The following is a 288,358-nucleotide window of genomic DNA, read 5'->3' as shown; positions in this document are numbered from 1 at the left end:
GGTTCTTGGTAAAAAATAATAATAAACCTTTCCTCATCTGCCAGTGCAGGGGTGGCCAACCTATGGCACATCATCTCTGATCATTGGCCATTCTAGCTGGGTGTGAAGGAAGATACAACAACATCAAGAAGGTCGCAGATTCTCCTTTAAGAGAAGAGTCCACTGAATCTTAGTCACTTCCACAAATAGAAAGGCCAGTGTAGATCCAATCCCATGTACTACCCTGCGTCCCAAACACATCATTGCTCCTAGAGGCTAATCTCCCCTCGGTAGAATTACAGATCTGGCATAGGACACTTAACTATTGGCTTCACCTAAGCTCAAATCCCCCCGATCTAATATCCCTAGTGCTGCAAGATTGTCACAAAAGCACCTGGACTAAAATTGTCTATCAAAAACTTCACTCTTGTGGTTTATCACCACAACAGCTACTCACTTTGGGTTTTAGAAAAGCACCTAAATGATATTGAGCGTCAGAACAACTTGGCCACAGTAAGGAAATTTTGCCCATGGTATGACTATTTTCCACCTTCCCATTTTGCCTCTCTGGCACCCTATCTGCATAACCTAGCAATTCTAAAATATAGACGTGCTTTTACTCTCGCAAGATTGAATGTATTGCCCTCGGCTGTACTTGAGGGACAATTCCAACAGACTCCACACGAAAAATGCTTATGTCCCTGTGGAGGTGGCAGTACTGAATTGGTGGTGCATGCCCTTCTGGCTTGCACTCTTTTTAAAGACTTGAGGAATGAGATTATCACCCCTCTTTTATTGTTCATTCCAGGTCACCCAAACACTGCCACAGGGTCCTTTTTCTTGGTTGATCAAGATGAGCAGGTGACAGCAAAGGTTGCAAGGTTTTTAGCTGGGGCAATCAGAATAAGATCCACTATTTGACTATTGATTCAAAACCCTAATTTTGTATAATTGACTTTTTATTTCTATTCTTTGTATATTGTATTTTTGTTTTATTGCTATGGCCGATGGCTGACGCAGACAGAGATTCATTCATTATAATCCCATGTATGTGGCACAGCTGGGTGGCAGTCAGAATGTCTCCAGTGGTGAAACGTTTATGACTTATTCTGCAGGCTGCCTCTGATACTGTAGGCAATATGTGGCCATCTTGACAAGTAGCTCTCCATATACTCTGTAAATTTGTCCAATCATCTTTTAAAGTTACTCAAGTTGGTTGCCATCACTACATCCTGTCTGCAGCTTAGGGACTTCTTTGTATCGGTCTGGAAATTCCCACCATTCAGCTATATTGGATGACCCCAGGTTCCAGTATTAAGCTGAATAGAGAATAACACTACCCTTTCCACTTTCTCGGCAATTATTTATGCCACTTGCATGTGCCCCCGTACTTACTTTTCATTTTCAAGGCTAGCTGAAGGCAGGCAAGACCACTCTTAGAATAATCAGTTAGTTGCCCTTTATGTTTTACAATGTGGTTTAAAGTAAAACAACAAGAGCAGCAGCAACAGGCTGGCATCATGAGGAACTGCGCTTAATGATTTTCCTTCATGGCGTAGACTTCTCAGGATGGGGACCAATAATATTACCATTTTAACTTCTCTATTTCTCTGCTTTCAGAAAATTTTATGGACTAAATGAAATCCCATTGATCTCAGCAAGTCTACTATAGGCATGACAAAATTTGGTTTCGTTCCACAGATCCTGGGTTTTTTAAAGCAGCCATTTGCTGAACAAATAAGACCACTCCACCAACCTACCTGCCACCTTTCCCCTCTTCCTTTCCCTCCCAGCAAGCAACCTGCCCTCCCCCCAAAGGTAGTGTGGTGACTCTGCCACACCTGACAAGCTGCTTCTGACTGACATAGTGAATGCATAGTACAGTGGTATATTGGTTCTCGAACTTAATCCATTCCAGGAGTCCGTTCCACCCCCGAAACCGTTCAAAAACCAAGGCGCGGCGTCCAATTGGCTGCAGGAGCTTCCTGTACTCAAGCAAAAGTTGTGTCAGACGTTCCACTTCCGAAAAATGTTTGCAAACCAGAACACTTACTTCCAGGTTTGTGGCGTTCAGGAGCCAATTTGTTTGACAATTAAGCCGTTCAGGAACCAAGGTACCACTGTACTAGAAAGAACAATTGCACGTAGTACATAACTGGTACTCTGACTTAGGCACATGATTTTTTTCTTTATTTTTAAAAAGCCACCCAGTTGTCAGACACTTGATTTCAGATAACCTATATCACATAGTACTCTGCAAGCCCTGACAAACCACAGACTCATACCATAGGTGAAAAAGGTTGCCCCTGTTCCTAAACCCTCTTCAAATCGCCAAATGAAGGGCCCTTTTCATCGATGAGGGTTCTTGAGAAGGGCTCTCTATAGTCACGATTTTTCATTGTTTGAGTCTTCAGTGTATTCAAGTAATAAACAATCAGACTTAATTTCCTTTTGCTGCCCCACTCCACACAGAACTCCAGCAACTTTTGCTGCCAAGCAGTTTTCTTGATCTTGAATACCTTCCAAATATATTTCACCTCACTTTGGAGAAATTTCAATCCTTTTGATTCATGAAATTTCAGGCTATTTAAAAGTGATGTATTTTGGGATTGAGGGTGAATATGTAATAATCACTTCAAGGTGAGTGCTTGGCGGAAAATGAATAGTCTCTGATGTGCTGGCCTCAAAGTAAGTGCAGGGGTTGCAGAGAGAAGAGTGGCTTCAATACAGCCTTTTATAACTGTATATTGAAGAGATCAGGTACAGAAATAACAACAGAGAGGAGATGAGTCCAGCAGCCATTACATCAAAATGCCAAGTCCTAATAAGAATTAGAGTTGGTTAAAAAAACACACCAAAACCTGTGAGAATGAAAAGCAAGTGATAGAAGATCACATTACTTAATAATATCCTCCTCACTAAGAAAAACATACATAAAGCAATATCTTTCTTACCTTAACATCTCCTTGATAAATGCATGCAAGTGTTTTGAGTTGTTGATCGAAAAGAAATCAGATGTTGATTCCACAAAATAATTCCTTATGCATTTTCAACCCAGTCTACATAACTGGGCTTTAGGAATGTAAATTTAAGGCCATAACCCCCACAGACTTGCAGGTACTAACCCCTGGAGCTGCCGAAATGACTTTACTTCTTTCATGTTAGATTTTGTGTGTTGAAAGGCACCTCTTGTTTTCTTTTTTTGCCTCAGTCTCATTTGCCTTCACATGTGATTTTTTTTTTTAATGTCATAATGGTTGGTCTGGCATGATGAGGTAATACACACTTGCAGACAGATTACAGCAGGCTTCCTCAACCTCAGCCTTCCAGATGTTTTTGGCCTACAACTCCCATGATCCCTAGCTAGCAGGACCGGTGGTCAGGGATGATGGAAACTGTAGTCTCAAAACATCTGGAGGGCCGAGGCTGAGGAAGCCTGGATTACAGGGAATGTAAAATGAGTTACTTGGCACCACTCCTCTCTTTCCTTTTCTCAAAGCTTGACTTTCACATTCATTTTAACTCCTTTAAGGAAAAAAGAAAGAGCTGTAGAAAGAAAAAGACGTGGGGCTTCCTTGTCCACTTTTAGTTCTATGCCTGCTGCTGACTCCACCCATGCTCACAGTCAGTGTGCTGCCCCACAACCGATGGCCACAGAAGGCATGTGGCCTGCAGCAGGAGGGAAAGAGAGGTTGCCAGCAACTGGGGCTTGTCAACAAGCAGTGTCACCCTTTCTCCCTCAGTTGGCAAGCTACCTCTGCCTTGATGGTTTACACCAGGGCTTTGTCATGCCCCACTCCAATGATGGATACCACAGAATAGTCAGCAACAATAAGCAGCTGCAAAATTTCAACCTAGACTGTATCTGCTTTGGGCTGGAATTGTTTTTATATAACACATTGTTTTAATTGTTTTTTATATGCAAGTGTTCTATATGTTCTATTGTTGCTGTTATTATTGTATGTATGTATGTATTTACGTACGTACATACAGATGATAGATAGATGATAGAGTTTTTATTAGATTTTTCTAATTTACATTTCAAAATACAGTCTTACCTCATGTTACGGACACTTCAGGTTACGTGTTTTAGGGTTGTGGACTGCGAGAAACCTGGAAGTACCGGAATGGGTTATTTCCGGGTTTTGCCGCTCGTGCATGTGCAGAAGCGCTAAATTGCGCCTGCACCTGAGCAGACGCGGCACTTCAGGATGCGAACGCTATGGGTTGCGGACGTGCCTCCGTCACGGATTACGTCTGCAACCCGAGGTTCCACTGTATTCGTTTAAACAACATTAAACCAATGACTTCCCTTCTTCTCTTTCCGTGGTTCATTTTGCATACCATACATCATTGCATATTTTAAATGAACTAAACCATTCAGTAACCCATTGTTACACCATCAAAACTTATTTACTTTGTGTAATTTATCTTAATGCTACCAGCATTTTTAAAGGTACACAATTTTCATGTATATAATCAGTAAACATTTTCCAGTCTTCTTTAAACATATATTTTTCTTGTTCTCTTATTCTATTTGTTAAATCTCCAAGCTGCACCAAGTAGAGTTGCTAAAATGTATAAGTACAAATCAGGTAAGTGCTGGAGGTGCAATGAGGTAGAGGGTACGTTTTATCATATGTGGAGGACTTGTAAAAGGGTTAAAGAGTATTGGGAAATGATATATAATGAATTGGGGGGGAAAGGTTTAAAAGTATGTTTCCCAAAAAACCCTAGTCCTTTTTGTTGGGGATAATTCAGAGGGAAATTCCCAGGTGTCAAAAAAGACTATGTATGTATGCTACTACTGCAGCCCGTGTTTTGCTAGTCCAAAAATGGAAAACGAGCGAGGTCTCAACCAAAAAGAATAGCAACTTAAACTAATGGCTTAGTCATTGCTGTTTTTATTGTTCATCACTTTGATGCATGGAATGTCTTCCTGAGTTGGCAGATATGCACACACGTGTGTGTGTGTGTGTGGTGGGGAATATAAGCAGTGAAGTCAGAGGTTAATGAAATTTCTGCCTGGCACAGGAGGGCACATTTCTGCCTGGCCATTGGAGGGCTGGTACATTAGGGCAAATAGGACACTGCTCCACCAATCTCAGTCATTGTGCCCCCAGTCAGCCCTCACCAGCCTGCTATCTTTCTTCCACCCATGCTGTCAGCTTCATCCTCCTTACACTCATTGTTGCTATCATATAACTCAGCAGGGAGGAGGATGGAGGCAGACCTATAATTAGTTGGCTCTGCCTGCCATTGGCTCTGGCTCCACCCACTGCTGGCATCCCTACTTTCTACCCCACTGGTCTCAAGGGGCACCAGCCACCACTGGATACGATGCTGGCTGTGTTGCTCCATCAAGCCCCACCATTGTCAGCCAGGGTTCAGGACTGCACCCTTAATTGTTTAACATTGCCATTAAATTGGCCAGCGTTGATCTTCAAATGGTTCACAGTCACACAATGTGAGATGTTCTTTCATTAGATTTCTATTAGGTAAAGGTAAAGGGACCCCTGACCGTTAGGTCCAGTCATGACCAACTCTGGGGTTGCAGCGCTCATCTCGCTTTATTGGCTGAGGGAGCTGGTGTACAGCTTCTGGGTCATGTGGCCAGCATGACTAAGCCACTTCTGGCGAACCAGAGAAGCACACGGAAACTGCCGGAGCAGTACCTATTTATCTACTTGCATTTGATGTGCTTTCGAACTGCTAGGTTGGCAGGAGCAGGGACAGAGCAACGGGAGCTCACCCAGTTGTGGGGATTCGAACTGCCGACCTTCTGATCGGCAAGTCCTAGGCTCTGTGGTTTAACCCACAGCACCACCCACAAGAGCAAATTCAACCGGGAGCCTTGCTGAACACTTGATTTTCCTGCCAAATGCTTGGAAGTTGCCTTGCCTTCTTCAGAAGAAAGAAAACAGTCTAGGTGAAGAGTGCGTTGAATGGTTTATTGAAGAGAAAATTGGTTATTCCATTTATAGGATGACCCTACCGAGTGACCATGCCATAAAGTAGGAACTTCAAAATTGCTTTGAAGGAAAGGTCTCCAGTGGCAGATAAGACATTCAACTTGACTGCCAACAAGTGGAAAAGAAAGACTGTGGAAAAAAACAGAATCAATGTATCATTGTTGTCTATGGCATGCTCCATTAGTAGGAGTGATGAAGCAAGATGGGAAACTTAACAATAAATGTCACCATTCTTTTCATTTGGAAAAAAAAAATTCTCTGAAGAGCCTGGGAAACATAGTTCAATTTCCTCTGTCACCAGCACAGCTACCTTTGAAGACTCTTCCTCCTGAAAGATTTAATTACCGAGCAACACCTGAAAATTTGGAGCAAGAGGAAATCCTAGGGGTAGGGTGATGGGTGGATATGTCCTTCTTGATGCAATTTCTCACATGGCACAAAAAGTTATTTCTGTTGTGGAAGATGCATTTTCCTGATCCTTTTGCCCTTGCCATATGTTACTAAAGGAAATAAAAAGTCTTTTTCCTTTAAGGAAAACCTTGCTGAACTTACAGCAGGGACATGAGTAAGCAGGCAACAAAGGTCCTTTTAAAGTTCCTATAGACACCACAACTAACTCCACATCTTTAAGTGGAAGTTTTTCCTTTATGTTTTTCCTTCCTTGCCTGACTATTGGCAAAGTTGTATTATTATCCTATGAGTCATTCTTCCTACAAAATGTCTCTCTGGGAAGAGTTGCTAATTAAACTTTTGCTCACACACAATTGTTGGCAACAGCCTTGCATCCCCTTCTTTGAAGCAACATCTATACGTAAGCTCTCTTTATTAGCATGGTGGGAAGGGAAGGAACTTTGTATCCTTGAATATGGGTGCCCGTTGAGCATACAGCCACTAATTATTTCAAGCAAGCTAGAGAGTACTACTGGTGGTTTTAAATAGTACGTTTCATCTGCGAGGACACTATCTTCTATTGTGCAGCGCCTCAAGCTGATTCTTCAGTGGTATTTTAGCCAGTGAACTTAAAAATGCCTTTTAGCTTCAGGGTGGAAATGGAAACATTTCTCTAGTGGTAAAAAAAAAACAACCCCCACAGAATGGCTTTTTTTAAAAAAAATGCAGAGTATGGAGCAAAAATTCCGTTTATTATATCTAGTGGTTTTTTATTTTTTAGTGACTCTCATGTATGAACAAGTTTGCCTTGATAGATCACAGTCATGTGGTTGGAAGGAGTAGAGAAATACAGGTCACTCATGGCTAGGTCAAAGCTACTAGGGAGGGAGGGAGGAGGAATGGAATAGAATGGCCATTTTCCTTCAAATGATTCCACATGACACAATCCTTGCTCAAATAAAAGAATCACAAAACATGGGGGATTGGTTTAATTGGAAGGGAAGAAACTGAAAGGAACAAATAATGGAATGTGCAGACTGGACAGTTGGGAGATCCTGAGTTCAAATCTACATATCCACCTTTGGTTATGTCAGATAACTAATGAAGGGCAGTCCTAACCATTTACTGTACTCAGAAGTAAATCCTATTGAATTAAATGGACTTATTCCCTGGCAAGAATTGCAAGCAGCCTTAGTTCTTAAGACCAGCTCACTCAAGGAAGTTCATGGGAGGAAAGTTTCCTATCCCCTGCTCTCTGCAGCAGCCTCCATCCAGGTTATTCAGGAGCCCTCCTGGCCAATAAATGGAGGAAGAGTGATTCAACTTGCATTTACATATGAGATCTCTGTTCAGGGAGCATTCTTATAACACAACTGCTTTAGTCTTCTGGTTTCCCTTCCCCCAAGACTGCATTCCTAACAGGAGGTGCAAATAATTAATTAGAAGTATTGTTGTTGAACTATTTAATTAGAAAATAATTGCATTGTAAATAAGTTTCCTTGTGAAATGGTTCTTAGGGATTTTTTTTTAGAAAAGCAAAAACAAAGCCTGAACAAAAAATGAGAAATGGAAGGCAATTACTCTCTATTATTGTTTGTTTAAAGGTTTTTGAGGGGTTTTTTACAGTAAAAAAAACACACCAAACAAAACCCTCCCCCTACCCAATTATACAGGTGGTGATGGAGAACATATCACAATAAGGCTCACTTCATATGGTTCTCTCTTCTAACCCCTCCTTTCAGGTCAATGATATAATAATAACACCTTTATTATCAATGTACAACCTGTGTACAATGAAATGTATCAAGTTTTATGTCTTACGTGGTAAATGATTTACAGTTCTTAACTACACACATACTGTGCACACAGCATGATCCTCCTCTATATGGGTGGGGAAGAAATCTGTTTGGATCCAACCTTTCTGGGAAAAATGGGTGAACTGAAACACAGCCATCATGCCTCTCTGAATTTTGCAATGTGTTCTCTCGCCAAGTAATTTGCTATGAAACGGCATTTACAAAAGTGCATAATTTCTTTGCGAAAATGTTATTAGGCAAAATTGCAGGCAAAAATGTGTATATCAGGAGAAGTTCACACAAAATGCTGATGAATTTATGTGGAAAAATGGAGGATTGAACCTAAGACCGGAGAAAATGAAAAACAGAGAGGAACTGAAATGTTCAGATCCCCCTATCCCTACCCTTGTACCTAAAATGCTAATGCTTTTGTCAAGAGGTGGATGCTTTAACAAAGCAGTGTGTGATCAGAATTATTGATATTAGTGTTGTCATGCATCAGAATTCTGCCTCCTGTACTAACTTATCAAGGGTCTATGTATTGGACCTTAATAAAGATTCAAGCTGGTTCAGCATCAATTTGGCTGCTGGCTGCTTTGGTGAGGGCATCATGGTAACAGTTCCAAGTGCCATCAGTGAAATTGTGTACCCGAGACAGTAGTGAGATGGGTAAAGATGGGGCTGGTTTTGTCAACCATAGTACAATTGCTGCCCCAACCTGTGAGGGTTCTCTGCCCATCCCTGCCCGCTTCATGGCAATAATTTGTGTGACAGCTATTATCTTTCTTCAGCAGGATGTCAGGGCAGGAAGTGTCCCAGAGAAAGGAAGTGACTTCCAAACCCCACCCCAAGCATCTTTCATGCTAACCCAAGGAAGCCAGCCTAGTGACTCTGGGGTTACAGTGATTCCACTCTGTAACTTCTGAAGATCTACAGATAAGGAGTGTATTAATTTTCACATGGCAAGTACAAAGCTCGAAATTAATAAAGGCCCCTTCTCTTTCACTATAGCCCGCTTGTTTCTAAGTTGTGGTCCACAAGGTAATTGAAAGAGAATTGCATGTATCTGGCAGAGACCCAAGGCATAGTTTGACTTTTACTGTTCATCATTCATTAGTAAAGAAAGCAGAAGGACGCTGTCACTCAAGCTTCCCTGCTGCAATTGTTTCTACAAAAGTTGTTCCTCTGTTCCTCTGTGTCTCACTGCTCAAGACCTACCACAGTCAGAGCAAAGTGTGTGCCAATTACTTTTCCTGTGAAAAACATGACTGATCACCCTCACGCCATGTGCAGATGTGCGTGCACACACGTTCATGCCGAGAGAAGCAAAATGTTGCTTTTACTTAGATCTACTGGCTTGCTATACTCACTGATGCTGCATTCAGACAGTACGTTTCCCACTGTTTCCTTACCTAATAATATCCCACTTCACACAAGGCAAAAACGACTTGTAAAAATCTAGTCCAAGTTAATTGCTTTCAGGGGGTGGGGCAGGGATTCATCTGACACCCCACTAACCCAGAATATCATGGGAGTTTTAAAATGTATTTTCCCTGCAATTTTCATAGATCACAAGGATGAAATTTGGGTCAGTATTTCAGCAGTCAGCTCTTTCCCATCACTTTCATGGATGAATTGTGGGGGAAAGAGAAGCACTTGTGTGCATCAAGAGTGGCAGCACGTCCCATGATGCCCACAGTTGTGTCACACCACCCCCAGTGGTGTGAATGAAATTTAGCCTGATGTTGTTTGTATATCATTCAAAAAGCCACAGTTCCATAACACAAAAGCTGATGCAAATATAAAAAGAAGGTTGGGAATCGGGAAAACTAACACAATAATCACCTTGTTTGAATGCTCCCTGATATGCATAAACATTATATACTTCAGGTGCCCCCTCCACAAGAGGTCCAGATGGTGGCAACATGGGAATGGACCTTTTCTGCAGCATCTCCCCATTTGTGAAGTGCTCTCCACAAGGAGGCTCGCCTGGTGCCATCATTCTGTATCTTTAAGCACCAGGCAAATCCTTTCCTATATAAACAGGCCTTTGTCCTTTAACTATCTTTTAGAAATGGCTGGGATGTTTTAAATGTTATTTCTCTTTCCTCTCGGTTTTAATGTATCTATGTGGAGTTTATTATCTGTTCGGTTGGTTGGTTGGTTGGTTGTAAGTCACTTTGGGTTGGCATTGGCAAGATAAAGCAAATAACAAACTAATAAGAATAATTAGAATAATTAGAATAATAATACACCACCAGTTTGTTGGAACTGCTGGTGATGACATATTCTTAACCTAGTCCTGAAAAACACACATCTAGAAACATTCTCTTAAATTAGTCAGAGAAATAAAAATATGCCCTGTAAAAAAAGAGAATATAATTTGCTCCCTACTGTAATTTTCCTTCATTGCTTGCACAAAATATGTCTATAATAGTTAGAGAAGATGTAAATTTCTCAAATGTTCATACTAATCATATACTCAAGAGTATAATTAAGAATGCAAAAAAATAAAAATAAAGGTTGATTTGAAACAGTGGTGATTCACAAAGCACTGGAACAGTTTTTAGTCTGAGTCATGGGGAGTTCAGTGTACTATACAGTTTAGCTGGGGGCAACTGTGATAATGTTCAAAAAGATTAAAATTTTAAATATGATTAAACTAATTTGGAAGCACTTTTGAAGCCCTACACAGATGTGGCACTACAGGAAAATATTGGTGCTAAATTTACATCAGGCCAATTAGACCTTTAAATATTGCCTCCATAAGCCACTCAGCCGGCTGAGAATTGTATCAAGCTTTTATATTTTATTTTTTTAATGTAATGTAATAAAAGGTGGCCTGTAAATTGCTACTGAAGTGCAAGGAGCTCTTAAAACAAATGTATATTAAGTATGCATGCAATGGTCATGGCATATTAAGAGCCATACTCACACTTCTTTTGAGGCACTAGAAGTTGTCATAGTTAAGGAACGTGGGTGGCACTGTGGGTTAAACCACTGAGCCTAGGGCGATTCAAATCCCCGCGATGGGGTGAGCTCCCATTGCTCGGTCCCAGCTCCTGTCAGCCTAGTAGTTCGAAAGCACCTTCCAGCGGGAAGGTAAACGGCATTTCCGTGTGCTGCTCTGATTCGCCAGAATCATGCTGGCCACATGACCCAGAAGCTGTACGCCGGCTCCCTTGGCCAATAAAGTGAGATGAAAGCCGCAACTCCAGAGTCGTCCATGACTGGACCTAATGGTCAGGGGTCCCTTTGCCTTTTATGTTTAGCTGTATCTAACTTGAATGCCCAGACTGTCATGGAAGATGGGATGTGGGCCTTTCCTTCCCAATTAGTTCCAATGGGCAATCACTGCTAGATTGTGTTTACTTGTATCCAGAACTTTCCACAGCCTTTATTGAAACGTGTTACTTAATTATGACACTATACTTTCAAGAGAGTACACACAGTTTTGACAGAGACAATAGGTTGCTAAAGATGTAACTTGCCAGATCATCCAAACCATGAGGGAAAGGCAACTTACATTGCTATTGCATAGCTGGGTTAGGCAAAGATGTTTTAAACCTGCCCCACCCCCTCCGCCCCACCCCAGTCCATTGCTCTGACATGGAGGCAAGTTGTCCTAACTCCTTGCTCATTGGCCTTGTCATTTCATGAGCAGTGAGGGAGCAATAGCTGCCCTCAGCTGATCTGCATGGAGGTAAGGAGGCAGAGCTATATGTGAGTATCCTCCATGTGTTTGTCTGATTATCCCAAATGTGTGTGTACATGTGCATGTCCTCCAAGCATCCCGATTTGGCTGGGACAGCCCTGGAATATCTAAAGCACCACAGCTTCTTCCTTGATCTCAGGGCACCCCAATTTCTCCCAGCTAGCAGACAGGGGCAGTGGAAGTTGTTCCTGGGTTGGCAGCAACATTGGGGAGCACTTACTAGGCTTTGGGAAGAAGAAGGGTAGACTCTAGGACCCTGTCAGAGCCCTCTCTGCTTCCTAGCCTACAGGCCATACAAGCCCCTCATCTTGCTGCTTTCTTCAGGTGAGGAAGAAAGTAGAAGCCTCCCCTCAGCCTAGTCCTACTACAACAGGCATAGGCAAACTCGGCCCTCCAGATGTTTTGGGACTACAACTCCCATCATCCCTAGCTAACAGGACCAGTGGTCAGGGATGGTGGGAGTTGTAGTCCAAAAACATCTGGACAGCTGAGTTTGCCTATGCCTGTACCACAATTATGCCTCCTACCACTAATTTCTCTTTCTCTTTGGCAATCACTCGTAGCCAAGTAAGATTGTCTTCCATAAACACGGTTTTAACAATGAGTCCATAAGTGACTGTGGAGGCCAATTCTGGATCTACACAACCTTCCACAGTAGGGACATTGGTTTCCAGGCAGGAAACCATAGCACCTTCCTTGTAGCACGTTTCTCCCTTGCGTCCTGAATTTGAGTGTCTTCAAAGCCCATGACACCTTTGGTAAAGGCTGTTCTCCAACTCGAGTGCTCACAGGCAAGTGTTTCCCAATTGTTGGTGTTTATATTACATTTTTTAAAGATTTGCCTTGAGAGAGTCTTTAAACCTCTTTTGTTGACCACCAGCATTACGCTTTCCATTTTTAAGTTCGGAATAGAGTAGTTGCTTTGGAAGACGATCATCAGGCATCTGCACAACATGACCAGTCCAACGAAGTTGATGTTGAAGAATCATTGCTTCAACACTGGTGACCTTTGCTTCTTCCAGTACACTGGTATTAGTTCGCCTGTCTTCCCAAGTGATGTGTAAAATTTTATGGAGACACAGTTGATGGAATCTTTTGAGGAGTTGGAGATGGCGTTTATAAGTGGTCCATGTTTCACAAGCATACAATGAGGTTGGTAGTACAATAGCTTTGTAAACAAGCATTTTGGTTTCCCTGTGAATGTCCCAATCCTCAAACACTCTGCACTTCAATCGGGAGAAAGCTGCACTCGCAGAGCTCAGGGGATTTTGGTGGGGAGCCCAGAGCAATGCCTTCCCCAGCACACACCAAGGGGGTTGAAGCTTCTGCAAAGGAGAGGACTTCTCCCTCTCCTTCCTGCTGAGCTAGCAAGGAAAGAGTCCAGGCAAACTTTCAGCCCTTTCCTGCCAAAACCACCATCTCCCTTCTCCACACACACACCTGCTTCTTCTGCTTCTCGTCCCTCAGACCCAGCAAGGAGAAAAGAAGAGTGAAGAGAAAGGGTTGAAAACTTTGTTCCTGATGTTCCTTGTCCTCACTCCCTGGATCTGAGATTTAAAATATTCAGTGGCCAAAGGGCTATAAATACTTTAAATGAAAAGAAAGTAAGAAACATTTTGTTACAGGGTCTAATGGTGACATAAGGCGGATGGAAATACACTCTCAAGAACTTAAGAAAGCTAAGTGTCACACTAGCAATTCAGAGAAGAAATTCTCAGTAAGATAAATAAAAATGTTTAATATCAGAGCAAATTATCTTGCTCCCCAGAAGTGTCAACAACAGGATTGTGCAGGGTTTTCTGTTGTAGCTGTTTCATTTTTATTTTTGATCCACTGTTCCTAGAACCAATGTTTGTGCAGAATTGCCACATTTCCCCAGAATTGCTGTAACGGAAAGTATAGGGCCTTCTTACATTGCTAGCTTCACTGACCCCTCTCAATAAAATAAGAAAACGTAAAGGCGAATGAGGGGGTATAATGTCTAACGTAGAGCAAATGTTTTCCTCATCTTTCTGAGAGATATGTAGTTTGAGGTTTTGAGCAGAGTTCAATTGTTCTCCTTCTGCAACTGTGTTTTCATATTTTTGCCAAAGACACTTACGTCTCTTAAGGAGAGTAACTAACAATCTGTTCTCATTTTGAAAGAGATCGTTCAACATGATTAGATGGTGTGCACTGATTCTGAAGAGGGACAAGAACCAGATTTCATGCAATTCCTTAATAAAGAAACAAACAAAATCAACCAGTCAATCAATTACATTTAATGAATTTATAGCTCTCCCTTCATCTCAAATGAAGGTATGACACAAGGAGAGGGGTTCAGGCTTTTACAGGCTTTTTTCTTGACTTTTGTAATTGCTAGATAGTGGGAATTGTCTGAAAAAGGGCTACAGGTTATTACTTAATTATTCATACGCATTTAACAAATTAAGCTGCAATTCTGACCCACTTACCTGGGATAAAGCCCACTGCAGCAGAGACCAGGGGGTGGTACAGGCTGGGCAGCATTGCTCACATGCCTTTGAAGTACCAATCATCATTGCCAGTGGGAGGGACTAAGTAAGGAGAGTGACGCACAGCGTGGGTGCAGTGCAGGACCATCAGACTGGTAACATGCATACTCTGTGTGTACTACTCCTTAGTTTAAGCAGTAAGACACCTTGATAGCGTGTGCCTGAAATATTCATGAAGGAAGTTTCAGAAAGCCAGAAAGAATGAGAGGAAAAGAGAGAAGGGAGCGGGGAAAGAGAGAGAAGGGTGAAGTTAAAAATAGATTAAAAATAGGAAGTACTCTGCTCAAGCAGATAAACTTGCATGTTGGGTGCACAGAGCCCATGGGACCACGATGATGGAACTGGCATGATCTTTTCTTTAAGCACAAGCAACTAATGGGTTTATGAAAAAGGCAAGGCAGCAAACAAACCCTTTTATCTGAGTCACAATTGCTAATTTAGAGTAAACAACATAGATCCTGAGCAACCTGGTCCTAACTCTAAAAACCCTTCAGATATGACTTTGTTTCAACCTCTTGCTTAGTAAGGCTTTAACTCTGTGTTTGCCTGTGTCTTGGAATCAGTCCCAGTTCATGGGCTGAAGTAGCGGCAGAAAATGCACATTCTCCAGTTGTCGCTGAACTCCAGCTCCCATCAATCCCAGCCGGCATGGTCAATGATCAGAGATTAATGGAAGTTGTATTCCAGCAACCAAGGCTGGCCTGTGACACTCTGGAACTTGAGGCAAACCACTAAATGGCTTCCCGCTCCCTGCCAGGGAATAAGGGGTGAGTGAAGATCTACATCAAGAACAATGGGGGAATAAATGTCTACATTGGTATCTGCTCCTCTGTGGATTCTGCTACCTGAGGTGGTTGCCTCATCTTGCCTCATGGGTGGGCCGGATCTGCCAGCAACACCTGGAGAACCACATGTTCCCCACCCTGAATCTAAACCCAAGCTGTGCCAGTGTTCTCAAGTATAACTCATCATAATTGGTAAATAGTTAGACTAGCCAGATGTGAAAAAATAGAGAACCTGATGGGAACCATGAATGTCAAACAGCAGTTTTTAGGATTTATTTGCCAAGGCACATTCAGAAACTTTGCTTTCTGAAGATAATAAGATTATTTATATAGCACTTTCTCAAAATGTCCACCTATATCATCTTCACATATATTATATCAGTAATCCTTAGAACAATTCTATTTTCTTCACATCATGGACACAGGAGTGGGCTGAGGTTTAAAGATAATGACTTCTCTGAGATTCCCCCACAGAATTTATTTCCAATGTGTGATTTTAACCAGAGACTTCCCAGTTCACAGTTCATCCTCAGCCATTACACTCCATCAGTGCTTTCTTTCTCTTTCTCCCCTGGAAAGGAGTCTGGAGGAATATAAATGCCAAAAAAAAAAAGAAAAGAATGGGAGAGAATGGCAATTTCTGAGATGGCATTATGTACTAGCCCAAATTGTTTAGCATCTACCACTTGCCCGCATAACTACAATAATCTCTTTTGTTGTGCTTGCCCTATGACATACTATTCAATTACGTTTCAGGAACTGTATTGCTGCCCGTTATTGGGAAAAGAGCAAAAAGGTCATCCAATATCCATCCCAAGTACTGAATGAATGATGAGTGACAGAGGAAGTCACCTACTTTTTTGCAGGGTGGGGGCTAAATTCAGAAACTCGCCTCAACTGGTAATCAAGACTAACAGAAGTATTCTTTTCTTTTATTTTAAAAAGCACTATACACATGCATTCCTGAGTGCCAGGTGTGTGTTTCAATTATCTGGGAAATCCATATACAAAAATGCAATGTGTGCATCGCCATTCTGAATGGGGTGCAAATTGTCAAGCTTAGGTTTTGTTTTTGCAGCAACAGCTAACGGAGATGGATTCAAATTCAAATATCCAGTGCAATTCTCTATGAAGTCATATCAGGTTGATCCAGAACTTCCACTGAGAGCTTCCGGTGAGGTACAGTTGTGAGGTACATTGCCAGACTTCAAATCCCCAGCCATCTATGAAGCCCACTGTATGACACTGAAAAAAGATTTTCAGACTGAAACCTCCTAGGCACTACCCATGCGAACTGCTATGCACCCTACCAAGTCTAGGTTCCACCTGCCTCCACTGCACAGCTACAGCAGCAAAATAGCAGACCAGATGGTGCTGAAGCAGGAAGGTAGAGAGCAAAAGCCTAACCCCAAACTCTGCCCCACTCTTTTTATTTCCCCAAAGTTGAAATTCTCTTTCCAACCCAGGTCTCTGTTCTAAAGCTGAAGGTTGCACGCTCATCTATATTTCTGGAACTTGTTTCTTTTATATATATCTCTCTTTTCAGGGAAGAGCTGCCATTTGGATTTCCTTTTTTAATTTAACGTAAAGCATGATCTTTATACGTGGGTAAGAATAAATAAATCAGTTTTTGTTTTCTAAATATATTTCCACTCCCGTTGCATCACGTCAGCTATACGCCCTATGTCTCACTAGGCTGGTGTTTCCATTTTCCATATTCTCATCTAAAAATATCGATAAACATATGTAGCCCACCTGCCCCTCAGTCCAACTCACCTCCCACCTCCTGCTCACTAATAGCGTAATCCTGCATCACCTCCCACTCAGCCAGGCAATAGCTACACTTCAGCATCCTTATATGTCCAGGAAGGCACTAAAAAAAAATTTTAAAAAATTGATGGCGGTGGTGGTGAAATAGCAATCCTTTTGATGAGTTAGCCATCAATTTCTGGAATGTTTGCATGAATGCTTACCCATTGGCTACTCTTTCTAGGGCTGTGTACTAAAGGTAAAGGTAAAGGTACCCCTGCCCGTACGGGCCAGTCTTGACAGACTCTGGGGTTGTGCGCCCATCTCACTCAAGAGGCCGGGGGGACAGCGCTGTCCGGAGACACTTCCAGGTCACGTGGCCAGCGTGACAAAGCTGCATCTGGCGAGCCAGCACAGCACACGGAAACGCCGTTTACCTTCCCGCCAGTAAGCGGTCCCTATTTATCTACTTGCACCCGGGGGTGCTTTCGAACTGCTAGGTTGCCAGGCGCTGGGACCGAGCAGCGGGAGCGCACCCCGCCACGGGGATTCGAACCGCTGACCTTTCGATCGGCAAGCCCTAGGCACTGAGGCTTTTACCCACAGCACCACCCGCGTCCCGGGCTGTGTACCAAAGCCCAAATTCTAAAACAAATTTAGGAGGGGGAGCCGGGAGGTGACAGCCTTGGGTTGGTCCACCCAGAACAATCTGGGGCTGTTAGAGGATGGGGCTTTGGGCAGCAAACCAGCAGTGTGACTTGGGAGGTGGATTTCAGCAGGACTGAATTCTCCATTCACCAGCTAGTCAGGGTACAGTGTCTCCCCACCACAAAATCTGAACTTCCTACCACTGGCGGGCCTCACAACTGATTCCAAAACCTTCACTGCCAAGGAAACCACTGAGGCCTACCAGCAGCTGCAAATAAGTCCAGCGATCTGGAGGAGCCTGCACCTGGCTGAGGAGAAGCAAATAGGGAGCCACAACTGGCATAGCTCGGCACTGCTGCAAAGGCTGTGCTACAATTGAAGATACACCTGGGACACACCGCATTGCTATGGCAATGTGGCCTTGGGTATGGAGTCAAGATTCAATTCTGTGTGGTGCTCCTTCACAGCCATGTTCCCTGCAGGGAAGGCACTTGCAAAGGACTGCCCTGAACCCCACAGGATTGGGCCATTCTGCTCACCTTCTGGAGGTGGGGAAGGACACACAGTGCTTCCTTCTTCCTCCACCCACCTTCCCACAGTGTGATTAATTAAGGTTTTAAAAAACCCAGTTTAACATTAGCCACCACTCCCACCCTGGTGATCTGGGGCCAGATTCAGGGTGCAGAGGGTGGTCCATTCTTAAGCAACTGGTCATGATTATTTCTGCACTGGGCATTGACAGATGTGTTTGGCAGTCTGGTTGTGCTGACCTATTGGCCTCAGTGCTAAAGACTCTAGCAGCCCTGGGATTATCAAGTGCCTGCATAAAACTGTATGCAAATCGAGATTTCGTAGTTAACTGAGAATTTATTAGCAACAGAGGTCTAGTGTTCAAATCACAAAAGTTTATTGCCCATCGGTGCAGGTATAAGCAGCACTGATGAAAGTGGTCCAACTCTATGTCCTGCATCTTGACACACCATTGGCTTCACATGGTTATTGACCACAGTTCTAGTGCACTGAAAAAGGTTCAAACAGGAGCAGAATGTGTGGTGGAAAGAAAAAAAATACAAAATTTTAATATCCCTTTCACACACACACCCCTCCATGTGCCACTAGAGAAGTGATAAAAATGATAATTTAAATAAATAAATAAATAATAGGAGGGGGGCTGAATTGGACCTGGAGAGCTGGAGGAGGGGTCACCTGTTTCCTCCCCCATGCCATTTTTCCAGTTATCATCACCCTTGAACCTGTTGCCTGCCCTGTGGAGTGGAGGGGATATATAGGCAGAAAAATAATCCACGATTAACGGTTAACCCATTCCTCCTTGTGCCATAATCTTTATCTGATTTTGGCCTCTTCCAGTTTGTGACTTTTAAAAAAAACAACACTGCCATGTGATCTGGTTACCATGGACCCTCGGTGTTGCATTTATTTTGGCATGCAAACATGGATGCCGGGTGTATGCACACACCTGCTATGTACCTTTTCTCACTCCTCTTGCAAATACACTTGCCTCCTGTCAAATGACTCACGCCATAAAATAATTGTCCAGAGTAATGGGGGGGAGCGTTATTTCTCTCTTTTTTAATACTATGGCATGTAACATCTTAAACTTCAGCAGACTAATTTTACAAGGATCTTGTCTATAACTGGTTTGAATAGCTTGCCCGCACCTGCAAAAGATTAGGATCATGCCCCTATTAATCTAACTCTCATTTCTGTTCCCATTGCTACTGAATATCTATTGCACTTAATTAATTAGCTTAACTTCACAGCTGTTTACAAATGATACCCAAGTGTTTTGTTTCTGCCTGTTTGCCTTGTTGGTCTTTATGATAATGCTTAGTACAAAACAGAGTTACAAGGCCTTCTTAGATTATTTGTCCAAAGGCTTTGTCTGGATTTCTATACTCCTCTGCGGAGCAATTTTTACCTCCGGTCCTATCCAAATGTGGGCCGCACCTCACCTTTTTTACATGCTTTTTATATCTTGGAAACCCCTGCACCAATTTTTTATTTCTGTGGTGAGATCCCATCAACTGTCAGGTTCTGCAGTACTGGAGGAAGAAGCTATTCCCCCTACAAACATATCCATCCAGACTCTGCATCATATGACCACTAGTATGCAATTCCTGTGAAGTATTAGGAACATTTGCTAAAGTGACCCTTTCACAAGGATAACAAAGTTGCATTTTAGCAATGTGCCCATGTTGTTTTGGACCTTCCAGCTGCAATCCTGAACTCGTTTGTGGTTTTTTTTGTGTGTTTTTTTTCATGTTGCCAATTAAATAAGTTTATTGGGACTCAAGTTGCATTTCTAGCGTTAACACTCTACCATACAAAGTGAGGGACCTGTGTTGGTACTTTCAGCAGCTATGAAAGTGTCTGAGTGTATAGGTAAACTGGAATTCTTGCGCTGAGCCCATAATTCGCACAAGAAGAGAAGCAACGGTAGCAGGTAGGTAGTAGTAGACATGTACTGCTTGCCTTTGTACCTTCTTAAAAAGGTATGCCATGCAGGAGTGGGGGGCTGAAATTGTAAGCACAAACCTAAAACCATTCTTTGCCATTTCCAAATCTGTCTGTTACATGACCAAAGGCTTAATTCTAAAGTTTTAAGCAATTTATTTTCCAACTCCTAAGAAATAGTTGTAGTAGTAGATGTACAGAAGAAAAAGAAGAGGAGGAGGAGGAGGAAAAAGAAGAGGAAGAAGGAGGAGGAGGAGGCGGAGGAGGCAGAACCACAGTCATGGCAGTCATTTCTGTGACTGGCCACACTCTGCAGCAGTCATTTGGTGGTGATACCTACAGCATTTCTCAAAAATTAAACATGTCCCCAAAGAGGCTGGGGCCTCTGCTCTACCTGTAAACTTGTAAGTCACTGAGAAGACTGGAAGTCTGAGCCAAGCAGGTTCCATGCTGTGGGAATGCTGAAAGAGGTAAAAAAGATAAAGGACCCCTGGACGGTTAAGTCCAGTCAATTTCAACTATGGGGTGCGGCAAGCAGAGTCTGTAGTGAAAAAGGAAACATGCACCTGGGGGAGAGAATAGGTGGCGGAGAGGGAGGCTTGAGGAAAAGAACAGTGAACCAAGAGCTGTGGAAGAGGGAAGCAAATGAAGAATGCATGTGAATGTGAAAGAACTGTCACAGCATACGTTGGGGAATGGAGTATTTTCCTGTCTCTTCTCCCTGTCCACTCATGGTGACTTTCAAGGCACTTATTTCTAGTGAGTTAAATATACTTGGTGGCCTTGTGCATTGTTTAATGCTTATGATGTTCAAGGCCATATGACAACACAGGCATCAATATGCTACCATGTTATGTATACCTTCTGACTGCCGTGTTTTCCGCTTCTGCCAAGAGCTCCCCCAGTTCGCATTTCAGTAGCTTCAGGCTGCCAATCTAAAGCCCTTTTAGATCTTACCTTCTGAAAGCCAGCAAAGACTGCAAAATGCACTGAATCAGCAATTATATGTATATTTAGACACACTGATGTGAGATGAAATGAAGCTCGATCATGAGATGATGTAAACAGAATCCATCTTTGGGGATTTTTTGTTTGCTTGCATGTCAGCTACTTTATGCATCAAATTAGGTGCTGTGTAAATAATGTTTCACTATCCAATGACAGCAGGGATTTCATACCCTTCCTCTCCCTCCTAGCACACCCAATGACAGTCACCATAACAAACAAGCAGTCAGACTTCAGTGAGAGAGAGAGAGAGCCAGAGAAAAGGCTTCCAATAAGCATAGTATCCGTCTTCAGGAGAATGCACTGAGACAAAATGCCACGGATGTGAAAGGTGTCCCTGGGATTACCAATGACGTGCTAATGGTTGTTCAAGCAATCTCTGTGCCTCCTTAGGTCTGACTCACAGCCTCCCTTTGGAGGCTTCTCTCACGTCATTGAGGGATTGAGGGTTATTCACAGATCACTGACTAAAGGCAAGCTTTGGCTTCCTGCCTGCCTCCCCTTGGTCATATGAAAAAAGGACTGAGGTCACTCGCAAGAAGCCTTTGAGCTGTTTATCAATCAAGCCAATGAAGAGAATGAAAGAAAGCAAGAAATTGAACTGTCATCTCCTCTTACCTCTTGTGTTTTGGGCTGCATTCTGCCCAGTTGTTTTTACAAATTAGATCTGTCCTCTTGCGGCAGCTGTTTGAAACCTCCCCCCTCCCCAGATGTTAGACAGTGCTTAAAATAATAAAACAATTTCCAGGAGGCTTTGGCTACTCTTTGAAAATGTTAAAAATCTCAGACCAGAGAGAAAAGGAATGTTTTGTTTTAGCTGTTGCAAGGGATTCAAGAAGAGATTAAATGAAATGTATCTCTTTTGTCTACTCTTCATGTTGAATTCTCCTGCCTCTCCCCCCCCCCTTCTTTTTCATCCTTCGCTCACAAGTAATCAAAAGGCACTGGAAGATCACAAGCACAAGGTTTGGCTGCTGCAAATACTTTGGGTTCCAGCCCTAAGTGAATTTCCATGAATGGAACGGAATGGTCTCTTCTATTTTAAGAAGGAAAATTCTATGCCGAATTCCACCACTGAAGGAAGGACAAGGAGCACCGTGACATGGAATTGCATCCAGGGAACTTCACCTTCACCTCCTCTTCTCTCCAGCACGCCCCCCAAATCTGCCCCAGAGTCTTGACAGAACTTCCAGCGCATATTTGGGTCCTTTGAACTCAGTGGGAAGGAAAATCTGCTGCAGAGATGGGGTACTTTCCTCCCCTTCTGGATCATAATGGGGAGCAGAAGGTCTGTGGATTTGCTTCCAACATGCCTCTGAAATGCCTCTTTTCTGTCTTCCTCATCAGATCACTGACAATGGAGGAGGGAATGCTGAAGAGTTATCCGCAGGCAATCTTTCTACTTACTGGTTATTGTGCCATTCTTGGTCTTGGGGGTTTTTTAGACTAAATGCAAGAATCTCCAGCAAATCATCCAACAGATGGCCACCCAACCTCTGTTTAAAAACCTTCAATGAAGGAGACTCCACCAACTTCTAAGGCAGTCCTTTCCAGTGCCAAACAGCTCTTACGGTGAGGAAGTTAATCCTAATGTTTGGCTGAAATCTCCTTTCTTGTAATTTGAATGCTTTGGTTTGCACCCTACCCTCTGGAGCAACAGAAAATAAGCTTCCATGTGACAGCCTTTTAGTTGTTTGAAGATGGCTATTATATTGCCTCCCAGTCATCTCTTCTCCAAGCTAAACAAACTCAAGTCCCTTAACCATTCCTCATAAGGTTTGGTTTCCAGGTCCTTTATCATCTTGGTCGCCCACCTCAGCACACTTTGCAGCTAGTCAGTGTCCTTCTTAAAGAACCTTTAACACAAGCCCATCTTTTTCTAAACAAAAAACAATTTCACACTAAAACCCATGTTTCTTATGAAAAGCTACCATAAGCCAGCTACTTTATAAGTGGACAGTTCACTGGGAAGACTTCAAACACTGGAAGAGAGAAGTCACAATATGTGAAACTGAATGAAAACCTTCTGAAAGCCATTTTTACACACATACACAAAACCCTAAAAATTATTTCAGTAAATGGGACAGAAGGGTAGAAGAACCTTACAACAAAATTCAAGGAAGCTAAGAAAGTATCACAAAACACAGGAAAGGAGATAAGCATAAGATGAATGACAACAACTCCAAAATATGCAGATGTAATGCAGGGATAATTGGCTTTGACAAGGAATTATTAAGATGGGTTAGGATTCTATCAGAAATAAATTAAACATTGTGACGTCATATAACAAACCAAATAATTTATTTGAAATTATATATACTTTATATTATTAACAGATATTAGCTCTACCTTTTGACTCCAAAATCCATTTTGGTTCATGAACCCCTGGACTTTGATTGGAAGTCCTTAATAAGTGCTTCAGAGCTCCCATAGCATAAGAATTGACATGTCATGCATATTGATAAATTGTAGGAAGGACAATACAAAATGAGGCTAAGTCATACAGATGTAACAGCCACACAAGGTTAATCTACAGACATCGTTCTTCTCATTAAGAACTGAGTTTACATGTCTCTCCATTCTTAGAGAGGGAAATGTGACATATGCAGGTCCACATGACTATCCGTATCACACATTACACCATATGAATGGAAGAAGGAAGGAATTAGCATGCACTGTTGCTCTCTTGTTCAATAAGCACATGAACTGGTCCATTGTATGTGGAGCAAACAGGAATACTGCAGTCTTTGAGCAGATGCTGAGGCAAACAAACTGATCCAGAGAGACTTCCAGTAAAATCCTATCCATGTCTGAGTATAATACATTGAGTTCAAGGAGGCTTACTCCCTGGTAACTGTGTACCAGATTTCAGCTTCAATCCTAAGTTTGTGCACATGGGTATTTAGGGATCCAAGGAGGGTGTGCACAGACAGAAAAAGTGAACTGGTTCCCCCAAAGAGATGGGTGGGATCTGCTGCAGTGAAAACAAATGAAGACTGCAACTTTTCCCTAGGTACATGTGTTACTTCTTTGGATCCTGACACTAGTGCTTGGTGGCAGCAATGGCCCTAAAATAGTGTGCATCTTACAGAAAGCACACTTTCAGGTGTCATGACTAAAGCCTTTGGAATGACAAGTTGGTATGTTTTCACACTCCATGTTTCACATGATCTCTCTGATATATTTTTGTTTCCCTCCTTCCCATTTTCAACATTTGTGACACTTCTCCTTTATAAAATAAACATTAAAGGAGGGGGGGTCGATTCTGAAACTACACAAGTATATTTTTATCACAGGATCTGGAGAGAGGTGCAATTCTTCAGTGGGCGGGGAGGGGGAACACATCTAAAAATATTTGTCCTATGCTTTACATTCTCTTTCATTTTTCGTCAGATAACAGTCAAATGATTCATCCAGCCTCTGACATTCTCTGCTAATCAGAAATCTGACACCATTGTGTGAGCACAGCTTCACACATGATTCCTCCAGACACAGCACATACACACAAATTAACATTGAGGGGTGTGTGGAACGCTACCACTTTCTCACCTGTATATTTGTGGCAAAATAAAGACTGCTGTTGCACTTCACAAGTAATGGTTCACTTAGATGATATAGATATTGCATTTACAGATATTATTTTATATAACTAATTTGTTTATGAGTGCAATTACAGAACTCATTTGAAGGTGACTCCTGACCTAAGTCATTTGAACCCAGGATTTCTGAAGGGTCACTTCCTCCCATGCAATCCTGCCCACTTGCTTTGTTCAGCATTAGAGGCTTTGCTCTGTATCCACCATCTAGGGCGGTCCAGCTGACTGGGACGCAAGACAGAATCTTTTCTATTGCTGCTATGGAACTTTCTTCCTAGAGAAGTACTGTTGGATCCCTCCAGCTTTAGGCAAATGGATTAAGATGATGGTGGTACCAGATGATAATAAAAATATAAGAAGAGAGTGCTGGATTAAGCCAATGGCCCATCTAGTCCAACATTCTCAATGGCCAACCGGACACCTGTGTGAAATCTGCAAGCGAGGTCCAAGACCACTCTGCTTTCCTGTGGTGTTCAGAAGTTTAAATGTCTCTGATCACGGAAGCAGAACTTAGCCATCATAGCTAGCACAGTACTTTTTTTAGTCTGTCCTGAATCTTCCAACATTCAGCTTCATTGGATGTCCACAATTTTCAGTGCTATTAGAGGGGGGGGACTTTTCTCTATCCATGTTCTCCATGCCATGTACAATTTTATAAACTCCTATCATGTCACATTTTCTCTGAGCTAAAAATCCCCCAATTCTGCATCTTTCCCTAATAGGGGAGTTGCTCCATCCTTTTGACCATTTCAGTTGTCCATTTCAGTTGTCCCAGTTCTACAACACGCTTCTAGGGGTGAGGCAACCAAAACTTTACTAAGTATTTGAAATGTGGTCAGAATGCTGGTGGTGCTGTGGTCTAAACCACCGAGCCTCTTGGGCTTGCCGATCAAAAGGTCGGTGGTTCGAATCCTTACAATGGGGTGAGCTCCTGTTGCTCAGTCCCAGCTCCTGCCAACCTAGCAGTTCGAAAGATCACCAGTGCAAGTAGATAAATAGGTACCACAGTGGCGGGAAGGTAGATGGCGTTTCTGTGTGCTCTGGCTTCCATCACAATATCCCATTGCACCAGAAGTGGTTTAGTCATGCTGACCACATGACCTGGAAAGCTGTCTGTGGACAAATGCCAGCTCCCTTGGCCTGAAAGTGAGATGAGTGCCGCAACCCCATAGTCACCTTTGATTGGACTTAACCATCCAAAGTCCTTTATCTTTACCTTTACCACACCATAGATTTGTATAATAGCATGATATTGGCAGTTTTATGTTCCATGTCTTTCCTCATGATCCCTAGCATGAAATTTGCCTTTTTTGCATCTGCCACACACTGGGCTGACATATTCATCAAATGATCCACTATGACTCCAAGGTCTTGTTCCTGATCAGTTATTGCCAGTTCAGACACCATGAACGTATATGTGTAATAAGGTTATTTGCACTGACGCACATCACTTGACGCTTGTTTACATTGAATTGCATATGCAGTTTTACCACCAACTAAGTTTGGATAGGTCCTTTCAAAGTTCTTCGCAGTCTCTTCACAATGCTGATAATTTTGCCTAGCTTTTATATGTGTAAGAAATGTCTGTCTCTTCTTGCTGGTTATGCTATTGTGCTTTGTTCTTTTCTTGGGTTTTTTTATTTTAAATTGTTTTTATTGTTTAATTTTCATGAGATCCATTGTCAGGTCCCTCTTTTTAAAAGCAGCATCTAAATCATATTATCAGTAAATAAATTTATCTGTAGGAAGAACACCTTATGCATGAAGCAGCATCTGACCGGGAACCTTTTAGCTATAGTTCCCTTCATTGTTCAAAGAGACCCCAAAACCTCATTTAATTGGTCATTTCTCAATGATCCAGAATATGCTTATTTGGAAATAAATCACACTTAATAGAACATTCTTCCAAATAAAAATGTTTACTTGGACTGTAGCTATCATTTGTAATGAAAATCCTAGGTTAACTTCAAGATTTCTAACTCTATTCTCTCCTTTAAAACTACAGAAGGAGTTCTTGTTTTGAACCAGTTGTCCAATCCCCGTATTCCCTCCCCTCCCCAAGAGTAGCAGCCCTATCCTTTCGGACATCACAATACTGAACTCAAACAGTCACTTCTGTGCCATTCAGAAAGTTCATGGAAAAAAGACTGTCAGACTATCCAAAAATAGCTAAAGAACAGGACCTACCTTCTGAAACTTAAAGTTGAAGTGCATTCTACATATTTTTCTTCTTCCATTTAAACATCTTTCTATTTCTGGCTTGCAAATTATTTTATTATGCTTGATTCCCCCACCCCTCAAAAAAGCTACTGTCTTGCTTCAAAAAGGATTTACTTATTTATTCCTAATCATTGTCAACAGAAAATACCTAAAACAGTTTGTGATACAAAGTACAAAAGCATACATTTAAAAAATAAACAGATCTAAAGGTTAAAATAGCAATATTTTAAAAATTCAGATACCATCATTCCAAAATATAAATTAGGTATGAACTCCTTTAATAAGAGCTAAGTTAGTGCTATTTTTCTAGAAAAGGAGGTGCTGGAACTCACCATGAATGCCTCCCTTATTCTCTTAGAATGGCAATGGCACCTACCTAAGAGGTGCTGGAGCTGAGTTCCAGCTGGAAAAAAGCCCTGGAACTCACCAAAATCTTAATGGAATGAAAGGTGTTGATCAATTGCTAAACCAGCTATCTAGTGCCATGAAGATCCTGATGACACAAAATCTAAATACACCTTTAGGACACCTCCAGCATTTCCAGAGAATTAACCTCAGCTCCATCTGGAGCAAAAGACCCAGAAGAACCTGTGGATAAAATTCCTGTACCTCCCAGCCCCAGGGAATGCTGTTGTCAGATGGTACAGACAGCCACCAGTCAACAGAGTGCATGTGTCAGGGGCTGGCACTTTGTATGAGTCCAAGAGCATTCTACCTCCTTCCCAATAAGCTTTTTGGAGGTATGGGGGCTGCAGACAGAAAGGAAGGCACAATCAAACTCCATTACTTAAGCAGCCTTCCATTTGCGCAATTCGAAATCAACCCACCATTGCTGTTTTTCCTCTCTTTTTTTGTAAGCTTCCTTGAGGCTAGATGAGATGAATCAGAGATAAAATCATATCCATAATTGAGTTGTGTTGCCATTGTTGTTGGTTTTTTACTAGATGCATTCTATACTTAATACAAAGTGTTTAGCTTTACTTTTACTTCTATTGATAACCAGGACAGCTAATGATTCTGCTGTACTTGGGAGAAACGAAAGGGGAAGAAAAGCCACCAACAGGAGATTTCTAGTTAGCTCACTGGTTAGCTAACAATTAAGGACTCTGTATTGTTCCTCCAGTACTCCAAAATGTACATCAGAGGTCCAAAAAGTCTGGGTGGTCCATAGTTCCTTACAATCGCTTGAAAATTAAAATAACCAACCTTCGCAACAGTAGAAAAAAAGAGGGTAACAAATGCGAGCAATTTAAATCAGAAAATCCAATTGTTTCCTTACTGAGCTTGCACAGTTGGAACAACAGTTGTGCTATGTTAGGTTACTGATTCATTGTTGGCTGGAGGGCAAGGACTCTATGATGAGGCTGACTGCACAATACGGAAGGACAAAAGCCTGCATCTGAGATGGGTAAGTGTGCCTGACAGTGCTAATTAACCCAAAGCAGTTTGACACAGGCAAATTAATACCCAGTGTGGTTGCAACAAGATTTTTTGGAGGGGGGGGGGAGTGCTGAGTGTAACAAGAAAGCGCTGAAGCAAATCAGTTAAAAGGCCTTGAGCAAGTATTTCAGGGGAAGGAAATACAAACGCATGTTGGTGTATTTGAGAAGATTATCAGCAGCAACAAAACCCAGCCAGTGAGAATTGAAGAGTTCCTATTCAAGAGTTGCTCTATGTCATCTTCACAAATAGCATTGAGAGTGCATGATCTAATATTTATTGGCATGTCTCATAAAACAGATGTCTTCGTATAAAATATATTGGCTTATTCTCTCTCTGTGTGTGTGTCTCTTTCTGTCCACCCAAGTTTTGGGTTGGATTGGTAGCAACTTCACTACTACTGGTAACAATTAGAATTCACCAGTGTTTGTTTTCTCCTACTATTGCAGTAGGAGATCAGAAAATGACTGTGTTGGTTGGGGCAAGTGAAGGCCAGATGTATTATCCCATGAAGATGGAGCTCTCTTCATTGTAATATAGAGCAGTGTTTCCCAACCTTGGGCCTCCAGCTGTTTTTGGACTACAACTCCCATCAACCTTAGCTAGCAAGACCAGTGGTCAGGGATGATGGGAATTGTAGTCCGAAAACAGCTGAAGGCCCAAGGCTGGGAAACACTGATATAGAGGGAAGCCCTTGGATTAGGATGGTTTCCCCAAGCACTGTGCAGTGATCATTTCACAGTCCATGGCAGAAATCTGAAAAGACAAGCTGCTGGGAGTAATTAACACCAGACAAGCAAGATAGAAAAGGGGGGGGGTTAAGCAGAGAGAATATAGCATATGGTCTTGGGCTCATTTAATGGGCAGGATAGCAGTACAAGTTTTGTTGTTCTATTTATATTTCTCTTCCATCATTGTTGAGTGGAGAGATTTACACCTTGAAGGCTGAAGTCGACCTCAGACAAGAGATCAGGATGTTGTCATTCTAACGAGGTATAATACTGATGAGTGGGATCCAAAATAGCTATTTTAGGCATGCCTAGGGGGTTAAGAGAGATGTTTCATTTAGTCCCACATACTCTCTCCAACTGCAGCCAGTCACATGCTATGGGGACTTTTACTAGCAGAATACAGACACACCAAGATAATTCCTCCCCTCCAAAACACTTTAAACAGCAGGTCCCCAACATGGACAGCCAACATGGCCCCTCACCCCCGCTGGTGTTGTTGAATTCCAACTCCCATCAGCCCCAGACAGCATAGCCAATGGTGGGAAAAATGGGTGTTGTAGTCTAGCAATTATCTGAAGGGTGCCATGTTTTAGAAACATGTAAATCTACCGGAAAAAATGCAGTGCATAAAGGGCTAGAAAGGGAAGCCCTGGAAGAGCTGTTCACATTGCCAAGTGATCAGGGTCAGCGGGTAGGGACAACTGAGAATGAACTTCTGCAATCTTTCCAGGCAGGCTTACAGTATATCATCAAAAAGCCTGATAATGACACAAACTGATTAGCAACCCATAACTGGTATTTTTACAGACTTTGTATCACTGCTTCAGCTGAGCGAGAGTGGCAGGGCGGTGTGCTACATTTTAGCATTGCACAGGGCACCATTGAAATTTAAGAGCACAAAGTCCACCACTGGCTGTATGGACCTTCTTATGGCAGTTTATTATCCTCTCTCTGCCACTGAGCTATGACACTTCCCCTACATGAAAATACTGTGTAGTCTAACAAACTGAGTTCTTACAAAGATCACTGTCCTTGCTCTCAAACACCAAAGCAAGCACAAAGGAATGATTCATGAAATTAAAATGTCTCACTGTCAAAAGTTGAATGAGATAACAGCAGGAGAGGTTTTCTTTCCAAACTCCTATCAGGAGTCGCCATGCTGCATTTGAAGCCCAAAGTAAAGAGCTTATCTGGGAAAGCAAGAGATAAAATAAAAGCTGTTGAACTTTCAGAGGCAAGGTATTGGTGGGCTCTGGTACAGAGATAAAGATTTAATCAAATTGCATCACTCAGTCATATTCTTAGTGCATTCTCCAGCCTTATCATTCCTTACCATGAGCATGTAGCAAAAAGGGGGGATCTTAGCAATGCAAACCGGGTTACCATAGCTCTAACGGTGACAAAAAGGGATGCATGACATTGCTAAGCAACACTGCATCTCTGAAGGGGTTTCTTGCTGCCTCTAAAGGGTATGATAGTTAGAACAAAAGAGCGAAGGGAAGATGGGCCAGTAAATAAATAAATCAGAAACAAAAGTAATATCGGAACAGATGAGCAAACATAAAGGCAAAAGGGACAACTTAAAAATCAAACACCTATCCAACTGAAATTGCTAGGATATAGAAAAAGGCCAGATAATCAGAACACATAAGAAGTGCCTTATAGTGAATCAAGACAGGTCCACCTAGCCCAATATTGTCTAAACCAGCCTTTCTCAACCTGTGGGTCCCCAGATGCTGTTGAACTACAACTACCATCACTCCTAGCTAGCAAGGCCAGAGCTCAGGGATGATGGGAGTTGTAGTCCAACAACATCTGGAGACCCACAGGTTGAGAACCGCTGGAATCGACTGGCAGCAACACTCCAGGGTTTCACACAGGGGACAATCCCTGGTCCTCTATGAAGATGCCAGGGACTTGGGGTCTTATGTGTGTAAGGCAGACGCTCTGACACTGAACTACAGCCCTTCCCAGCATGATAGTCACTGACATATATAATAATATATTTTATTAGTAATATTTAAAAGTCCAGATGGAGACTCACTAGCATGTGCCTTTACCCTGCACAGACACCTTTAAATCTGTTCCTAATGAGTTCACTGAAACTTAGCACTCCTTGGATTTGTCCAGCTTAACATTTCACATTCATCACAGGCAGAATTTTTTGGCTGCAGAGCAGAAATTAGTTAAATCGCTGTCATGACCTTTTCAGTTTCTCAGCACAGATCCAATTTCTTTTGAGAATCAATTTGGGCAAGTTTTCGTTAGCTGAATCCCTTAAACTGAAGCAAAGAACTCTCTTGTCTTCTCTAATTCTGAAATCCAGCCTATTGTGGAATACAAATCCTTGGGACTCGCTGTGGAACAAACAGCAGCAACAACGAAACCCTGCATAGGAAGTGTGTTTTTATGAGTTTTAGTAACGGTAACTTAGGATCAGACTAAAGGATCAGTACCCTGTACCCACAATGAGCAATTAGATGTCCACTAGAAGGATATGAGCACAAACAGCACAATTATTCCTGTTAATTAAAATGTTACAGATCTGAGGTAACAGAGTTTGGGGGTGCAAGTGCACCCATAACTGCTACAGTTAGGGAATGCTAGAAATCAATAAATGGTAGAATTTAGATAATATGTAAAGTATTGAAGATGCTAAATGTTAGATTTAAAATGCAGGCTAAACCAGGAAATTGCCTGAGGAGTAGGTTCATGAAGGTGTAATTACAGTCATTGACCCTCTGCCTGAGTTCTGGACAAATAGCAGAGTTGGGAGCGGGAAGCTACGGGAGCTGTGATGTCACACAGGAAAATGTGTCCTTTTGAAATTTAGAAATTAGGGAAGAAGAGGGAGAGCTTGATGAAGGCCAGAGCCATCTTGGCAGGTGGCTGAAGGCAGACTGGGAGAGAGGCACGGAGATGTCTACAAATCCAGTGCTGGGCTGTTAGGAACCATGGGTTCCTCCTGAGATGTGAATGCTGTGAAAACTCTCTCCGCTGAAAGCTTCCAATGTAAATACGTGCAAATGCATCATATTTCAAGGACCCTGCAGACTCTGTCATGCCTATTTTCCCAAAAGGAATACAGGCCCTGGTTGAGTCCCAAGACCCCTTGGAATCCCATGCACTGCTCAGTCGAGATCAGGGTGGCCAGGAGCAATAATAGTATAATCAGTGCTTTTTTCTAGGGGGGGACACGGATGCAGGGGTATCCCTAAACATTTTGTGAGTCTAAGTTTGGCCTCATTGAGGGGCAGTATTTCAATATGAGCAGGGAAATGTGAGTCCCCCTAAACATTTTTTAAAAGAAAAAAAGCACTGAGTATAATACTTGCAGTTTTGTCTTGTAGAGAGTAACAGTCATCAGATTATTCTCCTTAGTATCCAGTACTATACTGAAAATATAGAGGCTGGGGGCTATAGGATATGGTGGAAACAGCCATAAATACAATGGTGAAACCCCTCAGATACATCAGATGCAGAGCTGTGCCAGTGGGCAGGATGTGGACAACACAGGGGAGAAGCACCCTTATGATGTATTCTACTCCCCTTCGATCCACAGCTGCTGCCACCCCATGCCCCATCCCTTGACAGCAGCAACAGCCCCATACCAGGCACAAAACATTTTCCTCCAGCTGACTTCAGTTTAAAAATGGAAGATTCCTTTGCGTGTCAACAACTGCCCCACTGCGTCACCATGGCGGAGCACAGGATGTGGTATAACTCGACACCCAATCACAGTACACAACCTCACAGGGAAACCACAACTCAGATGACGGGGCATGTGTGGCTTCATGTTGTGCACACTCACAAAGGGGAACTCTGGGGTGGGAAACTACGCAACAGAGCAGTATTGTGTATTGTCCATGTGTTGATGCAGAAGTGTGTGCTGGGGGAGTATCCTCATCACTGTGAGTTCATTGGCTTCCTCTGTGCTGGTGTGTGGTATGTGATTATCGTTGCCAGCATAGTCCTTGACTGATGAACTGTGGCAATGTTTCAAGGGTCACACTGGGCATGCCTGTCATTTTAACACAATTTTTGTATTTCAGATTATATGTGTACAGTGGTACCTCTGGTTACGTACCTAATTTGTTCCAGAGGTCTGTTCTTAGCCTGAAACTGTTCTTAACCTGAAGCACCACTTTAGCTAATGGGGCCTCCTGCTGCCGCCGCACCGCTGGAGCACAATTTCTGTTCTCATCCTGAAGCAAAGTTCTTAACCCGAGGTACTATTTCTGAGCTAGCGGAGTCTGTAACTTGAAGCATATGTAACCTGAAGCATATGTAACCTGAGGTACCACTGTACTTCTCCTTCAGTGCACTGAACATATCTCTGAGCCAGTGTGGTGTAGTGGTTAAGAGCGGTAGACTCGTAATCTGGTGAACTGGGTTCACATCCCCGCTCCTCCACATGCAGCTGCTGTGTGACCTTGGGCTAGTCACACTTCTTTGAAGTCTCTCAGCCCCACTCACCTCACAGAGTGTTTGTTGTGGGGGAGGAAGGCAAAGGAGAATGTTAGCCACTTTGAGACTCCTTCAGGTAGTGATAAAGCGGGGTATCAAATCCAAACTCTTCTTCTTCTTCTTCTTCTTCTTCTTCTTCTTCTTCTTCTTCTTCTTGTGAAATAATGTAAGTGTAGGATTGCTCTGCTTGTGTACAAAATTCATTCATTCATTCATTCATTCATTCATTCATATACCACCCTGAAAAAATATCTGCATTTTTCAGACAATCCATTGTGATGTCAGCGTGCAACTCTAACAAACAAACTTGTTTGTTTATTTGTTATTACCCTTTTACCTCACTTTTCCTCCAGGGAGGTCAGGGTGGCATAAAAAGTTTTCCCTCCCTTCATTTTATCCTCACACCATCTCTGTGAGGTAGGTTAGACTGAGAACTGTGACTGGTCCAAGGTCACTCTTAGGTCCTAATGTGACACTCTAACCACCACACCGCATTGACTAATAGTATGTGCCAAAGAAAGCTTGGATCGGCTCTTGACAGGGTAGACAATGCGACAGGTTGATGATTAGTTTGGAGAACATGGGGGCAGGAGCAAATTTGTGATTTATGTGCAATTGTTGGAAAGGCTAGAAGAGTAGCTTCTCTCTCTTTTTTTTTTAATTAGGGTTATGATCATTCTAAAGATAATCATCTTTCTAACATACTTATGTAGCCATGTTGTAGTGACATCACTTCAAGATTACTGCAGGCAACTGTACAGCGTCCAAAAATGGTCATCGAAAACCATGCCAACAACCATAGTTAATGTGTTGGGAATCTTTGGAACATTAATTAGGCTGAAGTGAACAGTTCTGTCAGCTGACAGAAGGAACATGACTCCAGCAAATTACTCATTTACTATAGTCATCATTGTGGGAATACATTTCATCTCTTTGTTATGGACAATAATTCCATGCATGAAATGTGCTAATTTAATTGAGGTAAGCATAAGTGCCATAAGAACTAGGAGGCATATGGTGCCGTATGGCAACATGGCAATATGGCTAGTTAGCAGTTATTTTATGTCAGCACGAGTAATAGGATGCCAAGTCAAGGAGTAACACTTGCGTAGCTGCCTTTTTTTGTGACAGCTTGCGATGTGATTGATTTCTGGACAGCTCGCAGAAGAGACTGCTACCTTGCAGAGCACCTAGCAAAGGCGGGGAAAAGAAGCAAGCGGTTCACTGTTGAATACTTTTTGAAGAATCAAGAGTAAAAGGTGTTCTGGGTTTCTGTGCCACCTTTAAGTCTCATAGAGCAATGCTGATCATTTCCAGAGTGGCGATGAGTAAATAAGTAGACCCCCCCCGGCATATTGAATAACACAATCCCAAAGCATGATTACTCAGAATCTAAGTTCAGTGGGACTTACCCCCTAGAACAGGCATCCCCAAACTTGGCCCTCCAGATGTTTTTGGCCTACAACTCCCATCATCCCTTGCTAACAGGACCAGTGGTCAGGGATGATGGGAATTGTAGTCCCAAAACATCTGGAGGGCTGAGTTTGGGGATGCCTGCCTTAGAAAGTATTCTTAGGATTGCACCCAAACACACTTCATAGGGGATAAGCTGTACTGAACACAGGGTGGATATATCAGTAAAAATGCATAGGATTGCCCCACAAAAGTCTTTTAGAAACTTTGTCAAGAGACTAAAAGAAAGTGTTAGGATTTTCCCCAAATACAGGCGGAAAAATATGACAAGACTAAGTGTAGGAAAGTATTTTAACTTTCTGCTTTCCTGGTGTGCCAGCTGTTTGGAGCAAATCACAGCTTTCTCCAGCCTTACCCCCAAATAAAGATGGATGTTATCTGCCATTTCAAGTTTTCGTTTCCCAGTCTTAAGTTTGGTTGCCACATTTCTGCACCAGTTTGTGGTTTTTTTAAAACCCTCATGAAAATTTTAGCATGCATTTCCCCTAGTGCTTAAGGGCCCTTTTGTCTCATGCAACCATTTTTGCAAGCAGTTTCTTCTACTAAAATGCACTTTTATGTTATTTTCACTAACATATGCATTTTAGTACACTGGGGGACTGAATTGCAAAATCTGGAGAAGTGGAAAAGTTGAAACATGGGTATGCTTCAGTTTGTGTCCTTTCCAGAAGTGCAAATTAGGTAGAGTCCTACTGAAATGTGAACCAAGCTCAATTTCTCCATCTCTGTCTACAAATAGCCACCAGCTTAGTCTTCCCACAGCTCCCAGAAAGCATTGGAGGTAGAGGGTGCTTGTGCATGAGGAGCAAAAGCACATCTGTCTACTGATGCTACTATGCTAGTAGCTGTCTACTAGCATAACAATGGCTCATCACGCAGAGGGTGATGAAGTTGTCTGCAACAGGACTTCCCCTTCCTCTCCTCTCCCCTGCAGTCCTCTGCACAAAATCAGTTCCAGAGGGTTGGGGGACTCTTTGGAACAGATTTAAGGGGCCCATAGAGGGGGAAGGCTGTACAGGGAGAGAAGACGAAGGCAAAGTCCCATTGGCAAGAGGAATTCCACTTGCATAGCAATGGATGCTCCTCTGAGAACCCACTCAACCCCTCCCCAGGGCTCCTAACTTCCATCTCCCAAGCTTCTGAACAGATTCCCAGGAACAGACACTTCTTGAGGTCCCAATCCTCCTCCCCCATCCTATTAAGACCCTCCCCTGGGGCCCCCACAGCTCCAACTCTCTGAGATCATCCCATTCCTCCACATGATCCAACTATCCCATCCATGTCACCTTCATGGGACTCATGACAGGCTGCTGATGAATGACAGTGCTTCTTGCCATAAATATCTGGGACAGGAAGTTATGACTGAAAGAACGCCAGACTCAGACTAGAGGGTTTACAATAAATAAATAAAAATCATTGATTTACCACCTGATGCATGGTGCAGTATGATGAACTTCATGGCACACGTAGAAATGAAAATTTAACCACAAGAGGGAGCTCATAATGTTCTCTTATATATGACAAATGTGTAGAGACTTACAAAAGCCTGTGTACGTGTACGTGCACACGCACACACATCTATCTGTAAAACAAGAATAAATGTGATATACATGAGGGAGAGTACCTTTTTGCCTTTGTAAAACATGAGCTTAGTATGCAAGGAAAACGTAATTAACGTTCGTATTTAAGTTATTGATTGTGGGGCACAGTGGAATGAGAATCAATTCTCCGATTATTTCATTGGGTCTTAAATATCTCCCATTTAATTCCGTAGGACTCAATTCTGAAAATATCACATATTTTACTCTAGTTTTCCCAGAGTGGGCATTATTCTGACATGGTTGCCATTTTCGCTTCCCAAACCCATATTGTAGAACATTTGGTGAACACTAGAACATATTAAATTGTTCAGAATGGTGGGAGGGGGGAGTGGTTCTGCTCCCTCTGCCATGCCCTCCTTGCCCATTCCCAATGAACTCTACACACTGGGGGCTTAACGTTGAGCTAGTTGGACCAATGGCCAGTATAAGGCAGTCTGCTGTCTGCTAGCCTTCCAGCCTGAGGCCCTTTGATAAATCAGATTCTCAATTCTCTCTCTATTCATTTGCTCCAGCAAGTAAATGGCTAGTGGCCAAAGGGCCAGAACCAAACCAAAAAGAAAAAATTAAGTGTATTAAAATAACAGAGAAATGGAGAAGCATAAAGATTTATTAAGAGCAGTGATATAAAATAAATAAATTGCATAAAAACATAAGTAATGAAGCAATTCTAATATGGATATCACCCTCTTCCTTTCTCTCTCTCTCTCTCTCTCTCTCTCTCTGTGTGTGTGTGTGTGTGTGCATCTATGAATACAGCAATACTATCAATATATCTGCCTTCCAGTTCCAGAGCAGCTAACTGAACAGCAAAGACAATGAAAACATTTCACTATTATCATGAAGTAATAAATGCAGTATATAAAACAATACAAGAAAAATTACTACAGTCTCACAAGAGTCAGGAGAACACCCAGTACAGCCTGCAGGATGAGGAGAGGGGGGATCATGATGACTGGCAAACTGACATGTTTACACTGATGGATTGATTTCCATAGTGCTACATTCAATTCCTATTTTGTATGTGTATATATAGGAGCATAGAATCATAGAAATGTAGAGTGAGAAGGGGCCCCAAGGGTCATCTAGTCCAACCCCCTGCAATGCAGGAATCTCAGCTAAAGCATCCATGACAGAGCCAATGTATAGAAATTGTAAAAAATTCACACTTGTGGCACGTCTGCTGAGAATTCTCTCTGGCCACTTATTGGCTTGTCTTCTTTACATAGTAAGGTCTAACCATCGCCATAAATCTAGTCAACCTTACAGCCATAACAAAAGATGAGGACAATATATTTTGCTCTTGGTTTCATATGCAATACATGGCTCCATTGTGAACCAAAGTTCCATAATTTCAGCTAAAATAAACCAAGGCCTCCATAGGCCCTTATTTTTCCCTATACAGGAGATAGTTAAAATCCTTCAAAAGCTTGGGACTACAACTTCCATCATCCCTGACCAATGGCTCGGGTGGGGTTCAAGCATCAGGTTGGGGAAGGCTTCCAGAAAATGAAGAGCCAGACCTTTAGCCATTACACTTAAGAGTATTTAGTCGCGACGCTGGTTTTACAGTTTACAGATCACAATCTCAAGGAATTTTTCCTGATCATGTTATGGACTTAATTTCATCTCAGAACTCTTTAGCTATAGCCTCACATGGTCTAATAAATAGCATCTACACTGCTGAAATATTTATAAGCTATTACCATGTCTTCTCTCCCCTACCAGTGACACCCTTGATCTTGAAAAGCTAAGGACCCGAGGGCTACAGAAAATAAAGCTTTGAAGATACAAATCAGCTACAACGAGAAGTTTAGCATAAGGATGAGGGAGGAGATAAACAGGGTTGGAGAAGTGCAAAATATTAGGGGGGGGGTTGACTAATTATTTATTTGACACCACCAAAAACATAATCTTATATACCAGGCACATGCAACCTGAACCCTGCCAGTTTTTAACTCTATGAGGTAGATCACAGTCTCTTGGGAGTTGGCCAACCCTGTAGAGAACCCCTTCACTGGGGATCCTTATGTAGTCAAAATGGGACCTCCACAACAAGAAGGTGTTGGGGGAAGCCCAAGTTTTGCAGAAGAACAAAATCAAGGTGCCTCATCCTTTTACAAAGAACCAAGGACCCCACAGGTCTTTTGATATGTGGGTAGGGGTGGATGCTTCTTGGAAGTAGAGCTGGTCCGGCTTTTAGAGGCAGTTTGTGGAGTGGAAACAAACCACCACAACATTCAGGAGCCTTTTGGTTAAATTTAAGCAGGGTTATACTTACTAATAAGAAATATGATAAGGCTACCAAGGAGTGTTCTTCCTTTTAACTTTTTTTTTAAAAAAAAAAACACAGATCTTTGTGTACTATTCTTTGCCATTTCCCCAGGCTGTATACAGTTTCTGGAAGGCCCATGGGAGGGTGTCTCATAGGAATTCCAGGTGTGGTGTGTTTGAGGTGATGTGCAGAGACACGAACTTTCTGCATGTAGCATCACCAGTGCCTCCTGCCTCCCCATTTCACCTCCTCCTCTTATTTGTAGGCCACATGGTCCGTCCAAACTCACACCCCAGCCTGCTGCCTCAGGTGGGGTGGAGGATGCTATCCTGTTGCCAGTCTTGAAGTAAGATTCAGCCAGTGGCGTAGCGTGGGGGGTGCCAGGGGTGCCGGCCGCACCGGGTGCAACATCTGGGGGGGCGCGAGTCCAGAGGGAAGGGACAAGTTCCTTCCTCCGCCGGGCTCCCCGCCGCCACCGCCAGCCTTGCGCCCTAGCGGGCGCGCCGCCTCCCGCCGCCGCTGCGGCTGTGCTCCACTCACTGCTCGCAGGAGGAGCAGCCGCTGCAGCAGCGCCGCCGCCACCACCTGGCCGGGCACGGGCAGCCTCCGCACCCCGCCGCAGCCGCCATCCCCTCGGCCCAGCCACAGGCGGCTGCTTCTGCCGACTGGAAGGGAGGAGAGCTCCGAGGGGCCTCGACGCGCCCTGCCCTCCCCAAAACCCTCCGAGACGAAGCCGGCGGGCGGGCGAGGGTCTCCCGGCGAAAGGGGGCGCCGCTGACTCCGGCTCTCAGCGCAAGTCTCAGCTGCGGGGGGGGGCGAGGCTGCGGGGGGGGCGAGGACGGAGCGCGGCTGGAAGCCCCCGGACCCGGCCGGGAGGAGGAGAGGCGCTCGCCAAGCCCGGATCTGGAGCGCCTCGGAGCGCGGGCTCCACCTACAGCCCAAGGAGAGGAGGGGGCGGGGAGGCGCCCGAGGGGAGGGGGCTTCGGCTGCCTCGGCCCGCGGGGGCTCCGCAAATAATAAATTTAATAAATTCCTGCTGAGCCTTTGGGGGGGTCCTTGGCTCCTTCGCTCGCCCCCAGCCCCAGTGGCGTAGCGTGGGGGGTGCAGGGGGGGCCGGCCGCACCGGCCGCAACATCTGGGGGGGCGCGCTCGCACTCAAGTGCTAAAATCCATGGGTTAGGGGGCGCAAATTACTTGCCTTGCCCCGGGTGCTGACAACCCACGCTACGCCACTGGATTCAGCTGCCAGTCCAGTCATCATCTGTATTTTTGTTTGGGAGGGGGGTGTCAACATTTTGTCTTTCTCCTCAGGCAGCAAAATGTCTTGGGACATTCCTGCCTCGCTGAGTAATGAACATGCATGTAGATATCACAAAGGACATTTCTTCATCTGCAAAGCACAAAAAATGGCCCATTACTTCTCTCCTCCCCCCCCTTCCAAGAGCTTGTCAGCTTAAATTTGTAAATATAAAAAGCATGCAAATCAGCAACCAATCCAAAAGCGGTGGATCTGCTGACAGACTTCAAGCCACAAGTTTTTCCAGCCTCTGACCAAACCAGTGCCAACATGTAATTTCTAAAACATGGATGTAGATCGCTACTGGTTTGCAGGAAAGTGCTGTATATTGATTTTGAAGGCAGGGCCTCTTGCAGTGTATAATGTTGCTCACAATCAGCCCACCGTCTACCCTTTCCCCTAATAAGTCCTCGGAAGAAAAGAAAATGCCACCTCCAAGTGCCAATTGCTGCCCTTTGCAAATTCAAGGAATTATTCAAAGGGATGCTGACTTATTATAGTCAGCAGTCACGACTGTGCATATCTAATTTCTATGGAACATTTTACTGTATCGCACATCTGCGATAGTCATCTAATTCCATTGTGGCTCAAATTCTGCTGTCCCTTTGGACTTCCTTTTCTGCTTTGTCTATTTTACATCTATATTAATCTTGCCCAGATTCCTGTCTTTTACTTCCTGCAGAAGTTTTCATTTGTGTTGTATAACCAACAACACCAATGACAACAAAATCCAATATGCCTGCATAATGCTTCCCCTTCTTAATTTCACATGCCCAAGAACTGTTACTTAAGGACACATTTTATGGAAAGAAAAGGGAAAGGAGGAGAAGCACATGAGTGTTCTTCTTGTTAAAAATGATTCTTGGAAGGATGTACAACCCTATTAGAGGATATCATTATACACGTTTCTGCAATAAAAGTAGAGCTGACCTTTTAAGCAGCCCCCAAATGTGCCAGCTACTGTATGACTTTCCACAAATAGCCTGCCAAAATTGAGGGGAAAGCTGGCCAGCTTCTTGCCATTCACATCTGTGTCCAGTTTGTACACAGTAAGGACCCTTGCCCCGTGGATAATATTGTTTGTGTCAATCTGCTGCATTTAATTCAGACGTAATCATGACCTTCATGCTGCAGATTGGTGGAAACAGGTGAACACTATTCTTGCAAGGGGAATCTACTTCACTGAGGCAAACATTATGAAACCGGACCATCCTTCCCTAATTTAATTATATTCATCAGAGCTGTGGTCTCACAATTTTCCAAAGCTTGAGGAAGGAGCGGGTGTTTGTGGCTCATAGATGTTCTCATGTGTCCTCTAGCAGATCAGTGCACAAAACCACAATCAAAACTGATTGAAAACTTATGTAGACCCACTGAGAAACTTGCATCTATTAAACAGGACCAGGACACAAGTTTGGATAGCATGGATGTTGTCTTTTTAGTAGTAGCTCCAGAATGGCGGTAACATTTGATGCTACATTTGAAAATAGATGACAAAGATAAATCGCTATCCAAATCTTTTACTTTACATTTACTTTTGTATTTTATTGATTGGCCACCTTTTCAATCATAGGGGACCTCAAAGTGGCTGACAACATAAGAATAAAATATTGCAGTATTATGATAAAATAAAATTTATCAAATTAATTTGGGAATGTACTGAACCTATGGATCTAGGTGGTTAGATTATGTGGATGAGGCCAACCTACAAGAAACGACGGGGAACTTCTTGACTTTTGTGAAAATATTAGCTGCAAGCAAACGGTGATGCCAAAAACATCAGCACTTTTTGAAAAAGTCGTCACAAAAATCATCAGCGTTTTAGTATGAATTTCTCTGAATATACAAATTTTTGTCTGTCATTTTGTCTGTCATAGTGAGTGCATTTGTATTTTCACCAATATGTGCATTGCAGGTGCCTTGAAGTTGTGCTGTTTGCAAAATGTTAAGACTTTGAAGGCTTTCTAAAATGTATGACTAAACCATTGTCAGATACAAGGAAGCTTTAGTGCTTCCAGGACAATTCAATTTGTCTGTTTTACAGGAACACTTCTTCATGAACGGAAAGTCATGAGCTAGATGGATCACAAATAACCTTTGAAATTATTAAGAGCATTGACAAACAGCATTTGCTATTGAAATGCGGTATTCACAAGTGTGCTAAGACAGAAATTGGAGAAGTTTAAAATGAAGGTTTTTACAGGTTCACTTCAGCTCAGAAGGGACCACTTGAGAATCAAGAAGAAATGAATGTAACGCTGTTATTCAAGAATGGGCCCCAGGAAATGCTCAGGAATCACAAAACAGTTGAGTTGACGTCAGTTGTGTGTAATATCTTAGAAACTATTTTAAGGGATGAACTGGAGGACATCTGGAACATGCTGTTTGAATGAAGTGAGCTGGTTTAACTTGAGGAAACAAAGAGAAAAATACATCCAAAATATATGATGTGGTTTAAAAAAGAAAAGAAATGTTCCCTGGTTTTTCAGCAGGTAAGGACCACATCAGGTCAGAGCTGTTTGATTAAGATGACAGTACTGTGCATACATACCTGACAGTAAGTTCCACTGAACACATTGGGACATACTTTTTAGTTAATATGCATATGACTGGGTTGCTAGCCTTTGAATCTCATCCACAGATTGCCTTATCATATAGAACCATAGAACTGTAGAGTTGGAAGGGAATACGAGGATCATCTAGTCCAACCACCTCCTATTCAGAAATCTCAACTTGATCATACATGACAGGAGGCCATCCAACCTCTGCATAAAAACTTCCAAGGAAGGAGAATCCACCACCTTCTATGGGAGGCTGTTCCACTGTCAAACAGCTCTTACCGTCAGAAGGTTTCTCCTGATATTTAGTTAGAATCTCCTTTCTTGTAACTTGAAGCCATTGGTTCAGGTCCTAGCCACCAGAGCTCAAGAAAAAAAGCTTGCCCCATCTTCCATGTGACAGTCCTTTGGATGAGGGCAGCCAAACTTTTCATACCAAGTGGGCTGCAAGAGTACTTCAAACAGCCTCAGCTCAGTATACCTGAAGGAGCGTCTCCACCCCCATCATTCAGCCCAGACACTGAGGTCCAGCGCCAAGGGCCTTCTGGGAGTTCCCTCACTGCGAGAAATGAGGTTACAGGGAACCAGGCAGAGGGCCTTCTTGGTAGAGGGCCTTCTCGCCCACTCTGTGGAACACCCTCCTATCAAATGTCAAGGAAATAAACAACTATCTGACTTTTAGAAGAAATCTGAAGGCAACCCTGTTTAGGGACGTTTTAAATGTTTGATGTTTTATCATGTTTTTAATATTCTGTTGGGAGCTGCCCAGAGTGGCTGGGGAAACCCAGCCAAATGGGTGGGGTATAAATAAATTATTATTATTATTATTATTAACTGAACTCACAGGCCACATGCTACCTTGTCATGTGGGGGGTGAGTGACAAATGTTGTCTATTTCTATCTGTCTGTGCATATCCTAGGTCAGCACTATTTTTAAAAAAATTCTGAAACTGAGTCAGATCATGTATCCACAGCAGTGACCAGAAAAGAAATTACCACTGGGAGGAGTTCAGAGAAAAGAAACACCATGGTGCATCTGTAACAGTGAAAGCCGACGCCTTCATCTGCCCCAGCTGCAATGAAACCTGTATCTTCCATATTGGTTTCATCCACAGCAGGTGCTATAACTTTCCAACGGTTTACTTTTACCCCTGATGGATGGATGCCAACAACTTTTTTTAGAAAAGCTTCCTGAAACTAAAGTTCCTCCACCAAGATTTTCCCACAAAGAAAAAGATTTAGCACTTAACTGCAAGATGCTGAACTTTCTTACAGGTTCAGAGGAAGTGTGTTGCCATTAAGTTGTCCCCTGCAGAAAACCAGACAGTATTGGCCTATAACTAATAGCACTTTTCATCTTGTTACATCCAACTCTCCAAACGCGAAGAAACTATCCAGATGTAGGAAACATTTGTTTCACTCATTCCAGCTACTTTCTACAGTTTATCTAAAATTGCATCATCACACTCAGCAAAACTGGCCGGTTTTATTTCTATAAAATAGACCTAGAGGTTTCATGACTAAGAGAAGGTGCAACCAACTAATTTGGAGCAGTAAGCCTTAAGGCGCCATTATCACATACATCATGGTACAAAACAAAAGATTGGGTCTCTTCTGCCTCCTGTTTCTGACCCTTTCCTGACTGGGAAAACATTTTGCACATAGTTATTATAACTGATTATTGACAACACTGGTTTGTCAAAAACAGTCTCAGGCGAGTTCCATCCTTGCAACGCTAGCGCTAGTTAAGAATTAAATGCCATCTTAAAATTGCCTGAGGGTGAGCCATGATGTTAGTCCTGTTTATCTTGGTTTTTCATTTGACCGAACATTGACCCTCCATAATTACTTGCTCAAAACATCAGCAAAGGTGAAGAAGTTACTGGGCAAATTAGTTGTCTCTTCATGGGGAGCAAGCATGTAAACATTGCAGAGAGTCATCTAATTTAGCTACTCTAGGGTGACTGAAAATTGTGTTCTAGCCTGTATCCACACCTTTCAAATTAAGTTAGAGTGACCTCACAGGTGACATTGAGGTAAGACGTTATAAAAAATATGTATACATCATAATACATGCACACATTCATCGTGCCCAATTTGCCACTAGATTCTGCATATTAATTTTTGTGTCCTTCATGACCCAAGGTGCTACTTCCTACACCCAAAGCCAGCTTTCAGCATGCTAGATCCAATGGTCATTTTTGTTTGTTCAGAAGTGATTTAGATAGATTTCACATTCACTGTCTTGGCTGATTGGTGTAATGGACTCCCTTTGGCTTGAATTGTAATCGGATTGCAAATGGTGCCATTATTAAACACGTGAAGAAATATTACTCCTTTTCCTTTTTGGCTTGAAGTGTTTTGCACGTGCTCGCTCTCACAATCCAGCTGGGGGAATTGTATTGCAGGGGTAAAAATAACCAGCCTCAAGCCACCAGTGACCTAGAAGGCTGTCATACACATGCTCTTCCCATCAAGCAAGCAGTGGTGAAACACATGGGAATCTTCCTTGCTTCTCCCAGGGAAAGTTTCCAGTAGCACAGCTCAAGCCAGACTGAGATCCAGTATAGGTAGGTCCACCCCAGTGATGCACAAACAGCACATGAGCCAAATGATTGCCAAGTGACTAAACTTTTGTTCTGCAAATACACTCCCATTTTAACTTTTCAAGTAATTTCAGTAACCAAGGGCAGTTTCATGGGAGAGTGAGGGATGGAAATAATCCATCTCTGAGCATGCTCAGCAGTGACAGACTTTGGGTGTCTGTTCTGATGAACGTCGACCACATAGGTACAAAACTGGCATGTGCAATATGATATGATACGATACGATACAATAATCTTTATTATCATTGTCCCATACAGAACAACGAAATTGAAAAAATCTACATCAGACATTCAAAAACCAACAAGTCTGCTATCCCAACCTGGTTAAGCCCATTAAAAACTCTGATACCCCATAATTAAATACAATATACTCCCATATAGACTATCTTACACTATGTTTAAAACCAAAATCGCATTTGAATAGAAACTGTTTCTCAGGTGGCTACATCTCAAATTTCATTCATGAACTAAGCCAGAAATTTGGGAGAATTTCAAGACTTTCAGAATTCACCACCATCCTTAGTATTTTCCACAAGCTTTTCCTAACAAATGCATAAAGGACTCCACACACTCTGGCTAGATAACCATCCCTTTTGTTTCTCTCATAATTCACTCTGAGTCCTTTGTCTATCATAAAAATATAACTGAATCACTTTTTGATTGGTTCTAGCTACATGAAACCCTCTATTGCAGAGAGTGCATTTGCCATAAAAAGAGTGTGTCCCTGGCTACCTTGGTATTCTCTCTTCTCTTTCCATCCTTGATAATTGTCAGTATCCAGTGTGCCCATGTTATGACACAGACAAACTTGTTTTGCTTCCTGGGAAACACATGCCTGAAATGTATAAATGACCTTAGTTAGAGAACTTGTAGCTAAGAATCATGCCCATGTCATTTAAGCTGTGGCAGTATCTAAGGCTATTGTGCTATTTCTGGTTTTATGCTCCTTTTACCTCTTTCGTGCAATAACTATAGCCAAAGTGCTGGTATATAAGCTTCTAACCTCTTGGTTCCCTGTTTCAGGGCAGTGGGAATGCCTTCTGTTGAAAAAGAAAAAGATGGACATAGATTCTATACCCCAGACACACATGTTACCTGAATGTCCTTCTTGATGTAGAGTGGAGATACCGCCATCTGATCAAGTTAAGAGCCTTGGGGTTGTCTCTGGCTGAGGTTGAACTGTGAAAAGCAGGTTGCAGTCATGGCTAGTACATTTTGTTATTTACATCAGGGTGAAGAACCTCTAGTCCCCCAGATGTTGTTGGACTCCAATTCCCGTCATCCCCAGCCAACATGGCCAATGGTCAGGGATATGGAGCTGAATTCCAGCAATACCTGGAGGCTTGCAGGTTACCCACCCCTGATTTACATCTACTGCTTAGGCTCTGGCCCGTTTAGAAGGGGGGGAAATAGTGCTATGTTAATCCATGCTTTGGCAATTCTAGGCTTGGCTACTACAATGCACTTATGTGTGGCTACTCTTAAAAAGGACTCTGAAGCTGCTGCACAATCCTGCTGTCAGTCATTTAACAAGTAGGGAAAGTTGCCAGCATATCCAACCAATATTGCGTAACTACACTTGCAACAATTTGCTTCGGGGGCAATATATGGTGCTCATTACTGAGAAACCACGTCTCCCTATATCACCCTGTGTACCAGTTGAGAAATACTGAGAAAAAGCTGTAGCATAGGGATGATTAATAACATTTTGCTGTATTACTTATATAACAGGCATGACGCAACTGAAAACTAAAGATACGGGGTGGGGGTGTGGAATGGCGCCCACTGTATGATTAAAGAGTTTAAACGCTTCAGTTAATGTGGTGTCACAATTAGCTTGTAAAAACTTAAGTTAATTGTGGTCTTTGCAACACACAGCTCTAGACTCCCTAGGCAGGTGTCATGTGATTCTATGTAATACCAAATCCACACCTAGGAAAAAGACAGAGGGCCTTCTCAGTAGTGGCACCCTCCCTGTGGAACGCCCTCCCTTCAGATGTCAAGGAGATAAAGAACTGCACAACTTTTAGAAGACATCTGAAGGCACCCCTGAATTGGGATGTTTTTAATGTTTGATGCTTTATTATGTTTTTATATTCACTGTAAGTCGCCCAGAGTGGTTGGGGAAACCCAGCTAGATGGGCAACGAATAAATTACAAAACTGTTGTTGTTGTTGTTGTTGTTGTTGTTTTATCTCTATAAAAGAAGAAAGGGAGAGGGAAGGAGGGATGCAATACATGGATACTTAAAACAGACTATCCCTCCCCATCTAATCCAGTATATTCTGACTGACAGCAACTCTCTGACTGACAGCAACTCTCAGATTTTCTGATCCAGCAACTGGATCTCTGGCAGAGGTTGTTCACACTACTTGCTATCAGTTCCTTTTAACTGGAGATGGCAGAAGCTGAACCTGGGATCTTCTTTTCCTAAGCTATGAATGTTCCCCCTTTTGCAAAGGCAAATGATAGACAAGTGCACTTGCCTGTCAGGACTTAACAAGGGATGGGCTGAGCACACAAGCTGGGAGTATTGCTGTCAATAGGCAGATCTGCATCTGGTTAGTGTCTGGATGGGAGATGGCTCGGGAATCCCACATACACCACCTTGAATTTTGTTACGGTAAAAAGGCAGGATATAGAGCACCTTGCCTCAGCTGAGAGTGTACTGTAATCCATTCTGCACCAGTCTAGTAGACCTGAGGGAACTGGTTGAGCTGGAAAAACAATAAAGGCAGGAATGGGGAACCTACAGCCCTCCGAATGTGACTGAACTACAACTCCCATCATCCTTGGTAATGACTGTTGGCTATGCTGGCTGGGGTTGATAGAAGCTGGAGTCCAACAACAGCTGGGGGCAGGGCACAAGTTTCCCGTGCCTAGACTGAGGGATTTAAAAGAGGCAGAGGCCAGGCCCTACAAACAGCAACACAGAGGAGAACAGGAGTCACCTGTTTCCTGTTTCCTCCTCAGCAGCCCAGTTGCCAGGCCATGACTACTAGACCCCCCCCCGAAAAATACCTTGTCTAAAACAAAGTCATTATGTGTACCTTTATAAACCACCTTTCCATTTCACCATATAAGCAAGTAATATACTATACAAATTAGAACCTGTGAAGTCCATGTAGCACCACTGGCCAGGAAAAAAGCTACCTAGATTTTTCATAAATAATAATAATTGGGGCAGACACTGGAGGCAGGCAGAGGAAGGGAGCTTCCCCCAGCACTGTATGAGAACAGATGTCTGAGCTGCAGTCTGCTAACATTTTGCACCTTTCAAATGCTGCTCTGACATTTGGTCTGTGTGCCATGCCCAAACCTCATTTGCTGTTTCTTTTCTTCCTGTTTCCGGGCATTGCAGATCAGGCACCTTTTCACAACCTTGCCCTGTTGTGATTCATGCAACCTTAGAAGTTCAAGCTATAACCAATTTAGAGTCTGTGGAAGACTCTGGCTTGTGCGACATTGCTGTTGCTTGAAGTGGGGCAAGGTCGGAGGGTTTACTAGAGGACGTTGTCAGAACCCACAGAGAACACCTACTAAGCTAACCTATCGTTGCCCTGCCCTTTTGCTGAGCTCTCTTTTTTAGAAACAGCTTTTGAGTCTAAGAAGTTTTCATTGTGGCTCTCAGTATATTCTCTCACGCAGAAACCTTTTTCTTTCCATTTCCCGCCCTCAACTAAATGCAAGACCAATTATAATAGCTTCCCTTCCTCTACCACCACCCCAACTAAAAGCAAACTTTTATATTAAAGTTCAAGTGACTCAGAGTACAGGTTTCCAAGACAGGGGTTGAACATCAGGGTGAGCAGAGAGAACAAAAAGAATCTGGGACTGCGTATTTAACAGGTCTCTGAGTTTCATTTAAGCAGTGGACAAATACATGGGCGTCTGGGGAGAGGGACTGCGGGCCCCAACAATACAGCAGGCGCAATCACTCCTATGTGCAGAATCCCTTGGCCTCGCCCCTGACATTTTCAAACCACACAACCTCTGCTTCAGAAGGCCTTTCTACCATTCATACATAGTCACACTCTTACTAAGCTGCTTTCTTGATTGCTGCATCTTATTCTTGTACATTTTTATGAAGACTAAATTCCAAAGTGACATCTCTTCTACACACATATTTCACTGTATGGGCAATTGCTGAAAGCCCATATGTGTAGGATTCTTCATACGACAGGCTGGTTGTATGTCCTTTCAAACTATGCAAGTGCACTCTAGTTTGAAGTGAACACCAGAAGCCATCTTTTGAATTACAGCCGTCAATGGACATTCTTTTTTCCACTGACTAGTGTGTGTCCTCCTAGTCCTAACTTCTAATCTTCCCAACTGAGAATGTGAGAACTGAGAGAGTAGAAAACATGAGCGGACAGGCAAGGGAAGTGCAAGAAAGCATGACTCCTCATTCGCATTACAAGGCAATCCAAACCATGGCTCACCTGGATCTCAAAGCTCCCTAGTCTTTTTTTTTAGACCATGGTTTAGCTTAGCAAGATGTCCAAACCCGCACTTACTTTTAAGCTCTCTCTTCACCAAGTTCATAAGTTGATTGTCACTAACATCTTTGCTGGTAGGTCTTATATGCAGGGCTACAATCAGAATTCCTGTCTCCACTAACCCAACCAGTGGACCAGTTATGGCATTCAAACCCAAAACTTCCTTTTCCAATGTGTCAGTTCTGCTAAAGATTTCCTCTGCTGTTTGTTTAGACAGAAGGCACTGGTTGTGGAAAAGTTCCCACAGTGAGTGAGTTTCAATCTCTGTTGCATCCCAGTCTATTATGCCAAGATTGTTGTTATGTCTGGTTGAGGTTTTGTTAAATGGAGGAAGCAGAGGTTGCCTGGAGCATATATATTTGCTCCTAACAAGTCTGGGTCAATTGACCAGTTAGCTAAGCTTTCATTAGGGGAAATATATATAGCAAAATCTTTTACTTGGGATAAGGCTTCTCCAGCCCCATTACTTGCACACTCACAATGTAAAGGGCTAGGGCTGTCCAGGTAAGACATATTAATTTCATATTGCAGCAATTGTTTTGCAGTTACCTCTGCCTCCCTTGCTGAGTCACAGTAGTCCAGCATAGATTTCTGGACTAAATTTGGCAATGGAGTTCTGGATGCTTTAACTGAAGCACTGTGGGTCTGCGCTCATGTAATATCCATGTTAAAACTGTTAAAACATCAGAGTATCCTTTGGTCAAGATGGTCTTCTAAGCATTTTTTATCGGTTAAAAACACTGAGCCAAAACAGTTGCTCTCCCAGTTTCTGTCCTCCAATTAAAATATACAGCTTTTAAGGCCACACAGAAGTAATGCAGACATGTTCCTTGCCTGCGTGAAGCAATTAACATTAACTGCTGAGCCAATTGACTTTAAAACTTTAAAACTATTCAAGATAAAAACAAATTAAAACTTGAACAGACTGTGGAGCTCAAGGACAAGCAGCCATACTTATCAATGTCTTCACCCAGAAGCTTCTCTCTTCACTAACGGCCAGCACAACCACATACAACTATTTGGGGTTAGTTGAAGTAGAATCATGAGATAGAAATTCTGCAAAATCCATTATTTGTAAGGCCAATGTCACTATGTGAGACTGTGGACTGACCACAAAACTGGCAAGAACAAGTTTGGGAGCAGCCGAACGCAGACTGCTAGAATGGAAAATATCTCCACATCTTGGAGAAGATGTGAGGGGATGCCATAATTGTTTTGTCCTGTATATATTGCTAAATAAGGACTTCCGGAGGCGGCACCATCGGCAATGGCGGATTCCCTCTAACCTCGAGGGAGTAGCTCCGCGGAAATTGGGTCTTGCCACTACGGCGAAGCGGGGACCCCTTTGAAACTCACAGGTGGGAGAAGCCTGTGATCATGGGACTCAGCGGGCACCATTAGCGCCCCCCCAATTGGCGAGGGAACCCAGCAAGGGGCTCCGGAGCGTAACGGGGGTTTGGCACGGTGCTGAGAGTCGACTGCTCTTTCCGTGTAGTGAAGCCGCATAGCTGTTGTCGGAGAGCGCTGACTTTTTCCTGTGACAATTCGGCTGACAATCAACTACCCGTGAGTAGGTCAAGTTTAAGATCGGGGACATAAGAAAAAGGATTAATTTGGCACTGAAGCGGGAAGGCGTAAACAGGAAGTCCACCTTCCGTTTCTGTATATAGATCAAAGCAAAGACTCTTCAAGCTAAAACCTGGAGAGTTGCGTCTAAAAGGACTTAAATGAAGAAGATTGGAAGAAGTTTAAAGACTATTTGCAGAAACATTGTAAAATTAATGAATGCTAAAATGATGCTGGATTGAAATGAAGTGGCTTTAGCAGCAAGGTTAAAAAGAATATGTAAAAATGGACTGATAATTAGATGAAAAAATAAAGTTATAATATGTTAAGATATAGAATTAAGATAAAAACAAAGAGGGAAAGGATTTGCTGAATTAACTATGTGAATTGGAATACAAAAAAGGGAGGTGTGAGGAGGTCAGGAAACAAGTAATTGAAATATAAGATACGAAAAGATTGATCTGTTTTTAATTGTTTTTTATTTCTTCATATATTTTGTATTTTTCTTTGCATTTTTGTATCTTTTTTCTTTTTCTTTTTCTTTTCTTATTTTGTAATTCTTTTTTGTCTGTAAAATTTCAATAAATATCTTTAAAATATATATATATATTGCTAAATAAATTACTTAGAATGCACACACCTAAGCTCCACATCATTTCTGCTATACTCTGCTGATTGAGTGTGCACATATCTCCAGATATGTTTTGCTGGTGTGCACCAGGACTGAAGATTTATGAACGTCCCGGGCTGTGCTTCATCAGGAAGACGCCCAGAGAGGGCTCTGCACATACAGCAAAAAACTTGGGTTGAATAAGTGAGGTTGAGGACAATGGTTGGATGAAGAGATGGTGAGATGCTGGGATAGCAGAAGGCATCTGGCTATAGAATAAACAGCCAAGGTCACATATTGTGCCTACATAGGGGGTGTACTAATGGCTATGTTCTCACAGACTCTTTGGGGCTCTGTCCTGAATAAAGTCTGACTTATTAGGAAGCTGGTTTGAGCCTCCAAATTGAACCCCCAAAGGGAAATAGCTTGGTTTTTTAGTTGTTGCCATGTTAGCTGCGTTTTACAGATTGCAATTGTTTCACGGATGATCTGTAAATTATTCTGCTGTATTTGTGATGCTCTATAATGTTCTATCATGTTATTGCTATTTGCTGTTTGTAAGCCGCTTTGGGATTTGCTTGAATGAAAAGTGGCATAGAAATATAATCCAAATAAAAAGTAAATAAATAAATTCTCCCACAGTCATCACACTGTATTTTCATGCATTTTGCTCCAGCGTAAGGTGATATTATGGAGGGGGCCCCACATAGTAAAAACTCAAAAGACCACGTTCCTTAAAAACCTAGCAAAAGAGCATTTTATACAATATTTTCATTGATGACCTTCAGTTGCCCAAGGAATTTCAGTGAGTCAACATCCTGTGCCATACTATTCTCCCCATGTAGATTTGCACTCACACATTCAATAGTTTGGTTTGGGGTTGATTTTTATTTATTTTTATACCAAGTTTTCAGATTATGTTCTCTGTCTGTGATGCAACGATGAACCATATCTCAATGGGTGGCCCAACTCTGTTGGAGATGCCCAACATGTTCCTGTGATACAAACAAATAACAAAACCAACTATATATAGCCATGAAATTGAGATGAAAAAATAATTAATGTTCCTACCTTCTATGCAAGAACATCTGTGGGGAACTTTATGAAGGCGACTGTGGATAATGAAGAAAATAATGTTTTCCTGACCAGCCACACCACTGCAATCTGAGAGAAATATCGTACTTCATGTCACTGTTTAACTTAAGAGCTAGTGTGCTGAGCTTGAGAAAGTGCTAAAAAGAAAGAAAAGAAAACCTCCCCCATATTGATGTCATTGGCTTTGTGATTCATCAAATGTCAGTAAGGAAGAGGGAGTGGGGGAAGAACTACCTGAAGATTCAGCTGCGGTTGTACATTTAATTATTGATGGATATTTCCTAGTCTTCAAAATCTCTCGGCCAAAATAAAACGTGTCAGGAAACAGAAGGGATGCATGCCAGCAAGAAGGTTTTTAAAAAGAAAAAAAAGATGAATATTAAGCAACACTTGTGTGTTTCCTGGTATGCCTCTTACAAAGCTATAAACATTGGAAAAGGCACGATTTCCCGTTTCTGCCATCAAAGAACTTTGCTGGGACCTCTGACTGTAAATGTGTGTTGGAGAAAAAGAGAGATTGGAGAAGGACAAGGCATCTTGTCATTTGAACAGATGTAGTAGCGTGTGGAACGATGATAATTCGAGGGCCAAACTAGCAAAATGCAGCTGAGGGCCAAATGGGTACCAGCCTGCAGCTACATTTCCAGGTTTGGTATGCCCATTCAGATTTCATAATGTATGTATGAGGCAATTATTATGTGCAGAGAGAGGTTTCCCCAAGCTGAAATTAGGATGGGAATCTCCTCCACCATCACAGATGCAGCTAGGAGATGCCGCTTAGAAAAAAAGTTCTCATTGGCAGCAAAGGGATTCCCCCTCCCCCCAAAAAAACCACCCTTGTCGTCATGATGGAGGGCTTACTATACTGCAGGTCCTGGCTTCAGTTAGTGCTAGGGGCTTGCAAAGAGAACAGCAGGATCCTGGGAGCTTTCCAAAGCTCCTGCAGGCTCTCTGAATGTCCCTTGCCATTACACACAAGGTTCACCGACCACTTGTTCAGAGGCGCCAGGTTGTGAGGGAAATTGAGGGGACCAACATCGCACATGTGACATCACACGTGATGCTGGTGCCCTGACATCATGCACATGATGTCCTCACATGATGTCAGGACATCAGGAGGAGCTGGGGGCAGAGTCAAACACCCCTGGAGAAGGAGAAGGAGAAGGAGCCGGCCACTGGAGCCAGGCTGCACTCTGCTCTACATTTTGCTTCTTTGCTTTTTGGACATGGCCCCTACCCCATAAATATTTGGGGGTCCCCAAAAGGAGCTGGAGACACTGCATCTGTGTAACCTCTAGTATACATAGGGCTGGTGGTTCAGTGCTTCTTTATGGTATCTGTAGGGAGGAAAATTGTATAGATGGAAATACAGTGGTACCTCAGGTTACGAACTTAATTCGTTCTGGAGGTCCGTTCTTAATCCGAAACCGTTCTTAACCTGATGCACGCTTTCGCTAATGGGGCCTCCCGCTGCCACCGCGCCACCCCCATGCAATTTCCATTCTCATCCTGGGGCAAAGTTTGCAACCCAGAGCAACTATTTCCGGGTTAGTGGAGTTTGTAACCCGAAGCGTTTATAACCTGAAGCATTTGTAACCCGAGATACCACTGTATAGCTTGTGCAACTTGTCTTTGGACATTTCTTATAATCAAGCACTGACAATCATTTGTGGGAAATGTAACATCAAGAGCCACCCTCTGCCACCTGATTTAGCATAACCGCCTCATTGGCACATTTTAACTTTTATCATTTTTAGCTTTGGATCCAGCATCTGAATCGGTGCAGACTACACTGATTCAAATTTTATTCAAAGCCACACCCACAGCCCTACTGTCAACATCCAGTGTTAGCAAAGAATACATAAAGCAGTGAAGAAATGGAATAGCCATGACAGCTGGCTAGTCACATTGATTTAAATGAGATGAGCGGATGGGCCAGAGTCTCATTGTGTCGGTATGAGAGAGAAACACTTTCAAACCCATATTTGGCCTGTCTTTCTCATGCTTGCAGTTTCACTCATGGTAACACACTCATCCTTAAAGCATCACAATTCTTTCCATGGCAACAGATCTTCACACTGGATACATGTGAGAGCAATGGCAAGGGGGCAGTAGAGTCTAAAATGTTTGGTGGGGGGGGGGGTTAATAAAAAAAAATCAAATGCAATCTATTTTGTTAGGAATGAAGAAGAGATACACAAATGTGATGCAGCAAAAATATTTTTTTTTGCTGCAGAATGATAAAGCTGTCTCCTTTTATGCCTAACTTGTTAATACATGACACAAAGAGAAACAGAATTGTCAGGTACTTCCTGACATTGCAAAATTTGCTCCTGCATTGTGGGGTATCATGAGAATTTCCCCCGCCTCCCTGTCCATAAGTTCTAGTACAACTTAACCCAAGTGCTGACATGGCTGTGTTGTATCCTTAGCCCTACTTCCCAGTATTGGTTGCTGTGAACAGGGGTGAGAAAATGCTTGTCAAACTTAACCCAGACCCTGGTGGAATTCAATATTGTACTAATACTATGGTTCTGTCATAATCAGAGCAGAGTTGGGGGAGTTGGGGGGAAGTCCCATTGCATTAGCGAGAGACTCCTTTGTTGTCTTCTTCTTGTACACTGGCCTAGTTGAGCTAAGAGAACAGTGCTGGATTTAGGGTAGGACAGTCAGGTCCCCCCCCCACAGGGAGCCGAGCTGAGGAGGTGCATAATATTTTGATTATTGATTTATTAAATTTGTATATCAGTAGATCTCAGGGCGGTTCACAACATAAAATTACAATATAAATTACAGTATATAAAAAATAGATAATAGAAGTAAAAACAAAGACAAGCCAATAATTCCTCCTTCCACAGCACATTTAAAAGGCCTGGTTAAACAAGAATGTCTTCGCATATGGAGAAGGGCCTCAGATGATGATTGCAGGGTCTGGGTGAGTTCCTATGGAGAGAGGCTGTCCTTGAGGTGTTGCAGTCCTGACTGTAGGTCAAAATCAGCTCTTTCAATTGGGCCCGGAAACTAATTAGTAGCCAGTGCCATCAGACCAGTTTCGGTGTAGTATGTTCAAACCATCTTGCCCCAGTGAGCAACCTGGCCACTGAATTCTGCACTAACTGAATTTTCTGAACCATCTTCATAGGCAGCCCTACATATAATGTGTTGCAGTAATCTAACCTAGGGGTTACCAGAACATAAACAAGTATAGCTAGGGTGTCCCTGTCCAGATAAGGGCATGGCTAAACCACCCAAATGCTGCTAGATTCAAAATATGGCTAGATCTCCCACTTCTCTAGCAGGGCTTCCAACTATGCTAGGCAAACACTTGCAGCAATCTGGGTGCATTCAGTTATTCAAGTCACAAAGATGCCACAGAGCCTGAAGGACAAACTCTCAGCCAGAGAGGAGTTTTGATTTGCATAAGCTAGAGACCTTTCCTGAATAGAAAACCAAATCTCCAAGTTACTAATAATCCTACTGTCAGAAAAAGAAAAATCAGATTAATACTATTGGTATGGAATAAAAGAGACAACTTAATTAATTCCTGTAAGGATCAAAGATGGTGTCTGTGATAAACTCAAGTGTCCACACAGGACTGCAACATTTCAGAGTCTTCTCTCATCAGTATTTCATTTAGAAGGTCTGTGTAGGTGCTTATAGTAAAACCTAGATTATGCCTGCCTCCCATCTGCTTGCCATGTGTGATCTGCAAAGGGGTATGAAGGAATGGTAAGAAACATACTGGAAGTGGGAAGAGTTGTTTTGCCAAAATTAGGAACTTGCAAAGTGTGTAAGGTTCAAATTTCAAGCCAGGGTAGGTTCACAATCCTTGGGCCCCTTCTCAGGGTGATCAAAGGCAAGGAAAGGTCACCCATGCCTTTCATGGCTATATTGAACCAGGACCAGGGTTCAAATCCCCACTGAGCCCTGAAGCTCACTGGGTGACCCTGGGCCAGTCATCAGCTCTTCGCCTAACCTACCTTAGAGGGTTGTAGTTAGGATAAAAAGAAAAGGGGAAGGATCAGGTACTTATTTATCTTTACATGCAAATGTTATATTTAAATCTTTCACTTTAAAAAAAATTCACATCCAGTCCAAAACCTTTGTGGGTGGTGTAGATGACTATGAAATGGGATGGGGGGAATCAATCTTTATGTGGAACTAAAACCTATGTCCATCAGGGTGGCCCATTTAGGTGAACCAATGCCTCACTACTGTGTGTATATCAAAAATGCTACTTCATTAAATAATAACACAAACATGGTTACTACCAATTGTGGACATATAGTATATCAACTCCAACAAGCCGATACGCACCTTTCTGCACTTTAAAAATATCATCTCATACCCTGTCTTTAACAGTTTGATTTCATTCCCTCTTTATTTACATCGGTTCTCACAGTTGTCATTAAAGCTTCAACACCATCAACTCTTGGAAATTCACAGCATCAGCTGGGAGACATGCAGTTCTGACTGCTCTGCTGCTAAAGTTCATTAAAACATGTCATTAGTAGGCAGAATGGAAGATCAGTTGCAGCAGCAACAAAGCAAAGCAACTCTCTCTCTCTCTCTCTCTCTCTCTCTCTCTTTCTCTCTTTCTCTCTTTCTCTCTTTCTCTCTCTCTCTCCAGCACTGAGAATGAAGCTATGCTGGCTTACAAGGTGTGTGTTGGTGGTGGTGGGTATGCCTTCCATTTTGCAATACCAGCTCCAGGCTGACATACTTGAAGGCCTTGTGGATTAAGCCTCTTGGGAATCCACTCACCAAAATGTCCCATTCCAAAGCAAGATAATTCCTACTGTTAGCTTTCTGCCTACTAGAGCATTAGTCAAACCTCTGCCATGGCAGGTCCCCTTCCTACACCTGTGGCACTCCTCTCTGCTGGCAATGTGCCACCCACCCCAGACAGACACACAGCCATTGGGTGGCAGTTTGGACTGTGCTCTTGGATAATGTCCAATATGCCAGAATACAACCTTCGAAATGCTACAGGATTCTTTTTCAGGCTTATGTTCAAGAGAAGGAAAAAGGGGAATGGATGTTGAACTTACCTGGCACAATATCCTGCAACATGACCCCTGCTCAAATTTCATGTTATCAAAGAGTCTTTGAGGGGCAAAGTAGTAAATTAAAATAAAAACCCTTAAAAATAAAAATATCATTAGTAATTTATGCCCAGTCTTCCTGTTGAAAGCTGCTGCTGCTGCTGCTGCTTCTTCTTCTTCTTCTTCTTCTTCTTCTTCTTCTTCTTCTTCTTCTTCTTCTTCTTGGTTTTTTCAGAAAAGAGAGCTCAAAGAGACTTTAAAAATAACTTACGAAGCTCCTTTGACCTCAGGGAATGGTAGAGACAGGGGACAGTCTTTATGTCAGCAAAACTAGAGACTATTTCTTTATATTAAAAAAATGCTTTCTATGCCGCTAAATAAAGACCATTTGCTTATTTGTCTAGGCTAAAGAGCTTCTTGTTGTGTCCCTGAGAATAAAGCCCTGTAAAGACTGAATAGCCTTGGTGAATTTTATTCCAAATACATTACTTCTCTTTTTGGATGGCAACATTTAAGAGCACAACTCTCCGATATTCTGTGGCTGCGAAATTGTTTTTTAAAGGAAAACAAATTGCTCTTGATAACATATTTCCAATTCAGTTGCTGTTCTACTAAAACCCCCGAAACAGCAATAAATAGAGAATTTATCTTGCAATTAAACTGAATTCTTATGAATGCCCTTTCCAGCCTTTGATAAGTGGTAACAATCCAATTCAGCACAGCTCAGCACAATTAGCATCCCCTAGTTCAAATTCCATGCAGTAGAGGGCAGTAGCACACATAGAGTAACTGGCAGCTCCTGCACTAGAGCTAAAAAGAAAAAAGAAACACACGTGCCCCAGTTGTTAACTTATTTAATGCACAAATGAATGGAAACATTAACAGTTATCTTCTAAACATGAAAGTACTGATAACGTTAAGACCAAAGTATATGAAAGAGAACTCTTGCTAGGCATCAAAAGATAACACTAAGAGACAATTCAAGTGGTACATTATCCATGCTTTGATTCCTGATGCCTGGAAATTTGGGGGGAAGTGGACGAATTTCATATTTACATAGATAAGCATCAGATCAATAAAAAATAGGACACAAGGTTTTTTTGTCTTTTTCTGGCAATGCAATTGTATGGTGTATGTATGGCAAGGGCCTACTGAAGCCCGAGGAAATCCATGAAGACGGTTTCACCGAACACACATCTAGCACATCCTGAGAGTCTGCAGTATCCCCAACCCAATCAAGCATCATTGTCACTGTGTGATGTATGGAAGGCATAAGATATATCATGTGGTGATGCAAACTGATTTCATCATTGTCCAGTGCAGTGTTGTTTATGCAGCTGTACGCTTTGAATGAATCCTAGTTATGCCCCAAAGACGTTCCAGAATCCAATGGATGGGGTGGGGTGTTGTGGAATGCAGCTCAACATGGTACTTTTGCCATCCTCAGCAGAACCCCCATTTCGAAAGTCAAACGTACTTCCAGATTGGATTAAGTTTGGTGCTTTTCTTTTTGCTATTTATTTTGCATTTTTGTTTTTCAGGCTTTTTTTGGTTAATTTGTTTTTGTGACTGTGTGAAACCCAGTTCAGTTACTGACTGATTGATTGTGTGACTGCAGAAATGGATAAAAGCCCCCCATCCAAACAATGACTATCATCGGTGCAGAAAAATAATTTTAATTTTATTAACCTACAATACTGTTTTATTTATTATATAGTACAGTACATTGATTATTGCTTTCATTTTATGGATCAATGGTCTCGTTAGATAGTACAATACATGTTAAATTGCTGTTTTGGGGGTTGTTTTTAAACGGATCAATCCGTTTTGCATTACTTTCTATGGGAAAGCCCGCCTTGGTTTTGGAACGCTTTGGTTTTGGACCGGACTTCTGGAATGGATTAAGTTTGAGAACCAAGGTACCACTGTAGAGTACTAAATAAAGAATATCAACAAACTAGAGGAAATTCAAGGCAAGACCAGTGTAGATGTCCAAAATCAAAGGATATATGTGGAAAGTTTGTGAAAAATTGACATGTACAGCCTTTTCATCCTATTGAGGGTGGAACTGATTCTTTTTCAATATCTTAATATTTATTCAACACATATTTTACTAGGTATTCTACAATAAAAATGGGGGGGGACACACAACACATTCCTGCTTATATAGGGGCAGGGAAAGAGAACTGAGAGGAAGAAATAGGAATACTCTACTCCTCACAAGCAAAGGGGAGGGGGGAGTGTTTGAGTCCCAGGTATGTGACATCGGAATTGTCCTATGTCAACCTCTTATGCACATTTCAATACCAGCGGAAATCCTTATGCATCTCATATATGTTTACGATTTAAAAAAACACGTATGAAATTTGTACAGCAATTTCCGCATCGACTGGATCTCCACAGAGAGATCATTAAACAGCTGATTAAAAACCAACAACAAACCAACACTTCTTCCAAAACCCAGTTTCCTTAACTACGCAGAGCATCAATGTTTTACCTGCCTTAAGGAAAGCACTGCAAGGAACCATAAGCAGAAAAGACCCGACCGCCTTGTCTTCCTCCTCAGCAATAAGAGAAAATTACATGTTATTCCTGAAAGTGGTACTTTAGCACAGTAGGCAGCTCTTATGTTGTGACAAGATAATGTGTGTGTAAAGCACTCCTGTAATTTAGCTGTCACACAGACACAGCTCTTTGACTACGTCTGGGCTGAGAGAATTTGCTTTGATTTGCTAAAATACACCAGCCAATTTTCATCTCTTAGCAATGAAATTGACTCCGCTTGATCACAATTGTCCCCCAGACCCCGTGCCACCTCCCTTGGTGGGTTTTGGTGGCAAGAAATGGTGCCGGCATTTCACACGCTGACAAAGGCGATAAATATTTACAGCCTCGTGGCATAGAGTACCTCTGTCATTACTGAAATATTTGGAAGGAGGAAAGGGTCATTTTCAGCCCCGAGGAAAGAATAAGCTGCTGATTGGAAGACACTTACATCCAGCAGGAAAGTCAGCGATTACTTCCCCTTCTTGCAGGGAAATATGGGAGAACATGATACTCCTAGTACAAACAATTCCTGCCCATGCTGGGACAAATCAATTAAGGCCATGAACTTCTACACTCATTCTTCTATTTGGGCCAAGGATGGGTAGAGGGGAGGTGGTATTATAGCTCATTAGACAGCCTTGGCCATATTGGTACCCGAGGTTATCCAAAAGTTCTTCTCTTGTGACCCTCTATTCTCAGCGAATATTCTCAGTGCTTTGTTTGGTTCTATTCAGTGCTGCACTTCTGTTCGTACAACACATTTGCCCACGTGCAACAAAAATTCCCCTTCCACTGCTGCCCCCTGCTGCCCCTTGTCACTCAAAATTTGCTCCAGAGTTAGGAGATTCTCCAGAGCAGCTTTTGGGGGTGCATGTGGGGGATGAGAGGAAGGGAAAGTCCTGATACAATATGGTGGGAGAGAGAAAAGGGAGCAAGAGGAGATTTAAAAAAAATGCAAAAACAATATCTCCCATCCTTATAGAGACTTCATCTACCCCAGCTGCAACAAAACATGTCTCTCGCACGTTGGTCTCTACAGCTACAGCAGTCACTGTAACTATCCAACAATTTGACTACACCCCCGAAGGTGCACTCTTTCATTGTCTCCTCAGACAGATGGATGCCAACATATAGACTTACATAATTGATATCATACGAGTCAGGCTCTTTCCTGGAGAGGTCCTTGAGAGATGATTAAAACAGCATTAGCCTCATCTTTTCAAATAGACAGGCTTAACAAGGAGAAATGAGGGTCAACCAATCAGACGTAGCCATTGTACCAGTAGGAGGAGCTTGTCATGTACATAAAGGAAGATTAGCCATTAACCCTTGGCAACAGCAGAAGAGGCAATGAATTAGAGCATTCTCCTCTTGGATTGCCGTGAATGGAATCATCCAAGATGAAAATGCCATCCTGCATATTTGTGAGAAGGTAGTTGATAAATGCCACTAGAGCAAGCATGGAATTGAGACCTTAGGAGAAGCAACCAGGGAAGAGGGGTGCAGAAGGAGGAGTTCAGGGTCCAAGAAAGCAGCAGGCTGGTCCAGAAGACTGAGGTGGAAAGAGGCTGGTTTGAGAGGGGAAGGAAAAGAAGGAACCTGAAATTCACATATTGCTTTTGATTTGAAATTAGCAGCCAAATCTTTGACTTCAGGTTACTAGAGATTTTTTATCAGTAGATGTATAAAATAGACCACCATGTCCAATAACTTTTCTTTGGTTTCTTTCAGCATTTTGCTTTCCCCGGCCTTCATCCTGTAGCCTTCTACCACACTTTGCATGTGCCTGGTATTTCACAAGCACATCGCCGCTTACAAAATAACCTCCCACCTCTTTGCATTTAGAGTGCTAATGCAAAGCAGATGTAAGCAATTGTTCTAATATTCCCATGAAATGGGTTATAAAGCACCACACTGAAAATATTTTCTTCTGCCCAATTGGGAGCAAAGTTCAGCACACCCTTGTTAGCGATACTCAGATTTCAGGCTCATGCGGTAACAGAAAAGAGCAGGTTGCAGTGAGACTGCATATGGAGATTTTGGCTCAGGAATAATATCGTATATTTGTATACAATAGACATTTGCTGCTTCTAGTTGTAGGCTAGATTCTGGCATGGAGAAGGGGAGCTTGAAAAGCCAGAATGTGAGTAGGCAGTAACTTCAAACAGATTTGCCTTCAAATTGCAAGGAGAATGAAGCTCAAGCACTGTGTCTAATAAGTATAATGGTTTTCAAAACTCTGGTGCTGTGCATTCAAGAGCCCAAGTGGTAGTAAATAAAGGCTTTAAAACCTCACTTATGCATAATGTCTGGTGGAAAATATTTTCTTTTCATGGTGGTGCACGAAACATAATATTGTCTAGGTGGCTGTGGGGAAAATGGCTGAGCAGAAAAGGGAAAAAAATGTTTGGGGGATGTTGTCATTTGTGGTTGCCATGATCTGGGCACAGCTATTACAAGCAGGGAAATTCCATTTGTGGCATAACAAGACAATCGGCACAAGATGTGGGCTTAAGGCACACTTTGAGTGTTACAAGGGGAGCATTTGGGATAAATAAATCAAATTCAAAGCCACAAAAGAGTAGACCTTCCATGAAACTCCCAAATGAGAAGCTGTTCTGCATCAAGAGTAGCCAGCAGCAATTAATTAAAAGGGATGTGGAGGGATACAAAATTGTAGAATATTATAATTATAGAGTTGGAAGGGACCCCAAGGGTCATCTAGTCCAACTCTCTGCAATGCAGGAATCTCAGCTAAAGCATCCATGACAGATGGCCATCCAACCTCATTGTAACTTGAAGCCATTGGTTTGGATTCTACGCTCCAGAGTAGGAGAAAACAAGTTGGTACCACCTTCCATGTGTTAGCTCTTTAGATATTTTAAGATGGCTATCATATCTCCTCTCAGTCTCCTCTTTCCCAGGTGAAACATACCCAACTCCCTCAAGCATTCCTCAAAAGTCTTGGTTTCCAGACCCTTGCTTATCTTAGAGAAGGAAGTAACTCATTCTGAAGTCTGAAAAGACCACAGGTCAAGAAGCGGGACTTACTCCTTAAGTCACACCATCAGAAGATGTGGTGAGGATTTTGCCTGGAGTTTGCCTGGCCTTGGGTGTTGTACAGCACAGGTTTGTTTCAGAGTGTACCTACAATGGACCCTTCTCCCTGCCTTGCAATGCAGGACCTAGCTAGACCAGATTTCATGTCATTTATGAGTAGGCTGCTACCATTTTTTTGAGGTGGAAACCTGAAATTATTATGGGGAGGGGCTAGTTCTCTGACAGGACTGAGCAGATTCTCACCTGACTACATGTGCCCACAGTACAATAATTCTGGTAACTCCCTTGCAGCATGGAGCCAATTTTACTAGTCAAAAAACAACTCTGAGTATGACTAACATTGGATATCACAGTTAGTTAGTGCCAGGTGTTGTTTTTTTTTTTGTCTAAGGGAGGAAGTTGCTGAACCAGGGTGAGTTTACAAATCCAGGAGTTTGACAAAGTCAAGTTTGACATGGTGCCCAGTCATAGCAGGCCATACCAGCCAAGAGAATCAATTTCCCAGAGTGTACTTGCAGGATTGCTTTACAGACAACCTGCTTTGTCCCAGTAGGTCCAGATGTTAATGGAACAAATTATGTATTTATTCTACTTTTTCCTACCCAATTCTAACCAAAGCCTGTACACCATAAAACTCACAAAAAATATTTTTAAAGCCAAAACAAGAAAGCCAAACAAATGTTGATACTGAATGTCCCTTGCTACTTAATTCTTTTCTTATGAAGAATTTTCTTTTTCTTATATCTGGATATGATGCCAACTGAGTAACAGATTTCATTCAACTACCATCATTTATTATTATTATTATTATTATTATTATTATTATTATCATCAGGCTTTTAGAAGACACATAAAACCATATCACCGACCAACTTTTATTATTCTTTTTGCCTAGACTTAGCTATCAGTCACACCACTCTGTAAGGTAGGATAGGCTGAGAGAAAGGCACCAATGCAATGTCACCAAATGAGTTTCATGGAAGAGTAAGGATTTGAACACAGGACTCCCTGGTCCAAGTTCAATATCTCAACACTTGTACTTGTCATGACTTTCGAACCTGACACTACATAGCAGAAGATTCTAATGAGGACAAAGCTCAGGATGATCCCTTGAGAGATGAACTTTCAGTATTCCAGGCCCTACCATCCTCAGACTCAGCAGATCTACCCCCTGCAATACCTTTCTTTCCCCAGTCTCTCAGAAGTTCAATACTATGGAAAAAAGCAAGGTCACCTTACAAAAGGCTTCAGCTGGCTCTAGCTCCCTGCAGAGACAGTATTTACTGTAGCTGTCTCAGGAGGAGAACCCTTCAGCCTGCAGGCCCCCTGGAGCTGTCCAAGGTCCTGTTCTTCCCTGATATCTGCTTGCACTTCACTTGGAACAGAGATTGCCCACTTCACCTCAAGCTTCCCCAGAATAAACTGTATTGGTCTTCTTGTGACCAAAGGTATTCAACCATCATTTAAAGAAAACTCCACAAAGTTCAGCTCAGTATTGTTCTCATTCTCCTTTGTGTTGGTAATAAATGGCTGATGATGACAGTTGGCAAATAAACAAAATTTACTGAAGTACTTCCAAAAATCTGAAGGCCAAGACATGAGAAGAAAGACTGATGAGATCCATTCCACTACTAAGATTGATGTGCTATTTTTCATAAGCTAGTCTAGAGCCAGCTGTTAACAACAGCGTACCCAAGTACAACGGGAAGGTATTCTGTAATAAGATTAATAAGCAATCATACCACAATCTTATGAATCACAGCAATGCTGAACTGTAAAAACCAATCAGTGACATTGTATGAATTTATTATGTAAATAATCAACTCTGAAATCATAAAACTATTACAAGACTTTGGTTATAACCAGCAAGCTTTAATAGAGGGAAATGTTTCACATATTCATTGTCTCAGTTTAAATTGCTTTACCTCCCCTAGAGAGCCTGGACTTCAGAAGGATCATGTTTTATCAAAGTTTTTATTGTGAGTCTGTGAATAGCAGGAATCCCAGCTGGACTCTCATTCCCTCTCAACATCTTCTTTTCTTCAACTGGTTTTGATCTGCCTCTCTTGAGCTCAGCTTTGCGTCATTCAGAAAAATAATTCAAATAACTTCCATCTCAAAGTGGTTCATTGAGAAATCTTTCTTCTTCTGCACACAGAATGAACTCTGTTGTTCAATTAGCATAGTATCCAGACAGCTCTTCATTAAAAAAAAATCAAGGACATGTTTTACCTGTAACAGCAAGCTTTCAAACATTGCAGCTGTAAACCTTTTTTTTCTAAAAGGCAACAGCAAGAAGGTATTTGACACCAAAAAAAAATAGGAACCTTTTTTAAGAAAAAGAAAATAAACCTTGATACAAAATACAGAGGCTGCATAAAAATCCAGAGATCCAATTCAAAAGGATAAGGTTGCATAACTTCAGCTTCAATGACATGGTAATATAAAAGGAAACATTATTGTCAAGTCATTGAATTTCATATTCTAAGGCATATTGTTTCAGTAAAGAAAGGCATATGGAGTGCAATGTACTTTGAAGCAAGTTCCATTGAGTTCAATGAAAACTACTCCCAGATAAATTTGTATAAGATTACAGCATTACTAAATGACACAGAGAAATAACCCTTGACCATCAGCTAAACTAGGGCTGGGCAACCTCTTTTCTTTGAGGTCTAAAGATAATAGAGCAGATAATAATGTAATAACAACAGAAAAAAAATGATTCCTAATATGATGGAATTCATTGCAGGTGTCTATTTGAACACCAGTTCATAAAAGCTTAGCTATGAACTCATGACAAGACTCATAATTAAATATGCTCACCTGAGCATCTAGAGGTGTGCCTTTCCCTCAAGGCTGGTGAAGCACAATTCTCCACATGCATCTGATAACAGATGAAGGAATTTCATGGCAGAGGGTAGACTAAGCTCGAGGTTAGCTTGACCTTCAGTGCTTCCTCTTTGAGGAACTGAAACTGTTGATTGTTAATACTTCAGTCTTTCTCTGAGAAAAGTCTGAGGGCTTGGGTCTCTGGTCCTCTTTGCCTAACCCTTTATCTTCCATCTGAGAGTCTCACTTCCCTTGAATATCCTTCCCTACATTTTAAAACAGAAGGTACCACCCAAGTGGAACAGAACAGGAAACAAGGTGAAGAGTGATTGATTGACAAGACACATTTTAATGAGTAAGCCTAGCATAAACTGATCAGAATGCTGGTGCTGTGCTTCTAGAGGACCCTGAAGGCAGGATCTAAAGAGTTGCTTGTTTTCTCTGATTTGGTTCATGCTTCAGCCCCACTCACATGCCATAACCTGTTTCTTATTCTTGTTGATGTATGAGCTATTCTGCCAGAAATGTTCACTGCTATGATGATGGGAAAAACTAAATGTAAAGATGAAATGGATCTCCATGGAGATCTAAAGGACCCCCCTCCTCAAAGAAGCCATGGGTCTAGGAATCGGAGAGTTCAGTCAGAAAAGAGGTGGCGCTTTATCCACACAATACTATTCTACAACCAATCTGCACAAGCAGAATGTTCCAGAATTGCCAAATTGAGACCTGAGGGGTTTGCTGCATCAGTACTCTTCATCTCCAGAACTGTATTATTTATTTCATTTCATTTCTATACTGCTTTATATTTTAAAGAAAAATCTCAAAGTGGTTTACAGCATATTAAAACATCAATAAAACAATCCAGAATCAAACATTTCTGAAGAAAGTCAAATGTAGAGTATAGAGTCAAAGCAACATACTTGACAGAAAACTAAAACATTATCTTAAAGATTTCAAAATAAAACATTACCACGGGGGTCAACCGCAGAATAAATATTTAACACAAAGTTAACAAAAAAAACACATTTTACACATTTTAAATAGCATAATTAGCAAAAGAATAAAATATTATCATAAGCATGAAATTGCTGTTTGACAGGCACAAAAAGATGGGGCAAAAGAATCCAGTAGTTAGGGTTTGATGTTCCTCTGGTCTCCCCAGGAGCCTCATTATTAGAGCTGGGGAGTCTGGGCTCTGCCCCCTAGGCCAGGTGGAAAGGGCCTTGCAGGGAGCGGCCTTCATGACTCACAGCCAGGCAATGTTGAAATGAGCATTGCCACTATTGCCTCAGCTTCTTCCAAGACTAGCAGAAGCCTCCCTTATGATAATTGTAGGATCTGCTTCATGATGTTGGTGTGGCAGTAGAGTGACCCACCAACTACAATATGTTCTGGCTATCCTTTCTGCACTCTCTGGCTTGGTATACATAAACAGAAGTCAGAAAACAGTAAGACCCAATAAAGAGCTCTCAAAATTAGCATGCACCATTTTACATTAGGGGGAATCTAATGTAAGTCGCTTGCACTGGGACATATACAAACCTTGAGCTGGCCCTACAGAGGGTGCTCTGGTTCTCTGGTGTTGTGAATAACCCTAGGAAAACAGCCCTTCAAAAAAGAAAAGCATTGCAATGCATTGCCTTCAGCAGAAAGTATCACTAAACTAATATGTTTCCATGGTCAAAGATTTGTCTTTTGCATTCACTCTGGAATTGCTTGGAAATGTACCCAGGATGGAGGGATTGTATCTATTTCTGAGAGCTTATTGTATACTATGTTCTTGGGACTTTTATCAAGGTGACAATTATGCTAATGAGCCTCTCTAATCTCCCAATAATTCAGGCCAACTAAAAATAGGCCCTTTAGAAACAATGAATCATCATAACTTCACTGTGGAAAGCTGAATCCACTTTAAAATTGGAGTCACAGCTTCACAGCTTCCGCCAAGCAGGCAGCTGATAAAATTGATCAAACTATTTTCTTCTATTTGTGGCTTCTTGTTTTCCAGGATTGCATTCTGGCTCCAAATATAAAATAAAGAAATAAACAGGGTTGAAGTGGAGGAAGGGTGGGGAGAGAATCACAGGAAGATGAATGCTGCAACCAAAAGATGGGCATTATAACTGGCATAAAGATATTATGATGCAAAATGCATCATCATAAAAGGTAATAATGCGAAATGCAGACATTTCAAACATGCCTGCTTGAACACGCTACAAGCTCCCTGCAGTTCACAAAGACATTGAAAGGGAGGCAGAAAGTGTTTGGAATGTCCTTGGTCACCAGTCACACTTCCCAGTGTTGCTAGATTTGCTAAGCACACCTAAAGTGATCAGCATCATCTGGGAAATTCAACACCACCTCCAAGCTTGGGACTTGGGCTCTATTTGAGACTTCTGCACTTTTTGTGCATAAAATGTGAAACAATTTGCAAAATCCAAAGGCCTGCTTGGTGACACTCAAAGTTAACTCAAAGAGAGACTTGTTGTTGTTGCTTTTAAAAAGCCCTCACAACAACCATAGCAATGTTGCCATACCAGCATCCCTTTTTGAAAAAGGCCCAGTGGATGTTTTATGCACTTGATGTCACAGCCATCAGGTGAAGACCACATGCACTTGTGAATTCTAAACATCTTCCTTGGAAATATTTCAGAAGCAAAGGGCACATAAGGAATGAAATGAAATGAAATAAAGGAGGACGGGTACATAAGATACGGAGAGGCTAGGGTCAATTCAGCTAATAGCAGCAGCAACTTTTCTGACAGTGAGGTCAGTTTCAAAGACTTCTGAAGAATTGTCACCACCTGGGACACTTGAAGCTAGGCTAAACAAAATGCTGGGAAGCAAAAAAATAATAATTCTATCTTTGCCAGGGGATAGTGTGGCCGCTCTAAAAGAACATTGCAGCTCTGACTCACACAGCTGAATTAGCAAGTCTTACCTCTATGGGACTGCATTTCCTCCGCATCTCTTTTAGACAGTCTGTGACCAATCAGCACTCTCATTTCCTTTTCATATACTAATTTACTCATCATTTTGATCTTTTTTTTAAAAAAGGAGGCCCAATCTTTGTTTAAACTACCCAGGAAGGTAAAATAAGATTTGGATCCCCAAGTCACAGCTTTGGTTTATACCTCCAAGTAGTGCTCCTTTGTGTATGATATTAGATTATTATTATATCTTTATTTATTTATTGCGATCATATCCCACTTTTCTTCCAAGGGGTTCTATGGACAGCTTTGGTGTACATCGTTCTCGCCTCCATTTTATCCTCACAACCACCCTGTGAAGTAGGTTAGTCTTAGAGTGAATGACTGGCCCAAGGTCACCCAATGAGCTTCATGGGTGAATGGGGATTCCAACTCTTGTAACCATTACACTACACTGACCTTTAGTGGACCTTGGGCTGGAAAAAAGGACCCCATTTCTCCTTAATGCCCTGTGAATGCCACAGGCTAACCTACAGGGATCCTTCATGTGATCCAGCATGACTCTTATGGAGCAGCTCATTTGCTTTTGGTGTGAATTAGTTCATAGAATTGTATTATTCTCCCATATCACCAAATGGCACAACAAACCATTAGGTTGTCCTGTACAATTACATGCCTATCAACAGTAGGGAGAGCCTTAGATTTTGACATGTCGAGATTTAGATTCTGCAGTTGAGAAGTATTCTTCCTTGCACTGTCCTCTAAGCAAATTGTTCTCATCCCAAGGAGAATAAGGCTCGGTGTGGTGATTTTGATAAAACCTTGCATGTATGTATTATATTCGGTGTCTATATTTTGCATATAAATAGAATTCTTCACAGGTTTATTAATGTTCCAGTTTGGTGTACTCACTAAGCCTGACTCAATAAAGCTTCCATTATGACGAACAATAATGAAAAAGTTGCTAAATTAGTCAGATTGACAAGTTTTAAATAGCCCAAATGCTGACTGATTGAATTTTTGTATTTCTTGAGAACATCTCGCTTCTGTAACTGGCATAATGTTACCACAGATGCTCTTACTGGAAAAGATCCTTACAGATTTTCCCCATCCCGCCCTGTTTGTTCCTCTGGGAATGGTCATTGTAGTAGAATCCAGATCTCTTGAACAACAGCACACATAAACAACAAATGAGGGGAAAGGAGCCGGAATCATCCTATCCAAAAATCAATAATCCCAAACTGTAGATTCTTACAATTAAGACTGTAATAGCCATAAATTATACTCTTTATAAATCTTGTATAACATTTAATATAATCTTATGTAAACAGCCACAGTGTGTTTCATTACATTCCTCTTGGCAGTGAAAAGTATTGGTCAAGAAGCAAACATCTGACTCTTCATCTATCATTAATTTTTTCTAAAGGTGCTATGTTAAAGCCACTATGTGCCATGGAAGAAACCAAGAGATACTCCAATCACAAGAGAACTTTTCCAAAAGTGGAACAGAGAATTAAATTTGCCTGTGATGAAATATCGACTACCCACTATCTCAATACACTAAGAAAGATAATAACACAATAAAATTCAAAACAGAAATATTTAATTGCATAATTATTCAAAATCCAAATAAAACTATTTAGTTAAATTATAAAATTGATGGACTTGATCCATTGATGACAGCTTTTTACGTCTCCAGTTCCCCCTAACACCCCCCTTACATTTTAGAGCCTGCTAGGTCAGAGGTTTTCAACCTTTTTGGGTCCATGGCTCCCTTGACCAACTACCTTCTTTCTGCAGCTCCCATGTGGAGCCCAGTTATGTTAGCCCTTGCCTGCAGAGCCAGCAGCCTCTCACCCTTTTTCAAGCACCCTCAGCCTCCTCTCTTCTCCCCTCTCCTTGGGAGTCCTCTGGGCAGCTGAGCTGCTCCACCCCTCAAAGAGAGGTGCCTTCACACTGTCCCACAGGGGCCTGGGAAGCACTACCTGGCCAGCCTCAGAGGCACCATTCACCTGGGAAGCTTGTAGCCTTGGCTGCTGCAACAAACAGCTGCACAAGCCTTTGGGTGGCAGAGATGTGAGAGGACATCAGAGGAAGGGAGGGAAGGAAAGAGGGACAGAGGCCAGTGTTGCTTAAACGGCCTCAATCCAGTATATATCTTGTTTTTATTATTGCTTGTAAGCCGCTCTGAGCCCGGCCTTGGCTGGGGAGGGCGGGGTATAAATAAAAAATTATTATTATTATTACCTGAAGGAGCGTCTCCACCCCCATCGTTCTGCCCAGACACTGAGGTCCAGTGCCGAGGGCCTTCTGGCAGTTCCCTCCATGTGAGAAGCTAAGTTACTGGGAACCAGGCAGAGGGCCTTCTCAGTAGTGGTGCCTGCCCTGTGGAATGCCCTCCTGCCAGTTGTCAAAGAGAAAAACACCTACCAGACTTTTAGAAGACATCTGAAGACAGCCCTATTTAGGGAAGCTTTTAATGTTTAATAGACTGTTGTATTTTAATATTCTGTTGGAAGCCACACAGAGTGGCTGGTGAAACCCAGCCAGATGGGCGAGATATAAATAATAAATTATTATTATAATATTATTATTGCCCGTGCCACCCCTTCCCATCATTCAAGGCACCCCAAGGTGCCATGGCACACTGGCTGAAAACCACTGCCCTAGGTAATTCCACTCCCTCCACGGGGTGATCCCTCCCCCACTTTGAGAACCACTGCCCTAAACCCCTCCTTTATTCCCTTCCTCCTTTCAATTCTGCTGCACTTCTCTGTTTCCCTTTATCGTCATCTATAGTTGAAACATGTGACATTTGAGAAGGGAAGAAGAAATAGAAAGTCTTTTGGTTGTCTGGCAGGCCGGCCAGTTAGTCGTTTGAGATTGTTTGGTTTGCAGCATCAGCTGTTTTGCCCACACAAAAAGATGGAAATATTTTGATCACAAAACATTCCCTGTTCAATCCCCAACATCTCCAGGCAGGGTCGGGAAAAGCCTCTGTCTGAAAACACACAGAGTCCCTGCTAGTGTGTACAGCTAATACTGAGCTACATGAAGGAACAGACCGACTCAGTATCAGGCAGCTTCTGTTCCTTATAAAAAGTTTTTTAAAAAATAATACAAGTTATTTGCCTTTGTATATGTATCAAATATATTAGGAAGACAAACTCTATAATCTGGATTCTAAATAATACATTGGCAGTGTTGCTTCACAAGGCAACCATGATACAGTGGTCATCAGGGTAATCACCCCAAAGCAGAGCTTTTGATATTTTATTGGAATGCTTCAGTGCCAATCTCATTTTTATTTTTTTCTGGAAGGAAACATGTTTGCAGCTGCCTTATTATTGCTTATCATCTGTAAACTGAGATGTCCTTCCAGGAAGTAGAGCACTTGTGGTTCTGCCGCAGCAGCATTCCCAGTAACTGTTCTTACACGCTGCCAGGAATGATGTCCTAAAACATGACTATTGATGCCTGCTCGGTACTTTGCTACTTACAACAAACCACAACGAAGGGCCTCGTAGGATGCGGCTTGAGGGAATTAAGCACGATGGGCCCTGAAACTCAGGCCTGAGCTTTCCTGATTAGTAAATTCCTAGGAAAGAAATGGTACCAGGCACAGGTGAGGCCTTTAAAAACTACGGCCCATCAATAGTTCAAGGGGGAAAAGCTTAGATGGGCTGAGAAAAGTAGCTTTCCCCCTTTCTCCTTCATTTCATCTTTTACCTGGCTGAATGGTAATCACAACTACTTTATAAAAAGTTTTTCAGCCTACATTGTACTTCAAGTGCTTTTGTTGGTAGTTATCTACTGGAATGTAACAACTGGAGATATATATATAGATAGATAGATAGATAGATAGATAGATAGATAGATAGATAGATAGATAGATAGTCTCATTACCATTTTCCTTTTTGCAGAGTCTCTCAAGCACAAGGAGTGTAAATTTTTTTTTTGGGGGGGGGAATCTGAGGCAGCACTGGGATACAATACAAAAACCACAACAAAAAGACAGAACAAAGGAGCCTTTAGGTGTGCATCGCATGCAGAGGAGTTATAGATAGCACATCACCTAATTTCACTCTGTAGCAAAGACAACAAAAACAGTAAAGTGGTAATAAAAAAAATATACAAGACTAAGGAGTTATTTATATATGCTGCCCTATTTCCCAAGCCTGAATGGACGGTTTCTATAATAATCCAGGTTTCAAGGTGAAATCAAGTGGAAAGAGTCTGGTTTTCCTTTACCTTCTCTGATCAGTCACCTTTTCCATAATGACTATATTCCACAGATCTGGAGACACTTTCCATTGTGAAACTATTACCAATTTTGCTGCCAGTCACATAAATGTTAAGTTAATTTGAGAATATAGACTCCTTATCACAGACAAAAATATTCAATAACAACAATTTTTGGCCTAAACTATATTTTCTTGTTAGTAACAAGAAGCCTTTCCTCATGAAACCAAAGTTCAGATTTTTTCATATAAATGCATTTCCACTATAAATGACAATAAATACTGAAAATCCCATGTTTTGTTTTTTAAAAAGGTGACCAAGAGGCAAATATACCATTGATACCAGTGATGAGTCCATTTTAATGAATTTTCGCTCATATAAGTAGAGGCAGGCCTAAAAGCCTATTCATTCCTCAAATTATCCCAATCTTTAAATTGCATCTCAGAACCAATTAAAATTAATATTTACTTTCATTTATCAGGGAAAACCCTATTATCATCATATTGAAAATTCTGTATATATACCAATAGCAGTATCAAATAAGATTTACTTCGTATTGATTTTCTACGTGAACAAATAATTCATTATGTGGTCTTCACGGGGATCATTCTTCGATGAAGAGTGGGTTAGAAATTCAATAACTTACTGCGAGCTTGCAGCCATAGAGTTGAAATTGGGGTATACATTCTTTAAAAAAGATAATACATTTCCATTCCCCCACTCTTCTTCCTTTTCCTCCATTACCCAATTACCTTCCCCATCCTCTCTCACACAAACAATATATCACAGACAAACATGGCATCCCGAGAAGGTGCCTTATACAGAGTCCAGCCACTGGTTTATCTAACTCAGTATTTTCTACACCTACTGGCAACAGCTGTCCAGGATTTTTAGACAGGGAGTCTTCCTCAGGTCTTCCTGGAGAGGCTGGATCGTGGGCATACATAGCAGATATACACCACTGATCCAAAACCCTCCCCCACAGCCCCACAAACATGTAAGTATATAAATCATAAACATATGTCACACAAGATGTTTAAATGAGTCCAGGTGCACTCAGAATAGTCTAGCAAGGCAGTCCAGACTAGGCAGAGAGCAGTTGTACCAGAGGGTGCGGTGGGAAAACCTGCGTGGATCTGCTGCTTCCTGGCCTACTTTGGCTACTTACAGGTATATGCAGGAACCACATGATCTTTCAGTTTTCCAAACAGACTAAACCAACACAAAGTTGAAGTCTGCTCCTCTGGTCTCACCAGCAGTGAGAGCAAGTCTGGACCCAAAGGAGCCAACTCCATTCCATCTAGAGTGCTTCCAGATGATCTGACACATTTTTCATATTAACTAAGCAACACACCACAGATTCTGAGTGCATCCTTGTAGACTATGCCACACAATACACTAAAGCAAGACTTCTTCCGTCTCAGGAAGAGATAAAGGAATTAAAAAAAAAAAAAAGATCCCGATGTGTACTGTATCTTTCAGTCCCCCAACCAAGTTATTTATATTGGTCAGGTCTATAAATATGCTCCCTAAGGGACTGGATTAAATTTAATACTGAGGATTACTAATGCATTCAAAAATTAAATTATAAAACATTTCTGATGGTGTCGTCTGTCTGAATGGGAAAGCTTTGCTGTCATCTCCATTTTGTAATTGCTTTGTCTCTCAGTCCTGAACTGAAGAATCATTCTCTCTCCCACACAAAGAGTAAAGTTGCAGCTCTTCATTCCTCTTCTGGCAATTGCCATCTTTTCCAGCTTACCAATCAACGTATCATAGCATCAACATAAATAGAGGATAAGACAGCCTGACACACATTTTTAAATTTGCAATTGTTCGTAAGCATTTAAGGCATTATGAACAAGTAAATCTGTGGACACTCTCTTCACAGATTTTGTAAAATTACCAGTAAAAGCCACATACAGATTATGAAACATCATTCTAAAGCAATTATTGGTGAAGGGACACTTTCAGTTAAACAACAGTTGCTTTTCTACCTTCTTGGAGAAGACTTGGTAGGAATACAGAATAGTTGCCATGAACCTCATACTCATTTTTCAGCAGGTTATGAGGCCTAAGAATATCTCTGCCGGGTTGGGTCAATGACCCATCCGATCCAACCTCCTGTCGTGCAAATGTGCATGTGATATTGATGACTTTGTTATTACACGAGGGCTTTTTTGTATTGGTCATGAGATTTTCTAACTCTATAGGGTAATTATATTGCATTTTGATGTTTGTATATGATTTGCTTCTGTGGTATTTATTCTGAGATATTTATTGTTGTTCAATTATGTTACTGAAAATGTGGATGATGATTATTTAAACGTATTGTGTGTTACCTAAAAGGTTGCAAAGCGACTTACACTTAAAAAACAAGGACAGAAATGCATAAATAAACATGAAGATATTACAGGGGGGGAGAAATTAATATAAAACATTAAGATAAAACATTAATATTTCCATCCTACAACAACCCACCACCATAACAGTCATAGAAAGCTTGCACAGCGCACAAACAGTAGATCGGAATCAGCTCAGTCCGTCAAAGGCTTGAAAAAAAGAGTAAAGGCTTGTCTACACTTCTGCTTGTTCCATGCATAGAAAGAACAGGTCGGAGTGGTTTCCCCCTTGACCCGCTGCTTTCCCAAGAAAACCCCACTCTTTAGCTCTAAATCAGAGCAAACATCAACCTGGAGAAAACTCGAACTGCTGTTTGCAGCACGACAGGAGGAAGTGTGGATAAGCCCTCAGTCTTTACTTGGTGCCAGAAAGATGGCAATGAAAGTACCACACAGAACTCAATGGGGGGCCACTGCTGTTGTAGTAGCAGCAATAATATTGTTTAGTATTGAACATGGTGTTGATATGGGGGGGGGGGGTATGTGAACTGTTTAGAGCTTTCTTAGGGACTCTAAAGTGATATAAAGGTTAATTAATAAATAACAAAAACTAAAAACAAGCACCGTAGGGGCTATCACATGAAGTAGCCCTAAATAATAACTATAAACCAAATGATGTGCTGTATATTATACTAAAGCAAACAAAAAGCTCACATACCAAGTACAGGAGTACAGGTGTTAGTACCAAAACCAAAGAGTTTTGTGTAACTACAAATCAACATTTTCCTTATTTCATTTTGCATGATTTATGCAGCTCTTTCCAATTTATTTTCCCGACATTTAAAAAATATGTAAGCGATGGAAAGCGAGTGGGGAGCATAAGGAAGGAGGAGTTCACCCAAAAAGCAACAAAAGCACCCTCCCCTACCCCAACACTCCTACCTTTGCAGACACTTTGTTTTTGTGCTGTCCTCTACAATATTCACCACCATAGGAGTGACGTGTGTCTTTTTTCAAAGCAAATACTGGGATTCATGGGACACTGTGCCAATTGCCGTATTCTGCACACTAATGAAGAATGCAACAAACTATCAAGACCGGAATTTATCTACGATATAAATGAAACAGAGGCCATGCCAAACCAAGTTAAGAGTTAACTGGTTTGTCGTAAATGATCATCAGAGTGTACAGGATGTTCTAGCAGAGGCTTCCAAGGAAATGTAGTCAGGACCAGGATGCCAGATGTATTGCCTGTGTTCCATCATCTGCTTCCCAGGGTCTCTGGCCTGAGCCACCTACAGAACCAGCCTGGTGGGTGGCCTTTGGGAACAGAACTGCATCAAAGCTGCTCCATGTGGCTTGCCACTGTGTGAACTGACTATACTCAGCTCCCACAGACCTTTTTTCTTTTTTTAAATGCTCTTACACAGAGTCTTCCCGGCTCTTCATACGGGAGCACATCCATGTTTACACACTTGTAAGCATCCTGTGAAAGGTATATCACCTTCCCTCTGGGTTGCTGCTTGTTAGGTAACTACCTGAAAAAAACAAAACAGCAATGATCTGCGATGATTATAGAACCTTGCAGATGATCAGACCCAGGTATAAACAACACGGTTATAGTGTTACCCTCAATTTGTACTCTACATTTCTGTGGGGCTCAGACCCCAGAACACACAACTTCTCCTCTTTGGAGGGAGGAGCAGAAAAACAATTGCATGACATTCTATTTACTTTAAAGTTGATTGTAGGCTCTAGAATCAAAGTTCAGAGAGGACAGAGTAACACACAAACACACAGAGAAAGAGACTAATAGTTGGCTATGCGAATAGTGGCCTTGGCTGCTATTGCTACTTTGCTCCTACTAGTGCCCATGAATTTATAGTGATATCTCAAGATCAATAAATTGACTGTGGTTTCACTAATATACTTGCACAGAGTGTAAGAATTAAATATGTTCCTCTAACAATCATTTTGGGAGATAGGATTATTTTAGGGGGATGGGATTAATATATCTTCCCAGTTACAGATGGATAAACAGATGGATGGAAAACTCCACTGAACAGAGTGTTGGCTGAGTGTCATTCTCTGACTGACAGCCAATAAATATCATATGGAGTAAACCTGTAAACTAATGTGATACTATTTACTAAATTCCATCAAAATGGGATGGGCTGCTTGCCAAAGTGTCATTAGAGTAAACATCATGCAGGGTTGAATAACCTCTTGCAAAGGCAATCACACACCTCAGGTCAGTAATTACTGTTGAAAAGGAAGTTTTTAAAAAACAAACAACAAACCTGCATTGGGATTTGGATGTGATGAATTTATTTTGAAGGAAGTCCCACATGTTCCATTACATGGGAAATGTTTGCAAGTTGCAATCTTTGTTCTTGGGAAATGTGCTATTGAGCGTGTGTGCGTCGTACATAATTAGTTTAGTAGCGAACCATAGGGCAGCTTTTCAGGTAAGGTTTTCTTTTCTGTGCACATAAAAGTTTGTTTCCACATGCAGATCTCCCTTGCTGGACAGGGTTTCATCATGCTTCCTAACTGGATGCCTGATCTTTGTAAATTTTGCATGACATAAAATGCTACACCACTTTCAGCATGCAGTGATACGCGCTGAAAATGTGTCCATCATCTGTAAACACAGATTTCCCATCCCACCCCCAGTTTTTGGATCACCACTTAGTATTTTTGTAGTCACAAACATGTTCTGTTCCAAACATACTTACAAATCAGACTATATTTGCACATCAGGCAGTAGAAATAAAACTTCACTGAATATGTATGTATGTATGTATGTATGTATGTATGTATAGAGTCTAAATTCCACCCTTCATCATAGAAACAAATTCAGGGTGGATCACAATATTCATATTTCAGCAGGGGGGGAAATCCCAACTCTACATTACAGTCCAGAAACGAATACAAATTAGACTTCATATATGTAATTCCTTATTTGCTCTTGTATTGAATAGGTTTCCAGAGTATCTCAGAGTAACCTAAGGCACCCCAAATCCAAAGGGAGCCAGCAACTTAATAGTCTTATTAAGTATACATATTGTCTGCAGAAAATGAGCAGTACAAATCAAGCTGGCATCATCAACTTCTGTGGCATGCAGAGAGAAAACAACACTACCTTGTGGATATTTTAACATCCCAGTAGGAAACATTATGGAATCAGAGCCAACAATAGCTCCATGAGCCAAATATCTACATAGAAAGTAAGTATAAGTAACACAGAATTATTGCAATACTTTCTCAGACTGTTGCAGTGAAGTTTTTAATTATATATATATTGTATTGTTGGATTTTGGCTCACCAATTTTATCTTCAGCATTATTCTCACACAACATATAGAGTGCCATCTAGTTATGAAGTAGCTGTGCTATTTTAACCACTTGCCAGAATCAAAAGATATATTTTAGAAGTTAGGCTCAAAAGTTTGGGTATGCCCAATTTGATTTTCCCCTTCCCCATTTCAGGCAGGAGACCTTTGAGTGTACAGTTCTTTGGAACTTGTCGTAGCGTTACTGAAAGTGGTCTCTGTTAACAGTGGACTTCCTTGGAGAGGATGGTATATAGCAGGCATAGGCAAACTATGGCCCTCCAGATGTTTGGGACTACAATTCCCATCATCCCTTACCACTGGTCCTGTTAGCTAGAGATGATGGGAATTGCAGTCCCAAACATCTGGAGGGCCGGAGTTTGCCTATGCCTGGTATACAGTATACAACTAATTTCAATTAACAACTGTCATAATATTAGGGAGAATCACATTTTCTGTTTAAACTCTATTATGGTAGTATTTATTACTAGACAGGAGCAGTTGGAACAGGAGGACAGATCAGATTGTATATAGAAAAAAACCATCTCCTTGCCAGGATTGGATGCTTTCTGGTTCACTCTGAGAAGTCATTTTTAACTGCACCCAGGGACAGAAGAGAGAGCTGCTCACAGACATCAGTGGAGAAATTAAAGAGTTTTTTAAAAATACCAAATTGGGGCCTGCTTCTTGGGAGAAAAGCAATGACAAACCTAGACAGCATCTTAAAAAGCAGAGACATCACCTTGCCGACAAAGGTCCGTATAATTAAAGCCATGGTTTTCCCAGTAGTGATGTATGGAAGTGAGAGCTGGACTATAAAGAAGGCTGGTCGCCAAAGAATTGGTGCTTTTGAATTATGGTGCTGGAGGAGACTCTTGAGAGTCCCATGGACTGCAAGAAGATCAAACCTATCCATTCTGAAGGAAATCAGCCCTGAGTGCTCACTGGAAGGACAGATCGTGAAGCTGAGGCTCCAAGACTTTGGCCACCTCAAGAGAAGAGAAGACTCCCTGGAAAAGACCCTGATGTTGGGAAAGATGGAGGGCACAAGGAGAAGGGGACGACAGAGGACGAGATGGTTGGACAGTGTTCTCGAAGCTACCAGCATGAGTTTGACCGAACTGCGGGAGGCAGTGGAAGACAGGAGTGCCTGGCGTGCTCTGGTCCATGGGGTCACGAAGAGTCGGACATGACTAAACAACTAAACAACAACAAAAATGGAGGGTAACCCCCCAAGAAAGCCCTAATCATGCTCAGTGGACATGGAATGCTGAATTGGGGGGGGTAAAAACAGGGGGGCAGTGAATGGAATGGGGTGGCTGAACCCTGAGCTGAAGCATCCTACACTGTAACATTCATTGTAGCTTTCTAGTAGTTATTTATATTACCCTTGGTTTCTATATTCCTATTATCTTGACTAGGATCCAAAGTTCAAGGGCTTTTGCTTATTAGTTTGGTGAGTGGGGTTATACACACAAATTTGAACAGATCTTATGACAAAATGTTTTTTGCTTGCTCCATCTACACGGTTGGAAAGGAGCTTGCACTATAGCTTAGGCTGGGGAACTACTGCTTTGAGAAACACATACTAAAGGCCTTTTTGTGTGGATAAACGTAATTTTGAAGTTCCTCAGATCATCACCATTGTGTGGTCCTTACAACAAGCCTTATACTGTTGGAGGCAGTACACTTCTGAATACCAGTTGCTGGAAACCACATGAGAGGAGATGATCTGAGGAACTTCAAAATTACGTTGCTTGTGGACTTCCCATAGGCATCTGACTGGCCACCGTGACAGGATGCTGGACTAGACAGGTCATTGGCTTGATCCAGCAGGGCTGTTCTCATGTTCTTCTGGTTTTTAGTGTCACATGAAGAGCTGAGGTTGAAGGAGGGTCACTTGCCCAAACAGGAAGCTCACATACCACACACCTTAATATAAGAATTGGCAGAAGACCCTCAAAGCTGAGCAGGCCTTATGGAAACCTCTATAAATACTTCTAGGTTCATGGCTGGGATGGGGGAAGTTACTGGATTCAGTTCACACTTCCTGAAAGAATGCAGGAGCAAAAACACAGCCATCCTTTGAAATTTGCACTTGGCTGGATTTTGCAAGGCAGTTCTGTACACATGGCACATGTTATGTGTACAGAAATGCACATGCTAAAGTGTGCATGAAAATGCATATATTTGTGAAAATAACCTAACAGTGTGTTATATTGGGGGAAAATGCTTTCAAAAACTTGTATATTAGGCAAGATTGCATACCAAAAATGTATATATTAAGAGCATTTTGCACTGAAATGCTAATGAATTTTCAGGAGTATTTTTTTTTAAAAAAATCACAACCTGATGCAGAAGTGTGGAGAAATGAATCTGACAGATCCATCTACCCCTAGTTCATAGCAAATCTGAACCAATGGATTTGCAGCAGCCCTGGCTTCAATTCAGTTACACCCCCAAATCTTTGGAGCACTTTGGGCTGCCTTTCTATGCTCAAATTTGATTATTTCGGAGCTTTTCATTTCATGAATGATTTTAAAACGCACAGTCTAAAGATGTCTCTCCCCTTTCCCCCCACACTCTTAATTAAATAGCAAGACTAAAGATGGAAGCTAATATGAAAGTACCTTGTAGTATAATTTCTTCAAATAAGACTCTTCATAAACTTCTCCAAGTCTCCTGTGTGACATTCAGAAAGTCAAGAATTGCTGGCGAGTGTAATCTTATTCATCTGTTTTAGCCTCAGTGTTGCAAATGGTGACTTTATGGCACCACAGCTCGACAGGCAGTTAACACCCACTCCTTGACTTAGGATCACTCTCCCTGCCCATCTCCTGCAAGCACCACAAAATGCAAGTCTCCAGTTCTACACTGCCCTTCCCTCACTTGGAAGCTGCCAACCTGCAAAACCAGTTCCTTCTACAGCTTCCCCCTGCCCCATGCCACCACAAAACATACTCAAGCTGCTGCAAGGGCTCACCACTAATGCTAGTCCTGGTTTCCATTGAATATTTTCCTAGTTCCAAGGTGGCTTCGTAGATCTGCCATCTTAGAATCGCCTCAAATGCCCCAGTAATTCTTGAGCATTGTGACATATGGGAAGAAGATAGCTGCCACTGGGTTTTTTTTTGGGGGGGGTGTCTTCTTAAAATCACATGAATAACAGAGAAAAGCTTTTTAAAGATTACCATGAAACAAAACATATAAAATTGATAATGGTAAACGCTGATTTTTGTGCCTGCACTACAGGTGATTTCACTCATATTATGCCCCAGCATCCCTCATCCCTTTCTGAAAAAGGGGAAAGGAAACAATGATGGAAATGATAAATATGTATCTATCTTTAGATCCTTTTATTTCCTTTCTGAATTAGGTGAAGAAAGTTTTCAAGAAGCTGTATTATATACCCTACTGCTGCAAGAACATTTTGCCAATATAGGCTCTGTAGGAATCCTCCCTGGTCACTTTCAGACATCTTTTATAAACTGCATTTTTCAGACAGGCCTTTTTAATCTGATATAATTTGCTAACCAGCTTTTACTAATGTGTTTGACATTTTTATCGCTTTAAGGTTACATTCTGTCATGTGATATGTTATATGGAAGTGCTGTCTTTTTTTAAAAAAAAAAAAAAGGTAAATAAATTAACTTTTGCCAAATGCTGGGAGGCAAATTCTACACAAGGGAAAACTGAAGGGTAAAAAACTACCCATGGCATATTTATTCTGGTTGAGCTTATGCGGTATTACAGATGCAGTGCATAAGAGATGTTTGGAGATCAACTCCACAGCATATATGAAAAAAGGTAAAGGACCCCTAACAGTTAAGTCCAGTCGCGAACGACTCTGGGGTTGCAGCCCTCATCTCGCTTTATTGATGGAATTATGCATTATCAAGTTGAAAAACTTGAACTGAATATTGACATGATAAATACCTCCATCCCTCATTCTCGGGGGCATCATTTTTACACATATTGTATTCAATAAATAAATTCTGTGGGGGCAGGGAACCTAGATTCTTCATCCATGTCCCTTAAACTTCAGGTAAATCTTTTTAACTCTGTCCACAAATCAATTAAGGCAGAATATTTGGATTTAAGCCAACATCTCCCCCAATGACTTCAATAAAACTGAATTTATCCAACCAATTTGTCTTCTTCTGGTTGATTACTAAGGTCATAGTGAAGCTTCATTTCTAAGCACACCTTTTCACCACTTTCCTTCAGGAATGGTTTCGCTTTTGTGGGGAGTGGTAGTGTCTATGATACTTCTAAATCGCTGCTCAGTTATTTTGTAATGCTGTTTGCACAGCTACGGTATTAGCTCTCGCATAATATTCAGGGATATTCAACTTGGAAAAGAGCCAGCTCTTAATTTATTCTCTGTGGTAGGGAGGTAGAATTCTATCCGGTTGGATTGCTCAGCTTGCACAGATCAGCAACCACAGGAGTCAAGAAGCAACCACACGAGGGGATCTTGAAAGGTGAAAAGTAGAGCGAGGGGCCATTTTCAACCACATGAACTGCAAATCAGATGAGGGAGGTGCTGGTTTGATTGCAAACACTCTCGCCCTTCAGCAACTCTGCTGAAAACATTCCTTGTTTTGTCAAGTGTTTTTAAGAATTTCATCTGATTCAGTGTTAGCTATTTGTTCTGTATTTTATGATTTTGTAACGTTGTGAAGTTTTAATGATTTTATCGTAGTTTGAGGTTTCTTTTTGTTTCTGAGTCATTGGCTTAGAAGGACTCTTATAAAATACTCTTATAGTTCTCGACTCTGCGGCTTAATTAAAGGAAAAACACACCTACAATAAAGCTGCTATCCTAACCTCACATACCTAGGAGTGAGTCCCACTGAATCATATAGGACTTTCTTCTAAGTAGGTACAGTCAGGATTATTGTGCTATAAACTACCACAAGATACAAGGGTGATAAATAGTCCTTGTATAGATACACCTGGAAAATATTCTGGAGTGCAGCCAAGAGCCAAAAAGCTGTGCACAGAGAAGGGCTTTCCTGTCCCCTTCAAAGTGAAGCCTATTTGCCCCACCCCAGCAGTTTCTCAAGGCAAGCTGCAAAGCAGAATTTGCAGCAGCCTAAGCAGATGCAGATGTGTCGGCCAAAAGCATAAAATACCCACTTTCTTTCACACATATTAAGCCTTCTGCAAAATGGAGGAAGGCTTACCTGGTAAAACACTAGGAGGCATAGGGTTATAATTAGACTTCCTTAATTGCATTTTTTCTCTTCATTAGGGGCCCTCTGCTGCTTGAAAAGCCACACAAAGTTTTTTAAAAAACTAGGAATGGGGAACTTGTGGGCCTCCAGGGGTTGTTGGACTCCATCGCCCCTCAGTGTCAGCCTACATGACCAACGTTCAGGGATGATGGGTATTGTAGTCCAGCAACATTTGTGGGTTGGTGGGTTATTACATTTTTTTGTGACTACTGTATGTACTTTTTTTGTATTTTGAAATTGTAAACTGTCCAGTGATCTTCGGATGAAGGGCAGTATAGAAATTTAATAAAGAAATAAATAACAACATCTAGGATGTACACAGATTCCAATACAGTGGTACCTCGGGTTACATACGCTTCAGGTTACATACACTTCAGGTTACACACTCCGCTAACCCAGAAATAGTGCTTCAGGTTAAGAAATTTGCTTCAGGATTAGAACAGAAATCAGGCTCCGGCGGTGCGGTGGCAGCAGGAGGCCCCATTAGCTAAAGTGGTGCTTCAGGTTAAGAACAGACCTCCAGAACAAATTAAGTACTTAACCCGAGGTTCCACTGTACTATCTTGTATCTATCAGGCAGTCCTCCCTTTCCCCATTCTTGTTATTCTTTATTTTTAGAAATTTTTCCAACCAACTGAAGTGTTCTCTCTCTCTCTCTCTCACACACACACACACTCACACACACAAAAACACTCTCTCTCACACACACACACTTATCTATGGAGGTCCTCCCCAATCCTCCAGCAGTTGGGCTGAAAAGCTTTGACAAAGCAAAATAGGAGAGGAACAGTTTCTAAAAGAACTGCTAGGGTACTCTTTCATGCTCCCACAAACAAGCAGTACAAAACAAGACACATTTCCTGCTGGCATGTTCCTGATGCTAACCTTAGTCCATTAATCTTGAACAGCTTTTCCCTCTTTCGCTCTTCACAAAGCCCTCGGCGCGCACAGAAGTTCCTACAGCAGAGGTGCATGACACAACAGTGAAAGAAAAAAAGACGTTAAACGATTTATTACTATCACTTCACTATTATGATTTAAGCAAAATAGCAGAGTTAGGGAGAAAACCGTGTTAGGTTTTATGTAAGTGGTGGTCCTAGTTGCGGTAACGGATAAGAGCTTTCTCTGTTTCCCAGACTGAGTGGAAAAACTGAATGGATGGAAGGTGGATGGGGCAGCCATTATGTTGTTTGTAATAACTTGTTTCCTGCTCACTGAGAAAATGATGCGCCAAGAGGAAACCAAGCAAACATTTCCAAGTATTTTTGTTATGTTCTATCACAACACAATGCACACTGTATGTATGACAGGGACATAGAGAGGTGGTTGAGAAAGGGGTAACTTCAGCATTACTCACATGTCCCAGAGGCAGCATTGAGTGTTGCATGATAGAAGGGACAGACAGGACCATATTACTCAGCTCAATTATGGATTGGAAGGTTGGACAACTCACCTTGACCAGTCTGAGGACACCCTTCACTGTAGAGTGCTTGCTTTGGAGGACAGGGGGCGGGCGGGTGTGGAGGACTCCCTGGTCCTGAATGGGGTAACTGTGCCCCTGAAGGACCAGGTGTACAGCCTGGGAGTCATTTTGGACTCACTGCTGTCTATGGAGGCGCAGGTCAGCAGTGTCCAGGGCAGCTGTCTACCAGCTCCATCTGATATGCAGGCTGAGATCCTACCTGCCCGCAGACTGTCTCACCAGAGTGGTACATGCTCTAGTTATCTCCCACTTGGACTACTGCAATGCGCTCTGCGTGGGGCTACCTTTGAAGGAGATCAGGGAAAGTACAATGAATCCAGAATGTGGCAGCTAAACTGGTGACTCCCAGCACAATTCAGTGTTGGTGCTAACCTTTAAAGCCCTAAACGGTCTTGGCCCAGTATACCTGAAGGAGCATCTCCACCCCCATCACTGAGTTGAGGTCCAGTTCTGAGGGCCTTCAAGTGGTTTCTTCACTGCAAGAAATGAATCTACGGGGAACCAGGCAGATGGCATTCTCGGTAGTGGCGTCCACCCTGTGAAATCCTCTCCCATCAGATGTCAAAGAAATCTGACTTTTAGAAGACATCCAAAGACAACCCTGTTTAGGGAAATTTTTAATGTTTGATGTTTTATCGTGTTTTTAATATTCTGTTGGGAGCCGCCCAGAGTGGCTGGGGAGACCCAGCCAGATGGGCAGGGTATATTATTATTATTATTATTAGTAGTAGTAGTAGTAGTAGTAGTAGTAGTAGTAGTATTGGTTCAAACTCCCAATACATCCAGATAGTAAGGTTAAACGAGACCTCTGCCACAGAACTTAGACTATACTGGGCTTGAAGACCACTTTGAATGATTTAAGACAATTTCATATCTTCTCAAATGGGGAAATTTGCAAGGCTCACGTTTTCTTTTCTTGATTGGTCAGGTGCCTTTTGTATGCCATGCCAGTGTAAAGTGTTTTGGATCCTTAATACAGGGTTATTAGGTAAGGGGATTGCAAACAGTATGGTGCAATGGTTAGAACATTGGGGCTGTCCACCTGGGAGACTAGAGTTGGAATCACCACTCATTTATGAAGCTCATTGGATGGCCTTGGACTAGTCGCTGTCCCTCAGCCTAACCTACCTCACAGGGTTCTTGTGAGGACAAAATTGGGAAGGGGAAATACATGTATACCACCTTGAGGTGAAAGGTGGAGAATAAAATGTAATAAATAAACAAAATTCTGTGGATGCTCTAAGGACAACTTGAGATGTGGGGTGTATGTTAAAAGCCCAGAATGAATCTATATTATCTCAGACACAACAGATTAAAGAGATTAAGCAAGTGAGAGATCTGTTTCACAAGGCTGCTAAATAAAGTTTTAATATTGGTTTAGGTCACAAAGCTTTCAAAATAATAGCCTGTGGCCATCCTTGTAGATACTAAAGTAAACTACAGTACAAACAGAATCCAACACTCAACCCTTAGGAGTCTGATTTGAGAAATGTAAAGTTCCTCATTAACCTGTGTTTATTTTCATAGTGGTTGGCATTGTATTTACAATGTTCTAACTGGCTCACTTTAACTGGCTGAGTATCTGCCTCCCCCCAACCAAAAAAACCCTAACAGAATAATGCACAGTAGATAATGTCCCTGATAATGCTAACCTTGAAAATAAGAGACAGCGGGGGGGGGGACATAATGTTCCTTTTTCATACATTATTGCAGCAGAACTAGACTTGGTTGAATGGGAGTGCTCTCGTGCTTTTTGTTAACACACAGCAAACAGATCCTGAAATGAATGAGGTTCTTAGAAGTATACAGGAGACAGATTAGCTCGGGATTATTTGTGCATCTAGAGGGATGACAAAAGTGCATTTTGAATGAAGACTTTAAGCATTATTCTGCTGATCCAGGTGGTAGCAGATCAGTCTTGGGGCCCGAGGCAAAGTGTTGGAATGTTATAATGAGTAAAAACACGGCTGGATTTTGTTCTCTGTCAAGATGACAAAAGGGAACAATGGTTGTGTATGGAAGCATGGTAAAACCAGCCAAATGTCAAACAAGGAATCTCTGCTTCTAACAGGGATGAAAGGGAATTATGGTGCTGCCTCATTGTTTAAAGAATAAACCACAAGGCCGCTGTTAATACTAAAATGGAGAAAGAACACACAGACACTTGCATATCAGGGAGATGGAAGCTTCTGCGTAAAAGGGAAATCATTAATATACGAACAAAAAATTGAGTTTGGCCACAATGAAAATATTTTAGCTTTTTTTTGGGGGGGGGAGTTCATAGTGTCTCCTTGACAGCTGTTCAATGGATTCATTTTTTTTATTCAGTGCCCAGACTTAAATCTACCGTGCTCCAGTGAAAGTATACAATTTGAAAACCTTTCACATAAATTACACCACTCAAGTATTTTTAGTTGTTGGGTGAGTGAGGCTTGTTTAGGGAGGCATGGATCTCATGCCTTTTCAGATTTTTGTGGTTAGCAAGCAGCGAAATACACCCAAGTGAAGGTCACAAAGTCTAGCTAGCTGATGAAGAACACCTTTGTTTGACCTGTTTGCGATACTCTGTGTAGCATAACCGGCTTTCTTCCTCACAAGCTTGGACGTTAATAAAAGCTTGGCAGGCATCTGTGGCTTCAACTCCACAGGTTTCAGAGAAGCAAGCAAGCAAACAAACAAACAAACAAATATAGATGGCCACACTTGTCATTCACAAAAGAAAAGGGGCGAGCATCTTAGGAACAACCTCCCACTGCTGCAGCTGCTCCTAATAATGGAAAATACAAGGACAAAATACAGTGGTACCTCAGGTTACATACGCTTCAGGTTACATACTCTGCTAACCCAGAAATAGTGCTTCAGGTTAAGAACTTTGCTTCAGGATGAGAACAGAAATCGGGCTCCGGCGGCGCAGCAGCAGCAGGAGGTCCCATTAGCTAAAGTGGTGCTTCAAGTTAAGAACCGTTTCAGGTTAAGAACGGACCTCCGGAACAAATAAAGTACTTAACCTGAGGTACCACTGTATGCACTGGAATGTGTCACCAGAATTAAATTTGCAGCTGCCACTGATGACCTGGTGAGTGGGTACGGGGACTCCAGGTGCAGTATAACAAAATGCCAGACAATTATGTTGAGGTTTAATCTGAATGGCTGGCACTTTATGGCTTTCTCAGGCACGCGTAATTCATAGCCAAGCTGTTACCTAAAAAAGAAAATAATAATAATTTTGCCCCAACATGCCAGTTAAGAACATAAGACGTATGAACAGCCCGCTGGATCAGGCCAATGGCTTCTCTAGTCCAGCATCCTTTGCTCACGGCAGCCAACCAGGTACCTGTGGGAAGCCTACAGGCTGGACATGAGCACAATAGCACTTTGCCCATCTGGTGTTCAGAGGCATAATGCCTCTGGCAGTAGAGGCAGAAGACAGCTATCGTGGCTAGTAGCCATTGATAGCCTTCTCCTCCATGAATTGGCCTAATCCTCTTCTAAAGTCATCCAAGCTGGTGACTCTCACTGCCTCCTGTGGGAGCAAATTCTATAGCTTAGCGATGTGCTATGCAAAGAAGTACTTTATCTGTCCTGAACCTTCCAGCATTCAGCTTCATTGGGTGTTCTAGTGTTATGAGGGAGAAAAACTCTTCTCTATCCAACTTTCTTCATGCCTTGCATAATTTCATAAACTTCTGTCACGTCGCCTCTTACTTGCCTTTCCTTTAAACTAAAAAGGACCCCAGCGTTGCAACCTTACCTCGTAGGGGAGTTGGTCCATCCCCTCGATCATTTTCATTGCCCTTCTCTGTACCTTTTCCAACTCTACAATATCCCTTTTGAAGGGACCTTGGTCTCGAGGGTGCTCCTCAGATCTTTGTCTTTTTGCTATTACAGTCTGGTAGCATAAGCTGCTGCATGGAACAAATTCACAGTAAGACAGGGGCAGCATAGTGCTGTGCATATTTACTAAGAAGTAAGTCTCAACCCTAAGGGACGTGGGTGGCGCTGTGGGTTAAACCACAGAGCCTAGGACTTGCCAATCAGAAGGTCGGAGGTTCGAATCCCTGCGATGGAGTGAGCTCCCGTTGCTCAGTCCCTGCTCCTGCCAACCTAGCAGTTCGAAAGCACGTCAAAGTGCAAGTAGATAAATAGGTGCCGCTCCAGCGGGAAGGTAAACGGCGTTTCCGTGTGCTGCTCTGGTTCACCTGAAGCGGCTTAGTCATGCTAGCTACATGACCCAGAAGCTGTACACCGGCTCCCTCGGCCAATAAAGCGAGATGAGCGCCGCAACCCCAGAGTCGGCGTGTTACTTGTAAATCCTACTTGTAAATCCTATGCATGTTACTGGGACGCGGGTGGCGCTGTGGGTAAAACCTCAGTGCCTAGGACTTGCCGATCGCATGGTCGGCGGTTCGAATCCCCGCGGCGGGGTGTGCTCCCGTCGTTCGGTCCCAGTGCCTGCCAACCTAGCAGTTCGAAAGCACCTTCGGGTGCAAGTAGATAAATAGGGACCGCTTACCAGCGGGAAGGTAAACAGCGTTCCGTGTGCTGTGCTGGCTCGCCAGATGCAGCTTGTCACACTGGCCACGTGACCCGGAAATGTCTGCGGACAGCGCTGGCTCCCGGCCTCTTAAGCGAGATGGGCGCGCAACCCTAGAGTCTGGCAAGACTGGCCCGTACGGGCAGGGGTACCTTTACCTTTACCTTTTATGCATGTTACTTGTAAATCCTACTGAATTCAATGGAACTTTTTTTATAGTGTGCATAGGATTGCTGCCTTACAGCCCAATCTTAGGCATGTCAACTCTGATGTAAGCCCCATTAGGTTCAGGGGACTTACTCCCATGTAAGCATGTGTAGGAATGCAGCCTTAGACTCTAGTCCTATAAAAACTTATTTGGAGGTAGATCCAACTATATTTCATAGGTCTTAGTGTTCTCTCTTTCTCTCTCTCTCAATATGCATATAGGGCTTACCTCAGTAAACACGGATAGTTGCTTATGCTGCAATGTCATGCTTTGCAACAAAAATTTTTGCTTTGCAAGTTACATATACAAGCAAGTTGCATTGTCTGGAATAGGAAACAGCAACCAGAATGACTAAAATTCCGCCACAAAGAATACCTTCAGAGAGTCTACTGAATAAGTAGGAAGAAAAACAAGAAGAAAAAGAGTGCCTCAGCATGTTTGCAAGCATTACGATTTTTATCAGTCTTTTTGCATCTATGCAAAGCAATTTATTGGCCAAATACAAAAAAAGCAAATAAGAGTGATGGCCTGCAGCCAGTAACCTTGGTTAAGTGTAAAACTATTTGCACCACAGGTAAATCACATGTAGATTCAGTCCAGAAATTTTCCTAATTGTGATGAGCAGTCATTAGCAATTCCACTTAAAAGGTAATTAATTAGCATGTGTCCTTTAGTAAGTGACACAGCAACAAGTAAATTTATTAAATGTGAAAACACTTTTTTTAAAAACCGTCTGAGAGTCTATTTGATATGCTGGGATGCAATGAAATAGCACTCTGAAAACTATTCTCGTATGTTGCATGTGGTCTAATAACATGGAATAGCATGTTATATTTAGATAGTAAAAAAAAGAAATGGATGAACAATGGAATACTCATGATTTTCTGCATGAAGACGTCACTTTGGGAAATTCAAGTCTCTTCGCAGAGTCATCACCCCTTTCTCCCCTTCTCCTGCCTGTTTCCCTCACAGGTGAAGTTTAGATTCATCAGGAAAGAGGCATCTATTTTGTATATGTGACTCTGTGAAGAGCCATGTACACAAATATATAACTAAGTAGATTGGGAGGTGTGCCCACGAAGAGCAGAGACGATCACTTACCCCTTGTCGGGTGATGGTTGCAGCCCCGCAGGACGTGGGGAGGGCGATCCCTCCCTCCTTTGAGGCTGGCCGTGAAGAAACCTGGGATTGCCTGCCAAAATCTCTAGTTTGAATTGGTCAGTCACAGCCTTTTGGGTGGAAGGGATTCATCGGTGAACCAGAGGGAGCAAGTCCTCACTCTGGTCCACTGCTGCAGCTTAAAAAGCAAGCTGTGTGCCTGAGCAGCAGCGTCGTTCTTTTTGACAAAAAGAACTCGTATCGCCCAGATGGTTTGCACTTATCACCTGCCTGCAATGAAAAATTGTTGCTAGACATATATTGGGGCCTGCAGAGTTAGTTGCAGCCGTGGACAGATTTGATGGTGAGCCGGGGAAGTGACGGCTGGCTTGTGTGGCAGATAAGGCATTGGGTTGAATCTTGTAGTCCATTTTCTGGAAGTGGCACATCACCCCATTTCCCTCTGGTAGGTGCAATATCTCTGGGTACCCCGGTAAAAGGGCCTGGATAGTTCATTCTTGAAGCCTGGAAGGGAACAGTTGGGCTACAGAACTTACAGATGGTGGCCCAGGTGGCTTAATTGACCCATATCTTGAGGTGGCCCTTCCCAGGCATGATCCAGCCAACAGTAGTATTAATCAGGAAGCAAACCCAATGCCAAACCAAAGCCAACCTACAGCTGTAATCCATAAAGTTGTGGCAAATTTCAATCCCAAGTGACATTTTGTTCAATGATTGTCGCCTCACCTTCTCATACTGTGCCTGGGACCGTACCTGGATACTGTGCCTGGGACCGTACCTGGATATTTTGGAACACAGGGACCTTCAATTGTGTTTCCTAGCTCTTAGCCATCATTACTGAAATAAGAGCTTTCAAACCTCATCCCTCCAATGAGTAGGGTGGCCATGAGGATAATCCTGTATTTGAAAGTGTCCTGTATGTGAAAGACTATCTGGCCCAAGATAAAAAGGAAAAAAAAGGAGAGCAGAGGCCTTCAATTTGCCCAGATACTTTTAACACCGGGACAGCAGGTCATGGTGAGATGTGTATCTATTTAAATCACAATAATAACTTCTAAATTTGCATCAGTTCATATAAAATTAACATATGAAAGCTGCATGGAAATCTCTTTTTGGTGATGCTAACTTACCAGTGAAATGTACAAGTTGTTTCCAGGCTTCAGTGCACCTCACTTGGGTGGGAAGATGTGAAAATTTTATTTCAAGGTACCGGTATTTGGAGAAGCATCGAGAACAGGAAACACAGGGACTCGTTGACACATCGAGTGCAGAAAAAGCATACAGTAGAGGTTGCAAGTGAAACAGAGGATGTGAGAGTGGGTAGAGGAAGAAGAGTGAGTGACCCACTGGGAAATGTCTTTCTCTAGATACAGCTTTCAATGTTTGGCAAAGTCTTTTATTTGGGAAGACAATGGGGTAGTTTGCAAGATCTTGACTTTATAAAACAAGATATGAATGAGTTCCTCACCCTGCACATTAAGGCCCTTTGCACGAAGAAGGAAGCCTATAATAAACCAGTTTCCCATTTGGTCCAAATCAAGAAACTATGGCTACAATGTTCAGAACAAGCCAGAATCTTAAATTGGTTTCAAACTATGGTTTAATGGCCTGCCTTGTTCTGAAGTTGTTAACCACAGTTTCCCAGCTCATACAAAATAGTAAACTGTGGCTAATGGAAGACTTTCTGTTTTGCTTCCTTGTGCTGTGAAGCAGCTTATATCTTGGCTTGTTAAGCCAAAATATTATTACTGTAATGAAGTCACTCTGGTATCTGAAGTGGCATAGTCTAGAGCTCTACTGTATGTTCTGCATGTTTGAGTCAGCTCTGAGTCACAGTACAGATCTAGAATTGAGACATGCAGCCCCCAGAATATTTCAAAATTACTGTCATAGGCAGAATTAATTGACATTCATTGAGCAGGTTCAAGCAAAGATACTGTGAGTCATATTAGTTCTTGCACTTTGAAGAAATGGATTTACGACAGCCAAATTAATAAATTTTAAAGGGTTGTGATATTTTAATAACCTATTTGACAGAAATTTTTATTATGTATTAATAGTGCAAATGTTAACTTGCTTAAATGAGCGAGTGATAGCCATAACCAAAAGGTCTATCAAGATAAAGCAGATTATTACCAATTTTCTTCAAGAGTAGATGACTTAGTGTGCCATGACAGTCAATTACTGCCTTCTCTCATAATTCAATGAAACAACATTATTTGCTTTGTATTCCGGGTTCTCCTAAAGTCATTTAAATAATAGAAACAACAATGTCACTGTGATCTTCTAGATAATCCACAGGAAAAGTTTGAGTTTTACAAAGTCACAATGTAGCTGAGGTTTTGGTTTGGTTTTTTTTAAAAAATGAAGTAGTATGGTTTAAATAACTAAATAAACAACAAAATATTATGAACACAAATAACTCTGCTAATGTAATAGTAACTGCCTATGATAAATACTCCTAGTAGAGGGGGATAACCAACAGCCATTACAATGAGACCGTATATTTGGGATTGGTACTCATATCTTGTTCCCTTGTGATAAGCCATATTCCACTTTATTGATGATGGGAAGAGCAGACCATAGCTGTCAACTTTTCCCTTTCCTTGCGAGGAATCCTATTCGGAATAAGGGAATTTCCCTTTAAAAAAGGGAAACGCTGACAGCTATGGACCAGTCCTTTGCCAGGAATAGCACAGTAAGTCATCCCACCTTCCTAGTTCTTCCCCTTTGTCCAGTGCATCTATGGCTACCTGGGGACAGGACATACACAATGGAGCAGAAATTACTCCTCCCTCCTTCTAGCATGAGGAATGAATCCTGGGAAGAAGCCTACTTTGCCATAATAATAATAAGAAGAAGAATAAGAATAAGAAGAAGAAGAAGAAGAAGAAGAAGAAGAAGAAGTTATTTATTTATTGTATCCTAACCATCTGGCTGGGTTGCCCCAGCCACTCTGGGTGGCTTCCAACAAAGCATCATCATCATCATCATTTTATTTATACCCCGGCTCAGTTTCCACAGTCACTCTGGGCGGCTTACAGCATAAAAGAGCAGTATGATCAAAAATCCCCCACTATGTTGATCATATTGCCTATGTATTATATCTACGATTGACCTTTTTACACCAAATACATGGTATCTGTAGAATAAAGTAAAAACTTAAAAGATTAGGGCTTTTCTGGAAGAAATATAAAAGAATGCTAGACTCTCCTCTCGAAGACAAAGAATAGCATTTGAATGGCTTGGAGCTCTATCAAGTAGTAGCTGGGAAACAGGCCAAAAGAGTCACTTTCTGTCTCACTCTCTGAGTCATATAAGAAAAAGGGCCAAGAATCCAGGGGGATCATTTGATCAAGCTAGATATGGAAAGGAAGAAGACAACATGGAGTGAGCCATCAGGATATAAGGGCCCTCTGAGCCCAATAACAAAGCACGCTGTAAGAGATTTATAGGATTGGGAGTCCACCACAAGTTCAACCCTGGCATGTCAAGTGCTGAGAGAGAGATATGCCTGTTTTTGATCAGTATGCATCCCACTAGCCTTACTGTGCTAGATAGTGACATATTTTATTGATTTTCTTCTTGTAAACGTGCTATGCTATACTGTGCTCAAACGTCAAAAAATTGACCGAGGGTGGGGAGGTAATTATCTAGGATATTCCATCATCTCCCAATCACTGAATCACCCCTTTCCCTATATTCTTTGTTCCATAAGCCTTTCCTACACACCCAGCTCCTACAATCCTTGTCTGCTTTTCACTTTTCCCCCTGAGGTTCTGGCACACCTGCATTCCTACTATCATATTATCTATACAAATGATCAAGGATTTGCTCTCTTTCCTTTTGGAAGCTGCACTAGGATCACTACCCATCCTTTAGAAAACCATGAATCTTGTCTGCTTATAGACACAACATGATAAATTGCTTAAATCTCTCGAGTGTGCTCCATGTTCCCTTCCTTCATGAAAGATGCTTACACTCCCAGTCAGAGAAAGACTGATCAATGCAATTCTTCAAATTAGCTCTCATAACGTGTATTGACATTCTGATGAAATTATCGCTACACGAGGAAGAAATGGAGCTCCTTTCCTCGACCATTAACAAGTTAAACAACACCAGTCCTACTGCAGATTCTTGGATCCTCCTGAAAACTCCATCCTAGAAATTGCCTATCTATTCATTTTTGGTGAAAAGCGTTATTAATTTAGACTAAGTTCACAACAGATCCTACAAATTACTTATTAGGAAAAATGGGAATAACTTGACTCTTTATTACAAAAGGGCGAAGTAAAAATAATGATTTTTCATTTTTATTGTATTTGTCCAGGGGCAGAGGGAAGAGATCAGATCATCAGGCAAAATCAATCAGAAACATCTGCTGTGTTTTGGAACACACCACTAATCATTTTAGGTGGGAAAGCTATGCTGCTTACTACAAGCATGTCACTTTGGGATAACCATCCCTGAAAAATGTATGGCAGTGTGTGCCTTCAGCGGCTCAGGCATGGACCTGCTAACCTGTAGGCCCCCTAACCTGGAAAAAACCTGGACATGCAAGCTGATAATTCTCTTAGGTGGCATCTGATTTTTCTAAATACTCCATGCAAAGTGGAAACAAAGCACTGCTTAGGGCAGTAAGCTCTCTACTGACTTGGAACCCAGCCAAGAGTGCCCACACTTGTCATCCTTTGGAATTGCATACTAATACAGTGGTACCTCTGGTTACGTACTTAATTCGTTCTGGAGGTCCGTTCTTAACCTGAAACTGTTCTTAACCTGAAGCACCACTTTAGCTAATGGGGCCTCCCGCTGCTGCCACGGCACGATGTCTGTTCTCATCCTGAAGCAAAGTTCTTAACCAGAGGTATTATTTCTGGGTTAGCGGAGTCAGTAACCTGAAGCAAATGTAACCCGAAGCGTATGTAACCGGAGGTACCACTGTACCAAGATGCTGGAGGATGGTACATTTGAGATTTTCACTAACTTACAGGGAAGTTGCATAGATGGTGGTAGTAACAATTAAGAGTGTTTTTAAAAAAAAACATGCATTTGCTGTACCATGATTAAGGAGGTGCTTGTGACTGATCTTTAACAGTACAATGGAGAACAGGAAACACAACTGAACATATTTTCTTCAGAGCATGTGATATTCAGGCTTACAGATCATAACTGCAAATTGCATGGAATACCATGGTACGCCAATTAAAGTAATGGGATACACTATATGGTTCCCTGAGGTTGCTTAGAAATTCCAACTGGCAGATCTTATAGAAAGTGTATGCAGCTCAACAGCAATCCACTGAAGTTTTACTCTAGTAAAATAGGAAGGCAATTTGGCCTGATTTTCATTGCACAATGAGACTTGCTTTTGTTAGGTATGGAATCAATATTCACATGCAGTTCTGAGCCACAATACACCATTTTAGGATTTGCAGTGGATTCTTTTAGAATCATATTGTTAGGTTTCTGGTTCAGCCCATGCCATTCCCTATTGGTCCATTTGGATGCATCAAAAAAACCACAGCTTGACTTGTTTAACACTCTGAATTTTAGCTGACTCATTAACCCTAATTTGTTTATTAACCCCTTCTCACAGATTATAAATGCAATTTACAATAAAAACATATATAAAAATGAATACAGCTACATAGCACATGGCTGTGCATTTGCTGTTATAGGGGAAAGTAGGCATATTTAAAATATATGTACCTGCATTTTAGATATTATTGAATATTATCATGGTGAGTTATACAGAAACTAACATAATTCTTGTCCTTTAATCTGTATATGTGAAAGATATTTTTCTGTAGCAATGCAGAAAAAAGGTTGTTTAGTCATGTGGCGTTCCCTTCTTTGGCATTCTGATTTAATTAGTGAAGTAGGAACAATGTGTGGCTAACTTTTAAAAATGCTACAGATTTGCTGTTTAAAAAAATGTTTACATCTTAATAGCTGCTCTTAGCTTTGCTGAGCGTCCTCTTGGATTGTCTTTAATATCCTTAGCTTGGGGAGTGACCACTTTCTTCTGTATTGAGGTCCATCTTGAGTTAGAAGTTCCACTGGACAATTCATCCTCCTCCTCATTCTCTGAAGAATTCTTCTCCACTTGCCTGATCTTCTGCCTGACACTGAGATTGAATTTTTCTGATATATCTATTCCATGAAGAAACCGCTTGATGATACGATCTTCTAACGAATGGAAAGAAATTGCTACAAGTCGCCCCCCTGGTTTTAGAAGCTTCTCGGCTGCCTTTAGCCCCGCAAATAGTTCGTGCAGCTCATTGTTGACAAATATGCGCAAGGCTTGGAACGTTTTGGTAGCAACATGCGTTGGTCTGTGAAGCAAGTCTTTTCGAGCATACAAAGCTGCGTCTGGGAAAGCACCTGTTATGAATAAAAGAGAATGAATTAAATGATTACTCTTCAGTAGCAATGAACTCCCAAATGATCCTTCTCTACTCCCCTTTATTTTTACTCTTAACTATATTAGTGATAGAATTTGTAAATGCTGATTTTTAATAGTACTTTTCAACATTTTAGAAGTCTCATGGCCAGAAGTTAGCGGCCTCTGAATCCTGCAGGTTAATCAAATGTCTTTGGCCAATATAGAAGAAGAAGAAGAAGAAGAAGAAGAAGAAGAAGAAGAAGAAGAAGAGTAGTAGTAGTAGTAGTAGTAGTAGTAGTAGTTTGGATTTGATATCCCGCCTTTCACTCCCTTTAAGGAGTCTCAAAGCGGCTAACATTCTCCTTTCCCTTCCTCTCCCACAACAAACACTCTGTGAGGTGAGTGGGGCTGAGAGACTTCAAAGAAGTGTGACTGGCCCAAGGTCACCCAGCAGCTGCATGTGGAGGCGCGGAGACACGAACCCGGTTCCCCAGATTACGAGACTACCGCTCTTAACCACTACACCACACTGGCTCTCATAAAAATGCCATCCTTATTTCCACCATTTCTAATCAATGTTAGTGTTACTGGGGCAAACTGATAAGTGGTCAGAACTGTGAAGATTTTTTTGGGGGGGGGATTTTCTTAGTATATAGAATTAGGAGATATACTAATAACTTTACTTATTCCCACATAGCACTGTCAATAAATAAACATTGACATCAAAATGTTTTTCTCATATTTCTACACATACATGAGTTAGAAGGACCTAATTCAATATTTTTTGCCCTACTGGAAGACTGAACTCATCAGGCTGTTAGGCAGCCTCCTCTGTCCTATCTGGCATCCTACAGAGTCCATTCAGTGTCAGCTGATGTTCAAGTTTTCTTATGTACGAATATGGAGAATTGATATTACAATCTATTCGTAAGTGAAATATAAACAGATGTTCTGTTTGCATACAAATATTCCCCCCTAAATACTGCCACAATTGTCTTTGTTCATCTTTAAACTATCGCTTCCCATCATCATGGTTCAATTGACAAAAAATCAGGTATTTTGATTTGTCTAAACTGATAAGTATGGTAACATTTTCAAAATGTAGATTCAGGTAGGTAGCCGTGTTGGTCTGACGCAGTCAAAATAAATAAATAAGTAAATTGTCCAGTAGCACCTTAGAGACCAACTAAGTTTGTTCTGGGTATAAGCTTTCGTGTGCATGCACACTTCTTCAGATACACTGAAACAGAAGTCACCAGACCCTTATATATAGTGGGAGGGTGGGGTGGGGTTTTTCTCAGAAGGGTAGTAGGAGATGGCTGATTGACTCAATGGGTATGGTAAACCTGTGGACGACTGTTGACTGCAATTAGTCCTACGGGAAAAAGCAAGGGATAGTATGCAGATGACCAAACACTGCTTTAGCATGTGTAGTGAGACAAGAATCCAATATCTCTATTCAGACCAGGTCATTTGTCAACAGGTGTGCACGCACACGAAAGCTTATACCCAGAACAAACTTAAGTTGGTCTCTAAGGTGCTACTGGACAATTTTTTAGTTTTCAGTATATGTGAGGCAAAATATTTAAAACCCATATTGCATCGGGCTGTGGCAATCCAAGTTTTTGCACTGCAATAGTGTATTAATTTCTATAATAATGCCATGTTTGGAGGTAAGAGAAAACATAGTAAGCACTCCCTGCCCTTCTCACTGCTATTCATCTAATTCCAGTTGCTGCAACATTTGAATCTGCTTCCTACATTGTTCTGCCACATTGCCTGTTAAGCATCCACACTGGCGCCTCACATCTTTGGAACCAGCAGGGCTGCAGCATGGCTGCAGCATGGCTGCTTGAAATGCAGTCTAACCAACCCATAATGGAAGCAGACTTGAACATCACTGCAGCTGTAAAGCCACAATCCCGCAGAAACCATTTCCAGTGGCAGCCATGAATCTGAAATAATGTTTAAATTGGTTAAAGGAGCTATAAAATGATGTCCCCTGATCCACGGGTTACGTATTCACCAAAGGTGGTGGCTGTAATCCAGCAGAGCAAATGAACCACATCTGCACAAACAGAGGGATTGCTTTCTTCTTATTTTTTTGGCAAAGCAACCCATCCCACCCACCACATCACACACCACTTTGAAATCAGGGGAATGATGGATCTTCAGTCACTCTGCCTTCCAGACTATCCTCTCTGCCCCTTTGGCTTCACAGAACGGATCCTAGGCATTTACATGAAAGCATGTATTGTCATCTTCCACTTGCCTACAAGTTAAAAGCAAATGGAAGAATCAGCTAGGAACTTTTTTTTTTTGGTTAACACACATTATTTATGATCCTGGATGTATTTATGGCATCCAGTCTCTTATTTTATGTACTTGGATAGAATAAAGAAACAGACAAAAGGAAAATTCAGCACACTGTGTATAGAAGGCCGACACCTGAGCCAAGCAAAGAGATCTGGGGAAAAAGATATATGGCAAGACATATGTCTCCTTATGTCGAATAAATCTAAAAATATACCTTCATTTATAGGTTAAATCCTTCATCTTAATGAAAAAAGCAATTCTTCCATATACTGTAAAGCTCACTGTGGTAAGCACTTAAATGAGTAACTATAAACAGTATCAGTGTGGTCGACGCTCTTATGGTATTCTTTGATAAAGATGAAACAATGTGCTTAAAACCTGAATACGAAGGGAAATCTCTCCTTTGTGCACGTCCCTTGTTCCTTCAGAAGAAAATTGTGATGTCATGCCCTCACAAGCAAGGAACCACTCCTGGGTCTCTCTCTACTTGTGGCCTTCCTAGAGACATCCAGCTGGCTACTCATGTAAACTACTCATGTAAACAGAATACTAAACTAGATGGATCCTTGGTTTGATCCATCAGGGGTCTTATGCATTTTGCCTGGCTTGGCAATTCCCATAGGGAAGGAATTGCTTCCTCTCACCTCCTTTGGGGCAGCCTAGTTAACATCAAACCTATCCATTCTGAAGGAAATCAGCCCTGAGTGCTCACTGAAAGGACAGATCCTGAAGCTGAGACTCCAATACTTTGGCCACATCATGAGAAGAGAAGACTCCCTGGAAAAGACCCTGATGCTGGGCAAGATTGAGGGCACAAGGAGAAGGGAACGACAGAGGACGAGATGGTTGGACAGTGTTCTCGAAGCTACTAACATGAGTCTGACCAAACTGCGGGAGGCAGTGGAAGACAGGAGTGCCTGGAGTGCTCTGGTCCATGGGGTCATGAAGAGTCGGACATGACTAAACGACTAAACAATAACAACAAAGTTAACATCACCTCTCATCAAGAACATAATCAGTATTGGATTTCATCTGCCTGTCACAACTTTAAATTTGAATTACTGAACTGGCAGGTCCAAGAACAGATAAAACATCTACAAGGAAAGAACATGCTCTATATCTTGGATCCAGAATAGCTCTTCTACAAATGGTTGTCACTGAAGCTTTCTTGCAGCTAATCGAATCATGCATGCCCCATGGTGGTCTGCAGAGCTGATGGGGATGATATCTAGATTAGCCACCCTGAGCAAGCAAATGAAAAGTCAAGGTACAATTTAGTCTTATGAATGAACAGAGTGACTGTGGCAGAAAGCTCATGATAGATTAGATCTTTCTCAGGTAGTCATCTAGACCATCAAGAACGAGATGATGACCACTTGGTGGCTTGCTGTTACCAATCTACCAGGCGCTTAGTGGATAGAACTGCTCATGCTTGTTTCAACTTAAACACCAGAGCTTGGGAAGAGTCCATAGATGTACCTTTCACATTTTCTTGTTTAGTTTTGTTGGATATTTCTCAATATTTATGTAGCCTGGGGAGGTATACAAAAGAAGCTGATCATGTGCACACTCAACCCTTGTCCTTCCAAGTTTTCATGAACAGCTAGAGGCAGACTAGCTGAGTGAGTGGAAGGGTGCTTAATGATGCGGTTCCTGTAAACTTAAAACAGGCTTCTTCAAACACTTCTGAAGCAGCTCCCTCTTGGTTCTACCACATAGGATAAATTGCAGCTGGACTCAAACATTCCATCCCTGAGAAAGGTGATCAGGTTTTAGGAGGCCTTTCTATATTTTCTATATTTAGGCCTTTCAGTTCTAGATGTGGATTTTCTATATTTAGGCCTAATATTGGACTGGAAACAGCCCCAGGCTCAATGACTGATGACCTTTGCCAAGAAGTACATACCTATCAGTTGTACTAGATCTGTCAGCAGCTTTAAATACCATGATATCCATCTGAATTGCTTAGCAAAAGTGGGATTTTGCTTTAAAATGTTATTCAGGTCCCGGACAGTTGACTGCAAAAGGTGGTGGTGGGAGAACTCTTCTCAACACATTACCCATTGGCCTCTGGCTTCCCCTCAGGGTTCCATCTTACATGAAACCATTCAGAGATTTAGAGAAAAGTGTCACCAATAGGCAGATGATGCACAGTTCTCTCTTCTTTCCATCTATAGATACTATTGCCACTATAAATAAGTGCCCAAGACAGTAATGGACTGGCTACCAAACTGAAGCCTAGTCTAGACAAGACAGGTCTCATGGGTCCATAAGATTGTTGATCCATGAATAATGATTTAATTAGTGTTCGTTGGGATTTTACTTCCCTTAAGAACACAAAATGTTCTCAATGGAATGCTTTTGCTCACCTTAGGTTGCTGCACCAAATATTCCCATTCCTGGAGATTGTAGATTGGCTATGGGAATATCTTTCAAAGGCAGCCTATCTAGGTTGCCCTTGAAAAAATATCCACAAACTTACAACTGGTCCAGAATATGACAGCCACATTTGTTAATGGGAGCTACCTATCATAAGCATCTGCACTGGCTTCTAGTTTGTTTCGGTCCCCAATTAAAAATTCTATTAATGACCTGTAAAGCCATGTATGATTTGGGCCAGTATATCCGAAGAACTAGTTTTTCTTGTATGAACCTACTTGCTTTATTAAGATCATCATCAAAGGTTCTCATATCGTATACATATTATCCTTCTGACTGTGACCAGGGAGACCTCATTGTAGTCATGCCAAGGTTCCAGAATTCCCTTCCTAGGAAACCTTGTCTTGGCATTTTGGTGGCTGGCAAAGATCATCCTTCTTAGAAAAGCCTCTGGCTAAGATGCTTTTTATGCTACAAAGATGTAGTGTTGGTTGTAATCATCATCTTCTGCTGCTTTTACAAGGACATTTTTATAGATTATGCTTTAGCTCACTGTTTTATGCCCCTTAAGTTTTGTAATGTTTGTTTAATGTTTCATTGTTTTAATAATGATGTTGTAAGCTGTCTTGACTATTCTTAGGAAAAGTAGGTACAAAAATTTTAAATAAATATGTTTATCTCTGCTGGGGTCTGCCAGGAGAAAAAACAACAGAAAGAATTTAGTAGAGTATTCCTTCTATCCTGTTTTAATTGGACTAGCCCAGCCAGGAAGAGATGTATGTTATTTCATTCTTAATCATTTAAACGGAGGAACATTTGTGGATCTGGGGGGTGGGGGGAATCCATCATGTTCTGACCTTTCCACAAAAAAGAATTGCCAATGGAAGAAAAATCTTGCTTGGTAACAGGCTTTACTATGGATAATAATAGAACAAAATTTGTATGGGAAGCATGCAAAATAGATTTCATTCATAAAAAAAACCATGCTTCTGGCAAGATGAATGATTTAAAATCCCAAGGAGAGAAATTATCCTTTTTTAGTTTTGGGATACCCTGATGTTGCTTACACTATTGAAAATCTAATAGATTCACATGTTAAAATGCATTGAAACTTTAAGCTTCAGAATGAAATTAGCAACGTGCAGTGCCTGCCAATGGGCAGCATTCAAGTCCCCTGTGAGACAGAGTGTGTGGCAGACTTCAAAAATTAATTCTGAGCGGGCACCTGTTTACAGGAATTTCCTGTTGGATCTGAATCACATTTAATAAGTTTCAATGACGCAGCTTATGTCCTTTTGTCTAGGCTTTCTTAATAAATGTGGATGTATATCATATATCCATCTGAAACTCAAGCAATATTACATATTTCAAGACATTAGTTAAGTGTCTGTGAACTTGGATAGATCTGGATAAACTAGATTTACCTACCAAGATTCTTTTTAATTGCCTTTTTGGCCCATAAACTTATGTTCTCATCAAGAGAATCTTAAAGGCTTACATAATCTTACTTGTCTGTGAACAAGTCACAAATCTAAATGAAAGCAAGTGGAAAAAAGTCACGAAAGCTATCAGGTAACAAGGAACACCAGCCACCAAAAGAAAAGATCAGAAGGAGTTGAGGGAAGAACAGGGCCAGTCCTACCATTAGGCGGAGTGAGACAATTGCCTCAGGCAGCAGTTACTAGGGGGCAGTTACCTGAGCCCCCTGGCCATTTCCCTCTGTGTCACTGTGGCATCATACCCCCCCCAAAACTAGCCTGCTGCACTCAGATATACTGGCAGACATATTTCATTGTCAGAAGTGAAGTAAGATTCAACTGCTAGTCCAGTCAGCTTCTGTACATGGAATGAGGAGACTATTTTGCCCTTTGCCTTAGGCAGTAAAATGTCTTGGTTTGGCCCTGGGGAAGAATACAATAGGTACACTGAGATATCCAATCTTTTTGTATCATTATTCAACACCTAGACGTTAGCAGATGTATCAGGGCTCATGACTACGACTTGCGAATGAGTAAGATAAAAGGCTGTGTCACTAGTCCAGCACAGTAGTTTAGTAGTGACTACTACCCATCTTATATAACCTGACTAATGCTTACAAAGGGACGACCTTCCCTTCCACAGGAACAAAGAAAAACAAAATGCAAAACAACTGAGCAATAGCAATAAAGATAAAGAAATCCTGGAGGGCCTGCAGTGCTGAGATTTATGCCTTTGTAAAGGGCCCATCTGCCCTTGTTTTCGATGTAGGTTTGGAGTGCTGTTTGTACTGCCCAAAGCGGTGGCAGCACCACACAGACAGAGGGGGCCTGGCAACTCATAACATCTGGGATTGACTACTAGCATGCACTGTACAGGGGGCTGCTCCTGAAGACCTGTCAGAGCCTTCAGTTGGCTCAAAAATAAAAATGCATCTGCTCGGCATTGGGGTGGCATGGGTTATGTCAAACAATCTCGTCCCAATTCTGAAATGACATCAATGAATTCCTGTGTGTTTTGAGTGCAATTCAGAGTGATGGCGTTTACCTAGATAGCCCTATATTTGGGAGAGAGATTTCTCAAGCCCTGTTTGTGCTTTGAATGTACAGTGGTACCTTGGGTTACATACGCTTCAGGTTACATACGCTTCAGGTTACACACTCCACTAAGCCAGAAATATTACCTCGGGTTAAGAACTTTGCTTCAGGATGAGAACAGAAATTGTGCTCCGGCGGTATGGCGGCAGCAGGAGGTCCCATTAGCTAAAGTGGTGCTTCGGGTTAAGAACCATTTCAGGTTAAGAACGGACTTCCCGAACGAATAAAGTACTTAACCCGAGGTACCACTGTATATGGTAGGATTCTTCACTGAGTCCTCCTGCTTGGGGAGTAACTGGAATGCTCCCTCACTTCCTTCACAAAGCCTGATGCCTACAGCCATTACCTCTCAGGGACAGGTAAAAACTTTTTATCCAACCAGGCATTTTATAATTCTGTATACAGTTGTATCTTGGTTGTCGAACGCCCTGGAACTCGGACATTTTGGTTCCCAAACGCTGCAAACCCAGAAGTGATTGTTCCGGTTTGCAAATGTTCTTTTGGAACCCGAACGTCCGGCAGGGCCAATCAGAAGCTGCGATTTAGTTTCCAAACGTTTTGGAAGTCGAACGGACTTCTGGAACAGATTCTGTTTGACTTCCAAGGTATGACTGTATTGCTGTTTTCAGTCCTGGAACTTTACTGCAACTGTTTTACCTTCTCTGTGCAGTCTCTAGCTTTTGCATTTATATATGTGTGCGTGGGGGGTATGGTTTCTACTGTCATTTTTTCAAAGCCACTTCAAACAATTCTGAAAAGGTGGCATACAAATCTATTTAATAATAATACACAGCAACATCACAGGTCTTTCCATTAGCCCTTTGAATGTAAAGATGAGTTAAAGTTTTACAAGAGAGTTTGCTTCATGTATAAGCACAGAATCAAGCATTAAAAGTTTAAGGGACAAGTTGCCTCCTATTCTGCGATAAATGATCAACCAGCAGATGGCAATGTCCATTCTCCAGTAGCTTTGGAATGCCCAAGTTCCTATAGTCTCTGCACCTTGACAGCCAATAAAAGGTTTACTCTTGGCATCATCCCTGCCATTTCATCACAACTAGCTGCTCAGACCATTGTTGGGGCAAACATAACCCATCAAGGGTAATTGTAAAGGTATTTGTCTGGACAGGTACTTTGTGCTATGAGAATGCAGGGTTGCTGACTGAGAAGGGGAAATGTATTTTATGTATTACGTTTATATTTCAATGAAAACCCTTTAGAATGCCCTCAGTGTAAAGTGGCATATATCCAAAGTATTCTGCAAATGGCCCTTGCTCTGTATTGTCCTGCCCCAGGGATGATGAAAAAGTTCAGAAAATATTTTAGCTATCTGGCCAAAAAGTTTGATCTTATGCTGGTGGAACTTTTTCCTGCTTCTTTGCAGAGAATTTATTTATATTGACAATTTATATACTGCTTAACTACAGTTGTCACTAAGTGGTGTACTCAGTACAGACAAAAAATAAATTAAAACTATAAAATCGCAATACAGTTAAAATGCCTACTGGAATAAAAAAGTAGGCACTTGAAGTTCAACAGGATGAGGCCCATAATACCTGAATGCACAGTTCCTAATGGGTACCAGTTGTGCATTTGAGCCATCGGAGACCACTAACAATGACTCCTCCAAAGACCTTAATGACCAGGCAGAATAACATATCAAAGGGGAGAGGTAAACGTTACAGTTTACCAGGATGGTTTGAACACATTACAATTGAAATTTATGAAGTCTCTATGGCATTCCTGAAACGGTGGATGAGTTATAGTAAGGGCAGCACTGCAAACATGGCCCCTGTAAAATTTAAGAGGTCTTTTACTGAATCTTGTGAATCATTGTTCTTGCTGTATCAGAGTTGTCACAGTCATGTAACTGTGGACTTAGGAAAAGGCTTAAAGGCAATCTATACCGTCTGACAGATCATCTATACCACCAAGCATCCTCAAAATTTAACAATTCTAATTACTCACTTTGGTTTGCTCACTGCAATGTGTAACCTTCCAGATAAAACTGTATTGACCACCTGATAGAAACTATAGCGAAGGACTTCTATCCTGGGATACAAAGACAAAACAGCTTTCTCTAGGAGCCAAAGTGCAGTGGCATACATGTGCTGTGTGCAAAAAATCTACCGTTGGCACCTTCACTTACAAGAACCTGAACTAGCACAGGTGAAAAAGTTACTGCCAGAAACCCTAGAAAGCTGTTGCCAGTCAGGGCAGACTGGGCTTGATGAATCAATGGTTTGATTCAGTAAAAGGCAGCTTCATATATTCATTCACAACACTCCTAGGAACATGATGATGGCTGAATTTAGCAAACTATCACATGTTCATGTGATGCCTTCTTTGGTCAAATGATACAAAAATGAGAGTGTTCACTCACTCAACTCATTAAAAACTTGCACAGTGAAATAGTTGAAAGATGGCATTGTTGTGCATTGCAAGTTCTCCATGCACCCACACAGAGGCAGGGATCACTGTTTGCTCAATAATCCATAAGAAATGGACCACAACTTATTTGGAAGCTATTTCTCAGCTGAAGTTCTCAGAAAGGCTTATAGAGTAAATAAAAAAAATCAGCATAAATGAGAAGTTCATTTTTTAAAAATGCAGCAAGATGTTAAAAAACAGAAAGTCTTGGTTAAAGGTTTTTCATGTGGCACCATGAAAAACAAAGATGGCGCCAGGCAAACCTCTCTGGGAAAGTAATTCCAAGGCAAGGTACCAGAACTGAAAAGGACTTGTCTTTGATCAACAGCCACTTTACTTAAGATAGTGGAGGGACTTTGAATCAGTACTCTGAGACCCACCTTAAAAGTCCAGGCAGATTTAAGGAGGAGCAGATGGTCCTTTAGGAATCTGGAAGGTTTCTGGAAACAGCTGCCAAGATTGTATGCCTCAATAAGCCCTCCCAAATTCACCTTGTTAGCATCGGTGAAATATTTCATTACTCTGAGCAGTACCTGTCAACCTAGCAGTTTGAAAGCACACTAGTGCAAATAGATAAATAGGCATCGCTGTGGCGGGAAGGTAAATGGTGTTTCCGTCACGGTGTTCTGTTGTGCCAGAAGCGGTTCAGTCATGCTGGTCACATGACCTGGAAAGCTGTCTGTGCACAAATGCCAGCTCCCTCAGTCTGAAAAACAAGATGAGTGTCGAAACCCCATAGTCACTTTTGACTGGACTTAATTGTCCAGGGGTCCTTTACTTTTTAAAATCAATAATGTCTACTTGTGTGTGCAATGGAAATACACTTGGGCAACAGGATTTCTGTTTTCTCCCCTCTCCAGCCTCTCTTACCTCCCCCCATCTGCTCTGCTGGGTCATCCAATCCTTCAGGGTATATTTTTGGGTGTGCAGATGGCTGCAGTGGGGAGCAGAAAATGGGGAAGACTCAGTGATTATGCCATGTTGGACCACACCCTATTTCTACCGAATAGAGAAATCAGCTAGTAGACCGTTATTTCACTAGGTGGGCAATTGCTTCTTCTTCCTTCGCAACTACATCCAATTGTGTGAAATTAAGACAGAAGCTTTGTTGTTTCGGGTAACTGAACACTTCTCAACAATAGCGATAAAACAGATCCTTTGTTTTTGTCATCCAGGGTTTCACCTTGGTAGGCAAAATTAAAAACGTCTCCGTGTAAAGTCTATTATTAAACTAATCAGCATCCAACATTATAAAAAAGATAGAGCATATGGAAAAATAGCTGACATCAGAGCAGGATAGACAGGATTAGATCTTGCATGATTTCAAGTACAAATAGATCCCTCTGGGACTTAGTGGATTAATATTTTCTCTCTCTCAGACACTGCTCGGAATTAATGAGGGTACCTGCAACAATGCTGGCAAGCTGCTGAGTCCTGGTGATGGGGTAGATGCTGCGTGCCTGAACAACTGCTGAAGCTATTTTCTTGGCGTGCCTCTCCTCCCCGTATGTTCTCAGGATGGACGCAAGTGCCTGTTGATCTAAAGCATTCACAACATCAGCAGCGGTGGGCATGTCAGGATACCTACGCACAAGAACAGCCAATTAGTTCACTGACGTCAGCTTTCATTGACAAGGGGTGAAGCTTCACAGCATTGAGACATAAAGTCAAACACACATTCACTGCATGCAAGTGCTTCTGAGATTTCTCAATAAGAGGCAGAGATCATTTTAAAGCAGAAATAGCTCCTATCTTGTAAATCACCTCTTATTAATTCACATGGAGGCTTTCTCCCTCCAACCCTACCTCCTAACATTAATTAGCTATAAAGAGTAGTTGAGATGCCTTTTATCATAAACTTTAACATTATAGCAGTAGCTCAAATAAAATTCGAAAGACAAAACACTGCTAAGGCTGCCTTGGCTTGTATAATGCCAGGAGATGAACTCATTTTACAAGCAGATATTTTTCCAAGACATCACATTGCTTGATCTATTTCCTGATAAAAAAAAGAGAACCTTAATCTCTGTGACCTTTTCCCTCACATCTGGTGTTATGAAAAATGATCTTCTGTGAGGTATTTAACGATCACTTAAAGGTCTCTCAATTCAGAAATGGTCTCTCTTTTAGAAGAAAGGTAGTAGAAATGATCAGCCTGGATAACACTCCCAGAACATAAGGGAGAAACCAGCATTTCTTTCATTTGCCTTTTTGGAATGATGTGAGGGATTTTATGTACCACCAGCAGCAGAGACTGATTCAGAGTCCTGTGTGCTCATCACAGGCAAGGGATTTTGTTATAAACATTAGACCACCCAAATCCACAAGTAACAGTACAATCAGGTTGTACCATAGTACAAACTTAAGCGAGATTTATTGACCTGAACCAATGTGACAATTTAGACACCAGAAAAACGTTGTGAGGCAAAGAAGTTTGTGTGCTTTAAGATTTCCCCCCAACACTGTTCCAAGGTGCAGGGCGTGGGGAGGATCTTCAGAATTATAGATCTCCCAGAAACTGCAAAGTAGGAGACCACTGAATCAAAAATTATTATTTGTATTGCTTCTTTATTTGGATTATTTCATTTTACCCCATTAAAAAAAAAACCAACCACACACACACTGTTATGAAATTTCAACAGGACTAAAGCATATTTCTTTCTTTCTTTTGGCGGTCAGGGGTTGATTGTGCTTTGAGTGACAGGAAATCTGTCAAGCCCCTTAGCAATCTCATTTAATGGTTAATCATTCTTAAGAGAAATATACATGACTGATTTCAAGTGTAATTTATACGGATCTTGGCTTAGGTTATGCTTTTCTTGGCTATATTAATTTGCATTTTTAATACCACGGACACTCTGCTGATTTTTATATACAGAGCTTCTGGACATATTTTTTGACTAAAATTTTTAAAGTGGTCTCTAATGTATTCATTCATTCTACCTGCTCTATCAATCTGTGCATCAGACACCAAAGTTCTGCCAGTTCTGAAGCCATCGGAATTGTACTAGCTCATTGCCATTGTAAACTATAGATGTTCCACTTGGCTCATCTAACAGTAGGCTCAATGCAATACTGATTCTAGAATACTTTTTAATGAAGTGTATTTATCGTTGAAGACACTTGGCAGGTTATACACAGCTGCTATACATTCAGTAAAATGTACAGCCACACAATGTAATACTCCAGTTTTCCACACTGACACTAGTAGGCAACAGTTATCTATGTGGGGCCATTTCATAATGGGCAATGCCTTGAAGTCAGTTTTAATTCAGAAGCTTAAGGAGTTTTTGTTTTTATTGTTTACAATTCCAAGAAACCACCTGGAAGAAAAGCATAATTGATCTAATCAAAAGGATAAGAAATATGCTTATATAAGAATTGCCTCATTGGTCATACTCCAGCGAATCTTTTACATACATTTCAGTTCTGTGTTCCATATGGTTTGCTGTTGCTGTCATCAACCATAGTTTCTATTTTAAATGCCATACTTAAAGTCCACGCGTTTGCAAACATTTGTAACAAGCCAATAAGCAAAACAAACACTGGCACTAAGGCCTACACACTGAACATTAGAAAAAGTATTCTGCCATGGGGGAGATGATTTATGGTGCATATGCAGAGGTAAATATGGGGATTTGATCACAGCTCTGCAACATGAAAAGGAAATTAAATTCACCATGCTAGTGAAAAATTGATTTCTTGTTGAAGAAAGAAATGTTTTATCAATATGTACCTGCCACCATCCATCCTCATGTCCAAAGGACCATCTTTTCTTAGGGAAAAACCTCTTTCTGGAGTATCAAGTTGCATCGAAGAGCAACCAGCATCCAAAAGAACTCCATCCAGACTCCCTGGCTGCACTCCAGCCAAGGTTAACAAGGCTTCTGCTTGACTAAACTGTCCAAGAAGAGCTTGGATTTGTTGCCTACAAGAAAAAAAGAAGAGAAAATAATATATATATAGTTAGCAGAAGGCTAGCAATGCTTAACTTAATTTCCTCCTGGATCCCTATGCATATAATCAGCAACTCCTTCATCCGAAGTCAGCAGCATTGTGACTGGAATGTCTATTCTCATTGCAATCTGGTATGCTTACTTGGATAAGAACCTAACAGAAGTTCAAAAACCGTTTAAGTCTTTGTTCTACCTATGAAAAAATTAAAATGCAACACTAGTGCCCTATGATATAAAACATGGGTAGGCAAACTAAGGCCCGGGGGCCGTATCCGGCCCAATCGCCTTCTAAATCCGGCCTGCGGACAGTCCGGGAATCAGCGTGTTTTTACATGAGTAGAATGTGTGCTTTTATTTAAAATGCATCTCTGGGTTATTTGCAGGGCATAGGAATTCGTTCATTTTTCTCTCTCTTCAAAATATAGTCCGCCCCCCACCGCAAGGTCTGAGGGACAGTGGACCGGCCCCCTGCTGAAAAAGTTTGCTGACTCCTGATATAAAATAAGACCACAGATGGCTGCTTTATGTGTCAAAATACATGGGTGTGTAACTTTTTTAGTTCTAAAGAAGGAAATTAAACTCAGAGTTGCTGTTTGATCTCTTAAATCCACACTGTTGCTTTATTCAAAGCATAGCTCTTGCAACAACAAGAGAAACAGTGATTGTCCCAAGCGAACACATTGCTTCCTCAACTGGTGCACACATTTTGTCAAGATCACCAAGGTGAATGAAATAACTCCCAGAGGTACACAATGAACCTAACCACCAAAGGTCTACTCATAAATTAACAGCCTTGCTACTGCTGCCAGATCAATACCTGAATGAGGCTACGTGGAGGCATTTTTCAACTGGTTAATTGAGAAGTTGGGTGTGTGGGAAGGAAATTGGATTGAATGATGTGGTGTTCAGGGGCCTGTCAGAATGTGTCAGGGGGTACAAGTGTCAATTAGGGATGGACAAGCAAGTGAAAGGTATGTCCAACAGAAATAGAGCACAACTTTTCATTCTCAAGGTGTCTTGTTATCATCTCCCATTTATTTAGTTTTAAAAGACTATGTTCCACCCCACCCAGAGGGAAACTAGACTGATCTGTGTCTGGTTAAGAAAATCTGATGACATCTAAGCTCTGAAGAAAGTAAAATGGATGTGCAGCAATTCAAGGTCCTTAGCACATTATTATTTTTCCATAATTCACCTCTTTCCCCAGAAGACTCATAAAATCCTTGAGTAGTAGTATTTCTACTTTTCAAATGGGAAACTGTATGAGACAAAGGATGCAATTTTAAGTGAGCTGTCCAAGGATGAATAGTAATGATGATAAAATTGCATTGGCATTTAGGAAATTCACAACCCAAGGGTTTATAACTTCAAACACTGACTTTATCATAACCATCTTAGAGATCCACACACACACACAATTTTTTTGGCCCTCGCCACTTTTCCCCTCCATTTTGCATAGCATCCACACTTGAATGGCATTCTAACTACTATCTGAAATATTCAACTGATTCTTTTGCATTCCTTTTCTTTGCCTTTGTTCCTAATTCCTTCTTCATTTTAAAGAAATATTTTAAACAAATTGCTGTTAAAATGTCTGTTGCTCCTGCTTTAACAATAATACTGCCTGTTGTGTAAAATCCACAGAAATAAAGTGGGGGTGGGGACAGGTCTTTGCACCTACGATCACTTTCACAGCTATTGTTTGGCAGTTCATAGCAAGGGTAGGTAATTCCCAAATCACAGCATTCTATTCATGTCACTTGCTGCTTAATCTTAGCAGTTAACTGCCGCCTGCCAACACTAGCAACCCAAAGTGTTTCGCTTAATGTAAGGAACATGCCAAAAGTCAATGCTTTCGAAAAGAAGCTTATTTCCAAACTTCAGACAGAAAGGTCTATTTACAGATTCAGCTTTTTTCCGTGAGATAGTTAACATGTATGCCTACAAGTGACAATTTGCATGGACACTCACTTGGAAAGGGGCTCAGTCAACTGTTATACAGCGATTACTCTCAAAAGCTAGCAATTCAGGATGTGTTTGAACAGGGCTACAACTTCTACAGCCATTGACTTTCTGACAGAGCAGCTCCAATTACTATTTTTATTGAATAAAGACCAAGCCCTTGGGGGCGGGGCGGGGAATGTTTTTAAAAATTGGGAGGAGAAACTGGCATAGAAAGAAAGCTAAGAGTACATGGTTTGGAGGAGGGGGTTTGGGGGGGAGAGTCCCATCGACTGCAAGAAGATCAAACCTCTCCATTCTTAAGGAAATCAGCCCTGAGTGCTCACTGGAAGGATAGATCCTGAAGCTGAGGCTACAATACTTTGGCCACCTCATGAGAAGAGAAGACTCCCTGGAAAAGACCCTGATGTTGGGAAGATGGAGGGCAGAAGGAGAAGGGGACGACAGAGGACGAGATGGTTGGACAGTGTTCTCAAAGCTACCAGCATGAGTCTGACCAAACTGCGGGAGGCAGTGGAAGACAGAAGTGCCTGGCGTGCTCTGGTCCATGGGGTCACGAAGAGTCGGACATGACTAAATGACTAAACAACAACAACAAATGGGGGGAAAGCAACTGGGCTGATTTTCAGTGATGCATGCATGTGTGTGTGTGTGTGTGTAGGGGGTTTGTCTTCTAGTGATAGTGCACAAGCAACCAGCCACTTATTTCCGGATAAATGGTGTCAGTAGGGGATGATTTGCAGAGAACTGAGGGGGAGTTAACCCTTTGTTCCCTGCCCAATGTTTTCTCCTCAGTCAGTTTTACACCCATGTCTGTGATGGCGCTAGAATCTAAATTGTGCAAAATTATTTGGGAAGGCTATGTTGCAAAGCAAATACTAATAAAAAAAGTGTTAGGGAGGGACAGGCCCACCACTTCCCAACTGCAAATGCCCCTTCTTCACCCCAAAGCAGCAGCCATTCCAGTTTAATGTTATAATGGGGCCCTCATAACTTGTAGTTCTAGCACCAGAGAAACACTCAAGTGGAATGTTCCTCTAGGTGCATTCACTTCAATTGGTTTTCCATTGTTACTGATGTTCACAGAAGAAGGTATTAACAGGCACCAGAAAACATGGTCTTTAGATTCAGCATTGTTAAGGGAACATTGAAAGAAGGTTCAAGAGAATTCTCATCCAGGCTTGTCAGAACTCAGTTCAAGTAGCCAATAGAAAAGAGACTTAACCAAAACATTGCTTGATACTATGGATATGGGGATGACCAGAAAGAGAACTGTATTTAGGACACCCTGGGATACTATTCAAGGTACCAAGTAATCCAACTGTTTCAGTCACTACTCCTGAGCTTTTAAGCTGTCAGCTGGAACAGATCTGGTTGCAGACGTTAAGTTTCCCATTTATCTGGGAAACTTTCAGGGAAGCTGCATTGACTTCTTGAACAAAACTACAGCTTTCTTGGCCAATTTTTTAAAAATCTCAAGAGCTCTCTCTCTCTCTCTGTGTGTGTGTGTGTGTGTATGTGTGTGTGTGTGTGTGTGTGTGAGAGAGAGAGAGAGAGAGAGAGAGAGAGAGAGAGAGATTGAGAGATTTGGACAGAAAGACACACATCAGTACCTCCCCTGCCCCACTTTACTACCCAGCATCGAAAGTGTTTGTTTTTATATAGGGGATTTTTGCACTGGTGTTATGCCATAAACACCAGCTGAGAGATTTCTGGTGACAACATATGGACCTGATGCCAGCAACCCAAAGCAACTAATGGTCATTCAGAGGTCTTGCTGATGAACACACTGTTCCAATTACCTCAGCAGGATGTGTGTACAATAATTACTGCCATGTTGGAATCATACACAAGATGCTCTGCCTTAAGGGAGGAGAAATGAAACTTCACTCTGACCAATATGGCACTTGTTTCCCAATGAATAGATGGAAGGTGATTCACTCTGCCTGTTGATGTAAACGTTTTGCTAAGACAATGTTCATCCTTTAAAAAATATTTTAGATCCTTCAAATCCCTTTTGGCTGTTTTTTCTGTTGGCTCTGCCACCTTTATTTTGTGTTTTTATTGCTGTTTCATGTATTTTATGGGAATGGATTCTTTTTACTTTGTTTGAAGCTACCTTGAAACCACCTGGAATGAAAGGCAGAATATAAATCCTATAAATAAATAACACCCAGTTCAAGAATGCTAAGAATATCAGTCTGACAATGAGGAGTCAATGTCTCTTGTGTCAGCAGGTCCTCCAGATGAGCTTTGTAACTCAATAGGCTGGCATTGTAATCAGAATCCTGTCCAGCATAAACAGTCTTGTTCCCTAGGACAGTTGTTCTGAAGCCAGCAGCCATAGTTCAGAGACTGCCTGAGTTGCCTGGTCACTCTACATACAGCACCATCTAGAGTACCCAAGAACAGACTCAGGTCCTGACAAGGATACTTGAATGAGATATACTCAGTCTAGTTTCTAAACTGTTGCAATCTACTCAAGATCTTCTGCTGATACTCCTCTGATAGACAGAAGCTTGTACAGGTATGTGTTGAGAACCACTCTCCAAGAAATGGAGGATGAGGAAAGAGTTCTTTCTCTTCTTGACAACTACGTGGACAATTAACTATCTTCTTCGCAACAAACAAACAACAGCTGTGTCTGATCTGAATGTGTAGATACACCTCCACAGGACACAGAACCAGAGTTGGAAAGGATCACAAAGATCTTAAAAGTCCAACCACTTTCCAAAGCAGGAAATCCATTGCTGGGCATCTATTTTGTGCTTAAAAACATATAATGAAGATGAGGCCACCACCTACCAGGATAGCCTGTTCGACGGTTGAATAACCCATACCACTAGGAAATTCTTTCTAATATTTACTCTTAATCCTTTATCTTGCAATTGGAACCCTTTTGTTTGGGCCCTATTGCTTGCCTGCAGCACTATTTAGATGTCTGGATCACCATGTCATTGTGAAGTGCTTCAGGGATCCCTGCTCATGTTTCACCTTTTGACAAGCCCCAAATACCCTGGAGGCAATTCACTGCCTTGCCGTGGCGAAGGGGCTTGAATAACTCAGAGAAGCTATGAGCTACGCCGTGCAGGGCCACCCAAGATGGACAGGTCATAGTGGAGAGTTTTGACCAAACGTGATCCACCTGGAGCAGGAACAGGCAAGCCACTCCAGTATCCCTGCCAAGAAAACTCCATGGACAAGGACAATTCCACTTCACCTTCACCAAATCCAATACCCACAACTAGTAGCTACAATATGTTAGGATAAGGAAAGAGATAATAGACCAGGGTGTGAGGAGAAGATATATAACTAAAGAGCAACTCTGACTGATCTCTGCATACTATGTGCTTCCAAGCCACTATGTGATAAGGGAGGTTCCCCCCTTTGCCAGAGTCAATTTAGTTTTGTCTCTGCCTCCTGTCTGAAGGGAATGGCTTCTCCCAAAGGATTTAGAATTCCCCACCCTCACAGGAGAGTTTTATTTTATCTTTAAACTCATTTGATGTCTCAGGAGGAATAAGTATGTCTGTATGGAGATAATGCAAAGACTGTAGGACAGCAAATATACAGGACAGTAACAGCAAGCAAGCAAACAAAATGAAATATTACAAAACAGTAATATTTGGAATTCTTCCTCTGTCGAAGCCTATGAAGGTTTAATTGTTTTTTAAAACCCACATTTAGTGGTTAGAGATAACTGCAGATATTGCTTTAATGATAACTTTTATCTACATCTTTAAATTCACATTATAGTTCTGTGCCCCAAGGCAAACAGTGGGAGTGTAACCAAAAAACAGGTCAAAAATATGAAGATTTCTTTTTTATGGCAGTTTCTAACACACACATACCCCAATATTTTTTTAAGAAGTTAAATGATGCAGAAACATGAAAAAATATTAGTGTTTACCATTAGTTGTGTGTAGTTGCAGCTTCCTTATGTATAATCCAAAGGCCTCTCAATTCTAAGCAAGACAGCACAACTTCTCACACAACCTAGCTCACAATGTATTTAGGCACCAAATATTCATTGTTCGTCTATAGGTAGTGATGCAAATCAAATCCAAAATAATAGAATTTTAAATCTGAATGTGACAGACCTTCTGTTATAAGATTGTTGTTTTCAGACTTTCAAACTTCAGATAGTGCAGTTCCTATTTCTGTCAATTAGGATCTTGAAGATATGGGGTTTCATGGAAAGTGCAGGTATGAAACATTAACAACGTTTTCTGTATTTGTTGGGAGGTTAAGATGAGCCCAACAGCTAAACTCTAACCACCAAGATTGTATATTGTGAACCAGCTCTCTGCAAATGATGTTTAAATGCTAATCACGTTATGCCTAAATTCCCAAGATGACATACAAAAGAAACAAAGAACGAAACAACCAGTGGAACTCTCTTCCATGGCACACCAGAGCTGGACCCCTTGTGCTTTCGATCTTTTTGCTGGCAAGCAAAGACTTTTCAGTTTACAGCCCTTTGGCCACCAGGTATTGTATATTTTATTCCCTGCCCCACCACTCTGTTTTTCTTCTTTTTGTATGTGCTTTTAAATGGTTTTGAGTGTTTCTAGTGCTGTTTGAGTTACTTAGTTGATTTGCTTAAAAAAATATTTCTAATGATTGTGTGTATTTAGCTGCATCTGTGTTAATCTATGCTGTGAGCCATTTTGGATTCTGTACTGGGAAAGGCTAGGTGTTATATAAACGAATGCACACAAGTTCTCAAATTAAAAATAACGTAAAATTATTTGAATAGGAAAATATTGTGTCTCAGTAGGCAGAATATGCTACATCTATCCACAAATCACAGGAAGCTCAAATTTCTATTGAGACCTCAGGACACTTAGCAATTTTAGGAAAGAATCACATGCTTCAACTATGGCCAGGTTAAGCTTTTTGTTGTTCTAGGTTCTGTCAGCAGCCATCAATCTCCGAACGTAAAGAAAATGAAAAATGGCAGGATGAAAAAAAAATCCAATTTCTTTTAATATACACTGCAAGCAAAGCTCATATTCTCAAATTTAACAACTGTCATTCATGGCTTCCTACCGCAAATGAAAAACCACAGAAATGTTAATTTCAAGCACCTATAGACTGTACTGTACAATTTAATTACACTACAAACTCCAAATGACATATTCAAGAGTCCAGATATTTGGAATTTATGGTCAAAACCCCACAATGGGTTAAAGGGCTCTTTAGCTAAACGGTCATATTTAGGGTACAAAACATATTGTGTAGAGCCACTGGAAGAAAGGACAATCCCACTAGTGCCTGATGAAGAAAATGATCTATTGGTTTTTTTCCTCATCAAATTTTCCTCCAGCAGATGTACACCAGAAGGACATAATGAAAAGCACACTTTTATTCTAGAAGCAGGTTGTTGAGATATATGGGGTTGCACTATTAGCAAAATTAGTCTCAAATACATAATACCTACAAGCTTGGGAATCCTTTACCTTTTTGACACCTTACTTTAAAAAAAAAATAATAATCATGTTATCACAAACCTCAGTTTTGGTGTTCATTTACCATAAGAAAGTATCAGAGGGTTATTTAAAGCAATTGGCAAATTATAAATTAAGACCTGTAGCAGTTCGAAAGCACCCCTAAGTGCAAGTAGATAAATAGGTACCGCTTTATAGCGGGAAGGTAAATGGTGTTTCCGTGTGCTGCGCTGGTGCTGGCTCGCCAGAACAGCTTTGTCACGCTGGCCACGTGACCTGGAAGTGTCTCCGGACAGCGCTGGCCCCCGGCCTCTTAAGTGAGATGGGCGCACAACCCTAGAGTCAGACACGACTGGCCCGTACGGGCAGGGGTACCTTTACCTTTAATAAAAAGACACCCCTCAGTTCATTTCTCCACTCATTTAATTCAGATGAGTAATCTTGTAGCTATGGCATAATAGAGGTGTACCATCATACCACACAAGAAATTATAATTTTGGAAACAGACACAAGATTACCCTTGACAAGTTGCTTATAGATTTACACAATTTTCCTGGCTGGTACACACCACGAGGGCTACAGCTACAGACTGAACAAGACTTTGCTTCATCTCTGGTCGCCCAATTAAACATGAAAAAAAGAACGGGTTAATAGTATACTGACACTTCTCCTGCTTATGTGTAAGTTGTTCTGTTTATGGTTGCAAATTTAAAAATAGTAATAAATAAGAGAACAAAAGAGAACATACTGGAGAAATTTAATGACCACTAACACTGGCTTAATTTAGTGACCACAGGTTTGAAGCAGCTGAGTGATCAATAAAACCAGCCTTGGGCATGATACCATCACACACACAATGGAAAGGTTCTAGTCTCCTTGACTGAGAGGGAGAGCCTTTTGCTTGAGCAAGAGTCCCAGTAAGAGTTTTAACTATTCATAGAACATCACAAATTGTAATAATTGTTTATGATATTAAATAAGTATATCAATGTGCATTTAAGAAGAAAAAAATCTGGAATAGTATATTGCCGGGGGAAATTTAGGAAAAGGACTAGCACTGGTCTACATTCAGAAGAGAGATGCAATGTGGTCAGTTTCAATGTATGTACCGTAATATAATTTTACATGTGATATAATAGCACTTGTGTGATGACATAAACCAGTACTTCTGAATGCAAATGCAGCCATATTCTGAAGAAGCATGAACGTGTTTTCTATTATTCAGTTTCACTTGAATACTCTGAACCATCTGCTTTGACCCAGCAAAACGCTATAGTATCAACTGCACAATAACTTCAACCAATCAACCAACTCTTCTTTGCAAAATGCAGCTAAGTATTGGTCATTATATAGAATCAAGCAATTCCAAAACTTCAGATCTCCAATTGATGAATACATTCTTACTCATTTCTCCCAACTCAGAGTGCAATCCTAAGCATGTTTCTTTTGAGACAGGTTCAATGTATTCAGTGGAGGTTACTCACTAGTAAGTGTTTTTAGGATTGTATGTAGCCTTCACTTTTTCAAATATATGGGATTTATTACCAAGCAGTAATGCAGTATTATTCAATCTCCATAAATTTACACATCATTCTGGAAACATTTCAGCCATGAACTACAAGTCTCCTGCATAGTTAAGTCCCATTTTTATTTAATCACATCAATTCAATTTAATATTGCTAAATGGTCCTTACATTTGTGCTAATTTAAAATGCATCTGTGTATTCATCAGGGTGTAAAAACTAATTCTGATTTTTAAAACAGACAGAAATATTAAGGGTTCAGAAAGTAGATGAAAATGGACTGTCAAAACAGGATCTTTCTTTCCACACCTACATATTCAATTGTTTGAGCATATGACTCACACTTGAGCTTGATTTACAATTTGTAAGACTGTTATAAACACTCAGACTAGTATAGAACTTTTATTATCTTCTCTAAAATTGAACAACAAATGTTACTACTCCCAAGTTTTTCTTCAACTAGCAAAACTCATTTATATATCCCACCCCCTGCCCCGCATCATAAAATGTTAACTCTTCAAGGAGGTCTTTTCATAGAGGTCTTTTGAAAACTTCTTCATAGCTTTTGCCTCAACAGTTCTGTTGCTACATATGTATACCCTTAGCATAGTTAGTGGTAGTGCTGGATGAAACAATGAATGATAAAAGGATTATGCCTCTTACAAGGTCTTTAGTAATTGCAAGAGGTGCCTAAGCTGCCACAGCAAACCCCAGGTTAAATTAAATCCTTACAAGACAAGATGGTGAATATTTTTGGCTATGGGAATCTAAAGTGAATCATAAGCATAGACAGTGCACTCTCAGATCTTCCAGTCTACTCCTTTCAACCTAAGTTTGATCAAAGAAAACAAGTTCCCCAATTCACCTTTAGCTAGTGCATAAAAACATGGTGCAATTCATTTCCAGTAAAAGTAAAATCCGATTCTCTTTAAATGAGACTAGTTAATGATATCATTGTGCAAGGTTTTCAATAGAAATCTTGTCATTTCAACTGGAAGTTTGTGGTAGGGTAGACTGACTACTGAGAACAGGCATTATTATTTGTGTACCTACATAGGAACATCTAGAAAGCAGTTACAGTATCTCTCTCTTCCCCTTTATCAATAGATTTGTTAGCAAGGTTTTAGTTGTATCCACAACAAAGCCATTTCTGGCAAACCAAATGCACTATACACACACACACACTTAAAATGAAGGTGAAATATATACAAAATACTACTTTTCAATCTCTTCTTTACAAACTCTGTAAAAATATAAAATGCTTCTACAGCAGGGTTTCCCAGACTTGGGTTTCCAGCTGTTGTTGGACCACAGCTCCCATCATCCCTAACTAGCAGGAGCAGTGGTCAGGGATGATGGGAAGTGTAGTCCAAAACAGCTGGAGATGGGGGCACTGAGAGTAAGGCTCCATTTTAAAATAGCAATTTAAGCCCTTTTTTTCAGAAAATAAAACCACATGTGTGAAAAGGAATAATAACCTAACTTTTTAAAATCTAAAGTCTCTGAAATGCAAATAGGGGAGGTGATTAAATTTGATGAGAATTCCACGTATTATTGTGGCCTTCCCATTTTGTACCTTACAAAACCCCTTTTTGTTTTGATGACTTTCCAACAAGATTTTAAATAAATAAAAAGCTGTAGTCAGATGAGTTCATTAGGAAGTGATGCGTGAACTGGAAAAACTTACAGAGAAATCAACTACCTAGGGAATTACAGTGAACAGTCACTTCTGCCATCTCTCTTGGAATAAGCATGTCACTGTGTTAAGGATGTCATTCTCTGTAAGGCTGCCAGGCATACAGGTGCAACAGGAAGAAGGAAAAGGTCACTGCCTTGCCCACTGTTCAAGACATTTTAAAACCTGATACACAACATTATTTATTTTATACCTCGACACAAAACATTGTGACTGAACAGGATGCAGCCTTTCTCATGAGGTCCTTAACAATTCAGTAGCCTCTAAGTGCGAGGAAAACTGCCCTGTCTTTCCATTTTCATCTGGCAACAGGTAGGTTCTCTGCTTTGGCATAAAACAATTCCAAATTTTCCAATGGTAAAACATGGCTAATGTAGTTATTATACAACATCTCTCCAAGCTGGTGTCCAGGAGAATTTTTTTCCTGACAATCCCTTGCATATTGGCTTTCGCAAACATGGCAAACCTGCTTCTCTGGCAGAATGTAACTGATACAAAAGGGGGGGGTTACTATTAGCTGCCAGAAAAGGCATTGTCCATTATTCTGAGCTGGATTAGGAACCAGCAGTTCTAAAGTGCATATGGAATTCTGTGTTCTAATATGCTCCCCTTCTTTCTTTTATATGCAGAGGAAGGTTTTTGAAACCGCACAGCAAAGTCTTTTTGCCTCCTGGATTCCAAAAGAGGCAGGACAGGAATCCTACTGCACAGGAAAAATGACTGCTGATCTACCATAATGTATCTTTATTAGTCAGGTCAGCAGAAGCCACAGGGGTATTTTAAACGTGAAACATTATGAACTCTGTGATGTCCATATGAAAGACAAAGGGTGTGCGGTTTTAAAAATAAAATCAGAAGCATGAAACACAATTCCAGAAGCTAAATTTTAAGGAAGAGGAAGGAAGAGGTGCTCATGTTAAGATGGGTGTCAAGCACTGATTCTCACTTTTGCTTTTATAAGAGGGATCTTTAAACCTGTGTCTGAAATCCTTGACATTCAACATTAAATGGACACAACTCTTCCTTCCAAGAGTTGGATGGTACCAACTGTAGCATTAATTTCTCCAGTGGACAAAACATCTTTCTTCTGAATATTTTCTTTTATGTATTATCAATGGGCAGCATTCAATGAAATAATTGTGGCTAGCACAAAGTTTAGCACTAGCACAACAGGACTTTGCCTCTTCTCTTTCCAGTACTTTGCTGGAGGGTTAGGAGAACCCCAGGGACATATTTTAGAGGATGCACAAGGGGAGGGGGAGAATGTTCTCTTGCACAGGGAGAAAACCTTGCACTGGTGGAACCAGTGGTGCAGCGGGATGTTGAATGCAAGGACTTATTTACATCAGTGGTTCTCCAAAAAGGGAAGTGGGAAACATAAGGGCTGTGAATGTGGGGCTGAAAGCCAACAAATGAGAACATGGTGTGCTGAGACTGGCTAAGGAAACCAAGGAGTCCCAATTTTCCTTGGTTATCCCTTTCAAACAGGCAAACAGCAGAACAAATTTAGATTGTGGCCCTTTAAAGAAGATAAACGTATTACAGTGGTACCTCGGGTTACATACGCTTCAGGTTACATACGCTTCAGGTTACAGACTCCACTAACCCAGAAATATTACCTCAGGTTAATAACTTTGCTTCAGGATGAGAACAGAAATCGTGCTCCAGCAGTCTGGCAGCAGCAGCAGGCCCCATTAGCTAAAGTGGTGCTTCAGGTTAAGAACAGTTTCAGGTTAAGAACGGACCTCCAGAACGAATTAAGTACTTAACCTGAGGTACCACTGTATATCATGGTAAGATTGGTGCGTCATGGTAAATTCATCAATGATACAACTTGGAACTAAACATAGCATTTTATACCTTAAAGAGAGAAACTGAAATAACTCATTTTTGTAACCAAGACCGACGCCTTCAGATCATATCAGCTGTGCTGGCAGAGCATTATATGAAAGACGGTGCTACATAGGCCTGAGAGACGGGATTTGAGCATCATGCATATATGCAACGTGCATATTTCAAAATCCCCATGAGATACTGAAAACCAGGCAGCAGGAAAATCTGTCTGTTGCAGCTGATGTTACATTTGGAAACAATGGCATTATCCTTCATTTTCAAAATACAAACAGACTGACAGTGGTAAACAAACACTTAAGAGCAATCTCTCTTTCCTTCACACCTTGATAAGCAGATGGCACCCCCAACCTCACACTGAATGGAATTCACACACCATCTACAAATTATCTGTTTCCTAGTGTGTGCGTTTAAACTAGCGAGGCGTAAGCGTCATACTTTATTTTTTAACACTATTCACATATTATGGAATAAGGCAAAACAAAGAAGACTTATTTCCCTTTCCTGTGAGCCAGGTTTTAAAAACCCTATAGCAGAGGTGGGCAGTTTTTGGATAGTGGCAGCCTAGTCACTAGCCAGTGGTGACTAGTGGACCCTGTACTTGGTAGGGCAGAGTGGTCAAGGAGGTCGTGGTGGTGCAGACATGAGGGTCGCCTTGGTGAATTATGATGGCATGATGGCAGCAGTAGTTCAGCAATATCTGGAGGGCCACAGGTTAGCCACATCTGTTTGGAAGTCACATAGGTTTAGTGGAAGTAATAGGTGCACACAAGTATCTCACTTAGATTTGTGGATTTTAAAGAGTTTTAAATTTACGATTGCATCATGCCCTATTATTTATTTTAAAATAAAAATATAGAACTATATATCTTTTCATGCAGGCTAACGGTGCATATAGTCCTCACTGATAAACAAAACTGAGTGTGGAATTCCATATTCTATTTCACCCTACTGCACTATTTTAAGTTGTCCCCCCCCCGCAAGTCTCTACTTCAAAGCATACACATGATCAGTTTAAATATAGAAACAGAAGTATGTAAAGGCAAGGTAAAGGCAACTGAATTAATTCTATCATGAGAATTTACAGTGATTCTATTGCTGAGATGCCACATCTTTAAAACTCTATAGAAGGCCCCTCTCCTTCTTTCTATATTGAGAAAGAACTCTAATTGGCCAAAACCAGTCATAAAAATTTAACTCTGTTTCTGAAAACACAAGTGCCAAGGGGTAATGCATCACTAATGGTTTCCAGTGGAATAAATAGCAGTTCTGACGTCAAAACTTTGTTACACTCCAATAACTGTCTCACTTGGGGTTTCAGGTACAGCGAGTTACATGTCAGTTTTAAATAAAGATATAAAAATAGAATGCATGGCAAACCACACTGTCATTATGCCACCTGACACTATACAATTTGTGGCCAATAAATGGTTTGGAAAGGAGGCAGATAACATAAAAATAGTATTTTCGGGCTCATGAAGCCCCTCTCCTCATATTGAGTTCTGAGCTTTTAGATTATTCCACTCCCTCAAATGTTATACTGTTGCATTTTACATTTAAGGGTCTCAGCAAAAATGGAACAAGCAGTATATTGGTAAACTAGAATAGTTTTGAACCGGTTTCCTACCCAATCTAAAAACCACATCATGCCTCTAACTAATGGTTTTGCATGTGTGATTGTGTATGTGCATGTATGAGGGAGTAAGTGTAAATGTGGACGCACAATAATATGCAATGTATGGAGTAGAGAGTTACAAAAAACTTCCTTCTGTCTGCCTTCAGCAAGTTTCTCACCCAGCTGGCCCCACAAAACTGGCCAGCTACACTGCATTAAGCAAACCCAAAGTCAACAGGGGAAGAGGCAGGTTTCTAGACAAGGGGAAACAGGATCCTTCCAATCAGTAATGGCTGGCGGGGCAGCACAAGCATTGCTCACCAGGCATCCTGATGCTTTGCACTATTGCCAGTTACCAAGAGGGAGGAGCAAAATGTGGAGCTTGACACGAGTGCAGTGGCAGGAACGATGGATTGACTCCACTGCTGCGCCTACACTGTACCCCCACTGCCTTCCCCTCTTTCAGTAATCAGCAGGAATGGGAAGCCAGGGGAGAAGAACCACACCTCTAGTCACTACTTCTTCCAGAGTACAACCGTACTAAGCAGTTTCTGAAACAGTGTGCTTCCAAAGTATATTAAATCAGCAGTATATGTCCAGCCAGTTCCATTGGCATGAATGCATTACTCTTATAAGCACACTAAATTAGGAGACAAAATAAGCTATTATGCAACAACACCAATATTATAGCTTTAAGTCATAAGTGTAGAAAATAATGCAGCAGTACATTGAAATACAGTGATCTCCAATGAGAGCATTGATTTGCATATTCAGGCAAATAGATCAAAAGGAATATTCTGTCACCTGATATCGCATATGTGAATGAATGATTCAATGCTTGTTCCATTTGTGCAATGACCTATGTACAGTCTCTAAAACCGGTTGGCTCTGAAGTTGGGACATATGCTAACCTATTCACAAGACATCACACACATGCATATTTACCATGAGATAACAGCAGACTCTTCTCCTAGTTAGGAAGAGAGTTTTGCAAGCCTACTCTTAGGTGACAATGCAGTGACGGCTTGCTCCGGCGCAATTGCAAAGACATTAATGGAACTTTTTGTAAGACGATTTGGGACAGATTGTTGAGGGGACATGAGCAGACCAAGGTAAGTCAGTGGAAGAGCACAAAGAAGAAGACTGCAGTAGTCAAGGTGGGAGAGGATCGCGGATGCTTCAAAGATTTCTCTTCGACAACAGAGAGGAAAGGCTGTTTTCTGTAATGTTGCAAAGGAAGAAGCAGAATAATTTGATGACATACTAATTGAGGTGGGAAGAAAAGAAGAGTCAGAGAAAACTAAGACATTGTGCCTGATGAACAGGGTAGATAGGTGACAATGGGAAGAAAGATTGGAAGTTCAATCTTGAGAATATTGAGCTTGAGATGATTACAAAGAATCAAAGTAGAAATATTGACTGGACACCTGTAGATAAGAACTGTAAAGATACCTTTGGATTTGGCAATGAGGCACTATAAAAGGTTAGTAGGACAGTATTTACTCTTGCAGAAGCCTTGCTGATTCTGCTTCAGCAGGGCTTGTTGTTCTATATGTTTAGCAATTCTCTCTTGAATGCTTTCCACCAATTTCCCTGGAATAGACATTAAGACACAGTAATTGTCTGCATCCCCTTTTAAAAACTGATGTTACATTGGCCACTTTTCTGTCTCTTGGAACAGCATCTGCTCCTGAGGGCAAGTTACATATTTCCGCTAGAAGTTGGAAGACCAGGAACTTTTGTTACCTTGAAGCTTTGTCTGTGAGGCTGAGGTGCTTCATCAGCTGTTCTCTTGCTTGCACACTTGGCTGCTATCTTAGATAGTTAAGTGCATAGTATGAGATTGCAAGTGACCAATTAAGTTTTATTTTAAAATGTACATGCGGCTTTGTGCAGGGGTTCTGTTCCCGCCCCTATGTGTGTCAGCTGAGCATGCATAAGCACATCCAGCCCGTTCTGCATCACCCCTGCTCTGCCCACTTCCAAGTCTGAAAGGACCAACACATCAATTTTCATTCATCATGAGACACGACCAGAATTATTTTGGTCAAGAAAATTCAGCTACAGCTTACAGAGGCTTCACAGCAATTTTTAAAAGCAATATGCAAATACTAATACATGTTGCCTAATTTATTTAGTATATTCATTAGCCACTATGCACCCTATTAACTATTCATGCAACTCATCTTTAAACAGCATGGCATATTTTTTAATTAAGGATTGCGAGCTCAGAGTGGGTTGAACTGTCATGGCCCAGCAATTCTACCCCAAAATAATAATGTCCTACTTGGGACATTTTGCAGGGTATGTTTCTTGTATAGCATTTTTTCTTTTTAAGTTTCATATTATTACCTCTGAAATTATTAAATTGCAAGCAACAATATTCTACAAAGCACTGATAACAGTGGCATACATATAAAATATGCAGCAGTTGTATTTCAAATGCCACCAGTCATATTCCTTCTACTTAAGAAAACCCTGATCAAGCAGCAAAAACTGTAGCTAGGTAAATAATGAACTACTCTTATTTGTTGTTCTGGGTTTTTCTGTTTTCTAATCATCAGTATCAGCTGCACCACAGGATCCCTTTGGTTATTTTCCTGATCGATCTCAAGCCCTTGGGTGACTTGTTAGCAAGATGCTTTGGAAATAAAAAGTGACGCAAAAGATGTGCAAACGCCTTATTAATCGTTAACTTACTTCTACCTCCAAGCCACCTGCTGTAGCTCCTAAGTTGATTATGGGGCAAAAAGACGTCAGAAAGCTCAAGAAGGTTTGTTTTAGTACTGGCTGCATCAAGCATTTCACCCCAAGATACTATCTGAATTGTCATTCAAGCTTCAAATGTTCACAGGATCTGACCTTAGAATTTAAGAAGTGCGTCAGTTCTGCAAAAAAACAAAACAAAACCCTGGCAATTAGTTGATCATTTATAGCAAAGAGAAGAAACTCAAAAATATATTGTGGCTTATTTTTAAATGCCAGCTGTTCGGTTGTTAAAAAGAGCTTGAATAACCAACTTTATTTTGCAGGATTGTTTTTTTAAGTTAAAGCAAAGAAAAACACAACACTCATGGTTATCAAATTATTATTTTTTAAATTACTAAACTTTTTTTTTTTACAAAACCAAAACAAAGTCCACCCACATAAAAATATGAAACCAAAGCCAGGATCAGCTTCTGCTTTCATTTGTAAAGTAATAATATCCGCATATGTAAAATAAAATGCAGTGCTCCGAAGTAGATTTGTACCAAAAATCATAAGCCAGGTGGGTGTTTTTTCCTGGGGAATCTGCGCTTCTTAAAAATGAATTAATTCAATCAAGCATTTTGTCTACTTGAAAGTAAGTTCCACTATGTGCATGGAAAGTGGGGAAGCCACAGAATGAGTGTCGATGCAACTGCAGGCAGATGGGCAGACCAACCTTTAGTGATTCCGCACTAAAGAATAGAAAAATGGAGGACTTCCGGGTTGGCGCCATTGTTTAATGGCGGATTCCCTCCGAGCTCCGGAGGGAATCGGCTCCGTAGCGTCTGGGTCTGGCCGCTGCGGCGAAGCGGGGACCCTTAAAATCACAGGCGCGGATGCCTGTGAACACAGAGACTCGGCGGGCACCATTTGCGCCCCCCCAATCCGCGCCGGAGCCTTTTTAAAGGCTTCGGAACGGAGGCAGGGTGAGGCGTGGTGCTGAGAGTACTCCCTCGCCTACGGAGTGAAGCCGCAAGCCATAGACAGAGAGCGCCAACTTCTTCCAAGACCGACTGGACTCTAAAATATAAACCCGTGAGTAATACGGAGATTGGAACGTTAAAAAACTTAATTCTGGATTTGGAACGAGCGGGAAGGGGCTAAAAAGGAAGTCACCCCCCCCTCTTTGTAAACAATTTAAAGCAAAGGACTGGGCAACTAAGGTCGAGAGAACCTGTTTTTTAGTGAAAAGATCTTGATTTCACGGTTTTGACACTATAAGGATTTACTGGAGGATAAAAAGAATTTGGGGACTGAAATTTCACCCCCCCCCCCGAGACCCGGGAACGTCCTAAGAGAAAGTCTGTTGCATGGAAGATTTTGACAGCTGTCAAGAGAGCTGCGAGTCAGCTAGTTGCCAGCTGGAAAAAGAGAACATTGTTTCTGCTGTTTTTGTTGTTTTATTTGAAAATAACGAGGGCTGATACAAATTAACTGGACTTTTGGTTTTGAGCTGAAAGGAATATTAAGGAACTAAAATCCCCCTAGAGGGGTAATAGGGATACTACATTACAAAAATGGCTGGAGAACGTAAATTTCAAGCAGAACTGGATAGAACACTCGCTCTCTTGGGAAACTTGAAAGATGAATACAATGTTATGTCTACAAAGATATCATTACTACACTGGACAGTGAACAACAGTTTTGAGCCTGATAAGGACTTGAAACAGGAAGCCTACTTAACTGAACAAGTAAATGAAACTGAAAGTGCAGAAATGATGGAGCAAGGTGCTGTCTTTGAAGAAAATGAAGGAGAAGCAGGAGATGTGCAGGAGTTAAAGGAGAGTTACAATATGAGGCCTGACATGATGATAAAAAAGGACAATAAAAATTGGATGTGGAAAGCCTGGTCTGAATGGGAGACTATAAATCTGCGGAAGGTGAAAGCTGGAGCCTTGGGGACATCTGGATCTGTAAGAAATTTGAAACAAGAGTTGGAGCCCCCCATAGGCTTTGCGTTCAAGTATGGAAGACTGGCTGGAAGCAACAAGGATTCTGCTGGGCCGGAGCCCCTCCGAGACTTGGGGCTTAACATTAAGGACCATCAAAGAGACCGGCAGAAAGGAACTGAGAGAGATAAAAGGGCCTCGGACGTGAGGTCTCCAGGCTAAATAAATAACATAAAGACTGATGGACATTGGTTGGGGACTGGAACCGGGAAAAAGGGCGGGTGGAGGTTGGGAATCCAAAGGGTACATAAGGATAATTTGTTTTTCTTTTCATTTTTAATTTGTGGTAAGGAAACTGGGTAAATCGTGGAAGGGAAATTTTGGTCGACTTTAGGAAAAAGGTTTAAGAAAAATTAATGAGGTATAAGTATTGATGTGTGTTTTTAATAAGGTAAAATTGGTTTCTTCTTTTTTAAATTAATTGAAAATAAGATTGTAAAAAATAAATGGAGGAAATGGAAAAAAGAAGCAAAGTAAAATAATGGTATGTTAGAATAAATGTATAAATTAAGGTAAAGAAATAAGTTAAGGACTTGCTGAACTGATAATTTAAATTGGAATACAAGAAGGGGAGGTGTGAGGAGGTCTGAGAAATAAGGTTAAGAACAATAAGTATGAATAATTTTATGTGTTTCTTTTCTATCTTTTCTTTCTTTGTTGTTTAATTTTGTTATGTATTTTTGTATCTTTTCTTTGTTTTGATTATTTTTTGTTCTTGTTTAATTCTTGAAAATGCCAATAAATATTTAATAAAAAAAAAAAGAATAGAAAAATGCAACAATGTTTCTGAAACACTGAGCTGCCTTTAGTTATTGATGCTATTGTGTTTACTCCAGTAACTATATTTTCCTCAAATTCTTCTCCACATATTAGTTTAAATTTGTAGCAGCCATTGAAAACAAATTCAAAACAATTACGGTATACAACTTGTTACAATGTTTTACAACTTGTTCCTTTTGAAGTTTTACAATACAGTATGTAGAAATTATGTTAGAAGTTGGCAGGGAATTTCGGAGTGTTGGGTGCAGAGCTCCCACTGGATATACCCAGGCTTGAGTTTTGTTAAATAACTTCTACTTTATATAATTCTCTAGAACGTATTCATTCAGATTAGGTATACAGTGGTACCTTTCAGGTTACATATGCTTCAGGTTACAGACTCTGCTAACCCAGAAATAATACCTCGGGTTAAGAACTTTGCTTCAGGATGAGAACAGAAATCGCGTGGCAGCAGCGGGAGGCCCCATTCGCTAAAGTGGTGCTTCAGGTTAAGAACAGTTTCAGGTTAAGAACAGACCTCCAGAACGAATTAAGTACGTAACCAGAGGTACCACTGTACGGTTGATTCCCCAAAGATTAAACGGAATGGGTATCCCGCCCCTCCTGTGCTTTCAATTTATGTGTTTGCATCAAACAAGCCCTCACTTACTATCAGTCTATAAATGGGATTACTACATTACAGCTAGCCATGGTTTGCTGAAAACCTCTCCTGTTGATAAATGGCTTGTAACAGCAGGAATAATCAGGAACTCATAGCTAAGGTAACATTCAAGTCTCATCATTATTTTATAGGCTACAGGCTTCAGCCAAGTTGGGCAGAGCCAACCCAAGATTGGGCTGCCTAGGGCAAACTGAAGCTGTACAAAGGGCAGGTCAGTTTGCAAGAGGGCTTTCAAATAGCCTAGGACTAAAAGCACTTTCTCTGAATGCAGGTGCCTGTTCCTAGGAGGGACACACACACACACACACACACACACACACACACACACTTAAACTGAGCAGGGCTAAACCCTCCCTCACCAATAGATGAGTGGAGAGTGCAATTCTGCTGGCTACAGGGGTCTGCTTCACATGGAAATTGTTGTGAAAGCAGCCCTAGCAGGATTGAATCTCCCACTCTCTGAGGTCAGCAGACACAGTATCGCCCACCACCTCCTGATGGTAGCTTTAATTAAGGGTTTATAAACCCTATTTAAACATTAGTCCTGCCCCCAATTTGATTCAGGGCTGGCTCTGGGGTGGGTGTTTCCCAGATCATATTGGGAGGGGAAAGCATAAGGATGGATGGAAGTGGTTGTATATAAAGCATTTTATCAATGGTTTGTTATATCCCATACTCTAAATTCAGTTAGCTTCCTATAGACAGAATCTAGTCAGTCTTTTGCATAATCGCTTGACAATTGACATTTCTGATTCACAGAAGTCAAGATCACACTGAAACACACATTTATATGAGAAACAGTATTACTTATTCTTACTTGTGAAGTTACCTGTTTCTCTGTTTGCTGTCATTTGTTTATACTGTGTATATAGCATTAGGGCCAGAGAACAGCAACATTGCCTGCAATGACTAAAAGCTTTAAGAACCTTGGAATTCAAACTAATTTATATGTACCTTTTATTGTACAGGGCAAAGAAAGCCTTAAGCGAAAGTATGTGGCCATATATATACCCCCCAGAACTCTTATTATAAAAATGGGCATGAAAAATGCAATGGATGAATTTAAAGTAACAGTTACTTGGCTTCAGTATTCCAGCCCAATTCATTGCATCTTATAGTCCAATACGAATCTGGTCGAAGCCAGTAGGACATTCCAAGTCTATGATGTATACGATTGCAATGTACATTTTAAAAAACAACACAAAAAACATCATCAGGCAAGGATTTTAAAGTGTGCAATCCTCTTTTAATGCTATCTAAGTTGATGTGCATCACTGCCTCATGTGGGAGCAAGTTCCACAGTTGATGTACCGTGTGAAGAAGTACTTTCTTTGATCTGTCCTAAATCTTCCAACATTCAACTTCATTGGACTTGTATCAACAGTTCTAGTTTTATTTATGTCTAATCTCTAATTGATACTGCAGTAACCTCAGCAGGTACAACTAATCCCAGGCAGCAAAGAGAGTTGCATTCAAGAAATGATGACTAGGGCAAAGGAGCCTCGCTGAAGCGAAAACATAAAAGGTAAAGGTAAAGGTACCCCTGCCCGTACGGGCCAGTCTTGACAGACTCTAGGGTTGTGCGCCCATCTCACTCAAGAGGCCGGGGGCCAGCGCTGTCTGGAGACACTTCCGGGACACGTGGCCAGCGTGACATCGCTGCTCTGGCGAGCCAGAGCCGCACACGGAAACACTGTTTACCTTCCCGCTAGTAAGCGGTCCCTATTTATCTACTTGCACCCGGGGGTGCTTTCAAACTGCTAGGTTGGCAGGCGCTGGGATCGAGCAACGGGAGCGCACCCCGCCGCGGGGATTCGAACCGCCGACCTTTCGATCAGCAAGCCTATTCCAGGGCCTTTTCCCACACATCTGGACTTTTATAAACCACCTATCTGCTCCCATTTATGATCATGTGTGAAACACATTCTCCAATTGGAAAATATATGGAAACAGGCATAACTTTAATTACATATACAGTGGTAAGAACCTTGGATAATTATACTGAAAATTTAAGACAACACAACATGAAGCACTGAGGAAGCTACACTGAAATTATTTTCTTCCAGGCAGAATTAAATAGCCATACTTGAAATCTTGGCAAAGTTTAAGAAGCTTTTGAGATCTCCCTATCTGAAGGAAAGTGCAAGAATATTTCTTCAGTATTTTTCTGATTTCAAGAGGCTACTAACTAGCACATTCTGAAATCCAACACAGTCGAGGGCTTGGTGACTCATCAGCTGAAGACAATACTAAGGCCAGAACTGGTTCATTCGATGTTATGAATGGAAATGAAGGAAGAACAAGTTCAGGACTGATTCAGTGTGAAGCACATAACATATAATACCTGACAAAAAGGAAAAGGGGAATAATGGCCAAACTTCACATTAAACGAATGGTAGGAAATTGCTTAACTACTTGCACAGCGCTTAAGGAGAAAGTCATCATATATTTGGCTTCTCACTTAGTAGATTTTTCATAGTACTAACTCAGGAGTCTTCCCCACATATGGTTGAGGAAGTTTTTAAACAAAAATTGTATTAGAGTCATTAGGTAGGAGGGAATGGCACGTATTAAAGGGGGCATATGTTAAGCAGTTAAAGACCTTTTCTCTCTCTTTCTTTCTTTCTTTCTTTCTCTCTGTCTTTCTGAAGTGCAAGGCTTTGTACCTACAAGGAAGTCTAGTGCAATAGACGTACCTCTTATGGGCAGATGTGTGGAACAGTTGTGGTTGTCCAGAGATGAGGGAAATATGCCCACTCTACATATGCACAGAAACATTCCCTAACACTACTTCAAACACACATTCCAGGTATGAAGCCTGACACTGGAAATAAGCTCTAAATGGGTTTTCATATATTCTGGAGCCCCATTTTTATTATGAGCACCCCTTCTTTAAGACATCTGTTCCCTATTATGGACTGTTGAACATCCATGCTATGTAATGTCCATTTGCAAGTAAAGACCTTCTTGTTCCAGCAGGCTTTTGGGAACTGACTGCTTTTAATGGAAGGGTTAGTATCATGCTGTTTTTAATGTAATCATTTGTATGTTTAAAACAGATTTTATATGTGTATATAGTTTTAATTCTATCGCAGTTCAATTGTTTTTTAAATTATTGTTTTGTCTATGTTTTTAGCAATTCTCATTTTTATTTGTACGCTGCCTTCAGTCCTGTCAGGGGAAAAGGCAAGGTATTAATAAATACTACTACTACTACTACTACACTGTCAATAAGCCACCACTGCAAAGACCAGCTTTGGAACAAGGAAAGATATTAAAAGAGCTTCAAACTGTGATTAATACCCTAGCTTGTTCAGAAGCTGATAAAGACTCTCCTCCCTGGAAGAGAGGGGAGTGGTTGTGGGCGGGAGCCCGAGCTCCGCCCCTGGCCGGGGGCCTTAGCCCCCGCCCCTCACCTGGCTGGCGCCCAAGCCCACCGGAGGCAGCCAACCAGGTGACTCCGGGGGGCGTGTTTGGCAGCTTAATGCTGCGGCTCCAGCTCCGCCTCCTCCTCAGTCGTCGTCGTCGTCCCGCAGCGAGTCATCAGCTAGGAGAGTCATCACAGAGAAGAGCCATGAGGTTTGGAGTCGGGGGGGGGGTCTGGTTCCTTGCATGCCTTTTAACTTTAAGAGGCTTGCGTGTGCTCATTGTTTTACTGCTTTTAAAAACCCAGGCATCCAGGTTTGCCTTGCTGTGTCCTCTTTCCCGTGTAAAAACCTACATTTAACCTTCTATTTCCCCCCACTCCTGGTGCTTGATTTGTTTGTGCCCAGCACGTGCCCCCAGCGAGGTCTGAGTGTGAGTGTGGCTCCATCTTTCTTTCTCCCTCGTCTCCTCGCTTTCCTTCCTCGGCCTCTGCCTCGGTGGCTGTGCGTTTTATTTTAATTTTTGGCCAGGATGCTTGTATGTTTTCCCCTCTATTGCCCTTGCCTGTCCAATTGCATGGCTGGTCTGGGTGACTGAGTGGGTTTGCCTTACATTTAATTTGTTGGCCAGGGTGCTTATGTGTTTTCCCCCTCTATTGTCCTTGAGAGCCTGTATGGGACAGCTAAATATTTCTGCATTGCTGGGGTTGGACTAGATGATCCTCAGGGCTCCTCTCCAATTTTAAGTCGTGTGTGTGTGTGTGTGTGCTTGCAGCGTGTGTTTGTGCCTGCCGTTTATTGATTATTACTCTTCTAGCGTGGGTTTAATTTACCCTGCCATCCCTTCCATTGGTACCACTTAAATCGGGAGCCCACTGTAAAATTTAAAGGCTGCTGGGGCTTGGAATACATTGTGCACTTAAACCTCACCCCTCTTGGTTTCTCTAAGCCACCCCCCCCCCTTCGCTTGATGTTTGGGGGAAGAAATAAGGCAGGGCTTGGGGTGGACAATTCAGGGTTTATGATCAGGGTATTAATAAATACTACTACTACTACTACTACTACACTGTCAATAAGCCACCACTGCAAAGACCAGCTTTGGAACAAGGAAAGATATTAAAAGAGCTTCAAACTGTGATTAATACCCTAGCTTGTTCAGAAGCTGATAACCATAGTTTCCCAGTTGAAACAAAACAGAAACTTATGGTTAATTAAAGACTTCCTGGTTTGAAGGGAAGAACAAAGGGGATGTGTGCATGGAAAAAAAGGTTTGTTCGTATCTCAGTTTATTAAGCTGAGATATAATTGTTTAGCAGGACTAGAATCTAGTAAGCCAATTATTTTTAAAGCTGATATATTATAATTATCTGACTTGCAAAGAGCTCATAACAAATAAATAAATTGAAAACTAGCACTACTAGCATTGAAAACAAAGCATCATAAAGTGCAAAATATATATTTGGTCACGAGTATCTATACTAGTTGAGGTAATTCCACCTCTTCTCTTCAGAAACTGGGAAACCATGTTCTGATACAGAACTATAGGACCTCTTACAAGCATTCTCAGAGTTCTATAGGGGACCTCTAGCAAGAGAGAGGCAGATCTGATTACATTAAACCTCAGTCTTGTAAGTTCTGGCTCATGGCAGCATAAATCGCTGTCAAATTCCACTATTACAACCAACAGGAAAATTTGATATAAATTGGATTTTTTTAAGAGGTTTGCATGATTCACAACGCAGTACTATATAGTCATTTTGCAGTGTTTCTCCAAGAATACATGAATTACTCAAAGAAGGAAAGAAAAAGGCAATTTCAAGATGATGAGGAAAAAACCTTGAACAGCTCTGCAACTAAACTAACATTATATCCAGAGTTACTTCCCTAATATAAACAAATTCTAAACTTTGGTACAGCCACTATTTTGGGGGCAGGGGATAGGTGCCCAGCAAAAAGTGCATGCATCCTAGTCCCTCCTAATTTGGATTGCATGGGGGGTGGGGGAAAGGTTGCATATATTATTTATTGAACTAGTTCAGGGTTTCCCAAACTTGGGTCTCCAGCTGTTTTTGGACCACAACATCCGTGACCACTGGTCCTGCTAACTAGGGATGATGGGAGTTGTAGTCCAGCCCTGAACTAGAGACATGATGTACACCATGGATGAGGAACAGATGCAAGGCCAAATGCAACCTTCCAGACTTCCCTATCTTGCTGTTTGGACTCACCCCAGGCCATGCCCCTTCCTGGCCCTGCTTTGTACCCCCTTGCATGTTTCTGCCTGGTTGGAATATGTCCTTGAACTCAGATAAAGTTTCTTGCCTGCTTGGTTGAAAGACCAAGGTAGTACTCACTTTTGCCTCTGGCCCTGATCACTGCCGGTGGTTGCCACAAGGTTATTCAGAAAGGCACGTGAAACGTGGACTGGAAAAGGTTCCACACACATTTTACACAACCACTGACCTATGGCCCTTTCTTTTAGAAATGATTAAAATTGTGATGCACCCCTCAAGGCTTTCTTCCTGGTTATTCACACAATCATTTGTAAGGTCAACTACACAAACCAGTTTTGAAAGACAAGTATTACTGAAGAGACAATTCTGCACAATGGAGACATCTGGCCTGCAATTATTTCTTCCAACCTGAGGCCACATAAAGATTTCAAAAGCCAATGTACTGAACATGCACATAGAGAGGCAGAAAGTTGAATTGTAGGTGTTCCCTCTTGCGTGCCTGGGTTTGTATTCTAAATTTTACACACACACAAATCAGAATTCATTTTGTTGCAGTAAACTTAATTTCACCTTGAACCAAAGCACACACATTTTAGGCAGTCAATATATATGATGAATTTATTTCCTCCATCTAAGGTATGATTTCATTTCCAACTGAGTATATTATAACAACTTGACTCCACTGTGTAGGATCTGTGTAGGTTTCTCATCCTTTCAAGTTTGCAATGATACTAACATAAGTGCTAGATTGCAGGCACCTTTTGTAACCTTTCACTTTCAGTGGCTTTAAGAGGGTTTATTTGTAATATATATTGCAACTGACAGAATTCTATTTTGCTCTGGAATCTTTGCAGCAATTCCGAACTTGTAGGCTTCCCCCGAATGCACGTCAAAGGATTCCTACCCACACACTGAATACCTAATAGGGCCTGACCCATTTCCTTTTCTTATTAAAACAGCACTGCATCTTTAATGAAGACCACAGCTAGAAAAAAAAGAAGGGCTAAGCTTGCTCAAAAATTATGAGTCTTTAAACTCCAGGAAAAACCCAAAGCATTCCATGCCATAACAAATCCACATACAGCATTAATATCCAATTTGGTTGTAAACAGTATGCTATATGACTGCCATTCTCAAAAGATGGGGAAATCAACAACTAACACAGGTTTTTGAGCAAGAAGTCCGAGACTAGACAGAATCTGAGCAGTGAGAGCAGACACCGACTAGAGGCCTGGATCAGCTGGCCTGAAGCTTGGGCAGGGGCCATCTGGGGTGGAAGAGAGTAACCTTAGGTTGTCTCTCAGGGAATGCTGACTCATTTCTCCGAGTTGTGGGAGTAAGGTCCTACTACTTCTCTTCGAGGGAAATCTTGTGTTCAGAGTCTGGGTACAGGTGGGTCCTGACATATACAGCCAATTGGAAGCTGAAGGAGCCACGCCAGACAAACCGGAACACTCATTTCTGGGTTTGCGGTGTTTGGGAGCCAAAATGTTTGACTGCTAAAGTGTTCATCAACCAAGGCACGGCTGTACTAGATCAGGGGTAGGCAACCTAAGGCCCATGGGCCAGATGAGGCCTAATCGCCTTCTCAATCCGGCCCGTGGAGGGTCCGGGAATCAGCATGTTTTTACATGAGTAGAATGTGTCCTTTTATTTAAAATGCATCTCTGGGTTATTTGTGGGGCCTGCCTGATGTTTTTACATGAGTAGAATGTGTGCTTTTATTTAAAATGCATCTCTGGGTTATTTGTGGGGCCTGCCTGATGTTTTTACATGAGTAGAATGTGTGCTTTTATTTAAAATGCATCTCTGGGTTATTTGTGGGGCATAGGAATTCATTCATTCACACACACCCCATATAGTCCGGCCCACCACATGGTCTGAGGGACGGTGGACTGGCCCACGGCTGAAAAAGGTTGCTGACCCCTGTACTAGATTAATGACTTGCCTCTGATAGTGTGAGCTTCCCCTTTAGGGATGGGGTGGGAACTCATTAGAGTGCTCCTTCCCTGGAGACTTATGGTCTCTAACTGATTTTGGCTGTGAGACCTGGAAGACCTGCTTTCTACCTTGCAGGTCCTTACTGACTCCATATAAAGCTGAGGCTACTGAAGAAACATTTGGGTTGGGGAATTGTTTAGGGGTTTTCGTTGGGGGTGGGTTGTTGCACTTTTTGATATTACTTGTTTGCATCTTTATTTTAGATCTTATTATGGATTATGTGGAAATTGTTTGGTTTGGTTGTGTACTTTCTGATGTTTATATTTTTTGTTTATGACTTATGTTATGTTGCAGTTTTTCATTTTTTTCATGTTGTAAGCCACCTTAAGCATGGTTTAACTATGGAAAGGCAGCATACAAATAACATTATGTATGTATTATGTAATATTTTGGGGAACAGCGAGATGTGGAGGGCCATACATATGATCCTTAAGCACCCTCTCCAAGGTATGCTGATGATATCCAACTCTCTTTTTTCTGAAACATCGGAACTGGGACTGACTTAGAAGGCCCTGAACCAGTGCCTGGAATCAGTGGTGGGGTGGAGTGGATGAATCCTAGCAAGACAGAGGCTCTGCGGGTGGGTGACTCCTAGGTCTAGGAAGTCAGTAAGCTGCCTTCACTGGATGGGGTTACACTCTCTCTGAAGGTGCAAGTGCATCATTTGAGGTTGCTCTTGGCTTCAGCTGTCACTGGAGACTCAGGTATCCTTAATGGTTAGGAGTGCCTTTTATGGTCATTCCTGGATCAGGATAGCTTGCCCATGGTTGTCCATGCATTGGTAACCTCATGACTGGATTATTGCAATGTGCTCTATGTGGGATTATCTTTGGATCTGGTCCAGAAGCTGCAGCTAGTGTAGAACGCGGTGGCTAGGTTGCTTCTGGGGACAAACTACTGCTAGTATACAGTGTTCGAAACTCCCATTGTTCTAGGCGAATTTTGCGACTGGGAATTTCATTAGCGCAAGCAGTTTCTGAGCTCTGGGCGCAGTACTGTGCCTAAGACTTCAGATTAAAACTGTGGAGTAAAAGGAAAGAGGACCTTTTTCTGCCTCCTCACTTCCAGCTATTATCTGAAGACTGGAGAAGAGACCCTCTTAAGAATATTAGTGGGGTGGGCAGGGGAAGGACTAGACCATGTGAAAAAATTAACGTAATATTTTAGCTGCAGTTCATTCATTTTCAGCTTTGTATTTTTGTTATAAAAAACTGAGCCTAGACATTCCCATGTTGTGCCCATAACCTAGGTTTAAGGTGCCATTTAGCTCCTAGGTTTCATACCTTAGTTTCTGACACTGCCAGTATATAATACCCTACTTGCAGGATTTGCAGTGGCTGCCCAATCTGCTAGCAGGCCAAATTCAAAGTGTTGGTAATAACACGAGGCCCTCTAGAGATCAGGACCAGGTTACTTAAGACAACAAGTTATCCCTTATATTTCCAGTACAACAGAAGGGGAAGAAAGAACTTTTGTGGAGTTGCTCTTCACTTTGCAGGAGAGCTCCTCCTGTAGCTTCCAAAGACCTCAGAAGCTCACACTGCAGTAACTTGGAGCAGGGCTTTTAGTGTGGCTGCCCTTGTTTTGTGGAATAGCATTCCTGTTGAGACACAACAGGCGGCCACTGTCTGCACATTCCAGAAACAACCAAATACATATTTACAGGCTTTCCCAACTGGATACATGGAACTTTGCCATAAGCATCTATTTTGCTTGGTTTCCTTTTTGTTTTAATTGCATTTCCTAGTTTTTTGTTTTGTTTATGTTGTTTCCAGTGTACACGGCCTTGAGACAGTTCTAGAGGTGATTAATAAATCAATAAATAATAAAAGTAATATACTTATTTTACAAAACTTAATAAATTATTTATTGCATTTTAAAAATTGACCTTCAACCTAAAGACTCCCACGGTGGTGATTAGCTGAAGTATGCATGGCTGTAACAACAGTAACTCAAGGCACTAAATTCAAATTATACTGTATATACAGGCACGCGTGCACACACACACACATGCAAGTTGTGGCATGTAATTCTGCTTTCAAAATTCTACCTGTAACGTATATATATTCTACCAGAGCAAACTATTTGGTGTAAATCTGTATCATTAATTTTATTTTATTATCATAGAACCAAAGAGTTTCAGAGTTGGAAAGGACCCCAGGGGTCATGCAAACACATGCATGTGTGCACACTCTTATGCTATTAACATATTAGACCTGAAATGAATTGTACTCACGGGTGAGATTCAGAAAGCCGCTGAGCTAGTTGATAGGCTGTGGGATCTCTGTCAAGAGCATATATTTTAATATCTGCTGCCTCTTGCATAAGCGCCTTGGTATGGCCTCCTGCTCCAAATGTCATATCAAGAATACACTGAGAGGTAGAAAAATAATAACCTTGTTATTTTACTTAATAGTGCAGGGGGGAATTAAAGTTTAACATCCATCTCTGCTTATTAACCTTTAAATTGTTGATCGTATTATTTACCCAAACATTATGCGTATATTTGCATTTTGAGATCAGCATCAGCAGTCCTTAGGTTCCTAAATGGAAAACATAACTCACAGAAAAACCATTTGCCATCAGTCCACACCCTTGAAGATGTCTTAACTTCCAAAAGAAGCGGAAAAGAAACTTCACCATTCATAGGTCATGTTTGATAGCTGTGGTAGGTCAAGCTATCTGCAGTGGTACAACTTGGCCACAATAGTCCCAACAGGACCACAGCAATCTGCTCTGTGTGGAGTGTCGTCTGAATGAGGCTTGGAAACTTCGACTGATGCAAAATGCAGCTGTCAGGATGCTAATGAGACCAGAAGGTTTGAGCACGATAATATTTTTGCACTGACAACTATGGTGGTTACACAAAGCACTGGTATTAACCTTCAAGGCATTAAACAGTGTGGAACATAATTACCTTAAGAAAGGGTGGGCAACTGGATTTGGCTGCCAAGCGAGATGCAGAACTGGTCCACCCTCTGTGGTCCACTTTTGACAGGTAAGTGGGGCTGCCTACCTGTCAGTCGCTCGATATCATTATGACATCTGGTGTGGGGTAAGTGGGTGTGACTGGGGAAAACCAGTCTCACATGTCAAATTAGGATTGCTGGCAGGTTTAGTTTGGTCCACAAACCAGAAGTTCCCTTTTCTTGAATTTTAGAATCACCTATACTGTAATCCAAGATCTGCACCAGATATCCTGCTCAGGTGTCCATCCATGTAATAGGTCAAGATGCTGCGCATCCAAGACAGGGTCTTCTCAGTGGTAACACTGCAGCTGAGGAATTCTCTTCTAATTAACATTCATTTGGTCTCTACAGTACTAGGATTCAAGATGGCCTTATAAACTTAGCTTTGTAATATTGTGCTTCCTTAATATGTTATACATTTCCTGCAGTTCTATAGTTCTACTTGTGCGTTGCCTTGTGAGGGATACTTATAAAGAACTTAATATATATTGTATAAAAGAGTAAGTAGAATATATATTGTATAAAAGAGTAAGTAGATAACTTTATAGAACACTCCTAGATGCTACTATGAAAAGTTAATTATTAACAAGTTCCTGTGTCCAGATTACATATATTAATTTAAGCATTTTCCTAGGACTGCCAATCCAATAGTACATGCATATTAACTGTATTTTTAAAATGTATTTCACAAACTAGGCAATTAAAGAACATGAACTGACCTGGAGACATGGAATTGAGTTGCTCACAATGCCATAATGCGCATGTATTTCTGAAAAGACTGACTTTAAAAAGTCAACTTGTGCTAAAAACAACTCAAGAGAAGCAATCTTCAAGTTGCAATTGCTGAATAATATCAGGTTTTGCACTTCTTTTTTCCAGCTATTACTTCACTAAGTGATACCAATACTGCATATGGAGATGTTCTGCTTTGGTAATTTCACATGCTCTGCCATTTATCAACAGCTCTGTTCGACTGGCCTGATGCTTTGTTTTAATATAGCATAATTGAAGAAACAGCTGAAAGGTAATTTGCTAAAAGAAAACCCCAGCAGAATATAGATACAGAAAATAGATTCACTATAGTGAAAAACAGAGTTGTTCTCATGTGGATCACATATTTGTATGGCTCTTATGCTCTGCTATTCAATCTTATCAAACCCGTTTTCCCATTTTCTTACTATGTTTCTGTAACAAAATATGTTATCATGCTGCAGTTTGAATGGCCGCTGATAGGTGGCCATGCCAACTTCAGTGTGATGACGGAACAGCAGGCAGGAGGCAGAGACAGGTAGGTAAGCAAGCAAGCAGTGTAGGTGACCCAGATGAACTGCAGAGGAACAGCCAGGACAGGGCAGGGTAGTTCCCCATCAACAATCCTGATCTGTTGTCATTGTGTTGCTGCTGCTTTGGCCACAGCAGCATCAGAGGCCAAGGATGAAGAAAGTGACAACAAGGCAGGACAGTAGGGAGATGCCATGACAGGCAAGCACTCTTCCTGTTGCTACCATTGTTGATTGCTTATGGGAGACAACTCGTGAGCCGGCTGGCAGTGAGTGGACAAGTGGGAGGCTTGTGCAGATCTTCCCATGTCTCCCCCCCCCCATCTGTCCACCAAGGCAGGGTTTAAGGTTCTGTGAAGGGATGGAGGGGAGTTGGGTGAGATTAAGGGAGGGGGTAGGGATGCGGGTGGCGCTGTGGGTTAAACCACAGAGCCTAGGGCTTGCCAATTGGAAGGTCGGCAGTTCAAATCCCCACCATGGGTGAGCTCCCGTTGCTCTGTCCCTGCTCCTGCCAACCTAGCAGTTTGAAAGCACGAAATGCAAGTAGATAAATAGGTACCGCTCCGGCAGGAAGGTAAACGGCATTTCCATGTGCTGCTCTTGTTCGCCAGAAGCAGCTTAGTCATGCTGGCCACATGACCCGGAAGCTGTACGTCGGCTCCCTAGGCCAGTAAAGGGAGATGAGTGCCGCAACCCCAGAGTCGTCCGTGACTGGACCTAACGGTCAGGGGTCCCTTTACCTTTACGGGAGGGGGTGGTAAAGAGGTGAGGGTGGCATGAGAGCAGGGGCAGGAGCCCCTAGTACATGAAACTTAAGAACAGGCACATCTCCCCAGAGCAAGGGGGGGCTAAACTCTTTTGACCCTAAAGATGGTCAAGTATACCTTTGAGGCTACAGGTCAGTGGTAGATGTGGTGGATGTATGTGTGCATGTACACATATGCTACATATACATTACATGTAGTGAACTCACACATACAGCACACACACACACACACACACACACACACACACACGAGATAACCAGGCCCACAGCACTCTCTCGTTCTCTCTCACACACAAGCAATCACACAAATGCATACACCGTCACACACAAACATACGTAAACACAGGTGCACATGCATACATACAAACAGCCCTTCCCACTCGAGCCTGGAGGTGAAGGTGGGTGGGAACACTGCCTTTTTACTTTGAACATTACGATCTGTGAAAAGCAAAGGCAGCATTTCTCCACACCCCTACTTCAGAGCAGGGGCAAGTGGAAATGCTGCCTTTTACTCTTAAAGAACAGGCAGGCATTATCTCTCCGCTGCTTAGCGCTAAGATTGGGAAAAAAAGATCATTTTGTCTGTTCTTAATAGAAGGTATCTAAAGTTAAATATGTACCTTGGATTTCAGGAAAGCCGAGAGGAACAGTATTCTATGCGTAGCTACAGTAATGGAAAAAGGAGCCCAAGATGGGTAGGAGTTTCTATGTATGAGTGCCTAAGTTGAAACTATAAACAATTCCAACAAAATAAAAATCAGAGCGCTCTGAAGAAGCCAACATGGCTGCACAAAAGCAAAAAACCCAAAAGGTCATGTCATGCATAAAAAATGGAAGCGATGGTAGGTAACAAAGCAGAAGTTCGGACAAGCATCCCAGACTTGTAGGGCGTTTACAGCTATGTTCCAGGTAAGATGGGCAGAACAGCAGGACTGCTCTCACACAGATCATTTTTAGTCACTTTAAAATTTTAGAGTAGGTAAGATGGAACTTCCAAATAAAATGCCATAATTAAAGTTCCTGGTTTGCACTAGAACTTGACAGAAGTACATACAAATAGGAAGAACATGTATGCTTTATCCTGTGCTTCCCTGGCCAACCCAGAGACAGTATTTGAAAGGCTGACTTCAACACATTTTTTAAAAAAAATATTGTGTCATATATAACTAATCTTCGTTTTGGAAGATTAAGGCTGCAATCCTATACCCAGTTTCCTAGGAGTAAGCCCGACAGAATTCAATTGGATTTACTTCTGAGCAGACATACAGGACTGCACTGTACTAATAGCTTATGCATATTCCCAACACTTCGTAATACATTAATTACAGAATTCATTCAACATTCAAGAGCACAGAAAACAGATCATTGGTTTGGGCATACTTCATACACCTTGCCTGGTCCCCCCTCCCCCCGTTTCCCCCCTTTTTTTGGAGGGGGGGATAATTCTGTACAACTAGATGACATTTTATCCCCATGGTCCTGTAAATACCAGAAAAGATTATTATACGATCACTTCCTGCAATGAGTCACACTTCTATAGTTAAGTTATGATGCCCTGCTACAGTTTCTCATAAGAATTTTATAATCAGTTTGTGACTGTACATTTTTGAAAGTATTCAAGTTTCTCATGATAGCCACAGAAAAATAAAGCATTCCAATGCTGCTTCCCCCACCCCAAATTTAGTGATACATCTATGGAAGTCCATCACCTTAAGTTTGCATTTAAAGAAGAGATAATGATCTTCACTTTGAATTTATATTACTGGTTTAAATCACTTTGTCATGTTTTTCAACAGTATGTCTCAATATTTACTTTTCTATAATTAATGTATTCTTGTCACTATTTTTTTCACCTTTTAACAAGATTAGATAGAAAAAAATACGGAAAAATATTTTGTTCCATTAGATCTCTGGCTGTACTGAATAAAAGCATAAATTGCACAAGGCAAGAGTATTAAAACTGATCTTGAGATAATCATTCTTATTAATGAATTTTGTTCTTACAGTGTAGTAGGATTTTTTAATTTTATTTTTCGGTGAGGTCTGCAATGATGGCTTAGGCTATAGTCCTACACACACCCTGGATGTAGATGGCTGGATGGGGAGTGGGGTTAGGCTCTTGTGTGCCACACTCACTGCTGGTGGAAATGAGAGCCACTGGGCTTGGGAGGGCACCACTGCAGTGGAGGTCCCAGGTACAAGCTATTGCTGGTAAGTAACCAGCGGAAAGGCTCCCAGAATGAATGTAGCTAGGTGGGCCACAAGGTGCCAGAGGTCTTGAATGCACTAGATCCTAAAGCCCCACAATGTTTCAACCTTTCACCTATGCCAGCCTGGAGATGGAATAGTGAAATAAAACCTCACAGATCTTCTGCCTTGCTAGCAAGAACCAGTAGGACTTCTGATACCGCTCCATGTCTCTCCAGCCTCTCATTAGGATTGCTTTGCCCACTTCCTTTCATTGATCACACATTACAAGATGCTGCCTGAGAAACTTATATTTCTCTGTCATCGCTTTGAGGCCTTTGCTTTTCCACCCCACAAAATGCAAAGGGTGTGATCCAGACCTGCTGTTCTTTGAATGGAAAGTCTTCTCCATTCATGGAAGAGATCTGGATCCAGCAGAATTTCCTGCTCCACTGGCTTCCTGCAGGCAGACAGGGAGAGGGGAGACTATTTTCACCAATCATCATCAGATCACTCAAAGTTCCTACTACACCCTCCCACTGTTTCAAGGGGTCTCCCAGACCTCTGGAACAGGTGAATGGGGAGCATAGGGGAAACCAGTGAAACGTGTTTGCTCCTCTTCCATTTTCAACTAGTCCACACAACTCTGGATCCAACAAAATGTGTGTGGGTGCAAATGTTTACAAACCTATTGATCACCTTATATATTAATGGTATAATATTTCATAGCCTAGACACCTGCAGTCCAATAAATGGCTGGCTGGTTCCAATCAATAGGAAACTCACCTACATATATACACAAGTTCTTGACATTCACTGCCCCATTAGGATTACAGCTCACAATACTGCAGTGACAACAAAAGCTCTCTCAGGGTAAGCCTATCCCTTCTGGCATCTCACACCCACATAACATGGGTTTCCAGCTCATCCAACCTCCCTTGCCTGCTCAGTTCCCTCCTGTCAATAATGCACAGTCCCAGTGTAATGCCTACCACAGCAAGGTTTAATAGTGCTAGATTTGTGGAGAGAGAAACATAATATATGGATATAGTAAGCAAGAGGAGGGAAATGGTGGGGAGTTAATGCAACAGAGTAGCTGAAGAACTACATGCAGTGAGGAAGGGCTGAAGATTGAAGAGGGGAGAAGCAACTGAGGAGAGAAGCCAAGAGAAGGAAAAAGAGACAAAGAGTGAGCAAAAGTAACATAATGAATGAACTGTGACAGAAATTGCTATTTCACTAGCAACAGTTAATTGGCACCATGATACATAATCAGTGGTGGATGGGGATGAGTCATTCATATTTTCTTATTGTTTATGCATTGTTATTAGTAAACAGACTATGTAATCCATTTTTAACTATATGTAACCCCCCCTCCCTGGATTCCAGAGCGATTACCAATTTGCCCTCCCTATCCTTGATGTGTACAACTTGGAAGGTTTGCCCCAGTCCTACTTGACTCCTCCTTTCTTCAGCTCCATGTCACCACCTGTTCCCTCCCACCTTTCAGGTACCTACATTGTGCCACTTCCTTCGGCCACCTGTATTGACTTACTTCCCTTATTTCAATTTTCTCAAGCCTCCTTTACCACCTACCATTTCTTCAAAATCTTCTCTTACTCCACTGATTATTATGCACCATCCTTGTGAGCCTTTATCCCTGGTCTTCCTGTTCCTTAAGTTTCTGTCCATCTCTGGATATCTTCCAAGTCCTTGGGCTGTACATGCGTTTGGTCTGAATCCCAGACAATTGCAAATGAACATTCTTTGCCACCACTCCATAGCAGCTAATCAGTGTCAGGGGCTCCCCTACTACAAGCCCAATACTTTTGAGAACCCAGCAAAGGATCCCAAGGGTCTGAAATACTGATGGAAAGTTTGTTTAGAGGAACTGTCAGAATTAAGAACAGCAGGAGCTCCGGTTTGGTATCTTTAAAGCTGTGATCCAATGCAGTTCTTTCAAGAGGCATAATGTGTTTCACATTTAGTAGCTGTGCCAGCAGATTTTGAATAGTCTTCAAATACAGCCCCAGGTTCAGCTCATTATAGTAATACCAGCATACATATGCCCGTGGTCAGAACAGCATTTCTCAGAATGTCTGTCATATCAACCACTGTCATATCAACCCAAACTCGTAAAGGCCCTTCTGGTTATGGGCCACCTGAGTCTGCAGGAGCACAGACAACTCTAGGAGTAAACTGCAGGCATGATCCTATTATCCTCCACAATGAGTAAGAATATTACCCACTCCAAGTTCTCATGACCTTATGTGGGTTGTGCTTTGGGATGTTTACCCTAACCCACCATTAATGATCTAAAGCGCCCTTTCAGAAAATCTCCCACTACATCTCAATGCCACCATAGTGTCCTTTTTCCAAATCTCTGAGCAACCTCTTATAGCAGTTTTATGCAGATGTTGAATAGCACAAAACAGCTCCTCCAAGCAGTGCAGGAAGCTATGATGGTCAAAAGCCAGGCAACAGGGTCCATTTCCTGGTATAGGTAATCAGCCTGGTTCTTAAACCAGGTCAGAAGTCAGACCAAACATTTTCCATCTCATTGTCAGACACTGTTGGGCAGCTGCCTACAAAGAACTAATTCTTCTTGTATATATCTATGCTATATACTTATGTAAGGAGAAAATCCGCAGGAAGGGAAAAGCTATAAAGACAAACCAAACAAATCAATGCAATGCTATATATTTCATTTTCCCTCCATTTTACAAAGATCATTGGTGTTACTAGGATGAGTCATCCTATCTAAACTCTGCAAATGTTTGGTCTTACTATTTAGTCTTACTGTTCAAAATCCTACTTCTTCACAGCAGAAATCGCCTCTTGCTGCAACGAACTTGTTTTTAGTCAGCTTTAGACCATAAACTCTAAGTACATGAAAATTAAAAGATTGAAGTAGTCTACCTTTTTCATGACTGACGGTGCACTGAGAGCCACGACTTGTTGTGGCTTTCTCATTCTATGTAGTCACAACTCATATATCATTTTATATGGCCAATACACACACACATACACAGTTATCAGTTTATGTGATCTAGACAGATTGACAAGTAAAATATAAAAAGCTAGAAACGACATTGTTTGATGTGCCCAACAAATCTGTCTGCCATGGGAATCTCCACATACACACATCAAATTGGCTTCATATTTATGGCTTTTGGTTAAATCCAGCTTGAGCTTTTTTTCTTTTTTAAAAGAAGGTCTCTATTCTCCCGCACAACATCTGTTACATTAGAAATAAAAGGGAACAAAATTCTAAAGAACCTGTAGTTCTGCTCCATCCCCACAGCCCAGTTGTGGGTAAAATATATTTCTATTACACTCATTCTCTAAAAGACCATCACATTTATAAAGTGAGAAGCACTTGTGCACTAGAGTCGACCTCATCAGATCCAGAAAGTGCAGGAAACTTGCTGTACAAAAATGTGATCAACTAATTATGAAGCAGTCACAATGCATTTTTGTGGGGAAGTAAATATATGAATCCCCGTGGACCCACATGTGGGTGAACAACAAAAAGAAATGGCCTGGATTCAAAAAGTGGGGCTTTGCACACTCTCCTGCAGGGAGAGATTTCCAGTAGCTGATATTAAACTCTCAAAATCACAACTTGTGCAGCAGTACAGTGTTAGGAATATAGGTTTTTAGACTTTTCTTATCCCACTTCTTTCTACCCCCCTTTTAAGGAACAGACCACATACTGCTAATAAAGTTAGAACGCTTTACTTACAGATTCACAGGTCTGATACATGCATTATTCCATGCAGCTGAAAGGAGAAACACAGGGAGAATATTCCTGGGTAGAAAATACAGAATATAGTTCCAGGCATGTGCTGTAAGCTCAGGAACATGAAGGTTACATGATGGGGGGGGGGAGAGAAGCTTCACTTACTCTCCAGAAGAAGAGGGGGCATGACTTAATTGAGTCCATCTAGCAATTCAGCGCTGTGGTCCTTAACACTTCATGCACTAACTAACCAGCCTCATGTTTGCTGTATTGACTGCAAACTCCCACAATTTTGAAATACTAGTATGAGAGATTTGTTCAATCATCTGTCCCTAAGACAGAGCCTTCTATGCTTGGTCCCACATCTCCAAACATCAACCACTGCAAGCAGAAGGCTGAAGCAAGAAAGGTACCTGCCAAATACAAGGGACTTCCATGCTGTAAAAATGTACAGAAAACATCACTAACTTGAAGGGGGGTGGGAGTGGGCGTGGCTCCACAGACAAAGCAGCACCACACAGGTACATTAAGATAAACCAGGATTACAAGGTCTCTAGACTCTATTTATTCTTTAACTCTTACTACAACTCTACAATTTTATGATTCTTATCAGTAATTTGCAATGTAATTTTGATATATTTCTTTGAATGCTTGCTTGCAATGTGCTCCTCTCACCCAGGAAAACAGAATGCACATCTTAGTTAAAGTTAGATTTCAAAAAGAAACACACACACACACACACATACACACACACACACACACACACACACACACTTTACATGTTAAGTCAGAGTTGAACATAAGGTAGCTCTGGACAGCTGGTAGATCTCTGGGTGACTTTCAGAACATCACCAAAGATTTCTGACTCCCAGCTGCTTAACAAGAGCAGCAATGAACCTACAACTCCCTTTCCTCCCAGATCCCAAATTACATTGCTGAATGAAGAAAGGTTGGGGTAACCAGAGGGGAAATTGTGTGGGGGAGGATTATGAACCCATATCAAGTGCTGATACGAAAAATAAATAAATCTTGGGATTAAATTTCACTAATTGTAAGAATATGATCTTTTCAACAGATTCTGCTTGGTGGATTTCAAGACCCTAGTAAAACAAACAAACAAACAAACCTAAAGTAGATCCCACAAGTCTGAAGTCTGTCGTTTCATCTGGTAAGTGGAGTAGTTCTAAAGTAAGATCCAAAGAGGGAGGAGTGTAATGTGAGGAGCAAATTCAAGGGAGGGGCGGACGGGAAGGGCTCACAAATACCTAGATCTGGCCCTATTCACAAACATTTCTCCATCTTAAAGAAGCTCATCATATTTTGTTACCTGAGATACCGGCAAAAAAACCCACACACCCCCAAAAGCCCACCACCACCGACAACCATCTACCACCTTCTCTTTGTAACTAATTACTTTGTTCTAACAGGAGCTTCATAATCCCAATACCTCATGGAAAACATGTGAGAGGGCATTAAAATCTGACCTAACATTCTGAAAAGGTAGAAGAAGCCCAAGTCAGATGAGAAGACATCCTTACACTAATAGTGGTCCTGAGCAACAACATACCCCAGAATACGGTAACAAAACCTGTAAGATAAAATTTAAGTCTAAATAATTGAAAAGGTGCTACAGAATTATACAACGCAATAGTCAAAAAGTCATCTCACATCCCCATCCTATTAATGAATTTCCCTCATTTTCTATACATCGTTAGGCACTTTTACAATTGACTTCAGCATATTGCAAAGAGAATGCAGCAGAAATAATCAACAAACATACCCTTAAATTAACATGCCATGATGCGCAGTTTTATTTAAAAAGAACTATTCTATAATTATCTCTTTTTGGTGAAAACCTTAATTGATTTGTTCCTGCTGTTCTCTGCAGGTTGCTTTGCTATTCTGCACCCAAAAATTAACAAAACTGCTTACACCAGTTTAATTTGAGGGAGCAATCCAAAATATCAGTGTCAACTGCAGAATGGCTTATTATGGCAACAATCAATCTATTTAAAGGAGACTAATGGAAGCAGTATCACTTTTCGTCTGACACACACATGGAGTCTTTTTCCTGTCAACTCAAGTTCAAGCTTGGACTCAATTTACAACTCAGCCGAGTACAACATACACAAAGCTATCATGGCATAAATCTCATCAGCCTATGATAATGTATTGCTTTGGAACACTCAAATCGTGATTGTAAATAGTAGGCTCTCTGTTGAACGATAAATACAACATTAAGGAAAACAGACTAGAACCAATATCTGTTCTTCTTTAATCTGCACTTTAAAGCAATATTGTCATAGTCAGCTACAAGCACAGTAATTAGGATGATAATTTAATACACATTGTTCAAAACATGAATTATCTTTTCAAAATATTTACAAAAGTTTTTGGGCCAAAACTGAATGAAATCATCAGATTACAGTCAGGCTATTGATTCAACTACAGTGGTACCTCTGGTGACGTACTGAATTCGTTCCAGAGGTCTGTTCTTAACCTGAAACTGTTCTTAACCTGAAGCACCACTTTAGCTAATGGGGTCTCCCGCTGCTGCCGCGGCGCTGCTGCCGCCCGATTTCTGTTCTCATCCTGAAGCAAAGTTCTTAACCTGAGGTACTATTTCTGGGTTAGTGGAGTCTGTAACCTGAAGCGTATGTAACCTGAAGCGTATGTAACCCGAGGTACCACTGTATATTATGATCCAAATTAAAGTAGCAGAGTAGATTATTATGTTAGGAGTTGTGACTTGTAATGCAAAGTGAAATAGCTTGAATATATGGGGAAAATTTAAAAGAGGCCCAGTTTAAGTCATTGCACAGTAGTCATTTTGTATAAACAGTATTTGTAGAAGAATTTGACTACCACAAAGGAAACACTGCTACAAATATACAATCTCAGGCATTATACCTTTATACCTGCAACAGATTGCCACCATCTATCTATGAGAAAGCCAAACAATAGCACGGGACAATCTAGTGCTGTCACTGTCCCAGCAATAAGCAAACTCGGAATGCTATGCTTATTCTCAGAGATTATTAAACACAACAGTTCTCTTTCTTTCCATAAATAATAAATCTAGGAAAAAATTGTTGATGGGTTGGTTGCATCAAACACAGCAACACTTAATGACTACAAAATAATACATTTCTACAAGGACAAGGGGCACACAGATGATTAGCATGTTTTAAACCTTTTCACAGTGCAGTTCTATATATGACGATACATTACATGGAGTTCAATACAGCTTCCTCCAGATAAGTGGGCATAGGATTGGAGCATCAGCAAGGATCAGGTTCTCATTTCTATATGCTGCTTCTCAAGCAGCATTTTGAGGTTGCGTGTAGATGTACCTGAAGCACCAGGATGTGTTCTGCTTCTCTACACCTTTGCTGCTATACTAACCTGCATGCAGGGGTTGTCAACCTGGTCCCTACCGCCCACCAGTGGGCGTTTCAGGATTATCGGTGGACAGTAGGGGATTCTACAGCACAAGTTGAATCCTCCTTCCATCGAGCACTGGTGGGCAGTAGGGAAATTTTACCTTCAAGAAAGATGCATTAGTGGGTGGAAGGTATAAAAAGGTTGACTGGCTAGCTCTGCTCTAGAGCAAACATTGTGCCCCAGACATTAGGCTTCAAGTGAGTTGTGCACTTTGCTTCTGTTTATCCATGCTTGGAATAGTTATCTGCTTAAACATATATTTTGTTGTTTAGTCGTGTCCGACTCTTTGTGATCCCATGGACCAGAGCACGCCAGGCACACCTGTCTTCCACTGCCTCCTGCAGTTTGGTCAGACTCATGTTCGTAGCTTCGAGAACACTGTCCAACCATCTCATCCTCTGTCGTCCCCTTCTCCTTGTGCCCTATATTTAGAGCTGTTATTTATATATTTAGACTTTGTTTTATCGTTGCTCTTCTTTTTAAAGGGGAGATGTCCTCTTTGTTTTTTAGATTTTGAAAACTGTTACAGCAAGGAAAGGAGAACACTTCCACAGCAGTTTCATCACTGCTGAAATCATGTCTTTATGCACTCCACTTTTAAAAACTACTTTAATATTATTTATTTAACTAATATTATTTAACTAATATTATAAAAAGTGGGAATCGGTGCTTCAGAAAATTCTAAGATAGCCTGTGGTGCACACAGATATCCCCACTCCTCTGGCTTGGGTAATTTGACCCCATTAATGTAAACAAATTTAATCTGACAACGAAGATTGGTTGTCTATTCCCAAATTCCAGTGGTACCACTTCAGAAATGCAGATAGCTCTGCTGCAGAGCAACACAAATAGCCTCTGCTTCCTACCCCACATCATATCATCATGGTAATTCACAGCAAAGAGGGCATAGGAGGACACCAGGCAGGAAGATGCTAAATTAACAATAACTTCAAGCTAAGACTCAAGTGATTTACATTGAGCAAGATTGTGGAAATAATCAGGCAAGCTACCCAGATTCAAGGATTTTGCTTCTGTAAAAGCAAAAAGCACTTGGTAGAAATGGAGACTCTTAAATAAATAGCACTGATCTCAGGCTGAACAATACTAATAAATGTAGGGAAGTTGTTTTTTTAATGACTGGTGTTTTAATGTATTTTTAATCTCCTGTTGGAAACCGCCCAGAGTGGCTGGGGAAACCCAGCCAGATGGGTGGGGTATAATTAATTTAATAATAATAATAATAATAATAATAATAATAATAATAATAATAATAATAATAAATTCTCAGCATTATACATCAGTAAAATACATAGCTCACTGCAGCATAGTGGTGTAGTCAGACACAACCTTGTTGCAAGAGTTTCCCAGATTTTTTAGTTAGTTGGTTTCAACACTGTATTCACACCGTGTGTGATCCTCCATTGTGATGACCTCAAAAAAACACATTTCACAGCAATCATAGTAGTGGGTGGGACTTGACAATTATGGTTTACTCCTCTTCCTCTTAGCCACATGGTTCCCTCTCACCCCTACTACCTATTCTACACATGCACACAGTTGAATAAAGTGTACTTGTAATGCAATTCTATGTCTATGCAGAAGTAAGCTCTGTTGAATTCAATGGGACTTACTGCACGGCAAGAGAGTTTAGGGTTGCACCCCAGGTCTACAGTAGGGCATTTTATTTTATTAGCCACCAGACATTTGGTTAATTAATCGGGTAAACTTGAATAACTTTAAATATGGATTGATGGAAGATTTTAGCATGAAAATATGGTTTTTATTTTTAGCCATGTTTTTCGGGAATGGAAAGGAGTTTTCCAGCAAGACTTCCTCTTCTTCTTCTCCTCCCCCAAATCTGCTCTGGAGGGGAAAGTTCCACTGAACAAGCAGAGGTTTGTTGCATCAAAACAGTGAAAATGTACCCAATACAGTGGTACCTCGGGTTAAGTACTTAATTCGTTCCGGAGGTCCGTTCTTAACCTGAAACTGTTCTTAACCTGAAGCACTACTTTAGCTAATGGGGCCTCCTGCTGCTGCTACGCCGCCGGAGCACGATTTCTGTTCTCATCCTGAAGCAAACCTGAGGTACTATTTCTGGGTTGGCGGAGTCTGTAACCTGAAGCGTATGTAACCCGAGGTACCCCTGTACAGTGAAAACGTACAGGCAAGCTCAAATCTAACAGTAAAAGTCAGGCTCGCTCCTAACTGCATGTTTTTCCTTAGGATGCAGACAAACTTGGATAACAACTGGGTTTGTTATTTTCACATATGGGGTACCGACCATCATTTGGTTCCCTCTTCTCAGCAGCCATAGGCACGACCAGCACAGCTGGTCTGTTACACAGTCCATCTTCAGCCTCTACAAGAGCTTCATCATCTGCAAACTTCCCTCTCTCTCTTTCTCCATCCTGGTGCACATGTGTTTAACCATCTAGCCTCATGAAGAGCTCTGGGTAACTCAAAAGCTATTTAGTGACATTCTGATTGGCCTTATAAAGGTACTGCCCTAATGGGTTTTTGAAATAGTTGAGATGGGTCGGAACAATGGCCTGTTAGAGGCAGTTCTACACCACCACCAAAGAAGTCATCAACAGCTTTCTTAGTTCAAACAACTCGCACTGAATTTCAGCATCTTACACGCAGAAGCACTTCATCTCATCCCATGAAGCAACAAGCCGCTCCCACACAGAATTCTTTCTGCCTCCCTTCCTGCTTCTCTGACAGGGTGCCTAGACACTGATAAGGTGCAGAATGTATAAAAACAGGCAAACGAATAGGCCCAGATGCTGATCAAAGAGCCCAAGAGTCTCTTGAAGCAGACAAGAGGCTCCCTCTTATATCTGGTGAAAGCAGAGCCTGTCTTCCACTTCTGTCTGGGGAAGCCCTGCACTGGGGCCGCTAAACACAGTTGGCTGGTTCAGAAGCCTAGCACAATTAACCCTACAATAGCATGAAGGGGAGAAGATCACATATAAATCTGCCTGCACTAATGCAATGTGGTTGATTGCTGTATTAGCATCTGCACAGTTACCCTGCTTTACAGCAGTACAATACATTTAGTGGGTGCGTTGGAGGCAAAAGCAAATTGCTCAGATTACTCAGCACCTTGTCAAACACAAGATGTTGCACTGGGAAAATAAAATGCACAAAAAATATGTTTAACTCAAAACAACTACATACCACGCTTCAAATAACAATTAAAAAGGAACACCTGCAAATATCAGTTAACATTTGATGTCCACAAAACAGACTACCATAGAAAACCTAACTTGGCAGGACCATCAGATTAGGCCACCCAAACATAACTACTACCTTGTTTTTTCTTCTAGTTTTCCCAATACATGTTTTTGTTATTGTACATTTCAGAAATGTGTGTGCAGATTTAAACTGAGGCGACCATGTCTCTTGAGAGGAGAAAAGCTACTATGAAGTGAACACTACATATATACTACATTTTTCAGTAATTAGAAATACAATGCTTCTGAGGAAGAGAGGATTTAATGACCTCTGATACACTGAAATTCGAGATGCTCATATTCTCATTTAGGATGCAGGTACAATACACCAATACATAATTAAAGAACATGAAGTTATTGTGATTTATATTTATGTGAGGTCGGTTTTACAAAATGGAGAGTATTTCAAGCTCATAGGGAAATTAATCTTATTTTAATTTCTTACCCCAGATTAATTTCTTACTATTGAAGCTCAAATTTCTCACCAGTATATGATTATAACACAACTACCAGCATACTACCTACTGGAAAAAATTTAACCCACAAACTAACTGTCCGATGAAAAATTATTCTGTGTAAAATCCTACAATATAGCATGCATACAATGTATATTAAATACTGATGGCATGCCACATGTTTTTCCAAACTAATATACAGTAATGGGAATAACTTATAAAAAATGTTCACAATTGAGCAGTGGTTTTCAAAAAACTAAAATACATGAAACAGAAAAGTGTTGTTCTCAATATAATTTTGGTGACTTGTTTTGAAATAGTCTCTGAGGAAAATCACATCAAATTATGAACTGTCAGCAATAGTCTGAATAAACCAGAAACTACAGTCAGGATTGAAGAATAATGAATCAGAAGCTAATGAAGAAGCCAGGAGTCAGAAATGAAGAGCAATTAGGAACAGAGCATAAACCAAAAGACAGAATTGGAGAAAAACGTCAGGAGTCATGACCAAGGAGAATACCGTAACTAGAAACACAAGATATGCCAGAACCAGCAGCTAGCTTGGGTGAAGTTAGGACTGAGAACCGTAAGTGACCACATGTGACACTGCTTAGCAGCTCCCCAAACTTCCCTGAGCTTGCCATTTGAGGCAGTAGTCAGCAGTTTCTAACAGTCATTTATCAAACATGTTTGAAATTAAGTGCATATCAACACACTATTTTGAATTATGTGGATTTTTTTTTAACTTCAGGTATGCTTCAGCCACAATTTACATTCTCGACTCTATTTATTAAGGAAGAGGGAAGGGAAGTTCCATTGAGCAGCCTGAAGTTCTTACAGTAACGTAACTACTTTGTTGGATACTATCCACTCATTGTTTTGGGAGTACCAGTTTTAAAAACAAAGAATGTAAGCGAGTGAGAGAGATGAACAAAACGGCACAGTTAGGTGTAAGTTTACTACCTGTATTGTTCTATTTTTATCAATATTTCCAGTAGTATAAACACATCTAATTCTTTCAGTCCTCCCTCATTACCTGCAAGAATAAGGTAAGGATAATAGGGTTTGGCCACCTCATGAGAAGAGAAGATTCCCTGGAAAAGACCCTGATGTTGGGAAAGATGGAGGGCACAAGAAGGGGACGACAGAGGACAAGATGGTTGGACAGTGTTCTCGAAGCTACAAACATGAGTCTGACCAAACTGTGGGAGGCAGTGGAAGACAGGAGTGCCTGGCGTGCTCTGGTCCATGGGGTCAAAAAGAGTCGGACACGACTAAACGACTAAACAACAACAACAAAATCATCCCAGAAGAAAATTCTCACTCATTTGTAGTTGCGTATTTGGAAAGAATAGGATGCAATCTTAGACACAGAACCAAACTCTGAATTAGTTCTAAAAGATCTCTAAAGGTAATATTGTGCACGTCCTTATTCTCCTTTCAATACATGCTTATAAGTTACTTTGTGCCGACCCTTCATTTAAAACAAATAAACTGAGCTATTTTAAGAAAGGCAAATGGGATGAGTCCTGTTTCACTTTCCGTATCAGAATCTCCTCAGTGCAAAGGCCTGGTACTCCAGGGTTTCTGTGACAGCACCTCAGAGCAACACACAGGAACATTTGATGCTAATTTTACACCATCTAATTTGTCAGCCCTTGTGTAGAAAAACAAAGTCCCTCTTTTATCAGCATTTTCCCAGCAGCAGAACTCCAAACATGACATCACTCACACTCAAGAAGTAATCCTGAGATATTTATTAGGCCTCCTTATTTAATGGGAATCTTTTTAGTATGGCTGAGGTCCACGGAGATGCCATATTACTCATCTTCAAGGATTGTCAGGGTTTGCCTGAGCTTTTCTTAATATAGGCTCCCACCTGCAACAGACTTTATCTTTAACTTAAAATCGAATCTTCTTAAATTATACAACTTCCCAGTTCTCAAGTAGCAAAATTTGTTCGTTTTCTTGCATAATCAATCAATTATTTAATTTCATGTTCACAAAATCTGAACTTTATATCCAGTCTGGTGAAGCTTTTGGAGTGTCACACTTCGACCTGGTATGCCTGCTAGATTCAAATCTATGCTCTACCACAAAGATCAGCACAATTCTATAGATGTCTGTTCAAAAGCAAGCTCCACCAAGCTTACTTGGGCTTAATCCCAGGTAAATATAAAATTGAACTGCACTCCAAGCAATTTACAACCTCCACACCCAATTGCTCGGCCTAACCTCCCTTAAAGTGCAGTTGTCCCTCCCCCTCAAATGTAATTATTAAAGCTTTTAAACAATGTACATGAACATGAACATACAAACGCAAAGTATGTTTTCCTGTTTTAATACCATGATGACCAAGCAACACAATCCACAGGATAATTCATATCCAGGTAACCCCTCCACAATGTCCTATGATACAGTGCATGTAGGCGAGGATCTATATGCAGACAGATACCAACAACAACAAGCTGCAACAGATTTTCAAACAGTCACAAGACTCTTTGTTGGTTTTGCTTAAGTATAGTCAGGACAGCAGAACAGAATTTCACTGCGTTTGGAAAATAACCAAATCGTAAGGCTTAGAAGTAAAAAGAAAAAACAAAGTTACAATTTTGTCTCATGACATCACAAGAGAATGTTTATCGCCTGCTGATACAAGCAGCCACTCTGGTGTTTTATAGCCTAAGTAATCACTTGGTCCATGAACAATTACTTATGCCCAGACAAACACTTTTATCAGCTTACAGCTATGGACTCTAATTGAGCCAGTATAAACTTGAACTCTATAGATTCCTTATATAAAAGGAGGAATGAATTCTCAGAATGTAAAGTGGAAGTCAATGTTGCACAACCAAACGGGACTTCTTCCTCTTCCTCTCCCCCCACCCTCCCAACAGCCCTCTGTGCACCCCTCAAATTTGCTTAATTAGATTTAAGGAGTGTGCAAGAGGCTGCAAGGAGGAAGTAAACTGCTCATGCACAAGCACACAAACGCTGTCAGATTCAACCTGAAACCTTTATTGCTTTGCATTCCAACAATGCTTTTTTTTATTTGTATAGATTTATAAGCCACCTTTCCCAAGGCAGAGGAAATGTTGTTTTGGAAGATTCATAGTTACGCGTCTGAACAAAGGTGCCATTGACTTGTATTATCTTCTTAAGACAGTGGTAAATGCACAAGGCCTACAGTTCCTCAGCCATATATGGCAGCAATTGTTTTTACTTACTGCAGCTGTTCCTTTATTAATTTTATGAAGTGCAAGATGAATTCAGAATGCATATTAATCCTGCTATTTCATAGTACAGAATTTTGGAATTTACCGCATTCTACGATACAATCAGATTCAAGGTGGCTTACAAAGATAAAATATATGCAACAGCCAAAACTAAAAACAAATCTGATAAAGCAAACAGCAGTAAAACTGAACCATGAAAACACAGTCCAGAATTCCCATGAGTGGGATTTGGTTCATGGAAGAAGTGGAGTGGGGAGGTATTTAAACTCCTCCTTCCTTCTGTGCCTGCCTGAAAAGCTGCTCCAGAGGACTGGGAACAGTGTGGAGGGAGATGTGGGGATGAACTGGAGGGGGAATAGACAAGAATTGCCAGCCTCCAATGAGAACCTCTATAGGGTCTCAGTTTCTTCTTCAGAAGGAGTATATTTAGCAAATGAGTTCTATTTTGAGAAATTTAAAATATGGGAAATCGAAAATTAAAGTTGACTGCGTCTATTTCTGTGTGTTAACAAACACACATAGAGGAAATGGTTGTGTTTCAGAATTGTGCTTCAGAATTGCTGCAATAACTGACCTTTATTCCATTTTTCTGGATTAAAATGGGCAAAGTGGGTTACAGCAATGGAAACAGTGAAGCAGAAAAACTACAAAACTAAAATTTGAATAGTAAGTGTTTACTAGAAAGTATTGGAGTGGTCTATTGTTCCAAACATATCAACTATTATTGTGTTTGTTTAGTTTGGAAATCATTTCACGCTTCCGTGGAGAAAAAGGTTTAAAATATCCATTTCAGAATTAGCCAGCTATACTTTCCCATTGTGGGAACGCCATAATTTCCTGCAAAGATTTCAAAAGATTAAATGTGAAACTGCCAACCATATTTCAGACATGTAATAAAGTTTATTTATGCAAACAGCATGCTTTTTTATCCACTTAAAGTCCCCCAATGCAGCCAAGTAAAATGAAATGTGATCCAAAAGTTCAATTAAGCCAGGATGGCAATATATGTTTCTAGACCCACGCAAACAAGAGCATGCAAGCATCTGAAGTTCAACATGTTCTTCACCGCTTTCATCCATTTCCAAGGCCAAGTATGACAGTAACACAGCCATAAAATAAATCAATAAATAATATACACAGAGAGAATAAAAAAAAACTCTTACAATGTAGTGTTCTACGTTGAATAGGAAGAGATCAACATAATGGTTGAGGACTGCTGGGTTGTAGAGTTGCTGAAATAACTGAACTTTTTTCCATTTCTCTGCATGAATGAAAATCCTGTTTGCCTCTAAAGAGAAATGTGAATTCTGATTGACAACACTGTTTTCCATGGTCCACTTCCATGTCATAGAAGTAGTATCTGGATTTCTGTATCATACAAGTTACTTGGACAGTATATGGTGTTTCCCAAACGAGTGTCATTTATCCTTTAAGGCTGCAATGGGAAATACCCAGATGATCCCAGCAATCGACATTATGTGTTAGGCACACAATGAGCTGGTTTTCATATAACACAAAGCCAAAGAATAGTTTAGCAAGAACAGGCTAGTAAATAGGCTTCCAGACAGATTGCAGGCATTTTATTCCTGCTTGTAAACTAAACCATGGTTTGGGTTAACATGTCATCTGCAGCCACTGTCATGGTTGGTCTCCAGACAAACCACAGACTGTAACCAGGAAAACCATGAGCTCAGGTGCTTTGCTCAGGTGCTCATACTGTGAGCTAAATAATGGCTTGGCTTACAGTAGCCAAGGAGGATCTTGGGAAGAGCGCAAGAGGTGAAATCTCCTCTTCAGAAACCCTCTCATTTGCACAAAGTCATGTGTCATTTACAGTTCTTAAAATGTCCTGATAATAAGCAGGCTCACAATTTAGTTAAGCTGGATTCTGTGCTTTCAAGGCACATTAAGTGTAAGATCAAGCTAAACCTGTAGAAAATTGTAAGCAATTTGGCATCTTACTACAACTAGAATTCCTTACATAAAAATTACTTGGAAAGTGGACTCGCGTTCTTTAAGTTATACCCAATAAAACAGTAGGACTTATATATATATATTTATTCTACCACTTCAGGTGATTATAAGTAAAAAATTGTGAATATACATAGAAAGAGCTATATCGCCCTACTGTGTACAGGTGTTTAGCTAGTTTTAATATTGCAGATAATCAACTTCACACCTAACATAATTAAAAATGCACAGCGATTACAGTCCATTTGCAAGACAGTTTTACAACTCTGCTTGCTCCTCACACAAAATTTAAAAGGTAAATTGCATGCTTCCAATTAGTCTTTCAAATGCAGTTTCATAAACTTCAAATTAGCAGGCAAAAGTCTGCAAACTGAGCTTGGCATTACAAACTAATGAGCAAAACCACCTTGAGGGGCATGTTAGTCATCACTAGACTTAGTCACCTTGAAGACAGAAAGAAATACTGTATATCTTTATATAATTCACAAATCTATTGATTAAAAACATATCTAAATTATATAAAATTGATTCGACATACTCTACTGCACACTTAAGTAGGCTTATGTTAAATTGTATTTTAAGTGACAGAAAGGTAGCCGTGTTGGTCTGCCATAGTCAAAACAAAACAAAAATTTCCTTCCAGTAGCACCTTAAAGACCAACTAAGTTAGTTCTTGGTATGAGCTTTCGTGTGCATGCACACTTCTTCAGATACACTATCTGAAGAAGTGTGCATGCACACGAAAGCTCATACCAAGAACTAACTTAGTTGGTCTTTAAGGTGCTACTGGAAGGGAAAAAATTTTTTGTATTTTAAGTGGTTTGTCACATTATTTAGAATCATTCCAATTATTAAGAGCTTAATAATTAGTTAAGAAACTATCAGTTAATAAACTATAAGCCAATTATTTGAGCAAATTTTCCCAACAATTATTCAAACTCAATTTAATTCTGATAATATTTGTAAGAAACTTGTGAGGGGGGGCAGCGAGAAATCAATCAATTAAAAGCTATGGGTAGAATTCAACATCACACTCTTCCAAGTGTTCCATCTGCACTAGCATATCAGCTTGCCAGACAGAAGTTCTCCCTTCCCTGACCCATGCACTGTTCTGAGGATTACTCTTGATCCCCCAGAGTCAAATTGGAGGTGGGGTACAGGGAATGAAGGGAGATATGTCCCATTGCTTCAGTGGCAGTATTTGTGCAGGTATTCTATGGAGGGCCGCCATTTTATGTCAGGAGTGCTCTGATGGTGTTTCCTGCTTGGCAGGGGGTTGGACTCGATGGCCCTTGTGGTCTCTTCCAACTCTATGATTCTATGATTCTATGATTTTCCCATTTCTGCATTGATTGTTCAGAGCAAGAGACAGAGAAATCCACCACCCACCCACCCTGGTATACATTTTTGGCTGCTGAATATTTGGAATACTGAGGACTGCAATACTCATTTTGATGGATGTTTTAAAATTGTACTTGCTGTTGTCAATTAAAACAAACAAACAAACAAACCACTCCTATCAATTGAAAACACCAGCCTGATTTCCTGAAAGAGTCCCACCTTGTGGGATAAACTGCTTTGTGAAAGTGATATTCCGGAATATAATTATACAAATAACACAGGAAACATTTTCAACCACAAATTCAAAAACTACACCGTGGCAATAAAGATATCTCTTCCTTTCAGTTGAAACTAACAATGTACGGCAAATTCTTTTCCATCACACTGTAGCCAGGAGTGACATCTGTAGATTTGTGCACACCTTCAATGGATAAGAACTTGTGCAAACAAAGGATAATTTGGTATTTGTGTACTTAGGATTACAGGAAAGCTTTCTCAAAAGCACCTTGGCACCTTGAAGATTTTGTGGTCTTTCTGTATCTGAAAACCTTATCTTTCGTTTATAATTCTGTTTATGTCTGGTGATAAAACAAACACTCATTAAACTTTTTACCTTTTCAGTTTAAATAGGTAGTGATCTCCAACCCACACTCCAATGCTCTAGCTCAAAGTTGGGGGCAATATAGGCATGGTTTTTTTTTACAAGAGTATTGCCAAGGAATCCGGAATGACTCGGTTCCACAGGACCAAACCAGCAAGTCCCTGCCATTCTTTCAAGCTCCACAATTGGAGCTGGACAGGCGAACATGGGGTTGTCCTGAGTTCAAGAAAGGTATAGCACCAATAATGGGAGAGGCAGAGTCCTGGTGACTACAGCTGAAATCTCTTTATGTTGTGTAACGTTGACTAGGTCCTGCTTTTAGCGTTTGGGACCTACTGCAAACTCTGCCCACGGGCAAAAAAAGAGACTTCTATATCAATTACATATTTCACTGTACGTGAAAGTTCAACTCTCCTTGAAATCTAATGTGGTACACAACACAAACATGTCACTTATTTATGGGGAATCCTTTGACAGCAATTGGCTCAGCTGCTGTGATGTAATGGAATTAGACTCACCATTTACACATTGCCAAAAAACATGATGCAGATTTGGATGTAAATTTAATAAATAATTACTATGTTTAAGAAGAAATACACCTCATCATAGTGGGGAAGACTATGACCAATTTCAAGTTGTCTCTCATCAAAATTTAACACTAGCACATAGTCTACATGTCATTGGTGAAACTTCTAATGATTTTAACAGAGCTGGATAATGTTCCAAGTAAGCAAATCCTGGTTGATCATTTCACCATCATTCAACATGGAAAAATGGAGACTAAAGGCATTTCTGTGTTGTTCCATGGTAATCTTGGTCATAAATGTAGCAACGTAAAAGGACCTTTTAAGGCAGAAGCAGAAATCTATGAAATTCAGCATAGGTATTTCAATAAATGAACTCTTAGATGCTATGAAGAAATACCAAAATTAACTTCACAAAAACACATACAGCAGGAATAGGCAAACTCGGCCCTCCAGATGCTTTGGGACTACAACTCCCATCATCCCTAGTTAACAGGATCAGTGGTCAGGGATGATGGGAACTGTAGTCCCAAAACATCTTGAGGGCTGAGTTTGCCTATGCCTGACATACGGCAAAACTGCCCCAAAGTGATCACTTAAAACAGTGGTTAGCGATAAGCACTTAGATCCATTGGAGATGTAAATACATAACCAACCTTAGCACTAACCTAAAGTTACTGCCTGAACACTAGAAATTTCTGATCTCACAGAGAAATGCTGGTCCCAGAGACTATATACTGGAAAAACCGCTGCAAAGAAAGAGGCTGGAGAGGTGGGGAAACAACCTATTTTATCTATTTATTTAGAAAATTTCTAAACCACACCTTCATCCAAACATGGATTCCATGGCAATGCAAGCCCACACATGGTTAGCCATCAGCTTCACATCCTGGTTTAGGCATTTAGACATGATGTAAGCCAGCTTTAAGGAAAACAAACCAGGGTTAAGTCTATTATCTGTACAGGGCTAGAGTAGTAGTTCAATACAGCTGTTTGAATACTTTGGCCATGTGCTTTCCAGGAAGTAAGCACTTCTGACAGAGCAACGCTGACCAATGAATATTCCTCTACTCATTTATTTTTATTAATTTATTTCTGGCCCACCCTTCATCTAAAGACTGCAGGGTGGCATACAAGATAACACAAACCCATACCACAAAAAGGAGGAATCTTAAAATACCATAAAATTTAACATTAAGATAAAGTAACAGCGGAAGCAATCTCAAAGATTCAAACATATGTAGCCCAAGTTTAAAAAGTGTGTTTACAGAGGCACCTAAAGACAATTCTGAGGGGCCAATCATACCTCCAGTAACAGGGGGTTCCACTGTTTAGGCAAAATGGCACCTGATCTTTACTGAAATTGTAATGAGTAAAAATAGTTATAGTCTAATGCAGGCATAGGCAAACTCGGCCCTCCAGATGTTTTGGGACTACAACTCCCTTCATCCCTGACGACTGGTCCTGTTAGCTACGGATGATGGGAGTTGTAGTCCCAAAACATCTAAAGGGCCGAGTTTGCCTATGCCTGGTCTAATGTAACACAGGTTCAGCTTAATATTCTTTGTTCTCAACCTTTTGTCTCACCTTTTTCTATATATTTTGTGGTGAGCGGTAGCTGAATCATACAGAAGAGGCAGTGAGATGGTTTCAGTGTGAAAGAGAAATATGTTAATGGCATTTGGAATCTCTTAAACCTTCCTCAAGGATAATAATAAAATGAAAATTACCAAATGAGTAAAAAGTTATGGTTAAGTAATTGAAAATATTAGCAAGCTATATATGCCACATTTATGAGCCACTGAGCTTCATTTTGTACTAGTTCAAATATTAACCATAATTGGAATTCTTAGGATAACATATACTCAAGATGAATTATTTACTTTTTAGTAATAATAATGTCGTGCTTCTGAAATTGCTTTGACCACTAAACTAAACTGGATATGGGGCACATTGTACAGTTCTGATAATTGAAATTTAATAGAAAGGTTTTGCAAAGGAGGTCGGTGAACCTGCTTTCCTTTTGATCTTTCATCCTTGCGGGTGCTTGGATATTTCTTTAGTAAGAAAAGTTTTGCTGGATGAGTCAGTGCACTGAGTCATAGGCAGCTTGAAGCCTGTAGTGCTATAGACTAATTGGTAACAGTCTCAAATTTAATTAAAGCACAGTTGTCAGCTCAGATTACTGACTGACAATCCTACAGAAGTATTTTGTTTTTTAGGAAACTTGTTTTAATTGTTCTTTTATATTAAAGGTATTTTGTTTTCAGTTCCAAATCCCATTTAATAGGAAAAGGAGTTGTTCTTCTACTTTTCTGTATCTTCATTTATTTCCTAACGTTTGCCAGAGATGCCAAGTACTATATTACAGCAAATGGCTTGCATGCCCCTTTAACCACATCCATTGAGCAACGTTCTCTATCCCTGACCTTGCCCCATCCTAAAAGATTTAGCCAAAGTCTTATTATATTATTTTCATAGCTTCAATCTGAAGGAAAACGTGTATCATGTCTTGCCCAAACTGTTCCATAAGACGAGCCCTCCTGCATCAGAGCAACAGCCCATCTGATTGCCAAATAGATGCCACCAGGAAGCTCACAATCAGGACTTGAAAGCAATACCCCTCCTTCCTTTTCTTGCTCTCAACAACTTGTATTCAGTGGCACACATTCTCGGAACTGGAAGATTACATATGCACATCATGAAAAGCAGTTTTTGATAGACTTACTTTCTGTGGATTTGTCTAATTTCCATTGGAAGGCATCAAAGCTATTGGCCATCCCATCTTAAGGTAGCAAATTCCATAGTTTGACTATGAACGGAGTGAAGAAGTACTTCCATGTGTCCGTCATGCATCTACCACCAATCAATTTCACTGGATAACCCTGAATTCTAGCATTGAGAGTAGAGGGAACATGTCTCTCTTCACTTTTTTCTCTATGCAATTCCCCCTTGCTCCTTTTTACTAAACGAAAATGCCACAAACTCCTAAATGTTATGTTGGCATCTGCTCATTTGCACCGGTGACATTTCAGGCAGTAGATTTCAGATTTTCAGGTTTACTTAGAAGAAAGTATATAAAAGTAAACTTGGAAAAATTAGAACAATCTGTTAATTGTCTTTGTCTTTTTCTTCATTACATATTTACATCATTTCCTGTATCAGAGGCGTTTAGGAGACGAGAAATACATTTACACTGTTTAAATTTTACAGTAAGAGTACTAATAGCAATAAAGAGATGCTATGAATCATGCTAGATGATTGGTGCAACCATATTAATAGAAATAGAAGTTAAATGAATCTTCTGCAGAGGCAAATGCTCATTGTTCCTCATATGCTCAAATGTGAGAATTAAATTGTTGAAGATACTAACGCATGACATTTCAGGTTCAACAGAAAGGACCACAATCAACCATCCATGTACCTACTGATATTATTTCCTCAATGTAATTCCCCTGTGAAATTGTCAAGATGCTTTCTAGACCCTGAAAATTTTAAGCAGTTGGTAATTGTTTGACTTTTAAAAAATATGTATTTTTACCAAGTGCTAATTAAAGGGTAACTTTTCTGATACATACATGAGTCAAGCGCATATGCCAATTGAGAAATAGATTTCCTTCCTCCATACAGAACTATAATTACACCCCTATCCTTAAACTTCAACTGTCCAATCCGAACCAGGTCTATTCAGAAGCAATGATTCTATGTTTCTATGATTGTAAGTCATACTGAATTCAGTGGGGCTCACTCTCAGTTAAGCAGTGTTAGATCGCAGCCTAAACTGTTCATGTGACCGATACCACTTTCCTAAGCAGGCTTACTCAAATGTAAACATCCCACAGTTTAATAAAATTTACTTTCAGTTAAGGGTTTATAGGTCTGCAGCCGAAAGCTAACTGTTTTGTTGCATGATAAATATGATGTACTGTACCATAATATTCTACATAAACTTGATTGTGCTAAGATGATTTTCATAACAAGATTGCTTTTTTCTTTTGAATTTGCTACTCCCTCCAGATATAAAAATGTGGCGCATGGTGGGGAGGTGTCATATTATTAACCAGCTTTGAAAGGTATAGATATATACTGGATTATGAATATTCACTGCATCAATCAGAATTAAAAAAATAATTATTTTATTAAGGGAAAAATTATAAAAAGATGCATCTTATAAACCTTAAATTATACATTACTTGCTGGATTTAATAACTTTGTCTCTCATATGAAATGGCTTATGCCCAAATAATAGTTATGCCACAATAACTACTGTTATCTCAAAACAGCACTTTAGGATATAATGTTTCAAACACATTCTATTTATCAATTATTTTAGGTACAGTCTACTCACACAAAAGTAGAAGCTACATAAGGAGATACAAGAATTTTATCAGGTTTTTCATGTCACAGTTCTTAAGCCCAATCATTATTTGACTCTTGAAATTTCATATATTGATTTAAAACTATGCAGAAGAAGAATACCGAGAAATAAGAAACATGTAAAAATATGATTGAACAAATATTGGGAAACGTTGTCCTGATTCTATATGCATAACTACCACTCTTCCAGCTCAGAATTAGCTTCCAGTGAAGTTATGTATGGTTAAAAAATTGCCTGTCCCTGGGACTTTAATTCCAGCATTTTTTTATAATACGGGTGGTTTCAGTGGCATTTGTGTCACTAACTTTCATGGCATAAAGTGTTAAAGTTCTCCTAGGACTATCTGGTGCGATAGAAAACTGAAAATCTAAATCACTGTGTGTAAACTGGTCCTCAAATATTTATAAAGCTAGCCAATCCTGGGAAGAGTATAGAACCACTTATTCCTATCACTACTTCTGGGACCAGTGTCTCATTCAAAAGACTTAAGATTACTTTCTTGTGAGTAGTTTTGCCAAAGAAGTGCTAAGACTAATGCTGTAGCACAGAGGGAAAGCGTACACAGCGTCATTTACGAGCTGAGTCATCCCACAGCACTGCATCTTTATTATTATAACATAGTGCCTTAAATAGGCTCCTGAAATACTATCATTTGTTACGTGATATATAGTGATAGCAGCAAGCTAACTTAGTATCACAGGAAAATGAGATCAAGTGCATACACAGCACGACTCTCAGTGGGCAGACCAAGTGCCTTGCTGTTTTCTTTCTTGGTAGAAGCTACAGGTTCTCCTTCAGTAGAAATGTACATAGGAAGAGAGTTGGTGGGAACTGCAATGACGATGGTACCAAGAAGGTCTAACTGCTGAGAACCAAAGTACAAGTACAAAGTCTAGACAGGTTATGAAACACTATAGCAGGATCTGCGCAGCTCAAACTGCCCAAAACTTCTGTGTATCAAGCTGAAACTCTGAACTCATTTTGCACACTGCAGTGTAAGTGAACACCTGCACAGATCCATCAAAGAATAATTTTAATATTTTATCAGGCTTTTTTTTGCCACTTATTGGTATTTGGGAACACACTTTGTGAACCACATTTGCAATAAAGCCAACACCCTAAAACAATGGTACCGCTATCTTTGAATTCGTGCAAAAATTCACAACACCAAGAACAGCAGAAGGCTCTGTGCAGGCCATTGCATTTGTGAAGCCTTCCAGTCTCCTGTTTTATCTCACTGATTATTGGTGCTACCAGAAAAGCTGCACTCATTGCCTGGTAGGCAAGAGCAAGAGAGGAAAAAATTCACATGAAAGCTAAGTTGCTAGATGCAACAGTTGGTTTTCGCACTTAAAGCTACAGTAGATGCCTGCCCACCAACCCAATCTTGGCAGGCACATCACAGGTTCAGAGCCATGACATTTTATTCTATAAAATGTTGCAACTACATTCATGTCTTCATAACAACAAGACTGTATTGAGCAGTTATGCTTCTGAAGCATTTTATACTAGGTATAACAAATAAATCCCAGCATATCACCATGTGTACATATGCTACAGTAAAAGATAAACTGAAATGATCCCTGAAAATTCCTTCATACGGCTGCATATCCTAAGCCTGCTGCTTTATTTGCAGAAGCAGCTATTTCCGCACAACTTATCAAAACTTCATACTTCAGTTAAGAAGACCAGAATTTCTGAGGTAGTAAGATGTGAGGAAATATAATCTAACATTTCATCCTCATATACTGTCCCCTATTTGGAGGCTGAGATGCAAGCTTCACAGATACATAACAGATAATATGATGTGCCTGGATGGTGAGGCCATGAACCATAGGAATGGAATGTATACCTAAATGTCCTATCAAGAAAGTCCCACTTTAAGTCCCAGATTTCAGAGAGAAATCTGCTCAACTGTCTCCCACTGAAATCAATGGGACTAAAAATGCTTATCTTTGAATTATGGCCAATCATCCTTATTTGCTGGCTTGCAATATGTAGTTTAAGTAGAGGCTGCTTTTTAAAATAACCTATACAAATCACTTCAGTTCAGGCAGAACCTGTATGAGTTAGCAACAGCACAATCTGATACACGTCTACTCAAAAGCAAGCTCCAAGCGAGTATAGGATTGCAACCCAAGTTGTCTTTAATATTTAGCTGAAACTGTAACATCGCAAAGCAGTTATGGCATAGCTTACTATATCACGCTGCAATCTTATTTATGCACACTTATCTGGAAGCAAGCCCCATCACACTCAATGGGATTTAGTTCTCAGGAAACCTGATGATGGTGAACTGTTGGTCAACCAATGGCAAAGCAATCCAAATAAACAAATGTTTTCGATGGCCGAGAAGACCTAAAATTGACAGCTGCTCCCACTACTCTGCACAAGCCATTGCACAATTCAAAATTATGACACAAGAGAATTTTACAAAAACAGATTTCACTTAGTTCCCCCTCGCCATTTTTTATTTTACAAAATGCAGCTCCAACATCCATGGAAGACCTATGGGAAAAGGCTTCCTTTCTTCTCCGAAGCCTTTTATACTAAGAATTCTTCTCTCGTAAGCTATCTACCTTCCGTCCCACGAAGGGGTGTGTGAAGTTACCTGCATTTTTTCTCTGGCACACTGAAAAGCAGTTCTGGAGCAGGAACAATTTCTAGCCAAAAAAAAAAAAAGAGCCATTAGAGGAAAGGTTTAAGATGCCTCCAGCTCTGGTCTTCTTCCATGGAGGACTGCAGCTTCATTTTGTAGGAGGAAAAAAGAGTCCAGGAAAAGCTGCATGTGATTTAGTGCCATGCATATTTTGGCCCCCGGCTCCCTGAGAAGCTAGATACACTTAACATCAACACGGAGGCTGAAATAAACAATGGTAAAGAGACATCAATGTGGGCATCTCATTGTACAGCCTGTACATTTTAAGACCAATGCTGCCAGTCCCTTCTCAGCTCCAGCACACCTACACTTCATCTATTATTTTGCAGCCCTCCCACACTTATTTGCTTTGCCCATTACTGGCTGTTATCGCAAGCAAAAAAAGAACAAGAAAAATAAATGTCCTCCAGCCATTTAGCTACAGGACCCTCCAAATCACAGAAGATGAGGGACAGGCACTAGTCAAGGTATGAAGTATTATGGGTGGTTTTGGCTCCACAACCAGATGTGCCTATAAAAAGGTTGTGTTGATTTGACCTTTTGTATTATTCACTACAGCTCTGTACATACTAGCACAGAACCTTTGGGGAACTAGAACAAAAATACCCTAAAATAATAGTTAATATAGCAAGTTTTACAGGAAGTATGTTTCAGCAGGCTTACTGCAGTAGGCGTTCCATTGAGAAGAAAATGAACTAAAAAGGGAGTGACTCATTCATACAATGTACTTCAGAGAATACTGCACAAAAGGGATTTGGGAGGAAAGGGTTCTAAAGCAATGGGTAGATACTTAAGAGTTTGCCTGGAAATCCAATCCCTTACATTAAGTGAAAGTTTTCCCACAGGCAAGAGCAAAGAGTTCAAACCTATTTCAAAGAGCTCTGATCCCATCACCCAAACAAACCTGTATGCTCTTCCTTCATTTTCTGCTATGATACATATTTTGTCAAATATATTCAGTACCTATGAGATAGTTACAATTTGTGCCATCAAGCCTGCAAAAGGAACAATGTGCTAAAACTGCATTAGAGTAGGTCAAGAGATGGAAGGATTTGGAAAACGTAGTTTCTGTCTATCACAGAAGCAGCCTACATTTTATAAGCAACCATAAGGCAAGCAAGTTTTGGCCTTGATTACTGATCTCAACTTTAATGAAGAAACTGGCCAAATAATATTAACTCTTTGTGCAATATTTTGCCCAACAAACTTGGCTGGCACTCATACACTACCCTCCATGTCAGAATCAGAATACTTGCCATCCCCTAAGATGTTGTTGTTGTTTAGTCGTTTAGTCGTGTCCGACTCTTCGTGACCCCATGGACCAGAGCACGCCAGGCACTTCTGTCCTCCACTGCCTCCCGCAGTTTGATCAAACTCACACTGGTAGCTTCAAGAACACCATCCAACCATCTCATCCTCTGTCGTCCCCTTCTCCTTGTGCCCTCCATCTTTCCCAACATCAGGGTCTTTTCCAGGGAGTCTTCTCTTCTCATGAGGTGGCCAAAGTATTGGAGCCTCAGCTTCACGATCTGTCCTTCCAGTGAGCACTCAGGGCTGATTTCCTTAAGAATGGATAGGTTTGATCTTCTTGCAGTCCATGGAACTCTCAAGAGTCTCCTCCAGCACCATAATTCAAAAGCATCAATTCTTCGGCGATCAGCCTTCTTTATGGTCCAGCTCTCACTTCCATACATCACTATTGGGAAAACCATAGCTTTTACTATATGGACCTTTGTTGGCAAGGTGATGTCTCTGCTTTTTAAGATGTTGTCTAGGTTTGCCATCGCCTTTCTCCCAAGGAGCAGGCGTCTTTTAATTTCGTGACTGCTGTCACCATCTGCAGTGATCATGGAGCCCAAGAAAGTAAAATCTCTTACTGCCTCCATTTCTTCCCCTTCTATTTGCCAGGAGGTGATGGGACCAGTGGCCATGATCTTCGTTTTTTTGATGTTGAGCTTCAGACCATATTTTGCGCTCTCCTCTTTCACCCTCAATAAAAGGTTCTTTAATTCCTCCTCACTTTCTGCCATCAAGGTTGTGTCATCTGCATATCCGAGGTTATTGATATTTCTTCTGGCTATCTAAATTCCGGCTTCGGATTCATCCAGCCTAGCCTTTCGCATGATGAATTCTGCATATAAGTTAAATAAGCAGGGAGACAATATACAGCCTTGTCGTACTCCTTTCCCAATTTTGAACCAATCAGTTGTTCCATATCCAGTTCTAACTGTAGCTTCTTGTCCCACATAGAGATTTCTTAGGAGACAGATGAGGTGATCAGGCACTCCCATTTCTTTAAGAACTTGCCATAGTTTGCTGTGGTCGACACAGTCAAAGGCTTTTGCATAGTCCATGAAGCAGAAGTAGATGCCTTTCTGGAACTCTCTAGCTTTCTCCATAATCCAGCGCATGTTTGCAATTTGGTCTCTGGTTCCTCTGCCTCTTCGAAATCCAGCTTGCACTTCTGGGAGTTCTCAGTCCACATACTGCTTGAGCCTTCCTTGTAGAATTTTAAGCATAACCTTGCTAGCGTGTGAAATGAGTGCAATTGTGCGGTAGTTGGAGCATTCTTTGGCACTGCCCTTCTTTGGGATTGGGATGTAGACTGATCTTCTCCAATCCTCTGGCCACTGCTGAGTTTTCCAAACTTGCTGGCATATTGAGTGAAGCACCTTAACAGCATCATCTTTTACAATTTTAAATAGTTCAGCTGGAATACCATCACTTCCACTGGCCTTGTTATTTGCAGTGCTTTCTAAGGCCCATTTGACTTCACTCGCCAGGATGTCTGGCTCAAGGTCAGCAACCACACTACCTGGGGTGTACGAGACATCCATATCTTTCTGGTATAATTGCTCTGTGTATTCTTGCCACCTCTTCTTGATGTCTTCTGCTTCTGTTAGGTCCTTACCACTTTTGTCCTTTATTATGGTAATCTTTGTACAAAATGTTCCTTTCATATTTCCGATTTTCTTGAACAGATCTCTGGTTCTTCCCATTCTGTTGTTTTCCTCTATTTCTTTGCATTGCTCGTTTAAGAAGGCCTTCTTGTCTCTCCTTGCTATTCTTTGGAAATCTGCATTCAATTTCCTGTATCTTTCACTATCTCCCTCGCATTTTGCTTGCCTTCTCTCCCCCGCTATTTGTAAGGCCTCGTTGGACAGCCACTTTGCTTTCTTGCATTTCTTTTTCATTGGGATGGTTTTAGTTGCTGCCTCCTGTATAATGTTGCGAGCCTCCACCCATAGTTCTTCAGGCACTTTGTCCAGCAAATCTAAATCCTTAAACCTTAAATCTAAATCCTTAAATCTAAATCCCCTAAGATAGGAGGATATAAACAAAAATACAGAAAAATAGTACCTGCTTTCATTCTACATCATCGTAACTGCATAGCTGTACTCTAAAGAGGCATAACAAAAATCCACTGGTGTGTAATAAAGGTACTTTGAAGATACTATCATTTACAGAAGCATATAAGTGGCAGCCATTCATGGTTATGAAACAGCATTTAAAGTTCTGAAGTAGCAGCGTCCCTAGCCAACACTGAGACTGAAGCCATAGCACAAAATGACCACAAAATTCTTCCAGAGGGGCAATCCTGAGTATATAAAGTGGCTGCTGAAGCTTGAAGTTACAGATTAGACAGACCAGAAATTCACATATCCCTTTAAGCATAATATTTTATATATATATATATATATATATATATGAATAAAATCACAACTTCTGCAGACAATATCAGACAATAGAGTAACACAAAGTATAAAACATTGGTTATTTTTTAATAATTACAGTTTTGGTGCTTAAAGGAGAAAACATTGATGATCCTCTGCCAAATAGAGCCTCACATTTTGCTTCACTAAAACATAAATCTTTGTGAAGCACACTTTTGTGGCTTACAGTATCATTTACCACTGAATGTGAAAACAAATATGAATTTTTTCTAATCCCTTATTGTTATTATTATTATTTAAAAGCCATATGGTTCAAGTATTTCTAATCATTCGTGTTTTCACTCTGAAACTTGCAGTTGACTTTGCCTGAAATCTATACACATTTACCTGGGAGTAAGTACCACTGAACTTTACTTTCTTATAGGTATAAAAAGGTAAAGGTAAAGGACCCCTGGGTGGTTAAGTCCAGTCAGAGGCAAAAATGGGGTGCGGCAGTCATCTCGCTTTTCAAGCCAAGGGAGGCAGTGTTTGTCTACAGACAGCTTTTCGGGTCATGTGGCCAGCACAACTACACTGCTTCTGGAGCAACGGAACACTGTGATGAGTGCCAGGGCACATGGAAATACCATTTACCTTTCCACTGCAGGGGTACCTATTTATCTATTTGCACTAGTATGCTTTTGAATGGGTAGGTTGGCAGAAGCTGGGACAGAGCAACAAGAGCTCACCACCGTGTGGATTCGAACTGCCAAACTTCTGATCGACAAGCCCAAGAAGCTCAGTGGTTTAGACCACAGCCACCCGCATCCCAAGACTTTCTTATAAGCAGGCATGCACAGGATTTCATTATTAGGAACAATAAACAAGCTGCACAATTCTGAATTGTCATAGCTCTCAGAAGTCTCACTGGAACCGGTAGCATCGAATGCAACATACAACAAAATAATAATAATCAAAAATTCATATGGGAATATCTTAAGAAATAGATTTTCTTATATCTCTGTATAGTTAGAGATGGTATGTTAATACACAGATTATCACAGGACTTTTCAGTGTGTGTGTGTTTAATGTTCAAAAGCCTTTTGGAAGCCCAACTATGCCACGTCTACCTCATTAAAGACCAACACAAAGTTTGTTCAGCTTCACTGAAAGCTTCATCTTGCTTCAGAAATCCTTTCACACTTTATTTTTGTCTTGTTGGCCAGCTGAAGGCTTATGAATCTTGTAAGAACCTGGAATGTTGGGCAGGGCAGGGGGAGTCCAAATTGGATGACATTATATACGGAGGTGTCAGAATCAATTGTTGAAAGTTCTTCAAGGAATATGCCCTGGTCATCCTCAAGGATGTAGATAGGGTTCTGTGAGATCCACCAAAGGTAATGTGGAGCCTGGCCATCTCTGGTGGTGAAGGTCAGCAAGGAAGAACATGGTGAGCCACAAAAATTAATGCCTCTCTTGATGAGGGTAGGATTTCTCCTGTACTAAGAGGTGATGATCTGCCCACTTTTTAAAACTTTAGACAGAGATAGCCTGGCCAGGTTTAAGTCCACATACAACATTTCTTTTGGAAAAAAGTTGTGCAACATGTGGTGGCTGAACAGCTATAGGCATTCCTGGATTTAAAAAATCCTTCCTTGATCTCTGTCCATCTGGTTTCCAACCTGGATATGGGATGGATACAGTTTTGACAGCTCTGGTAGATCTCTATTCTGAAATATACATGGGAAATTTTTCCCTATTGATCTTGCTCACCCTTTCTATGACTTCTATGTTGGACTTTCTGACAACTTTTAACTTGCATCTCATGCTAGATCCTGTGGCCTCCCCTCCAGTCAGCTTCATATAGAAATAGAGAAGTACTGTATTATCTTACCACGATCATCATCATTATCAACAACAACATTGTTGTAGTAAGCAAAATACATTCAAGTCAATCACAAATCAGTTCAGTACAATAGAGAATCTTCAAGGACATAAATTACAGCACAATTTCATCTATAACTTACTCTAGCTGTAAAATAAAGCCTGCAATTCTTTATTATTATTCAATCTACTTTGAAAAGAAATTTCAACTTACCTGTCCTTTACGTGGTGCTAAAAAATTCACAACTTCCTCAACCATAACTGGTATATGCCGTTGTTGATAGTCTTCATTGTCTACTCCGCCATTTAAGTATTCATCACCATGCAAATGCAATTTTTCTTCAGTTTCACATTTACGGGTTAAAGAAGAGTGTATATTTTTTACCCATGTACCTAAGCAATTTGGGCTAGATCTAACTAAACTGTGAAAAGGAAATTGGTTGCAGGTCTTGCATAAATACAGCAGCTGGTGCATATTGTAGGTAAGTTTGATTGAAGGGCAGGGTATAAAAATAATAAAACAAAGAAGCCAACCTGGGGAAAAAACATATTAGAAGTCAAAATTCACATTTTTAAAATGGCTTGTATTAAAAGAACTGTATAAAAGCAATAGTAATTTGTTTTACTAATCAGCACAAAAAGATTTCAGTGCCAGTAAATGTTGCAAGATGCTATTTAACATATGCCACTAATGATGCTATTGTATTTGGCCAACTCTAGTACTTGCAAGTACTCCACTAGCATAACTTTACAACCTGAGCATCTGTTACAAATTCAACTGTTCTCAATCACAGATCTATTCAAATATAAACCATATTGACATATATGCCTCATTGAACACAGTGTAGATTGGGGACGCCCAAACTGCTCCTAGTTCAAAAAGATTCAAACATAATTGGGTCAGTATTGAGCAGTAGCCAGAACATGATGCTTGGATAACAGAAACCCTGCTTTGCAGTCTGATTCAGTCATGAAGTTCACTGACTTGCTCTGGGAAAATCACTGTCTCTTAGTCTATATTCCATCTCAGAGTTGGTGTTAGCAAAAATGAGCTAAGAATTTACTCTGCAAAATACTATTAAGTATATAATACCTTTCCAGGATGAAGCTTATAAATAGAAGGCAGACATTATCATGGAGAAAAATATGGAGCATATCCTATGTTTGCAACCTCATAGGATTGCCTGAGTGCTACATAAACATTTCATTGTACATTCTTGTTCTCAATCTACATCATGGTAGCAATACATGAATGTTCTTTTAGAAATGGGATTCTTTATGCGGCTTGAGGATATGAACTGTCTGCTTCAACATTTGAAACCTACTACAGTCATACCTTGGTTCTTGAATGGAATCCGTTCTGGAAGTCCGTTCGACATTCGAAAACAAAGCCATGGCTTCCGATTGGCTGCAGGAGCTTCCTGCACTCAAGTGGAAGCCGTGTCAGACTTTTGGGTTCCAAAGAACATTCGCAAACCAGAACACTCACTTCTGGGTTTGTGGCATTTGGGAGCCAAAACGTTCGAGTCACAAGGCGTTCGAGAACCAAGGTATGGCTGTACCTGGCCTGCTGATCTATGCAACATATTAAATGGGTTTATGAGGTGGCTATGCTTCAGATGATGAGATGCCGCACTGAGACCTCCGGGTAGAGGGCAGTACATAAATTCAATTAATATAATAATAATAATAATAATAATAATAATAATAATAATGCCCTCTGAATTGCAGTTTTTGTTTGTTTTTTTAAGGCATATTTGCCTCAGAGGAATCTATCCCAATCTGGTGGATTTGAGCAATATTGCCCACTGTAAAACATGCCACTTTGGGGAAAAGTTTTAGAGTGGGTAGTAGCAGCTCAACTCAGGATGATGCTGATTATTTAGATTATTCCAGGCTGGGTTCAACCTAATTTCAGGACCTTGTTCACCCTGATAATGACATGCACCAGGAGGGTGAAACACAATCCTACTGATTATCTTGTGTTTTTCAATACCATCAGCTATGATACTTTTCTAAGCCACGTCATTAGACTCCCATTTGTCATCTCCCTCCAAATCTTTCTCCAGAATCTGCCACTCCAGGTCTGACACTGAAAGCGCCAAGGGACTCATGACAACTGCTGTCCAATACCATGCCTTCCGATTATATTGTCATCCATGTTATTTCACTTTAACATCATACTACTGGGAAAGATCATCCATTCAGTACACTGAAAATACTCAACTTTATCTCTTGTTTCCACCAGCCAACCCCAGGGGGGATACTATGGAAACCCCGAATCAGTGTCTAGGGACAGTTCTAGTGTAGATGCAGGTGAAAATCCAGTGACTAGAAGTTTTGTGGCTCTGGACATAGATATGCAATCTGTTTTGGATGGAGTTAACACTCTCATAGAGTAGGCCAGACCCAGCAAGCTCTTCTTATGTTCTTAAGAATCAAGTATATATAAAAGTCCAACTGGATCCAACATTATCACTGAATGGCCAGGTTACATAAGTTCATGAATGGCCATGAACACTTTTACCAGCTTCAGATGGTTCACCAGCTACAGCCCAGCTAGCCTCAGTCATCCATGCACTAGTTAGAACTAGGCTGGACTATATAATGCTGTCTACACAAAGCTGCCTTTAAACGCAGTTTGGAAACTAACTGGTGAAAAATGAGACTGCCAAAATGTTTGTAGGAGGAGGATTATGAGTAACAGTTTGCAATTTGTTTCCAGACTCAATTTAAAGTGCTGGTGTCAAACTCTAAAGCGTTAAATGATCTAGTACCAGGTTATCTGAAGGGCCACGTCCATCCATATTAAACTAACTGAGCCCTAAGATCAGCATCTGCAGTCCTCTGCTTTCTGCCCCCCCCCCCACAATTAGTAAAGATTACATTGGCAGGGTCTTCCAAATGTGCAACTGCCTTCCGACTCTTTCTCATCACAAGCAATCTTTGGAAGGTTCTTTTTTATTGTACAAGGATTTTTCTGAGTATCTTTTTTTTTGCTTTTGCAATGTTGTTTGGTGGTTTTGTTACTGTTTCTGTTATTTTTATTCTGTGAGCCACCTTAGAGAGAAATATTTTTAAAGGCAGTATATCAACAATTAGAATAAATAATGGGCTTAAATTGACTGAATTGTTGGATTGCAGTCTACAGCTTCCCCGACAGTAAAACCCTCAAGGGAATGCAAGTGTGCAAGAATACAGAAGCTGAATGGAAAAAGAACAAATGTCTGTTGAAAATGTTAAAATAAGGAGGTAGCAAGAAAAGTGCAGGAATAGCTACAAGGAACCTATGGAGATCAGGCACACTAATAGAAGGCTGCTGAAAAGAGAATGGCATGACAGCCCAGTGACTGCTGAAGAGGCCTTGGGGAAAACGGATGGATTGTCCACATTTCTGCTGCAGGTGCAAGGAAATAATTTCCTTCCAGTTCTCCAATACATTTGTCACAGCAGTGTCAGACCTCATAGCATCTCTTGTATCCTTCTTCTTTGCAGCTTGCAAGGATTTCCCCCTCAGCGGCTATCCTGCTATCCGGAAGCACAATTCAATACAATGCTGACTGCTATGAGATCATAGAATGCAGGGCAAATGAGTTCCATTAAGTTTAGTAGAGCATACTCTCAAGTATGTATACACAACTGAAGTCTTAGAATCAAAATATATACAGTGGTACCTCTGGTTACAAATGCTTCTGGTTACGAACACTTCAGGTTACGAGCTCTGCTAACCTGGAAGTAGCTGCTCCTGGTTGTGAACTTTGCCCCAGGATGCAAACAGGAGGCGTGTGCGCACAGCAGGAAGCCCCATTAGCAAAAGCACGCCTCAGGATAAGAACGATTTCATCTTAAGAACGGACCTCCAGAACGAATTAAGTTTGTAACCAGAGGTACCACTGTAGTTGGGAAAAGCTGGAGGTCAGGCAGTATATTATAACTGGAATACAGCAGGTTCCTTCCTTTTGAACAGAGGTCTTTACGCTTGAAAAAATGTTTTGAGGCTTACAGAAGTATAACTCTGACAATACATGCAAATAAGCTGGAATCCCACAGAACAGCAGAGACGAAATCAACTCACATAAAGCTTGGCTTTACTTCATTGGACAATATCTGTGTTGATAAATTCATATCATAGGGCTGTGCTATTATGCACTCTGTGTGAGGCTTCTCTTAAGGAAGGTCTGGAAACTGTAGTTAATGCAGAAGTTGGGTTGCTGAGTGATGCAGCCAACCATATGAATGTTACACCTTTCCTCAAACAACTGCACCGATTGCCAATATTTAGAAGAGTCAGCTTATGTCTTTAGGATTAAGGCTGGTTGTTTCTCTGAGCTGTCTGGAAGCTTGCTTGTGTGTTTGTATGTTTGGTCATGTACCAGGGTACTGTGAGAAGCTGAAGGAGGAAGTGAGTTGGAGAACACAAGCTCACATCTATTTGGAGAAAATATAGTATTGTGGGGCACATAGCAAGAAGATGTAGATTGGAGAATTATATTATGCCTTTGGACAAGGAGTCTGAGAACAGGATGCAGACATTGGAGAGCCCAGGGGTGCATACAGAAAATGCTCAGGAAGCATCATCTACAGCAGGGGTCAGCAACCTAAGGCCCATGGGCCAGAAGTGACCTGCGGAGGTCGTTTGACCGGCCCACGAGCCGCCCCTGAACTGAGCTGCCCACTCACATGCTGTGCTAAACTGGCGCGGCGCAGGGACTCGCTTCCGTGGCACCGGAAATTGTGTCTGCGCAGACGCCAGAAATCGCAGGCTCCCATGCACGTGCGATCTGGCCCACAGAGGGATCTCCGCAGGACCAGTCCGGCCCAGATAAACCTTACTGACCCCTGATCAGCAGCTTCCAGGCTTTCCAAACCTGCTCTCTGAAGTATCAGGTGTGCATACCCTAATGGAAGCTCATCACCAGTAGGCTACTTAGCTCGGAAGAAAAGAGATGCTAACAAAACACTGCAGGCAGAGATAACACACTTGAAGGACCTGGCACAGAATCTCTAGCACAGGTTGATAAAAGTATCCTTTGGGGACTAGTTGACTTTGTCTATACCTGCAGCCAATGAGGAAAAGTCCTTGGCATCAAAGAGTAGCACACAAGCAAGGATGACAAATATAGGGAGCATGAACAATTAAGGAGTGTGAGAGCCCTCCAAATGAAAGTGACATCAGGTGGAATTCTAACTGAACAATGGTTCTGAACTTTATTTGAGGATAAACACTGAAATGTGGCTAACCTTGAGTCAGAACCAGATTTGAATCCAACAAGGGGGTAGTAGTATGTAATGCAAGCTCCTATTGTCAGAGAAAACAGTGAAAGCAGTCTCCTCTGTACCAGGGTAAACGTATCCAACTTCATCAACAATTCCTTATAAGGCTTGGTTTTCAGACCCTTGATCATCTTGGTCACCCTCTCTGCACACGTTCCAGCTTGTCAATATCCTTCTTAAATTGTAGCGCCCAGAATTGAACACAGAATTCTAGGTGTGGTCTGACCAAGGCATAATAAAGTGGTACTATTACTACCCCTGGTTGTGATACTTCTGTTGATGCAGCCTAGAATAGCCTTAGGGTTTTTTGGTGCTGCATCACTGTTGACTCTTGTTAAGCTTGTGGTCCACTAAGACCCCTAGATTCTTTTCACATATACTACTGGCAATGTTTTATTAGTGTAGCTGGTTCTTCCTGCCTAAGTGCAGAACCTTACATATGTCCCTAGTGAAATTCATTTTGTTAGGTTTGGCCCAGTTCTCCAATCTATTAAGGCCATCTTGAATCCCTGATTTTGTCTTCTGTGGCACTGGCTATCCCTCCCAGTTTGGTGTCATCAGCAAATTTGATGAGCGTGTCCTCAATTCCTTCATCCAAGTCATTTATAAAGATGTTGAACAACAACAGACCCAGGACAGAACACTGTAGAACTCCACTTAGCACTTTTTTGCAGGATGACGAGGAACCATTAATGAGCACTCTCTGGGTTCGGTCAACCAACTACAAATCCACCTAACAGTTACCTCATCCAGCCTACATTTTACCAGCTTCTGCACAATACCATGGGAGACTTTGTCAAAAGTCTTACTGAAGTCAAGATACACTACGTCTACAGCAATCTTCTGACCCACCAAGCTTCTAACTATCAAATAAGAAATGAGATTTGTCGGGCACACAGATTGTTTGAAAATAGCAAGTGGGAAAATTTGGGTTTTGAAAAATTGAGTTTCACTTAAGGGGCAGAACAGAAAAAGAAGAAAATGGACAGACAAAACATCAGAGAGAAGTGGAAAAATAAATTCAAAACAACAGGAAATGACAAACTGAGAGAACTATCACAATCTACTATTTGACTAGCAAATGTTAACTGGCACCATACCATGTATTCAACTGGTTAGGACTGGGTTATATTTAAGTATGGGTGTATGGGAATTATTCAATAATTATTAGTTGTTTGCACTACTTGTCACAAGAGTTGATTGTGTTAACCTTTTTTAACCCACAGTGTAAATGTTTTTTTTTCATATTCATTCTACTCAAGATGGACTACCAACCTGCTTTACCTCACACATAGTTGAGAACGGTGTGTATTAGCACTTAAGAAATGCCACACAATGCATAAAAAGCTAGCGCAAACAGGGGGCAACTGGGGGAGCGAGTGCTTCATTCTCGCCTCAAGAGCCATGTTGGCACAATCATTCGTTCTTCTACACCTCGCGTTATTTTTAAAGGAGCGTTTAATGTCGCGACCGCTCTTTGCAGGCTCCAGACAAGGAGTCATTCGCTTACACGTGGAGGGGGGGGTACATGTCCGACGTTACTCACTGCAAGAGGTGGAGGGAGAGTGGGGACGAGGAGGAATGTCTGACCACCACCTCTATTACCTTAGCAACGGGTGAGCTCCCTTGTGGGTGGGAGACACAGAAGGTAGGGGTCCACTGTGGACCTAGGAAGGGGGGAAAAACAAGGCTTCCGAAGTGTGCGCATCCGGAGAACAGCACGAGCCTTCCCTTCCCTCGCAGCTCGCCTCTCCACCCCCGTCCCGGCGCCTGGGGACACTCGCTCTGCGGCGGAACCTTACTACTCACAGCGCTCGACGAGGCCGCTGCCCCCCACGCTCCTCTTCGCACAGCCTACAGCGCCAGGAGCGCTGCCAAAAGGCTTCCTCCCTGCAACAAGGCGCTGCGGATTTCAGTTCCGGCTTCAGAGCCCGCTCCTCCTTTGCAGCAGCGCGGTGAGAGGGCTACGCAGGGCTTCTCCCATCCCACCCACTTCCTTCTCCCCACCCCCCACAAATACGGGACTGGGCACCCGCCCCCCTCTCGAAAGCTGCTCGATCATTGCCTGCCTGCAGTGCCTTCATTTCAAGCGGGCTCGGGGGTTGCAAGGCGGCGGTCGTGTGCACAGCGCGCACGGATTCGGAATCGGCCTCGATGAACGCGGCGGGGCTGACTCAACAAATGCACTGCAGGGATGCGCAGGTTCTCCAGCGAGACTGGCGGGATTTCCACCGCCCCCTCCATTATCTCTACGCAGACTTTTTCCTGCCTCTTTCCACAAAGCCCCGTATTTCCTTTCCTCCCGGTGGACATCCCCGCTTTTTGCAACGCGGTTGTCAGACCCAAAGCAAAATAATTAAGACGCCATCGGCAGAACCGCGGCTATCTTTTTATGAGACATCAATTAGGGATAAAGGGGCAGGTTTGTCCCAAGGGATGCTGCGGTGCGACAATATTTCGATGCGTGTCTTGTTACGTAGTAAGAGGTAACCCGTTTGCGATCAGGCTGGCCGCCACACAACCTCCCGCAGCCCATATAATCCTAACAGAGACCGTTTTCCCAACGGAGTTACTATAGGATATGCTGTGCTCCGTCTTCACACGCTTGCATTAACATACGTCCTTCTCTACCACACACATCTGTTGCAATCCGCAAACCTTAAGCCACCAGCAGATACTCTCATCAAATACTCTATTTTAAGAACATCTTAAAAGCATCTTCCCGAAGGCGCACAGGTTCCTCTGACATCTGCCAGTAGAACATCCCATCCGGAACGGGCGCTCGTTTTTCATTCAGCATTTGTACGGCTACGCGCACGAGCACAGCTACAAACAAATATCTCGTGTGAATTACTGTTTTCTCATTTCACATTTAACAAGCTCCCACAAGTCCTCAGAGTAACTGCAATTTAGGGAACAAACTAAGGAATCGCGAGGTTCACTTTTCTTGATCCTATTCAGTGCTTCAGCGGCAAAACTCATTTCTCGAACCAGCTCACAGGGCACCAGTTTGAGAAAGGCTGGCGTGTATCTTTCTAGTCTAAAACAGTATCGCCCGCCCCGCATAAAAGCAGCAGGGGGTGGTGTCAATTTCCAGCCAGCTGAGCTGGAAAAAGTTAAACCCTTCCCTGAGCATTCCTTAACTCCCAATTTCAGGCTCCTAGTTTTGCTTTTTAGTTAAAAAAAAACCTTTCAAGCGAATTGTTGGTGTCTCCTGTCCAATTTACCCCTCACTCCGCACTGCACTTGCAGCCATGCAACCTCAAGGACGTGCGCTTTTAAAGACTTGCACATAAACTTTGCGCGCTGGGCTCAAGTGCTCGCGCACCTAAAAAGACGCGTGTACGGTTAATCTCTGTGGCTTTGAGAGCTATTTTAGCTCATGGCTGAAATAAAATTTAAATTCAAGTCGCTTGTGCTAGAAGAGGCACAACCAGTCGGCGTGGGGGGAAATCATTTCTATTGAGCTTACTTTAGAGTCACTGCGTAACTGTTTAGGATAGCGCTGTAAAATCAGCGATTGAACCAATTAAAGCCAAGTTAAGATAACCGCCGACTGCTACGCGACAGTTTATTTCTATTCGAAACTTGAACGGGGGCGACGAAACGCTGCTCCACGGAACTTTCGCTGTTGCTTTATTCCTGCAAAATGCAGCCTCCCTGCTTGTTTGTGCTCATCAATTCCTGCAAAGACACTATCCCTTTCTTATCGTCCCAGTTCGGCACAGAAACAGTCGAACCCCGACTTTCCCCTGCTTTGAATACGCGTCTCTCCCCTCCAACCCGCTCGCGCGAGAACCGCCCTCCATTCATTCATTCATTCGCTCACTGACAATATCCGCCCCCCTTATTTCCATGCGCGCCACCAAACCGAGCAGAACGTCCACAATCCCAGCATTACGCCCTCGCTTAGGAGACGGCTGAAGGCGGAGGGATGGGTCCTCCTTTGGACCAAAATACATCCGAGGGCGCGTCGTAAGCGTGGAGGCTCTTATGACGTTATGAAGCCCTCAACCAATCAGAAGCCGTGGAACGAGAGGCTGCTTAGGTTTGAATTTGGTGGCTCGCTGAAGCTAGCGAGCGAGCGTGGAGGCGGCGACGCCCGAAGAAGCGGCGCGGGCTGCTGATCAGCAAGGAGGGTCCCTAATGCCCGGGTGAGTATCTCCATTTACGCCTACTAGGGTGTCTAGCTCGGTTCAGCTGAAAGAGGGTCCCGATCAGCTCGCTGCATTAGCGAGGGTGGCCCATGGCTGCTTACACTTTCCGGCGGAGTTTTGCGCTCTTGTGCTTGCCTTTCTTTTTGCAGCGCAACAGCATAGGAGGGTCGCTGCTTATTAGCCGCGCGACTTTATTCCATTCGTTCGCCCAGGTCCCTGCAGGGACTTTATAGTACTGTATCGAAATAAAGTTAAGATGGATCGGGAAGTTCTCCGCCCCAAATTGCCTTTTAAGTCTACACCCCTGCGCACGGTTGGATGGAAATTCTGGCTGGCTTCGAGTTAGAATGTGGTTAGGATCCAGCATATTTATTAGAGAGTGGGGGTACGGTCTTCTGCATACTTACCCGGTATGAAGTCCCGTTGAAATCATTGGGCACGGCTTCCAAATTGACATTTATAGGACTACGCTGTGAAAGATAGCATTGGTGAATGCATATCTATGCCGCGCGGTTGGTGGCAACACTGAACCAATAGCATCCCATGGAAACGGCGTAAAGAGTTTTGTAAACGCCTTCAAGACTGGTCGCCTCCAGATGACCTGTTGCTGAGCATGCGTCCTGATTTGTTTGCCCTTTTGTGAGTCTTAGCCCTTGAGATCATCTCTGCAAATTTGGTGCAGTGAAAATAACCCTGGGGCTGGAGCAACTCTCCTATGAGGAAAGCTTGCAACTATGGGGTTTGAGGTTTAGGAAAAATGTGAGAGAGGTAGAAAACTATGCATGAAATGAGTCATGACTCTAGAACCCAGGGCCATGTGGTGAAGCTTAACGAGGGAATATAGAGAGGAGACAAAAGGAATAACTCCATAGTTAAGTTGTGGAATTCATGAATGTAATATGCAGCAATGGTCAGCAATCTGAGTGACTTTTAAAGTGGTTTAGACAAATTTAATGGAAAGCAAGTCTATTAACCAGGATGACTATGCACTAGCTCCAGTATCGGAGGTGGTATGCCTCTGCATACCAGTTGCTGAGAATCACAAGTGGGACAGTGCTGTTGGCTTCATGTCCTGCTTTTGGGCTTCCCATAGGCATCTGCTTGGCCACCCTGAGAACAGGATACAGGACTAGGTGAGGCCCCTTAGGTTATCGTGATAGTTACGCCACACTTACCAGAAACATTTCCTATTACTTTTCTTACAGCATAAAGTCTCGTTTTGAAGAGATAGAGCACCACTGTTCTTATTTATAACAATGTATTCACTTTATTGAGAGTGGTTTATGATAGTGATTGAAAGCGCTGACAGACTAGAAGCAACCTCCCACATATATTACAGGGATTTTTTGTGTGGATTAGCATCCGCTTCATTATTTTCTAAGGTGCTACAAGACTCTGGAATCCATTAACATTCAATTGGCTGTATTTATGAGACCAAACATGGTTATTATCTTGTATGGGAACATTTGGAGTAGCAAAGTGGAATACAAAAGACTTCCTCTCAACAAATGGAGTTCACCAGACCGTATTCCTTTAACTAACTGCTGTTGGCATTGACAGAGTAATTATTGTATAGTGTGAGTGAAACCTAATGCATGTGAATATGCTAACTGAAAAATGACAATGTGAGCAAGCACCAAATAACAGTAAAGAAAGAACCAAGTTCTTAAACTAGATCTTATGTGAGTCTAGAAAATACATATTCTGAACCTGTGCACATTGAAATTTATCTATGTGGTAGGAAAGTTTCTTTGGACTATGAGTATGTAGTATGTTATGAATCATTTTGTTTGTTCAGGAGTTAAACTTGCAGATATTATTTTCTGTTAAGTTTGTGAGTCTTTCATAGCCTCATCCTCCCTCCACACAAGAGTATTTGCACTCTTCACACGTTAAGTTGAGAAACCCGTTTTGGTAGAATTCTACTTTATCTAAAATAGTTGCATGGGATCCTTGGTGGTCAGCTGGACAATTGAAGCAAACAAAGCCTATTTTACTGGGCTCCAGTCATTGGCAAACAAATGGCAGGAGAATATTGAGTTACATCTAAGCTTGTGTAAACATTGCATATAAGCTTTGCAGATCAACTGCTGCTTGTAAAACCAAAAATAGCACTTACAAAATTACATTTTGGTGGGTTTAACTGTACATCCCAGTATACATGGGGCCCATAGAGCAGTGTGTCTTCTCACACGAATTTTTTTTTCATTTGCATAAACCTCTTGTTGCATTTTCTTAAATTACTGCTTAAAAAATATAACTGGTCAGTTTACATTTTTGGCCAGTCAAATTATCAACCCAAGACCTAATCTAAATCCATTTGCTTCCTTGGTTTAGCAGCACAGTTATATGCATGTTTAGTCAGAAGAGAAACTTACCTCCTTCAGAGAAGTTTACTCCCAGGTAAACAAGTATAGGAGTGCAGGTGTTGTTGTTTAATCTGCTTTCATTTTCTTCCACCAGCAGAAGAAACTGGATTTACTTTATATGACAAATCTTCCCCAGACACCATAACTGCCTTTCGTAATGTCTACTACTGTTCAAGAAGATGTCTGCAATCACGTGAAGGTAGTGGTCCGTGTTCGTCCAGAAAGTCAGAAAGAGAGAGATGGCAACTTCAGGAAAGTGCTCCAAGTTGTCGATAAGCATATGTTGGTCTTTGATCCCAAAGTGGAGGAAGTCAGTTTCTTTCATGGGAAAAAAGTTCCATGCCGTGATCTTAACAAGAGGCAAAACAAGGACCTCAAATTTGTGTTTGATGCTGTATTTGACGAACATTCTTCTCAGCTGGAGGTCTTTGAAGATACTACCCTGACCATGCTGGATGGCTTTTTAAATGGATATAATTGCACAGGTAACTCTTTTGCATTTCTACCTTTGTTAGTTATGGAAATAATCCTGTATCAGCAGTCAGTTCTAATTTGAGCTGGGGCGGGGGTGTCCTTCTGCCCCCTATTCTATTTATAAGCTTTAAAACTTTGTTGTCGCTATTTTCCAAGCTGTTGGGGATGTTTTGTTTCTTGTCCTTTGCTTCACATGTAGTAACTCTCTTCCTGCAAATGAAAGCCAAAACCTCCTGCATCCCATTTGCAAAAAAATAGATTATTACAGTACTGAAGAGCATGAAGAATAGCTTTCCTCGCCATTACTTCCTGGTAGTTCTGATTCTAACGGTTACTTCTAGCTTTGGTACTGAGCAGTAGCAGTGTGTGTGGTGGAGCAGACCACTCTCCCAACATCGGGGGCGCTGCTGCTTACCAGAACAGTTGCAATGTTGAGGGAGGGGTTCATGGTTGCACCAGTGGAACCACCGCTGCCAATCCGGTGCTCCTGTCAGCATGCAGTGCTCCCAGCCCCATTCAGATAAGCAGCAGCAGAGACCATGATCAGAAGGCAGCTCTGTTGACCCTCCCCGTCACACTGCTGGTTCTGAGCAGTTGCTAGCTATCACAGATGTACAGCGTTCTGCAGCCATATTTCACTTGCACCTTCTCACAAGTCGAATGATAAGTTGATCGCCTTGGTTGAAGGGCTGCCATGTTTCTCCTCTTTCCTCCTTTCCCCCCACCCCACCCCCAAAATGAGCAAATATATATATCAGGTGAAGCCAGATTCTCCTGTTTTTGAATGTTGAGCTACTTAATGGATGCACTAATTAAACGTGCCCCTTCCTACGCCCAGTCTTGCTGTTTGTATCTCACACCTTCCTCCGAAGAAGCCTGTGGCAGCAAAGGTATCAACCCTAACGCAATCAAACTTCTAAAAACTGTAAAACAACCTTCTGAAAATGGCTGAAAATGGCTAAAAACAATCGCCTGCTTTCAATTTAGTGCTTGCTTATGGCGCAACTGGAGCTGGGAAGACTCATACGATGCTGGGCTCCCAGGAAGACCCTGGAGTGATGTACCGGACCATGTTGGAGCTCTACAATGCCATAGAGCGGATGAAAGAGGAGAAGCATTGCGCTATTGCCGTTTCTTACCTTGAGGTAAGCAGGCGGAATAATTTTGCACAATAACAGTTGTTTTTGTGTACGGAATAGGGTGAAAGGGACCCAAACCAGCTTAGTCAGAGGCTGAGAAAACATTGTCTATCTTCCAGCCAAACATTCTGTCTTCCAGCCAGCATGAGAGATGTTCTCCTATGGTGCAGTCCCATGTTTCTGAGGAGTACATACCAGTATTCCCCACCCATGGCATCACAGCACCAGAGGAGCCAGTAGAATTGGAAAGAAAGTGTTTTGAATTCCTCCCTGACCTGATATTGGAGGATTTAAAACTGCTCAGGGAGCTTCTTGGGATTCAAGAAAGGAAACAAACAAGCAAACCAACCAGCCAAGGGCTTTGCTCCCAGCTGCCAGAGAACAGAATACAACATAACTTCCCAGTAGCCAAGCCTAGGATTAGGTCTCATGACAACATGCACAATTGAGAGTTTTCTGCTTGTCTAGTTTCAAATGTATTGGTGCTTCCCTCCTGTCAAATTTCCTTTGGGCCTGAAAGTTAAGACGGCAATTTGGATATTTGGACAGAAAATAAGGACTCTTAACTGAGTTTAAAACTTAGGGATAAAATGTATCTGGAAGCGCATGCCATCTCGTGTAGGTGCATTTTTTCATCTTCTAAAATGGGACTACACCTACCAAATCCAGATACCTTCTGTATGATTAGCTGCTTACCTTTGTGTATCTTAATGTCTGCCTTTTCCAATGCCTTTCCCTCCCAAGGTCTACAATGAGAAGATACATGATTTGCTTGTAAGTTCAGGACCACTGGCTGTTCGAGAAGATCCTCAAAAAGGAGTGCTGGTTCATGGGTTAACAATGCATCAGGTTTGCACGTATTTATATTATCCATGTTATTCATTAACTGCTTATTTATTTATTTATTTATTTGCCTGCTTGCCGTATTTACAGGCATTCCTATAACACAGTTCTCAGAGTAGCTCACAAAGCAATTGAAATTCTATAACAAATTCTCAAAGCAGTTTTTGAGTCTTTAAGGCTTCACCTAAGAGGGAAATCGTAAGTTTGAGGTACCTAGTTTGTCACCTAAGCAGTTTTTCTTTAAGTTGCCAGAAAGTTGGCAGACGGGGAACGTGGGAAATATTTGCATTAAATCTCCCAATATTGTAAGGCTTTGTGTGAGTTAGAAGGTTATTTGTTTTGTTTTTACTTTCACAATATTCTGATTGATTCTCCCTGTTGACCAAATTTGTCTTGCCCACATCATGTTAAACCATGGCTTAGTATTACATGCATGCCAGTGTTACAAAGTTTGACCCAATATATAAGCGTGCCTGTCTGCAACTTCGTTTCCAAAATTCCAATTTCCCCCCCAAATCGGTTTTAACTGGGATACCTTGAAAAGTTTTCAGAGTCATTTCAACCCACTACAGGCACTATTCTATCAAAAGAAGCAGAACAGATCAGACTGCCCTCCCAAGCCATGATTCATATACTATGGACAAATCAAGTCCTTTACACGAATGCTATCTGTTCAATCCTATCCATCTTGATGTGAAGATTTACAAGCTTTATTTCTGGGAAGAAAACACAGTGCAAAACCATTACTTTATCAAGACACTTGAAATACTAGCGGGCCTCTCTAAGTGACCTGTTTGCGAAGGCAGTTGCTATGAAACAACTGTTTAAATCAAACGTGGTAGCAATCTTCAATCCCTTTATCTCAAAGTTGCGCTGTCAAAATTGAAACAGGTCTTTTGAGTAAAGTGGCTTGGGGGCTGAAGCGTTTGATCAAACACAAAAACCTCTTCATCACAGTTGTATCCTAACTCATATTCTTAATTTTTTATATCTGCTGCACGTGCACCTAATTTCTCCCAGTCTGTCATCTCATTTCTTCCTTATCATTTCTTCACTTTCCCCTCCTCCTCTATGCTATGTCTGTTTCTGCTATTGTCACCGTAGTGCACCTTGGCTTCTTCGGTCAAGGCTTGGAGGGAAGCTGGCAGAGGGAGGGGGCGGAGAGAGAGAGAGCCTGCTTCCAGGCAGTCTTCTTCTACCTATGCCATTTCCATTTGTACAGCTATCAAAGGGCCGAAAATATCAGGAGCTGACGGGGGTGGTACTACTACTGCTTAATGCCTTTAATGTCAGCAGCAGCAAACTAAACAGTGAAGCGATATGGTCCCTGCAGAATTAGCTGACAGCCTGTAAAAAGAAAGGGGGGGACTATTAGAATATTCTATCCCCCAACCCTAAAAGTGTATCAGTGTGAAGCTGCTGAGCTTGGGGACCAGCTGGGTAGTCCTCTTCTTGCTAAGCCCTGAAGCTTGGCAGTCTACAACGGCCTTGCTCATGTGGCTCTGAATTGGAATAACACGATGCAGGGGCGACTGTATTTTTGCCTCCCTGTGGTGTAGGGAGAATTTTGGAGGGAACTGGGGCCACGGATGTGTGCACTTCGTGACCTTCAATGTATCCCCAGCTCAGGTTCCCCACGCCCCCCTCCATTCACCCAGTCCAGGATTATTTTCATCTGTTTGGGTTAGGCTGGCCCCAAACAAGGATAGTGGAGTCATGTTTGCCTCCACCTTCCCAGCTTGTACTTCAGCCTACTGGATAATTTTCTCTTCACATCAGATATTATTTGAAGGCTTTCTGGGAAGGCTGAACATGGAAGCAGACTGCCAAGAAAGCAAACCAAGATAGCCCTTGGGGATGATTGTGTGAGGACTATTCCCTATAACAAACATTGCCATTAATGGTCCGAGTCCATTTTCATAGGACTGCTCCTTTATAAATATTCAGTTCCTTCTGAAACAAATAGGGTATAACCACATTTTTCTATCTGTCAATAGTTATTGGATATTGTATCTTATTTTTTAAATTTTAATGAATGTGTGAGATCTACTCACTCAATGAATTGATTTGGGTTTATTTAATTCTGTGTTTGTGAATGCCTTTCCCTTCCTAACGGCTTTAAGATGAACTTTGCAGTGGCATCACCACCTACTCAAAGAATGTGCCTAGCACGACCTGACGGCTAGCGGTTTTGGAATAAGTAAAATGATGCCTTTTAGCTGACCCAACTTCTCGAGGCAACACTAGGCACAAGTTAATCTTGAACATAATCTTCTTTGGGCAGGTGCTGAAGCTTATGCTCACCTACAGAAGCTGGTTTGATAAAAGGTATCTTCTTACCTGCTTTGTGTGTGTCATCCTCTGGGACCAAGATGGCAACAAAAGCCAAAGCTACGATGTTAACATTATGACTGAAATCCCATGACAATGAAACTCCCAGATTAAAATCTAGCAAAAAGATTTACTAGTTTCATTTGACTATTTCCCCCCCCCCTCCACCTTTTGTAGCCGAAGTCTGCCATGGAGATCTTGCAAATATTGGACTATGGAAACAAAAACAGAACACAGCATCCCACTGATGTGAATGCCTCCTCATCTCGGTCCCATGCTGTCTTTCAGGTAAGATGATACAGCAGATAAGGTGTCTGAGGATCTTAGATAACCTTTGAAGCTTTGTTTAAAAAGAGAGAAAGAATCCTAGGCCTATGGCACACCAGCTATAATAGCTTTGGTCTTGGGAAGAGAGATCCAGCTCGCACTCTTGTCTGCATTAAATCCTTTGTGCTAAATAGCATTCAGGAGAGAAGCTCTCATGGTCTCTGCCGTCACTCAACTTCAGATGAGGAATCTATTGAGGTGTCATAGCTGCTTGTGAGAAATAAATGTACTTCACGCTCATATAAATGGCAGTATTTTTTTCATGCGTAACTGCTGTTGTGCATTTATTTATTTTTATACTTAAAAATCTATCAAAAAGTGATTCCTACTAAAGCAGCTGACATAGTATATAGCAGACTGAGCCTATGCATGTTTATACAGAAGTCCTGCTGAGTTCAGTGGTGCTTGGTCCCAGGGAGATGTGGCTGGGATTGCAAACCAAAAGTATAATCCTATGCACAGTTGCTGGAGAGTTAAGTCTTGCTGAGTTCAGGTAAACTTATTTCTGAGTAAACGTGTTAAGATCCCAAAGAGAGTGTTGTTGGAATAGCAAGCTTTCAGATTGGTGGTTTCATTGTGTACATAGCTGCCGAGGTTTCCCTTTTTTTAAGGGAAATTCCCTTATTCCAAATCGGATTCCTCGCAAGAAACGGGAAAAGTTGACAGCTGTGATTGTGTATCCTTTATTGTATTGTTTATACAGCACTTTGAGAATTGCGGGTGGAAAGTGGGATGAAAATGTTGGGAATATAAAATAAACAATCCTTTCTGAAGTGTGATAATCCAAACCTGGGTCTCCTGCTGTTTTTTAGACTACAGTTCCCATCATCCCTGACCACTTGTCCTGCTAGCTATGATGATGGGAGTTGTAGTCCAAAAACAACTGTTGACCCAAGTTTGGGAAACACTGTGTTCATCTAAAGAGGAGCATCTAATCTTCATTTTTAATTTCCTTGTCCGATTCAATTTTGCACTCTGCATGACTGCCAGAAAGTCTGTATTACAAAAAGCTTAGGTTTGTGCATGTTTCCTTCCCTTTATTGCCCAACTTGTAGGCATGGAAGGATGGTTGTTTTATCTGGATTCTTTCCTCATTTCCTTGTTCTGTACTCCTCTGTTTCAGATCTATTTGAGACAACAAGACAGGACAGCATGTATCAATCAAAATGTCCGTATTGCCAAAATGTGCCTCATTGACTTGGCAGGCTCAGAACGTGCCAGCGCCACAAAGGCCAAGGGAGCTCGTTTTAGAGAAGGGGCAAATATTAATCGCTCACTGCTAGCCCTTGGCAATATCATTAATGCTCTGGCAGACCCAAAAGTAGGTACCCATTTTTTTCTCACCACCTCCCCCAGCTGGGATTGGCGTGCATAAGAAGGTTAATGTTCTATATTATTCCCCCCCCCCCATGGCCTAGGATGTTTATGTCTTTCAATGTAAGTTGCTTGGATACCTTTTAGGTCACAAGTGACTCATGAATCTCAAAAAGAATAGTGGCATGGTAAGGCATGCAAGAAAATAGAGCAGGGGTCAACAATCTTTTCAGCAGAGGCTTGGTCCACTGCCCCTCAGACCTTGTGGGGGGCCGGACTATATTTGGGGGGAGGGGGAGAACGAATTCCTATGCCCCACAAATAACCCAGAGATGCATTTTAAATAAAAGGACACATTCTGCTCATGTAAATACATGCTGATTCCCGGACTGTCTGCAGGCCAGATTTAGAAGGCAATTGGGCCGGATCTGGCCCCCAGGCCTTAGTTTGCCTACCCATGAATTAGTGTATGTGAAGCAGTTTGGAATGTGCTATAAAGTACCGTATTGGCCTGAATGTAAGCAGCACTTTTCCCAAAAATTCCAACCATGAAAAGTTAAAGTGCGGCTTATATTTGCAACCTTACGGTATGCAGCCAGGAGTGTGGCAAAGCGGTACCCGCCCTCAAGGCCAGGAAGGGAGAGAGAGCAAGAAAGGGGAAAGGCCATCAGCAACACAGCGCGGTGCTCAGCCTCTCTCTCTCTCTCTCTCTCTCCCCCCCCCCCCAGTATACAGCCAGGAGCAGCAAGGAAGGGAGCGGCTTATATTCAGCTATTTTTTCTCCCCCCTCCCCCCCAATTTTAAAGGTGCGGATTATATTCGGGTGCATCTTATATTCAGGCCAATACGGTAGTTGTTCCCAAACATTTTGGTATGGTGGCCCAACAAATCAAAATTCACTTAGTACAGTGACCCATTAATTTATTGTAACAGGAATTTTGGAGCTTGGGTCTTTGGCAGCCATTGCTGTCAGGCATTTTAACGCCTCACAATCTAGCCTATTGATCTGATCTACAGGTAAAAATATATTTGATCCCTAGTTTGCATATTAACCATGCCTTAAGCTTTTTCTATTCAGGTGAGCAGTAGCAACCCACTTTGCTGCTGCTAGCCGTTCCAGCTGATTCTCTTGGTGTTTGGAGCAGGAAGCCTAGGTCAGCAGGGACTTCCATGCAGGATTTGCCCTGGTTAAAGTAGAGATGAATAGCAGTAGCAGGTTGAGCAAAGCCCATCAAATCACTTCTAGCACTTGAAAGAAGTAACTAAATATAGGATGTGGGTTGAATCTACTGCAGGTTTCCCTTTGTGTTCCCCTCTTGCGGTTCCTCTAGAAATCTATAAACAGTGCTTGGCATACGCTAAGATTCAGGATTTATTGTGCTGGGAACACAGAACTGCTGCTGCTGAATTTGGGAGGGAATCTGGGTTTTCACTAGACTGCTGACTCCTTGTATGTACAGGGATCTGCGGGTGGAGAGAATGTAGCACCCATCCTTCCTTTTTTTGCAAGAATTGGAGACTCTAAATTGCTAACCTCTGGTACCCTGTCTCATATAGGAGGACATTGACTAGGTGTTGCAAGAGGCTTTCTAGTGGGGGGGAAATTCAAGGTTTTTATCTCCTGTCATTTATGTGCATTGTGAAACAGCTGTTCATAGTAAGTCATGGTCTGATGCTAAAGTAATCTCAGCACTCCATTAAACACTCACCCTCTTCTGTGTGGGGTTGTGGGGGTTTTTTTGTTCTTCCAGAAGAAGAACCAGCACATTCCTTATCGGAACAGCAAGCTTACTCGTTTACTGAAGGATTCTCTAGGAGGAAATTGTCGCACGATAATTATAGCTGCTGTTAGTCCTTCTTCTCTGTTCTATGATGACACATATAACACTCTTAAATATGCCAATCGAGCCAAGGACATCAAATCCTCTGTAAGTAAACTTCTTCTTTTTAAGTTCTGCACTGTTGCTTTCAAATTATAAAATGATGTTTGTTTGTTCTGATTGAGTGGAAAATTTCAACAGGGAAAAGATACTGCCCTCTCTGTTTTTTGCTTCATATTTTTAAATATTGCAATCTTACTGAGCACTTTTTCTTTTTACGTATGCACAACTGCCTTCTTTGCTGCTTGTACTTTCTTATCTACCCTTCCCTCTGTTTCATGGCATTATTTCAAAGGGGAAAACAATTCCTTGATACACTTGACCTACATCCAATTTCCCTTCTCCCTTCCGTATTTTCCTTCTTCATCTGCAGCTCCTCAATGCATATCTTAGGCCTTTCTCAAGGGTATCCTTACATATAAAGGAGATCCTGGGAGCGGGTGCGGATACTGGCTGTTGTAATTTGCAGAAAGGAGTGGGGAATTTCCCCCTGGGATGAGCACAGCTTTGGATCCTGCCCATTGGGTTGAATCTCAACTAAACCAAGCAAAGTTTATCTGGCACTGGCGAAAAACGGCAGGTGGTGATTGTCACCAATTCATTCTCCTCTCTGGCCCTGGGAAAAGCTGTTCTGGAGGGTTGGGGATAACTCCAGAACAATGTGGGAGCAGCAGGAGGAAAGAGTAATTGGTGATAATCGTGGAGTGGAAGTCTGAATCCAAGCCATGACTTTTAATATGTTTAGACATGTCTGGATCCATCCCATTACCTTTTTGTTACCTTTATTTAATCAGGGGATTTTGTGACTGATGTTTGTGTTGCTTGATATGATGATCACATGGCATGTTTTCCATAGCAAAGGAAGAATATACTGTCTTCTGATGTTTATGAAACTGAACTTTGTCTTCTCTTCACAGCTGAAGAGCAATGTAGTAAGCTTGGATAGCCATATAAGTCAATACGTTAAGATTTGTGAAGAACAAAAGAAAGAGGTATGTCAATTACTGGAATAGTTAATGTTGCTTTAGTTACACATAAAGAATAACAGCATAATTAAAATAAGGCATTAAGTGTTGTGCACCCAGATACTCCAGATTTCCAGAAAACCTGGTGTTTCTGTGTCATATTAGGTGTGATGTAGATCGTTAGTATGGCTTTAAAAATTGGTTTTGAAAAAAGCTGTTTAAACAAACTCATGGAATACTAAAAATGAGATACAAACCGCACATGCACCCATTTCTTTCAAATACACTATTATCCTGTTTCAGATCATCATGCTGAAAGAGAAACTACGAGTCCTGGAGTTGGAAAAAACATCTTCTCCTGACAGACATGCCACAGATCAACAACAGGTGGAAATTTCAAGGTAAAAAAAATGCTTACTTATTGTGTTGTCTTGTACAAAGTCATGACATGATCCACAACTACTTGTGTGTATAAGATGATAAAATACTTCTAATACCTTCTCTCTTGTCAGCCTTAGTTGGTCAATGGTACCCTGTCAGCCAATGTACCATAATGCACCTGGTCACTCCTTACAACAGAGAGGCTCATCCATACTTTCATATTGTTATCCAGTGGCCTCGTCCCTTGCCAAAATTTAATGTACAAGCTCCTGGGGATCTATAGGGAAGTCGAGTTTAGCACCTGGTCAATAAGCAAACTCCCATATATGGTCCACTCCCATGCACAAAGGAGGGAACATTTCATTATCTTATTGTGCCTATAAAACAGCCATTGTTCTTTTCTTGATGGTATTGCCTTTAATGTTATCCTGGGATAAGGATTCAACACCTGAAAATGCAGGTTCCTAGTTTTAAGGGTACCTGTCCTTAACCTTGAATGCTCAGGTGCTAGATGTAGCCAGATATGCCTTTGCCCAGCTTAAGTTGGTGCACTTGTTCCTGGAGACTGAAGATCTGGCCGTGGTAGCACGTGTCATAGTTACATCATGGAACCAGAGAATTGTAGAGTTGGAAATGACCACAAGGGTCAACTAGTCCAACCCTCTGCAATGCAGGAATAATTTGCCAAACTTGGTGCTTGAACCCACAACCCATGTCAGGACTGTACTCCCCAGAATTATGTTTAGTCAGAACCAGGGATAGGACCTTCTCAGTTTCTGCACCCAAGCTCTGGAACCCCCTTTCAAGAAACATTCACCTTACCTCCTTGTTACTGGTTTCTTTTATTTGCCATGCTGTTGAATTTCCTTTTTTAGAAAGGCTCTTCAAGTGTGCTTTTAAGCTGGGGCAAAATTTGTTAAATTTTGTGCTGGAAATGGTTTTCAACAGATACTTTCATTTTTACTCTGCTATTTTTACCATTTCCCTTTTTTGTATTCTTTAAGCATTTGTATTATAACTTTTTTATATTGTTTTAGCCATCTTGGGCTCTCTTAGCGAAATGGGCAATATAAATGTTTTCAATAAAGAAATATAACTGCTGTTTACAGCTATATTTTCTGTCTAAGCTCTAGAAATTCAGTTAGGCATAAGGAGAAAAATTATGCCCAGTAAAATCTCTCTTTTGAAGTTCTAATGCTGCCTGTTGCTGTGAAATAACCTAATACTGACAGGGGCAGTGGAAGGGTTAAAAGTGCAGCTGTGTAACTTGTGCATGCTTGGGACAGTGGGTCCTTATCCAATCTGGCAAAATTAGGATTCCAGGAACTGGGAAGCAAGCACTAGCAACTGAGAATGTGGGAATATATTCCATGTAACATCAAGATAATCACGAGAAATTGAGCCCCTAGATCTTGTGTTAAGAGCAATTTATCGGCAGCTCCGTTTTCGTTCGAAATACCATTTATTTCAAAAACAGGAATTCAAAAATACTATTACAGGGGTGTGTTTAAAAAAAGAATCTTCTGTTAAGAGAGAATCGCTGCCTACTTGGTTAAAAATAATCTGGAAAATTATGTTTTGCAGAACTGTGTATATAGCGAGACAACTTTTTAATGACCTTTTTCTGTATAATAAACACATTAAGCAATTTTACTCTTTTAAATCTCTGACTTAAACTAAAGCTGCTATAACTCCATAGATAGACAAATATCCCCAGGGAAGGATCATAGGTGCTAATCACCGTTTGTTACATTACAGATTTTTACAGTCAAACTTTCCCATGGTAACCCACATTTTAATGCTCCAATTAAGAGGTTTTTAAGCTACTAAAAGCTGTCAAAAAAGGCACACCTGTAATCTAAGTTCTAATAATTTACAGCTGTATTGACAACCTGAATTTATAAGATAAAACATTTTTATGCTTGGAGAAAGAGCCATTTTAGATCCTTTAGAGCAGCAGCTATCGCAGGGGTCTCTTCCAACTCTACAATTCTATTATTCTTGGGGGGGGGGGCAACCTCCAAGAAAACTATGCAGATGGTGCTACTGCAGGCTCAATCCACCTACCTGCCCACCAGCTGATGACCAATGTTTCAGGAGACAGCTTTCCAGAAAATCTCTAGCATTGCTTTGTCAATACAGCATTTCCCCTTTTGCCTATTCCTTTTTTTCACATGCGTTAAAGTCAGTTTTCTGCACACTGGCGCTCCTTTTTGACCAGGTACCGCTTCGTAAGCCACTTGAAAATGTACTGTATCTAAAGGTAAAGGGACCCCTGACCATTCATAGACAACACTGGGGTTGCGACACTCATCTCGCTTTATTGGCCGAGGGAGCCAGCATACAGCTTCCGAGTCATGTGGCCAGCATGACTAAGCCACTTCTGGCAAACCAGAGCAGCGCACGGAAACGCCGTTTACCTTCCCACTGGAGCAGTACCTATTTATCTCCTTGCCCTTTGACGTGCTTTCAAACTGCTAGGTTGGCAGGAGCAGGGACAGAGCAACGGAGCTCACCCCATCGCGGGGATTTGAACCGCTGACCTTCTGATCAGCAAGCCCTAGGTTCTGTGGTTTAACCCACAGTGCCACCCACATCCTCTTTTTACTGTATCAAACTTGGTAGCAAATAAAGAGAGGTGGTCCCATCTGAGCTCCTTGGTTAAGCTGTCGAACGGCATGCATAGCTGATTGTTGCTTCAGATGGTAAAGGCATGGCGAGTGTTTAAGCAGATATCTCCTGGCTCCTGTCCTTGAGATTAATGTCTGAATGAAAAGCACAGCCAACCCACAGTGCAAAGCCTAGACCAAAGCAAAGGGGGTTGTGCTAGTCAATCCAGTAACGTAGCCTTTTGATGCACTTACATGAGAGAATATGGGAACATGGGGGTTTCATTCAGATTTGGGGATTATTTTATTAGTTTCCCTGATTATAATGCACTTCTGTCCTGTTGGGTTATGGAAATGTGGCTTTTTGATCAATATGCCACCATGTTGCACTAAATGTTTAAATGGCAGGAAAGAAAAGGTTATTTGAGACACCGCCTTGCCCCTTACATACTCAGTAGGTTGCTGCAAATATTACTGGACTTCCATCTTCCATCTGCCTCAGCCAGCATAGTCCATGGTCAGGGATGATGGCAGCTGTAGACCAGCAACATTTTTTTAAAAAACTTTTTAATGTTTTTATTCTATGGTTTTATGTTTTGTGGTTTTATTCTGTAAACCGCTTTGGTATTTTTATGGTAAAGCACTGTATAAATTTAATAAATAATTATCATCATAATCATTTTATAAACAAATAAACATCTGAAGTACCACTCCTGCTTTAACCTCTTTGGTTAAGCATAATTTTTTTTAAATTGAAGCTGCTATTTACTACAGTGTAACGCCCTGCCACAAAGCTGTGTTTTGTGTAACTTGGTCCTTTTTCTATATAAATGTTTGGGGCAGGTTTAGAGAAATTTTGAAGTGCGTGTTCGCAAATCGAGAGGAAATCAGGCAAGAGTTTCTGAAGCTGGAACTGCGCCATAAAGAAAACATCCTGAAAACCCATTATCAAAAAAATTGCCATGAACAAATTGAAATGATGTGCGCTCCGGAGAGAATGGAGAGGGTAAGCTATTAGTATGACAGTTCTGCTGTCCTTTCTGCCATGCTTATGCCAAGCTGTTAGGCTAATGAAAAGAACGTGGTTCTGATCCTGTGTGTCTCCTTACTGCAGTTATCCAGGGCTTCTTGAAACGAATTACAAGGGTTAGATCTTTGGGGGATTCACCTGAACCCTCTCCTATTGAAAGCATGCACGAGAGTGTTGCAAGGTTGCACTGACTAACCTCCACCTTCCCCACTGGTAATACATGTGCCAGCAGTCATTTGAAGCAGCACTATGCACATTCATTTAGAGGAACGTGGAGCTACTTCACACAGCTATAAAGCATTCAGCCCCCAGCACACATATTAGCAGCACTAGCTGACACCATCTTTTCATGTGCTTTTGGTGTATGTGTGGGCTTGTGTGAATCCTTTTAACGTGGTTTATAATTACAATCCACCTTGTCCTCCTGTCCAGGTTCCCCCCGCCCCGCCCCGTCCCACCACCTGTGCAGGAAATTTCCCTTGGGGATTCAAGTGCAGAGGCTCATACCAAATTCTCAATCGGTCTGACTTGATTTAGTAAAGCATTATCGAACAAAGTTCAAAGAGTCTACCAGAGCTTTATAAATAGGCGAGGTGTACATCATCTTAGCTGCTTCTCCTCTAACTGAATCACCTTCTGCCACCCCAGCCCCTCACCATCTCTTCATCCAACCACAGTCCTTGAAATACAACTTGTTGAACCCACTTTCACTGTATCTATTAGAACTCTTCTTGCACCTTGTATGGAGTTAGTTTTCACTTTAAACATTCACCTGTTACGTTCCTCCTTAACTGGTTCTTACCAGTTTTGTAGTACTCAGGTTACGCTCCTGAGTACGTAATAGGAGTTCTACCTCACACTGTGTTGTTAAAGATCTTTTATCTGTCCTCTGACTTGTCTGCATACGTCTTCCTTGGTCCCCGCTTCTCTTGTCAACTCTTTTCCCCCATTCCTTTGGCCATCTTGCTGCTCGAATCTGCTGGCTCTTAGTTTACTTTTTGGGTGCTCTTTCCTTTCAGTGGGTCTCCCCAGCATTACTTTTTCTGCCCCTCGAGGTTTGCTGATCATAGCGTTTTTTCTCTACTGTTACTTTGCTTTCCGCCACTACACAAACTGAACCACCTCAGCTGTTACTCCTTTTGTGACATTTCTTTAAGAACGACAGGAAAGAGGGCTTGAGCCTGAGCCGCCAGTTTTTATTCTGTGTGGTGTAAGAAGGAACTTTGTACTCCTGGCTCTGTGCATTTTACGGATAGGCTTTTTACTTCTGATTTTTTAATCATACATTGTTCATATATTGCCTCTCACATATAATGTGGCTCAAGTGGCTAATACTTAAATGTATAAAACTTCCCTCACATAGCAATTAACTGTAAGTGACAATCTTTGAAGTTCTGTTGCAAATATTTTTGTGTGTTAGGTTTTCTCAGACATCTGCTTTCAATTGAGCATCGTGATAGCTGTCTGAAATGGAAGGTGAAATAAATTTCTTCTGTTGAACTAAGCAGGAAATGTTTTAAACGCTGAAATGCAGGGTACATATACTGGCAGCTTTTTCTTTTCTTTTTCTTTCTTGCTCTTAATAGTCAAAATCATGTCTTAAATTCGGGAGTTCAAAGAGCATTTGGGGGCCGCATTCTTCAGAAATCACACTGGGGAAAATATTGGGTTCACATGCAGAACATTCAAGCACCCACCCCACCCCTTTTGGGTTCAGGCAAAAAAACCCTAAATGAATTATTTGGACCAACTCTGTTACTTATGATTTGGGAGAGTGTGGGCTGAACTAGCTGATACAGAGAGGGAACGGCTTGCAACAGCAGTCAGCTTTCCCTCTGGTAAAATCTTAAGTTTTTTAAAAAATATGTGTGTATTTATTTTTTGATAAAAATATTTGCAAGCCACGCTTTCATAAGTGGTTGACAACAAATATAATACAATTAAAACCACTCAAAAATTAAAACAGATGGCATGACACTGGGCTTCGCTGACGACAGCAGCCTGTGAACTCCAGCACAGTTGAGGAAACTGAATAATATTGCATCATGAGATGCTGGGCTGTTGCTTTGGTAGTATGTAGTTCGCCATAGTATCCAGTTCTGTCCTTTAGTTTGAAACTTAGGTTTGTTTTGTTACAGGCGACTGACAAGCACGACCACCGGCTTGCGTTACTTAAAACCCGGCGCTTGCAAATAGAGCAGAGGGAAGCGGAAGAGACTAAACGCTTAGAGGACAACACTAATTGGTTGCACCGGGTCGAAAATGAAATGCGCCTCCTAGGTCAAGATGGCCATATTCCTGAGGTAAGTTCCTTTGCCTCTAGTTGGCCACTGTGAGAACAGGATGCTGGACTTAGATGGGTCACTGGCTTGATCCAGTAGTACTGTTCTCGTGTTCCTTTGGCTCCTGGGAAATATTTTGGATGTTCAAGTGAGAGGGATTGTTCTTTATTCCACTGTAGCAGTAAGCAAATTCGTGTGCGTGTATAAAAAAGTGAAGTAAGTGTGTGTGTGTGTGTGTGTGTGTGTGTGTGACTTTCCACACTCCAGACCAAAACCCGAGAACTGAAGGAAGATGATGGGTCAGTGAGGATGAGCAGGGAATTGGTTTTGAGCTGACCCTTCAGGCCAAGTCACTTACCATCTTGCTTCATGTGTCCTTCCTCGGTTACTTAAAAATAGTGCTTGCTAACTGTAACTGTAAGGCTTTCCCATTTTCAGATAGCTGCTTTGTAACGTGGTAGAAGACAGGTGTTTTCTGTTGCAATTTTCTCTTTTAAATGTGCATGTTTTTTCACTGCTTTCAATGAAAATAGATCAATTCCTCCCCCCCCCTTTTTTAAAAAAGTCTCAAACAAATTGCTGTACTTCCCTGAATAGTAGTGTATCTACAATAGACTATTGTAGTTTCTTGTTGTTCACGTAGCATAAGAGTAGATACTGTCTTCATATGAAAGAAAAGAAGAAAACCAGGAAGCAAACAAAGCACCTGCCTTCCATTTTTCAAACAAGCCTATAAACAAAATTGACCTGGTGTCTGCTGCATTCTTCCCGCAACCTCTGCCCCTGAAATAATACCTTATCCATCTTAGCCACTGCTGAAAATGGAAGTTATTAGCATGTAAAAATGTGATAATAACTGGGAGTTGCAAGGATGAGAGCCATGCTTGATGAATGCTAGTATGCCCCCACTGTCACTGAAGTTTAGTACCAGATATGGCACTTTTTAAAAGGACTTTACCTCAGTTGGGGGGGGGGAGTTGGGGGGGGCGGAGTTCCTGCACCCTCCTCCTCCAGCCTGGAAGCTTTCAAAGCACCAGCATGCAGGCAGGGTTTGATACTTTGCTTCCCAAGCAGCCCCAGACTTAAGGGGCTTCAATAAGAGGTCTCCTAGGTCATTCCGGTTTGGTTTTAACTTGAAGTCCCTTGGTTGATTTGTATTGACGGCTATCAGCTCTGAGTGAGATTCAATGTATACAGGTATAACGTTAATTCAAGAAGCATTGTTAGCTATTGTTAACGCAAGGGGAAGTAGCATGATAGTACAAATCAGTGTATGGTAGGCAAAAATTGCACGAGATTTCCTTGGCGCAAGCCAACAGTTAGTTAATGGAATGGCTGTTGCTACAATTGTATGCCACCCTCTTGACTCTTGACCTGTTCGCCATCACTTGGCAAGAAGTAGGACTGTTGTTTTTCAAAGTAGTAGCATTCCTGTCATTACTGGGTTGGCTGCCTATGAGCTTGGCTTCAACATGGCTCCCTTTTCTAGGAGCTCAACCGAGATCTGCAGTACTTCCATTTGAAGTTGGAAGTGAAGGATTTGAGAACTCAGGCTGAATACATGAGGACTCTTGCCTCCCTCCAAGAACAGCAATATAAACAGACAGAAAAGTAAGTCGATGTTTGAAATGCCATATTTTGAACAGCTTCCCTATTTAAAGCTTTTGACGTATGTGGAGGCTACAAATAGGCTAATTTTACACGAAAATTGTGGTACATTTGATTAAACTTTCGTTGGACTGCTTTTGAACGAGAGGTCTGAAAGTGACAGGGACAATGTTTCTTTTTCTGTCCTATTCCAAAAAGCTGAACAGATTGCTCTCTAGTTCTTTCAGAATATCTTAGTAGGAACACTTTGACCTTTTAAGCTCAGTGGTGGCCAATGTCTTTGGAAGGTGTGCAGCAAATCAAATCCAGAGCATGAGGGTGCCATTTTGGAATCCATTGTGGTCTGTAGGCAGACTGCTGTGACTTCATAGCTTTGCCTCTTGTCTTGCCTCTGGAACCAAGAATAAGGCATCCCTGCAGTGTGGAAGATGTAGGCAGGAGAATGTGCCTAGTTCCATTCTGTGGGTAGCTAACCTTTTTTTCTGGCCTGAAGGCCACATTCACTCTTGGCCAGTGATTCAGGGGCCCATACCAGGGGTGGGTATCTCGTGCACCACAGGTACCCAGCCCTTCTCTTCAGCTGATTATAAATGGGGGAATGGGGGGTTTCACCTCCGCCCCCTCACCAAACAATGACTTGGCCAAGGGCTTGGGACTGTCCTTGAAGACAACTCTGATACTTCAACAGGTCCAAAATACAGAAGCCAGATTACTGGCTCCCTTTGGAACGCCTATAACCCCTCTTTTAAAACAGCTGATCTTAATAGTGTTTCCCTTCCTGGGAATTTTCCCCTTAGAGAAGCCTATAGAATAGATACCGATGAATGAGTTCTTTGTAGGCAGCTGCTCAGTGGTGCCTAACAGTGAGATGATAAATTTCTAGTCTGACTACCTACCTGGTTTGAGGGACCTGGTTGATGACCTATACCAAGATCTCTCATTTGCTTTAAGGGTTAGCACCAACACTTTAAATTGTGCTTGGAAAACCAATTGGGAACCAATTTAGGTCTTTCAGGACCGGTGTTACATGGTCTCGGCAGCCGCATTCTGAAACTGCAATTAATCCAGAATGCAGAAGGATCAACTCAAATATTTTAGGGTATAGGAATCCTGCTGAAAATGTAGGTTGGCACCTAAAGATTAATGACAATAAAATCAAATCTAGAATTGTGAAGGTACTCTGCAACATTTAACCCCAGAAAGAAACTCTACAAATATAAACACTAGGTTATTGGGAATATGGTCAGAGTGTTAAAATTCAAACAGGACTTGCTGACAATAGTCTTCTCTCACTGCACAACTGTTTAAAAGCTTGTGTATACTTTCTAAGTAGGATGTCTGCATATATATAATGTTCCTTAAATACAATTTACATGAAAGCAGCATGCAGTGCTATCACTGAGATGTTTGTTGCTTATTTACCATGAAACTTTCATTTTTTAACAGAATACTAAGTGCTTTGCTTTCTGTTATAAGAAAGCAGTACATAGCTTTGAAAACAGCAGGGTTAGCAAACAGTGCTGTTGAGGATGACTTCAAGGCTTTTGAGCAGCTGATTCACAGAGAGAAAGCCGTTGTCTGGGCTGACCAGATGACTGAAAAAGAACCAAAACAAAATGATTCACCAGTGATGTCTGCTATCATGGCCTTTCCACAACTTGTGAGTTACCAGAATACTCCTTGCCGTAAGTAGACAGTTGTCTCTTTTTCTGTTTTTAAGGTGTTGCACCTTCCCTAAGGAAAAAAAGGTCAAATGGTGGTGATGATGATCTTTTTATTGAAAGTTCAAAAAGTACCTAACTATATGTGCACCAGACATGGTGAACGCAAACAAAAAAGAGAAACAGATCCTGTGCAGAAGGGAAAACAAAGGGGGGAGGGGGGAACCCAAAACTGTATATTTTACAAGGTTGTTATTGTACTTCACCAGATCTTAACCTATTACAGTTTACGGTATTTGTAAGAATGGATTCCAAATATCATTGAATTTGTCCATGGCAAGTCTGCGTTTATATGCAAGTCGTTCATATGTTGCGAGTTTGTATAAGTCTTCAATCCAATCGTAGAAGGGTGCCGCATTTTTATTTTTCCAATTCATCAGTATCAGTCTTTTTGTGGTAAGGGCACAGAGAGTCCACTCACATTGTCCTTTTGTAAGGTTCCATGTGCTGGTTATATAATTCAAGAGGATATTTTGCTCTGTAAATGTAAGGTTCTATACAGTTCTGTTGATGGTTTCAGTTACCTTCTGCCAAAAATCTTTCAATATAGGACAATGGTTATTATGAAGATTATATATTTATTTGTACCCCACCTTTTTCTCTGTTGAGACTCAAGACAGCTTACAGATAAAAGACCTGCCAATAATTATTACAAGTTCTGCTCGCCTGAATTCTGAATCCAGCCAAATGTGACCAAACCTAACATTAGTGTAGCAGCTAAAGCAAAAGAAGGCCCTTTCTTGGAAATGGTGTGCTTCATCCCCTCAGGAATATCTGCCTATATCACTCAACTCTTCCTAATGTAGCAGTTACCGCCTTGCGAAAATATCAGTTCTAGGGTGGGCATTGAAATGAGTCTGCATGTAGCTTTTCTCCAGATCACCGAAGAAAGTAGAAAATGTTGATATAAGCCTTGATCCAGATAATTATTTAAAGATACCCGTGTACAGTAAGACCTTTTCCTTCCTGTTTTGTAACCTTTCTGAATTCCTCCACAGTGCTTGTGATGTTTTATTTGGGAGGTGGGCTGTTTTGTTAAGATAAGGAAAGTACCCACTGTACACCTGACAAATAAGGGTGATTCAACAGATTAAAGCAGTTTGTTAGCTTTGTGTTACTTTTCCTAGTGCAGTGCAGTCATCTTTTGCTGGTATCCTTATCAGTAGATAGTCTGGGCGTTTGTACGATCTGGCCAATTTATGCCATGAACAGTCTTATTGGTCATAAAATGAAGTGAGGCACCTTTCAATCGGTTTAGCAAACGTTTCCTGTCTGTGGCTTTCTGTTGGAAATGTGAGCGCTAATGTTTGTACTGACTCCTTAAAGCAGTAATTTTCTGCATTTACTGTACCTCTACAACTTCTGCATCCTGGGTGCCCCCTTCCCTAGAGACGTTTCAGAGCAAGCAGTGGTGCAGATAGGAATTGCGGGGGAAAGTTGCAAGCTCGCTAGTGAAAAGAATTTGATTTATGCGCAAACACAAGGGGGAGAATTGCTGTTGGTCTTCCCAAGCCTATGGTTTTAGAGAGTCCAAGGCGATCCTGGGTATTCCTTCTACAATTAGAAGATCAGTATTGGCAAACTTCGCTGAAAGACTTCCATTCCTGATCTTCCCTAGTCTGAATGCACCCTCAGCTTCCGTAGAAAATGATGAGGCCCAATAGATCTTGTCACTACACCATGTGAGCCTATGGTGTACTCTGGATCGTCCAACCTACAATACACGTGCTCTTCAACAGTTAGATTGATGTGGGAAATGTTCCTTCGAGGCAGAAAATTTGGAAACCAACCCTCCTAAACAAAATACTAATATTTTCAGAAACAAAATATGATATGGAGAGCTATGCTTAAGAACAAGACTTCATGAAACACTGGATATTTTATAAGTCTTCTAGAGCTCTTACCATCTAAACTTGGATAAACAAAATGGTACTTATAAGTTAGGATGGAACATTTGTATGTTTTGTTTAAAGATCCAACACACAAAAATCACCAGCAGCAGAAATTATTCCTTAGAAAAGTCATGGGGAGCAGGGAGTTCCCATGTTGTTAGGAAGCCCTGACTTATCTTTAGTTAGGAAATTTTTAAACGACAATTCATACAGATCCCATTGCACCATTTTTGGTTCATTGATTTTATTTATTTATTTATTTATTTTGGTTCGCGATCTATTCAAGATGTTAGGCAGGAAATGGGGTTTTGCACAGAGGCTGAAAAAACATTGGCCACCTGTTACACAGTGGTCATTATTCCTTATTTAAAAATCCATATTTTACTTGCAGCATAATTGCATGGGCTTTACTTGTCAACATAACAGTAAAGCTGTTCCATTTTGGGGGCACCAGACTCTTGGTTTCCAATCCATTTTTGAATTAAGAGACATATATGTTCCCGTGGGAATATTTCAGAGGGTTTTCCAAAATTCTCTATATTTGAATAAATTGGTCATCATAATGTTTCATTTATGATGAAGTATGTAGGCAGTATAATTTTAATAAAATAATGGGCATCTCGGGAATTAAACAGGAAGGGTGTGTGTGAGCCCAGCTTGCTAGCATATGTAGTTTACTGTTTCGCTCTTAAATGTGGATTGATTACTAGGAAAGTGTAGTTTGGAAATGCTTTTTCCCTAAATGTCTTCCTTTAGATGTTAAGTGTAGCAATGCCCATCAATGCCAGCTATGTTGTCTAGTACCAATAATGCCATCTGCTGTGAATTATCAGTGGATGATAACTTACGTCTCAGCATATTTATAATATTTACAGTAGTATCTCGGCTTAAGAACTTAATTCATTCTGGAGGTCTGTTCTTAACCTGAGGTACCACTTTAGCTAATGAGGCCTCCTGCTGCCGCCGTGCCACTGCCGCGCGATTTCTGTTCTCATCCTGAAGCAAAGTTCTTAACCCGGGGTACTATTTCTGGGTTAGCAGAGTCTGTAACCTGAAGCGTCTGTAACCCGAGGTACCACTGTGTTTGGTGTTTTGCATCTGTTCAGCACACTAGCAATGCATAAAAAAGATAATGAATAGGCTTAGACATTTGTCCAGTCTAAACCAGTCCTTTGTTTCCGGTCACACCTCAACATTTCTGGTTTGCATATGATGGAAACATAGTATAGTACAGTATTTTAACTTGGGGAAAGAGTAGGCAGGGCTTTATAAATGGACTGTGAGAAACACAAAGAAAAGTCGGCTGGTATCAGAAGTTAGAGCAAAGTTGATTCTCTGATATTCTAGTCAAGGTAGTTAAAGACAGGAGCAGAAAAAGAGCAAAGGCAGCGGTTGTGCTTTAAAGGAGTAGGGCATTGTGAGAACTAGCAATGTAAAGTTGGCACAGAAAGCAATCAAGGGACAAGGCAATCTTAATAGGCATTGACCACAGACAAAGAAGTCAGCAAGATTTCAGAAATTTTACATGAGAGTAAGCTGAGGGTGATGAGCTTTAGCAGTAAATCCCATTCATTTCCCTCCATATTTCTAACTGTTTTCTCACTGTATTGGTGAAGAGGGCTATAAAAGGTGAAGGAATCAGTTTAAGGGTTCTTCTGGTTAAAAAAAAAATCTCCATATTTTGCAAAACTCAGTTCTTGGGATGTGTATGCCCAAAGTACAGTGCCCCTGTGTTTGCTATAGACAGACACACAGACGTGCTTTGGTGATAGGCTGCTTATAGCAAACTTTAATGACAAAGATCTCTGGGCAGTTTTCAGTTCCAGAACTTAACTTGGTAGCACACTTCCAAAAACTTGTAAGGTTGGTTAGAGATTTCTCTCTCCCGGTAGAGTAGGGTGGGGTTGCTGTTTGATTGAACCCATCACTCTTGGCTTTTCTACCTCGCTTGGCAACTTCAAAGCCTTGTTATTATATTCTTTCAGTAGCACTTGGATGAGAGTAAGAAATGAGACTTGGCAGCAGAATAACATCATTCTTTGCTCTTGAAACAACTTTAATTTCAAATAGACTGTTGCCTCAAAAAAAGAGTAAGGGGCTTACCTTTTAGCTGCAGTTTATAGCAGACTGCAAAATCATAGGCAGCTGTGATATTTTAACTCCTGCCATTGAAGTGCAACATAAATTATTATACCAGTCAAGTAAAAACACAAGCTCTAAGTTAAGAGTGGCATTCTTAAGGCTTGCGCAGTAGGATTTTGATTGATGGCGTGATCCGTGTTCTCTGTGTGTGTGAGATGCGAACGCGAGCTCCATTCACAGCCAGTCACTTGCCAGTATTTCTGGCTTTGTTTCAGATATCCCATTTCTTTAAGCGTAGCTGTGCATTAGTAGAGAGGGGGGTGGGGTCCATTTTTAAATGCAGGGGGAAGTGCCCATTACTTCCTCCAGTGACCAGAAGCAAAGCCAATTTATTACTGGGAAGAGCTAATTGCTGTGAATGTTCATGTTAGTCAAAACATTGACTTGAGATGCAGGATTGCATCCTCATTCATTCTCTCACCTGTAAGCTTCAATACTTACTGGAGAGCTTCTTCCCATTCAAGCTGCCCTGTTACAACTGCCTTCCTTTCTCCATCTTAAGTAATAGCATCACACTAATGTTGCCATTCTTTTGGATGCAAGCTGGGGTTTTGGTAGCTCCCACACACCCACATTGCATTTATTGCTTCCAGAATATCTTTAAATTGCTTGGCATAATAACGCGTTGGGGTCACATGAATATTAAATAGCTAAAATTCATTCACTAGGCAACATTTGCAACTCGGAATTCCATGAGTCAGAAAGCTGTTGAAAGAATCAAAATTTATGATTAGTAGAGTAATTGGATCAATCACTGGAAGCCCAGAAATGTTTATTGAAGTGAATACATTAATATTTGATTTCACTTTAGCCGAACAACCGAGCAGTCTTAATTTAGCACAGATTCCAGAAATACCTTCTCATGCATGTATTTAACATGAGTTCTGGAAGAATAAAAAAAAATCCCAACCCGTTATTTTGTCCCAAACCCAATTAGAACTTGTCCCATTCATCAATGTCTTTTTGACATGAACTCGACTTTTGTGGACTGTGACTCATGTTTGCTAAATACTTCCCTCACGCTTTTCACATTACTTGATACCATGCTAAGTCTTGTCTTTGTATACTCGCTTCTTGATAAATGAGTTCCTTTATCGGCAGAGATTTCTGGAGGCATGACATGGCATAGCCAAGGCTGTCCAAAAATTCTTAATTGAAAGGGAGAGAAATCATTCATTTGAATACCTTCATGTTCAACTCCCGTTTTTCATGTCGATTCTGAAGCATGGCAAAAATATATTTTGGCAGGTGCAGCTCAAACCTGTGAAAGTTTACACAGAAGTAAGTTGCACTGCTTGCCATAGGGCTTACTTCTAGGTAACTGTGCAAAGGAACGCAGCTTTAATATAAGGTGTATTTGCTTTCCCCATAACACACATGGTAATAAGTTGAGGGGGATGTGGTTGATTTTACATCCTAAATTAATTCTTAAGTATTGTATCCAATTTATCTTAATTTATGGGACTGGATAGATATATGCGGGCATGGCTGCAAGCATTTGCCTCCATTTTCAGCACACCATAGTTTGTTGAAAGTAGGGGAGGGGGTTTGCAGTAGTGAGCTTTAGCTACGGTTTGTCCAAAGAAGCCAGGATCATCAACCTCTGATCATCTCCTCTTCACGACTTCACTGGAAGAGAAGGGTTTGAGGCACACCTAAGCTTGTCCTCATAGCAGTAAACCAGGGTTGGGCGGCCTGTGGCACTCCAAATGTTGCTGAACTACAAATCCCATTATTTGTGACCATTGCCCATGCTGGCCACTTTGAAAGGCAGGATAAACGAGGACAATCACTCTTTTAAATATACAGTACTTTCATTAAATAATAATAGCAAGTTGGTGTACAGTGTTATAATATCCATAATAAGATCCATTCATGTTCCATTCAAGGCCTGTCTGAACAGTACTGTTTTCAAAAGACCTCTAAAATATGGCAGGGGTGACTCTTGCCTGATCTTTACAGGCAAGGACTTCCAGGGGGCACATCAGGGGCAGGAAGATCTCAGTGACTGAGGTGGAGCATAAGGAATCAGGAGGTACTCTGGGCCCAAGTTGTTTGAAACAATTGTTTTGCTAAGGATTTCTTTCATTCTGGTGACATTAAGTAGCTATATGGGGTTTCCTTTTTCCTAATGGCTCGCATTTGTGCTTCATGGAACCCCAGGAACCAGCTTTTTATTAATGAGCTTGCAGTGCAGTATGAAATATGGCTCATTGTGTTGAAGTTCAACAAATTATTAATGTTGGCAATATTTTTTGTGTTCTCTACCTATCTGGTTTACAGCTTAAATGCTTACATTTACGGGTAATTTAAAAGTGGTTTCAGTACTGGGAGAAGCTTCTAAAACTTGGCAGTCTCACCAAAATGTTTCTCTCCCCCAAGACTTCGTTCCCAGTTTCTCTTAGGACATTTTGAAAAAACCCAGTGCCTTACAGTAAACAAAACTTTTTTTCTTCTTCTTTGGAAAGAGGAACGTCAGTGCTATAATGTATAAACACAGACCAACGGTCCGCCAACCACTACTTTTCCCCGAAACACATACTTTCAGATGCATAAGCTAGAGCAACGCCTCATAAATTAATATTTTAAAATGTTGCCTAAAATGTTTAATGGATAGCTGTTTGAAAGATTATAATTGGATTCTCTGGGCAGAGCATATTGTTGATATTCAGCAAAGTGGCTATTCAAAATGTTATGATTGGAGCCTTGCATCACTATTCATATAATCGGGTTTCTCGGCCATAGGATGTTGGAAGATAAATATTTTGAGCACACAGAGTTTGTTTATTGTCTAGAAATGCAATGTGGAATACTTCAGACTAAAATTTATGAACCAGGAAGTACTGGAATTGTATCTAGCCAAACACCAATCTGAATTTTTAACTGGAGGGCGGGGGAGAGAGAGAATGCCTCTGAGCCATGGAGTTTGAAGCAAGTGTGTAGGTAGGATTCTCTTGTTATTTTCCTGTGAGGGTAGGACCAAGAACAGAGATTAAACAGTTAACTAATACATATTCACAGGAATGGTCTCACTTAGTCCAACTGCTATGCAGAGCATGTCAACCCTTCACCTTCACCATCATAAGTATAATACATAGCTATACTCAAGTCACATGCTGTAATAAAATTTCTTAAGCCCCTTTCATAGTTTTTCCTCCATCTGCTTAGTCTATGTGTGGAAGGGAAAGCAGGTTTAAAATATTGCATACAGAAGGAAGAAGCAAAGTACAAAGAAAATACAGTACTAGTGAATAATAATAAAACAATTGTGTATCAGTAGAGAGGTAAGGGCTTCAGCTGGAGATCCCAACTTGCCAGATGTTTGTTATTTATGCAAACATATCCATGTAGGGAGTCCATCTATCTAATAATTTTCCACCCTTCCTCTGCTTAGGTAAAGTCACTTTCTCATAAGTGGCTAGTTGGCTCATGTCTTCCATCCCTTGTACTATACAGGAAGAAGATCTCTCCTTCCAATATTGAAGTGTCAACTGTTTGGCCACCATGAGTACCTTCATTAGCCAGTTATGTTTTCCCTCTCTCTGGTTCCAAAGGACTAGTAAATAATACAGCAAAACACTAACATCTTTACATCTCAGGAATCTGTTTAAGACCATATTTATAGTTACCTCTGACCAAAATGCCATTACTTTGGGGCAGGATCATATCATATGGCACAATGTTATCAGAGGGGGGAGCACAATGCCAGCACTGTTCCGTGTTTTACATATATTTTTTGGAAAATGCATTGTGGGTTCCAACGCACTCTAAGGATGTTTTTTCATGTTGTATCAGACATAGCCTGATATCCATGGAGACCAATCTGACAGAAACGAGTATTGCTTTCCATTGCCTATTGTGTATGAGCTGCAAGAAATTAAGACCACCACTGCTATAATCCGCTTTCCATTTTCCGTGGTCTCTTATGCTTCCTTCTTAAGTTCTCCTACTTGTTCCTCACTGCCCTTGCCTCCTTCACTGTGTGATACTTTCTGTCAATCAGCCATTATTACAATGGTTCTGTACTGGCTCAGCTGCTTTTAATTATGGCGTATAAGCTGCTATTCTCAGCAACTGTACAGTTATGTGTTGATAAATTATTATATTAGTTCCCTGTTTCCTTCTCTCCCACACTGCTGCTGGTGCACTTATAGGTATTTGTATATAATTTTTGTATACATGTAGGAAATTATATTATAGTAAGTCCTGTAATGTAATATGACAACATTTACCAATCTAATATAAGAATGTTAACAAATAAATAAAATGCAAATTTCAAAAATAATAATAATGAAAGCTTGGAGAGGGCTTAAAATGATCCAGACTAAGGTACAGTGGTAGCTCGGGTTAAGAACTTCATTCGTTCTGGAGGTCCGTTCTTAACCTGAAACTGTTCTTAACCTGAGGTACCACTTTAGCTAATGGGGCTTCCTGCTGCCACTGCGCAATTTCTGTTCTCATCCTGAAGCAAAGTTCTTAACCCGAGGTAATATTTCTGGGTTAGCGGAGTCTGTAACCTGAAGTGTCTAACCCAAGGTACCACTGTACTTGAATCCAAAGGGAGATCAGGGTGACTTAAAGTAATACAATTACATTAAAACATTAAAAAAAAGTTAAGCCACTACTAACTTGTCCCATTGATTTCAGTGAAACCTAGGCTCAGCTACCTTGGTCTAGATCCAGCTCTACAGAACTGTTCTTACTCTTCTCTGCAAAGCCTAGAGCACACACCTAAGTGATTCTTCTTGCCTGTGTTTTAACTTAGGTATGCCATCAGAGAAAGTTAAGACCCATGTGGAACTTGAGGCAGAATACGGAGTACCTCCTAATAAAAGAATAAGGCGGAAATTGATGGAGTCTCCCATGGCAGCGCAAAGTCCTCAGCAATCCAGTCAGCCAAGCCCTAATCACCTGGTGGACTCCATCAGCAAAGAATTCCACCCCATTCTGTATACACCTAAGGGCTGCCAGAAGCCTGTGGAGAACCTGCATACTGAGACTGTGGTAAAGCAAGTGTTAAATACAGCAGCAGGCCTTCAAGAAATGAACAGCCGCACTGCACAGGCTCAGGAGCCATTAAAGCAGGAGAGCCATGGGGATAACATATGCATCGTGACTCCAGAGCGCCTCATGAACTCGACAGTTACTCTATATGAAAGCAACATGGGCAGTACAGACTACCCTCCCAATGAATCTGAAAGCAAATTGCAGGTGACCGACAGCAGCAACAATAGTTTACAAAGGTATTTTCTGTGGAAGAGGAGGTGTAATATCCTCTTTCCTTCCTCACCACTTTAATCCTGATATTGGTTTATCTGCTTTCTTTCCTTTTTGCACAATTAGTGTGACCTCAGTTGTTTCACATTCTAATGTCAGATAATTGTGACATTTAAAGCCTCTGAAAGACGTGCCTGAATTGCTAAACTATGTATGGCCTTGTCCAAAAGATCGTGTTGCTGTTTCCTCCTGCTGATCCCTTTTTCCTTTCTTTCATGGACTGTGGTCCATGAACACAAAGTCTGGCGAAACATGACAATAAGGCAAGTGAAGAAGCAAGGGTAGAATACTGAGCAGTTTTCACAATGGAGTGAAGGAAGCATTAGGTTCCTCCAGTGATCTATTTTGGGATCTGTGCTACTGGAGTCAGGGATTGTAGGCAGACTTGCAGGTAACACCAAATTATTCAGGTTGGTGAAAGTCGAAGCAGGCTGTGAATTGCTCCAAAAGCATCTCTTCAAAGTGGGTGGACAACAAAATGCCAAGTGAGGCTCATTTTCAAAATCACATTGGGGCAAAAAAATCAAAATAAAAAATCATGGTGACATATTCATTGATGTGGTCTCTCTGAACTGGTAAGTACTCAGGAAAGAGATCTTGGGGTTGTTCGAAACAGCTCTGAAAATGTTGGCTTGTTTATGGTGGTGAGAATGGGAAATGTGCTAAGGATTGAAATACATCTGCCTGTATTAGGATACCTTTAAATAAATCAAAGGTACAACTGGCAGCCTCTTTTGGAAAATGACATTGAAGAGCTGTAAAAAGTGCAGACCAATGCACAAGATGAAATTCACTTTCGTAAGATGTGGTGGTCACCACTGGCACTGATGGCTTTGAAAGGGGATGAGATAAACCCATGACAGATGTGTCTCATCAGTCACACAAAAAAGAAACCATGATGACAAAATGGAGCCTGTACATTCAGCAGCAGTAGGCTTCTAAATCTTCATTTCTTATAGGCAAGGATGTTAACAGAAGAGTTCTGTTGCCTTCAAGTGCTGCTTGCGCGCTTCCTGGAAGCACCTGGCTGGCGAATCAGGTTACTGTACTAGAGTGGGCCCTGGGTGGATCCCACAGTGTTTCTGGGCACTGCTGTTAGAAAACGTTCAGCATTAGCAAGGAGCAGCAAGGTGATAGCGTTCCAGAAGTTGGTAGTAGGGCACCTCTTGCAGCATCGACCTTTGCAGGTACCCAGCAGTGTCAACTGCTGATTCCTGTGCAAATTTCTCATCCTGGCCCAATTCCAGGTGAAACCAGGTTATTTCCATTGAAGGTATTGCAGAACAGATCCTCCAGTGAAAACAGACATGTAAGCGTCACTACTGACAATTTCTGGATTTTTAAAAGCTATGCAAATAAAATATCCTTCCATTGCATATTTTGTTTTAATACTGACACTTTTTGGAATGCAAGATTATTTTTAGAATTTGTGGCTTTTGTTTTAAAGAAATACTCTGGGTTTTTCACAACTACTCCCCCCCCCCCTTTGCTGTTATTTCAGACTTGCTGTCGCTCCATCGTTAAATAGGCAGCCAGACCCCATACATAATAAGCCATCTTATATGGCAATGACATCTGCCGCTGAGAGGAAAAGGAAGTTATTAAGGTAAGTCATGCTTAAGGTTCATTGCTGTTTTCCCCATCTGTGAAATGGGTTCCTGGTGTGTCAGTGCTGTGGTTTAGTAGGAGGCAGGAACATTACCCCAATCCAGTAGTCCTCATGACTTGATCTTCTGTTGGACACCCCACCCCATATATCCCAATAAAGTGAGATGAACGCCGCAACCCCACAGTCGGTCACAACTGGACCTAATGGTCAGGGGTCCCTTTACCTTACAGGACCTGAATACGTCCAAATTACAAAAAATGTCAAATCCTCATCGGAATGAGATGCTTCAATAAAATGTTGCACTAAAGGAGCATCTATTACATTGTTCCTGATCCTAGATCGGTGTTCTGATAGTCTTACTTTGATAGGTCTGAGAGTATGACCTACATACAACAATCCACAGGGATATCTAATCACGTAAATTACACGTGGAGTAGCACATGTGGCAAATGCCTGTAAAATGAACTTAAAGCCTGCTTGGTTGTTAAACTCTTTTACCTGCAGAGCATATTTGCAGGAGGTACAATACCCTCATTTTTAAAAAACCACGTGGTCCATGGGGTCACGAAGAGTCGGACACGACTAAACAACAACAACAACAACAACAATCTTAACAGCAGTTATAAGGTTAAGCATCATTTCTTGATCCTTTCCCCTCTCCTAAACCTTTAATGAATCAGGAGAATAGACTCCCAGGAGTAAACTCCTGATTAGTTTTTGACTAACCTTTAATTGCCAGGTTCCTACGCTGAATTTTCAATGCTCCTTTGCAGAACTTCCTGAGCTGAACATTTCCTATTTTCTTTGAGCCTACCTGCGAACTTTTGACCTTCCTATATGGGAGCTTTAAAGCAAAGCACAACCATTATTACAACTCAGGTTTTACAACCAAAAACCCAGCACAGAATAGCTGAAAGTCCTATTCCATCACACTGGGAAACAAATGCACAGACACAAACCAGAAATATAATTTGAATCATACTTGTTCAGCTTTTCTTAGGACCAGGAGAAGAAATAGCCACAATCCATACAAGTATATCTGTGGTGGATCTTTCTTGTAGTAAATTAGTCACACACGTGGTCCTCGATCTAATATACTTTTAGATGTTGTGTTCCAAAAACCAAAAACTAAGCATGCCAGCTTCACTGTGCTAAAAGCAAACTTGTTATAACTTTTTCTTACAGTTCAGTATCGAACAGCGACATTACAAATCAGCATGGTCATACAACTGCAAAGCGTATTAAACAAGACAGCATGTTAAGTTATAAAGCTCTAAGAGTCCCTAAATCAACAGGTAAGTATCAAATTACAATTTTCAGTGATTATATCCAAACTTGAGCAGTAGGTGGCTATGGAGGAGCGCCAAGATTGTGGGCTGATATTTACCATTTTTCTTAGTCTTTTGCTGTGGTGATTTAGATGTACAGCTGGGTCGATATACTTTAGCTACTCAGTTAAATTGAGTGAAAAAGTTACTCCTTAAGAAACTCTTAGTCGGTTCCATGTTTTAATACAGTGGACCCTTGGGTTACATAACCTTTGGGTAACGTAACTTTCAGGTTGCTAACGTGGCAAACCCGGAAGTGTGTACTTCCAGGTTTCGCCGTGTGCAGAAGCGGTGCCTCTAGATGCGGATTTTTCGGGGTACGTACGGACCCCCAGAACCAATTAAGTTCGTATCCAGAGGATCAACTGTATAGGGAAAGAGGAGCCAAATAGCCCAAAGGGGATTGACAGTATTCTCAGAATTACATATTCTCCCTTACTTCAGGACTGTATGTACATCTTCCCACTTTTACCTACCCCTACCTGTGACACTAAACTGCCTGGATGTTTTCTAGCAGTTTATCCATCTGTTTGGAAGAGCACAAACCCTGGAGCTGTTTGTTGTCTTCCTCACCGTGCAGTGGCTTGTTGGCAGTTCCCATCATAGCTGTGGCAAAAGGTGGAGCTGCTGAATTCTTCGCCACACCCTTGTGGTGTAGTGGTTAAGAGCTGTAGACTGGTAATCTGGTGAACTGGGTTCGCGTCTCCGCTCCTCCACATGCAGCTGGTGGGTGGCCTTGGGCTAGTCACACTTCTCTGAAGTCTCTCAGCCCCACTCACCTCACAGAGTGTTTGTTCTGGGGGAGGAAGGGAAAGGAGAATGTTAGCTGCTTTGAGACTCCTTCGGGTAGTGATAAAGCGGGATATCAAATCCAAACTCCTCCTCCTCTTCTTCTTCTTCTTCTTCTTCTTCTTCTTCTTCTTCTTCTTCTTCTTCCTCCTCCTCCACAATTTTCAGTGTCTCATAAGATCCTTCTGGCAGGTTCTTTCCTAGCTTCCGCCACCTCTTTTCTGTGATATCTCTGCCTCCTTGGTGCTAACCATCATAGCCATGCTCCATATATTTTTGAATCCAGAGCAGTGATAGGCAGGAGCAGAGGGGCAGTGCCATGCTGCCACTCTCTGACAGTGGTGGCATTGTAGCTTACCGGCACGGGGCAGGGGGGGGTGAGGTCAAGAGTGGGTGGACGCACCTTCTTCTTTAGCGATCACTCGTAGCCAAGTAAGATTGTCTTCCATAAACATGGTTTTAACAATGAGTCCGTGAGTGACTGTGGAGGCCAATTCTGGATCCACTCGTCCTTCCACAGTGGAGACATTGGTTTCTGGGTAGGAGTTGATCATAGTGTGGATTTGCCAAGCGTGCCTTCCTCTTAGCACGTTTCTCCCTTGTGTCCTGAGTTTGAGTGTCTTCAAAGCCCATGACACCTTTGGTAAAGGCTGTTTTCCAACTGGAGCGCTCGCAGGCCAGTGTTTCCCAGTTGCTGGTCTTTATACTACATTTTTTAAAATTTGCGTTGAGAGAGTCTTTAATTCTCTATTGTTGACCACCAGCATTATGCTTTCCATTTTTAAGTTCAGAATAGAGTAGTTGCTTTGGAAGACAATAAGCAGGCATCCGCATAACATGTCCAATGAAGTTGATGTTGAAGAATCATTGCTTCGGTGCACGGCCCCAGCCACTCCTGCCAGCAGTAAGAGTGACTTCTTCAGACACCTTTTTGTGTGGTGGGGAATGCAGAGGCAGGACATTTCCCTGGGCAGCATGGTTATGGCAGGGAAGCCAGTTTTAAATTAGCCAAGGATATCATGAGTTTTGCTGATGTGGGGCTATGCATGCCACTGTCCAGGCTCCCCCTGCCAAAGAACAGGTTCCCTTTGCCTCCATCATGGTTCCAATTGCATCTGTGCATTTACAACGAAAGCTTGATTTGGACAATCTCACATACTTAAGAGGTCCCCAAACAATTGCCTTTTTGCTATCTCTTGTCCTTTTAACCACCCTTCCTCCAGGCAAAATTAATGTTCTCTTTCTGTTATGCAGCTGGTGAAGTGCTGCACGTAGCGTTCCCCGGAGCTAATAGAAGCCGAATACAGTGTTATCAGTACTTTGCACAATGCTATCTTCGTGTTAATTATTTGTACCAAATGTTAGGTAATAAAGGATACCAGCATCAATTACTGTAATTGTATTGTTAAAGAATCATGCAATTGAATTCCTAATTTAGAAGCTGGGAGCGCATTAGACATGCTTAGAATCTCAAAAAAACCACCCTATCAATATTCCAAGGCACATGCTTGGGCTTGTTCTGTGTGCAGGGGTGGAGAACCTCTTTCAGCCTGGGAGCACAGATCCAGAACTGGCCCACTTGCCAGGAGCCGTTTTTGAAAAGGGGGCAGGGTCTCCCTCTTGACTGTCATGTGACATCAGGTGATTAAAATGTCAGGCTTCAAAGGGAACAGGCAAAGTGCCAGGATCAGGAATCAGCCTCTTCTGTTGCCTTTTACTGTTGAGCAAACGCTTCTCTTTGAACCTTAGTACTATGGTGCTTGATGCTGATGTCAGATATAAGAAATCCCTTATCCGAACTTAGTGCTTCAGTCTGAGAAAGGTGTGACCCAAACTATTCATTAGGTGGAGCTGAGCCTCATATTAGTTCTGTGTGGTAAGTTTTGAAAACTTTCTGAGCCACAGGATACTACAAGTTATTGCTTGGCCATTCACGGCTCTCTGAGTGGCTTATGGAGTAAAACAATAAACACTATGTTAGCAGCATTTTTCAGACACTTATCAGATGCAGCCAGCATTTATAGCAATATTAAAAAATGAGAAGTTAACAGTTCAAGCATATAGTTAATGTCATTTAAATAATAATAATAATAATAATAACAATAACAACGATGATGATATAGTAATAGTAGTCCTACGTCTGCCCTGTTCTGTTAACCTTAACATTTAGGGAAATAATAAACATAATCAAAGCAGTAGTTTCTGTGTCTCTCTTTAACATAGCTAATTTTTTGTTCCATAGAAACTAGAACAAGAAGCTGGAAGCAAAATGAAGTGCTAAGAAAACGTGTCAGAAACAACGGCAAGGAAAATGCAACCTTAGACATGAAATTCAAGACATCCAAAAAAGCATTTTAAATTACCTACGTTGAAATAAATCCTTGCTTTATACAGATTTTAATTTATTAGCAAGACAGAAAACTTTCCATCTGCTCTCTGCACTGTTTCTCACTTACCTGTGGTAGTAGTTATTCATTATACTTTACAAACATGTATTTTTCGAACGCTCGCACCTGTGCTTTGGTGCATCCTTCACTCGCTCTGAACATGTAATTGGAAGCTGCATTGTACTTCACAAATGGCTGCTTTTGACATCTCTGCCCTTCGCCATATTTCAGTGAAATAATCTCTTGCAGTGAGAATACAGTCAGAAAGATGGGTGGGGCTCCTCTATAGTGTGTTTAGCTGGTACATAGTTGGTACTTCGTTGGTACATGAAGCATCATAAAGTTTAAGAAGGAAATGTTACAAAATTCCCCTTCTTCTAATGCAGCTCTTCATAAATGACAGGTAGCATTGAGCTCTCATCCCTGCATGCTTGCCCAATGCAGGGTGCAAACACCTTACATACTGTGGACCTTTGAAGAAACAGCTCTACTGTATTCCAGCGAGGAAGGTGCAAAACAGATCTTAAGCGATGCGCCTTAATGTCTTTTGCCTCGCATTGCTGGCTAAATTACAGTGCATGCATCATAATGCTTGCTTGTGCCTGGTATGGAGGCAGTGGACTCAGGAATATCGTATGTCCTTCCCTGTGCTGAATTTGGAGTAGGGGTGGAATGTATCCATGGATTTCATGACTCACTGGGACTCGTAGGGAATGAATGTAAGAACTTTAGTTTTTAAAAATTTACCTAATAAGCCAATATACCTGTGGTCCTCCAAGTCCTGTTGGACTCCAACTCCCATCAGCCCCAGCCAGCATAGTCAGCGGCCTAGGGATGATGGAAGCTGTAGTTTAGCAGCTTCTGGAGGAACAAAGGTTTCCCACCATTGGCTTTTTAGGTGCTCTTTTAGTGAAATTCCTGCACATGGCAACATTTCCTTTTTCAAACTGGTGTTTGAAACTAAACCTTCTAACAACTTGAATGTAAAAATGTCCTTGTATTTTTAGTCTGTATCTGTGTGTCTTAGATTAACTCTTGTGTTGCTTGTGAATTAAATTTTTTTTTTTGTAAAACCAAAGTCTTTGTCACACACCTGTTCCTCCTTCGAAACTCTCTGGCTCTTACAATTAGTTTGCTTTACTCATAGGTTGATATGACATACGTGGCGTACTGCTCCTGAGGATTTAAAAGTCCTTGATTTTAATGGAAGCATGTTAATGCCCAGCTCAGCAGAAAGGATCCATAAACTTTCCAGAATCTGTCCCCTTTCCTCCATCATCTATTTCTGTATTTTCTTGTGGTGGCAAAGGTAACGTTGCCCTCCAGTCAAGAACTCGTTGAACAACAACAACAACAAAATTTATACAGAACCACTCCTAAAATTCAACTGAGGCCTGAGTACTGCACAGAACTTTCAACTATGCTGAAGTCTGCCTCTTTTCCCAAAGTTCTAACATGGTTAATACATTTCCACTCCTTTAAATAAAAACTAACAGTAAAGAAAAATTAAGACAGACTAGATCAGGAGTAGGCAAATCGGTTGTTGGGCTATATCTCCCCTCAGCCCGTGTCACCTTGGCCCTGCAAAAACCACAGATTCCCCATCACTGCTGTAAATTTGCATAAGATTAAGACAGACTGATTAAAGGGCCTGATATCAAAAAGAGAAGAGTGCTGGGCAAGGCAGCTACAGAACGTGTTCAGGGTACCACCAGAAGGCCCTGCCATTGCTTCCAACTGCACCTCAGATATGTGGAGCTTGAGGGACAGAATGACCTTTGATGATTATCCTAACTAACGAGACTGATATGGACTCGGGCAGCCCTTCAGATACATTAGTTCTAGGCCATGCAGGACTTTCGAGGAAAACACCGCCACTTTGATTTGAGCCTGGTGACAAACCAGGAGACAGCACAGCTTTTAAAACACTGGTGAGATGTGATGGCAACACCTAGTCCCTGTTGGCAGCCTTGTGGCAGTATTCGGACAGCCTGAAAGGACAGCCCCACATATCTGCATTGCTGTAATCTAGTTCCAAAATGGGTATGGAGCCTTTGTGGATTCAAGAGGCTCACTGCTAGATGGTCGCCTTCCATGAGAAGATGACAAAAATAAGAACGGGACTAAATTGCTTATCCCAACACTTCCCTCCTTGTGTGTTCACTCTGTTTCATAATGCCTGAAGATGGCTTTAGAAAACTGAATATGTTTCTTAAGAGTCATGAGCAAAAGCTGGGGAATTGCTTGCAGATCTAAGTGGAATGGTTTTTGCTAAAGTAAAGGGCTGATCTTGGTACTCAAATGTTTTACATTTTTCATGGGTTAAACAAATATGTGATACTCCTGGTATGTGAGTGGTAGGACAAATCTGTTCCCACTTTTTCTGAGTGGAAGATATGATGGGGGCCTCGCCGTGTATGAATATGGCGCTTGGAGAGCACAAGATGGATGCACAAACTGTTAAAGAATCTGCATATTATTTCATTTCAAAGAATTGCTCAATAATGAAAACAATTCTCCACACAGTTGTAGCATGCACTACTCAGGAAACAAAGTAGACTGACATCTTGCTTCAGCCTTTACACTGACATCAAGGAGAGTGCTACCATTTTTCCACTTATTTATATCTCAGTAGGTAATGATACCTTATTAACAAACGAAGAAGTTAAATGGGCATATCCGTGCACCCATGGAGATTCCCAATTACACTGTAACTGTCCTAATGAAGATCCAAGCAGCACAGAGCCAAGTGGCTTGACACTTATGTCAGCTAGGCTGCAGTTTCTGACTCCTCAAAGCAAAGCTCACCAGAAAACACGATGTCAATTTAGACTTATAAATAAAATCTCATCTCTTAAACACTGCACTAGTTTAAGCATTTTTCAGGGCAAAATGCTTAGTCCAATATGGTAGGAGATTCCCAAATCAAACCATGCACCTGATTGCTATAAAACTAGCTGCTTAAAGTACATCTGTGAGAATGATGGTACACATGCAAAACGAAGTCACTCTCACTAGTGGAAAACATCTCTATGTACAAAAGAGATTATTCAGTTCTTGTGACATCCTACCCAATATGCATGAGAATGAATAAGTTCAGCCTTGAAAGCTAATGTGCAAAAGGGGGCACAATACTAGTTGGAAAGGTGTTTGCATAATTATTTGACAGGATGATACATTTTGATTGCATACAAAAATGGGGACACTTAAGTGGCTTACATCTACATCTCAGCCCCTATGCGCTCTCGTCATTGTACATGATGAGCATGCCACATGGACATGGAGGCAGGATGACTCAGTTTCGGCAATGTAGCACAAATCTTATGCAAGCATTCCCCCCCCCCCCCATCAACAATAACAACTTTATTTTTGCCACAAGGTCATTAGAGACAACTTATTCCTTTGTGACTAACTTCATTCAGAGAGCTTCAATGAAATATTGTAAAGGGAAGTAACATTGCGAAGGTGGAGTAGGAGGGTTAGAATTCAAAGCAAATGTTGCAAGAATGCCATTGACAAAAAAACCAAGATGCTTCTGTGGAAAGGGAGTAGCAGGTGCTTTAGAAAACTATTCATTGAAAAATATCCTTGAAAACGGAATATGAACAAGATTTCTCAGAAGTGACAATCATTTCATTTTTTAAATATAAATATTGAGTTTTGTTTAATAACATTAATCTGGAAGCTCTTTTCCCTCCCCTCACCCCCCGCAAAGACAAACCACAGGAAAACTAAATTATACAACCTGAATAAACTATACAGATGTGTATATATTGATTGCGGGGTTTTTTATTGGTGATTCTGAAGGGCAAGCAGCTGTGTGTGATCCTGGCCAGTTTCTCAGATTTCAGCAGTCATTGCCTCAATATTTTCAGGTCTTTCTTTGCAGCCATAAAGGTTGGAGCCTTGCTTTTAAAAACAAAATGAAAGTTCAGCTTCTCTGAGGATTTTCTGCAGCTGGTTCCATGCTAGCACAGAATTGTTTCAGAATCACAGAATGTCCACAGCCCTGCTCATAACCAAGAGAAGGCATTTGTGACCAATTAGTTAAATGGACTTTATTAAGCATTTTAAGTTCTGGAGGATCTCTTAGATACAGAGCAAGCATTATTGAAGGAAACATGACAAACTTTGATGTATTTAAGAGACGTGCTTCCTAAGCCCCCTTACAGCCGGCTACCATAAGTAAGCCGGGAAAGTATGATCTATGAAGACTGTTCTCAATAACTGCTGCAATAAACAAAAATGGACTCTTATTTAAAGTTTGACATCTGTATTAAAGCTGCACACTTTCAATGGCAAGATTTAAAAGCTTTTACAAAGTGTAAACACATTTTTGCTGTTGATATATTTCACGGACCTTTACAAGGCAGCCCACTTTACAACACGTTCCAAGAACTAGCTGATACAGAAATGTTAAAAATGTAATGAATTCTTTACTTTAATGCCAATGTCCTTTTTCTTCCTCTTCACAAAGAGAGAAAGTAGCATTTGGAGGAGGAAAAAATATAGTACACAGATTTACATTTGTGCATGTTAACAGGTCATCTCTGAGTTCATTAGGCAACTGCATAGCGGAAACAAAGAATACACACTTTTGGCTGTGTGCGCAAGGATGGCTGTGAGGTGTGCAATGCAACTTGGCACTGAATTATGAAGAAATGTGTTTTTAAATTAATAAATAGTACTTTTCAGACCTCGGAATATCAGGAAAAGGTTTGATCAGTGCAAAAGGCTTGTTTACCAAGAAAGGCCATGGTTCATGGATGTAAAAGGAAATTTGGAAGCAGCAACCATTTTGGGGGGAATTTTTCCACCGGGAATGAAGGATGCTGAGTTCTTTGCATGAGGTATGCTACCTGGAAGTGTCATGATTGTCTACTGAGCACAGTGGTCAGTGCACAAAAGCATATTAGGACAATAACTTTATCAGGTCGCCCAAAATGTTATCTCGACACTTTATCAGGACATATGGTAAAGAAAATAAACAGCGGGATGGAGAGAGAAATTGGCTGGTGTTAAAGCGTCTGCATCTGGTAAGAAGACGAAAAGGAGAAATTCAAATGAGGCTCTGTGGGTGTTATGCAGGCGTCAGGGTAGTCAAGGTCTCCTGGGAGGAAGAAACCCATAAACATCGCACCACTTCACATTCTCCTCATAGCTGTGAACACTCCATGATGTCGCAGCAGCTCAGCCAGGGACTGGAGAAGGCTTCCAACCAACTGGCAAGCAAGAGGTGATCAGCAATTGCAAGTATTGAGGTCCAGAGCATATATCTATGGACATACTTTCCATGCTCTGCAGCATTTGGTTTTCTCCAAGCTAAAGGATTATTTTCAGTGGCTTTGCAGCCAACACATTCCTTTTTCACTGCCCTTGACCATAAACCACTCTTTTGCAAAATACCTAGTTTACAGAAGTTATGCATATTTGCTCGGTTTATTCTAAAGATAGACTCTTTGCTTCTGTCTTTTGTTAGATGTATTTGCATAGGTGAACAACTGTGACACATATACACTTAATCACTTTTAGCAGCATGTACCAAGGTTACATGGGACGAAATGTGAAGTTTATGACAATTACCTGGAATCTTCTAATGTCTTCTTTTCTTTTGGAGATGTTAGAATAAATAACCCTATGCTGGTCTCAGGTAGTTTTGATTATAATACCGTACCTACCTGAAGGTTTATGGGTAATGAGTGACTCATCTTTCTTAGCTGTGTGAGAAGAAAGTACAGCAAAGTGTTCTAATGTGTGGGTTGCTGGTGTGTTAGCCAATCTGATCTTTGCAGATCTGGCATTTGCATTTACTATTGAAAAATATTTGACTTCTGAACTTCAGCTGCAAGTCCTAGATTAGAATTCCTGGAATTCCAGACTGGAGCTTGCTTAGCATCTCTCACACAGAATTCTTATTAAGCTCAAGCCATTTGTGAGATGAAGGCTCAATGACTTTCATGAGAAAAGTCACTAGTTTTTTAACCACTCTTGGAATTGTAGCTCTGTGAGAGGAATAGGAACCTTCTCTACAGTAGCTCCCCATCTATGGAATGCTCTCCTGAGGGAGGTTCGCCCGGTGCCTTCATTATACACCTTTAGGTGCCAGGCAAAAACGTTCCTTTTTAACCGGGCCTTTGGTTGACCCTATACCTATACCCTTTTAAAATGTGTCTCTTTTGGGGGGGGGATGTTATTGGGTTATGTGGGACATGGGTGGCACTGTGGTCTAAACCACTGAGCCTAGGGCTTGCTGATCGGAAGGTCAGCGGTTCAAATCCCCGTGACAGGGGAGCTCCTGTTGCTTGGTCCCACCTCCTGCCCACCTAGCAGTTCGAAAGCACGTCAAAGTGCAAGTAGATAAATAGGTACCGCTCTGGCGGGAAGGTAAACGGTGTTTCTGTGCACTGCTCTGGTTTCGCCAGAAGTGGCTTAGTCATGCTGGCCACATGACCCGGAAGCTGTACGTCACCTCCCTTGGTCAGTAAAGCGAGATGAGCGCTGCAACCCCAGAGTCATCCGCGACTGGACTTAATGGTCAGGGGTCCCTTTACCTTTACCTATTGGGTTATTGTTTTTATTTTATATATTCTGATCTTTTCTGTGAACCACCCTGAAACCTCCAGGTATAGGGTGGTATATAAATTAAATAAAGAATAATAATAACAACCTTCAGAACCCTTTATAAGTTGTTGGAGGAGTTAGCAGTCAGCAGCAGTTCTGTTTAGCTGAATGCAGCCTTTGGGAGCTTGTGACCAGGGCTTGTAAACAGGGGCATTTGTGAGGGCATTTTGAGAGTGAAGTCTGAAGTGCATCTCATGGTATATGTAGAACCAAGAGACATGGACAGAGAGTGAGCTGCTGCAGTGAGCTGCAACACCTTTGCCGCATTTGTCTTGGTGCATGAGAATTTGCAAAAGTATACCTGGAGGAAGTGCAAGCTAGTTGCCTTTCTGGAAGAACAGGTGCAGCAACTTGTGGCCCACTTATCCACATTTGGAGCTACTAGGCAAGATGAGGAATTTCTTGTTGGAACAGAGTGGTCTTTCCTGGAACAGCAGTGCAGGTGGGGTGTCCCTAGGGAGGATTGCAGGAGATGAACCCCTGAAGAAACATGACACACAGAAACGGTACTATCAGGAGCCATGCTGTATCAATGGAACTGCAAAATTGATTCCCTCACCTCAGACACCAATTTTGAGTCAGAGAAGCAAGGACAACAGTTGCAAACCTCAGAACACACCAAGGTGGCTGTGGAAGCTACAATGTATAGAATGACTCCTGGCACACCCTAGAGGAGGAAGAAACTGGGAGGGGCATCTACCAGAGGCCGGTTAAGATGGATATAAAAGAAAATAAGATCAGGATGATGAAAATCTGGTTTGAATTGAAGAATGGAGAATGGAGAGATCTCCCTATGTGGAGATCTGAAGACCTATGGAATACAAACCTGGCTAAAGTGGAAACTGGAGCTTTTGGGACATTTGGACTTAAGAGAAGTAAGAAACAAGATTTTGGCTCCACTTATAAATATGGAGGCCTGGCTGGAAGAAACATGGACCTTACTGGGACAGAGCTTCTTCGAGATTTGGAGTTCAATATAAAGGACTATCAAAAAAACCGGCAGAGAGGAATTGAGAGAGAATTAAGAGCCTCGGACGTGAGGTCGCCAGGCTGACTGCAGATGGACTGATGGACTTTTGTTGGGGTTCGAAACCGGGAAAGGGGGTGGTGGGGCTTTGGGAATCCAAAGGGTGTACAATTATATTCTGTTTCATTTAATTTTGTTTTGCCAATAACATAAAAATGGGGAATTCGGGGAAGGGAATTGGGGCCGACCTTAGAAAAAGATTTTTAAGAATAAGTATTGATGTATAAAGATTGAGGTTTATAAGTTAAAATTGGTTAACTAAAATGAATTAGAGAAAATAAGGTAAAGTTTGGGGACAAGAACTTGCTGAGCTAAAAATTGGAACTGGAATACAAGAAGGGGAGGTGTGGGGAAGTCAAGGAAATTGGTCATTGACAGTAAGAAATGTAAATTTTATGTGTTTTTAATTGTTTTTTTTCTTCTTTATTTTTTGAAAATTCCAATAAATATTTATTAAAAAAAAAGAAACTGGGAGGGGCATCTAATTCCACAGAAGACAGAATTGGGATTCAAGATGACCTTAATCAGTGTGTTTTTTCTGGGTGGACACAGGGGTATGCATACCCCTTAACATTTTGTGAATCTTTGTACTTTTGTCCATTTACTGTATTTATTTTCCCCGATTTGAACTATAAAATGGTGGTTTTCTTGAGTCAAAATGAGAGTACCCCTAAACATTTTTTTAGAAAAAAAGCACTGACCTTAACATATTGGAGAACTGGGCCAAACCTAACAAAATGAATTTCAACAGACATAAATGTAGTGTTCAACACTTAGGCAGGAATAACCAGCTGAACAAATGTAAGATGGGGGACGCCTGGCTCGCCAGTAGTACATGTAAAGAGAATCTAGGGGTCATAGCAGACCGCAAGCTTAGCAAGAGTCAACAGTCTGAGGCAGCACCAAAAAAGGAGAGAATGCTATTCTAGGCTGCACCAACAAAAGTATAGTATCCAGTATAGTATAGTATAGTATCCAGCAAGTATCCAGCATAGTATAGTATCCAGCAAGTAATGTTGTTGTTGTTGTTGTTTAGTCGTTTAGTCGTGTCCGACTCTTCGTGACCCCATGGACCAGAGCACGCCAGGCACTCCTGTCTTCCACTGCTTCCCACAGTTTGGTCAAACTCATGCTAGTAGCTTCGCAGCACAGCACACAGAACGCCGTTTACCTTCCTGCTGGTAAGCGGTCCCTATTTATCTACTTGCACCCGGGGGTGCTTTCGAACTGCTAGGTTGGCAGGCACTGGGACCTAACGATGGGAGCGCACCCCGCCACGGGGATTCGAACCACCGACCATGCGATCGGCAAGCCCTAGGCGCTGAGGTTTTACCCACAGCGCCACCCGTGTCCCACCAGCAAGTGATAGCACCACTCTATTCTGTCTTCGTCAGACCACACCTGCAAACCTCAGGGTTACACCGAGATGGCTTATGCATGGGTGATGCAGTTTTGGTTACATAAGCACAAGCCCAGGAGGACTCAAATCAAATGCAGCCCTCTCTGCTCCAGCCCTTCCTCTGCCTCTGATTAATTTGTCTGGCTGAAGATTGACAGCAATGCCTGCTGCACTCACCGTCACGCAAGGAACTGCTTACAATCCCGGTCTGATAACTACCCCATGTCTGGCAATTTTAATTCACCAAATGTATGAAACAGATTGGCTCTCTCCTTTGGGATATCCTAGTAGACTATCTAAATGGGGAATGTATGTGGTTGTAATGGTAAATGATCCATTTTATTTCACAGCGGTATGCTGCTTCGTGAGAAAATATCCATTACATTGGTTGCTTCGACTTTAATTTCCCCACAATTATGAAGACTTTAAGGTTAATGTAGCATGAATATTGTCTATTTAAGTTAAATTGACTGCCTGTTATCTATCATGGTAGCATTAGCCAGCTTTGTTGGAGCAGATTTATGGTGGCTGCCGTACTTACCGCTGTTCAGCATTCCTGCCTGACACAGGACACCCAGAACAGGAGAATGGAAACATGCCAGGCTGTTATAACTGAGGTGGAGAAGTGCCAGCCAGTGGACCACATCCAACATCTTGGGATTCAGCTTGCACCCTCCCCTCCTCAGCCCCACTTTACACACACACACACACACACACACACACACACACACACACGGAGAGGGAGAGCGCAATTAGGCTTACAAAAGAAGCTTCCACTTGTGCAACTGTTGCAAGTCAGGGGGAGATTGGTGGAAAGGGAGAGGGAGAGGGAGAGGGAGAGAGATGAGGGGGAGAAAATAGGTGGCCCAGCACACTTATTCCTTCAGCTCCACCCGCTGCTGAGCCTTGGGATGCAGCCCCCAAGACGTTTCCCCATTTGGTATTTGGCATTCCTTACTCCTCCTTGAGAATCTCACTTAATAAAGTCTTGCCTTGAATCTCTGCCTTCCTGCTTCCATGAAACTTGAATCTTAAGATGTTTCAATCTGAAGCCTCCAGCCAAAAGGATGGCTAGCTTCTCCCATGCATTCCAAAAATGTGCTGTTTTCTATAGCTGTGTAGAGAAGGAGGTGTAAAGTGCCTCTCTTGTTTTTTCTATTAAACTAAAAAAAAGTTTCCCCCCCTTCCTCTGCTGGTCTTCTAACATTTGTGGTGGGCACCTCTTTGTTCTTTCACAGTTTGAGGGAAATGAACATTCTCCTCAGCGCCTGTGCTTCCCTGCTGATTACATTTCCTAAGGAAGCAAAGCATCTGATGTGACTGTCCCTCTGGGTTTGTAGGTGGGGATTCGAGCTGGCATTTTGATTCATGCGCTTTAGAAATAAGCAGTACCTACTTTATACTGTCTAGGTGTTATGTAACGAGCTGTGTGGGAGCCCTTTGTGGGTGGCAAAACCAAAAGTTGCAAAGACAAATAGTTCTTTAAAAAACCAACAAACTTCATTGTGCTACAATCAATAAATAAGCCATTGGTTGTTTGGGAGGTTCTGTCACTGCTTTGGTTATGTTCATCTCCAGCTATGGTATCAATCAACTAAACTATATTGCCAGGTAATTTAGCTGAACATTAATATCTACTGATGTTATTGATGAGCCTGCTTCTCTCGATGGATATTTTCAGTGGCTTCTTCCTTTCTTTACCACTTGTTTTTTTGTTTTAATAGATGCCAGCTAAGAGCTAGGCCCCATCTGCACAAAACATTAAAAGCACTATTCTACCACTTTAAAAAGCCATGGTTTCCCCAAAGAATCCTGGGGACTGTAGTTTGTTGAGGGTGCTGAAGTTTGTCACAACATCTCTATTCTGCTCACAGAGCCACCATACCCACTCTGGGAATGGTAGCTCTGTGAAGGGAATTGGGGGTCTCCTAACAACCCTCTGACCTTTACAAACTACAGTTCCCAGAATTCTTTGGGGGAACTTGTGCCTATTTAAAGTGGTATAGTAGTGCTTTAGATGTACGGAGCACATGGGGCATTAAACTACACCATTGTTTGTGTGTGGAATGCCATCTTCTGACATCTAGGAAATAAGCCTTCTTCGTGGTGGCACCCACTTTCTGGAACACCCTTCCATGTGCATTTCAGGAGGTGGAAACAGCAGTTATTGAAAAACATGCAGCAAACTTTTGTTAAATAAAATTTATTGTGTATTAGCCTATTGGGAACCCTGTTGGAAAGATCCAATCTGTTTCACACATTTGGTGAATTAAAATTGCCAAACACTGGGTCGATATCAGATATAATCCAGGATTTAATTCTGGATTAAAACGTTTTTCTGTACTGTTCTGTTTTTATTGATATTGATGAATGTATGAGCAACCAGAACTGAACACAATAGTCCGAATGTGGTTGCACCATCAGTTTGTATAACAGTGTTACAATATCAGTAACTTTATTTTCAGTATCTTTCCTAATGATTCCTAGCATGGAATATGCCCTTTTCACAGCTGCCATACATCTTCATTGATCTACCTACTACAGCCCCAAGGTCCGGGTTGGTCACTGCCAGTTTAGACCCCATAAGAGTATATGTGAAGTTGTGGTTTTATACCCTGACATGCATCACTTTACACTTGTTTACACTGACTTGCCTTTGCCATCTTACCACTCATTCACTCAGTTTGAAGAGGTCCTTATGGAGCTCTTCACAAGCACCTTTTGTTTTAATGACCCTGAACAACTTAGTATCATCAGCAAACAAAGTTATCTTATGCTAAGCCATAGAAAGCCCTTATGCTTGTGGAAGGTGGCTTCTACTGCTGGAAAGACGCCTCTAAATCCAATCCACTGGTTCTCTGATCATTAATTGCATGTGATCATTTGGTGGTATGTGATTAAGGCCACATTCACACCATACATTTAAAGCAATTTGATACCCCTTTAAACACTCATGACTTCCCCCAAAGAATTCTGGGAATTGTAGTTTGTGAATGGTGCAGAGAGTTATTAGGAGATCCCTATTCTCACAGAGCTACAATTCTCAGAGTGGATTAACGACCAATCTCTCTTTACAGGAAACACTTGGAATTGTAGTCCTGTAAGGGAGGTTAGCAGCTTCCCGACAACTCTCTGCACCCTTTACAAAGTACGCTGGTTTTCCCACTGAGGCACCATCTTGCAAGTCTTCTTCAGACTGTTGCTATTCCCAAAATCAGTTTTTCCACCAATTTTTGTAATGTTCCCTCCAATGTTTGATTTAGAATGGCAAAGGTGACCAAATAAATGTCAAACATGCTATGGTTTTTCAGCTCAACTCTGCTACCAATTATGCAAGGAGCAAAGCGCTCTGCTGCAGCCAAACCTGGGTGAGACAAGGGTGGGTGTTCGTCAATATGTCACGATTTTCTTGTTGTTGTTGCAAGTGAAGAGCTTTTCATCTCTGTCTCCTGCTTCACTCCAGCCGAACCCAGGCTTTGAGAGGAGTGTGCTTATTTTGCTTTAAAATGCAGGGTAATCCTTTTTGCTCCTTTTAACTCTTCTGCATCTTGTGGCAAACCAGCTTGAGACCTGTTCTGTACACAGAGCCTCTGTGCTTTTCCTCTGACTCATTGCTTTTCAACAGCATCCTCTTTATCCAGGCAGCTAAATCAATATGACTTCTCTTGAGTGATCAAAGTGATTAAAAAAATAAAATCAAGGTACTAACCACCCATGTTCGATATATTTTAAATTGCATTATCCTTAACTATTTTGATTTTATTTTATTTTTGGCATACCAAATGAAATGTAATCAACCTAACACACACAAACAACAACACCTGCATTTGTGGTCAACTACAGCTGGTGGCTAAACTTACAATAGGTTACGAAGTATCCATATCCTGTTCCCATCCTATGACCCGAAATTTAAGGCTAGGATCCAAGAAAACTAGTCCATGAAACTGGGAGACAGTTTAAATACTTGGGTGTTCCCCCCCCCAACTGACCCTCAAACAGCCTTCTTCCTTTGGTGCGCTGCAAATTGCGAGGAATTTTGGGAGAATTTCAAAAGCACTTTGGAATATCTCAGGGGAGTCAGTTTATCAAGGAGGAACAGCTAAAAATGCCCCTGAACTGGGAAAGCACTAGCACCCTTCTGGAATATAAACGACTCTTTGAATCCAAACATAAATCCTTACTTAGGTGAGAAGCATAATATGTATTTAAGGGAAAGGATGTCAAAACAGGAAAGAAAACTGAATCTCTTGTTTCATTGTGCAAAGGAAAGCTTGATTATATTTTATTATATTGTACAGTGGTACCTTGGATTAAGAACTTAATTCGTTCTGGAGGTCTGTTCTTAACCTAAAACTGTTCTTAACCTGAAGCACCACTTTAGCTAATGGGGCCTCCTGCTGTTGCCACGCCGCCGCTGCACGATTTCTGTTCTCATCCTGAAGCAAAGTTCTTAACCCGAGGTACTATTTCTGGGTTAGCAGAGTCTGTAACCTGAAGCGTATGTAACCCGAGGTACCACTGTACATGCATTACTATACAAACTTCTTGGGTCCACTCAGAATGCTCTCTGTATGTGTAGTTCCCCTTCGCTGACCAGTTAGGGGGATTTGTCCCTTTGTATTTGAAACCTTGCCTTCATGTAGGTTCACACCTGGCACAAAGCTGACAATTTGCTGCTGTGATAGCACTCCCAATCCATCACCTGAGGCGGGCACCTGACTTTGCTTAGTGATGGGGCCGACACCTGGCTGATCAGTGTGTGCTAAGTGTGTGCAGTGATGAAGCAGTTACGTGATTTCAACAAGCCAGTTTGGTAGCATGAATCAGCCCAAGGGAAATTAACAGTTCCAGCCGAAACATCCGGTGCTGGACTTTTCAATCATCATTCTTTGAATAAGCAGGAAAATCTTGCTTACTGAAACCATGGTGACAGCAGGAATATCCATCGTTCATAAGGCACACACACACTAGACATGTAAAGCCCTGTTCTGAGTAATGTAACTATGGCCCTAGAACAGGCATAGGCAAACTCCGGCCCTCCAGATGTTTGGGACTACAACTCCCATAATCCCTAGCTAACAGGACCAGTGATCAGGGATGACGGGAATTGTAGTTCCAAACATCTGGAGGGCCGGAGTTTGCCTATGCCTGCGCTAGAATCAAGGCATCATAGAATTGTAGAGATGGAAGGAACCCTGAGCAAACGCAGGAATCTCACGTAGATCATCCCTGACAAATGGGCATCCAATCTCTGCTTAAAAACCTCCCAGGAAGCAGAGTCCACAACCTTCCAAGGGATTCTGTTCCACTGTCAAACAACTCTTAGCATTAGAATTTTCCTCCTGATGTTTAGTCGGAATCTTGTTCCTTGTAACTTGAAGCCATTGGTTCAGGTTCTACCCTCTGAGCAGGAGAAAACAGGCTCGTTCCATCCTCCATGTGACACCCTTTAGATATTTGAAGATGGTTATCATATCTCCTCTCAGTCTTCTCTTTTCCAGGTTAAGCATACCCATCTCCCTCAATTGTTCCTCATAAGGCTTGGTTTCCAGATCTTTGTTAATCTTGATTGTCCTCCTCTGCACATTCCAGCTTGTATATATCCTTCTTAAATTGTGATGCCCAGAACTGGACACAGTATTCAAGGTGTGGTCTGACAGTGGTACTATGACTTCTCTTGATCATGACACAATACTTTTGTTGATGCAGCCCGCATAGCCTTCTCCCCCCCCTTTTTTTTTGCTGCTGTGTCACACTGTTGACTCACATTAAGCTTGTGGTCTACTAAGACCCTCAGATCCTTTTGACTGGCAAGCCAAGTGTCCTCCATCTTATATTTGTGCAGCTAGTTCTTCCTACCTAAGTGTAGAACTTTGCATATGTCCCTATTGAAATTCATTTTGTTTGTTTTTCTCCAATCTGTTAAGGTCCTATTGAATCCCAATTCTGTCTTCTGTGGCATTGGCTATCCCTCTAATTTGGTGTCATCTGCAAATTTGATGAGCATCCCCTCAATGCCTTCATCCAAGTCATTTATAAAGGCATTGAACAACAATGGGCCCAGGACAGAACCCTGTGGCACTCACCTTGTCATTTTCCCCCAGGATGACGAGGAACCATTAGTGAGCGCTCTTTGGGTTGGGTCTGTCAACCAGCTACAAATCCACCTAACACTTATCTCACCCAGTCCACACGTGACCAGCTGTTATAATAATGACATGTTTACTGCTGTCCAGTCCACATTTTACCAGCTGTTAGATGTGTGAAATGTTTACTGCTTGTATGGACATGCAGCAGGAAGCAGGTCCTAAAGACTGACAAGCACAGCATATCAGAAGACCAGATGTTGTGGTCACTTCTCATGCGAGCACAGTTTGGATGCTGCTGTTGGCAAAATTTGCCAAATTGTCCAGCCTTCTCCCATTGCTTTCCTGTTTCAGGTGTTACTGGCAGCAATGGTATATTAGGGTGAGATGATGGATATGCCAACCCCAGGCCCAACTTGGACAGGGGAGCAAAGAAAGAGGCAACATTTTCATAAAGTTCCATAAGAGTCAGCAGTCAGTCTCGCATTTTAAGAAAATTGCAGTCAAATGATCCAGACTGGATACAAAATAGCTGGACATGTGTGTGTGTGTAGAAAGGAAGAAAAGAAAAATGGCAGTTTTGAGAGAAAACTAAATTCTAAGCTGAAGTCAGCTGTGGAAGGCTAGGATCATTTGAGACTGCCCCTGGCTGCATTGAGACAGCACTTTATTCCATTTCCCCAAATTTCCTTACCAGTTCATTTTTGTTTTATGGCATCTTACACACACACACACACACACACACACACAGAGAGAGAGAGAGAGAGAGAGAGAGAGAGAGAGAGAGAGAGAGGACCCCACTAACCCAGAAAATCATAGCAGTTTTCATGGATCACATCACTGCTGCTCACATGAGGAAATTTGGTGTAGTATTCTGGCATAAATTTATTTCTGGTGTTCTCATGAATGAGTTATGGGGAAACAGAAGTGTGCATGTGCATGAAGCATGCTGACATGTCCAATGATGTCTGTTGTGAATGAAAGTTAGCATGGCATGGTGGTCTATTGATCAAAAGCCACAGTTCCATAATGCAACAGGTAATGCATTGTAAAAAGAACATTGGAATTCAGGGCAGAAGCACTAGCATTATAACCAGGAAAACTAGCAGAATAATCTCCATGTCCGAATGCACCTTCCCTCTGGAGATCTTGTAGGGCAGTGGGTGTGCTATGCTCCTTGGCTCCATGTGTTCTCCATTCATGGCACTTCTGTAATATCCTAGATATTATACACCACAACCTATTCTAGTGGCTACTTTCAAGCCTAGCTTCAGCAGGAAGAGGGAGACTGTTGAGCATCAGGGAAGGCCTCTATGAGTACATAGGGCTCATGGGTGCCATACTGACCATTCCTCTGCTAAAGAAAGAAAAGAATCATGCCTAAGGAAACATTTAGGCTGCAGTCCTATACCCTATGACCTGGGAATAACCCCCATTCAATTCAGTGAGACTGATTTTGAGTATACAGAGGGTTCTGCTGTCGGATGGTTTTTTACTATGTCGGCCTGTTAATTCTTGATGCGCATTGTGCACTCACAACTGTGCATCTAAAGCATATACTTTCTGCAAGTGATACACCGCCCCCCCCTAAACAGCAGTCTTGGCTGCTATAACTTTGTGGTGGAGCCATGTTTTGTTTTACACTGATAAGCTATTCTCTCATTGCCACTGTCATTGAAATGGAGAGTTAATGACTAAAGTATCCCTTTGATCTTGCCGATTTATCCTTGTGTTCTCTGGAGGTATCTATATTACCAGCTATTATTATCAGGGGTGATTACGGGAAGCGTTGCCAAATATTTCCCTCTAGTTAAGCAGATGTTTTTGCCTTGGGCATATCCGTGTGTGTTTTTATTCATAAAGCAATAAGAAACTTATGGTGTATTCTTTTTTCATTTCCTCTGAAAACCATTTAAGAATTACTTTCCTTCAGATCTGGAAAAGCACTGACAAGGGACTGTAAGTGCAGAAGAGGAACAGCTGAAAGCAACATGCTAAACTGGCTAGCAAAGCCAAAAAAATTAATCCAGAGATCCTTTACTACAGGGATGGGGAAGCAATGACCATCCAGGTGTTGCTCCCATCATCATTGGCCATGCTGGCTGGGGCTGATGGGAGTTGGAGTCCAAAAACATCTGGAAGGCCATATACTCTCTATCCCTCCTTTCCTGTGAGGTTGCTAAAATACTACTATGGAAAAAAGTGTTTTCATATTATGGTAGATTAAAGTGTTGGACGTGCTTGCCCAATCTGTCAACTTTTTACAATGGGTGAGCCCAAGTGACATGAAAACTAGTCATGAGGATATAATCCATTCCTCTGAACAGCAGGTGGGGTTTAACTTAAGAAAAATTCTCCACGATGGGCCTACTCAGTCTTAATGTTACACACATTAGAAGAGGAAGAAGAGTTTGGATTTGATATCCCGCCTTTCACTCCCTTTAAGGAGTCTCAAAGCGGCTAACATTCTCCTTTCCCTTCCTCCCCCACAACAAACACTCTGTGAGGTGAGTGGGGCTGAGAGACTTCAAAGAAGTGTGACTGGCCCAAGGTCACCCAGCAGCTGCATGTGGAGGCGCGGAGACGCGAACCCGGTTCCCCAGATTACGAGACTACCGCTCTTAACCACTACACCACACTACACCACACCACACATTAAGCCTCCTGGAGGCTCCCAGAGGCTGATTTAGCTTCCCATTCCTACTGCCTGCTCTGAACTGCAAAAGTCGAAGGGCTGTTAATTGCATGACATGCCTGACTAACCTGGTGGGTGGCCAAGTAAACCTCAAAAAGTACACAAAGTTCTCCTGCACCCTTAACAGTTGTGAAGAAGAGGGAATTTCAGCAGGTGCAGCTGGCCAATTTAGAGGGTCCCAAGTTTGGTAGGCTTGATCTACAACTATGTTCCCCTAATATTTTTTAGATACATAGCCAATCTCTCTCTCTCTCTCTCTTGCTCTCGCTCTCTCGCTCTCTTACACACACACACACAGTTTGCTGGGTTTTTGTATGCAGAAAGAGACATGCAACTATGGTGTACATTCTGACATGTTATCATGCATAATGGAAGTGGGAATCATGAGAAATATTGACAACAGTTTCTATAAAATATTTCTGTAATGTTTGCATGAGCAGGGCTTACTGGCAAACAACACTGCAATTCCTGTAGAATGCACAGGATGAATGCTAAAAGCATGAACGTGACTGATGTTACCACTTGAAGAAGGTAATAATGATTTCCCACTTATGATATACCATTATCTCTAATTTATTACTTATTGTTCACCAGCAGATTGAGAACAGAGATTGGCTGACTGCTCTAATAAGGCACCTAGTTCTGATTCTTCCTGCTTTGAAAATCAATTGTTGTAATGATGAACTAATTAGAAGAATTAAAATCTACCTTCTTCATTAAAAAGACACACAAGCAAAGCTTACTGTACAGAAAGGGATGCGTGTGTATTTAATGATGATTATCCTGCTTGGAAATCATTATGAATTTCCCCCATTTTTGTAATCTCTCTCTCTCTCTCTCTCTCTCTCTCTCTCTCTCTCTCTCTCACACACACACACACACACACACACACACGAATACATATTTTTAAAGGTTAGGTGAAGTCTCTATTATTTACTTTCTTTTTTTCCATAGAGAGTATTTGTTGGACCATGAGTAATGTTTTGCACTGTTCTCCTATGTCTAGACAGATATTCATAATGAAAAAATTGTCTGAATAATGAAGCAGATTTCCAAAGTCCATGGGGATTCAGGTTTATTCAGAACAAGAGTGATTTCTATCTTATCCTTGAAGGCCACTAAGGCCACTTTTATATGCCAAAAAATTGATTCAAAATCACTAAATAGCAACAGTCGCAAGCTGATTGGCCTTGGACATTCCCTTTAGAAAAATAAGTGGGAGCAAATGCTCACGACCAATTGTCAGGCACTTTCAGAGGAGGTGAAGTGGGTTCAGAAGCTTTTGCAGTGGTGCCAAGGTGTAGCTAACGTGAACCTTTTTTGTGACACCTAGTGCACACAAATGGGTCCCTTGTGTCCATGGTGGCTACCTCAAGCTTGCAGTGAATGCTGGGCATGTTCATGAAGAACCTGAATCTAAAACACTCAGCCACTCACCTGATGGTGATGCTCTTAGTGGTATTCAAAACTGTAGGTGACAAAGAAATTGGCCAACTCTTTCATCAGAAAGGGAACAGTTGCCATAGGCACAAAGGTGGTGATGGTGGGAAAATGTCAGCACTGAGAGCGAAATGGTAATTTCCACTAGCCCTCCATTCTCGTTGACAGTGAACGAGTGAACCTCCTGTATGAATCGAAGGCATCTCCATTCATGCAAGGGAGCTGATTGCCTCCCTCCCTGGCTCCAACTCCCCTACACCCAGTTTCATGTCACTATAGACTCTGTGTCCCTCAATCCTAAGAATCCTATTTTCAGGGCAGTGCACCGGGAAAGAAGAGAAGCCCTACTTGATGTGTGGTTCCACTCTCAGTTTCCTGAATACCATCCATGTAGTTTGATTGGTTTTTCAAGTCTAGAGAATGTAACACAGCCTGCATATTGCTTGACTCATCATATGCCAGGACTGCTAGAATTAGATGAACTGCTAGAATTAGATGAAGGTTCTCCTGGAAGAAGGTGTGGGGCAATTGGTCTATCTCCATCGGCTGCATGAAGGCAGCAGGATTCTCTCTTGTTTGTGGACCACTCTCACCTTCTGGGGCTCAACATTCCTCTTGCTTGACTTCCATTGACTGTATGCTAGTTTCCCTGGTAACACAGACAGACCTAGGCTTATGGCAGCTCTGTGTTATCCAGGCTTCTGGGGAATAAAGCATCCCAGCATCTCTGCACCTTCCCTGCACTTGTATCCCAGGTCTATTTTATGCAGACACCCTTCCACAGATGAACTATCTGGACTGATGTTCCTTGATGCCTCCTGTGTTGTTGTTTAAAGAAAATGTGGTGGGAGAATACAAGATTTCCTTTCTGATATAAACTTCAAATGTTTAAATTATAGGAATAGTTTGTTATGACTATTTTCCATCCTTTTTCATGCTAGGAATACTTATACATTACAATTCACAGCATGTGTATTCAGAAATTTAGCCCTATTGAGTTCAGTAAGGGTCACTCCCTAGATAAGTGTATGCAGGATTGCAGGTCCAGGTTGCAAAGTTGATGGATTTCTAGGACAGTCTCACAATATCAAAAAGCCAATTCACACTACCTTGCTTTGGGAGTAGGATGACCATTTCTTCTCAACCTGATTTGAAACAACCTGTACTTAATGTTCATGTTACCATCTTATGAAACTGATTGAAATGCAAGATAAAACCGTTTTTCGCCTTGCTCTCACCTTTGGAACATCTAACTCAAGAAAATCAGTCTAGTAACTTCCTTGTTTTCTTTCTGCTGATGAAGAGCTTTAATATACAAAAGCTTTCCCTGGTTGCCATCATTCAAGTTGGAGCTGCTTTTTGATCATTTTCTATTCATCATTTAAAGTATTCTAAATTCATCCAACACAAGAAGACTAGACTGTGTTTTGGACACCCCTTGAGAGACATCTGCTGTAACAGTGGAGTCAGGATCCCGGTGGAAGCAAGTAATTTTATCCTCAAAATGCTTCAAAACATGTCACAGTGGGATGCTGTCGGTTCTACCACCTCCTTTGGGCCAGAATGTAATGGGAGGCTCTGGAAACCTCTAAGTTAGATTACTGCAAAGTGTTATATGTTGGGCTGCCTCTGAAGACAATTTGACTTCAGCTGGTGTAGAATTCAGTAGCCAGGTTGCTCACTAGGGCAAGACAGTTTGTGCATATTGCACCGATTCTGGCTGCATTGGGTGCCAATAGTTTTGGGCCCAATTCAAAGCACTGGTTTTGACCTATAAAGTCTTAAATGGCTCAAGACTGCAATACTTCAAAGACTGCCTCTCCCCATATGAATTGACCTGGAACCTGCAGTCATCCTCTGAGGCCCTTATTCCTGTGTCTCCTCCAGTGTGGTGCCAGTGTGGTGTAGTGGTTAAGAGCGGTAGTCTCGTAATCTGGGGAACCAGGTTCGCATCTCCGCTCCTCCACATGCAGCTGCTGGGTGACCTTGGGCTAGTCACACTTCTTTGAAGTCTCTCAGCCTCACTCACCTCACAGAGTGTTTGTTGTGGGGGAGGAAGGGAAAAGGAGATTGTTAGCCGCTTTGAGATGCCTTAGGGTAGTGATAAAGTGGGATATCAAATCCAAACTCTTCTTCTTCTTCTCCTCCATGAGAAGTCCAGAGGGTGGCAACACAAGAATGGGCCTTTTCTGCAGTGGCTCTCTGTTTGTGGAATATGCTGCCCAGAGAGACTTGCCTGGCACCTTCATTATATATCTTTTGGTGCCAGGTGAAAACATTTCTCTTCAACCAGAGAGAACTTGGGCTGATTAATATTCTATGGCCTTTTAAATGTGTTTGTGGCAGTAGGGTTATTGGTTTGTTTGTTTTTTGTTTTATTATGTATCATGTGTTCTCATTTAATGATCTTTGGATGAAGGTCACCATACAAATATATACTGCTACTACTACTACTACTACTAATAGTGACTTACATTTACCCCTCTACAACCCTAGGTGCCGCCAAACAGCATCTACAGTTTGTTGGAGGGTTGTGGGAAATTTGAGATGATGGGCAGGATTCACCTAACAGACTCCATCACGAGAAGCCTTGCACATAGGCTTCTGCTTGAGCAATGGGGCTTTCTCCCCTCCCCCCTCCCTCCCTCAGGCTCCCCTCTTGCCCTGAAATTGGCTGAGGGGTGAACTCCCAGACCAGCATTCCATCTGGCAAGCTGCAATTATTGTGCAGACAGAACCTTTGTGATAGTGCAATGTTGAATTCTACCTAATATGTTTATACAATTTTGTCTTTTACTACAGATTGTGTTAGGTTTTGTGAGTTCACTTTATAACTGCTGTTTTCACAGGTTTGTTTAACTGTTCCATAAAATCATGAGCTATTTCATGCAATCAGTTTAATTATATGCAATTAGATTTCTTTAGAAAAGAACCCTGCACAATTACATCACTGCGTGTATAGTAGACTCTCCCCTGCCCAGATTCAGCTGTGCGGTATAGGAGACCAAAGCAAACTAAAGGAGGCTATTAAGTTTACTATGAAAGTACACTTATTATTTCAGTCCATAATTTGGAAGCGAACTCCAAATCCTTTGCATGAGTGCATACTCCATAGCAGTATAAGCAAAGTTCCATATACAACATTGTGTATTTTTGTGTTTATATATTTCTTATATTTCTTATTGTGAAGGAATTGGACTTTGTTGTCCTGTGCTGCTTGTGTGGACTGTTGCATATCTTAGAGGCGTCCATATTTTTTCCTGTCTTTCACATGTCTATCTTGTTTGTCCATTGTTTGTCCATTACAGCCTTCACTTGGAGACCTAGCAAATTCCCGGAGGCTCAAATATCAAGGTAGTGAAACTCCATTAATCTACGTGGCACATTTCTGTCGGAGGGCAGGAAAGTTAGAAAGCCAAACTTCCTTGTAACCCAATGGGAGGAGCATGTGCTAGAACAGGGGAATCTGTGTGAACAAGTAGACAGCAATGAGGCAGGAAATTCAAAGTGAATTTTTTTCCAAAGTGAATTTTCAGCTTTGCAAACCTGGAAAATTAGGGCTGCCATGCATTTGGATTTTCCCAGACATTACCGGGATTTCAAAGGCGGGATTGATGTCTGGGGGGAATTTCCCAAAGGTGCTGCTTTGCCCTGGAGCTTAGACAAGTCAATCAAAAAATTCCATTTTTTTGGCGTTTTGAAATATGGCAACCCTAGGAAAATAGGCAAGCAAAATGCTGCTACTTGAGAGTAAGAGTCTTCTGAGAGGCAGGCAAGTTGAGGGACTGTTTAGTCCAGAGAAAGTGGATGGCATTTTAATATGCTTCAGCTTGCTCCAAAGGGAATATACTGGTTTTCTGTAACTTTGGCATTGCATAACATTATTTTTTCTGACCTCACACTAGAAGTTAAAATATGGCTTCACACTACCTTAAGAGGCTGCAGGGAGACCTCAGGGGAATTTGGAGACTGGCTGATAAGGGGCAGCTTTGTGCAAATAATTAACCTCTTGTCTGGGGGCAGTAAGTCCCTCAAGGGGGAAGGGCGCACTCTGTGTGCAACAGGAACTCCCCTCCCTCATACAGCATGTTCACTCTGAGACTGGGAGGTGGCCGCCCCATTCATACATCTACTTCTACTAGCCACCAAGAAGGTCAAGGACCTACTGAGCACACAGAAGCACTGGCTACCGAATACCCAGCAGTTCTGATTTCTCCCCAAGATTGTCCTTCTTTTTTCAAGTTTTTCTTCACAGCCATATGGGCCTCACAGTTGTAATAGGGGACATAAAGGGACAGCACATAGAATTACGTACATAAGCATTGCCATTCTGGATCAGACTTAAGAGTAAGAATAGGACATGGCAAAAATCATCGTGCAGGAGTCTCAACAACCTGCAGTTCTCTAACCCAAATAATTGAATGGCCCAGTGCAGTTATGACACTGGCTTCTAGAAAACCATCATTTCCAAATTTGGGGTCGGCTATAGGAACATGTTGCTGCCTCTCTGAAGCAATGTTCTTGCTATGTATTTGATTTCTTACCCACCCTTCATCATAAGGTCCCAGGGCATGAAACAAATAACAAATTTCTCTTCCCATCTTGGCAATAACCGGCAGGGCCTGCCTGACCACTAGGCAGCGTATGTCAGTTACTTTGGGCAACTGATTTGGGGGCCTCATGGAAAAGAAAAGAAATTGCCGATTGTTTAATTTATTATAACCCAAGGAAAGATGTCTGTGAGATTTTCTGTCTCAGATGCCAAAATAACTTGACAAGCCTTTGGTACTAAGCACCTTGACTGAGGAGAGTGGGTGGTTGGCATTTGCTGTTCTGCCTCAGGGAAGAAAATGTCTTACGACTGGCTTTGATAGACCATGGTTTGTTCTTACATGTGCATTATTCCAAGTGGTTCTCTTATAGCCATAATTTGCAAACCAACTTCAAACCATGATTACAAGCTCTAGTTTTTGAAATAATGATAATGGACATCCAACAAGAAATTATGGTTAGCGTTGGGTAGGGAAGGGAAGGGGATGGGTAAATTGCTCTGGATGGGAGAAGAGGGAGGAAAAGGAAGTCCATGTGAAGCTGAATCTCAGTTTCCAAACTATGGTCTGCAGAAGCTAGTAAGACATCCTCACTGGACCTTCAACACAACTTCAAGTAGCCTTGGTAGTTGACCCATGAGAGTGAAGGGGTGTTTTCTTCCATCAATTTTGGAAACCGACATCCGTTACCAATTGTCGTCAGAGAGTTTTAAAAAGCCTCCCTTCATACATGTGCAATGAGATGTGCTTGATTTGCTTCCAATTAATGGTGTTTTCATAACATTTGTTTAATTGTGACCTGAGGGCAAGTTGAAGATTCATGCTGCTTCACAATAGCTCATTAGGCCTTAGTCACAGTTCCTTGAACAACAGAAGAAATAAATTGGGCTGAAGTCTTCATTGATATATAGATAGAAAGATGTCATAAAATCAGGTTAAGAGGAACCAGATATAACTCCCCCCCCAAAAAAAATCAAATGATTCACTTCCTTCACTTCCTCACCTTCTCAACGACTTTTCAGTGTATTTTTCATTTCTCACTTACAATGGCATTAGGGTTGTGGATGATTCCTCTTACTTTCTGTGTACTTTCAAAGTGAGTCATCTTGACATTATCCTGCAATGATCAAACAATTTATACACAAACACACATATAGGTGAAATTAAGTCACAATATCCAGCTGATTTTAATTATTTGGAATAAGATTGCATTGAAGTTATATAGTAAATCACATTAAAATTATAAATAAACTACTAGTTTGGATTATTCCTTTCTACCTGTAAAAAAAGCAGATATAACGGAAAGTTTTATTATAATTTTTTTTTAAGATAACAGAAATGTAGCAGATGCTTAAAGCACAATTCTTAGTGTGTCTACTTAGGAATAAGTTTCATTGAATATTATGAGATTTGCTCCAAGGTACATATGTTTAGGACTGAAGTCTGAACTTCTTAGCCCTACCATTTCCTGCTAAACAGTATGGTAAATATGTTTTCTTTTATCTCAATTCCTAAGTTTTGAGAGATTGCTATCGCTGCTGTTGGACATTTGGAATAATGCATTACTGAATGACTAGCTTTTGTGAATGATTATAGGAAAACAGTAAATAGGGAAGGAGGAATCAATTGTGTATGCTTTTATCCAAAACTTCCCCACTTTATTTTTCTTCCCTTGGAACAACAGAAAGCTTAGAACTTTTCTGGCTTTCAGGGTCTTGCAGGATTTTTTTGATAAATGTATAACTTCCAGCAATAATTGATGCAAAGGAACTGAAGCCCCTGATTTCGTATGGGAATGTTTGTGTGTACATTGGTACAGCTTGCTTGCATTTGCTTCTCTAAGACCACAGCACTGCTGACAGGAGAAAGTATATTGCAGAATATGGGTACAGTCCTTATTTGCTCATACTTCTGCCTGATCCCTATTTTGTCCCTTTTGGGGTCCTTTCTTGTCATGAGCTGCTAGAGTGTTCAGTCATAATGGTTGGGGAATGGATGCATGGTTTCTCTGTGGCATCAGCACTCAACATTGAAGGGCCGATGCTTGATCATAGGGCATGGACTTTGCATATCGAGGTCCCCAGGGCCACCCCAATAACTCACACATCACACAGAATTTTTGTTTAAGGTTTTTGGCATAATTTTGGCCACAACTTTATTAAAATACAAAAATGTGAGTGGTTGCTTAGGTTGCGACTATCTGCCCCCACCATGGGGGACAGACTGACATTCTGCACGATGCGAAAGTCAGAAAAGGGGAATACACTTGGGGGTAGTGATGGAGCAGGGAACCTGCCCTCAGCCCTCCCCAAATGCAAACAGGAGCTCATTGCTATGGCCCGAGCCCCCTTGACAGAGTGGACAAGCAATAGTTAGCCCCTGATTCCTTTAACAGAATCCCTTGCAGCAGCAGCATTAGAGGGGCAGGCACAGCCAATCCATGCCCCTCAACCAACCAAACCATAAATCAGTGCCTAACTGCAACCTTACAAGTTGTGACGATTTGCTACGCAGTAGGCAAAAACCAAATGACCCCAGCCAATCAGCCAGATGGACAAAATTCCTACCAGGCCCCTGCCACAAGAGCAGACAACCCCATGACAGGCATAGCAAGGTCAAAGTGAACAACCCTAATTCTAGAGAGGGGGGGACGGGCAATCCGATGCATGGAGCGAAAAGAGGAAGCTCTACGCCTTGTGCAGGGAGTTTTAGCATTTCTGGCTGTCAATCAACAAATGGCAACATTAACTTATTCCCAACAACAAGGGAAGCCCCAATCGCATCAGTGGCCAACGATCAATTAGCCCGCCCCCACCACAGCACATGCTCTCCATGAAGGAGAACATGCTTTGCATACAGAAGGTCCCAGATTCAATTGCTGGCATCTCTAGTTAGGGCTAGGGACGCGGGTGGCACTGTGGGTAAAACCTCAGTGCCTAGGACTTGCTGATCGCATGGTCGGCGGTTCGAATCCCTATGGTGGGGTGAGCTCCCGTCGTTCAGTCCCAGCTCCTGCCCACCTAGCAGTTCGAAAGCACCCTTAAGTGCAAGTAGATAAATAGGTACCGCTTTATAGCAGGAAGGTAAACGGCGTTTCCGTGTGCTGCGCTGGTGCTGGCTCACCAGCTGCAGCTTCGTCACGCTGGCCACGTGACCCGGAAGTGTCTTCGGACAGCGCCGGCTCACGGCCTCTTGAGCGAGATGAGCACGCAACCCTAGAGTCGGACACGACTGGCCTGTACGGGCAGGGGTACCTTTACCTTTTTTACTAGTTAGGGCTGGGAGAGACTCCAGTCTGAAATCCTGGAGAGCTGCTGCCAGCCAGTGTGGACAATATTGACTTAAATGGATCAATAGCCTGATTCGGCATAAAGCAGCTCCCTATATTCTGAACCATGCGGCTTCATGCTACAACACAAAGGCACTACGCAGTGCAAAGCCTGTTGTTTTATTTACTGCAGCTGCAGAGGTAGGCTTTGAACAGTTGGTATTGGAGGACAATTTTCTTTTCCTGGTATATCTTTCAACAAATGATTCTACACCCTCTTAGCTTTACAATTAATGTATTACAGATGACAAGCATACAGCATATGTAACCGAATGAATAGCAATGTGTAATTTCAGGGTGGTGGGGTTGGCTCAATCAGTAATTCTTGGTTTGGGAATTTGGGTATTGCTTGTTTCCATCTGTGAAATGTTGGAGAGTGTGCTATAGCAAATGCATCCGACAAGGTTTCTAGTTTAAGACCATCCGGAAGGAAGGCATGAAGGGGAAAAGATGCAGTAACTGACCATCATAAAGTCCAATATGGGGTGCAAAGTCTCTCCCCCCTCAACAGATGGGGTGTGTGATATAGAATTAGAGATAATCATCACTCAGTAATTGCTTTTCCATAACAGCAGGTTCATAATTCATAATTGTCTTATTTGTTAGGGCTTCACATTTTAATCAGTTTAGATGATAGCTTTATCAACACAAAGCTTGAGTTGATTAATTGGTGAAGCTGAGAGCTAGTGCTTATTTATGAGACAATTTTGGTTCTATTGGGGAACAAGAAAAAGGTTAAAAAGGGCCTAAAATTAAGTTAGCTTTATTTATTGAATTATAACTTCCCCAAAATTGTACTTCTAGTGAGATTTTGGTGAGATGCAGATGTATTCAAATTGAAATGATTAATTGGGTAAAAGGCAAGTGATTGATGACGTAAAATTTATTTAATCAGAAGACAGTTCTGATTATTATATTCGTCTACAAATCCTGACAGCTTGCTGTTTTCCATTTCAGGGTGAAAAGTAGAAGAACCCGACTGACTGTATCATGGAATTAGGCCAACCTGGAATCTCCTTGCCTGGCATCTTTTATGTATGTGGTAGTGTGTGTGTGTGTGTGTGTGTGTTTTAAAGGGAGCATTCTTCTTAAATACATTCATCCAGTTACAAATATGCTAGTAATTAAGATTACCTCGTTGTTTCGAGGGCTTCTCTCCTGCTGAATGCATTTGCATAAATAATACGTATACTAATCAGCATGTATGCTGTGTTTGTGATTAATGGCTTGTTAATGCTGTAGAAGTCCCAGGTTGTTCAATTTAATTAAATATCAGGGCACTAAGAACCACTGTAGTGGTTTGTATTATTTATTTAAATATAAATTGCTGCTTATCTTGTACATGGAATGTTTTGCATGACTCTGCTATTATACTTGTCAGAGGGGAAGAAAACAGAGCAATGAAACCATTTACTTCCAAGTAGTGCATTTGACCTAAGTAAGGTTATTCAAAGCGGTTTGAAGAGGGCTGCTTTAATTCTGATAGTTAATCCCTTGAAAGACAATGAAACAAATCAAAAGGAATCGTCACAGCTATGCTCGTTGCTTAACACCTATTTACTGATGAAATTTATTTACTGAAATTATAATGATGACAGTGATCATGTTATAGGATTGTATCCAATGCTACCCATGCACAAGCAAAACAGACTTCTGCTCATGCAATTGGGCTTTTTCTCTCTCTCTTTCCCACGGCAGTCACCCTCTGGAGAAGATATTGGGGATATGCAAGGCAGGGGAGTGCAGCAGGGAGGAGTAGAGGAAGCAGAAGTCCTATTGTATGGATGGAAATCCACTAGGGCAACAATAGTTTCCACCCAAAGAGCCATCAAGGTCCTTGACTCAACAAAGGTATATCCCCATCCCAAGGGTCTTGCAACCTAAATTTTAATAATGGACAAGACAACAGAATGGGGGAGAGAGAGAGGCACCATCTTTGGTCAGTCATAACTTCTTCCAAAGAGTACTGGGAACTGTTATGGGTGCTGAAAGTTGTTAGGAGACCCCTAGTCCCCTCACAGAGTGACAGTTCCCAGTGTGGTTTAACAATCAATCTGCTCTCACAGGAAACTCTGACTCTTCAACTGACCAGATGCCAGCATTATGACTGCTCTCTAAATCAGTGGCTCTTAAAAGGTGGCACAAGACTCACAAGACTTTTTCCTGTTGCCTTGTACCACATCCACGTCCTTTGTATCTTATTCCTGCATCTTCTCTAACCTTACTATAGAAGCACTGAGGTTCTACCATGTTTAAGTCTTCAGCTCCATAATAAATGCATTAAACATGATACTGCTTTGAAATTTGCCTCAGCTTTTCTAGAACGGAAGAAGAGCCCCCTGTGAACCTGAAAGCTCACCTAACCCACAGAGCAGATGTTCTTGTGACTCTTTTTCACAGTCTTTGGGACCCCCAGTGCAGCGACTGAATTACAAGCATCTAAATGTCCTAGTTCGAGGTGACATAAGAGGAAGGCTCATAAAGTCAGCTGTACTGAACGTTTGGAATTGGGATGAGGGAAAACACCTGCAGCACTGCCAGGAAGCAAGTTAATATCTACTTAGAAGTAAGGCCCTAGGTAGGTAGTATAAAGAAAGCATAAATAAAATAAAAGTTGTAGTGTGGATCTGCACTTGCTGACCAATAAGTAGCTTTTCCCAGAAATTCTTAACCACATTTTAATCACCAATTATGTATTTTCACATTCACAGCACCTGAGTTCTCAGAAACATTCTTATTCCAAAAAATACTGTGAAAAAAGTACAGTTGGGGGGAAAAACCTCAAAAATATATAACTGAGCCTGGCGTACTTCCAGACAAATTATACAGTTAAGGCAGACGTGTTTTTTCAAAGATCTATATTGGGTGATATTCAACTAAGTTTTTTTCTCAGAGTGAACATGCTCTAAGTTAGACCAATTTATTTTAATGGGTTTACTCTGGGTAAAACTTAGTTGAATACTACCTACTGTGTGTGTGTGTGTGTGTGTGTGTGTGTGTGTGTGTGTGTATGCATGTATATATATATATGTGTGTATATATATATATGTGTGTGTGTGTGTGTATAGATATATATATATGATTCCTAAGAACATAAGACAAGCCTGCTGGATCAAGCCAATGGCCCATTTAGTCCAGCATTCTGTTCTCACAGTGACCACCCAGATGCCTACAGAAACTCTCAAGCATGGAGGAAGGGGGTGTGGGGGTGTGGTCCGTCCTGGGTGTCATCACTGGGGGGGCGGGGTTTGACAAAATGACAAACAAATGAGTGTGTGTGTGTTTTCAAATGGGCTCACGAAACTGTTTAGTTCAGTCAACAAATGCAATGGAACGCAGCTGGCACTGGGCGCCACACTGCGGGGGCCGGCACTTACTGCGGGGCCTGCAGCCTGCCTGAGCCATGCGCCTCTCCTGGGAGTGACATGGTGGCTTGGGTGCCTGCAGGCTCTGCGTTGCATGAAACGGCAGCATGGGGCTTGCGTCTGCTCACCGCCTCTCCCTCAGCCACCCTACAGCTGAGGGGGAGGCACTGGAGAGGCTCCACGCAGTGCACGCCGCCCCCATGGGTGGCTTGCCCCGCTCCCATGAGTGACTCCCCCTGCCCCCGACTGCAGGACATGCGCGCCGCACCAGGCACCCGAGCGGCTAGCTACGCTGCTGCATGACAGCCCTCTCTCCTCCTGTGATTTCCTACAACTAGTATTCAGAAGCGTTACTGCCTCTGATTGTGGAGACAGAACATAGCCATAGTGGCTAGTACCTGAACTAATGCCGATCATTTGAGTTGATGGTAGTTGTAATTGCTGAAGACAAAAGGCAGAAACCTTAAATCTGGGCTCACCCACACTTATTGTCTCATGCCCCCACTCCACCCCACCCCAAGAAAACATCTCTTTAGTGCACAGTCACAGCAAACAACAATTTAGGGAAAGGGGAAATCCGCTCAGACCAGTGTTTTCTAGGCATGCGGCAAGCAGAAGAGTGGACGAGCCCTCTTCTAGTAAAAAGCGAAACCAAAACAAAACCCTGCTACTCATGTCATGTCAGAATCTTCATGTGAAAGCATAAGATCTGTGAGCAGAGAAGTACTTTATTCACTTTCAACTATTCAGAAATGTATTAATTAACAAAATTAATGCTTAGTAGTAATAGAAACCTCCTGAGTCCTCAAAGCACGTCTCATACATTGCCCTGGTAAGCCTTACAGCTATCCTTTAACGTAAGCCAGGGTGGTTATTTCCAGATGAAATACAAGGAGCTGGAGACTGAAGATGTGGCTTGCTTGAGGATTGTGGGATAGCTGAGGATATTGTGCTCTGAACCATTGGTGCATCAATTCTCATATCTAGGGATTGTACCCATGATGTTTAGAACACGTGGAAAGGCCATTGATGAATGGCAGAGCACCTGTTCTTCATGCAGAAGGTCACCAGCATCTTGAGATAGGGTGGGGAAACGCTCCTGCCTGAAAAGGTGGAGTTCCGCTTCCGGTCTGTAGATGAAAGGTAGCCAATATGGTGCCCTTCAAATCAGCCCCAACCAACATGGCAAATGAAGAGGGATGATGGAAGTTGTAATCTATCAACATCCGTCTGAAGCACATCCCATTGGCTACCCCAATAGATAATGCTGAGTTAGATAGGCCTATGATCTGACTCGGTATGAGGTAGCTTCCTGTGTTCTACAACCATCAAATGTAACATCAGAACAGTTCTCGAGAAAGAGGGGAAGCCACCATGTATTTCAGTGCTAATAAGGGACTTAGCAAGGGAGGTAGAATGCATGCAATGTCAGGATTCAGAGGTCAAGACTGCCTGGCCCAGAGCAAGTAAATGTTGAGAAATGTAAAAGATTTTACTGCAAATGGTTTTCTCATTATAGCATAAATGATCATCTAAATTAAGCAACTTATTAGCCTGAGGTGAATTATTTGTATTGATTTTGTTCTGGAAAGGACATATATGGTAATTGAAAGGAATGTGGTTTTTAGTCTACTAGGCATCATGGCATTACCTTGGGTTTTTCTTTTTTTCCTTTTTCTATAATGGAATATAAAGGTAATTGTTGCAAATGCTTTCATTTGCAATTTAAGGGTCATGCCATAAATTATGGCTATATTCTAGATTTATTTAAATACCCATATTCATCAGCATTCAACATTAAAACAAAGCCAATTGCTACATGTTAGACAGCAATTTTATTGTATGAAACACATTAGAATTTTAGAATGTGTGCATACCGTAATGCATGATTTTTAAAAAGAAAAAAAACTGCTGCAAATAATTGTATTTGGCAGCTGAAACATATGGAGGCTGTCAGATTCCTCTACTCATGGTAAAAAAAGCATATGAACATGAGCCTCTTTGATCAGACTGAAGAGTGGCCAACCAGATGTCTACGGAAAGCCCACAAGCCAGATATGAATGCAATAACACGCCCTCATTTGTGTTCCACAGCAACTGGATCACAGGGATACTGCACATGATACTGGGTGTAGATAACTATTGTTTGTTATTATGGTATGTACTTTTGTGGTTTTGTATTGTAAACCACCCTGTGATCTTTGAAAGAAGGGCAGTATAGAAATTTATTTTAAATAATAATAATAATATTGACTGGTAAGCAATGGTGCCCTTTTCCTTCATGAAGTCATACATGACAGGGACGTGAGTGGCGCTGTGGTCTAAACCACTGAGCCTCTTGGGCTTGCTGATCAGAAGGTTGGCAGTTTGAATCCCCACAACAGGGTGAGCTCCCGTTGCTCTGTCCCAGTTCCTGCCAACCTAACAGTTCAAAAGCAGGTCAGTGCAAGTAGATAAATAGTTACCGCTGTGGAGGAAGGCAAATGGCATTTCTGTGCATTCTGGTTTCCGTCATGGTGTTCCATTGCACCAGAAGCAGTTTAGTCATCTCCCCACATGACCCGGAAAGCTGTCTGTGGGCAAACACCGGCTTCCTCGGCCTGAAAGTGAGATGAGTGCTGCAACCCCATAGTCGCCTTTGACTGGACTTAACCATCTAGGGATCATTTACCTTTGTCTTTTTAGTATTACTAGCCCATCTTGAATGCTTATGCCTGGCTGTACTGGATGCTTGAACAGTGGCAATGCCTCTGGCTTGCTTAGTTAGAGGATGGAGTAGGATGTGTGTGTAGAAACCACTTGCTTGGTTGGGATGTAGCCTGCTGTACAAATGTGAGTGTTGTAACAAGAAAGACAGAAAGACAGAGAGAGAGAGAGAGAGAGAGAGAGAGAGAGAGAGAGAGAGAACCATGCTGAACTCTGTGAGATCTCACTGGAACCTGGGAGCCACAGCTGCTTCTCTTTGCTTCTCTGGTGGCGGTGGCAGGGGTTCCTGTGGGGTACTGTCCCTTGGGATTCCACCACCCGAGGCAGCTGCCTCAATCTGCCTCATGGGTGGCTGGCCCTGCATTAACTGCACAAGAAACCTGCTATTCTGTCATGCAAAGGTGGTCCTCTGCTGGGTAGATATATGAAGTTGCAAGTAGTGTTACTATTTCATAGCAATTCTGTGTTCTCCAGCTGTCTCTCCCATGGATGGGCCACCTGTGGTCCTCTGAAGACTGTTGGACTCAAATTCCTATCAGCCCAGCCAGTTGACCAATGGCTAGGCATGATGGGAGTTGCAGTCCACCAACATCTGCAGAGCCACAGTTCCCCTGTCTCCATATTGCTTTCAGTTGCCTTTTGGTGAAGGGAACTAGTGTGTAAAAAACCAGCAAACAAGGAACAATCTGGAGCTGTTCAGCTGTTACTTAAATGTTTTCAAAGTCTTCATTTCTTTCCAAATTGCACTGCCTAAACTCATTAACTGTGGCATGCTTTTCTATTGATTAGCTGGATAATCCATTGTACTCATACAGACATGAAAACTTTGCTTTGGGTTGAAAAAAATCCACTAAACTACATTGAAAAAAATTGATCAGATTCAGACTGGAAGATACAGTTACACACTCATCAAATTACAGGTATTGATTGCCAGTTACTACACCTTACCATTTGATACCATCCAGATAGCTAAATAGGCACTATCTCATTTCTTTTGCAGTTAGCACTCCAAAGCAAATTTATTTTCTTGCATATTGCAAACAACACAGTAAGTTTAACCCTTTTGTTGCCTTTGGTAAGGTATTAAGAGATCTTCTCTTTAAATGTTGGTCCTCCAAAGGTGTTCTTAAAGCTCTCTGGTGTGAATATTTAAACAAGCACAAGAACAGGAAAGTTCATTTTTTATATTCAGTATTTTCCCCTTCTTTCCTCATCTTTGTCTGTTAGGGAAAGGGATTTTTGCTTAGTGTCATTTCCCCAGTCAATAACCAGGAGATGAAGTATATTCCTTTGGTCAGAGCAAACATAGGCCTTTATTCTAAATGACTTGCATTTTTCATGATGAAAAATAGTAGAAAATAGACCCTGAAAGCATAGAGGTGGGTACTTTTTAAATAGGCTGTCTACACATCAGTTGCAAAGTGTCATGACCCCAGTCAAGGATTGGAGAACATTGTCATTTTGAGAAGATAACTGGGGGTAAGAAGATTGCCAAAGGCCAATTTCAGCCAGCATCCTGTTCTTACAGCCAGATGTATATGGGAAGCCCACAAGCTGAAAAGGACAGTGGAGTTTCTTGCTCCAGGAAGGGAAGAGGGGACTTTTGCCAATTTCTCTTTCCCCCTACAGTGACTAGCACCAAAGCACACTCTGCTGATTATCCAGAGCAGCTTTTCAGGGGTCTGTAGGGGGAGGAAAAATACCTGTGGCCACTCCTTAATGAAGAGTTCTACCCATAATGGGTCTGGATCAAATCCACAGTATTGAGAAAGGTTTTGAGCGGGTTCAGAACTGTAGTGTAGAGGTGCATTTAGAACACTTTGGCTGCAAGTTTTTCAGGTGGATTGTTAGGGAATTCACAGGGTGTCTGAAAAGGGCTAGTCCAATGTCAACGAAACAAGGAAGGGCCAGGCTAAGGCTTGAGAGAGCTAAGGAACCAATGTGTGAGGAAAGGATGGCCAGGCATGAAGAGGCAACTGAGAAGTAACCTGGGGAGTGGGCTTGACACAAAAGTAGAGATTAGGCACAAGAACAAGACATGCTGGAAACTATAGATTGTGGTGAAGATAAGGGGAAGCAGGCAAAGAGCAGATGAACCAGAGAGATAAGGGCCACAGACTAATATGGGCAGAAAGTTAGATTCTATAAGGTGGTAAAATACTGGCTGCTTATCTGAGTTACTCAGATAAGAAGGCAAGCTTAGGATAGTTGCTATAGAAGGTCAGCAGGATCTCTATTGGCTCTCCAAGTCACCTGCTAATTTGGGCTGGCCAGCTGCAGTATCTCTGTCACTGTCAAGGGTGTCAATGGTGGAGCAGCAAGGCTCAGGCCAGCTGTTCTCTCCACCTGTAAACTGTCCTGGTGAGACAGAGACCCAAGCTCCTGAGTCTTGCTTCTATTTTCTCAATATTGAACCTGTAGGTACCTTACAATCCCACTAACAAAACAATAGAGAACCTTGGGGTTTCCTCAAAATACGGATGCATGTGTTTATGCAACAACATATTTCAGGTTTATTATACTTCGCATGATTGCAAGTGAAGGAACATCACACGCTGTCAATTGCTCTTGTTGGACCAAAATGAAATTTGCCCCCTAACATTTTGTGCTGAAATTTATTGTCATAACTTGTAGAAATTTCAGAAAATTTCCCACATCACAGTATCTTTTAACACTGGAACAGTTTTCCACATTATATTTTCCAGACAGCAAGTCAATCATAATGTAACTCAGATTCCTTTCTTCAGCTTTGAATTTGGTGCTTTATGTCCATCCTCATTTCCAACATATTTTCTCTTTGTTTAACAATCCTATGATGCCTCAGTGAGGTTTTTATGACCTTAAGAGCATACAATGTAGGCTAGAATTTGATTTCATTGTGTAGCTGATTTTTAGACGATGAAAACCAAGCTATGTGTACGGGTTTGCTTTTTTTGCTTTTTGCTTTTTACTACTTCCAGATTCTTAGTAACTGTCTACCACATTTTTATTTGGTTTTATTTTGGATCATTGCAACCCAGTGTTCAGAACACAAACACTGCTTATAGGATATAGATATTATGCAATAAATTGATTAAATAGAAGGGAAAAAATGAAAGGAAAAAAAACACCCTACACTGATTGTTTATTGTTTGTTATGTATATATCTTTTTGTCAAAATATTTTTCACTGCAATTTAGTAATTTCAATTACTAAAAATATGTGTTGTTATTATTAAGCCACTTCCATTGAGACTATCAGCTTCCTTACTTTAATGGGCACTATACTGGCTGAATATTAGTTTTAACTCCTTTGGTATTCCATTAGTTCTGCACAATCCCTCCGCTTGATTTCTGTAGTGGAGTACACTCCTGGAACATGGTGATGGAAATCACTAAGGGAATGCAGAAAAGGGGAAACACATTGAAAGCCTGGTGGGGGGTGAGCTTTCTTTTACTTCTGTCTGCCATACTACAACTGGAGATGCTGGATGAATGTGCATCTGTTGCATGACCAGCAAGCAGAGAACCCCTCTAATAACCAACAAATAGGAGAGCTAACTCTTGCTGTTTCCTCCATATCAAAAAACAAAACCCAGCATGTCAAAGAGATGGGTTTCAGGTTAGCCTTATCCCTGACGTGTAACTTATGGGTGGTAATATTTTGTATGGAGTAATATTCCTACACATGAACCCCACCTGCAATCAGAAGTGGTATAGTTCAGATACAGGTTCTTCTCTGTGAGAACTAGGCCAACCAACCACTAGTTAATTACTGCTTTCCATTTGCAAAAGGCTCAGCAAAATTCCATCACCCAGCATTATTCCTCTTTTACAAATTGGGGACTGAAGCTCAGAGGGATAGTGACTCGTCACATAGCAAATCCATCAAAGAGGCAGAGATTTGAACCCAGGCCTCTCAGATGGACCTATGAATGTTCCATTCACTAGACTGGGCCACACCAGAAGCCTTTGAGACTCCCTTGTTTCCTGAGAGAACATCCCCAAGCAATTTCATGTCAGGAAGGGAGGGAGGAAAACGAATAAAATGTGAATCTTATAATCTGGAGCTCGTCCCTTTGAGTAGCAATTGCCAGATAGGTTGAGGGATTTTAGCACCTTCCCTTCAAGGCCCTCAAAAGGCAAAGATTACTGAACAAAGCCGTATGTACTCCCTGTATACAGTTGCTTGTTAGGTCTGCAATCTGCACCAGGGTGACAGTAAGCAATACCACTTTGCCTGTCATCACACCGGCATTGTGCATTCAGCACCTCTCCAGTTACTTGTTTCCTTAACTTCCTTTCCCCCCTTCTTCATGGCAGCTGCTTCGCCGTTGCCTTTTCTCCCTCCGTCCCTCCCTCTGGCTTTCATTCTTGGGTGTTTCTGTTCCCAACTCGCCTAGCATTGCCTGTATGATCAGTTTTACCTTACAGCCTTTTTGTTTGTTTCCTTTTTCTCAAAAGCTGCTCTTGTCCCCGCTCTTGATTTTAGCTTTTGGCTCGGCGCCTCCCTGCAGTGCCACAAGCGGAGTGGGACAATGCCAGGGCAATGGATCTGGTTACGTTATCACCGCTTGATACTCCTGTGTGTGTGTGTCTGGGCAGGAATGGACACCGTTTCTGGGCAGCAACTGGGTGCGCAACACTTCTTTAAATGTTCGTTTTTGTTTAACTTTATGAGAGTTATATGTCCCATGTAGGCCACACAGGGTAGCCACTTTAACCACACTGCAGGTACCAGGAGTAAATGGCCTTTGTCAAAACTCTTTTATCCTTCCACACCCCACCCCTCCCATGTTACATTAACCAATACCATTGTGAAAATGCTACTGCATTAGCTACTGGTCAGCTCCTTTTGCATTGCCTTTCTCCTCCCTATAATGCCTAAACTTCTTCTTGGGCACAGGGAAGTGATCAGCATAGGGATGAGTGGACACATCTTTCCTCTTTCCATGACTAATAATAATTTCCATGACTAATAATGAGCCGCTCTGGTCAACTTACAGCATATATAAAATGTAGGAAAACATCTAACATTAAAAACTTCCCAATACAGGGCTGCCTTCAGATGTCTTCTAAAAGTTATATAGTTCTTTATCTCCTTGACACCTGAAGGGAAGGTGCCACTACCGAGAAGGCCTTCTGCCTGGTTCCCTGTAAATTCGCTTCTCGCAGTGAGGGAACCACCAGAAGACCCTCAGAGGAGGACCTCAGTGTACAGGCTGAACAATGGGGGTGGAGATGCTCCTTCAGATATACTGGGCCGAGGCTGTGTAGGGCTTTCAAGGTTAACACCAACACTTTGAATTGTACTTGGAAACATACTGGGAGCCAGTGAAGATCTTTTAGGACTAGTGTTATATGGCCCCAGCAGCCACTCCCAGTCACCAGTCTTGCTGCCACATTCTGGATGAGTTGTAGTTTTAGATTCAGCCAGAGCCCAGAGCTCTGAATGCTGTAACATATCAGCCATTCCTTTCAATGGAAAGTCCACACCTGCCTCCTATATACGCACGTCTCTCTTCTGCCAGGCTTCACACTGAAAGCATTGACTTGTACGCACAGGAGCCCCATGCGTGGGTAGGAGGAAGAAAAGGGGTGCCACTGATTTTTTGTGCCAGTTTTTTCCAGCACCTGCAAGGGTACCTATGGGGGCCTTGTCCTGCAAGCTGTGCAGCGTAAGTCCTATATTGTGCTATAATGTAGCATCTGCACAGATAGTGATAGATGACAAGGATGCAAAAAAGAGGGAGCTCCAACAACATTTTGTATGGCCCTCTTCTAGCTACCTGCCAAAACGGTCTGCAGATACGTAAATGGTTCACTGTGTAAACAAAAATGCACATGTGGTAGTGCCATGACAAATAAAAGTATTTTAATTTAATAAATGATTTTCAGTCTGCCAGGAGTTGTCATCCCTTAGAGAGGGCCATATTGCTGATTTAATGTTGTTGCACTCAACTACAAATGCATGATTCAGTATGTTTATATTGTTGCAGGCTACCCCAAACTTTGAGCAGTGTGAAATTCCAGGGGTTCCTGGTTTCTCATTTTTACAGTATGAAAATCAGTTTGCCACATTTCTGCATCACTTTGCAATTTGTAAAAGAAATTCCCCAGGGAAATTCTTCACCGTTTTAATGCACGTTCATCCCAATATACACATATTTGTATGCAAGCTTGCCTCACAGATACATTTATGGATGCAATTTTCCCTAATTATAATGCATTTCTGTATGCTCTTTTCACAAATACAGGCATTTCTATGCACATTTCCCCACAATATACACCTTTTTGTACAAATTGCTTTTGCTGGGAAAGTATGAATTTCAAGAGATAGATGTGTTTCAGTTTGTGCATTGTTTCAGAAAGTTCAAATTAGGGAATACAAAATGAACCAAATTGCCCCAACTCCATTCTTACTGAAATTATTGAACCAGGGACTTCTTGGATCACAGATCATGCTGTTAATCACCACATCATATCTTCAAATATTCCTTTTGAAAAAACATTTTGGGATCATCCACATATCCTTTTGAAAAAATAAATAAATAAATAAAGTTTTTATTTATTTTCAGGGTAAAGAAGATAAATTTTGAGAAAACAATTATTACGTGAGTAAACAACAAATAACTTTTCCTGATAAAATTACAGACTTTTACCACAATCATTTATCATGTCACGTCCTAAAGTTTAATTTGATTATTCTAAAAGATCACACCACATTTTCCCATGAGTGCTGGGTGGATTTCTGCCACAGTCTAAACAATTTATGTATTCAATAAACATTTGCCATTCATTATAAAAGGAATATGGATTGTGTGTGCCCTTTGCCACTCTCACCTGGCATGTTAGTTTCTCAGCCAATGCTATTGACCATACTCTGTTATACCACGAATCAATGTTCAGCCCAACACTTGTTTTCCAACATCTGGCTATCTCTATACAGGCAAAAGTTAATAGAAAGCCTAGGAGGTCATTTTTAGGATAATCATGAGCAAATGAGATCCTAAGCCCAAGTAGTGCTAGTAAGGGAAAGTTTCAATTGTTTTGTTGTACAGTTGTACCTTGGAAGTCGAACGCCTTGCGAGATGAACGTTTTGGCTCCCTGATTGTTCCGGTTTACAAATGTTTTTTGGAACCCGAACATCTGTCACAGCTTCCTCGGCTTCCGATTGGCTGCAGCCAATTGGAAGCAGCGCCTCGGTTCCTGAATGTTTTGGAAGTCAAACAGACTTCCGGAATGAATTCCATTTGACTTCCAATGTATGACTGTATATCAAATCTATTCATTTGAAGACAGCATTCCAGAAGGGTTTGATGATGTCACAACACCACCACATATGGAAATATGTACCTTTGACTGTGTATCCCCTCCAACAATTGGGATTGACTTCCTTACATATTCAGGATAGCCTCACTGGTGTATAATGCCACCTATGCAGAAGCTTTAATGAGGCTTCCCTTATTTTTGCAGAAACTGATTTCAATGGTCTCCCAGACCAAAAAGACATCCATTTCTCATTTGGTATTTGCACATCGAAGTCCATTGCCTTTTTCTAGACCCAGGTCTGGGCTTTCCAGGTCTGAGCATGTGGGTTTATTGGCCTGGCACTTTCCCCAGGAAAACCAACATTTTACTGTTGAATCGAAGCATATGGCAATCCATGGGAAATGGCCAAAAGGTGGTGGTGGGGAACCATTCAGGAACAGACCTGGAAAACTTGAACAATAGGTCTAGAACCTGGGTCTAGAAATGCAGAGCAAAGGTAGGTTTGGATGAGCCCGTGAACAAAATGGCACCATCTAGACATAACAGTCCATTGGGAGCTCCAAGGCTTGCAGAACTACAACAAATTTTTAGTAAAAAACCTTAAATGCTGGAAAAACTCCAAAAACAGCTCAGTGAGAAGTGAGCATGTTCAGTGGGCACTGAATGATTACTATTGTGGTCAGTGGGGGGCAGAATGCAAACCTGGCTGGAGAGTAATGGAATGGGGTGTCTTGGAAGAGGACATGGATGGCTAGAACTCTAAACAGGAATATATTTTATTACAGATCCCACTTGTCAGCATTCTAATAGGTGTTCTGATGCTGGTTAGAGTAATTACCTGGGGAAGAGGCATAGGGATGAGTATGCTAGCTGCACCTTCTGTCATTCATGTGACTTGGTTGGCAAGTATGAAATGGGGTTCTTCCAGGGTTCTAAAATGGGTGTGTGTGTGTGTGTTCACAAGTGCAACAGAATCTCTGCTTCAGAGAATCACATTCGAAGTTGGCTTTCTATAGCTAATGAAATGAATGAGAGCCACAGGTGCCAGCCATTTTCCAAAGAAAAAGAATGAGAATCTGTAACGCTATTTTCTCATTAGTTTGTAGGAAATGGACAATTCAAAGACGTCATTGACTCAAGAAACCAGGTCCTTGGCCTGAAGAGCAGAGTGATGACCAAAGCCCTCCAGAGCTAGCTAAGACATAAACATTGACTACTTGACCTCCGGAAGATGCTTGCTGTGATTGCTTCATGCTTTCAAAGTTTCAGGCTCACGTTATTAAACATTCAGCACTGTGGAACATGATGGGTCCTCTGATCTAACCTTCTCTTAAGTGCATTTGATACAATCTCCAGTGTCGCTTCCTTCACTGTATTCTATATTATGTTTCTTTCTGGCCGTTTGCATTCTGGATGTTAACTCTTCATTGCACGAAAAAAAAAAAAGCCATATAGAAATCTATTCCCGGCTTGACAGATTCAACAATATATTGAAACGATATTTTTTTTCTAAACTAAAACATGCAGAGTGAAGTGCACTTAGGAGATTTAGTCACACAAAATGGTTTATATAACTGTCGGATAATATATAGGTGGAACATTTTGAAACATTCACGATCGTGACTCCTTGTATACTTTATGTACAATCTCCAGTTGATAATATATAAGCAGAAACCATATCTTCCAACATTTCTCCAGTGAAAATAGGGATGTCCTATTCCATACCCTCTAACATTTCTCCAATGAAAATAAGGACCTCCTAAGGAAAAGTCATACAGCTTCTGGGACGGTGCCTAGAAAACAGGGAAATTTGGAGGGTCTGAAAAACTGCATACAGGTTCACCTTGCTATTCCTTCTGTAGCATTGATTCCTGAGAGTCTGGGTGGGTTACAACTTGTACAGATGTTCATATTTTGAGAGGTTGTTATTGTCAGAGGCACTTCTTACCAAGTTGTGCTACAGGTGTTGGGAACTTAGCATCCACACTGCAGTAGAGGCCACTAGGGAAGTAAAATTATCTGACGAGTTAGTACCACCATTTTTTCAGGGAACAACTGTGTCTAAAACTGTGTGATTGGATGGTGATGCTGATTTTTGTACAAGGAAAGAAGCATTAAGGAGGGGATTTTGAGTGGGGAAGCAAAACTGGTGGGGAGGGTTAGTCCTTTCTCCACTTGCCATTTCTTGCTCCATCTCATACACAGACACATACTGTCCATATATGGTTTCTCCTCAGTAGCATTAAAGATGGAACCTCATTGTGGGACACTTCACATAAGAGAAAGATGCTAAAGTGAGATTTGAAGTAGAGAAGCTATAGGCAGGGGAAAGATGAAGTGTGTTGTCCTTCATCACCTCTTCGCTCAAAATCCCTTCACTCAGCTGCTTTTCTGTTTTTTAAAAAATATAATAAATTGAATTCTTGAAGACATTTTTACATAATACTAGAAGCAGAGGTCATCCAATGAAGCTGGATGTTGGGAGATTCAGGGCAGACAAAAAGAAGCACTTTTTCACACAGGATATAGGTTTTTTAAATTAGTTTTTATTAAAGATTTTCTGGTGTAATAAACAAAGAAAGAAACAAAGAAAAGTACATATAGCACTTCCACTTTCAATTCATAGAGTCTTTTTCACAGTTCCTTTACATTAGGTATGAGACACTGTTGCCATACATGATGCAGTTGGGGGGAAAGAGAGAGAGAGATGTGGGGGGTAATTATATTTTGTTCTATTGCAAATGGCTAATTTGCCCCAACAACCCCTCCCCCCCACCCCTGCTCACACAGCCAACCAAGCTCTGGCCTTTCCATTCTCTTGCAAATGCCGACTAAAATAAATCAGTGTATAAATAAAGGACTCGTCCACATGACGCTGACACAAAGCCCCTACACATGATAAATGTTAAATGTTTACATCTGGAGGGCCAGGTTTGGGGGTGCCTGACTTTGAGGATTTCCTCTTCTTCAATACAATCAAACAGTGGATACATTTTATTACATAAATAAAGATATAAGATTCACTCCAACAAGGTGTAATGATGACCACCAACCCAGGCGGCCTCCAAAGGCAATTAGGCACATCCGTAGAAACAATGTCTACTAGACATGAAAGCTGCATGTATCTCTAGCACACCTCTGAATACAAGTTGTTGGGGATCATGAGTGGGAGAGGGCTGTTGTGTTCATGCCCTGCTAGTGGGCTCCCCTAGGTACCACTGTGGGAATAGGATGTTGTGTAAGGAGGTATGTGCGAATCTGAATTTATGATATGGTTTATCTATGTAGATCCACACCACGCACTTAAAGTATATCCAATGTACATGTAAAGTATATTTAAAGAAGCCTGGGAGCTGCAGTCTGCCCTTCACAGAGCTACATTTCCCATCACTCTTAGCAAACTACGGTTCCCATGATTATTTAGGGGTAAATATGCTTTGAATGTGTGCTGAATGTGCTTTAAAAGTATGGTGTGGATCTGTCCTCCTTTTTAATGGGCCACCTGTAGGTAAAAAAAAAATGGATTCAGATTGTTGAGTTCTACACAACTCTTGTTTGATTTACGTTACATAAGTTAATAACCACCACACACAAAAAGTCCTCTGGCATCACCACAAAGGCAAACTAGTTGATTTTGCCTTAAGCTTTCATAGGTTCACTCTCCTACTCCGATTGTATTCACTAACCAGGCACAAAATTAGCTTGAGGACATCTTCAGAGCTTTTTTACACCTAGATAATTCAAAATTGATTAGGTGAATCAAATAAACACACCAACGCAACTGACCAGCTTCCTGATCCTTGTGACTCTCTTGCAGTAATTGTCATCTCTGCCGCCTGCTGAAAAAAGGAGCAGGCCACTTTCTCACTTCTCCAGTGGGAGCCTGTGGGGAAATCAGTCGGCTTTCCTGCTCTTTTTCCTTTGGCCTTGCTTAAGTTTTCATCACTTGACTCCAGTGGAATGTCAATTCACCACCAAATAAGAACATGGAAGGCACATAATCTCAAGGCCTGTAGGAAGGTGAGGTTTCACACGCCGTGTTTCTGGTGATTTATCCTTGGAAGGAGTGGGGAACTAATTCACTTGTAACTCTTGTGTCAATTGATAAAGCTGGTGTGCTTAGCCACGCTGAGTACCAAAGCTGTCAAAACTGTTCTACTAATCTAGCTCAGAGGCGGAAACGCCAGGTACTGTAACTGTTTTCACTTAAAATTGCTTTCTTTTCTGTAGGGAAACAGCTACGCTAGAATCCACTAGTCTGGTTTCCCATCAGATAGAGCCATTCATAAGTTGCTAAGTGATTGCTTTATGGGGTGAGCCTCAAGGATGCATTTATCCTGTAGAAGCACGAATCATGTCACATAAAATGCAATGCTTCGTAAAAGTAAGATGCTATGTAGGGAGTTCACTCACTGCTTAGGTCACCACTTAATCAACTTGGTCTTTACTAGTGGCTTAGAGAGAGATACAAAACATTTTTTGAAAATAAAAAATACAGATTTCTGAAATACCGTTAAATCTTTTTGAGCCCATGGCTCCCTTGACCAACTGCATTCTTTCTGTGGTTCCCCTGTGAGGAAATGTGCTCCGAGCCTCAGAAGGCTCCGCTTCGGTGCCAGACACTCAGCTCCCAGACAGGCACTGCAATACAGCAAGTAAAAGAAAGACCAGCACAGTGCCTGCCTGCCCAGCCTCCCACTTGTCCATTCATTCCCAACAGAAAAGGCTGGCGGAATGGCTGGCTGGGCTCCCTCGCCCACTTGCTTGCTTACTCTGAGGCTGCCTCAGCTCCTGCCAACCGGCACTCCTTAGCCAGCCTAAGAGGCACCATTCACCTGGGGAGCTTGTAGCCAGGGCTACTGCAACAAGCAGGTGTGCAAGCCTTTGGGAGGCAGAGATGCGAGAGGGTGTCAGAGGAGGGAGGGAAGAAAAGAGGGGTGGAGGCCAGTATTGCCTGCAGCACCCCTGACCATCATTCAAGGCACCCTGGTTAAAAACCACTGCATTAAATACATAAGTATTGTTGATTTCAGTCACCTTTTGAATATTTCTAAATACCTGTTTTTAACAATATTTTTAATGTTCTGTTTTATATTTTTGTAAATAGCTTAGAGATCTCCCCCCCCAACCAAGTGGCATATAAATTTTGTTAAATTAGTTGTAAAGTGACTTGCCAGTGACTTGCATTCTTAGAATGTGAAGCACTGTAAGCCAGGCTATTCTACATGGGAAATGCTTGTTCCAAAGAGGCTGTTGTTGTTGTTGGCTCCTAAGCTCCACCCACTTCAGGTTCTTAAAGGGCCAACCCTCTGGCCTGAAGTTGAGTGCCTCCACCTTTGTTCCATAGCCTCCTACCAAGTGTGCTCCCTGTGGCTCTGGACTGGTGAGGTACAATAGGAGACATTTGGTTCATCAGGTGGCAGTTTCCATGAGGGTCCTGACTCTGGCCTAACAGGTTCCGGTGGTACAAGAAGGTTCTGTCCATCAGGCTCAAGCTGCTTATACAGTATACATTTAGAACACATTTTTCTCCCAAAGAATCCTGGGAACTGCAGTTTATTCATCACAAATCCTTGCACCTTTAACAAGCTATAGTTCCTAGGATAGTTTGTGTGGGGTGGGTGCTTTAATGGTGTCTATGCAGCCTCCATTCTCCATCAGAAGGCTCAGAGCCCTGAGCTGGGTCTGCATCTTTGTCCAGCTCTTTAGCTGGGAACTCTGCAGCCTCTGACCCTTGAGTTTTATTCACTGCTGGAAGAAGAAGAAGGAGGCGGAGTTTGGATTTGATATCCCGCTTTATCACTACCCTAAGGCATCTCAAAGCGGCTAACAATCTCCTTTTCCCTTCCTCCCCCACAACAAACACTCTGTGAGGTGAGTGGGGCTGAGAGACTTCAGAGAAGCGTGACTAGCCCAAGGTCCCCCAGCAGATGCATGTGGAGGAGCGGGGACACGAACCCGGTTCCCCAGATTACGAGTCCACCGCTCTTAACCACCACACCACACTGGCTCCCAAGCTTTGCCACTGCCCCCTGCAGTGCAGGAATCACAGCTAAAGAATCCCCTCATCCTCCGTCCCCTTGTGCTTCCAATCCTCTGTCCTCCCCCAACTGGTACAACAGTGATTAAGCATCACATTAAAATGGAAGATAAAGCTACCTTGTAAACAAGGCTAGTGTCAGGGACTGGACTGAGGAGGAATGGTAAAGACTGTGTGTTCTTAACACACAGTGGTTACACCGTTCTTAACCACTACACCACACTGACTGGAGTCATGACAGAAGAAGAATAAGCCAAATAAAGACTGCAGCAGATGACCGGGAAAGGGGATGAGCTGTTTGACAGGATATGAATCTTCCTGTCTTTCCCAGGCACAGCAGTTCCACACTTGCTGAGGCAGAGGCTGATAGAAGTTGTAGTTCAGCAACACCAGAAGGGTCAAAAGTTCCCCACACCTGCCTGACAGTCATGTCTTAGGGAACACCATTTTGCCCACACTGGGCATTCTTTGACGATGATGAAGATTTATCTTTGGCCAGTGTGGTTTTGTTTTACATTATTGGAATAAGAAAATGCTACATTCCCCAACAATCCTGTCAGTTCTGCAGGAAAGATTGATGCTTCCGTTTAATATAAACCACACTTTATACTTCTTAACAGGACAAATCCTGTTATTTATGAAGTCAAGACTCCCCCTCTCCCAGGCAATAGCTGTGATTTAAGTGGTGGTTATGAGAAAAGCTCGTCTCTTGTGCTACGTGATTCAACCCTGCTGAGGGAGGGAGAAGGAGGCTAACAATGTGCAAAGTGGACTCAAGGGCCTGAAACATGGATGAAGCCAATTGTCTCATCTATTATCTTGATGGCCTAGATTGTTTCTTCTGAATTTCCTGAATCTTAATCCAAGAGATCTCTTTTGTGTTATTTGGGCTATAAATTATGTATATACGTTCCCCATCCCTTTTCCTTTGTGGAGCTCAGTTTCTTGGCTTCCTGTGAGACCTCATAAGTGACTAGGAACATGTTGGGACTCTGCTGGAATCTGTCTTAAAGGAGAGGAGGGAAAGTAACAGAGTGGCAGTATGGGAGTGCTGTCGTCAATGAATAGCCAATGATGTTACCTTGCAGGTCTGGCAGGCAGATGAACATTTCTGGCAATTTCCTTACAATAACACTAGAGCTGGCATTTCTCACTCCTTGGCATTTCAGGTAAATGTTACCACTCCCATGTCTCTTCCCCTGAAGCATCTCTGCCTTCTTCCCCATTTAGAGATGAGCGTTGTTTTCTTGTCCACCTCTCTCAGGCACACACATGCATGATTGTTCCCTACAGCATGGTTACCATCAATACATTTTGTCCAATTTCATCCTGACAGTCCCATGTGGTGGTGATTCCATTTCTTCCCTGAAGATGCGATGCCGGTGTGTTTAGGAGAACGTGTTTCCTGTACCTTTCCTCAGTTTCTTTCTTTTGGGTCAATTGCAAGGAATGCTTCCATCAACACCTTTGCTCTGAGTGATCACTCTTCATCTGAGGGTCTTCTCACCAGTGCATCCTAGCAAGGTACTTAGCCAAGCAAGACAATTGTTTCCTTATGTCTCCTGTATCCCCTTATAAAACAACAGCAACAGCTACTTCCAATCTTCCGGTAACAAAGCTGACTTGAGTGACATGCATATTTTTGTTAGAACATCAACATTGTCACAGTCAGATTTCCCAATCTACAATCCCATTCTTCCCTTGAAACTTTCCTTTATTACTTTGTTGCCAGCTTTTCCACATACACTGGATTATTCTTTTTTTTATACTGTATAGGGAAAGTCCTTTCATTCCTTATTGTGCAGGATGTAGTCAAAACATGTTTACTCCTCAGTCATTGCTTTTATCCCATTACTTCTAAATGTTGCTTCTTGTAAAATTCACTGTAAATATTCAAATAGTGGCAGATTCTCACGGAGCCTGTGGAGAGAATTTTCATTATCCTTTTATGTAGCCTTTATAGAATTTTAAACCATGAGATACCCATTGATCAAAATATCCCAAATACCATTATTTATTGAATGTAGGGTCAAAGAGAACTGGGAATATAGATGACTGTAATGGAGACAAAGCTTCCCTGTATTTCTCCCAAGAAGTCCATATTCCATGAAATATTGTGCTTCACCCTCCACCAATATCTTTCTGTCCTTGGTAAAGCATCTTCAAGGTGTTACACTGCAAGCCTGATATACAGTTTTTACTCCATGAGTCCATTCTTCAGATTATCATATTATCCAGTTGAGGGAGTTTGCATAATATTTCAAAACTAAAACTGGAACTCCTGATCCCAGATTTAATAATATAATAGTGTGTGTGTGTGTATGCACGCACGCGTGCACACACGCATCTAATAATCTTCATGTTTCCATTTCCCTCATTATATCAAAGCTAACTTTCACTTTCTTTCTTCTCTTCTCAAAGGAATGAGTTCGTCAAATATTACCACTTCCTGGTTTTATCTCTATTATTGTTGTTGCAATATTTTGAAGGAGAGAGTTGATTTTAGACAAAGTGTTCATTTCTATAGCTATTTCTTCCATACCATGATGATTTAAATTTTGTTCATCTGCCTAATTCCACCTTTGCATTCTCCTTTCAATTTAACAAAAATTGATATAAATCTTCATTATTTGTTTGAAAATTTATTCCCAGATAGTGTCCAGGCTCATTGCTAATCACCATTTGTTTTTACTGTTCAACATTTTATTTTATTAAAGAGGGGAAAGACAAGACATCTGTTTTAAAGTATTCCTCTTATTACATGCTATCCCGGGACACTCAACTACTGTTCTCAATACCTGGTAAACGTATTATCTGGTTTTAGAGCAATAAATGCTATATCAACTGCAAATATACTTAACCTTTGTCATTCAACTTTATCACTATGGAAGTAATTTGATTCAAGTGGCTGGATGTCTGAAAATCCTTTTGCTGAAGCCTTCAAGTTGCCCTATTCCAAACCTAAGATGTTGGGATTTGGAAGATCTGGGGCTTCTTTTCCATTTTATCATCAGACGACAAATCCTGAATGCCTAAAATTGATATGGCTGGGTCATGCCATTGGATGGTCTTCAGTCGACTTGGTCTTGGGTCATGTATCTTTGCTCAAAACGACTCTTTGTTCCCAACTATTCTCTTGTCAGAGTTGTCATTGCACCAACCACCAACCCACTCAGCTGAATCTTTCTCTCCATTTTTCAACTTGCAGGCCAGGATGAAAACAAAAACCTCCTAAGAAGCTACCTTGCTCCAGTCCAGAGGGATAAGACAAGGGAGTATTACTTTTTCACTGCAGTTGATGGGGAAGCGAAGTGAAAGCAATAAATGGTAAAGACAATCATGATGCCTGTAAGAACTGTCTTTGAAGACTTCTAAACAATCAGAAACATTTGTTTCTTTTCAGCAAATGCTGCCAGAGGAAGGTCATCTGATTCATATCCATCAAATGTTCAAGAGATGACTCATAGTGAAACAAATCACACTTTTAAAACTTGCCTTTGCACACACGCTGGAAGAAAAAGCACTCTCTTCATTTAAAAAGGCTTTTAATTGTCTCTCCTCAGCAACAGGATTATACAATAGCCTGCCCCCAAAGGTTATATCTTTTGCTTTAATCCTAAGCAAGTTTATACCCCTACATAAAAAATAATACGTAATGTTCTATTAAAGCTCTATACCACCCCCCTTCGGGGGCCTTATACATTAAATCAAGTGTCACATAGTGACATAGCAAGTTTTCTACAGCCATCTAGATTCTGCTGTGCTAGGTTAGGATGCAGTCTATGTTATTCTAACACAGGGATGAAAAACTTGTAGCTTTCCAGATCTTGGAATCATAAAATCATAGAACTGTGGGGTTAGAAGATACGTTACCCCCAAGGAGCATCTGGTCCAATCCCTGCAATGCAGGAATCTCAGCTAAAGAATGGCCATCCAACCTCTTTTGCAAAATCTCCAGTGAAATAGAGTCTACCACCTTCCAAGGGAGTCCATTCCACTGCCTTAACCGCCAGAAAGTTCTTCCTGATGGTTTGCTGAATCTCCTTTCTTGTAACTGAAGTCATGGATTTAGATCCTACCTACCAAAGCAGGACAAAACAAGCTTGCTCCATCTTTCATGCGATAGCCCTTTAGATATTTGAAGATGGCTCTCATCTCTTCTCAGGGCTAAGCATACCCAACTCCTTCAACCATTCCTCAGGTTTGGTTTCCAGACCCTTGATCATCTTGGTCGCCCTCCTCTACACATGTTTCAGCTTGTCAACATCCTTCTTAAATTGTGGTGCCCAGAACAGGACACAGTACTCCAGGTGTGGTCTGACCAAGGCAAAATAGAGTAGAATAATTAATTCGCTTCATCTGGACACTATACTTCTGTATAGTGTCTATACAGAAGTATAGTGTCCCTCAATTACTTCATCCAAGTCATTTATAAAGATGTTGAACAACATTGGGTCCAGGTCAGAACCTTACAGCCTTTGTCACTTTTTTCAAGGATGGTGACAAGCCATTAGTGAGCACTCTTTGGGTTTGGTCAGTCAACCAGCTAAAAATCAACCTAACAGTAACATTGTCTAGCCCACATTTTGCCAGCTTTCTATTCCAAGGGGGGTCTTGTCAAAACCTTACTGAGATCAGGATACTATATATTCTACTGATCCTCCAAGCTTGTAACTCTATTTAAAAAATAAACAAGATCAGTCTGGCATGACTTATTTTTGAGAAACCCATGCCAGCTCTTAGTAATCACAGCATCCTTTTTCAAGTGCTAACAGACCAACTGTTTAATTATCTGTTCTGGTATCAATGTCAATCTGACCGGTCACTACTTGCTTGGGCCCTCCCCCCCAAAAAAAAACTTTTTGAAGATGGTGACAACATTTGTTTCCCCAATAATTCTCAAATATTATAGACAGCTCTGAGATTACGCTCACAAGCTCCTTCAGTGCCCTTGGATAGAATTCATTAGGCCTCAGAGATTTGAATTCATTTAAAGCATCAGATACATCACACTGAATGCTCAACAAACAGGCAACATCTTATAACTTTTGTGAAAACTTTGTGTGATCATATCAGTATGAATACCCAATAAATAGCCAGTGTGGAATCTCTCTCTATATGCTTAGTGGACATGGAATGCTAACTGCCTTGAGCAGGAAGACTGGATAGGAAAGGGGACTGAGGGCTCACCCACACCACTTTCATTTGCTCTGTGCTCTCTGGGCACAGGTCCATGTCTGAGTGCCCCCCCAATGCTTTCCCCCAGAAAGCCTTTTTCAGGGACTGGCTGGATGAGGAAGAGTGGTGGGAACTGCCCACCCAGAGAGGACACAGAAGACAATGACTTAGATCCCACATCATGGTAGTGGAACACAGAAGAGCAGTCTGCAGAAGGGATGAGCTGGGAGGTGCTAGAAGCAGGGGGTCTGAGCGATCAAGGAGGGTCAGGAGAAGGAGGGCCTTCCAGGACAGGAGGGCTAGAGGCTAACAGTCACTGTGTGAGCGCAGACTCATGACGGAGAGGAGTCACAGGATGCTACACAACAGCAGGACAGTCTCAGAGGGGGCTCTCCTCCCCCTCTGACTCCCAGGTCAAGGAAAGTCCTGCATGTTGCTGAGCAATGGGCCAGACAGGCTCAGAGGAGGAGCTCATCCCCCTTAACACAGCCCTGGTCTGCTTGGGAGGGATCCAGAGTGAGAGGCTGGAGGGGTGAGGACAGGGTAGTGGTCAGTTTCAGCAATGTCTCAGCTGGATTAAGATGAACCTGTGTTTTTATTTTCTGTTAATAAAAGGCCAATTGCATTCTGTGCCTCCCATGCTTCCCTGTCCTCTGTTGACCTGGCCTTGCTTCACAGTTCCTTGACATATATCTTTTGCTGCTGAAACAGAACAACTGGTACTCTGCAGAAAACCCAAGTGCCATTTGCTCTTTCAAATGAACATGGGATTTCCTGGGAAAACACTGGTACCAAAAACCAAAAACACCATTTGTACACAGATGTGCAAAGCCCGAATTTGTGCCTAGAAAAGTGTGGTTGAGCCATGAATGGAGTATCTTGGGTAAGGGCGTGGCTAGCCAAACATTTTGTGGTAGGTCCTGCATGTGTCTACCTAAGAATTATGAGCAGATGTTCCATGTGATGTATCCATTTCTGGGCTGTACCATTTCGTATTGAAGGTGGGGGATCAAATGTCTGAATGTTCCCCTCCACGTAGAACTTCCCCTCACACATACACAGAGTATGCCACAGAACCATAGCTGTCAACTTTCAGATTTGAAAATAAGGGACCAGCAGCCAAAATAAGGGACCTGCAGCTTCACCTGTTCCAGGCACTTCAGTCTTCCTGTCCTCCTGCAGTCTGGTCAAACTCATGCTGGTAGCTTTGAGAACACTGTCCAACCAACTTTGTAACCAGAGGTTCAACTGAATAGAATCTGAATCACATGTATCACAAGGCCTATGCAGCCTCAACTTAAGATGGCTCCCCGGCCTGGCTTTGCACTGCAAAGTTTGCAGCAGCACGTGCAACAAAATGGCGTCCAGCATTCAAAAACCCCCTCAGCTTGCATTAACTAGCCACACACAAGGCATGCAAGCTCCACCCCCCAGGTTGTTCTTAGACTTCTTATTGGGTGAGCAACACAGCCAAGCAACACAGTTGGAGCCTCCCTCCTCCCTGGCCGGCAGGGAGGGAGGGAGAGGAGGTGCTTCATTTGAAATTTAAGGGACATCATTTAAGGGACATTTAAGGGACATCCATCAATAAGGGACAGCAGCAGGACATGGCGCTGGAATAAGGGACTGTCCCTTCAAATAAGGGACACTTGCCAGCTATGCACAGAACCTTGTCCTCACTAGTTTTGGATGTGTAGCAAGGAATGCATTTTTACAAAAGAGACCATTCAAACATTCAGTCCCCGCACCTGTAAAATGAAATGGTACGTCTGAGGAGCAGATACATCACATGGAGCTTTTAATTGTCTGTTTAAGCTCTGAGTCACAGGATCCCTACTGTGGGGGTGGAATCGGAAGCAAGGCTCTAGATATAAAACCAGGAGAACGAGATCAGGATGTGTGGGAGAAGATCCCTAACCCTGTCAACAGTAGCTAGTGATAGACAGATAGGTTGAATCTGAGCTAGGGGATCTTGGTTCCTTTCAGCTGTTGTCAAATTCAACTCATGTTTAGCAAAATTGTGTCATAGACGGTTTTATCTGAGTTGCTGGCTCATCCTTGTTTATCATCTCGTGGGGCTTGACTCTATAAATATATTATTACCAGCTATCCAGGTTACTGCATTGAATGATCCTATTATATTCACTAGTTCTAGCATTTCAAAAAAGAGACCAGTTTCTAAACACCACCCGGATCTTCAAATTAATTCTGTAACATGGGTGCTGTTTTGATAATCTGTTGCAGATGTATCACATGATAAACTGATGAACATTTGAAAGATCTTGTGTAGCTAAAGAGAATCAGAACCGCTTTGTTAATGCAGGATTACAGTGGTTCTAATCCCATGATATAAACAGAACATTATGATGTAGTGATGTTTTAAAGGTCTTTCAGTAGTTTTTACCCAGTTTTGAAAGTGCATGTGAAATACGATAGGCAAAAATAATAAAGCTTTTAAAAAATAATATCTAAATGCCCACAGCAGAAATAAAGCATTTCCTGTTTCCCTCATACTTTCTCCCCCTCTGTTATCTTCTCCACTGTCAGAATTTGGACTGCAAAATCCTCCAAGGAAGAGACTTCTCTTTTTTTGTACTGGTTAATCTGCAAAGTGCCATGTGCATGGATGGCTGTATTTTAATGGACTGTGATGATGATCATCATAATAATGTTGCTTCTAATAATCATATTTATGTATGATCTTTGTGCTTTTTATTGAACCAGAATGATGTTGTGCATTTACCTTAAACTAGCTTGGTAACAGTTGTACTGAACAGTGGTAAATAAATTCAATAAATAAAAACTGGGTAAATAAATTAAAATAATAATCATATTGTTGCACATGATGAAGCTTCTGGTAATTTTCATTTCATAGCTACCTACTATAACCCCAATGGGGTAAGGGGAAGAACAGCTTCTGGATGTTTCATCTGATACCAGGAGGTGATCCTAGCACAATGAATCAATAACTCATTACTAGAGAAAGTTCTCTAAGATAAATGGTAAAACATGGAGAAATTAGTGCTCAAAATAAGTTCCTTCCTTCCTTCCTTCCTTCCTTCCTTCCTTCCTTTCTTTCTTTCTTTCTTTCTTTCTTTCTTTCTTTCTTTCTTTCCAAAGGTTCAATCAGTTAACATAGTGCTGAACATAGTGCTAAGACGTCTCTAAACTTGGCAGCATTTATTTATTTCTTTATTTCTTTATGAAACCTGAACGACACCATAAATGGAATTTGAGAAAGGGGTGAACACAGAGTAGGGAGGGAAGAGGTAAGAGTCCGTTTATCTGCCATTTTTACGAGATGCCCTCTCCGTTGTAGCCTGGGAGAATGATCATCATAGGAAAAAGGCAAGTTCCTAATGGGGTTTTGAAAGGCATTTCTTTGGATCAATGGCAGTGACTGTGAGCCCTAAGCCTCACCTAACAGTGTCTTTTGGGATCAATGAGTTTTTCATTTGTCAAACAGAAGCAAGGAGCTTTTTTAAAGAGCTAACATGTCGGCGTCAACATCTTTGCATAAAAAGCCCCGACGACACGTTATTAAAACCCTATTGGATATAATGCTAATAGACATAGCTGTCAACTTTCAGATTTGAAAATAAGGGATCAGCAGCCTCACCTGTCCTGGGACAGTCTATGGGATATCTAACAATCCGGGATAGCAGTGGGAAGCAACAGGAAATGGCACTGGAATAAGGGAATTTCCCGCAAAAAAAGGGAAGGTTGACAGCTATGCTAATAGAGTTCAATAAATATTGCTGAAAGAGAAAAAGGCACACCTCCAGTTCTACGTAAGAAGCCCGAGACACTGTAGCTGATGGTGTGGTGGCCGCCACAGCTCACGTGACCTCCTATTGGTTGTGCTGCTGCTGCTTACTGGGAGGTAGTTAGGAAGTGGGGAGGCAGCAGCAAGATTGGTGCAATACAAATTCTCAGGTAGAGCCAATCCAGTGCTCCTGCCAGTACATTTGCTGCGTGTTGACCTGGCTGCCACCTCATTCCTTCCCTCTCTACCTCCCAGTAAGCAGCAGTGATGCGACTGACCCAAGGTCAGGTGAGTGGCGCCGCTCCACCACACCGTCTGTTGTCACCGAGACATGTTTGTTAGGGAAAGAAACACCAGTAAGTTCTTGAGCCTAGTTGATTTGGAACATGCAAAATACACACTGCCTTCTCCGGCCAAGCAGTTGAAGGATAGAAAGCAGGTGATGACTTTCAGCAGCCAAAATGATTCTATTCCTATATAGGGCATGTCTCATTCAGCTATGGTGTATATTGCTTACATGTGGATGACTGCATCCTTTATTGTTCGGTGCTTCCCACCCCCCTCTCCCTTATGGTAATATATACTGTATGCAAACTTAATGAAGAGGATAGGATGTCAGTCTGTCTGCTGGTACTTTGGTACAAGTGGGCCTAAATTACAGAAGGCACTGTTCTTAATTTATCAATATAAACTGAAGCGTTTCCTTAAAATATGCATACTCAGTCAGCCTAGATTTTGCAATTGTCCATCTCTAGATTAGCCATTAAAGAAAAAAGCCTAAAAATATCCACCAAGTATCTCAGAGACATTTGTCCCCAAAAGGTTTCTATTCACGGCACATTTGAAAGTCTATTGTAATCTTAAAGAAAGCCATAATAATAGATTTGTTAGGGAGGTTTATTTTATTTCATCTCAACTTTCTTAGTTAAGTTATACAGTGCTTCAGATTTCAGTCTTGTACAAATCCCAAGTGGAATCAATGTAAGAATTGCTATTCAAATTCCACATTCAAAACAAAATAGGTACTCATACTACTGGTAGTACTTATAATTCCATGTTTTAGGTAGTGTAATTATATTACTTATAATGTACCTAAGTAAAACAACTAAGAACCACAAAAGTAAACCACATATAGAACATTAAGATACACTGAAATGCAACATAATGGCAAGATACCATCTTTAAAATCTAATGTTATGAGAACACATAATAATACGATCACCAAAATCATTCACATCACACAAAACTAATCACAACCCCACTTATGCAATCGTCAGTCAACAAGCTCATTGCACCCATTATATCACTCAATTCTCACTTCAGTAAAAAAAAACCCTCAAATTTTTACATTTTTCAATTATAATTCTCAATCTGACTGTTTTTATTGCATTTTTTTATTTTCAGAAACTGAGTAAAAATTATACTGTAAATAAATATCCATATGCTTAGAGCTGAAGAGCAGTAGAGCTGTAAGGGACAATTGCTAACCTGTTTTCCGTTAGGCTTCTTAAGCCCCACTGAAATGTAAAAGGATGCAGCCATAAAGGGCCAGATCCTTATCCCACCTGCCTTCATAGGCCAACTTCATCGGCAGCATTTTTCAATCCCCTGCTGTAACCAGTGATCAGATGATAGTGAGTTAGAACAACCTCCTTTCAATCAGCTCATTGGCACTGGGAGAGCACCATCAAAGAGTCTCTTTCCAACTGATGCTCAACCCATAGTCAATTAGAGGGAGTCCATCTGAAGCCACTGCAGGAGCATTTCCCCGCCTGTGCTGAGAAAGCTGTTTGCATTCAAGGTATCCACTCCCCACCCCAACAAAAAAAGCATCATAAACATAAAATCTTAAAACCCTGATCCCTTTGAATAAGTATAATGTTGTCATAAAAGGTAAAGGGACCCCTGACCATTAGGTCCAGTCGTGACCGACTCTGGGGTTGTGGCACTCATCTCACTTTATTGGCCGAGGGAGCCGGCATACAGCTTCCGGGTCATGTGGCCAGCATGACTAAGCCGCTTCTGGCGAACCAGAGCAGCGCACGGAAACGCCGTTTACCTTCCCGCCAAAGCGGTACCTATTTATCTACTTGCACTTTGAGGTGCTTTCGAACTGCTAAGTTGGCAGGAGCAGGGACCGAGCAACAGGAGCTTACCCCGTCACGGGGATTTGAACCTCCAACCTTCTGATTGGCAAGTCCTAGGCTCTGTGGTTTAACCCACAGTGCCACAAACCTGTTAATTTGTTATGTATCTTGAATGGTAGATTAAAAGCTAATTGTAGCTAGCATTTGGTAATGAGAGTTGATTTGAATGGGTTTACTCTGAGTATGACTTCATTGGGATGCAACCCACTGGGAAATATTTAGCAAACTTTTTGCAATATGAATATAAACTTTCAAAGCCAGTGTGTACTAAAGTCTGAATTATTTAAACCTGATTTACATATTAGTTATCATTACTTGATTTCATTGGGATTACTCTGAAAAAGACTTAGTTGCATACAACCCAATATCTCATATTTCCCATTTCTGTGTGTGTTGTTTTAGAACTTAAAAGCATCTTTCACAACTCTGTTTAACAGGTTCTAGATTTTTGCAAGGAAATCCAGAACCACTTTTCTGTTCTGCGCTGCACTGGCAACAGCTAAGATGTCGTGCAATCCAGCCTCTGGAGTCTGAAAACCATTTTTTAAATTAGGCAGCAACAAGACTGCATTATTTGAACATCATTCAACATTCTCTGATCCTGATTTGATTTTAGGTTTATTTCATAGATGTACCACTCTCTGCCTGTTATCTTTGTCAACTTAGAAATCCATTTACTCCTGGTAATTGCTCCTTCATAAGGCACTTTTTCTGAAATAAAGTGACTGTCAGAGGAAAGCATTTTTTAAAGAAAGGCTGATAATCTGCCTTACAGCCAGTTATCTTCCCATTAGAAGCACATGAGTAAATGTTAGTATGACTCCTGACATGATAAAGTCTTCAATAATATAAAAATTACAGGCATGTCATTATGTACTTACTCGTGCCACTGAAACTGTAATCAAGGAAACAGGAGCCTGAGGTAGTATCAATATTGCTATTCAGGTATGAATCATGTATGGTGTTGTAGGTCATCTTTATTCCCATGGTAACAATACTGCTAATGCATCTGTAGGTAGTAGATGTATTCTACTCTAATGGGATAAATACTACAGTGGAAATACAGCAAATGTATTGTTACAGTGCCAGAATCTGTTCGTTTTTTTTAAAAAAAAATACATATGAATGCAGAGCGTATAGATCAACACGTCAATCACATTACAACGACAATTTGCTCTGTACACAATCTTGGTGAGAAGAAGAGAATGAGAAGTAATAAGAGAACAATAGCAACAGGAATAAAATCACTGGGAGTGAATGGATCATACTGGGCTGTCTTATGCATCCTCAAAAACCAGCTGTGGTCATTGGCAAAGAGGCCGAGCCAGCCCAAGACATTTTGCTGCCTGACGTGAGGCAGCAAACACAAGTCTAGGTGCGGAGTACCCATAGCTTATCAAGTTCTTTGAGCAATAAGATCCCATAAGCACCTCACACCCTTCCTGGCAGTAAAAATACAACAACAAATGGAGTAACTGACAATCTGCTGCCACCCTTTTAAAATCCCGCCCCCCCCCCATTTGTTGAGGAGGCTGCTCCACTCTGCTTTTGGGTTCCCACTGGCACCGTCTGGAGCAGAGTTGCTATGCTAACTTCCCAGCCGGGGAGTTACTATTGCTTACTGGGACAGAGTGGAAAAGGTGGCAGGGAGGTCAGCATGGTGCAAATGCACCAGCAGAAGCCCTGGATCAGCTCTGCTGCCGTTTCTGCACCATGCCACCTCGCCCTTTCAGTGAGCAACAGAGACTCACCTGCTGAGAAGTTAGACTAGTGGCTCCACACCAACTAGCAAACCACGTCCGCTAATCTCCCAGTCCTCCAGTTCCACAGCTCCTACCTTCCATTCTTTCTCAGCACACACACACATACCTGCCATTAACATTTCTTTTTAAAAGCGAGATCCTTTCTGAATTCTGCACAGGACAAACAGGCCATCTCCAGGCAAATGAACATGTGCACACACCTCTGACATTTGAAATGACACTATTCAGATATCAACAGTAGAACATTTAAACTGATCAGGGCCCTCTGTTCCTTCTCTTAAGATAGCCATTCCAGAACAAAAGAACTTTAAAATAGTAACACCTGCATGACAATATTGAATTGCAACTATTTGTATGGGTTTGAATAAGGCCAATAGTTTCCTGTCCTATTACAGGTCCTGGAATCATAGAATCACAGACTTGGAAGGGACCCCAAGGGTCATCTAGCATTTACTTGGTAAAGTTAGGATGGCATCGTTATCATCAAGCACTGCAGCTGTGAAGGGACACTGTGCTCATTTTACAGACATGTGTTAGTTTATCCAGCACTTTTAAGTTGATTACATCATCACCAATTACTGCTGCACTTAAGGGTCAATTTGCATACATTTAAGCTCTAATTGAATTGTCACATACTGTACTTTTGCAATCAATTCCCATTTAACTCAGTACTTTACATCCTCCCCACCCATATATACCTGGCACCTGAGGATCATAGTACAGTGGTACCTCGGGTTAAGAACTTAATTCGTTCCGGAGGTCCGTTCTTAACCTGAAACTGTTCTTAACCTGAAGCACCACTTTAGCTGATGGGGCCTTCTCCTGGCGCGCTGCCGCCGTGCAATTTCTATTCTCACCCAGAAGCAAAGTTCTTAACCCGAGGTACTATTTCTGGGTTAGCGGAGTCTGTAACCTGAAGCGTCTGTAACCCGAGGTACCACTGTATACTCCATACATCTGATTAAGTGGGCTGCAGTCAATGAAAGCCTGCTTTAAAAAAAAGGTCAGCCTTGAAAATGCCACAAGACTCTTTGTTGCTTTTAACACATCCAGGATGACCCTTGGACGCTTATCTGCAGGTGTGCTTTGATCCAATAGTTTGGTGTTACCCATTTTTCAAAATAACACTTTCCTGTGATCCAAATACTGAAGCATAAGCCTAGTGATAAATTTGGCAAGTGTGGGACTTTGCTTCCAATCAAAATATGGAATCCAGCAAATTAATTGAATTTAAAGTTCTGTCCAAGCCTAGGTCTGAAGGGAAAAGCAGAGTGTATTAGCTTTGCATTTCTCAAACTTCAGCTGGCTTCTAATGCTTCCAGCCTTTAGCACTACCTGAAAATGAATGGCTCTAGTATAATATAGATTTCTATGATTAATTATCAGCTATATCATAATTAACATACTTCTCTACCTTACAATAAATTCTGCATAGGAAAGGGTTGCAGGAAATTCCTGTAAAGGTAACCCCCAATGCACACAATGGTGATATGCACGCTCATTTGTCTTGCTCCTGCCAGTGCCAGTCTCTTAAAATAATGATAGATTTTTATTAATGTGTGCTTGAATACACAAGAGCTATGGAGTCAGGTCTATAACAGACACAGGTGCAGCACTGTTGGCTGCATTTTAAAAAGTAAATGTATAAAGCTTTTTGTTCAAGAACACTTCAGGGCACTGTTCTTCATATTTAGCATTAGGTTCTTCAGTGAGAATGCTGCACACATTCTCTTCTAGTAATTGCTCTTGGCCTTCTAAAATTTTAAGAATGACCTACAGATGCTGACATTCATTGTTGCTGTGCTTCTGATATTTCCTGTAACATGCATCCCCATATGTTTGCTATAATAAATGTCAGATAGCTCGTGAATGGAGAGGTTTGCTCCCCAGGCCTTGGCAGGCCATGGATTGACCACCCATGATTTAGCAGCGCAGTAGAAAATTCTGACATTTACCTGGCGATTCCTATCATGCACAACATTTTTGCATATTTGTAGCACATGTTCTGCACAGAAGTCACAAACATGGGTCTGGAATCCCTGGGGCCATAGGTGTGCGCAGCACATTTCATCAGGGCGCGTGGCCAGGGATTTTTTGCTTATTTGTTTATTTCAACCAAGGAAAAAAGGGAGGAGGGGAAATGACAAGACTGACAGATGAGGAAAAGGAAGAGGGAAAGGGGCCAAAAGGCAACAAAACCACCACAACAAGAATGGTCAGGAAACCTAAACAGGATAATTTTTCCTGCTGAGAAAAAGACCTACACCAAGCTAACAAGAGGCAGGGCAGATCCAGAGGGAACATAGCCTTTCACCTCCCACAGTTCTTTCCACAAACAGTAGTGAACAGAGCTCAGATGAAGGCAGAGCCGTGAGACAGTGAGACAATGCAGGCAGAAGAAAAAGGCTGGAATGGACCTACAGCTTCTGCCTGTGAAGAAGAAGAAGGAGGAGGAGGAGGAGGAGGAATTTGGATTTGATATCCCGCTTTATCACTACCTGAAGGAGTCTCAAAGCGGCTAACATTCTCCTTTCCCTTCCTCCCCCACAACAAACACTCTGTGAGGTGAGTGGGGCTGAGAGACTTCAGAGAAGTGTGACTAGCCCAAGGTCACACAGCAGCTGCATGTGGAGGAGCGGGGATGTGAACCCAGTTCACCAGATTACGAGTCCACCGCTCTTAACCACTACACCACACTGGCTCTCCCCCGCTCCTCCTTACTCCTTGTTCCTTGGCCCCCAGTTGTTGTTTTTTTAAAAAATTAGGGGTTGACTGAACACACCCAGCACAATCTCTGTATCTGCCTATGCTTGGTGGGGCAGCAGTCAAGCACTCCACCTCACAGGTGTTGCCTCTCAAATGAAAAATTGCTCTTTCCCAATACTGCCTACAAAACAACCCTTAATTCTTGGAGATGAGAAGCCCCCTCACTTTCAGTCATGGGACTTTTTAAAGTATCAGGATGGAGCACAGCCACTCACCAACCAATCACCATCTTTGGCTGTATGGGCTTACTTTGAATTTCATTAGGTTGGTTCCGAAAGTATTCGTGTCTGTCCTACATGGAACCCATACTGAAGTGTACAAAATTATGATAAGATATTTGGGGTATATAACTCTTTTCTGCGTGGGACATTATAATATAGAAAATAGTAATTCCTATCACATCTCTTATCATTTGCATCTTAGAGTTGCCTTATGACAGTATTCACTCTGGTTTTGCAAGAGTGAACAGGCTGAAATATCCGAATCAGCTCTTTGTTGTCTGTGAAAATGATAGGCTGGCTTCAGTGGAACGCTAGCCATGTCTACTCAGAAGTAAGCCCTAGTGAACTTAATGGGGCTTGCTCCCAGGTAAAGGTAAAGGTAAAGGGACTCCTGACCATTAGGTCCAGTCGTGGCCGACTCTGGGGTTACGGCACTCATCTCGCTTTATTGGCCAGGTAATCAGGGTTAAATTGCAGCCCAGACTAGTTGAACATAGTCCCCACTGAAATCAGTGGGACTTAAGTTGTAAATAACTTGTTGCATTGATTTCAGTAGGACCTAAGTTAGTCTGGACCCAACACATTGTGTTCACAGTCCAACTGTGGGCACAATCAACTTAAGCCCTGTGGCTGAAGTACAGCCTCCATCAATTTCAATACACCTTACACAGAATGTCCATGTAGACTATAGGGAAAGGAATAGAAAGTGCAGTCAAATGTGTTTGGTGAATTACTGTACAATAATTTGTGTTTTAGACATTTATCGTGAGGCTCTCTGGCCTGCTGTGGAACTGTGTTTGCTTACTGTATTGTAACATACTAATGCTTCTTTCCTTCAAACTCCTAAGCTACTTCATTGCCAACCATCTCAAGCGCAAGCTAGGATCACTGCACTCCCAGGGTGTTACACCAGCTTAGCAATAGGGGTCAGAGCTAAACAACCACGTTCTGAGCTGCAGCATTATGGCAGCATGCAAAGGCATGTATATCAAAGTGGGGAGGAAACCCTCTTTTATCAAAGTTTTTTTTTAATGACTGGTGAAATATAAGGAAGCTTCACATATTATATATAACAAGAGGCTTGAAATATTTGAACAGTTATTTTAAACCGGTTTGTCACTCACTCAGATTTTATTAGGTGATCACAGACTCTTTAAAAACAAAAGAAAACAGATCCCTGGCCAACAAACAATGTCTCTCCAAGAGTCTACTCCCCAGTACTAAGCTTGGGTCATTTTTGCAATCCTGCCCGTGAAGGCAAGCATTGGCCACTGGAGCGATGGCTGTTTGGTGCCCTGCTCACAGAATGAAGTCAGCACCAGGTGAACCCACCTAGGGACTGCAAAGTCTTTTTTTGTGCTAGAAGGATACCAGACTTTTAATTCTTGATCTGTGGTTTTAATTGCTGCTTAACTTCTGCCATTGATGATGACAATCATTGTATTTCCTGTCACCCTTCACCACAAGGCCCCAGGGCAAGTTACAGCAAATGAAAACATAAATAAAAACGATAAAAAGCAACCCTACCCATAACCTCTAAATCAATAATCTACACGACACATTGCAGGGAGGGCACCAAAATCAACCCTTCAATTTTCAAAGGCAAGAGTACAGGCTATAGAGATGGAAATGCATAGATCCATAGATGCAAATATGTTCCCCACAATATTTGCCTTGACTTCTATTTGCTTGAAGTCATGG

At 41.6% G+C, this 288,358-nt stretch overlaps 2 protein-coding genes across 11 annotated transcripts; one reads left to right on the top strand and one right to left on the bottom strand.

The window, feature by feature from the left end:
* Nucleotides 1–96,261: 96,261 nt before the first annotated feature.
* METTL15 (methyltransferase like 15) lies at nt 96,262–188,123 on the bottom strand. Of its 5 annotated transcripts, none has more exons than XM_053389726.1 (7): nt 188,019–188,123; nt 178,395–178,714; nt 178,070–178,153; nt 142,088–142,224; nt 111,797–111,988; nt 109,466–109,644; nt 96,262–98,361 (listed from the first exon to the last, which is right to left on the bottom strand). In XM_053389726.1, the coding sequence occupies exons 2-7, from the start codon at nt 178,653–178,655 to the stop codon at nt 97,916–97,918; spliced, it is 1,299 nt and encodes a 432-aa protein (XP_053245701.1). In that variant the 5' UTR covers nt 178,656–178,714; nt 188,019–188,123; the 3' UTR covers nt 96,262–97,915. The 5 variants fall into 5 exon arrangements, with proteins under 5 accessions (XP_053245701.1, XP_053245679.1, XP_053245690.1 ...); XM_053389704.1 differs by lacking the exon at nt 188,019–188,123 and adding an exon at nt 185,264–185,424; XM_053389715.1 differs by lacking the exon at nt 188,019–188,123 and adding an exon at nt 185,060–185,158.
* On the top strand, nt 187,363–224,312 carry KIF18A (kinesin family member 18A). 6 transcript variants are annotated; one of them, XM_053389686.1, is made up of 17 exons: nt 187,365–187,608; nt 190,078–190,465; nt 191,442–191,599; nt 192,338–192,442; nt 194,945–195,055; nt 196,218–196,415; nt 198,163–198,336; nt 199,206–199,280; nt 199,557–199,654; nt 203,087–203,249; nt 205,412–205,576; nt 207,045–207,166; nt 208,610–208,848; nt 217,684–218,161; nt 219,697–219,801; nt 220,990–221,099; nt 224,164–224,312. In XM_053389686.1, exons 2-17 carry the CDS (start codon nt 190,138–190,140, stop codon nt 224,277–224,279), a joined length of 2,745 nt encoding a protein of 914 aa, XP_053245661.1. In that variant the 5' UTR covers nt 187,365–187,608; nt 190,078–190,137; the 3' UTR covers nt 224,280–224,312. The 6 variants fall into 6 exon arrangements, 5 of the variants coding, with proteins under 5 accessions (XP_053245661.1, XP_053245624.1, XP_053245633.1 ...); XM_053389649.1 differs by having other exon boundaries at nt 187,366–187,608; nt 198,160–198,336; XM_053389658.1 differs by having other exon boundaries at nt 187,366–187,608; nt 190,075–190,465; nt 198,160–198,336.
* Nucleotides 224,313–288,358: the final 64,046 nt, after the last annotated feature.

Source organism: Podarcis raffonei, chromosome 1, assembly GCF_027172205.1.
Source record: "Podarcis raffonei isolate rPodRaf1 chromosome 1, rPodRaf1.pri, whole genome shotgun sequence".
NCBI lineage: Eukaryota > Metazoa > Chordata > Lepidosauria > Squamata > Lacertidae > Podarcis > Podarcis raffonei.
The sequence above is the reverse complement of the archived record's forward strand: the minus strand, read 5'-3'. Positions and strand labels throughout refer to the sequence as shown.

Coding starts and splice junctions, on each gene's coding strand:
- METTL15 (XM_053389726.1), bottom strand. CDS start 178,655: ATGCACCAGCTGCTGTATTTATGCAAGACCTGCAACCAATTTCCTTTT. Junction 142,225..178,069: donor ACATAGAAGTCATAGAAAGG/GTGAGCAAGATC, acceptor TCTACCTCTCAG/TGTATTCTTGATATGACATT. Junction 109,645..111,796: donor ATGAGGATGGATGGTGGCAG/GTACATATTGAT, acceptor TCTTGTGCGTAG/GTATCCTGACATGCCCACCG.
- KIF18A (XM_053389649.1), top strand. CDS start 190,138: ATGTCTACTACTGTTCAAGAAGATGTCTGCAATCACGTGAAGGTAGTG. Junction 218,162..219,696: donor AGCAACAATAGTTTACAAAG/GTATTTTCTGTG, acceptor CTGTTATTTCAG/ACTTGCTGTCGCTCCATCGT. Junction 219,802..220,989: donor AGGAAAAGGAAGTTATTAAG/GTAAGTCATGCT, acceptor TTTTTCTTACAG/TTCAGTATCGAACAGCGACA.